This window comes from Panthera tigris, chromosome E2 (genome assembly GCF_018350195.1).
Source record: "Panthera tigris isolate Pti1 chromosome E2, P.tigris_Pti1_mat1.1, whole genome shotgun sequence".
Taxonomy (NCBI): Eukaryota; Metazoa; Chordata; class Mammalia; order Carnivora; family Felidae; genus Panthera; species Panthera tigris.
This window is the reverse complement of record NC_056674.1, coordinates 14,304,863-14,586,981: the sequence shown is the minus strand read 5'-3', so window position 1 is coordinate 14,586,981 and position 282,119 is coordinate 14,304,863. Positions and strand designations below refer to the sequence as shown.

At 50.2% G+C, this 282,119-nt stretch overlaps 11 protein-coding genes and 3 long non-coding RNA genes across 31 annotated transcripts; 5 read left to right on the top strand and 9 right to left on the bottom strand.

The window, feature by feature from the left end:
* The first annotated feature begins 30,301 nt into the window (after positions 1-30,301).
* Positions 30,302-39,098, top strand: PSMC4 (proteasome 26S subunit, ATPase 4). Its single transcript, XM_007087215.3, has 11 exons — positions 30,302-30,407; positions 31,217-31,315; positions 31,452-31,638; positions 33,525-33,671; positions 33,760-33,869; positions 33,966-34,059; positions 37,787-37,954; positions 38,038-38,114; positions 38,255-38,423; positions 38,620-38,675; positions 38,853-39,098. Exons 1-11 carry the CDS (start codon positions 30,372-30,374, stop codon positions 38,964-38,966), a joined length of 1,257 nt encoding a protein of 418 aa, XP_007087277.1. The 5' UTR covers positions 30,302-30,371; the 3' UTR covers positions 38,967-39,098.
* On the bottom strand, positions 34,915-46,899 carry LOC122234176. The gene is made up of 3 exons (XR_006211949.1): positions 46,844-46,899; positions 45,817-45,908; positions 34,915-35,153 (listed from the first exon to the last, which is right to left on the bottom strand). It is a non-coding gene; the product is annotated as an uncharacterized LOC122234176 (long non-coding RNA).
* Positions 46,900-52,201: 5,302 nt separating this feature from the next.
* On the bottom strand, positions 52,202-72,077 carry LOC102953027 (zinc finger protein 780A). The gene is given in 6 exon segments (XM_042969427.1): positions 52,202-54,093; positions 54,095-56,799; positions 65,747-65,842; positions 67,468-67,600; positions 71,260-71,332; positions 72,016-72,077. Coding segments are annotated over 6 exon segments (3,123 nt in total). The 5' UTR covers positions 72,036-72,077; the 3' UTR covers positions 52,202-53,997.
* Positions 72,078-110,516: 38,439 nt separating this feature from the next.
* On the top strand, positions 110,517-127,181 carry MAP3K10 (mitogen-activated protein kinase kinase kinase 10). Its single transcript, XM_042970085.1, has 10 exons — positions 110,517-111,641; positions 115,395-115,575; positions 118,552-118,700; positions 119,153-119,328; positions 120,383-120,629; positions 122,223-122,339; positions 124,178-124,349; positions 124,454-124,566; positions 124,949-125,602; positions 126,582-127,181. Exons 1-10 carry the CDS (start codon positions 110,960-110,962, stop codon positions 126,902-126,904), a joined length of 2,814 nt encoding a protein of 937 aa, XP_042826019.1. The 5' UTR covers positions 110,517-110,959; the 3' UTR covers positions 126,905-127,181.
* Positions 127,182-127,453: 272 nt separating this feature from the next.
* TTC9B (tetratricopeptide repeat domain 9B) lies at positions 127,454-129,596 on the bottom strand. Its single transcript, XM_007087244.2, has 3 exons — positions 129,182-129,596; positions 128,450-128,632; positions 127,454-127,581 (listed from the first exon to the last, which is right to left on the bottom strand). The coding sequence occupies exons 1-3, from the start codon at positions 129,594-129,596 to the stop codon at positions 127,454-127,456; spliced, it is 726 nt and encodes a 241-aa protein (XP_007087306.2).
* Positions 129,597-132,010: 2,414 nt separating this feature from the next.
* On the bottom strand, positions 132,011-135,923 carry CCNP (cyclin P). Its single transcript, XM_042970103.1, has 7 exons — positions 135,822-135,923; positions 135,541-135,738; positions 134,178-134,267; positions 133,945-134,100; positions 133,247-133,405; positions 133,019-133,170; positions 132,011-132,176 (listed from the first exon to the last, which is right to left on the bottom strand). The coding sequence occupies exons 1-7, from the start codon at positions 135,921-135,923 to the stop codon at positions 132,011-132,013; spliced, it is 1,023 nt and encodes a 340-aa protein (XP_042826037.1).
* A 4,901-nt stretch (positions 135,924-140,824) lies between these two features.
* AKT2 (AKT serine/threonine kinase 2) lies at positions 140,825-204,497 on the bottom strand. Of its 4 annotated transcripts, XM_042970090.1 has the most exons (15): positions 204,415-204,497; positions 191,012-191,226; positions 170,565-170,694; positions 162,192-162,320; positions 160,455-160,566; positions 150,362-150,515; positions 149,817-149,948; positions 148,292-148,357; positions 147,220-147,288; positions 146,277-146,399; positions 144,718-144,846; positions 144,277-144,491; positions 143,712-143,799; positions 143,507-143,609; positions 140,825-142,470 (listed from the first exon to the last, which is right to left on the bottom strand). In XM_042970090.1, the coding sequence occupies exons 3-15, from the start codon at positions 170,608-170,610 to the stop codon at positions 142,391-142,393; spliced, it is 1,446 nt and encodes a 481-aa protein (XP_042826024.1). In that variant the 5' UTR covers positions 170,611-170,694; positions 191,012-191,226; positions 204,415-204,497; the 3' UTR covers positions 140,825-142,390. The 4 variants fall into 4 exon arrangements, with proteins under 4 accessions (XP_042826024.1, XP_042826023.1, XP_042826025.1 ...); XM_042970089.1 differs by lacking the exons at positions 191,012-191,226; positions 204,415-204,497 and adding an exon at positions 190,508-190,666; XM_042970091.1 differs by lacking the exons at positions 191,012-191,226; positions 204,415-204,497 and adding an exon at positions 186,710-186,837.
* On the top strand, positions 177,470-189,669 carry LOC122234278. Of its 2 annotated transcripts, none has more exons than XR_006212044.1 (3): positions 177,470-177,539; positions 179,017-179,099; positions 188,467-189,669. It is a non-coding gene; the product is annotated as an uncharacterized LOC122234278 (long non-coding RNA). The 2 variants fall into 2 exon arrangements; XR_006212043.1 differs by having other exon boundaries at positions 177,517-177,597.
* A 445-nt stretch (positions 204,498-204,942) lies between the features above and the next one.
* On the bottom strand, positions 204,943-227,019 carry CE2H19orf47 (chromosome E2 C19orf47 homolog). Of its 8 annotated transcripts, none has more exons than XM_042970096.1 (11): positions 226,931-227,019; positions 225,205-225,311; positions 222,580-222,631; positions 218,241-218,328; positions 217,980-218,094; positions 216,052-216,133; positions 212,159-212,296; positions 209,324-209,476; positions 207,875-207,945; positions 205,882-206,230; positions 204,943-205,211 (listed from the first exon to the last, which is right to left on the bottom strand). In XM_042970096.1, the coding sequence occupies exons 3-11, from the start codon at positions 222,596-222,598 to the stop codon at positions 205,117-205,119; spliced, it is 1,110 nt and encodes a 369-aa protein (XP_042826030.1). In that variant the 5' UTR covers positions 222,599-222,631; positions 225,205-225,311; positions 226,931-227,019; the 3' UTR covers positions 204,943-205,116. The 8 variants fall into 8 exon arrangements, with proteins under 8 accessions (XP_042826030.1, XP_042826031.1, XP_042826027.1 ...); XM_042970097.1 differs by having other exon boundaries at positions 204,949-205,211; positions 209,324-209,473; XM_042970093.1 differs by having other exon boundaries at positions 205,123-206,230.
* On the top strand, positions 226,948-245,648 carry PLD3 (phospholipase D family member 3). 4 transcript variants are annotated; one of them, XM_007087226.3, is made up of 12 exons: positions 226,948-227,058; positions 237,756-237,848; positions 237,944-238,018; positions 238,107-238,249; positions 238,746-238,929; positions 240,285-240,405; positions 240,483-240,610; positions 241,723-241,923; positions 243,653-243,792; positions 244,277-244,442; positions 244,966-245,065; positions 245,150-245,648. In XM_007087226.3, the coding sequence occupies exons 2-12, from the start codon at positions 237,822-237,824 to the stop codon at positions 245,335-245,337; spliced, it is 1,473 nt and encodes a 490-aa protein (XP_007087288.2). In that variant the 5' UTR covers positions 226,948-227,058; positions 237,756-237,821; the 3' UTR covers positions 245,338-245,648. The 4 variants fall into 4 exon arrangements, with proteins under 4 accessions (XP_007087288.2, XP_042826022.1, XP_007087287.2 ...); XM_042970088.1 differs by lacking the exon at positions 226,948-227,058 and adding an exon at positions 236,839-236,856; XM_007087225.3 differs by lacking the exon at positions 226,948-227,058 and adding an exon at positions 237,110-237,195.
* A 747-nt stretch (positions 245,649-246,395) lies between these two features.
* Positions 246,396-252,923, bottom strand: HIPK4 (homeodomain interacting protein kinase 4). Its single transcript, XM_042968828.1, has 4 exons — positions 252,213-252,923; positions 249,182-249,538; positions 247,605-248,453; positions 246,396-246,880 (listed from the first exon to the last, which is right to left on the bottom strand). Exons 1-4 carry the CDS (start codon positions 252,675-252,677, stop codon positions 246,701-246,703), a joined length of 1,851 nt encoding a protein of 616 aa, XP_042824762.1. The 5' UTR covers positions 252,678-252,923; the 3' UTR covers positions 246,396-246,700.
* Positions 252,924-253,049: 126 nt separating this feature from the next.
* On the top strand, positions 253,050-268,930 carry LOC102956208. Of its 4 annotated transcripts, XR_006211912.1 has the most exons (5): positions 253,050-253,140; positions 264,042-264,330; positions 264,705-265,297; positions 268,081-268,272; positions 268,808-268,930. It is a non-coding gene; the product is annotated as an uncharacterized LOC102956208 (long non-coding RNA). The 4 variants fall into 4 exon arrangements; XR_006211913.1 differs by lacking the exon at positions 264,705-265,297 and having other exon boundaries at positions 264,052-264,330; XR_006211911.1 differs by lacking the exons at positions 264,705-265,297; positions 268,808-268,930 and having other exon boundaries at positions 268,081-268,569.
* PRX (periaxin) lies at positions 255,013-268,555 on the bottom strand. The gene is made up of 7 exons (XM_042969504.1): positions 268,513-268,555; positions 265,240-265,283; positions 265,058-265,156; positions 264,809-264,934; positions 262,642-262,798; positions 259,551-259,747; positions 255,013-258,911 (listed from the first exon to the last, which is right to left on the bottom strand). Exons 4-7 carry the CDS (start codon positions 264,833-264,835, stop codon positions 255,210-255,212), a joined length of 4,083 nt encoding a protein of 1,360 aa, XP_042825438.1. The 5' UTR covers positions 264,836-264,934; positions 265,058-265,156; positions 265,240-265,283; positions 268,513-268,555; the 3' UTR covers positions 255,013-255,209.
* A 6,356-nt stretch (positions 268,931-275,286) lies between the features above and the next one.
* SERTAD1 (SERTA domain containing 1) lies at positions 275,287-278,601 on the bottom strand. The gene is made up of 2 exons (XM_007087229.3): positions 278,446-278,601; positions 275,287-276,350 (listed from the first exon to the last, which is right to left on the bottom strand). Exon 2 carries the CDS (start codon positions 276,348-276,350, stop codon positions 275,628-275,630), a length of 723 nt encoding a protein of 240 aa, XP_007087291.2. The 5' UTR covers positions 278,446-278,601; the 3' UTR covers positions 275,287-275,627.
* Between the last annotated feature and the right edge of the window lie 3,518 nt (positions 278,602-282,119).

Here is a 282,119-nt window from a genome sequence, read left to right as displayed (position 1 = left end):
CCAAAGCCTGGGCCTTGGGTGGCCAGGGTGGGTGAGGGCTCTGGCATTCCCCACGAAGGGCAGGTTCCCAGAGGGAGAGATAAAGGCTTGGAGTTGAACGGCACCCAAAGTCAACCAGGAAAATGAAGTGAGTAAACAGGGGACTGGATGAGAGCCAGGGATGTCAAGAAACAGGTGGGGGGCGGGGGGCTCATGGGAGTAGGAGCTTTGAAGGGAGCAGTGCCTGGGTCCCTGTGGGGTCTGGGCGTGGGCGAGGGAGCAGAGAATTAGGGTGAGCCTTGGGGGCGACTGATGAGGGAAACAAAGACAAGAAAAATTCAGCCTGCAGCCCATTGATAGGTGTCAGAGACCCCCAGCGTATAACGGTCCCCCAGACGTTTATGGCTGCCTTAATGTCTCCATTTTTACACTTCCCTGAAAACTAAAAGCAACCTTATTTTGACAATAGCTAAATCTTTAGGGTCCTGTGAGACCCTGCTTTCAGCATCCAGAAATTCCTTGGAGACCCATGTTATCTATACCTCCTCTCCCTCCACAAACTTGAAAGTATATAATTAGTCACTCCTCACAACCCCAGTGCAGCTCTTTCTGCCCACGGGTCCTGTCCCCGTGCTTTAATGAAATCACCTTTTTGCACCAAAGATGTCTTCAAGAAGTCTTTTTTGCCATTGGCTCGCAAACCCCACTTCAAATTTCATCAGTGACCATGCCTCCCAATCTCCTCTAAGCCTTGAGGTCTCCCCTAGTTTGACCCCAGAGAGGAGGCTTTGTCCCCTCAAAATCCATTGCTGCCCTTCATAGTCAGAGTCCCTTAGAAATGGGTTGGTAGTGGGGAACCTCACGATTTAATATTTTGGATTTGACACCTACTGGGACCTTCTTCTCACTTCTTTCAGGACCCAAGGGGTGTGTGTGTGTGTGTGTGTGTGTGTGTGTGTGTGTGTGTGTGTGTGTGGTACAACACAAACTGTGGTTTACTCCGTATCACGTCTATTCTCAGAACCCCCTTATCTATTCTTGGAAAACCCCTGGAGATAACTTGTGGGGACCCTTCCTTATGGTCAGAGAAACACATCCATCCCTCCCCGCACCCCCAATCCTCATTCAGAGCCCAAATGGGTGTTTGAATCTGAGCCTTCTGGCCTCTCCCTGCTCCAGGATTTGCAGGGGGCAGGTTTGTGCTAATAAGACCGCTAGAGACCCTTGAAACCCTCTGGTTGCCTGGGCTTTACAGAAAGGGCACAGCTAGAGAGAATTTACTCTCTGCAGCTAAATGCAGATTTATTATTATGTTATTTTATTACATTAATTATTATTATAATTGAGAGATATGTCTCTTTGGTGGAACGATCCTTCCCCGTAATTCCCCTCCTTGTTCTTAGCAATTTTTTTTTGCTCTGAAGTCTACTTAATTTGATCTTAATGTAGTAACTTTTGGCTTTTTAGAGTTCTTGTTTGCACAGCACATCTTTTCCCACCCTTTTTACCTGTAACCTGCCAATATTGTTATATTTCAAGTGAGTTTTTTGGGGACAGATTACAGTTGAATCATGGTTTTTAAATTCACTCTACCAATTTCTGTTTTTGATTTTGCGTAATTTGGATAACTTACATCTAAAGTAACTATTGATGCTTGGGCTTAAGTTTGACATCTTATTATTCATTTTCCATTTGTTCCCTCTGTTTCTCATCGCTCTGGCTTTTTGCTTTTACATTCCTGTGGATTACATGAGCATTTTTTTTAGAATTCCATTTTGATTTATATTCTTTATGAGCGCATTCCTTTGGACAGTTTTCTTACCATTTGATCTAGGAATTACAATATGAACATATAATGTATCACATAAGTCTAGCATCAATATTTTACCACTTGGACTGAAGTACTGAAACTTTACTTCAATGTCTATCCATTTACCTCCTTCGCTTAAAAAAATATAATTGTGTTGAGTACTTCTGCCATCTACATTGAACAGCACATCAGACGATGCCATAGTTGTTTTGTACTTGGAGAGGGGTATGGAGAAATAAGTCTCTGCCATCTTGTCTGGAACTGGAAGTCACCGCTTCTTTTTTTAAAGAATGTTTATTTATTTAATTTTGAGAGAGAGGGGAGAGAGAGAGAGAGAGAGAGAGAGAGAGAGAGAGAGAGAGAGAATCTTAAGCAGGCTCCACACTCAGCAGGAAGCCCGACTCAATCCCATGAACCATGAGATCATGACCTGAGTCGAAATCGAGTCAGATGGACACTCAACTGACTGAGCCACCCAGGTGCCCCTACCAGTGTACTTTTAAAATCCATTCATTTCAATCTTAGTCCTGACTGCACATAAAATTCTTTTTGGAAGCTTTCCCTTCATAAACCTTCCACAACTTTTTCATTCAGATTTTGACTTAGGCCTTTTCTCTCCAAACAACCAGTCTCGTTTTAGGACAAAATTACTTTCCTTTTCCTCAACACAATGTATTCCCCTTCCTTAGATCTTTCTTGTATATCTCCTGCTTTCCTACATAGAGAATTGCTACCCTCATTCCCACCAGTCTTAATTACATTTAGCCAAGTTTTAACTCCTAAAAACCATAGTCTCCAGTGAAAACTAAGTAGTAACCAATTGTGAACTGTTATATCAGACTTCTTTAGATCTGAAATTTATAAATACATTTCACAATTTTATTTTATTAATGTTTATTTTTGAGAGAGAGACAGAGAGAGAGAGAGAAAGAGAGAGAGAGACAGAGCGTGAGTGGGGGAGGGGCAGAGAGAGAGAGAGACACAGACACAGAATCCAAAGCAGGTTCCAGGCTCTGAGCTGTCAGCACAGAGCCTGATGCAGGGCTTGAACCCACAAACCGTGAAATCACGACCTGAGCCAAAGTCAGATGCTTAACCAACTGAGCCACCCAGGTGCCCCAAATACATTTCACAATTCTAAAAACACGTTTTTCCATAGTTCAATTCTTTTAATAAAGTGCAAAGCATATTTACCAAAAGACCCAAGTAATCCTCAGCTTATCTGCAATAGGAAACCAAAAGCAGATAAACCTCACATTCAGTAATCAATGCTTCAGTATCTTACCTTATTTAGAAAATACTTAGATGCCCAATGAATTCAATCCAATTTGCCATCTCCAAGCAAAATTTTAAGGTTTCGGGTTACCAAAGACTTTGAAAGCTATCTTAACAATTACCCATGAAAACTTTGAGGCAGACAAAAGTAACCACCAGTTGAAATCTTTTTGCTAACACGGGCTTATTTGACCTTTAGTCATCCTTGGTAGTATATAAAAGTTTTATATTAATGCTGATAACTCTAAATTTTTTTTAACGTTTATTTATTTTTGAGACAGAGAGAGACAGAGCATGAACAGAGAGGGTCAGAGAGAGGGAGACACAGAATCTGAAACAGGCTCCAGGCTCTGAGCTGTCAGCACAGAGCCCGACGCGGGGCTCGAACTCACAGACCGCGAGATCATGACCCGAGCCGAAGTCGGCCGCTTAACTGACTGAGCCACCCAGGCGCCCCTAATGCTGATAACTCTAAAGACATGTCTATCTTAATTAAACTAAGAAACTTAAATTAGTTTAAATACTGAATATGGGAGCACCTGGGTGGCTCAGTTGGTTGAGGGTCCAACTCCTGATTTTGGCTCAGGATGAACCCATGGCTCGTGGGTTTGAGCCCTATGTCAGGCTCCATGCTGGCAGTGCAGAGTCTGTTTGGGATTCTCTCTCTGTCACTCTCTGTCTGTCCCTCCCTTGCTCTCTCTCTCTTTCTCTCTCTCTCTCTCTCTCAAAATAAATACATTAAATTAAATTAAAAAACCAAATATGCTCCATCTGGGTCCACTTAAAACACAACCAATTTGTTCCCCATTGTCAAATTTTTAGCTGGGGCACTAGTGGGGAAATCTGAAGTGGCTGGTGTAAGTCCGGAGGGGTGCTCTTTGCTCCTGGACAGAGAGGGTGGAAGGAGGAGACAGTGGTGCCAGGAGCCAGTTATGCAGGCCGCACCCAAGGTGGTGCAGAAACAGGAATGAAAGGAGGAGGCAGGAGAGGTGAGCTGCTGCCAGACAGCTGGAGGTGGGCAAAAGCCCAGAAGACAGAGAGAGAGGCTCCTGGCTCTGAAGCTCATCAGTTTGGACAGATGAGCAGACGCTTGTTTTTTTCTCACCGATAAGTAGAAACGGGCAGTCCATGTGGAGCCAGAGAAGACCGGGAACTTCCCTGAAACAAAAGGAGTTTTGGCAGCTGCTCCATCCTGAGGTTGACTAGCCAGAGACAATTGATTACAATTATCATAGCCATTAATCTGGGTCTGTTAAGTTCTATAGCCTGTGTTTACTCCAATAACCTGGGTTAATTAGGAGGAGCCCTATTTATATAATCATCAACCAAAATGTTGGGAGGGGGTTTATTAGCCTGGTTAGTGGCCAAACACAGTCTGCAAGAGGTCCTTGGGTCAAGGTCCTGATTTAGTGCCACGTAGACCTGGAAACAGGGTACCTCAGTCCATTTGCCCCATTTCCTGCAGAAGAGATCTGATAGATCCTACTGAATCTTAATGTCCCATTAATGGGCCATTTTCCCTTGTCTCCTAAGGAGTACTGACATCATGCAATGTTACAGAAGACCACTCTTTTTTTTCCCCCTGACATTTTGCAGCCTGAATTGTTTCCAGTGGGTTAAAAGCCATCCCAATGGAGAGTCCTTGGGAACTGAAGAAGATCCCATGCTCCTAGAAAAGTAGAGAGGGTCCATTACCAAGAAAATCACCCTCCCCCCCCCCCCCCCCCCCCCCCCGCCAACGACTCCCAGGTGGCATCCCACACAGGATATGTCAGAGGTTCTCCTAGTGTCAAAGCCACCAAGAGATGGCCCTTGAGTGAAATCACTGTAATCACTGCCCTGCCAGCATCCACCCCCCCAACCCCCACTGCTTCCCCATCATCCTGGGCTACAAATAGGTGCTGGTGATGCCGGTGGACTTCATGCTGGTGCCATGAAGGCTGTGAAGAACACGCCATTTTTAACCCATGGAAAACACTAGGAAACTTTTACAAGGGGATATTACTCAATGTTGTAATTTAAGTAGTTAATAGGGGACATTGATGGAAAACAGTAAAGATAGAAATCCATCATGATCTAAACGACATTCCAGCACATGTAGTTTTTACAGCCTACTTCCCTAGGAAAAAATGGTCCCTGGTTAGATTTTAATTCAATCAGATACCGGTTTCAGCTGCCTTGGGGCCAGAAGCAGCTAGACCAGAGATGTGGAGCAGATCACATTAGACCAATAAGGAGGAAACATCACATGGGAGTCTTAAGATTGGCAGCTGTCCTGGTGACCTAAGTGGCTGTCCTGTGCCCAAGAAAGACAACTTTGTATAAGGACAGGAAGAAAGAGAGGGCATCAAGTTTCTGGGTCTTGTTTAACATTCTTCTCAGGGTGCTAACTTCCAGCCAAAAGGCAGGCTTTCTCCTCCTCATAGAGCAGCTGCAGGCTAGAGGATTGCAGCCTGAGCAATCGACAAGAAAGTGTTCCAGTAAGACCATACTCCTCAAAAAGCCTCTGAAATGAAAGTAAAGAAAGAGAAGAGGAATTACTTGCCAAGTTTGCACCGAGGCTCGGAGTCCAGATGAGAAGACTCAGGCCGCATGTTCAGGCACCAAAATGATGTGGTTTGCTGTTTTGGGGTTCAGAGCCGACGGCCAAGAAAGAATTCTTGAGATGTTTTTGGTGCAAAAAGGTGGTTTTATTAAAGCACAGGGACAGGACCCGTGGGGAAGAAAGAGCTGCACTGAGGTTGTGAGGAACGATGGATTATATACTTCTAAGTTGAGGGTGGGAATGGATAAAGGAAGTTTCCAAGAGGATTTTCTTTTCTAATTTTTAAATCTTTATTTATTTTTAAGAGAAAGAGAGAGAGAGAGAGAGAGAGAGAGAGCGAGCATGAGTGGGAGAGGAGCAGAGAGAGAGGGAGACACAGAATCCAAAGCAGGTTCCAGGCTCTGAGCTGTCAGCACAGAGCCTGATGCAGGGCTTGAACCCACAAACCGTGAAATCACGACCTGAGCCAAAGTCAGATGCTTAACCAACTGAGCCACCCAGGTGCCCCAAATACATTTCACAATTCTAAAAACACGTTTTTCCATAGTTCAATTCTTTTAATAAAGTGCAAAGCATATTTACCAAAAGACCCAAGTAATCCTCAGCTTATCTGCAATAGGAAACCAAAAGCAGATAAACCTCACATTCAGTAATCAATGCTTCAGTATCTTACCTTATTTAGAAAATACTTAGATGCCCAATGAATTCAATCCAATTTGCCATCTCCAAGCAAAATTTTAAGGTTTCGGGTTACCAAAGACTTTGAAAGCTATCTTAACAATTACCCATGAAAACTTTGAGGCAGACAAAAGTAACCACCAGTTGAAATCTTTTTGCTAACACGGGCTTATTTGACCTTTAGTCATCCTTGGTAGTATATAAAAGTTTTATATTAATGCTGATAACTCTAAATTTTTTTTAACGTTTATTTATTTTTGAGACAGAAAGAGACAGAGCATGAACAGAGAGGGTCAGAGAGAGGGAGACACAGAATCTGAAACAGGCTCCAGGCTCTGAGCTGTCAGCACAGAGCCCGACGCGGGGCTCGAACTCACAGACCGCGAGATCATGACCCGAGCCGAAGTCGGCCGCTTAACTGACTGAGCCACCCAGGCGCCCCTAATGCTGATAACTCTAAAGACATGTCTATCTTAATTAAACTAAGAAACTTAAATTAGTTTAAATACTGAATATGGGAGCACCTGGGTGGCTCAGTTGGTTGAGGGTCCAACTCCTGATTTTGGCTCAGGATGAACCCATGGCTCGTGGGTTTGAGCCCTATGTCAGGCTCCATGCTGGCAGTGCAGAGTCTGTTTGGGATTCTCTCTCTGTCACTCTCTGTCTGTCCCTCCCTTGCTCTCTCTCTCTTTCTCTCTCTCTCTCTCTCTCTCTCAAAATAAATACATTAAATTAAATTAAAAAACCAAATATGCTCCATCTGGGTCCACTTAAAACACAACCAATTTGTTCCCCATTGTCAAATTTTTAGCTGGGGCACTAGTGGGGAAATCTGAAGTGGCTGGTGTAAGTCCGGAGGGGTGCTCTTTGCTCCTGGACAGAGAGGGTGGAAGGAGGAGACAGTGGTGCCAGGAGCCAGTTATGCAGGCCGCACCCAAGGTGGTGCAGAAACAGGAATGAAAGGAGGAGGCAGGAGAGGTGAGCTGCTGCCAGACAGCTGGAGGTGGGCAAAAGCCCAGAAGACAGAGAGAGAGGCTCCTGGCTCTGAAGCTCATCAGTTTGGACAGATGAGCAGACGCTTGTTTTTTTCTCACCGATAAGTAGAAACGGGCAGTCCATGTAGAGCCAGAGAAGACCGGGAACTTCCCTGAAACAAAAGGAGTTTTGGCAGCTGCTCCATCCTGAGGTTGACTAGCCAGAGACAATTGATTACAATTATCATAGCCATTAATCTGGGTCTGTTAAGTTCTATAGCCTGTGTTTACTCCAATAACCTGGGTTAATTAGGAGGAGCCCTATTTATATAATCATCAACCAAAATGTTGGGAGGGGGTTTATTAGCCTGGTTAGTGGCCAAACACAGTCTGCAAGAGGTCCTTGGGTCAAGGTCCTGATTTAGTGCCCCGTAGACCTGGAAACAGGGTACCTCAGTCCATTTGCCCCATTTCCTGCAGAAGAGATCTGATAGATCCTACTGAATCTTAATGTCCCATTAATGGGCCATTTTCCCTTGTCTCCTAAGGAGTACTGACATCATGCAATGTTACAGAAGACCACTCTTTTTTTTCCCCCTGACATTTTGCAGCCTGAATTGTTTCCAGTGGGTTAAAAGCCATCCCAATGGAGAGTCCTTGGGAACTGAAGAAGATCCCATGCTCCTAGAAAAGTAGAGAGGGTCCATTACCAAGAAAATCACCCTCCCCGCCCCCCCCCCCCCCCCCCCCCGCCAACGACTCCCAGGTGGCATCCCACACAGGATATGTCAGAGGTTCTCCTAGTGTCAAAGCCACCAAGAGATGGCCCTTGAGTGAAATCACTGTAATCACTGCCCTGCCAGCATCCACCCCCCCAACCCCACTGCTTCCCCATCATCCTGGGCTACAAATAGGTGCTGGTGATGCCGGTGGACTTCATGCTGGTGCCATGAAGGCTGTGAAGAACACGCCATTTTTAACCCATGGAAAACACTAGGAAACTTTTACAAGGGGATATTACTCAATGTTGTAATTTAAGTAGTTAATAGGGGACATTGATGGAAAACAGTAATGATAGAAATCCATCATGATCTAAACGACATTCCAGCACATGTAGTTTTTACAGCCTACTTCCCTAGGAAAAAATGGTCCCTGGTTAGATTTTAATTCAATCAGATACCGGTTTCAGCTGCCTTGGGGCCAGAAGCAGCTAGACCAGAGATGTGGAGCAGATCACATTAGACCAATAAGGAGGAAACATCACATGGGAGTCTTAAGATTGGCAGCTGTCCTGGTGACCTAAGTGGCTGTCCTGTGCCCAAGAAAGACAACTTTGTATAAGGACAGGAAGAAAGAGAGGGCATCAAGTTTCTGGGTCTTGTTTAACATTCTTCTCAGGGTGCTAACTTCCAGCCAAAAGGCAGGCTTTCTCCTCCTCATAGAGCAGCTGCAGGCTAGAGGATTGCAGCCTGAGCAATCGACAAGAAAGTGTTCCAGTAAGACCATACTCCTCAAAAAGCCTCTGAAATGAAAGTAAAGAAAGAGAAGAGGAATTACTTGCCAAGTTTGCACCGAGGCTCGGAGTCCAGATGAGAAGACTCAGGCCGCATGTTCAGGCACCAAAATGATGTGGTTTGCTGTTTTGGGGTTCAGAGCCGACGGCCAAGAAAGAATTCTTGAGATGTTTTTGGTGCAAAAAGGTGGTTTTATTAAAGCACAGGGACAGGACCCGTGGGGAAGAAAGAGCTGCACTGAGGTTGTGAGGAACGATGGATTATATACTTCTAAGTTGGGGGTGGGAATGGATAAAGGAAGTTTCCAAGAGGATTTTCTTTTCTAATTTTTAAATCTTTATTTATTTTTAAGAGAAAAAGAGAGAGAGAGAGAGAGAGAGAGCGAGCATGAGTGGGAGAGGAGCAGAGAGAGAGGGAGACACAGAATCCAAAGCAGGTTCCAGGCTCTGAGCTGTCAGCACAGAGCTGGATGCAGGACTCGAACTCATTAACTGTGAGATCATGACCTGAGCTGAAGTCGGATGCTTAACTGACTGAGCCACCCAGGCATCCCCTAAGAGTATTTTCATATATTAAAGAAACCTACAGGATCCTGGAGGCCTGGCTGATGTCAAGGTAAGGTTGCTTTTTGCCTCTAGCAGCACATTAACATTAAGGCAGTTAGTTGTGAACTCCTTGAGCATTGTCATACTCCACCTGTCTTTTGTCAATGGGCTGCAAGTTGTAAGGAAATTTAATTTTATGTATATTTCTTTTGCTTTTGTTCCCCACATCACAATGTATCCATCTTTTCTTTCGCTGTTTCTACACTTTGCACAATTTTGCCCACTTTAAGGTTATAAAGGAATTCATCAGGTTTTGTTTTAGTTCTAGGATAGTGTCACTTAATTTCTTTTTAACGTTTTATTTATTTTTGAGAGACAGACAGAGCCTGAATGGGGGAGGGTCAGAGAGAGAGGGAGACACAGAATCCAAAGGAGGCTCCAGGTTCTGAGCTGTCAGCACAGAGCCTGATGCAGGGCTTGAACTACTGAACCAGGAGATCATAACCTGAGCCAAAGTCAGACACTTGACTGACTGAGCCACCCAGGTGCCCCTCACTTTTAACAATTTAGATCTCTTGGCCCTTTTCAAATTTATCCCTATGCATGTTGTGAGGAACAGATCTAATCTGAACTTTTTCCATATAGTTACCCACTTACTCTGGTACCGCTTATTAAAAACATCCTTCTTTTCTCCAGTGGTTTGAGATGCAACCTTCACTATATGCTAAATTTCTACATACATTTGCTTCTCTTCCTGAATTTTCTATCCTGTTTCTTTGGTCTATCCATGTGCCAATATTGATGAGGTTTTGGGGTGATGGTGGGGTTCAGAACTGATGGCCAAGAAAGAACTTTTGAAGACATCTTTGGTGCAAAAAGGTGATTTTATTAAAGCACGGGGACAGGACCTGTGAGCAGGAAGAGCTGCACTGCGGTGAAGAGTGGCTGGTTATATACTATGGGGCTGGGGGAGATAAAGTCAAGAGGAAGTTTCTTAAAGGGATTTTCCATATGCTAAGGACTCAGAGCTTACTGGAGGCCTAGCTATTGTCAAGCTAAGGTATTTTTCCCTCTAGCAAAGCATTACCATTAAGACTGTAGGGAGTTCCTGGAGATTAGGCTACTGATAATATTGTCCTTTTCTTGTAATATTACTAAGATGTTCGTGAACTGCTGGAGACTTTTACCAGTTTAACCATTTGTTTTCTGTCCTTTCTTTTATCCTTGGGCAGCCAGGAGTGCCTGAGGAGTGTCACACATATCCCACCTGGGGGGGATGTGTGTGTGCTGGCTTGTGCTTGGCCCTCAGCTTGCCTTATAGTCCCTCATTAACACCACAGTGTTATAATTACAGGAGTTTTATATGTTTTAATATCTGGTACAGCCAGTGGTGCTCTCTTACCATGGTCTTCTTAGAGTTTTCCTGGATGTTCTTATTTGCTTATTCTTTCAAATAAGTTTTATAACCAACCTTTTTCTAATTCTAGATCAAATGATGGCATTTGGGAGGAAGGTTGCACTACATAAATTAACTTCGAAAGAATTGATATCTTTATTACAGGAGACTTCTGCCCAAAAACATTGTCCTTCCATCTGTTCATGTTTACTTCTGTGTCTTTCAGGAGTATTTATAGTTTTCCTCATAAATTTTACACATTTCTTGTTAAGCTAATGCCTAGATATTTTATTATTATTACTAGTTGTTCTTATGACTAGGGTTTGCCTTTCTGTTCTTTCTTCTAACTGGATACTATTGAAGACTGCTGATTTCTATGTATTAATTTTAATGTCATGCTACTTAACTAAGTTCTATTTGTAGTTGCTTTTCCATTGATTCTTTTATAATCATGTTACCATCAAATAGAGGTTTTTTTCTAATTCTTTTTTTTTTTTTAAGAGAGAGAGTGTGTGTGTGAGTGGTGGAGAGGGGCAAAGGGAGAGAGAGAGAATCTGAAGCAGGCTCCATGCTCCATGCAGAGTCCGACACAGGGCTTGATCCCACGACCCTGGGATCATGACCTGAGCTGAAATCAAGAGTCAGCACAGAACCTGACATGGGGCTCAAACTCATGAACCATAAGATCATGATCCGAACTGAAACCAAGAGTCGGACACTCAACCGACTGGGCCACCCAGGTGCCCCTGTTAGTTTCCAATTCTTATGTCTCTAACTGGTGTTAGAGCTCATGGCTCCAACGTAAAGTTCGAGAGACTGAAGATGAAGGGCACCCCCATCAGAATACTATTCCTCTCAGTACACTGCTGATTTCAACTTCTTTCCACCTCCTTCCCCATGCTAGCTTCCACCCCACCACTGCTCTGAGTTGATGCCAGCCAAGGCTGCCAATAACCTCCTTGTAATTAAGTCCTGAGGACATTTCCTGCTTTCAGAGAATAAGCACCTCTTTTTAAAATTTTCTCCATTGGCTTTTCTGGTAGCACATACTTATGTACACACACACATACACACACACACACACACACACATCCCGACCTGATCTCCCACCAACCCCTCCGACTGCAACTTTCAAGCTCCTTATCTTCTGTCACCTCTCATTCTCAAGCCTCTTCTTACATTCTACAATCTTCCTAAGCTTTCTCAAACTCTTTCCTGGCTTCAGAAACCACTGACTCCTGCTGACTCCTGCCCCATGATCGTTCTAAATGACTTTCTGCTTTTGTTTTATTTCTTATTGTAAACAAGACATCCTTTCCCATCCCTGCACATGCACAGTAAGTTACAAAAATTCATTTATCATCACATAGTCGTTGAGATAGAAGGATTGAGTCTGCTGGTGCTAGGTCACATAAACAACAGTGACAAGGAACATGAAATGGTAACTCTTGATAACTCATGTACAAGTTCAGAAGAAAACTGTGACTCTATACCAAGTGAGGATTCTGAAAATCTTAAGAGCAGACACAACTCTCCTGTGGGTTCCAGATGGTGTGTGTCACTGCCTACTTCATACCGACTGAACGTCTCAAAGTCACCTCAGACTCAGTAGATCCGGAACCTCATGGTCTCCCCCCACCTACACTGTCATTCTCTTGTTTTGAATGATTAGCACCAGTTCTACAAGTCAGAGAATAGTTTTCCCAAGAGTACTTTCTTTTTTAAATTAATACGCAATAAAATTGACATGTATGGATTTATGTTACCACTACCACAGGATACGGGATAGTTCCATCATCCAAAATCCTCCCTTGTGCCATCCCCTTCAGTCACACCTTCCCTCTCCCCCTAACCCCTGGCAACCACTACTCTGTTCTATGTTTCTGTAGTTTTGCCTTTTTCAAGAATGTCTCTTTACTTTAAAGATTTTATTATATTTAAAAAATGTTTATTTATTTTTAGAGAGAGTGTGAGCAGGGGAGGGGCAGAGAGAGGGGGGAGAGAGAATCCCAATCAGGCTCTGCACTGTCAGCACAGAGCCTGAAGCAGGACTTGATCTCACAAACCAGGAGATCATTACCTGAGTTGAAATCAAGAGTCGGACACTTAATTGACTGAGCCACCGAGATGCCCCAGAATCCAATTCCTTTCTGTTAAGCTGGAGATTAAAAAGATTTGCAAAAACTCAAAACAATATCACTCTTTTCAAAAGATGTGTGTGTGTGTGTGTGTATTTGTGCTTATGGTTGTCATTAAGATTCATCAAGCCTACTATATGTAATCCCTCATGGATTACAACTAAAATCTCTGGCCAGAATACATAAATTAACTACCCAAGGACACTGAAAAGTAATTGAGAGTAGGCAGATTGCAGAGGGAAGTCAAAGTTTGAAAAACAACTGACATAGTGGTAAGGTTTCTATAGGTTTTTTTCCCTCCTGTACCTCCCTACTTTAACCAGAGCATGATCCAAATCCCAGATCTGGGCAGCAGATGCAGACAGAAAAATTCTGAGAAATGCTCTCTTTCTGGTCAGACGACTGGGAAGGGTGACCTATAAACAGAAAGTATGTGGGGGCAAAGTGGAGGGCTAAAGGAAAAATTAAAAGAAAACAAGTTCAAATCCAAAAGAAGGCAGAAAGGAGGAAGGAGAGAACAAACAAAACAATAAAATGATAGACCTAAATCCAATGTATCAATATTACATTACATGTAAATAATCAAAGTATACCGAATAAAAGACAAAGATTCTCATTAAATTTAGACTATATGCCATCTACAAGAAACTCACTTTAAATAAAAAGATGTGGACAGGTTAAAAGTAAAAGGATGGAAAAAGATATACCACTCAAATACTAATCAAAATAAAGCAAGAGTCACCCTATTCATATCAGAAAAAAAGTATACTTCACAACAAGAAAAATTACCAGGGTCATTATATAATGATACAAAAATAAATTCACCAAGAAAGTTTAACAACCCTAAATGTGCTTGCACCTAACAACAGAGCTTCAAAATACATCAAGCAAAAACAGCACTGAAAGAAGTAGACAAATCTATGTTTATAGTTGGCAACTTCAACACCCATCTCTCAGTAATCAATAGTAAAAATAGATAAGAAATCAGCCAAAATAGAAAAGATATAAACAATACTATCAACTAAGCTGACCTAATTGATATTTCCAAAACACTGCACCCAACAATAGCAGAAAACACATTCTTTTCAAGTGCACATAGTGGGCGCCTGGGTGGCTTAGATGATTAAGTGTCCGACTTTGGCTCAGGTCATGATCTTGTGGTCTGTGAGGTTGAGCTCCCTGTCAGGCTTTGCCTGAGCCTGCTTTGGATTCTGTGTCTCCCTTTCTCTCTGCCCCTCTCCCTCTCATGCTCTGTCTCTGTCTCTGTCCCTTTCTCAAAAATAAAATAAGTATCAAGTGCACATAGAACATTTACTAGGATAGACCATATCCTGGGACACCTGGGTGGCTCAGTCAGTTAAGCATCTGGCTTTTGATTTTGGCTCAGGTCATAATCTCATGGTTCAAGAGATCGAGCCCCAAGATCAAGCCTTACATCAGGCTCTGCACTGACAGCACAGTGTCTGCTTGGGATTCTCTCTCTCCCTCTCTGTCTGCCCCTTCCCTGCTCCCCACTCTCTCAAAATAAATAAATACATTTTTAAAAAGATACACTTTATCCTGTGTTAGAAAATGAACACCGTAACAAATTTTTAAAAATTGAAATCATACAAAATATGCATATACAAGTTATGTCCTCTGGCCACAGTGGAATTAAAGTAGAAATCAATAATAGAAAGATAGCTGGAATATTCCCAAATATTTGGAAATTAATCACACACTTCTAAATAATCCATGAGTCAAAGAAGTAGTGTTAAGAGGAAATAGAAAATAAAAAATATTTTTTAATGTTAATTTATTTTTGAGAGAGAGACAGAGAACAAGCAGGGGAGGGGCAAAGAAAGAGACACCCACACAGAATCCAAAGCAGGGTCCAATTTCTGAGCTGTCAGCACAGAGCCTGATGCAGAGTTCGAATTCATGAATGGTAAAATCATGACCTGAGCTGAAGTCAGATGCTCAACCAACTGAGCCACCCAGGCCCCCTAAAAAAAACCTTTTAATTAAATCTAAAAATATCAAAATTTGTGGGAGCAATTAAAGCAGTTTTGAGAGATAAATTTATTGCTGTAAACACATACATTACAAAAGAAGCTCTCAAATCTAACTCTCTATCTTAAGATCCTAGAAAAAGAAGAGCAAATGAAACCCAGAGCACTGAAGGAAAAAATAGCAAAGAGCAGAAATCAATAAAATTGAAAAAATTGGAAAAATCAATAAAATTGAAAAAAATCAATGAAACGAAAAGCGATCTCTGATAGATCAATAGAGTTGATAAACTTATAACCAGACTGACCAAGAGAAAAAGAGAGTAAACAAAATCACCTATGTTGTGAATGAAAGAGGACTATCACTACAGAACCAACATGAATTAAAAGGTAATTAGGTAATACTACAGAAGATTCAATGCCCATATTTGACAACTTCCATGAAATGTATCAATTCCTTGAAATATACCAACTACCCAAATTCACCAAAGATGAAAAAGATAACCTGAGAGGTTCTATAACTATTAAAGAAATTGAATTTATAGCTAAATATCTGCCAAAAAAATAAATCTCTAGGCCAATGGTTTTACTGGAGAATTCCATCAAATATTCACACATTTATTCTATCAAATAAAATAACATGAATTCTGAAAAATCTCATCCAGAAAATAGAAGAGGAAGGAACACATTCCAACTAATTTTGAGACTAATATTACCTTGATACCAGAGACCAGATAAAGACATTACAAGAAAACTATAAATCAATATTCCCCAGAACACAGACACAAAAATCCTTAACAAAATATTAGTAACTTAAATCCATCAATACATAAAAATTATAGTATATAAAAAGGCCAACTGGAGTTTATTCTGGGAATACAAGATTCATTCAACATTAAAAAAGCAATCAATGAAATTCATCATATTAACAAACTAAAGAATAAACTCTGTGTGGTCATCTCAATAGGTAAAGAAAAAACATTCAACAAAATTGACTTTTAAGTCAGTAAACAAGGAATAGAAAGAAACTTCCTTAACCTGTCAAAGGGCATTTAGAAAGATAGATGATGTTAAAAGTTTGAATAGTTTCTATTTAAAATTGGGAGCAAGAGAAGAATGTTTGCTTTCAACACCCCTATTCAATATTGTACTGAGTCCGGGCTATTGCAAGCTGTCAAGAAAAAAAATAAAAGGCATACAGATTGAAAAGGGAAAAATAGGGGCTCCAGGTTGGCTTAGCTAATTAAGCATCTGACTCTTTATTTTGGCTCAGGTCATGATCTCATGGTTTGTGGGTTTGAGCCCCACATCGGGCTCTGCACTGACAGCATGAAGCCTGCTTGGGGTTCTCTGTTTCCCTCTCTCTCTGCCCCTCCTGCATATTCTCTCTCTCCATCTCTCTCTCTCTCTCTCAAAAATAAATAAAAATTTTTAAAAAGATAATAAAAATATGAACTATATAGGGATAAATCTGAAGAAAGGTGTGCAATATCTGTACACTACAAACTTAAAAAAACATTCTGGAAGACATTAAGGAATACCTAAATAAATGGAGAAATATACGGGGTTCATAGATTGGAAAATTTAGTGCAGAGGTGTCAATTTCCTCCAGATGAGTCCGTGGATCCAAGATATTGTCACATATAATTTTTACAAAAATCGAAAAGCTGATTCCAAAATTCTTATAGAAATGCTAAGTACCTAGAATAGTCAAAATAACTTTGAAAAAGAAGGATAAAGTTGGAAGACTTCTACTACCAAATTTCAAGATTTGTAAAACTACAATAATTAAGACGATGTAGTATTGGTGTCAAGATAGAAAAATAGATCAAGAGAACAGTCTACAAGTAGAGCCATGCCTGCACAGTCAACTGAATTTTGACAAAGTTGCAAGACAATTCAGTGGGAAAAGATCATATTTTCAACAAATGGTGCCAGAACAACAGAGTATCCATAGGAGAAAAGAGGAACTTTGAGCACTGCTTTGTACCACATACCAAAAAACCAAAACCAAAACCAAAACCAAACAAAACACACACACACGCACAACCCCACAACCTCAAAATGAATTATAGATCTAAATGTAAAACATGATATTACAAAACTTTTCGAAGAAAATCTTTGTGAATTTCCATTCGGCAAGGATTCTTTTAGATAACAACATTGACAAATGATCCATTTTTTAAAAATTGATAAAACTGGACTTAAAATCAAGAATTGCTGCTCTTCAGACATTATTAAGAGGATGAAAAGGGAAGCCGCACACTGGGAAGGTATTTGTAAATAACATCTCTGATGAAGGACTTGTGTAAGTCTTATGGACTGAATATGTTCCCCCCCCCCAAAACTTGTAGTTGATGCCCTAACTCTCAATGTTACTGTATCTTGAGATAGGTCCTGTGAGGAGGTGATAAAGGTTTAATGAGGCCCTAAGCATGGAGTCCTAATCCTATAGAGATGATACCCTTATTAGAAGAGGAAGACATTCCACAGCTCTCTTCCTGCATTATGTGAGGCCACAGTAAAAAGGCAGCCATCTGGGTACCTGGGTGGCTCAGGTGGTTGAGGGCCCAACTCTTGATTTTGGCTCATGTCATGATCCCAGGGTCATGGGATTAAGCCCCATATTGGGCTCTGTGCTTAGCATGGAGCCTGCTTAAGATTCTCTCCCTCTCTCTGTCTCTCTCTCTGTCTCTCTCTCTTGGCACTTGGGTGGCTCAGTCGGTTAGGCGTCTGACTCCTGACTTTGTTATGGAGGTCATGATCTCGTGGTTTGTGAGTTCAAGCCCTGTGTTGGGCTCTGTGCTGACTACTCAGAGCCTGCTTGGGATTCTCTTTCTCCCCCTCTGCCCCTACCCTGGTTGCATTCTCGCTCTCAAAATACATATATATATATACATATATACATATATACATATATATATATATATATATATATACATGTATATATGTATGTATATATGTATATATATATATAAATTTTTTTAAACGTTTATTCATTTTTGAGAGACAGAGACAGAGTGTGAATGAGGAAGGGGCAGAGAGAGAGGGAGACAAAGAATCCAAAGCAGGCTCCAGGCTCCCAGCTGTCAGCACAGAACCCGACGTGGGGCTCAAACCCACAGATCACGAGACCATGACCTGAGCCGAAGTTGGACGCGTAACCAACTAAGCCACCCAGGTGCCCCTAAATATATTTTTTTAAAAAAGATTCTTTCTCTCTCTCCCTCTGCTCCTCTCCCCAACTCATGTGTGTGCTCTCTCTCCCTCTCAAAAAAAGGCAGCCATATACAAGATCTATAAGGTAGGAATAGAGCCCTCACCAAGACCCAAAACAGCTAGCACGTTGATCTTGAACTTCCCAGCCTCCAGAACTGTGAGAAATAAATTGCTTCTGTTTGAGCTACTCAGTCCATGATTTTGCCCAACCCAAGTCAGACACCAAAATAAATAAAGAACTGTTGAAACACCATTAACGAGAAAAAGCAACACAATTAAAAATGGGCAAAATATTTAAACAGACACCCCACCCAAGGAAATAAATGGATAGTAAATAAGCACATGAAAAAAGGCTCAGTACTATTAGTCATTAGGTAAATTCAGGTGAAAATCACATCTACTAGAATGTCTAAAATTCAGGAGCACCTGGGTGGCTCAGTTAGTTGAGCTTGAGACTCGTGATTTCAGCTCAGGTCATTATCTCACGGTTGTGAGACAGAGCCCTAAATCAGGCTCTGCACTGGGTGTGGAACCAGCTTAAGAGTCTCGCTTTCCCTTTCCTTCTGCCTCTCTCCTGCTCACCCTCTCTTTCTCAGAACAAAAACAAACCAGTTTTAATAACATGTCTAAAACTGAAAGACTCATTTGAAAGTCAGGGGGTATTTGGCGAGGATGTGGAACAATTAGAATTCTCATGCTGCTGATGGGAATGTACTATGGTACCACCACGCCGGGAGGCAGTGTGGAGGCTTTTTAAAAAGTTAAACTTGGGGCGCCTGGGTGGCTCAGTCGGTTAAGCGTCCGACTTCGGCTCAGGTCACGATCTCACAGTCCATGGGTTCGAGCCCTGTGAGACCAGGCTCTGGGCTGATGATGGCCCAGAGCCTGGAGCCTGCTTCGGATTCTGTGTCTCCCTCTCTCTCTGACCCTCCCCCGTTCATGCTCTGTCTCTCTCTGTCTCAAAAATAAATAAACGTTAAAAAAAAAAAAAAAAGTTAAACTTACACCTAGCATAGGACCCGGCCATTCCACTCCTAGGTATTTATCCAAGAGAAATAAAAGCACGTGTCCAACTTGTACATGAATGTTCATAGCAACTATACTTGTCATTGCCGAAGACTATTAATCAGTAGAGTGCCCTCGGCAATGCAAGAGAACGAGCTGTGATACACACAATACCATGCATAAATCTGAGAATACTTAGGCAGAATGAAAGAGTATATACTGTAAGATCCCATTTACATAAAATTCTAAAAACTGCAAATGAATTGGAGTTTCCCGGGATAGAGGCACGGAGAGCCTGAAGGAAGAGTACAAAAGGACCCAAAATGATGTTGGAGGGCAACACACGGGTTCATTATCTTGATTCTAATGATGGTTTCTTGTGTGCATGCATATACTGAAACTCACCAAATTGTATACTGTAAATATGTGCAATTTATTATATATTAATTATCCCTGTTTTTAGAAAGATACTATTTTATTTTATTTTTAATGTTTATTTTTGAGAGAGAGAGAGAGAGCGCGCGAGCAGGGGAGGAGCAGAGAGAGAGGGAGACACAGAATCCAAAGCAGGCTCCAGGCTCCGAGCTGTCAGCACAGAGCCCGACGTGGGGCTCGAACCCACGAACTGCGAGATCATGACCTGAGCCAAAGTTGGACACCCAAATGGCTGAGCCACCGAGATGCCCCTAGGAAGATACTATTTTAAATAGGTTGAAAAAAATGATATAGGTAAGGGCATACCTGGTTTTATTGCATCCTCTTTATTTTGCTTCACAAATATTGTGTTTTTTACAAATTGAAGGTTTTGGATGACCCTGCACTGAACAAATCCATTATCGGCACCATTTTTCCAAAGCATTTGCTCACTTTGTGTTTCTGTGTCACATTTTGGTAAAGCTTGCAATATTTAAAATGTTTCCATTATCATATCTGTTTCGGTGGTCTCGGATCAGGTCCTTTGATGTTACTATTATAATTGTTTGGGGTCACCGTGAACCCTGCCCACATAAGAAAGAGACCTTAATTGATAGATGTGTATGTTCTGACTGCTCCACTGACCAGCTGATCCCCTGTCTGTCTCCTCTCCCCAGGCCTCCCTATTCCCTGACACAATATAGAAATTAAGCCAATTAATAACCCTACAGTGGCTTCTAAGAGTTCAAGTGAAAGGGAGAATCTCATGTCTCTCCCTTTAAATCAAAAGCTAGAAATAATCAAGCTCAGTGAGGAAGGCATGTCAAAAGCCAACATAGGGAGAAAACTCAGCTTCTTGTGCCAAAGAATTAGCCACGTTGTAATTGCAGAGGAAAAAGTCCTTGAGAAAAATGAAAAGTGCTACTCCAGTGAACATACGAATGGTAAGAAAGCAAAACGGCCTTGTTGCTGATATGGAGAAAGTTTTAGTGGTCTGGAGAGAAGATTAAACCAGCTACAGAATTCCCTTAAGCCAAAGTCCAATCCAGAGCAAGGCCCTAACTCTCTTCAGTTTGATGAAGGTTGAGAGAGGGCAGGAAGCGCAGGAGAAGAGTTTGAAGCTAGCAGAGGTTGGTTCATGAGGTTTAAGGAAAGGACCCATCTCTATAGTATAAAAACGCAAGGTGAATCTGCAAGTGTAAGTTATCCAGATCTAGTTAAAATAATCACCATGAAGGTGGCCGTCAAAAACAAATTTTCAATGTCGACGAAACAGCCTTATATTGGAAGAAGATGCCATCCGAGACCTTCATGGGTAGAGAGGAAAAGTCAATGCCTGACTTCAAAGGACGGGCTGACTCTCTTGTTAGGAGTAATGCGGCTGGTGACTTTAAGTTGAAGCTAGCGCTCACTGACCATTCTGAAAATGCTTTGGCCTTTAAGAATTATGCTAAACTAGTCTGCCTGTAAAAAAGCCTGAATGACAGCACATCTGTTTACAACATGGTTTACTGAATATTATAATTTTTTAAATTTTTTTTTCAACGTTTTTTTTATTTATTTTTGGGACAGAGAGAGACAGAGCATGAACGGGGGAGGGGCAGAGAGAGAGGGAGACACAGAATCAGAAACAGGCTCCAGGCTCCGAGCCATCAGCCCAGAGCCTGACGCGGGGCTCGAACTCACGGACTGCGAGATCGTGACCTGGCTGAAGTTGGACGCTTAACCGACTACGCCACCCAGGCGCCCCCATAAATGTTTATTTATTTTTGAGAGAGAGAGAGAGACAGACAGACAGAGGGACACAGAGAGAGAGAGGGAGACATAGAATCTGAAACAGGCTCCAAGCTCCGAGCTGTCAGCACAGAGCCTGACGTGGGGCTCGAACTTAGGAACCGTGAGATCATGACCTGGGCTGAAGTCGGACGCTTAACCAACTGAACCACCCAGGCACCGCAGTTTACTGAATATCTTAAGCCCACTGTTGAGACCTACTGCTCAGAAAAAAAGATTCCTTTCAGAATATTACTGCTCACTGACAGTGCACCTGGTCACCCAATAGCTCTGATGGAGATGGACAAGGAGATTCATGCTGTTTTCACGCCTGCTGACACAACGTCCATTCTGCAGCCCACAGATCGAGGAGTCATTTCAACTCTCAAGTCTTAATACTTAAGAAATGCATTTCATAAGGTGACATCTGCCATCCATAATGATGCCTCTGACGGATCTGCGTAAAGCAAACTGGAAACTTTCTGGAAAGGATTCACCATGCTAGATGCCATCAACAACATTTGTGATTCCTGGGAAGAAGCCAAAATATTTACATGAACAGGAGTTTGAAGATGTTGATTCCAACCCTCATGGACGAATTTGAGAGATCCAAGACTTCGGTGGAGGAAGTCACTGCGGATGTGGTGGAAACAGCAAGAGAACTCGGATTAGAAGGGGAGCCTGGCGATGGGACTGAAGTGCTGCGATCTCATGATGAAACTTTAATGGATGAGCAGCGACTTCTTATGATGGAGACAGGAAGAGGTTTCTCGGGATGGAGTCTACTCCAGGTGAAGATGCTGTGAAGATTGTTGAAATGAAAACAAAGGATTTAGAATGTTACATAGACTTGGTTGAGAAAGCGGTAACAGGCTTTGAGAAGATTCTTATTTATTTATTTATTTATTTATTTATTTATTTATTTATTTTTATTTTTAAAATTTACATCCAAGTTAGTTAGCATATAGTGCAACAACGATTTCAGGAGTAGATTCTTTAGTGCCCCTTACCCATTTAGCCCATCCCCCCTCCCACAACCCCTCCAGGAACCCTCTGTTTGTTCTCCATATTTAAGAGTCTCTTATGTTTTGTTCCCCTCCCTGTTTTTGTATTATTTTTGCTTGCCTTCCCTTGTGTTCATCTGTTCTGTGTCTTAAAGTCCTCATATGAGTGACATCATATGATATTTGTCTTTCTCTGACTAATTTCACTTAGCATAATACCCTCCAGTTCCATCCACGTAGCTACAAATGGCAAGATTTCATTCTTTTTTATTGCCGTGTAATACTCCATTGTATATATATACCACATCTTTTTTTTAATTTAATTTTTTTTAGTGTTTATTTTTGAGACAGAGAGAGACAGAGCATGAGCGGGGAAGGGGCAGAGACAGAGACACACACAGAATCCGAAGCAGGCTCCAGGCTCTGAGCTGTCAGCACAGAGCCTGATGCGGGGCTTGAACTCATGAACCTGTGAGATCAAGACCTGAGCTGAAGTCGGACACTTAACCGACTGAGCCACTCAGATACCCCTACCACATCTTTATCCATTCATCCATCAATGGACATTTGGGCTCTTTCCATACTTTGGCTATTGTCGATAGTGCTGCTATAAACATTGGGGTGCATGTGCCCCTTCGAAACAGCATACCTGTATCCCTTGGATAAATACCTAGTCGTGCAATTGCTGGGTCATAGGGTAGTTCTATTTTTAATTTTTTGAGGAACCTCCATACTGTTTTCCGGAGTGGCTGCACCAGCTTCATTCCCACTAACAATGCAAAATAGATCCTCTTTCTCTGCATCCTCGCCAACATCTGTTGTTTCCTGAGTTGTTAATTTGAGTCATTCTGACAGGTGTAGGGTGGTATCTCATTGTGGTTTTGATCTGTATTTCCCTGATGATGAGTGATGTGGAGCATTTTTTCATGTGTCGGTTGGCCATCTGGATGTCTTCTTTGGAGAAGTGTCTATTCATATCTTTTGCCCATTTCTTCACTGGATTATTTGCTTTTTGGGTGTTGAGTTTGATAAGTTCTTTATAGATTTTGTATACTAACCTTGTATCTGATACGTCCTTTGCAAATATCTTCTCCCATTCTGTCGGTTGCCTTTTAGTTTTGCTGACTGTTTCCTTCGCTTTGCAGAAACTTTTTATTTTGATGAGGTCCCAATAGTTCATTTTTGCTTTTGTTTCCCTTATCTCTGGAGACATGTTGAGCAACAAGTTGCTGCAGCCAAGATCAAAGAGGTTTTTGCCTGCTTTCTCCTCAAGGGTTTTGATAGCTTCCTGTCTTACATTTAGGTCTTTCATCCATTTTGAGTTTATTTTTGTGTCTGGTGTAAGAAAGTGGTCCAGGTTCATTCTTCTGCATGTCGCTGTCCAGTTTTCCCAGCACCATTTGCTGAAGAGACTGTGTTTTTTCCATTGGATATTCTTTCCTGCTTTGTCAAAGAAGTTTGTGGGTCCATTTCTGGGTTCTCTATGCTGTCCTATTGATCTGAGTGTCTGTTTTTGTGCCACTACCACACTGTCTTGGTGATTACAAGAAGCCTGTCTTTTCTAAAAAGCAGTTCTCCTGTGGGTAAAATGCTATGAAACATCATTGCATGCTACACAGTAATCATTCATGAAAGGAAGACTCAATCAATGTAGCTAACTTCACTGTTGTCTTAGTTTTCAAAATTGCCACAGCCACCCCAGCCTTCAGCAACAGCCACCCTGCTCAGTCAGCAGCCCTCGACATCGAGACGAGATGCTCCACGAGCAAAAAGATTGTGATCCACTGAAAGCTCAGTTAACGTTTTTCATCAAGAAAGTATTTTTGAATTACGGTATGCACATTTTTAAGACATACTACTATTGCACACGCAATGAACTACAGTATAGTCTACACATAATATTTTTAAGCCTGGACATTTTAAAGTTTATTTATTTATTTATTTATTTTGAGAGAGAGAGAGAGAGAGAGAGAGAGAGAGAGAGAGAGAGAGAATCCCAAGCAGGCTCCACACCATCAGTGCAGAGCCCAAGGCAGGGATCGAACTCATGAACCATGAGATCATGACCTGAGCCAAAGTTGGATACTTAAACAACTGAGCCACACAGGTACCCCTGTAAACATAACTTTTATATGCACTGGGAAACCAAAAATTTAATTTGATTCACATTATTGCAATATTTGCTTTATCGCAATGGTCTGGAACCAAACTTGCAATATCTCCAAAGTATACCTGTATAAATCTACCATAGCAGAATCTGTATGCTATGTGGAGACATACTATATTCATGGATGGGAAGACTCGGTGTGGTTAATATGCCAGTTCTCACCAAATCAGTCTATAAATTTAATGCAATCCAAATAAAAATCCCAGTAGTAGTTTTGGAAAAATACATACATATGGCAAGATATATGTGTAATATGTATCTGTATACAGACACACAAATAAGAATGCATATATAGAGAAAAAGACAATGATAAGGCATATGTGTTAAATGGTAACATTTGGGAAATCTGGGCAAAGACTATGTACCATTCTTATAAATCTTCTGGAACTGAAGTTTCAAAATAAAAAGATTTTTTAAAAGGGTTTATATTTTATCACTTTGTCATCTATGTTTTTCTTTTAGGTATTATATATTCTGTGAACATATGGTGTATTAAATATTCTATACCACCTTTTTTAAGTTTATTTATTTTGAGAGAGAGAGAGAGAGAGAGAGAGAGAGAGAGAGAGAGAGAGAGAAAGAGCAGGGGAGGGGCAGAGAGAGGGAGAGACAGAATCCCAAGCAGGCTCCATACCATCAACAAGGAACCTGACACAGGCTCAAACTCACAAACCCTGAGATAGTGACCTAAGCTGAGATCAAGAGTCAGATGCTTAACCAACTGAGCCACCCAGGGCCCCCTCTATACCACTTTAAAAAGCTGTGTCATAGTCCATCATAGATAGATGTTAAATTTTTTTTTAACATTTATTCATTTTTGAGAGACACAGAGGAGACAGAGTGTAAGTGGGGGAGGGGCAGAGAGAGAGAGAGGGAGACACAGAATCTGAAGCTGACAGCACAGAGCCCAGTGTGGGGCTCAAACTCATGAACCGAGAGATCATGATCTGAGCCAAAGTCGGATGTTCGACTGACTGAGCCACCCAGATGCTCCAAAATTTAAAAAGATCATTCAGTTTATTTAACAAATCAGCTATTGTTAGATATCTACATTTGCTTTTCCCTGAAAATTGTTTTTAATTTTTAATGTTTACTCATTTTTGAGAGAGACAGGGTGCAAGCTGGGGAGGGGCAGAGAGAGAGGCAGACACAGAATCTGAAGCAGGCTCCAGGCTCTGAGCTGTCAGCACAGACCCTGATGCAGGGCTCAAGCTCACAAACTGTGAGACCATGACCTGAGCAGAAGTCAGATGCTTAACTGACTGAACCACCTAGGCGCCCCTGCTTTTCCCTGAATATAATCCTTATTTATCCTTGACCTTGTATTTTTGCTGCCTTCTGAATGTTTCAGACCCCTCCCTCCACTTCCACCCTGGGACTGAGTAAAGCCCTTGATTCCTGGGCCTTTGATGGCCATACTGGGGACAAGATGAGCCTAGACCAGGGGTCATCTATCCATTGTATGAAGCCCACAGATGGTTTTGTTTGGCCTGTATGGTGTTTGTTTTTTTTTTTAAGATTTAAAAAATGTTTATTTATTTATTCTGAGAGAGAGAGAGAGAACACAAGCAGGGGAGGAGCAGAGAGAAAGGGAGAGAGAGAAGCTTGATGCAGGTCTCAATCTTATGAATCATGAGACATGACCTGAACCGAAATCAGGAGTCCATCGCTCAGCCGACTGAACACCCAGGCACCCCTGCATGGTGTTTCTAAGTGTTTGAATTTATCATCAACATTTAAAAATTAGAAGATTTCACTTGAAAATCTGGATTCTTGGGGCACCTGAGTGACTCAGGAGCATCTGAGTTTGGCTCAGGTCATGATCTCACAGTTCGTGGGTTCAAGCCCTGCATCCGGCTCTGTGCTGACAGTTCAGAGCCTGGAGCCTGCTTTGGATTCTGCGTCTCCCTCTCTCTCTGTCCCTCCCCTGCTCACACCCTGTGTCTCTTGCACGCACTCAAAAATAAATAAACATTAAAAAATCTTTTTTAATTAAAAAAAGAAAAGAAAATCTGGATTCTTGACTTCTCTCAAAACATCAGATCTGGTAACAATGGGCCCACATTTTGGCATGGCTATCATGGCTGGAGTTCGGCCACTCTCTGTCGATAAGGAATAGGTTCTCTGCCAGTCCAGCTGTCTTTACCTTCTGGTCTGCTGGCTCCTGTATGCACCCAGCCACATGCAGAGCTCTAAAACCCAGATCTGGAAACACCCTCACGGAACACAAGAGCTGCTCAGGACTTCTGTTAGAAGGCAGTGTAGTCTAGAGGAAGAAAGCCCTCGGCTTCAACCAGGAGGGAGAAATTTTCGTCAGCTGGGCTGATCCTGGCTCCAGTTTGCCCATTGTTAAATGATCTAGATGCGTGGTTCTTAACTAGAAGATAGGAGGAAGGATCTTAACATTAAAATAAGGTAAAGGTGCATCTAGCTTGAAAAAAATTCCCTAAATGATTCAGTGTCCTCCTCCTTGAGAATGACTAGCTCACTTTTTGAAGGTCATCTGCAAATCCAAATGATAACTATCATGGGAGGGTAAAAGCCCAGGTCCTGGATTTGAATAGCATCTCTACCATTTACTTCCTGCATGATCTTGGCCAACAAGTGACTTCACCTCTCTGAGCCTGGTGACTTATGTTGGACCTGAGAGAGTAGGAAGTAAGACAACTGTTCCCATTTCAAATCCCACATAAATATGAGATTTAAATCAGATCACGTGTATAAAACACTTGAACTTCCCTGGCAGAAGGCAAAATGTTGGTTACTTCTACTACCTGCTTTGGAAGGCTGTTGTGAGGGTTGTATGAGATAATACGGTAAAGTGCTTAGCAAAGAGCCAGGCACACAGTCAGCGTTTAGGAAATGGTTACAATTATTATCCATAACTATTACAATTATTATCCATAAAATTATTATCCATAAAAATGCCAAAGGGATTCATTGATTTATCATTGCCAAAGACAGCAGAGAGAATTCAGAGATGGGTTGACAGGATTTGGGGAATAAAAGCAAGGCTCTCACATAGTTTGAGTCTGAAATCTGGAAACTAGGAGATAGGGAACAGGAGGCAAGGAAGGAGATGATGAATCCTGTTTTAGGTGATGGATTCCAAGACTCAAGTAGAAATTGGGATGCCTTTTGGGGGAGGCAGAGGTAAGGAAGACAGAACTATGAACTGTCAATGCAGAGAAAAAAAAGGAGGATTTGTTGTCCTCATTGTTTCCTTTTTTGTGTGGAAATAAAAGTGCTGGGGGGGGGCATCTGGGTGGCTCAACCATTTTGTGGTAGGGTCCCCTCCCTAAAAGAGAAAAAAAAAACAAAACAAAACTCAAGGCAACTTGGCTATGCCACATGACAACATTCCTCATGACCTTGTAACATGAGACCACTTAATCAGACTGCATGTTTGTGTGTTACCATAAATGGGAAACAGAAAACGTATAAAAAAACTATGCCACGTGGCGTTCGGGGCTGAGTTCTTTGGGTACAAACCCAACGGAATAGTGCCAACAGTTGCTTCCTGGAAAGAAAAGCCTCAGTGTCACAACTCTGTGCGAGAATCCTGCTACTAGTTGAGCATCTGACTCTTGGTTTTGGCTCAGGTCATGATCTTATGGTTTGTACCATTGAGCTCCACATAGGGCTCTGCACTGACAGTGTGGAGCCTGCTTGGGATTCCCCCTCCCCCTCTGCCCCTCCCCATATGCCCAGATGTGCTCGCTCTCTCTCTCTCTCTCTCTCTCTCTCAAAACAAATAAGAAAAAAAAAAAAGCACTGGGGTCTTAAACAAGGAAGGCAGGGACCAGATCTGATTGATTTCTAATTCCCCTAGCATAGGGCTGGCATTGATCAGGAGCCACAAATTCTCTTTGTGACTTAGCGGGCGTGACTTTCCCTTGTCTGAGCCTCAGTTTCCTCACCCGTAAAATGAGGAAGAGCAAACCTACCTCTGAGGGTATTGTAAGGATTCAGAGTTTGGAACTTGCCCAGTTAAAAGGAAATGCACAAATGGTGCCTGGTGTGACAACCCACAATATACCGACCAGAATGGAAAAAAAATTCAGAGAGACAATATCAAGTGTGTGCACAAGGGATGTGAGTGTAAGTTATTGTAGCTTGACAGTGTTGACTAAAGCCAACCTCACACTTGCCCTTTGACCAGTGATTCCACTCCTTAGCATATTCCCATAAGTTTATGGAGGAAATGTACGAGAATAGTGGTAGCACCAGGATAACCCCAGGCTGGAAAATATCCAGTTTTAGGCATATCCACAGGGACCGAAAGCATACAGAAGTGAAAATGAAAGAACTATTCCTATGTGCAATATGAATGTCACAAACATGATGTTAAGTAAAAAGCCAAATACACAGTACACACTGTGGGGGTTGAGACGGACAGAAGTAATCCGCACTGTTAGAACTCAGGTAAAGGATAACTTTAAGAAGGGATAGGATGGCAGAAAGAGAGCATGTGGGGGGCTCTTGGGGGTGGCTACTGTTTGGCCTCTTGATCTGAGTACTGGTTATAGGTGTGTTCACTTAGTGGAAAGTCATTGAACTGCACAGTAATGATCTGTACACTTCGCTGTATTTATATTTCAATAAAACAATTTACTTAACAAACACTGTGTGAGTGTATCCCCACTGGCCAGTGTGTATCCCCTGTCTGGGGACAGACAGATCTGAGGACTCTTGTGACCGGCAAGCAGCTTCATAGCTCTGAGCCTATTTCCTTCTCTGTAAAAGGGAACATAATGCCTGTTCAGATTCAACGAGTTGAGGCACCCAGGACTTAGGCACAGGGCCTCGCACAGGTCTGCAAGTGTCCCACGGGACGCAACTCCCGCACTGCTGCCTCATCCTCTCCAGCCCAGATGCCTGCGTCGTTTCTACCTGATTCGCTAAGGGTAATGCGGGCTTGGGGCTCCTCACCTCGCACTGGAGTAAAAAGAAACAAAGGCCAGACTTTGCGGAGGCTCGCAGTCTCCAAGCAGAATTCCCGAGGCTCACAGATAGTAACATTCCTCCAGCTCTCTCAAGGACTTCCTTTACCAAAGCTGTGTTACAATTTTGCTCGTTAGTGTCACTTTCCCTGATAGCTTTAAGCACTCCCCAAGATCTATGTGCAATTAGATCCTGAGCATATGGCCCACTGATACACAACTGAAGGGCCTCAAGACTGATGTTTTACTAGAGGGTAGTAAACAGCCTTATCTTAGCAGCAGCTAGCGCCCTGAACGCTTTACTTCCAAATTCCTTACCGACTTACTCTATCCTTAGCACCACCATCCCGCCCCAAACTATAAAGTATTTAATCAGTCATTTCTCACAAACACAAGTGCAGCTCTTCCCGTACGGGTCCTGGCACTGTGCTTTAAATAAAGCACCCTTCCCACTGAAAACGTCTCAAGAATTCTTTCTCCACCCTTTGCTCCCGGCCCACGTCACATCAACTCCCAGGGTGGATCCCAGTGAGGAGTCGCTCTGGGGGTCGGGAGGGGGGGTGGTGGAATCCTCTGGCGCAGCTCACGTTGAGACACCTAAAGGAACCCCTCTGGGGAACGCCGCCCAAAACATCTCCAGCCCTTTCACTAAATGAGATCGAGGAGACAGATTTGCGAGTTCCTTGATTGATAAAGCAATGAAGCAGCGCCGCCTACTGCCGAGAAAACCCCAGCGCAGATGCCGCCCGAAATGGTGCCACCACGCGCTACTGCGCACGCGCACCGCCCTAAACCCCTGTCCCGAGAGCGCGCGGTGCACGCCTTGGGGGCGGAGCTCAGGACGAAATCTTCCCTTCCCTCCATCCTTTGCGGCCTATCCAGCCCGCTCTAGCGAAGTCTTAAACTACGTTTCCCAGAATCCACTGAGGTCCTAGTCTTCCGGTAGCGTCAGCGGAAGCGGTGACTAGATCTGGCTGGGCCGCACAGAGGCCGGCTTGGTCACTATGGAGGAGATAGGCATCTTGGTAGAGAAAGCTCAGGTCTGGTGGGGCCTGGCTCGCGGGGAGAGGGTGAGGCCGACCTGAGTGGGGTGCTGAGTGACTTCGGGAATTCCGGCCCGGGTCAGGGTGATTTGGGATCCTTCGGTGGAGAGCTCTGTGCTGCCCCGAGGCCTGGCTCGGTGACTGAATGATGTTAGGGGGGCAGTAAGGCGCAGAAAGCGCGGCTACAGGAATGAGTGACGTTAGAGGTTCCTTGGCACGGAATGATTTCGAGGACTAGCTAGGAGTGCTTAGTGACCGATGGCCTAGCGAAGCTGGGGCTGTGTCGGGGTGTGAGTGATAGATGGGACGCGGCCGTGGGCCGAATGATGTCTGAAGTTGGGCTGGGAGCTAACCGATGTTCGGAGGCTAAGTAAAATCTGTGGTTTGGGGCCTTCCTAGGGAACTGGATGATAAAAGAATGTTTGAAAGCATGGTGACATTAACAACCTATATTGAGCTAGCCATGTGACACTAGGAACCTGTTGAGGGGGGTTGAAGAGCATTGGGAGCTGGTAAGGAGTGGTTGTGACATTTAGGCTCTAGTTGGGAGTCTGGCGACATTGGGGGTATGTTACAAGTGGCACGTGTTAATAAAATATGTTTTTGGAAGGCTAGTTGACATAAGAGCCGTGTTAGGGGCTAGGTGACATTAGGAGCCTTTTTAGGGGGCTGAGAGGTTTGCAGGGTCTGTTTAGAGGGGCTGAATGATGTCAGGAGCCGGTTAGGGGCTGAGTGGTTCATGGTGAAGTGGGGAGGATGCTCTGTATTCTTTCTTCCTCCAACTTGAGTTTTCTCCTTTGTTCTAGGATGAGATCCCAGCACTGTCTGTGTCTCGGCCCCAGACCGGCCTTTCCTTCCTGGGGCCGGAGCCTGAGGACCTGGAGGACCTGTACAGCCGCTACAAGGTACATTCAATCCCAAGCCGGACCCTGCACAGGGTCCCAGCATCCCATACTCTTCCTCCACCCCACAACCTTCCACTGCCGCCTCACTTAGCAGGGCATGGAGCCAACCCTCCACCTTTCCCCTCTCCACTCACAGAAGCTGCAGCAAGAGTTGGAGTTCCTGGAGGTGCAGGAGGAATACATCAAGGATGAGCAGAAGAACCTGAAGAAGGAATTCCTCCATGCCCAGGAGGAGGTGAAGCGAATCCAAAGCATCCCACTGGTCATTGGGCAGTTTCTGGAGGCTGTGGATCAGAATACAGCCATTGTGGGCTCCACCACAGGTGCGTGGGTGGGTGGGCAGGGGGCCTCTCATTCACTCATCTGTTCATTAAGCGTCTGTCAACTGTTTCCTGCCACGGACCGGGAATTGTGCTAGGATCTTAGAAGAGCAAACAAGGCAAGAGAGGGTAATGGTGTTTTTCAAACTCTGATATGAAGGTAGACATATATCTTACATTCTTTCTCTACACGTACGTATGCATGTATTTTGTGTGTGTGTGTATGTGTGTGTACATACGTGTACAGTTGACTTTTGAACAACACAGGTTTGAACTGGATGGGTCTCCTAATACGTGGAGTTTTTGGGTAAATACAGTCTAGTACTATAAATGTATTTTCTTTTCCTAATGATTTGCTTAATATTTTTTTTTGCTAGTTTACTTTATTGTGAGAATACAGTATATAATATGTAAAACATACCAAACACGTGTTAATTGACTGCTTATGGTATTGGTAAGGCTTCTGGTCAACAGTGGGCTATTAGTAGTTAGCTTTGTGGGGAGTCAAAAGTTATACATGGATTTTTCAGATGCACGGGGAGTCAGTGCCCTTAACCCCTGCATGGTTCAAGAGTCAACTGTTATACATATATACACTACATATATATACTACATATACGCTGAATATGCATATGTATATATACTATATATATATATATTATCTATGTGTATGTAATACATATATTACAGATATACTGGAAATTTCATCAAATGCTGTTTACCCTTACTATGTGCAATATACTCTGATGTTTTCCATTCTGTTCTAGCCTGCTTTTGTTTCAAACTATGTTCTGGATATGACCCTCTCAGTTGATTTCATGACCATTACTGGGTTGGGACCTGCCATTTGAAACCACGGGTGAAGTGGGAAGAGATTGGGCTCTGGTAGGACTCGGTATACAGTAGCTGCTGTTATTAGCATGGGCTTAGGCCCTGCCCTCATGATGGTTGTTGTCTCTGTGTGTTACCCATCTCTTTCTGTTTCTGGCCTCTGCTCCTTTGGACTGAGCCATGTTCTCCTATCGGTGGGGAGAGGTGGCTGACTGGGCCTGGAATTGAACTGATGGGCTGGAGGTGAGGTGGTGAAGGGAGGGAGTCGCCCAGGATGAGGCTTGTGTGTTTGACCTGTAGGACTTGGGGGACTGTAGGGCTATTCCTGAGATGTCAACATGGGCAGAGGAGTAGGTTTGGAGGGAGACCGTGCAGGCAGTCTAGGATGTTGCAGGGAGGGGTCCAGGAGGCTGCTAGACAGCCAGGTCTGAAGGTCAGGAGAGAGACTGACACTGGACAGGGGTGTGCATCAGCACCGTAGAAGGAGAATGTGGATGGGAGAGAGGAACCCGAGGCTGGGCGAGCAGGGAGGTCTGGTGCAGAGACCTAGAAGGGTGAATCAGGCAGGGTCCAAGGGGAGGAGAGGAGATGGTTGGAGACGTTCTGGAGGCTGAATGGAAGATCATAGTGACTGATGGACAATGGAGAGAAGGGGAGAAAGATCTAGGATGAGGTTTGGGACTCTGGCCGGGGACCAAGGACTGTGGGCCTCCCTGAGACAGAGACCCAGGAAGAGCAGCACAATTTGGGAGAAGATCCTGAGAACACATTGGGACACAGTGAGTGACAGACACCCTAGGGTCATGCAGGGGGAGGCATTCCAGGAGGCCGCTGGTCACCTCGGGCTGAAGCTTGAGAGGGAGTCAGGGCTATAGAACAACAGGGAAGTTGTCATTGTGAACGTGGGGATGGACCGGAGGAGGCCAGTGGCCAGGAGGCCCAGGCAGGGTCTGAGTGAGAGATACCGGTGGCCTGGAATGTACGACCGTGAGGGGTGGGGAGACGGTTTTAAGGTTCTGGCACTTCTCATTTTCCCCTCTTCTTCCTGTCTCCCAAAGGCTCCAACTACTACGTGCGCATCCTGAGCACCATTGATCGGGAGCTGCTCAAGCCTAACGCCTCGGTGGCCCTGCACAAGCACAGCAATGCCCTGGTGGACGTGCTGCCTCCTGAGGCTGACAGCAGCATCATGATGCTCACCTCAGGTGTGGGGGAGGGGAGCCCAGGGCTGGGGGCGGGTCCTAAGGGACGCTGGGAGCCAGGCTGAGAGCCCCAGCTCTGCTCTCCCACCAGACCAGAAGCCAGATGTGATGTATGCAGACATCGGGGGCATGGACATCCAGAAGCAGGAGGTGCGGGAGGCTGTGGAGCTCCCGCTTACACACTTCGAGCTGTATAAGCAGGTGTGGAGCTGGGAGGGGCAGGGAAGGGAGAGGCCCCACTGTATTGAGCTGGTGGTGGGACTCCCTGGCTCGTCCTTCTTGGCCTCTGTGTTTCAGATCGGCATCGACCCTCCCCGAGGCGTCCTCATGTATGGCCCACCTGGCTGCGGGAAGACCATGCTGGCGAAGGCTGTGGCTCATCACACGACAGGTGAGCCTCTCAGCGCTTCTCCAGAGCCTTGACCTTCTGGGCTCTTCGGACCTTGCTCCCTGCTTTCTCATCTTCCCCAGGAAGTGGCATGGTGATTAAGAGCAGGGGCTGTGGGGTCAAAGCCCCTGTGTGCCTCTTACTGGCTGTGCCGTCCTGGGAGGTGACTTTATATCCTCATACCTCAGTTTCCTTATCTGTAGAAGACTCTTCACAGTGTTACTGTGAGAAATGAATGAAATAATGCAGTGTTTTTCCTACAGTGGGTTGTGACCCATGAGTAATCGTGACTTCAGATTCATGGGTGTAACCAGCATTTCAAAAAATGAAACAAAACATCAGAGTCCATCCCACATAGTAAGAGCTCAGATTTGTGAAACTTGTAGTACACACACACACACGCTTGTGGTTGTTTATATACGTATTTCTTTTTTTTTTTTTTTCGATGTTTATTTTTAAGAGAGAGCATGTGAGCAAGCAGGGGAGGAGCAGAGAGAGGGAGACAGGGGATCTGAAGCAGGCTCTGTGCTGATAGCATGGAGTCCGATGTGGGGCTTGAACTCAAACTGAGATCATGGTCTGAGCCGAACTTGGATGCTTAACGTACTGAGCCACCCAGGCGCCCCCCACCCCCCATGTATTTTTTATTGTAGGTTCCAGACAAAAACGTCCTAAAGTCACTATATTACTGTTTGTAAAGCCTAAAGATAGGGCTCGGCACATCTTAAAATCTTACCATGTGTGAACCAGAGGCTGGTAGAAGGCCGTAGTTAAGCAGTGTTTTCTGGGCCAGGCTGACTGGGTTTGCAATCTGGCTCCCCTACAACTGCTTATGTAAGGTAGTTTATGTAACTGCTCAATAAGTTAGCCTCTCTGTGACTCCCATTTCGTATTTGTCTGGGTTATTCAGAAGATTGAATCAATATAAAGCTTCTAGAACCATACCTGGCACGTAGAGAGTGGACAGTAAATGATAGCCATCGTCACGATCGCTCCTTTGCTCAGCAGTTCATTGGACCTCTGCTCTCCCGGGCCCGGAGCATGGATACAGTGATGAATCAGACATGTCCCGTGTGTTGGAGAATCTCCCACTATGGCTGAGGAAAGAGAAAAAGAAACACTTAGAACTCGGTCATTCGGTTAACGTTTATTGAGCGCCTGGTGCGTGCCACACTGTGTTCTAGGTGCAGGAGATGTGGCAGCGAACGGAACAAAGCCTCCTTTCTTCATGGAGGTGATGCCTTAGTTGAGGGAAGAACTTAAACAGATACACAAGTGAATAGATTATATATCCCATGGTGCTGAATGCATGCTGAGATTAAGCAGGACAAGGGGAGAGAGAGTAACAGGGGCTGCAGCCTTTTATGCCAGAGCTGGGGCTTGGTCAGGGAAGACTTTCTACGAGGTGACCTTTACACAAAGACCGGGAAGACCTGAGGGAGCGAATCACAGGAAGGTCCAGGGGAGGAACTGTATCAGGCTGAGGGAATATCTGGTGAGGCAGGAATAACAGGGAGGCCCCTGCAGCTGAAGCGAGTGAGGGAGGGGGCTCACAGTCGGAGGTGAGGTAGAATGGGAACAGTCTGCGGAGTAGCAAATACCCCGGAGAAGCAGGGAAGGTAGTGGGCTTGCCCTAACGGGAGGGCGCGCCGGCCCACGCTGCCCAGGCCTCTTAGGTAAGGGTTCCCAGAGGAAGCGAGGTGTAAGTGATTTGGCAGGCACACCGTTGGGAGAGGGCATCCAAGCACAGGGAATGGTATGTGCAAAGGCCTGGGACAGGAAAGCACTTTTTATTTAGCGTCATGAGTGGACCATGACCAAACTCCAGGAGGGCACGGGCCTTATACATTTGTGTGTTTCTGCATTTCCAGTGCCTGCCCAGTAACTGAACTGTGGTAGTTGCTCAGCGAATGTTTGTAGGAGGGCTGTGCTTGGCAGGTCTAGGAGGTGAGGCTGAGGAGATCAGAAAGGGTGTGAATATAGTCTTAGCACTACTCTCAGAGAGTTTACATGTTGTACTGAGAGCGGGGTGGTTTTAGACAGGCAGGGTTTGATAGAAATATATGCACGCTACATCTATAATTTAAAAAAAATTTTTTGGGGGGCGCCTGGGTGGCTCAGTTGGTTGAGCAACCAACTTCGGCTCAGGTCATGATCTCACGGTTTGTGAGTTCGAGCCCCGCGTCAGGCTCTGTGCTGACAGCTCAGAGCCTGGAGCCTGCTTCGAATTCTGTGTCTCCCTCTCCCCCACTCATGCTGTCTCTCTCTGTCTCAGAAATAAATAAACATTAAAAATAATTTAAAAAAAAATTTTTTTAATGTTTATTTCTGAGAGAGAGGAGATACAGAACATGAGCAGGGGAGGGGCAGAGAGAGGGGGAGACACAGAATCCAAAGCAGCCTCCAGGCTCTGAGCTGTCAGCACAGAACCTGATAACAGGCTCGAACTCACAAACCATGAGATCATGATCTGAGCCAAAGTCAGAAGCTTAACCAGCTGAGCCACTCAGGTGCCCCTAGCCAATTTTTAAGTGTATGATTCAGTGGAATTGAGAGCATTCACTGTTGTGCAGCCTCCACCAGTATCCATTTCCAGAACTTGTTCATCATCCTGAACGGAAACTCTATACCCCTGTTTCTCCACACCCCCTTGCCCCTCGAGCCCCTGGTAACCTTTGTTCTTAGTGACTATGAATTTGGCTCTCGTAGGTTATCTCATGTAAGTAGATGAATCCTACATTTGTCTTCTTAAGACTTGCTTTTTCACTTAGCCTGTTGTCTTCAGGGCTCATCATGTTGGAGCAGGTATCAAAATATCATTCATTTTTAAGGCCAAATAATATTCCATTGTATGTATATAGTGTGCTTTATTTATCTGGCCATTTATTGAGGGACATTTCTTGAGATGTTTTACATTTTGTTGTACAAAGTCTTTTGAAATCTAAGACTTTTGAGTATCTCATGGTTACAGCGTGTCTCATTTTGGACCAGGCACATTTCAGTTCCCCAACAGCCGTGCATGGCCAGCATTAGAGAAGTGGTGTGATCAGGACCGCCACTTGCACGACTCCTGGTTTATGACGTAAAACACCAGGCCTGCGTCACAGACTGCGGGTCTCCCTCCCGTGTGGTGGGCGGAAGGAGGGTTCTGAGGGTTGCTCCAGGCAACACAAAGCCACGTGCATTTATTAACAAACAAGTTAAACTCTAAGAAGTCAAAAAAGGAGAGGCCCAGAACAAACCTGTCTTTAGCCACGTTGCCGCTTGATTATACCAGAATACGTGCCCAAGGTCCCTGGTTCTTTCATGATATTCAAAAGTGGGTCTTTTCCCATTCCATATTCTCTGATTTTTCCAACACTCTGGAAATCCAGATTTTTTTCTATCTTGGATTCTGTGAGTGTCTCTTGCTCTCCCCTATATGGCATATTGAAGCACAGATGCATTATTATTATTTAGAATGTCCTGGTTTTTAAATGTTGGGCCAGAAAATGACACATCTGTGGTAGGATTCATGATATGGGCTGCTAGGTTGCTATGGGGTGCAAGCAGGTGGCTGGTCCTCCCAGCGGGATCTGAGACCCAGTCCCTGGGGCACGAGAGAGTAACCTGGCCACTTGGAGTGAATGTTCACAGGAACGGCTGTCTGCAGGGAATTCTCGGTTTCAGTAAGCGGCATGGGCCCTGTGGGAGGCCCTTCCTCATCTAACCCTCATCTTCCTGCCATCAGCTGCGTTTATCCGGGTCGTGGGCTCCGAGTTTGTACAGAAATACCTGGGCGAGGGCCCCCGCATGGTCCGGGACGTGTTCCGCCTGGCCAAGGAGAACGCACCTGCCATCATCTTCATAGATGAGATTGACGCCATTGCCACCAAGAGATTTGATGCCCAGACGGGGGGTGAGTGATGCCTAATCAGGGCCTGGGATCTTGGGCAGCCTTTTACGGGGTGCCCTGGACTGACCAAGTGGCACACTCTCCAGCTGACAGGGAGGTTCAGAGAATCCTGCTGGAGCTGCTGAATCAAATGGACGGATTTGACCAGAACGTTAACGTCAAGGTTCGGGGTTCAGGATGGGCAAGGGGAGGTGTGTGGGAATCCGGGAAGAGTGGTGGCTGGCATGTAAGGGGGCAGGTATCATGACAGGAAAGAGGGTGTAGTGGGGACAGAGGTCTCAGCTGGCCTGTCCCCAATGCCAGGTGATCATGGCCACGAACAGAGCAGACACTCTGGATCCTGCCCTGCTGCGGCCAGGACGCCTTGATCGTAAAATTGAATTTCCACTCCCTGACCGCCGCCAGAAGAGATTGATTTTCTCCACTATCACCAGCAAGATGAATCTCTCTGAGGAGGTTGACTTGGAAGACTGTATCCTGCTCTAGAAGTGAGGGGATGGTCCCAGCTGGGTTGGGGACCGGATCTTCATCTCCACCTCTGCCTTCTTGTACAGGTTGGGAGACCAGGGTCCAGGGAAGGGGGTGGTGACAAAGCTCAAGGGTGACTTCTGGCTCCAGGCATTCACCCCCTCGTTCAGGGAATGGTTGCCTTAACTCACCTGTTGCAGATGTGGCCCGACCAGATAAGATTTCAGGAGCCGATATCAACTCCATCTGTCAGGAGGTGAGTGAGGGTTTCTCCCTGGATCCGGGCAGGGAGTGTGTGGGGACCCTTCCTCTTTGAGAGTATTCTGCTGCAGTCCTCATGTACTTCAGTGCCTCCCCGGGGCTTGGGGCCCTGCCTCTTCTTCCACCATCACTAGGGTTGGGGAGTAGATTTCTAACTCTCATTCCTCAACAGAGTGGAATGTTGGCTGTCCGTGAGAACCGCTACATTGTTCTGGCTAAGGACTTCGAGAAAGCATACAAGACAGTCATCAAGAAGGATGAACAGGAGCATGAGTTTTATAAGTGACCCCTCCCCCGCCCCACCACAGGGGCCGGAGACTTCTCTCACCTCCCCAGCCTCTGTCCTAAAACCTAGTGTTCTTTTTTCTTTACCTGGGATTGGTTTACTCAGTAAATATACAAGATTGAATCTGTTTAATTTCTTCCTAAAAGTTTAACTCTTTCGGAGAAAACTGGGCCTGGAATAGGATGTTCTGTCCCCTCCTGCTCTCCTGACAGATGAGTGGGTGAGGTACATGTCCTGGGTTACAGTTTGGGAGAGAAGCAACGAATTCAAACCAAATGACTATAGAAATTTGGGGAAAGGGGAGGGGCACCTGGGTGGCTCAGTCAGTTAAGCGTCCAACTTCAGCTCAGGTCATGATCTCACAATTCATAGGTTCGAGCCCCACATCTGGCTCTGTGCTGACAGTTGGAGCCTGCTTCAGATTCTGCATTTCCCTCTCTCTCTCGCTCCCCCTCCCCCACTCACACTGGGTCTCTCTCAAAAATAAACAAACATTGAGGCGCCTGGGTGGCTCAGTTGGTTGAGCATCCGACTTCACCTCAGGTCATGATCTCACAGTTCGTGGGTTCAAGCCCTACATCAGGCTCTGTGCTGACAGCTCAGAGCCTGAAGCCTGATTTGGATTCTGTGTCTCCCTCTCTCTGCCCCTCCTTTGCTTGTGCTCTCTTTCTCAAAAATAAACATTAAAATTTTTTAAATAAAAAATAAACATTTAAAAATATTGGAGGAAAGGGATAGAAACTGAACCTTAGACCACAGCCCTTGGCCACAAAATAAAGCCTCTGCACACCTGCCCACCTGCATTTCCTAGAGTAGGTAGATCATTTGAGTCTTTGATGATTCCTGCCTTCCTCACACTCGGAGTATCAAGAACAGGGAAACAGCCCTGCAGAGTCCCCAAGAGCAGGGATGACGGTTGATGGGAGGAGGTTGGATGGCTGGGTTTTGTGAGTCTCTCTGGCCCTACTCCATACGGTCTTACTGGAGCACAAATGTGTTTGGTTGGACCAATTCCGTCTCTTGAGGTCTCTCTTTGAACACCTCTCCCTCTGGACAGCCCTCTCTGGTGCCCCAAGCTGGGAGGGAACCCTTCTGCACCCCACTGGCACCAGGCCCGTGCTCTGCTTGATCACAGTTCAAGTCCCAGAGCCTACGCATGGTAGACGTTCACTTAGTATTTCTTGAACAAATACATGATGTCAGTATCTATTTGGAAGTGAGACAGGAAGAAGGAAAAATGGTAGTCACAGGTCCTTGAAGAGACGGAGGGTGATTCCTCTGTAGACGACCACTGCAGGTTGAGTAGGGAAGTTAACTTCTCCTCCCCGGGACCTCACTAAAATAAGAGGTGATAAGAGAGTAGGATGTACATTCACAAGATCAGGAGGAGAGAGGATCTGGCAGACACGGTTTCGGAAAGAGGCAGATAGCTGCTCGTTAACGTAGCAGACGTGAAGCGGAGCCCAGAAACAGATGCCCGCTTCAGAAGTCACAGGTGCCACGTTCTGAAGGTGAGGGCTGGAAACAGGCACTACCTGAAAGGCTACAGAAATCCAAACTCATACACCAAGTGCACCTAGACCGTGGAGCTGTAAATGAACGAGCTGTTTTTCCAGGCCCCGTGACCCTCCTGCAGCCTGGCTGGAGGTTTATTCCAGGAAAGGCTGGACTGCGGGTCCCCAGACTGGCAGGCCTGGAGCTCGGATGAGAGGGGGGCTGCTGTGTGGAAGACAGGATTCAGGGAGAGCCCCGGGCAGGCAGCTGAAGGATTTCTGCTGAGGAAACCGGGCAGCATGGGAGAAAAGAGAGAATGGGTTAAGACACCGTAAGTCCTCATCTTTCATGCTCGGTAGCAGCTAATACCTAAAACTAATGATTTTACAAAAGCATAGAATTTAGAAATATGGAAGTAAATTTCAAAAGACAAGAGGATGGGAAGCGGCTGACTCCTGGAAGTAGGGAAATACGGGGTGAGGGTGCCATGGGCACGCTTTATACACACTTTATACAATATTTAACCTTTTAAATTAGGTACTTAAAAACCGACAGGGGGGGCCTGGGTGGCTCAGTCAGTTGAGCGTCCAACTTTGGCTCAGGTCATGATCTCCCGGCTCATGAGTTTGAGCCCTGCATCAGGCTCTCTGTTGTCAGCACAGAGCCTGATTTGCATCCTCTGCCTTCCTCTCTCTCTGCCTCTCCCCCGCTGGCACGCCTGCACACTCTCAAAAAAAATTAAAACACTGAAATTTTAAAAAACCAAGGGAAAAAAAATGGGGATTGTACAAGGCAGGAAATAACTTGGAAGCGAGAAGGTAAGGGAGGGAAATCGCAGAAGTGACAGAACGCACCCAAAACATCAGTGATAAAGGGCAAAGAAATTGGAAACAACAAAGCCAAGTGCCCCAGAAATGACAGCAAAGAAAATAACGGAGCAGGGCCGGGGGGGTGCGGTGGAGGGGATACTGCCACAATCTGAACGGAGTACCCTTCTTGGGAGTCACAATTGCGGGTTCCTGCTTCCATCCCATCGGATGGTGGTGCGACTCGAAGCATCTGCCTTAAGTTCTGTCACTCGTGGTCCTCATCAGTTAAATGGGCATAACACCCAAGACCGAGGGACGGTGAGAGGAGCATGTGAAATCATGCACATCATGTGGACAGCATAAAGCGCTAGCAGGGCGAGACAGAAAACCCAAATCCTTCATGAAAGCTTCTCCTCTTGCAAGATAGTCTCTCCCTGAGTCCACGTGACAGACTGTGCCCTCAACAGGCCTGCAGTCTGGCGGTTTGTCTTATATTGCTGCTGTTGAGAACTGTTCGCTCAACACCCCAACACTGCCATCTGGCGGGAGTAACCGGGATTTCAGGGATGATGCAGATTCAGTCCCTGTGGTCAAAGACCTGGCAGTGCAGAAGGGAGGCCCATTAGGTAAATCCCAAAGTTACATATATATTTTAACCTTTACTCAGTTTTCGAGAGACAGAGAGAGGCAGAGCATGAGTGGGGATGGGCAGAGAGAGAGAGGGAGACACAGAATCCGAAGCAGCCTCCAGGCTCTGAGTGCTCAGCCCGATGTGGGGCTCGAACTCACGAACCGCGAGATCCTGACCTGAGCTGAAGTCAGACGCCCAACTGACTGAGCCACCCAGGCGCCCCCCACCCCCAGGTTATATTTTAATAAAGGGGTCTACTTTTTCTGCTTTGAGGAAGTTGGCATTTCCTCGTGGCTTTTGAAAAATTAGGAATCTGGAAGATGATCAGGATAGGTTTGCTAATGTTCTCATTTTTACATTTCCCTGACCGCCCATCCAACTTCAAGTTCCTGGAGTATCTTTGAGAAGATGTGGAGATCCCAGAAAGTGAAGACCATGTTTCTTCTTCATCCATATGATGCTTTTACAGGGCCTTTCTCCATTTCCTTCAGGTGAAATGACCCCAAATGACTAGTGAAGAGTGACCTTGGTTACCCCCATTCCTCGAGGGGTCCGAGGCCTGCTGACCACAGTTCCGCATTTCAAAATTACTTTCTGCATTTTGAAAGGGAGCATAAGCCAAGACCACTGAGAGTAAAAGCCGCCACAATAATGCCATGATTAACTGCATTTATTGCCTGTGCTGTCCAGCCAGAGACCCCTAGGAACACACCCGTAGTCGAAAATTCTGGGTTTAGCACTCGTTATGAGGGAGAACACACACCACGGGGAGCTGTGCGGCGTCTTAGAAAGAGGGTGACAGAAAAGACACACCTTGGGGAGGGCTTCAGGAAGCGAGGCTTCGCTCTGGATTTGAGGCTATCAGGATACAAGAGGAATTTTATTAGGGTGGGACATTAGCTGCAGTGAAGGCAGACCAGGGTGAGGCTGAAGCTGTACTGGGTGAGAAGTAGCGGCCACTCCCATTAGCTGGGAGAGGGGGTATTTGGTCTGTTTTGTGACCTGGTTTGTCTGTGCTTAGACAAAATGATGAAGTGGCCTTGTTCCATCTCTCGTTATGGTCTCAGAGTGACCTTGATGTTGGTGTTCTAGGAGATTGCTTATGTGTACCAGGAGAATAATGTGGCCTAACTGTGAGCGCCGGGACAGCTTTATGCCACCGAGGCCTACCTGTAGTTGTCAGATGGTTCCTGGACACCAGCAGCTGCTTTTTCCATGCTCAGTTACATGCTACTGGGTCAAGAGGGGAAAAGGCTGGTTTGCTGACCAGCCTGGGTGTTCTTCCATCTTAGAAGTGGTTTTTTGTTTTTTATTTTTTAGGCGGGGGGGGGGGGGGTTGTGGCAGAAGGAGAGAGAGAATTTCAAGCAGGATCATGCTCACTGTGGAGCCCAACACGGGGCTCGATCCCATGACCCTGGCATCATGACCTGAGCTGAAATCAAGAGTCAGATGCTTGAGCCACCTAGGCACCCTAGAGTGTTTAAAGCAAGTGTTTTCCTGCACATATATCTTTTCTGTGTTCCACTTTGCAAAGACTGGGAGAAGAAAAAAATGTCACTACATGTAAATAGTTTTGTTTGTTTTTAATTGTAAAAAAATAACACAGGAGCGCCTGGGTGGCTCAGTGGGTTGATTGTCCAACTTCACCTCAGGTCATGATCTACAATTCATGGGTTTGAGCCCCACATCGGGCTCTGTGCTGACAGCTCAGAGCCTGGTGCCTGCTTCGGATTCTGTGTCTCCCTCTCTCTCTGCCCCTCCCCTGCTCATGCTCTGTCTCTGTTTCTCAAGAATAAACATTTTTTAAAAGTTAAAAAAAACACAAAAAGTACCCACAATATAAACAATATAAATACAGAACGTAACAACTTCTAAATAGAACACGTGTGTAAACATTGTCCAGATTCGGGGGGGGGGGGTGTTTCCACTGAAAAAGAAATTCCCACACCCACAGGCGGTGATGGCGGATTGCGTCCCCTGCAGTTACTGCAAAGGCGCATGCGCTCTGGCTGAATACAGCAACACTTTGGACACCTGTCCATCATTTCCAACCTGTCTACAGGTCACGCGGATTCCTTGGTAACGTTTCCTTTGGGTGCTCCCCAGGGTTGGTAAACATATCTCAGATGAGATGACCAGGCAGTTACTGCTAAAGAGTTACAGATGGCTCTCGACTGTCACAGAGTACCAATGCAGCAGCGTGACACATGTCACCACAGTGTGCACAAACCAGAAGCCACGTGCTGATGGCATGGATCACAGCGTGGCCAACCCAGATTACGCAAACGCTGTCTTCCATGGCCGCCACAGAGCAAGAGGAGGAGGATGAAGAAGCCAGAAGGTGGTGCTCAACATCCTGATGGACCGCATCATTTTTCTGAGTCACGCTCACCCCTAAACATTACTTGGATATTTTGCCTTATCTTTAGGATCTTAAGGTGTATATACTGTCTGATGTGATAGGACAGGAGGCCCAAGCAGAGTCGCTCAGCATGCCAACTCCTACTCGAGCAGTGACATATCAGGCCAGGCAGACGCTGGGACTCAGGGCGCTTGCAAGGAACAGCAGAGTGGAACAGCCCCAGAAGTGAGCCTGGCCACCGGAGCCTGCTTCTATGTTTTCTACCTACCCATATAGAAAACTGTTAAGTTCATACTATTACGTCTAGTTAACCTAACGTCACAAGGTCCCTTCTCATTTTCTCCCTTTCCAGACCTGTTACTCCCTGCTGTGACGGGGAGAGAAACTCGGCTCCAGTGCCTCTTAATGTGTTTACTCACTTGACAGGCCCCCTGTGTGTAACAAACTCCCATCGCTGCTCCGGCCCCCTCCCTCCTGCAGATGCTTTCCTCGCCCAACTTGGATTGGGTTCTGACACTCAGCACCTCCTACCTGGCCCGCACGAGTGTGCCCAACTCCATTTGGGCCCTGACACCCAAAGCCAGGCAGTACTCGTATCCAGATGCCCTCTTCACCCTGCTTGGGCTTTGAAATCTCATACCCATAGTCCTCCTGTGTGGACCCCGCCTTACCCTGATCAGGTTGACACCCCATGCTGGTCCATTCCACCAACTGAACTGCCCCCTAGTAAGTTCTGTCGCCCTGCACCAGGCCACCCCCTGTGTGAACACCCTCCTCACCCTGCTCGGGCTATAGATATAAGGTTGTGAAAATAACCTTAAAAATCTAAAAAAAGTAGGGGCACCAGGGTAGCTCAGTCAGTTAAGCATCCGACTTCGGCTTAGGTCATGATCTCGTAGTTTGTGAGTTCAAGACCCACGTCAGGCTTTGTGCTGACAGCCCAGAGCCTGGAGCCTGCTTCAGATTCTGTGTCTTCCTCTCTCTCTGCCCCTCCCCGCTCGTGCTCTGCCTCCCTTTCAAAAATAAATAAACATTTTAAAAAATCTTTAAAAAAAGTATAATCTTGAAGAGCTACTTTATTTGATAAACTGTGCCATAATAATTATCCTTAGTTGGTTTATCAAATAAAACCTTAAAAGGTATAAACACCTAGCAGGTATCAAATAGACAGGCTCACTGGCACTTTCCTCAGAGGTATAAGAAACTTCTGCTTAGGTAGAACAACCTTTTCTAAATAGGAGTTGGAGTGTCTCTGTGACCTGTGTTCCACTAGCACAATTTCTATTCTGCAGAAACAAACATACACATCACATATATGTACAGGTGCAAAGAAAAGTTTTGCTAAAATATACCTCCCCAAAATATGATGCTGGGGCTATTTTAATTTTCTTCTTTGTAATTCCCTCATGCATATAACTGATTAACTGCAAAAAGTGAGTATTAATCCCACAATCTTAAGTATATAATAGATCTATATCCAATTAAAAAGAATTTTTAAGTCTTAGAAGCAAACAGTTTTGACATATGTGGGAATAGAAATCAGTGGGACCTACCAGTTCTTGAACATTCTTCTTCAATATGAGATCTTTATATTGCCAAGATTCTTCTTTAAGTGGACATACATCAGGTGAAAAGCATCTGCAGACTAAATAATAAAATTTGGTCAAAGCTGACAAAGCAGCGTTTGACTCTCCCTCTACTTCTCCACCGAGTAACCAACAGAAATATCGCTTTGGATATAATCCTTGTAAAATGTCTCAATCCCAAATATTAGTAAGTGAAATTTATATGAAATTTAAAATTGGAGTATTACTGTTCATCACTGAATATTACTTCACTCATATGTACTTTTTGTTGTCTTATGACAAATCTTTGTCAATATAAATCTCAATCCATTGATTCGTTGGGGAAATCCCTGCCTCTTATGACACAGATTTCCATGCTAAGCCCTCCAATTACATTCCTGCTCCCAAAAGCCTTAAAAAAGCAGATGACCATGTCATTTCTCACTCACGCCAGTCAAACCGCTTCTGATATTGCCTTATTTTTTTTTTTTAACACTTTTTTATTTTGGAGACAGAGAGACAGAGCATGAACGGGGGAGGGTCAGAAAGAGAGGGAGACACAGAATCTGAAACAGGCTCCAGGCTCTGAGCTGTCAGCACAGAGCCTGATGCGGGGCTTGAACTCACGGACCAGGAGATCATGACCTGAGCTGAAGTCGGACACGCTTAACCGACTGAGCCACCCAGGCGCCCCTTGCCTTACTTTTTAAACTGAGGTTTTGGAGATGGAAGATGATTCCATCTAAACATTACTCTCAGTAAAACAAAGCTTTAACTAGACCGCGGAATGGGCATTTCTTACTATTACAAAAAGTGAATGCTGAGGAATGATACGAAAGATGAGGAGAGGGGTATCTGGCAGAGGGACAGTGAGGAGAGGGACTCATGGGCATGGCCCGTCTTTCACTGGGAAGGCGGGCCTAGGATGAGCCGTTGGGCAATTTGGGAAAAGAAAAGCAAACGTTACTAAAAACAAAAGCGTGTTTGTTTATAAACAAAGAGGAAACAAACTCACCTGAGCTGGACTTTCGGATGTACAACCACTTTTCCTCCTTCATTTGGAGAATGGCAGGGCTGGGGAAGAAGGAAACCTTGAGACGCCAGGCCTTTGTTAGAGTCGTGCAGACTAAGAAAATCCCCCTGCAGGGCCACATCTGCCCTGACGTCACGCACACAACCACATGTGAGAGGGCGGCTGCAGGTATGGGAACGCTGTGGTTCGGGAAAATGTAGCTGCACCCACAGCGCCTCCAAGTAGGGGCTCTCCCATCGTTTCTTGCACGGAGTTCGTCCCAGGCACACTTCTAGCTCTAAAAGTCCCACCCCAAGACCAGTCCTCTGCCTTCCTGCTCGGAACCTTCATCCCAGGGCTCAGTGTTTGTCCTCTTGGGGAAACGTGCCCACAGTGCTCTGTGCAGACACTCGGGGCTGCGGGGCAAGCAGCAGGGACGTGGGGCAGTAACACACACCACACAGCCGGCGTTGCCGCGCGCGCGCGCGCGCACACACACACACACACACTGCCGGTCACAATGGGTTTCATAGCCCCCTCCTCCGGTCCTCACGCGCGCACGGGTGTGAGGCTCTGGACTCCACGCGCCATGGGCTCCTCACTAGGCGGCAGCTCCACGCCACGAGTCCGCCCCCCAGCCTCACCTAGAGCCGACTCCTTCCCGGACTGCCACCAACTCACCGCGGGGGCGGAACCACCGACGGCGCACCATCCCTGTCCCGGGAGCCTCCGCGACCACCGCCCCGGGGCTTCGGGACACACCTTCCCGCGGCCAGCGCGCCGGGCTCCGAATGCGCAGGCGCAAGCGCAGAACCCGCGGCCGCAGCCAAGGTCTCGCGACCCCGCGGTAAACCCACGCGTGCTCGCGCCTAGGTCTCGGCGCTCGGGGAGCCTCGCTGCTCGCCCTGGCGCTGGGTCCCCCCAGAACGGCCGAAGGCACGACCCTGCGGCCGAGCGGGTGTGAGTGGGAACGAACTCCACCAGGCGGAATTTCGGCTGTCTCTTCCTGTGAGATAGTCCGGACGGGATTATCTGAGTGTATTTTATTATTATTATTTTTAATGTTTATTTATTTTTGAAAGTGACAGCGCGCTCGAGAGAGCACTAGCGGGGAGGGGCAGAGAGAGAGGGACAGAGGATACAGAGTTTGCTCTGCAATGACAACAGCAAACCCCATGCGGGGCCAGAACCCATGAACTGTGAGATCATGACGAGCTAAAATCAAGAGTCGGTTGCTTAACCGACTGAGCCACCCAGACGCCCCAAAAGATTAATGCATTTAAAAAAAAACCCCACACAATTATTAGCGTAAAAGCTAGCATAGGAATAAGTACCTGACATTAAGCTTTTGACCACTGAGGCATCCATTTCAAAAGACATCCATTCTAAATAATAGAAATATTGCCAGCTTTTTGACACAAGTACTAGCAAAACAACCAGAGAAGGGACTGGGCCATCTTCATTCATGAAGCGCCTAGTTCCAGAAAGCCCTGCGGAACCTAGATAATTGACCATTTCGGTAACCTTGCTTCTCCCTTCCAGTACCTTAATTCCCACCCAAGGCTTTAAATTAGCCAATAAGGAGGGGCGCCTGGGGGCTGTTGGTTAGGTGTCCGACTTCAGCTCAGCTCATGATCTGGCAGTTCGTGGGTTCGAGCCCCGCGCCCGGCTCTGTGCTGGCAGCTCAGAGCCTGGAGCCTGCTTTGGATTCTGTGTGTCCCTGTCTCTCTGCCCTTCCCCGCTCAACACACACACATTCTCTCTCTCTCTCTCTCAAAAATAAATGACCGTTGAACAAATTAAAAAAAATAAATTAGCCAATAAGGAGTACATCTGTGAAACTCTAGACACCCTCCCCTCCCCTCCGTTCCTAATAAAGGCAGAGCCCCAGGTCTACACTCTCTCTCCCTATAGGTACAACCTCACTGTGCGGCTTTCAGGTATGCCATGCACTACCATCTGGGATCTGTGAGTAATAACACCTGTTCTTCAACAAAGTTCTCTGATGGTCGTTGCTGAGGTATATTCTGCAATCATAAGAACCACAAGGGATGGTCCAGCCACAGCATTGGCCCCAGCAGGGGAAATGTCTGGGAGGCTTGCTACAAGGACTATGGGCTTGGGCAAGTGTCTCAGGCATTCTTGGCCACAGCATCACTATCAATAGGCTGGGAATAACAGGACTTCTAATGTTACTGTAACTTTGGTTTGTTACTCCAAGTCTTTTCTACATTAAGAAACTTTCCACATTAAAAGATTACCACCTTATACTTTGGGGCACACAGTGTATAAAGACATAATTATGTGACATCAACAACCCAAAGAGGCAGATACAGAGCTGTAAAGGGGCAGAATTTTTATACGTTATTGAAATTAAACTGGTATAGATTAAAACTAGGATGTTAAATATAATCCCCATGGTAACTACAAAGACACTATACACAAAAGAAAATAAGAATTTAAACATTTCACGACTCCCCCCCCACCCCCCGCCAAAGTCAACTAAACACAAAAGAGTAATGTAGGAAGTGAGGGGAAAAATTCATAAAGCATACATAAAACAAATAGCACAATGATAGAAGTCTCTCCTTATCAGTAATTACTTTAAATGTAAATGGGTTAAACTCTTCCAATCAAAAGACAGTGATTGGCAGAATGGATAAAGAACACATGATCCAACTACATGAGCTCAAAACTCACAAACAGGTTGAAAGTATGGGAAAATAATATTCCATGCAAAAAGGACCAAAAGAGAGTAAGTGTGACTATACTAATATCAGACAAAATAGACTTTAAATCAAAAGACCTGGAAGAGCCAAAGCAATCCTGACACAGAAGAATAAAGCTAGAGATATAACATTTCCTGATTTCAAACTATATTACAAAGCTATAGTAACCAAAACAGTAAGGTATCAGTATAAAACCAGACCCATAGATCAATGGGACAGAATTGAGAGCCCAGAAACAAACCCATATATTCATAGTCAATTAATACCTGACAACAAAGCCAAGAATACTCAATAAATAAAAGGCAGTCTCTTCAATAAAGGCTGCGGGGGAAATTGGATATTCACATGCCAAAGAATGAAAGTAGACCCCTTTCTTACATCACTCACGATTAACTCAAAATGGATTAACAAATTAAATATTAACACCTGAAACCATAAAGCTCCGAGAAGAAAACACTGGCAAAAAGCTCTGGCAATGATTTTTTACATATGACATATAAAGTTCAAGTAACAAAAGCAAAAATAAATTAAGGGGGTCTCCATCAAACTAAAAAGCTTTTGCACAGAAAAATAAACGAGATTAAAACAATGAAAAGGCAACTTATGGAGGAAGAATAAATTTTCAAACCACATATGGAACTCATGCAACTCAATAACAAAAAAAAATCCCCCAATAATCAAATTTAAAAATGGTCCAAGAACCTGAAGACATTTTCCCAAAGATGTTCAAATGGTCAACAGATACACGAAAAAGGTGCTCGATATCACTAATCATCAGGGAAATGCAAATCAAAACCACAATGAGATATTACCTCACCCCTATTATAATGACTATAATAAAAAAGGCAAGAGATAACAAGGGATGGTAAGGATGCAGAAGAAAGGAATCTTCATTCACAACTGGTGGAAGTGTAAATTGGTACACCCAATCTGACAAACAGTAAGGTTCTTTTTTGTTGTTTATTTTTTAGAGAGAGAGAGAGAGAGAGTGCAAGCAGGGGAGGAACAGAGAGGGAAACGCAGAAGTCAAAGCAGGCTCCAGGCTCTGAGCTGTCAGCACAGAGCCTGTAGCGGGACTCCAACCCATGAACTGTGAGATCATGACCTGAGCTGAAATCGGAAGCTTAACCAACTGAGCCACCCAGGAGTCCCAAGGAGATTCTTTAAAAAATTAAAAATAGAAATACTACACAATCCAGCAATTCCACTTCTGGGTATGCATCAAAAAAAAAAAAAAATTAAATCACTATCTTGAAGAGGTATCAGCACTCTCATGTGCATTACATTTACAATAGCCAAGAAGTGGAAATGATCTATGCATCCATCATTGGATGGAGGGATAAAGAAAATGTGGTATTTCATATTGGAATATTATATATCATATGGAATATTATTCAGCCATAAAAAATAAGGGAATCCTGCCATTTTTAACACATATAAACTTTGAGGGCATTATGCTAACTGAAGTAGGTCAAATAAAGATAAATACTGTATGATCTCACTCACATGTAGAATTCAAAAACACCTGGAACTCAGATACAGAGAACAGATTGGTGGCTTGCCAGTGGCAGGGGTGGGGCTGGGGGATGGGCAAAGGTGGTGAAAGGGTACAAATTTCCACTTAAAAGATAAATAAGTTCTAGGGATGTAATGTATAGCATTGTGACTAGTTAATAATACTGTATCATATACCTCAAAGTTGTTAAGGGAGTAGATCTTAAAAGTTTTCATCACACACAAAAAGGTAACTATTGTGAGGTGACAGATGTGTTAGCTTATTATGGTAATCATTTAGCAATATATACATATATGGAATCACTATTTTGTACACCTTAACCTACTCAGTGTTATATGTCAATTATAACCCAAGGCTGGAAAAAATTTAAAAGTAAAAAATGAATCAACAATAGCCAAAGTATGGAAAGAGCCCAAATGTCCATCGATGGATGAATGGATAAAGAAAATGTGGTATATATATACAATGGAGTACTACTCAACAATCAAAAAGAATGAAATCTTGCCATTTGCAACTACATGGGTGGAACTGGTGGGTATTATGCTAAGTGAAATTAGTCAGTCAGAGAAAGACAAAAAATCATATGATTTCACTCATATGAGGACTTTAAGACACAAAACAGATGAACATAAGGGAATGGAAACAAAAATAATATAAAAACAGGGACAGGGACAAAACAGAAGAGACTCATAAATATGGAGAACAAACTAAGGGTTGCTGGAGGGGTTCTGGGAGGGGGGATGGGCTAAATGGCTAAGAGGCATTAAGGAATCTACTCCTGAAATCCTTGTTTCACTCTATGCTAACTAATTTGGATGTAGATTTTAAAAAATAAAAAATAAAATTAAAAAAAAAAAGTAAAAAATGAAATCTGTTCCCCAACTGTTAATTCCCATTTTTAGTGTTGCTTCCTTGTATTGGCTTAAGGTTTATTCTCTTGTTTTACAGCTTCTTGAGTTGCAGGCTCAATTCCCCCCCCCCCCCCCCAAAGTTTATCAATTTCTCATGTACCAGATGCAATAAAGGTGCTGGGGATAAAGTGCTGAACAACAACAAAATAAGGTTCTGGTCAAAATAACCTTGTATACACTGAAGAGTATTAATTTTGTACAGAGTATAGCTTCAGGCACATTCTACAAGTTCAATCATGTTTGCATTTTAATGCAATTCATTCCTGAACGGTCTATTTTCATTTTTTATTTTCTATTTGATTTAGGATTTAAATACATGAGTATAAATTTCCAAAGAGGTGACAGTCTCTCCAAAGATCTTTACAATGGAGATCTGGTACCATGTTACCCAAATGATCAAATTTAGTTTTACTAACAAAGTAATGACCTGTCCTTACATGTTTTCTGACATGTTGCAATACGACATACAGACATAACCTACCAAGTATTTTCCCCTCAAAACATTTAATCTGAACCTAATGCAGCCTCTAGACCCAATTTCCTTTGTACAGAAAATACAAAAGCCAGAACAAAGCTAAATGACATATAGAAACAGAAAATCTAAACACATGGCAATTTTCCTGGACTTCTCATGAAGTCAACATTCTAAAAAATTTTTTTAAAAATTAAGGAGAAAGTTTCTAGACCAGTGACTCTCTGTAGCACATACCAAAATCCCCTGCAGAACTAGTAAAGATACAGAGGCTCAGTGGGCCTGGACCTCTGTATTTTTACTAGGAGTCACAGATGATTCTGGTACTCCAGAAAATTTGAGTTACTATCCTAGACTAAAAAAGACTAAAGAGAGCTTAAAACCAAATATAATACATAATCTGGAATGCATGCTATTCAGAAGATGAACTCCTAAAAAAGGCATTTTAGAGGCCAATGAAGATAGGTAATATGGAATTATGGATAAATTCCTTAAGGGTAATTATGGTACTATGGCTATATATGAGATTGTCTTTATGTTTGGGAGATACATACTGATGTAATAAGGGGTAAAGTACATGATATCTAAAACATATTCTCAATGGCACAACATAAAATATACAGAAAAACAAATGTCAAATTGTTAACAACTCTGAATCTAGAAGGGGTATATGGGTGTTTATTCTTTCAACTTTTTCATACGTGTGGCAATTTTCATGATAAAGAGTTGGATAACATAAATGGATAGCTTTTAGTTTGCTATTCTTTCACTAATATTTAATTTATCTTAACTTCTGGACAGAGAATATAAATTATACATTTTCTGCCTGTTGCCTCTTATAGACAAGTCACTTCAAAAACTCTCCCTGAGTCTTCAACAGCTGTTTTCTCAATATCTCCTCACGCACGAAATCCATAGGGTTTCTTTCCAAAATTAACTTTCTGATGTAACTTAAGGGATGAGCTCTTAATGAAAATCCTCACGTGTTCTTTACCTCCCATGAAATTTTATACGGAAGTTACTTAAAACTTAATAGTGAATGGATGAGGTTTTTCTAAATGATTCACAATAATACACTTTTCCTGTCCTCAGTAACAGTAATGCTAATGGAACAATGTAAAAGCTATCCTTTATGAGCACAAGCATGTGCCAAATACTTTTTCAAGGATTTTCTGTGTACTGTAACACATTTATTCCTATAATTGCACTAGTACTCACTACCATTGCCATTTATAAATGATGCAAAAAGAGGCGAGGCACCTAGTCTAATGTCACATAGGTAGTGAAATAGCAATAAAGCACATGCCTCAGGTAGATGTAGCTTATATTTGTTCCAAGGATAGTTTTTCTCCAGTTGGAGTTTGAAGGCTTTTCTAAATGCATGAAATTAACATACGTAGTAAAATATCTTTCATGATTAGCAAACAATGAACACGACGGCCACCCTGTATTTCTTACATTTAAAGACTCCCTCATCAGAATGTCTTCTCTACTCTAAAGTGTTTGCTGTGACTGTCAATCCTTCCACATTACTTATACTCAAGGAGTTCCTCACCAGTAGGAATACTGTGCTGTTGAGCAAATCTCAGTCCATGATGGAAGGTCTTCCCACATTCTTTTATATCCATAGGGTTTCTTGCCACTGTGAACTCTCTGATGATGAGTAAGCTGTTCATAACCAGGGAAGGTTTTTTCCCCGCATTCCTTATATTCATAGGACTTCTGACGATTATGAATTTTCTGATGTCGGGTCAGCTGACCAGTCACAGTGAAGGCTTTCCCACATTCTTTACACTCATAGGGTTTCAGACCTGTATGAATTCTCTGATGGGCAATAAACACTGACCTAAGTCTAAAGGCCTTCCCACATTCCTTACATTCATAAGGTTTTTCACCAGTATGAATCCTCTCATGTTGAATAAGGTTTGAGCTACAACTAAAGCTCTTTCCACATTCTTTACATTCATAGGGTTTCATACCTGTATGAATTCTCTGATGGGCAGTAAAGACTGAACTAAGTCTAAAAGTTTTCCCACATTCCTTACATTCATAAGGTTTCTCACCAGTATGAGTTCTCTGATGTACAGTAAGTTCATAATTATTGCTAAAGGCCTTTTCACAGTCCTTACATTCATAGGGCTTCTCACCAGTATGAATTTTAACATGTTGAATAAGGTTTGAGCTACGACTGAAGGCCTTCCCACATTCCTTACACTGATATGGTTTCTCACCAGTATGAATTCTCTGATGTACTCTAAGTTCACTACTGCAAATAAAGCATTTCCCACATTCCTTACATTCATAGGGGTTCTCACCAGTATGAATTCTGGAATGTCCAAGAAACTGATAATGATGTCGAAAGGCCTTCCCACATTCCTTACATTCAAAGGGTTTCTCACCAGTGTGAATTCTCTGATGTACTCTAAGGTCTGTACCACGACTAAAGCTCTTTGCACATTCCTTACATTCATAGGGTTTCACACCTGTATGAATTCGCTGATGTTCAATAACTTGGCACTGATGTCTAAAGGCTGCCCCACATTCCTTACATTCAAACGGTTTCTCACCAGTGTGCGTTTTCTGATGTCGAGAAAGTTGTAGGTGAAGTCTAAAAGCCTTTCCACACTCCTTGCATCCGTAGGGTTTCTCGCCAGTATGAATACTCTGATGTTGAACAAGATTTGAACCACGATTGAAGGCCTTGCCACATTCCTTACATTTAAATGGTTTCTCACCAGTGTGAATGTTCCGATGTCGAGTAAGCTGTGTCAGAAGAGTAAAGGCCTTCCCACATTCTTTACATTCAAAGGGTTTCTCCCCAGTATGCATTCTATGATGTTCAATAAGTCGGTAATGATACCTAAAGGCCTTCCCGCACTCCTTACACTCAAAGGGTTTCTCACTAGAATGAATTTTCTGATGCTGAATAAGGTTTGAACCACGATTAAAGCCCTTCCCACACTCTTTACATTCATAGGGTTTCACGCCAGCATGAATACTCTGATGTTGAACAAGGTTTGAGACACGATTAAAGGACTTTCCACATTCTTTACATTCAAATGGTTTCTCACCTGTATGAATGTTCTCATGGCGATGAAGCTGGGTGAGAAGACTAAAGGCTTTTCCACATTTTCCACATTCAAAGGGCTTCTCACCGGTATGAAATTTCTCATGTCGAGTAAGTTGTATATGGAGTCTAAAGGCCTTCCCACATTCCTTACATTCAAAAGGTTTCTTTCCAGTATGAACACTCCGATGTTGAATGAGGTTTGAACCACGACGAAACAATTTCCCACATTCCTTACATTCATAAGGTTTCACACCTGTGTGAATTCGCTGATGCTCAATAAGTTGGTACTGATATTGGAAGGCTGTCCCGCATTCTTTACATTCAAATGGTTTTTCACCAGTGTGCGTTTTCTGATGTCGAGAAAGTTGTAGGTGAAGTCTAAAAGCCTTTCCACACTCCTTACATCTGTAGGGCTTCTCACCAGTATGAATACTCTGATGTTGGACAAGATTCGAGCCACGACTGAAGGCCTTGCCACATTCCTTACATGTAAATGGTTTCTCACCAGTATGAATGTTCTGATGTCTAGCAAGCTCTACTGGAAGACAAAAGGCCTTCCCACATTCTTTACATTCAAAGGGTTTCTCACTAGAATGAATTTTCTGGTGCTGAATAAGGTTTGAACCACGATTAAAGCCTTTCCCACACTCTTTACATTCATAGGGTTTTGCACCCGTATGAATACTCTGATGTTGAACAAGGTTTGAGCTACGATTAAAGGACTTACCGCATTCCTTACACTCAAATGGTTTCTCACCTGTATGAATGTTCTCATGGCGATTGAGCTGGGTGGGAAAACTAAAAGCTTTCCCACATTGCTTACATTTAAAGGGTTTTTCACCACTATGAAATTTCTGATGGCGAGTAAGCTGGATAAGAAGTCTAAAGGCCTTCCCACATTCCTTACATTTGTAGGGTTTCTCTCCCGTATGAATACTCTGATGCTGAATAAGATTTGAACCACGACTAAAGTACTTCCCACACTCCTTACATTCATATGGCTTATCTGTATTGTGAATAAGAGAAATATGATGAGTATAAGTATGCATTTTTTCATAGCTTATTATCTTTTGACTGATATACCCCTCTTGATGTCTCTGTCGTCCCCTAAATCTATTTCTGCATTTTGAGTCATTTCTACAATTGGAGGCCTTGAGGCCAGGAGTTTTACTTATTTGCGTTATACTCTGTTTGGGCAAATTTATTTCGTAAATATAATTTTCTGGAGATAACTTCTTAGCTCCATAATTTGACTCCAAATCTGAAAGAAAAGGAGAGAGCAAACACATTTTATTTGTCTGTACATACACATGTACAAAATCCATTAAAGAATACATAACCCTAGGGGCGTCTGGGTGGCTCAGTCGGGTAAGCATCCAACTTTGGCTCAGGTCATGATCTCACGGTTCGTGGGTTCAAGCCCTGCGTCAGGCTCTGCTGACAGCTCAGAGCCTGGAGCCTGCTTCGGATTCTGTGTCTCCCTCTCTCTTTGCCCCTCCCCAACCTGCTCTCTGTCTCTCTCTCAAAAAATGAATAACAGTTAAAAAATTTTTTAAAAAAGAATACATAACTCTAAAAATATATAGAGCAAGAAAAATAAAAAAGATATATATTGAAAGTACATATAATATACTTTCAGAGAATTTGAAAAATGATAAGAAAAGCTCCAAAAATGAAGAAAGTTTATGTAAATAAGATGGTGATACTCATAATAGGGAAGAGATTAACTGTGAAATTTAGGTATTAAGTCAAAATCCTTTGGTAGGTTTGTTACAAAAGCTGATGTTCAAGCAACTCAGATGCATAGAATCGGAATTTTTAGGAATAAGTCCTAAAATGCTGTATTTTTAACATCCCTATCAGATAATTCTGATGCAAATCAAAGTTTAAGGGTCTGTACTTAAACTGTTTTTTTTTTTAATGTTTATTTATTTTGGGGGGGATAGGGGAAGAGAGAGAGGGAGACACAGAATCCCAAGCAGGCTCCAGGCTCTGAGCTGTCAGCACAAGCCTGACACAGGGGTCAAACCCACGAACCACAAATCATGGCCTGAGCCAAAGTCGGACACTTAACTGACTGAGCCACCCAGGCGCCCCTTCTTTTGAGTCTTAAAAAATGAAAATGGTGTCTCCTATAAGCACCTCAGGCCACAGGACTCTCGTATGATGAAAACAGTCTAAGTGAAGCATGAAGTTATTGAAAAAAGGTTCTATCATGTTCTAAGCGCTGAAAGAAGGCAGTGTGGTAGAGACAGGATCCAAAGGGTGGCAGTGGCTTCATAGGTGGTCTCATTATCTGTGGCAAGCGTTTTGGATTTTATTGTAAGAGTAAAGGCAAACCATTCAAAACAGTTTAAGTACAGGGGCGCCTGGGTGGCTCAGTTGATTGAGCGTCCAACTTCAGCTTAGGTCATGATCTCATGGCTTGTGAGTTCAAGCCCCACATTGGGCTATCTATTGTCAGCACAGAAGCTGCTTCTAATCCTCTGTCCTCTCTCTGCCCCTCTCTCTTCCCCTCTCGAACTTGCATGCTCTCTCTCAAAAATAAATATTTAAAAAAAAAGAAAAGAAAAGAAAGAAAACCAGTGGGGCTTAACTTCACAAGTTTTTACAATCAGTGGGTAAACTGTACTTAACTCTAGGTACTTTAAAAATCAGCAGGCTTAGTTCTGGGAAAGCCAGAGGTTGACGGGAAATTTGAGTCCCCATCCTTAAAGAGCCAGCATTAACAAACAACCTGCTAAGCTACAACACAGAAGCGGCAGTTTGAAAAGTGCCTGCGGTATACATGAAAAACATTTATTTACCAATCTCAGAATGTGTGCTGGAGGTGCAGGGATCTTTAAGAAACTTCTCCAACAACAAAAGAGCTGGCAGGAACCATTCCCTGTGCCACCAACACTTGCCTAGACAGTTGGGAGCTTCAGGGAACCAGTGCAAACACACAACACCGACCTTGCTAGCACTGCATGCCCCGCCTCCACATTCTCCTGTGGATCTGCCCCATCAAACCCGCCCCACTCCAAAGTGACTCCTGCTCTGGGGAGGGGGGAAGATAACCACCCCCCCCCCCCCCACACACACATGGGTATGCCTGCGGTTCTGGCAACTGAACCTCATAGCTAGCAATAGTGTGACCACAGCCCCGGCAGATGGACTGAGGGCAGGCATCTGGTCTGACTGCCGGCCCTGCCCCCCAGGGAAAGCCTCTCAGGGGACAAGGCATAGAGGGTGCCTTGCAGGTTGGTTCAACTACAGCCCCAGCAGACAGGCTGAGAGCAGGCATCTAGTCTAACTGCTGACACCACCACACTATAAGCCGCTGGAGGCCCCAGACTACCCCTTAACAACACCGAGATCAAATCTTGTCCAAAACAGGCAAAGTGGGGCACTGAGGCCAATGGACTGACAGAGGAGGCTCTGCCACAACAGTGAGGCAGAGGCTGAAAAGCATATGGATCTAGTGAACAGGGGACCCTGCACTGCAGGGCACCATGGGACTTCTCTTCTTCCTAAGGCCACTACTTTTAAGATCAGGAGCTGTAACTGACTCTCCTAATATACAGAAGCAAACACACAGAGTTATATAAAATGAGAAGACAGAGGAATATGTCCCAAATGAAAGAACAGGACAAAACCACAGCAAAAAAGCTAAATGAAATGGAGATAAGCAATGTGCCTGATAAAGAATTCAAAGCAATGGTCATAAAAATATTCACCTGACTTGAGAAAAAAGTGCATGATCTCAGTGAGGCCTTCAAAAACAAACAGTAAATATAAAAAAGAACCACTCAGAGATGAAGAACTCAATGACGGAGATAAAACAAAACAAAACAAAACAAAACAACACTGAGGGACTCAAGAGCATATTAGAAGAAGCTGAAGAACAGATCAGCGACCTGGAAGACAGTGTAGTGAAAAGCATCAAGCTGAACAGCAAAAAATAAAAAGAATAAAAAATGAGAATAGATAAAGAAAACTCAGCAACATCATCAAGAATAATAACATTCACATTATAGGGATTCCAGAAGGAGAAGAGAGAGAAAAGGGGGCAGAACATTTATTTGAAGAAATAATAGCTGAAAACTTTCCTAATCTGAGGAAGGAAACAGACATCCAGATCCAGAAGGCATAGAGAACTCCCAATAAAATTAACCCCAGGAAGTCCACATCAAGACACACAGTAATCAAAATAGCAAAAAAGTAGTAACAGAGGGAGAATTTTAAAAGAGAAAAATAAATGTTATATAGAAGAGACACCCTTTAAGGCTGTTTTGTTGATTTTTAGCAGAAACTTTACAGGCCAGAAGGGAGGGGTATGATATATTCAAAGTACTGAAAGGAAAAAAACCTGCAACCAAGAATACTCTACCCAGCAAAGCTATCATTCAGAATAGAAGAGATAGAGTCTCCCATACAAACAAGTTAAAGGAGCTCATTACCATTTAAACCAGCCTTACAAGAAACATTAAAGGGCATTCTTTGAATGGAAAGAAAAGACCATAATTAGGAATAAGAAAGTTATTGGGGCATCTGGGTGGTTTAATTGGTTGAGCATCCGATTTCAATTTCAGGTCATGATCTCATGGTTCATGAGTTTAAGCCCCACATCAGGCTCTGTGCTGATAGCTCAGAGCCGGGAGCCTGCTTCAGATTCTGTGTCTCCCTCTCTCTCTGCCCTCCCCTGCTCAAACTCTCTCTCTCAAAAATTAATAAACATTTAAAAAAATTTTTTTAATGGAATAAGAAAGTTAAGAAAGGAAAAAATTTCACAGGTAAATGCAAACATATAATAAAAGTAGTAGATTAATCACTTATAAAACCAGTATGAAGGTTAAAGCACAAAAGCAGAAAAATCAATTATATCTATAAAAATCAGCCAAGGGATTCACTAAATAAAAAGATGTAAAGTATGACATCATATACATAAAACAGAATGGGGGGAGTAAAACTTTAGTTCTTTTAGAATGGACTCAAACTTTAGCAACCATCAACTTAATATAGACTACTATACACATAAGATGTTATCTAAAAAATTTTTTTTTAATATTTATTCATTTTTGAGAGACAGAGAGACAGAGCATGAGCAGGGGAGGGACAGAGAGGGAGGGAATACAGAATCCGAAGCAGGCTCCAGGCTCTGAACTGTCAGCACAGAGCCCAATATGGGGCTCAAACCCACAAACTGTGAGATCATTACCTGAGCCAAAGTTGGCTGTTTAATCAACTGAGCCACCCAGGCAACCCAAGATGTTATATATGACGCTGATGGTAACCACAAAACAAAAACGTATAATAAATAGAAGATAAAGAGAAAAAAATCCAAATATAACATTAAAGAAAGCCATCAAACCACAAAGGAAGACAGCAAGAGAAGAAAGGAAGAGAGAACTATAAACACAACCATAAAACAAGTAACAAACTGGCAATAACTACATACCTATCAATAATTACTTCAAATGTGAATGGACTAAATGCTCCAAACAAAAGACCTACAATAACTGAATGGATAAAAAAGCAAGACCCATCTACATGCTGCCTAGAAGAAACTCATATCAGACATAAAGACACATAAAGATTGAAAGTGAATGTATAGAAAATCATCTACCATGCAAATAGAAGCAAAAAGAAAGCTGTGGTAGCAATACTTATATTGGACAAAATAGACTTTAACGTAAAGACTGTAACAAGAGACAAAGAATGACACCACATAATGATAAAGAGGACAATCCAACAATACTATATAGTAATTGTAAATATTTATCCACCCAACATGGAAACACCTAAATACATAAAGCCACTGTTTACAGACATAAAGGAAGAAACTGACAATAATGCAATAATAGTAGGTGGGGCGCCTGGGTGGCTAAGTTGGTTGAGCATCCAACTCTTGATTTCGGCTCAGGTCATGATCCCAGGATTGTGGGATTGAGCCCCACAGGAGGCTCTGCGCTGAGTGTGGAGCCTACTTAAAATTCTCTCTCTCCCCCTCTGTCCCTCTCCCCCACTCATGCTCTCTCTCTCTAAAAAATAATTTTAAAAAATTAGGGATTTTAACACCTCACTTATATCAATGGATAGATCATCCAGGCAGAAATTCAACAAGGAAACCGTGGCTTTGAATGACACATATATTCAGAACATTCCATCCCAGAACAGCAGAACACACATTCTTTTCAAGTGCCCATGCAACATTCTCCAGAACAGATCGCATGTTAGGCCACAAAACTTAAAACTACAAAGTAAGGGGCACATGGGTGGCTCAGTCAGTTATGCATCTGACTTCAGCTCAGGTTATGATCTCATGGTTCTTGAGTTCCAGTCCCACGTGGGGCTCTGTGCTGACTCAAGACTGCTTTATTTTATAACCCGATATATGGTCAGTATAACCCAATATATGGACAGCTGGGAGCCAGAAGCCTGCTTCGGATTCTGTGTCTGCCTCTCTCTCTGCCCCTCAATTACTCACACTCTCTCTCTCTCTCAAAAATAAACATTAAAAACAGAACAAAACAAAACAACTATGAAGTGAGTGCCACTGACCACATTTCAAAGAAAATAGCTCCAACATGGGGCGCCTGGGTGGCTCAGTCGGTTGAGCATCTGACTTCAGCTCAGGTCATGATCTCAGTTCATGGGTTTGAGCCCCATGTTGGGCTCTCTGTTGACAGCTCTGAGCCTGGAGCCTGCTTCAGATTGTGTCTCCCTCTCTCTCTGCCCCTCCTCTGCTCTCTCTCTCTCTCTCTCTCTCTCAAAAATAAACATTTAAAAAAACACACACAAAACAAACTTGAGACTACAAATACACATTCCTTTGTCAATCACACAGAACATTTATAAAAACTGACCATATATTGGGTTATAAAATAAAGCAGTCTCGACATATTTTAAATGAGTGAAATAATTTACTACAGTCTCTGGCCATACTAAAATCCTGCTGAAGCTCAACTCAGAGATTATTCATTCCTTTGGAAATGGAAAGGCATACTTGGTTGACGAAAACCACAGCAATCTCTAAAGAGACTGGATGTGATGTGATTCTTCATGATGTTATTGGAATCCACTGTGGAGCCTTCGGAAGCAAGTCATGAGAAAAATCTTTAAAGCACATGAATTCAGAATGCCACGCTTTAAGTAAACTAGCCTGTACTTAGACTCCAAAGAAGAGTGAGAGAGAAAAACCAAAGTAAAAAAAATTAAAATAAATTTTAAGGCACAAAACCTCTTTAGATAAAAAGGGACTGAAGAAACCTAACCATAAAAAAAAATAATAATAAAAATATCAGGGTTTATATTGACTATTTATATTGACTATTTTCCATTAAAAAAAAGCAGGGCTTTTTTTGAGGGGAAAAAAAGGGGGGTGGGTGGGGGAAATGTACAAGACAAGCCTAGAAACAGGCTGTCTTATTAGACAGGAAGGAGTCTCTCAAAGGCCACCAGGGTCATGTTAAAAGGGCTCCAAGAGCCAACTCGAAGAGGTTCGCACTGGCCAATTGATGGGACAATTTGACAGTCAGCAAACATAGTAACAACAGAGGGAAGTACATCAAATATTATAATTCCATGTATTCCTAATCATCATAAAAAAGGAGTCACCTTTGAAAGGACGCTAGGTGGGGCGCCTGGGTGGCGCAGTCGGTTAAGCGTCCGACTTCAGCCAGGTCACGATCTCGCGGTCCGTGAGTTCGAGCCCCGCGTCAGGCTCTGGGCTGATGGCTCGGAGCCTGGAGCCTGTTTCCGATTCTGTGTCTCCCTCTCTCTCTGCCCCTCCCCCGTTCATGCTCTGTCTCTCTCTGTCCCAAAAATAAATAAAAAAACGTTGAAAGGACGCTAGGAAACCAACTCATTATTTAGAAAATTAGTGAGCAAAGGAAAAGAATACCTTTAATTTTTTTTAAATGTGAGATTGCTATTATATATTTTTTTAATTTTGTTAAACACTTATTTATCTTTGAGAGAGAGACAGAGGGAGAGGGGGATGGGGCAGAGAGAGAGTGAGACACCGAATCCAAAGCAGGCTTTAGGCTCTGAGCTGTCAACACAGAGCCCAACATGGGGCTCGAACCCACAAACTATGAGATCATGACCTGAGCCGAAGTCGGCTGGTCAACCGACTGAGCCACCCAGGCACCCCAATATCTTCAATTTTCTATTTGATCTGTATAACTGAGTAACCAAGTAGTAAATAACGTGATATTTCTTTTTACAGATGCATCCTAGCTAATAAAGAATAAATGACAGAATTATAATATCACCAATTTACAACCTCTAGTGAATTAAGGGACATAGTAACTGACTATCCATGACTGCTAACATCATTAAAACAAGAAACCCGGATACCACATGCCGATGGACTGAAGAATATTACCATTATCTAGGAAAACAGTCTTGCCAAAAAAAAAAAAATTCCCTCAAAAGTTTGATTAAGCTTCTAGACTCAACTATCATTTTACAGGAAATAGGAGACAGTGGAACATGTTCCTCCATATCACCAAGACGCAATCAGCAAAATCCAGATGGTGTGAAACTACAGGACAAATGATCTGACTTAATCAAGAAAAAACTGTTAACAACAAAATCAAGAAGAACCTTTAATTTGAAAGAGACTTAAGACTTTTTAAAACAAAAGGCCAAACAAAATCAGACTGGAGATGCTCACTCAGACAATAAACCTCTAGAGAAAAACTCTCCTTCAGGGAAGGAAAGGTTTGTGCGTGCAAACAGACACAAAACAGGCTTCCGGGACAGCTGGCAAAATCCTAACTCACAACCTGGTGTTTCATATATGTACATCTTAAAACAACTAATCATGCAATCCTTTGTTTTATGTGGTCTTCTGTATTCTTGTCATCCTTTGTTTAAAGAGTAAGAAATGAGGAAAACTTTCAATACAGATCAGAACACGGCTGTAAGTAACCCTGGGGAAAACATTCTATACTCCTCACAATAACAATCAGGACCTCGTATGATCTGGTCCTGGCCTAACTCTCAGACCGCCCTTCCTACCATCCTTCCCATATTCTGTTCTAACCTTCTTACAGCTCCCAGTCACACAGAAATCACTTCCATCTCAGGGCCTCTGTGTCTCCCGCTTAGTCTGAGCAGACAGAATGCTCTGTCCCATCTTTGTGGCCCGAAACCTTCCTTCACAGTTCTATGCAAGCATGCCTACTTCAGGACATGCGCTCTGAGCACCCAAGCCCTGTTATTCTTTTTTTTTTTTTAAGTTTATTTTTAATTATTTTTAATGTTTTTTATTTATTTTTGAGAGAGTGCCAGCTGGGGAAGGGCAGAGAGAGGGAATAGAGGATCTGAAGTGGGCTCTGAGCTGACAGAAGCGAGCCCGATGTGGGGCTTAAACTCAGGAACCTCAAGATCATGACCTGAGCTGAAGTCGGATGCTCAACTGACTGAGCCACCCAGGTACCCCGATTTATTTATTTTTGAGAGACAGAGAGAGCAAGCAGGGTAGGGGCAGAGAGAGAGGGAGAGGGAGCAGCCCAAGCAGGCTCCCACTGTCAGTTTAGAGCCCGATGCTGGGCTCAAACTCACAAACCATGAGATCATGACCTACGCTGAAATCAAGAGTCAGACACTTAACCAACTGAGCCACCCAGCACCCCCCCCCCCCCGCAACTGAGCCCTGTCATTCCTACCCCATTACTCCTATATACTTGTCTGCACAGCATGATTCCTGACATTACAGATTTGCTCATGGGCTTGTTTAACCCACGTCTTGCCAACTGCAGGTAAAGTCCACAAGAGCAGGGACTCTTATCAGTCATGTTCATTTCACTGTACAGACAATGCTGAGCAGTGCTTTGCTGGGAGTGGACACTCAATAAATATTTGCTGAATATATGAATGCATTTTTTAGACACTGGAAACACATGTAGAAATTCAAATGCAAAAGTAGAGCTGGAAAACAGCTGGATGCAAAATACATGTTAAAAGATCATATTGGGAAAGAAATCAGGCACTCCGCTGAAAGGGGAGGAAATAAGAGAACAAAAATGAGAGGTGACTGGCAACAGATGAAGTTCCTTGGAGAGCCCACGCTGTGAGCTTTACTTCCTTCCCGGGTCTCGGGCATCTTTATCTAACAGGTCTTGGGTCTCTGAAGGAATTTTCCAAACCACATCTCAGGGGTGTGAGTCATCTCTGACCCTCTCCTGACCCTCTCTGCCGGCTTCTCCCCTACTCACCTGGGTACCATCCACTTGTTTCTTTCCTCACAACCACCCAAGGCTCTTTCTCTTGCTCCAGTAAGGTAATCACATCTGGCTTAGAAATGGACCTTCCTGCTTAAAAAAAAAAAAAAATGATACATGGTATAGAAAAAGAATTTTTTAAATCTACAAAACCTCACAAAACAAAACTTTGGTTAAGACCTGGTTAAATTTGTAATAATTTAAAAGTCAAAATGATACTAAGAAAAGACTTCAGAGAAGGGTTGAGAAGATTGTATGAGAGCAGCTAGGTTAGACAAAGGACTCACGTTATTTATTTATTTATTTATTTATTTATTATTTATTTATTTATTTTTAGGACTTATGTCATTTAAACTCACATAGGGTCTGTCCTTTGAGAAGAAGTACAATTCAGTAGCTGAGAACATGAACCTTCAAGCCAGACTGCCTGGTGAAAACCCTGTCCTGATACCCAGTAGCAACAGGACCCCAGGCAAGCCATCTAAACTGTGTCCATCAGTTTTCCCATCTCTAAAATGGGGATGATAATAATACCTACTTTATAGGGTTGGTATTAAAATTATTTAGTATATGTAAAACACTTCCAACATTGCCTAGCATATAGTACTACAAAGTTAATAGTATTTTTATTGTTGTTCTTTATTTTGCCTCCTTAACATTCTAGTTCGTTCTTAATATGTTCATTTCGTGAAAAATACAAACTTTACAGCCTGAAACTACAAAGCAGGTAAAGGAATGTCTGTTAAAGGAAATGGAATGTGTCCACTTTGGTTTTAAATGAATTTGGTTGACCCAATCAATACCACATAAATCATAGAGGCTCTTTTGATAGAAAAACTCAAAACACTGTTCTTCTTCCAAGTGGGTCAGAAAAAACCCAGAACATCTACAGTAATTCTGAGATCAAACACAATATGAAACCTGTCTTAGAGAATGATCATACAATACATGTCCAAGATTCCTAATTCTGTCCCTTGGTCATTAAGAAAGGGGCAGTGACAGAGAGGGCAAGCGTAAGGGAGAAAGTTCAGAGGGGTGGGCAAGACACAGGCATTTCATGCACGTGCCCATTTTCAACCCAACAAATCCCAAACTATTTCCTTTGGGAACAAGAAGCAACTTGGCTTTTTTTTTTTTTTTTAATGTTTATTTATTTATTTTTGAGAGAGAGTGCGCAAGGTGGAGAGGGGCAGAAAGAGAGGGAGACAGAGAATCCGAAGCGTGAAGCCTGATGTGGGGCTCAAACTCAAGAACCGTGAGATCATGACCTGAGCTGAAGTTGGACACTTAACCACCCAGGCAGGCCTGAACGCATCTATTTTTTTTTTAATTTTTTTTTAAGGTTTATTCATTTTTCAGAGACAGAGAGAGACAGGGCAGGAGGTGGGAGGGGCAGAGACAGAGAGGGAGACACAGAATCCGAAGCAGGCTCTAGGCTCTGAGCTGTCAGCATAGAGCCTGATGCGGGGCTCAAACTCACAGACCGTGAGATCATGACTTGAGCCGGAGTCGGACACTTAACCGACTGAGCCACCCAGGCACCCCAGAACACATCTATTTCTTAAAACACAGTCCTGAAATTCATGGTGAAGAAAGCTGATATTCCAGAGAACAGACACTAACAATTTATTAATAATTACAATTGCTCAATACTAATTTTATTGCAAAACGAATTAATCTCTCCAATTAATTAACATCGGGGGAAATAGTCTTACCCAGTGAGAGCAGGTGGCTATAGTTCTCCAACATCACGTCCCTGTACAAAGCCCTCTGAGCAGGGTCCAGACACGCCCACTCTTCCTGGGAGAAGCTGATGGCCACGTCCCTGAATGACACAGATCCCTGAAACTACACACACACATGCATCATGGTGAAACCGAAGGAAATTATTTCAAGGGGAACACAGAGGGGGGGCGAAGAACCACACTGCAGGAAAGGAGTGACTGGGAACTGCGCAGGGTGCCTGCAAGTTCTTGCGGTGTCCCGCTGCTGCAGAGCAAACTTCTTGTGTGCCGCGGGATAACCTACTTACCCCGGCACGTCTGGAATGGATAAAGAAAATGTAAAGTCATATTTCAAGGAGAGGAGATACCAACTTACATAGGCCATGTTTTTAGAATGACAAAATTGGTCCATTTTCCTCACGCTTCCACTCCTAGAGAGAATAAGAGAAGGGCTTAAGCCAAGCTGTGCCTTGGTGCTAAGTGACTTAAATTAATACAAAAATCTTTTTGGGGAGCCCGAGTGGCTCAGTCAGTTAAGCGTCTTACTTTTGGGTTCGGCTCAGGTCATGATCTCACGGTTCGTGACTCTGAGCCCCATATTGGGCTCTGTGCTGACAATGGGGAGCCTGCTTGGGATTCTCTCTCTGCCCCTCCCTGCCTCTCTCTCTCTCTCTCTCTCAAAATAAATAAACTTAATTAAAAAAATAGGGGTGCCTGGGTGGCTCAGTCGGCTGAGTGTCCGACTTTGGCTCAGGTCGTAATCTCGCGGTTTGTGGGTTGGAGCCCCACGTCGGGCTCTGTGCTGACAGCTCAGAGCCTGGAGCCTGCTTCGGATTCTGTGTCTCCCTCTGTCTCTGCCCCTCCCCAACTCACTCTCTCTCTATCACTCTCTCAAAAATAAACATTAAAAAAATAAAAACAATACAATTTGTTCTTCCATTTCTATGTTCCAATTACTTCCTAAAATCCCTCTTCTGTCCCTCTCTGCTTCACACACTCTCCTTTTCCCTCTCTCCCGTCCGCCATACAAATTGGCATCAAATGTGAGGAGTCCGGACAAAATCAAGCTCTCCCCTCAAGCCACAAGGAACACGTTGTCCTCCAAAATATCTCAACAAGAGGGATCCTCTGTTCTCTGGATATGTGACTAGGCCTAGGACGACTGGGCTACTCATCCCACTCTGTGCAGATTCTCCTCCCTTGGTCCCACCTTTCAGGACTAAGAAGGGGTCACATTATCCAAATCAGAACATCTCTGTGAACTCAGGACTGGGAGAAGTGGGGCAAGGCAAGAAAACTGGAAAGGATGTAGATGGAACTGCTCGGCAGTGTTCGGTTTTCTAAGTCCAACAAAGCCAACTGGTTAAATACAGCAGGGCATCCACGTAATGGAATACTAAGTAGGAAAAATCAGGTTACAAAATAGGATGCAGAATATGACTATGTCTGTAAAATATATGTGTGTATAGGGGTGCCTGCGTGGCTCATTTGGTTGAGTGACCGACTCGATTTTGGCTCAGGGCACGATCTCACAGTTCGTGAGATCAAGCCCTGCGTCAGGCTCCATGCTGACAGCAAAGAGCTGTTTTGGAATTCTCTCTCTCTCCCTCTGCCCCTCCCCCCACTCATGCTCGCTCGCTCACTCTCTCTCTCAAAATAAATAAACATTTAGGGGTGCCTGGGTGGCTCAGTCAGTTAAGCATCTGACTCTTGGTTTCGGCTCAGGTCATGATATCACGGTTTCGTGGGTTCGAGCCCTGCATCGGGCTCTGCACTGACAGCATGGCACCTGCCTCAGATTCTCTCTCTCCCTCTCTCTAACCCGCCCCTACTCGTCCTGTCTCTGTCTCTCTCAAAATAAATCAATAAACTTTAGGGGAAAAAAAAAGTATATCTAATTTCAAACATAGTATCCTGTCATTAGTAAAAAGAACTCACAAGTTTTACTTTCATATTCAGGATATGAATCTGAACTAAGACAATTAACCTCTGAGTGCCTCTGTCTCCTCATTAGTAAAACAGGAATAGAGTAAGGAGCACAGAGGGTCGTCAGGAAGAATACTAAGAAAATTCAATGAAAATGCACAATGACACACATGAACTGCTTGATATGTGCCATCATTATTATTGAGGATAAAGATTACATTTGTTAAAGGAACTCTACTGTTTCCCTTTTTCTCGTGTAAATCATATAATAAAATGTGGCGTAAGGCCTGCTCTTTCTTAGAATGCTACCCTGAAACATTCAGAGCCTAGCCTGGAGAATGTAATTCTTTTTTCTTTTTTAATTTTTTTTTAATGTTTATTTATTTTTGAGGCAGAGCACAAGCAGAGGAGGGGCAGAGAGAGAGGGAGACACAGAATCCGAAGCAGGCTCCAGGCTCTGAGCTGTCAGCACAGAGCCCAATGCAGGGCTCAAACTCACAAACTGCGAGATCATGACCCGAGCCGAAGTCGGATGCTTAACTGACTGAGCCACCCAGGTGCCCCCATATATCACATATTCCTAATGTCCCTGTTGTATAGAAGGTGAGAGGAATGAGGTAAAATGACCACGCATAAACGAGAGCTAAAACGTATCAAGCACTTGCTGTATGCCTGGCACTGCTCCAAGGGGCTTTATACACATTAACTCACTTAAAACAGCTTTTTTTTTTTTTTAACATTTATTCATTTTTAATGAGATAGAGAGAACAGAGCGTGAACAGGGGAGGGGCAGAAAGAGAGGGAGACAGAATCCAAAGCAGGCTCTGAGCTGTCAGCACAGAGCCGGACACGGGGCTCGAACTCACTGACCAGGAGATCATGACCTGAGCCAAAGTCGGACACTCAACTGACTGAGCCACCCAGGCGCCCCACACATTAACTCATTTAACATTCATTACAAACCTGAGACAGCCAGGAAGCAAACCAATATTCCAACCCAGGCACTCTGGATCCACAGCCCTTAGTTTCAACCACACTATACTGCTTCCCAAGGTCCACACAAAAAGAAGCCCCAAACACAACTCAAGCTGCCAAACTTCCACAAGATGTGGCCAGCAATGCAAATTTCAACTGATGGAACTTGCTAGAAAAATCCTGGCTCTTACTGATACCACCTCCTGTTGCTATCACTTCTCCCATTTCTGAAAGCCTCACATACTGAATGAAATAAGCTAATGATCTCTGTTCTGCCCTTGCTTTGAAAAGCAGGCCCTTAAGAGCAAAAGATATAAGGTGTGTGGTTCCACTTAAACACTAATCTCTTTCTTACCAAATCGGAGTCCCGAAAATAAAGCTTTAACATCAGTCGCTGGAGGCTTATTTCCGTGTCATCTTAGAAAAACAGAGTGCCCGGGGCGCCTGAGTGGCTCAGTCGGTTGAGCGTCCGACTTCAGCTCAGGTCATGATCTCACAGTCCGTGAGTTCGAGCCCCACGTCGGGCTCTGTGCTGACAGCTCGGAGCCTGGAGCCTGCTTCCGATTCTGTGTCTCCCTCTCTCTCTGACCCTCCCCCATTCATGCTCTGTCTCTCTCTGTCTCAAAAAAATAAATAAACGTTAAAAAAAAAATTTTTTTTTAAAAAGAAAAACAGAGTGCCCAAGCAGATGTGAAAAATTTACCCAATGGCTAAGTGAGTAGTAAGTGAAGAAGTGAGGGCAATGGGGGACCAAATGGCGGGGTATCAATTTGCACGTCTCCCCTACATTTCCTGAAAGTTTACTGGAACCTATATAGTCTAAAACCAAAAAAAAAACCAAAAACCTTTTTTTTTCTTAAGCAAAATAAATCACGAACTCACCCTTGACTTTAGATGTACAGCAATAATACTCTCATCCTCCTGGGGGTCCTTCTTTGGGATAATGGTAACGACTCTGGGGAAGGAGAAGGAGATGGAAAGCATGAGACCCCAGGCTTTTCTTGGGAGTGCAGACTAAATCTGAAAGCACACTCCAGGGCCACACCTCCCTTATTTCGCACCAAAAGGGGCGGAAGTAAAAGGAGGAATCAGTCTCCCTGGTCCCTGGGGACAGAACTTGGAGAATGCGGTGGGTCTCAGCAAGTAGCTGCCCTCGTGGGGGCCCCAGAGAGGCACTTCCAGCTCTAATATTCCCATCCCAGGTCCAGGTCTGGGCTCTCCTGAGGAAACTTCCATTCTAGGCTCAGTATCTGACCTCCCTACAGGGGCCACTGCTCTGCTGCAGCCACGTGGCTGGGAGAGAAGACGAAGGAAGCAGCGGGCCAATGGTCCCACTGACACACACACGTCCACAGCAAAGCACTACTCAGTGTCCACACGCCCCCTCTCCCCTCACCGCAGCACAAGGCGCGCCCCCAAGCACAGACTCCCACATTCCTCGTCCGCCACTCGCGCTCGCACAATCCCCCTCCTCGCTGCACGCTCGCACACGGGCCGCCGAGGCTCCTTCGCGTGCCTGTCAGCGCCCCGTCCTGAGGTCCTCTCTCTGCCCACCCACACTGGCAGTCCCTCCGGCTGGGGTCCTGATGAGCACAGGCAGCCACTGGTTTCTTCCTCCACCTTAGGGCCTCACCCTACCGGGAAAACGACCCCCGCATGCCAGAAGTGGCCGCTAACTCGGCGTAGTGGCCGCTGGGAAATGCAGTCCCAAAGAGGAAATGACTCAGAAGCCTAGGGTTGGGCGGATCGATTGATCCCGGCAGGCAACCTGGGCCCGCCCCTAAGGGTGCCCAGTGATTTGTGGGAATTCCAGTCTCCCTGAGTGCGCAGCCGCAGGCTGCTGCTGACTGAGGATTCGCCTGGAAGGAGTATTGCTGCGTCTTAGACCGTCGGTGTAACTTACTTTTCTCTTAGTGGAGAAGAATGCAAATGAACACAACTATTAAAGAAGGTGGAATATTACATATGGAAAACCCAAAAGACTCCACCAAAAAACTCAGAATAAATGGATTTAGTAAAGTTGCAGGATACAAAATCTACATACAAAACTTGATTATGTTTCTGTACGCGAACCACAAACTGAAAAACAAATTAAGAAAAAAAATCACATTCACAATAGCATTAAAAACAATACAAACTTAGGAACAAATGTAACTAAGGAGGTGCATAAGCTACACTTGATGAAAGAAATTGAAGAAGACACAAAAAATAAATGGAAGGACATCCCATGTTCCTGGATTAGAAGAATTAATATTGTTAAAATGTCCATACCACCCAAAGAGATCTACACATTGGATGGAGTCCCTAACAATGTTCCAGTGGCATTTTTCACAAAAAATAGGAAAAAAAAAAAATCCTACAATTCATATGGAAGCACAAAAGACTTCGAATAGCCAAAGCAATCTTGAGCAAAAAGAGTAAAGTTGGAGACATCACACTTCCTTACTTCAAATTATATTATAAAGCCGTAGTAATCAAACACTATGGTGCTGATAAAAACAGAACATAGATCAATGGAACAGAATAGAGAGCCCAGAAATAAACCCATACATATACAATCTTCAACAAGGGAGCCAAGAGTACATAAGGGGAGAAGGATAGTTTCTTGGATAAATGGTGCTGGGAAAACAGGATATCCATATGCAAAAGAATTAAAATCAACTCAAAATGGATTAAGGAAACATAATACCTAAAACCACAAAACCCTAGAAGAAAACAGAGAAAAAGCTCCTTGGTATTGGTCATGACAATGATTTCTCGGCTATAACACCAAAAACACAAGCAACAAAAGCAAAATAAAAAAGTGGGACTAATTTAAACTCAAAAACTTCATAGCAAAAGAAACAATCAACAAAATGAAAAGGAAAACTATGGATTGGGAAAAAAATATTTGTAAACCATATTATAATACAGGGTCAATATCCCAAAAAAAAAGTCCTGTAATTCAATAGCTCAAATATATATATTTGATTTAAAAATGGACAAAGGACCTGAATAGACATTTCTCAAAGATGGCATATAAATGATCAACAGGTACATGAAAGGATGCTCAACACCACTAATCATCAGGGAAATGCAAATCAGAACCCAATGAGATATTACCTCACATCTGTTAGAATGGCTATTATTAAGAGAAGAAAAGATAATAAGTGTTAGTGAAGATGTGGAGAAGAGGGAATCTTTGTGCACTGCTGGTGGAAATGTAAATTTCCAGTGTGCAGTCACTGTGGAAAACAGAATGGAGGGATGTTCAGTGTGGCATATATATACAATGGAATATTATTCATCCTTTAAAAAGAAGGAAATCCTGCCATTTGTGACAACATGGGTAAACCTGGAGGAAATTATGCTAAGTGAAATAAGACAGAGAAAGACAAATATTCTCTTACTTATACCTGGAACTGAAAATAGTGAAAAAAAATCATAGATGCAGAGAGTAAAATTGTGGTTGCCAGGGGCTTGGGGAGGGGGAAACAGGGAGGCGATGGTCAAGCGGTACAAAGTTACAGTCATGCGGGGCGCCTGGGTGGCCCAGTCGGTTAGGCGGCCGACTTCGGCTCAGGTCACGATCTCGCGGTCCGTGAGTTCGAGCCCCGCGTCGGGCTCTGTGCTGACAGCTCAGAGCCTGGAGCCTGTTTCAGGTTCTGTGTCTCCCTCTCTCTCTGCCCCACCCCTGTTCATGCTCTGTCTCTCTCTGTCTCAGAAATAAATATAATAATAATAATGCAGGAGGAAACTTGGTAGGTGACGGATATGTCTATCCGTCTATCACTTTGATGATGGTGATGGTTTCACAGATGTATACTTATCCTCAAACTCGTAGAGTTGTATACATTAAATATGTGCAGCTTTTTACCTGTTGATCATACCTCAATAAAGTAATTTTTAAAGTAATTGTACTAATTCACACTCTTGTAGAAAGTACAGAGGAGTTCCCATTGTTTTTCATCCATGTCAGTACTTGGCATTTTCTTTCTTTCTTAGTGTAGCCATTCTGATGTGTGAGTAGCAGTCTCTTTGAGCAACTTTTCCCGTGTTTACTGACCTGTAGACTATCCTCTTTAGTGAAGTGGCTTAGCGCATTTTTGGCCCCTTTTTTCTTTTGAGATGCATTTCTCTTACTGATTTTTAGAAGTTTTTTTCATATATTGTGGATATAAATCCCATATCAGCTATATATATATATATATATATATATATATATATATATATAATATCTATTGAAAATATCTTCTCTCATTCTTTGAGTTGATTTTTCACTCCCTTAATGTTATTTGATGAAAACTGTTCTTGATTTTAATATATTACAACTTGCAATATTTTAATTTTACGGTTAATGTTTCCTGTGTCCTGTTGAAAATATCTTTGTGTCTTCCAAGGTCAAGAAGGTATTCTCCGTTCCCTCTAAAATTTTTATTTTACATTGCAGAGTCTCCAACTATCTGGAATGGATTTGGGGCAGCATCATTGCATTGCAGTAGATTGTCATAAAATCAAGTCACCACATATGTATGAGCCTATTACTGGACTCTGTTCTGTTCCACTGCTCCATTTGTCCTTGCGTTGGTATCTCACTGTCTTAAACACTGTAACTCTATAACAGATCTTTAAAAATGGCAGCAAAAGTCCTCCAGCTTTATTATTCTTCTGTAAATTTACCTTGGTGATTTGGGGCCCTTTGCATTTTCAGAATGCAGTTTTAGAATCAGCTTGTCAATTTCCACAAAATTTTCTGTAATTTTTAATCAGTACTGCATTAAACACATTTGGAGAAATTTTTATATATTTACAATATTGAGCCTTCTAGCCCATGAATGCTATATTCTTTCTTATTTAGGGCTTATTTAATTTCTTACAGGAATCTTGTGTTTTTCAGTGTAGTGGACTTGTTCATTTTGTTAGATTCATTCTAAGGTATTTGTCGTATTTTAATGTAAATGGTATGATGTCTTCTATTTCTTAGTTATCGCAGGTATATAGAAGTACAGTAGGCTTTTATTTATTGACATATACATAACAACATTGCTAAATCCATGAATTCTAAATTTATGTGGATTGTGTACCTAGAAAACCCAAAGCAAGTATATGATTTGCAAGTAATAACAGTTTCAGTCTTTTCTAATTCGTATGTCTTTTACTTCTTTTTCTCACCTTATTTCAATAGCTAGGATCTCCAGTAAAATTTCAAATAGAGGTTGTAACAGCAGACATCTTTGTTTTAACCCTAATGTTAGGGGGATCATTTAAACATTTTGATATTGAGTATGGTGTTTGTTGATTTGTTGGGCGGGGTGGGGGCGGGGGGACGTGAAGAGATATCCCTCAACAGACTCAGGAAGTTGCCCTCTGGTTTCAGTTTTCTACAGGTTTCATCATAAATGGGTCTTGCGTATTGTCAAATGTTCTTTACTTTTTTATTTACCAAGAGGATTGTATAATTTTTGTTTTTCTTCATTAGTGTGGTAAAATGCATTGAATGTTAAAAATACATTTCATTCCTGGAACAAACCTCATTTGCTCATGATGTAATATCCTTTTATATATCACTGGATTTGATTTGCTAATATTTTGTTAAATATTTTTGTATCTGTGATTATGACAGCTTGGTCTATATTGTTTTCTTTAATATCCTCATGAGATTTCAGAATCAAGTTTATTCCAGACACACACAAAAAAGTTGGAAGTGTTCCCCTTTTATGTTTTCTGCGGGAATTTTTGCAAGATTGATGCAATTTCTTCCATTGTGTTTAGACATAGGGTTTTCTTTATGATAAACTTTTATTGTTTTAAGTTTATTTATTTTGAAAGGGGGGGGCATGAGTTGGGAGAGGGGCAGAGAGAGAGAGGAGGGAGAACACCCCAAGCAGGTTCCATGCTGTGAGCACAAGCCTGATGGCAGGGATTGATTCCAAGAACCATGAGATACGATACTTTTTTTTTTTAAGTTTATTTTTATTTATTTTGAGAGAGAAATAGACAGCAGATGGGGAGGAGCAGAGAGAGAGGGAGGCAGAATCCCAAGCAGACTCTGTGCTGTCAGTGCAGAGCCCAATGCGGTGCTTGAACTCATCAACCATGAGATTATGACCTGCACCAAAATTAAGAGTCAGTCGCTTAGCCGAACCACCCATGCACCCCAAGATATGATAAATTTTTAAACAGACTACTCAGATTTTCTGTGTCTTCTTCCACTAGTGAATTTGCAAAGTTTTTTCAATGAATTTGTCTATTTCACCTGATTGTCCAATTTACCACCTTAACATTTTTCATAATACCTTACATTTTTAATGTCTGTATAATCTATATTAATGCCTCTTTTTTCATTCCTGATATTGTTCATTTGTGTTTCCTCTCTTTTTGTTTTGCACTAACCAATTTCATAAGTAGTAAGATTTTTGATGTAGTTTTTCTCTATTGTACATTTGTTTCTACCTCACTGATTTCTGCCCTTTATTATTTCTTTCCTTCTAATTTGTTTAGGCTTGATGTGATAGCCCTTTTCTAGTTTCATGAGATTTGGAGACTGAATTCTAAGCAGGAAGGTTTTTATTGCACCTCGTAAACAGATGTAAAAGTCCTTATAGAAATACCAATAATGGGTGCCTACGTGGCTCAGTCAGTTAAATGTCCAACTTCGGCTCAGGTTATGATCTCACAGTTTGTGGGTTCAAGCCCCGTGTTGGGCTCTGTGCTGACAGCTCAGAGCCTGGAGCCTGCTTTGGATTCTATGTGTGTGTCTCCTTCTCTGTCCCTACCCTGCTCCTGCTCTCTCTCTCTCTCTCAAATAAATAAACATTAAAAAATTAAATATAGGGGCGCCTGGGTGGCGCAGTCGGTTGAGCGTCCGACTTCAGCCAGGTCACGATCTCGCGGTCCGTGAGTTCGAGCCCCGCGTCAGGCTCTGGGCTGATGGCTCGGAGCCTGGAGCCTGTTTCCGATTCTGTGTCTCCCTCTCTCTCTGCCCCTCCCCCGTTCATGCTCTGTCTCTCTCTGTCCCAAAAATAAAAATTAAAAACGTTGAAAAAAAAAATAAAAAAAAAATTAAATATATATAAAAAAGAAATACCAATAAATTGCGGTGCTTGGGTGACTCAGTCAGTTAGGTGTCTGACTTCAACTCAAGTCATGATCTCACAGTTCATGAGTTTGAGCCCCACACGGGGCTCTCTGCTGTCAGTGCAGCGCCTGATTTGGATCCTATGTCTCCCTGTCTCTCTGCCCCCCATCTCTCTCGCAAATATAAATAAACATTTAAGAAAAAAAGAAATCCCAATAAATCACAAAAAAATTAAAAACATATCAAAACCAAATAGGGTTTGTTCAAGAAATTTAAAAATGTAAAATCCTTAGCAAACTAAGAAGAGAAGAAAAGTTCCTTATTCTTACAATAACATCTAAAATTTCTACAGCAGCAGGGGTGCCTGGATGGCTCAGTTGGTTAAGCATCTGACTCTTGATTTCAACTCTCTCAAAAATGAATAAACTTTAAAAAAATAAAATTTCTACAGCAAATCACAATTAATGATGAATTATTATAATTAAGGGTAAAAAATTGAAAGCTTTCCCCACTAAGATCAGAATTAAGCAAGTGTGCCCACCCTCATCACTTTGTTGAGGTTCTACCCAATGCATTTAAGGCAAGACACATGTATAAAAGACATAGATTGGGTGAAAATAAATAAACTTGTTATTATTCACAGATAACATGGTCATGCACATGGAAAATAAAATGGAATCTAAAGGTACATACCATAATTTAGCAATGTTGCTGGATTCAGATTCAAAGCTGATTTTATTTCTATGTACTTTCTAAAAACTACCAACAAAGAAACTTTAAAAGTGATGCCATTTAGGAGTGCTTGACTGGCTCAGTCAGTGGAGCATGTGACTCTTGATCTCAGGGTTGTAAGTTTGAGCCCTACATTGGGTTTAGAGATGACCTTAAAAATATCTTCTTAAAAAAGTTATGCCATTTAAGATAGCATCAAAAACGTCATATATCTAGGAAAATATCTAATAATGTGTAAGACTTCCACACTGAAAACCACAAACCATTCCTGAGAAAAATGAACTAAGAACCAAATAAATGGGGGGTATACTATGTTTACGGATTGAAATCTCCATTTTAGAACATCAATTCTCCTAAATTGACATATACATCAATGCAACCCCAGGCAAAATTCCAGCAGGATTATTCATGAAGATCTATAAGCTGATTCTAAAAATGTATGTGGAAAAGAAAAGAGCAAAGAATGGCTAAGGCAAAACTGAAGAAAAAGAACAAAGCTGGAGGGTCTATTACAAAGCCATTATAATTATGATAGCACGACTGCGGTACAAGGATAGACAAATAGAGCAATGGAAAAGAGTGGAGAAGTCTACGAACTTACCTGCAAGTATATCCCACCTGATTTATGACAGAATAGACATGGAAGTGCACTGGGGGTACAAAAATGGTGCTTGGATGGGTTGGGTATCCATAAGAAAAGAAAGTCTTTGATGTCTACCTCATCCACAACAATGAGACCACACATGTCATATATATGTATGCATATATATATATATATATATATGCATAAACAAGAAAGTTTTAGATGGAAGCAGATAAGACTATGATCATGACCTTGGAGTATGCAAAGATTTGCTCAACAGGAAACCAAAGGCACAAACTTAAAGGGAAAAATAATACAACGGACTACTTTAAAATTAAGAAATTCTGCCAAAACATCTACCTAACTTCTTTCATTTGTACCATTCCTTCAATTAAGTAATTTGGTGCCCCCGCCCCCCAAAAAGAAGAAATTCTATTTATAATATACATGGATAAGAAAGAATGGGAGAAGATACAATGGATTCATACTGAGACTATGTGAAGACCTCTTAACAATATATAAGAAAAAGAGAGGTAATCAATAGAAAAACAAGGCAACATTTTGAAAAAGAACGTCATAAAAGAAGACAGCCAAGAGGCCAACAAGCATAAAGAGTCTTAACTTCAGTAGTCACAGGGGAATGAAAATTAAAATCACGGTGTGATATCACTACACACTCATCAGCATGGCCAAAATGGGGGGAAAACAGACAATATCAAATGTAGGGGGAATGTATATACATATTACATATACATTTATTTATTACATACATTATATATATATTTATATTATATATATATATGTTTAATTGTATAAAGAAAGAGCACACACAAGCAGGGGAGAAGGGCAGAGGGAGAGAGAGAAAGAATCTCAAGCAGGCTCCACACTCAGCACGGAGCCCCATGCGAGGCTCCATCCCACAGCCCTGGGATCATGATTGAGCCAAAATCAAGAGTCAGGCACTCAACCAACTGAGCCACCCAGTTGCCCTTGCTGGGGGACTATTTGGAGCAACAGAATCCTCATACAATGCTGGTGGAAATATCAATTCATTGTTACAACCACTTTGGAAAACTGTTTGGTATTGTCTGTGAAAGCTAAAATATGCCTTCCAAACAAGGCGGCACTTTTCGCTATATTCTCAGAAGAATTTCATGTATAAATGTCCCAAAAGACATGTACAAACGTATTTACCACAGCCCTACTCTAATAGCCAAGTCTGGAAACAAGCCGAATGAACATGTACGCTAGAAGGATTAAGTTGCCTTGTATTCACACAATGGAAGAATACGCAGATATGAGAATAAAAGAACTTCAACTACAGGGGTGCCTGATTAGCTCAGTCAGTAGAGCATGGGACTTTGATCTTTGGGTCATGAGTTCGAGCCCCGCCTTTGGTGTAGAGATTACTTAGAAATAAAAACCAAAAAAAATCTTTTAAAAACCCCCACAAAACCCTCAACTACACACAATAACATGTGAGTTTCAGAGTCACAATGTTGACCGCTTCTCGGCCTTTTGGCTAAGATCAAGTGCAGAGTCACAATGTTGAACCACAGAAGTCAGGTGCAATGTACATACTGCTTGACTCCATCTACACAGAGCTGGAATACAGTCATACTAACCTATAGTGTTAGAAATCTGGGTAGTGGAGGGGCTCCACGTGGTATGAAATACCACGTTTTCTTTATCCCTCCATCCGATGATGGATGCATAGATCATTTCCACTTCTTGGCTATTGTAAACGTTGTAATGCACATGTAAATGTAATGCACCTCTTCAAGATAGTGATTTAATTTTTTTTTTTTTGATGCATACCCAGAAGTGGAATTGCTGGATTGTGTAGTAGTTCTATTTTTAATTTTTTAAAGAATCTCCTTGGGACTCCTGGGTGGCTCAGTTGGTTAAGCATCCGACTTTGGCTCAGGTCATGATCTCACTGCTCACGAGTTCAAGCTCCGCATCAGGATCTGTACTGACAGCTCAGAGCCTGGGGCCTGGAGCTTCCTCAGATTCTGTCTCCGTCTGCTCTTCCCCGGCTCACTCTCTCTCTCACAAATATAAAATAAAACATTAAAAAAAAAAAGAAATCTGGGTAGTGGTTACTTCTGGGATTAGTGGCTTCATTATGGCATAAAATTGGATCCTGGGATATTGGCATTAGTCTGTTCTTAATCTCGGTTTTGATTTCATCAGAAAGTGCAAATTGTGAAAATATAAGTCGGTACACTTATGATTTGGGCTTCTTTCCTTATGAATGTTATACTGCCATAAGATTTATGGGGGAAGAAAAGACATCAGGTCGAGCAAGCAACAGCCTGGAACTTTTATAAATCTCATCTGTGCTGGAAGCTGGCACAGAAATAACAAGACAACAAAGATAAGTGTTTTCCTGGGGACTGTAATGACCTCAGAACAGGAAAATGTCAAATGCATAAAAATATATGCAAATTAATTTTTTTTTAATGTTTATTTATTTTTGAGACAAAGAGAGACAGCACGAATGGAGGAGGGGCAGAGAGAGAGGGAGACACAGAATCCAAAGCAGGCTCCAGGCTCTGAGCTGTCAGCACAGAGCCTGACGAGGGGTTTGAACCCATGAACTGTGTGATCGTGACCTGAGCTGAAATTGACTGAGCCACCCAGGTGCCCTAAGCATGAAGTCTTCTTGATTCTCCCTTTCTCTCTCTCTGTCCCGCTCCCCCACTTGTGCATGCTCGTTCTCTCTCTCTCTCTCTCTAAAATAAAAATAACATAAAGACCTTCTCTGATGAACAAAATAAGAGAATTTACCACTAACAGATCTTTACTGGAAGGAAAGTTAAAGGAAGTTCTTCAAATAGAAGAAAAATGATATCAGATGGAAACCTAGATTTACACAAAAAATGTAAGCTGCAAATGGGAAAAATGTAGGTAAACGTAAAAGCGGTTTTTGTCATCATTAATTTCTTTAAAATATTATTTTTAAAATAAAAATTATGGGGCACTTGTGTGGCTCTGTTTGTTAAGAGTCTGACTTCGGCTCAGGTCATGATCTCACTGTTTGTGAGTTTGAGCCCGGCGTCGGGCTCTGTGCTGACAGCTCAGTTTCCGTGTCTCCCTCTCTCTACCGCTCCCCCACTCAAACTCTGTCTGTCTGTCTCTCTGTCTCTCTCCCTCAAAAATAAATAAACATTAAAAAACCTTTTTTTTTAAAGAAAGAAAGGAAAGAAGGAAGGAGGAAGGAAGGAGGAAGAAGGAGGGAAGGAAGGAGGGAGGGAAGGAAGGAAGGAAGGAGGAAGGAAGGAAAAGAAACCACAGGCTGGAAGGAAATATTCACATTAACTTGTATCCAGAATATATAAACAACTCTTGAAATATATAAGAATACAAACAACTCCGTTTTATTTATTTATTTTTTTAACTTTTTTTAACGTTTATTTATTTTTGAGACAGAGAGAGACAGCATGAACAGGGGAGGGGCAGAGAGAGAGGGAGACACAGAATCTGAAACAGGCTCCAGGCTCTGAGCTGTCAGCACAGAGCCCGATGCGGGGCTCGAACTCACGGACCGCGAGATCATGACCTGAGCCGAAGTCGGACGCTCAACCGACCGAGCCACCCAGGCGCCCCAAACAACTCTGTTTTAAAATGAGCAAAATAGGGGCGCCTGGGTGGCGCAGTCGGTTAAGCGTCCGACTTCCGCCAGGTCACGATCTCGCGGTCTGTGAGTTCGAGCCCCGCGTCAGGCTCTGGGCTGATGGCTCGGAGCCTGGAGCCTGTTTCCGATTCTGTGTCTCCCTCTCTCTCTGCCCCTCCCCCGTTCATGCTCTGTCTCTCTCTGTCCCAAAAATAAATAAAAAACGTTGAAAAAAAAAATTTAAAAAAAAAAAATAAAATGAGCAAAATATCAGTCACTTCCCAAAAATAAATGGTCAATGAACATTTGAATAAATGTTCAACACCATCAGACATCAGGAAACATAAAACCACAGTAAGATATCACTATATAACTACTCAAATTGTTAAAATTGAAAGGAAGGAAATTGTTAAAATTGATCAGGAAGCACTGGACCTCTCCTGTACTGCGGGCAGGAGTGTGAAATGCTAACACCCACTTTGGGGGATAGTTCAGCAATTTCTTATGAAATATAATTACTCAACAATTTTGCTTCTATGTATTTATCCAAGAGAAATGAAAAAGTGCGTCCATACAAAGACTTATACATGATGTTCATAGGAACTTTGTTCATAATAGCCAAAAGTTGGAAACAACTCAGTGACTAGATAAATAAATTATGGTAGAGTCGCAGAATAGAACACTGTTCAGCAATGAACAATGATATGATTGAACAGAATTCTGCTCAAGAATGGACAACTGACACAATTACAATAAATCTCAAAAAAACATTTTGCTGAACAAATAAGCCAGGCACAAGAGAGCACGTATTGTATGATTCCACTTATATGAAATTCTAGAAGAGTCAAAATTAATCTATAGTGACAGAAAGCAGATCAATGTTTGCCTAGTTGCCTGTAGCTGGGAAAGAAGGTGCAATTGACTGCAAAGGAACATGACAGAACATTTCGGGATGGTGTAAATGTTTTATATCTTGACTGTAGTGTTGGTTACATGAATGTATACATTGGGCAAAATGCACTGACCTTATAATGGTCAATGTATTTATAATTGTGCTTTCTCCTGTCTGTGGATTATACTGCAATAAAATTGACTTAAACAGGGGAGCCCGGGTGGCTCAGTTGGCTAAGCGTCCAACTTCAGCTCAGGTCATGATCTTGTGGTTCGTGAGCTCAAGCCCTGCGTTGGGCTCTGTGCTGACAGTGTGGAGCCTGCAGCCTGTTTCAGATTCTGTATCTCCCTCTCTCTGCCCCTCCCCTGCTTGTGCTCTGTCTCTCTCTCTCTCAAAAATGAACATTAAAAAAATTTTTAATAAAATAAACGTAGAAGGAAACAGCAATCGAAATATCTCTATTAGGCAAATAAACCACTAATAAGCACTACAGACAAGATCCACAGATGGATGCTAATATTACCGGGCAAAAGTATGAGGAAACAATATTTGTATAGTCTCAAAGTATCTTCCTTAATACACTTATTAATTACAAAGGGAGGGGCGCCTGTGTGGCTCAGTCGGTTGAGCTGAGTGTCCAATTTCAGCTCAGGTCATCATCTCACGCTTCGTAGGTTCGAGCCCCGCGTCGGGCTCTGTGCTGACAACTCAGAGCCTGGAGCCTGTTTCAGATTCTGTGTCTCCCTCTCTCTCTCTGACCCTCCCCCGTTCATGCTCTGTCTCTCTCTGTCTCAAAAACAAATAAACGTTAAAAAAAATTACAAAGGGAAAAACAGTAACTTTATACTGGAGAAGCAGAGCAGACAGCACTGTAACCAAGTGATCAAAGTCAGCATCACCAATAATAAGACACACGGACACCAGGAAGCCCCGGATATAATTCACTGAGAAGAACGCAAAATCATTCATATGGTATTCTTGGCAAAAATGCATAATTCAGTTCAACCTGAAAGATAGCAGACAGTCCCCAACTTTAGGGACATTCTACAAAGCAGCTATACTCTTCAAAAGTGTCAAAGTCATGAAAGGCAAGGAGATACAGAGGAACTGTCATAGACTATAGGGAGCCCAGGAGACAGGACAACTAACTGCAGTGTGGAATCCTGGGTTCAATCCCGGAACAGAAAAAGGCATCAGTGGAAAGACTGTCGAAATTCAAATCAGGTTGGCAGTTTAGTTAACAGTATACTTTGTTAATAATAATATAATAATAATAACAGTGCTAATCTCCTGGGGTTTTTTGTTTGTTTTGTTTTTTAAGTTTATTTATTTATTTGGGGGGGGAGGGGCAAAGAGAGAGGGAGAAAGAGAGGATTTCAAGCTGCTAGCACAGAGCCCGACATGGGGCTTGAACTCACAAACCATGAGACTACGGCCTGAGCTGAAATCAAGAGTCAGATGTTCAACCAACTGAGCCACCCAGGAGCAACTAATCTCCTGGTTTTGATCATTGTACTATAGTGTTAATATCAGCGGGAGCAAGGGGAGGAGACAAATGGGAACTCTCTGTATTATCTGCAACTTTCCTCCAAATCTAAAATTATCTAGCATTGCAGTACCCACCTCACTGTCTCTGGGTCCACCAGATGCACGTCATGAGGACACTACGGAGAGGGCCACATGCTGAAGAACAGACCTCCCACCAACAGCCAGCACTGTCTTCCACGTGTGTGAAGGGGATCCCCCAGCCCCAATCATGCCGTCTGATGACTGCAGCCCTGGAAAATGTCTTCACTGCCAGGGCTTTGAGCCAGAACCGTCCAGCAAAGCCTCCCCACTACCTGACCCATAGAAAGTGTGTGTGATAATAATAAACGTTGATGGCTTTGAGTGTCTTTTTAAGAGAAAATGTTGCTGTTGTGCACACTGGCCACCAGATGGCGCCTGGATTCCAAGGATGGAAACAAAGCTGCGGCCAACATTATAAATAGGTCAATTCCCCTGAGTTAGTTTATAAATGTACCACAACCCTAATAAAAATGTCATCAGGGCTTTTTCCTAGACCCAAACAACTTGATTATGAGGTTTATTTGGGAGTACAACAGGCGAAGGAGGAGGAGGAGGAGGAGGAGGAGGAGGAGGAGGAGAAAACAAAGGAATAGCTCTACCAGACATTAAAACCCATGTAAAACAATGTGGTATTGGTGTGCGAATAAGCATACAGATCAAGGGAAAATTTATAAAATCCAGAAATAGAACCAATTGTTCATGTACATTTGTATGATAATATAACCTTTTTTTAATTTAGGAAAGGACTTTGGGCACATATCTAACTTACTAGTGTTGGAACAAATAGACAACCCAGGGGAAAGCTGGAATCACTCCTCACACTGGATACCACCTTACATTCGAAGTGTATCAAAGTTATAAGCAAAAAACTACAACCCTCCCATAATACAAGGAAACACTGCTGAGTCTCCTAATGACCTGGGAACCGGATACATTTTCCAAACTATGCCTAGACTTTACAAAAATTCATCAAAAGAAGCAATATAAAAGAGAATCTTGATGGGGTGGCTGAGTGGCTCAGTTGATTAAGTGTCCAACTCTTGATTTTGGTTCAGGTCATGATCTCGCGGTCCGTGAGTTCGAGCCCTGCATCTGGCTCTGTGCTGACAGCATGGAGCCTGCTTGAGATTCTCTTTCTCCCTCTCTCTGCCCCTCTCCTGCTTGTGCTCTCTCTCTCTCTGAAAATACACTATTTATATATGTATAAATACACACACACACACACCCAGTATTTAAAAAAAAAAAAAAAAAAGCACAGAGCCCAATGTTGGGCTCGAACCCATGACCTGAGCCGAAATCAAGTAAGAACCTTAACCGACTGAGTCACCCAGGTACCCCTAATCAGGCCTTTTAAATACCCTCCATCAGGGGCGCCTGGGTGGCTCAGTTGGTTAAGCGTCTGACTCTGGCTCAGATCATGATCTTGTGGTCCGTGAGTTTGAGCCCTGCATCTGGCTCTGTGCTGACAGCTCAGAGCCTGGAACCTGCTTCAGATTCTGTGTCTCCCTCTCTCTCTGACCCTCCCCCGTCCATGATCTGTCTCTCTCTGTCTCAAAAATAAATAAACGTTAAAAAAATTTTTAAATACCTTCTGTCACTTCTTCTTCACCTCACTCCCACTGCTCTGGTTTGGACAATCTTCACATTTAAGCTGTATTATGGCAGCGAGCTCTGGACCCATAAGAGTCCAGTGAGGAGACAGAAACTACACCAGCTACTTTAACAGAGAGACTCTAGGGTTCCCAGGTGGCTCAGTGGGCTGAGCGCCCAACTCCTGATTCTGGCTCAAGTCATGATCTCACCAATCGTGGGTTCGAGCCCTGAGTCAGGCTCTGCGCTGCCTGCTTGGGATTCTCTCTCTCTCTCCCTCTGTCCCTCCCCCAGATTAAATTAAAACACAGACTGCTGGACCTGAGTAGGGGTCTCTGATGGGCCTGGGGCGGGGCCTGAAACTCTGCGTGTCCAACAAGCTCCCAGGTGATGCTGACCCCTGTTGGGAGGGGGGACCTCACTCTGAGAACCGCGGCCCGGTATACCATATACCATAGCTAGCCCCGCTAGAGCTGGGGGGCACAGAAGAGAGGGCACCAGCCGCCTGGTGCTGATGTTTGTGATAAAACTGAGTTTCCACATGCTAGCACACTACACACTGGACTCGGGTGCTCCTGCCATGGCCGCCACCACAGGGAAGAAGCATTGCTGGGGGAACTCACACCAGAGCAGCAGGCAAGTTCCTTCTGCGTGGGGTGTCCAGCTCTCCCGGGAAGAGGTTCCTGGGAGGCAGGACTTCCAGCGCTAATGCTGGGAAAGTCCTGGGCAAACTGGAACGAGTTGATCACCCGACTTGTGCAGTCTAGCAAGCCCTACTGCCAGGATCTCACAGAGAACCATCTGGCAAAGCAGAAACGTGGTTTCCCGGCTCAGCATCACAGTGCGGAGCAGAGGAGGGTGGGTTTGGAGCCCAGAGAGAGTAACTTCATCATTGATCCTGACTCATCATGGTCTCCCTGGTTCTCTTCCGTCCATCCTGGGGGTGCCATCAAGAGCACGTTACACACAGGGAAAACCAATCGTTTCAGACTCTTGCCAGAAGCTTTGCAATAGGTGCCGGTGCCTTTGTGATTTGTAGCGAGAAGCAGATATTGGATCTTTGTCCCCTTTCCAGACAGAGTCCCTAAAACCCTTGGATTTCCTAGGTGGTAAGAGTGATAAAGAGAAAGGAGCATCTTTTGTTTTTCGTAACAAGCCTGTTTCAACCACATCTAGGTTTAGGTTAATGGGGTGACTTCTAGAAAGCCCCTAGGATGAGAGCTGTTTGTCAGAGAACCACCTTGGAGAACTCTGACCTCCGGGAAGGGAAGAGAGACTGGAGGTTGAGTTAATCCCCAAAGGCCAATGACAAGCAATCATGCCTAGGTAGTGAGCCTCACTCAGACCTTCTAAGGGCTTCTGGGCTGAGGGTGCGTGCCCGGAGAGGGCAGGGAGGCTCTGAATACGAATTGTGAGATGATGACCTGAGCTGAAATTGGACACTCAACTCAACCGACTGAGCCACCCAGGCGCCCCCAGTGACCAGTATTGAGAGTAGGGCCATGAGTAGACAAAGTCACAGAATTTATCCTTTTCGCTGCCTACCAGCCAATTTCATGCAGCATGAACAGTTCGTGAAAGTTACTTTCTGTTACAGTCTAGCCTCATCCCCTTTCCTGAACTTTATATCCCAGAGATATATGAATCTTCAAGATTCCTAAAGCGAATCACATTCTCAAGGCGCGATGCTTTGAATATGCTATTCCCCCATCTGAGTGAAAAGGACATAAACCCTGATGTTTTAGAGGAAAACGTCGGATCAGAACATGTGCTTCCCCCTTTTAAAAATGGGGGTTAGTTTTCAATCGATGAAGTCTTAGCTGGATTTGAAGGCCAAAGAAAATCTCAAAGCAAATGTATTTTTGAATTCCACAGTATTTACTGTTCTCAAGCTTCTAACACCCGAGGAGAAAAAGGATGATAAGACTGCCCGTGCTAATGAAACTTGCTAGTTTTTCTTTCCTGTTAAAGATATTTATACCTGAATTCTTTCTAAGGCCTGAAACATTTTTAGATGAATTCCATCCAGGAAAAGCAATGTTGGTTTGAAAATTAGAGATGGTTTATAAAATCATATCTGATGATTTAAAAGATTCAACAGTAGTTTGCTAAGCCCAGTTTTTTGTTGTTGTTTTGGGGTAATCTCTGTACCTGGTGTGGGGTGTGAACCCACGACAACCCAGAGATCGAGTCTCACACTGCCAACTGAGCCAGCCAGGTGCCCCTCCTAAGCTTGTTTTTAAACTCAAAGGCTATTAATTAAGCTCCTGGTGTGGTTTGTGGTTAAGAGTGATTTTTTTTTCTCTCTACTGTGCTACTTTTTTTTTTTTTTTAATGTTTATCTTTGATAGACAGTGTCAGTGGGAGGGCAGTGAGAGAGAGAGACAGAGGGTCCAAAGCGGGGCTCGAACTTACAAACCATGAGGTCATGACCTGAGCTGAAGTCGGACGCCTAATGGACTGAGCCACCCAGGCGCCCACGGTAGCACTTTGGAGAAGACTGAGCTCCAAGGCAGAGCCGGATGATTATTATTTTAACCTTGAGCAAGTCTGTGGTTACCTGAGTCTCAGCTGACTCACGGACAGAAGGCGGAGGGCAGTGGGTGGCAGTGGGCGCTCTGGAGTCAGACTGTTCTGCTGGGCAGCTGCCCAATCTGTGGCCTCCTGTGAGTGACTGAACTGCCAGGGGCCTGCCTGCTCTTCCCACAGAACAGGGGCGACGGTAAAGAGGGTTCCTACGTCATCCATCCCAGTGAGGATTAAGTGAGGTGATGTGCGTTAGGTCCGGAGCACAGGGCTTGAGGCTTCAGACAGAATTTAAATGGTCACTGTTGGAGCTATTTTCTTTATTTTTAAAAATGTTTATTTGTTTTTGAGAGAGAGACGGAGCGTGAGCAGGGGAGGGGCAGAGAGAGAGAGGGAGGCACAGACACAGGATTGAAGCAGGCTCCAGGCTCTGAGCTGTCAGCACAGAGCCCGACGCGGGGCTGGAACTCATGAACCGCAAGATCATGACACGAGCTGAAGTCGGACGCTTAACTGACTGAGCCACCCAGGCGCCCCTTACTTCGTAGTTGGAAGAACTAAAAGCAGTGATGTGTTCAGTGATTAACCGTGACTTCAGACTCCTTGTGTCTCCGTAAACTGTTCTGGGGCAGCTCCGTCTCCACCGGAATGCACTCCCTCTGACCAGCTAGCTCTGCTACATCTTGTGCATCCCCCAGGAACAAATGTTCTCCAAAAGAAGGACCCAGGTAAGAGCTAGTCAGGGGCACCTGGGTGGCTCAGTCGGTTAAGCATCCGACTCTCGATTTCAGCTCAGGTCCTGATCTCATGGTCCCTGAGTTCGAGACCTGCATCGGGCTCTGTGCTGATGGTGCAGAACCTGCTTGGGATGCTGTCCCTCTCTCTGTCCCTCTCCTGCTTGCTCACACTCTCTCTCAAAAGACACACATACACACACACACACACACACACACACACACACACACAAAGAGTCATTCAGCCACACCACACTATCTCTCTTGACTCCTGCTGCGCTGTTTGAAAAACCAGAGTAACTTTCCCAGACCTTGGGGTCACACCACATAGGAAAGCGCTGGTGAAGTGGGGTCAAGTGCTGGCCTCGGGTTTCATAATAGCAAATGCCGCTCGAAGGAGTAGTAATGCCAAGTCGCCCCTCTAGGTTTCGGGTCAACGGCCCAGGCCCTGCTGATTTGCAGTGCTTCCCACATTCCTTTCCCCAAGCATGCAGCTGCAAGGCTGTGTGACCGTGGGGCCCAGCCGTGCCTCAGCTGCTGCATTTGGGGGTGATCTAGAACCCTCAGAGACCTAGCAGTAGCAGAGACCACAGTGCCTTTGCTATAAAAGGAGAAGCTTGCGGTCAGACCCGTGCCAGCACCATCCTGGCGAGGACTGAGACTAAGGAAGAAGGAGCAGTTCTTGGGTGACAGGAGGGTCACCAACCCTGGTGACCACAGCTGACAGATGTCACCTTGCCACAAGGCCAGTGTACTAGTTTTCTGGGGGTGCCGTTACAAAGTGCCACAGGCTGGGAGTCTCACACAACAGAAATGTGTTGTCTCCCAGGTCTGGAGGCTGCAAGTCCAAAGTCAAGGTGTCAGGAGGGTTGGTTCCTTCTGAGGGCTGGGAGGGAAGGATCTGTTCCAGAATCTTCTACCTGCCTCTTCGCATCCTCTTCCCTCTGTGTGTGCCTGTGTCCGAATCTCCTGCTTTTCTTCTTTTTTTAAATGTTTATTTATATTTGAGAGAGAGAGCACGTGCAGGGGAGGGGCAAAGAGAGAGGGGGAATAGAGGATCCGAAGCGGGCCCTGTGCCGACAGCAGACAGCCCGATGAGGGGCTGGAACCCGCGAACTATGAGATCATGACCTGAGCCGAAGTCGGATGCTCGAACGACTGAGCCACCCAGGCGCCCCCAAATCTCCTCTTCTTCTAAGGACACCGGCCATACTGGGTTAGGGCACCACCCTAATGACCTCATTCTAAGTTGATACCTCTGTAAAGACCTATCTGTCCCATGCTTAGGTTAGGACTTGAACACATAATGGGGGGGGGGGGCTACAATTCATCCATCACAGCCAGTTTGGCCATTCACAGTCACTAGAGACGTCAGTCACACCGTCATGGAGAGCTCTAGGTCTCCATCCCACAACTCACTGTCATGGAGTGTGCCTCGTGGAAACAGGACTTGTCCCAGCACTGTCTTAGCAGGCTGACAATAAAATAGCCCATACAACCCACTCCGTAAGATCAGTGAGGCCCAGGTTCCGCCATGTTAGGCACCTTGTATGAAAGCTTCACTGGAAACAGATGAAACCATTCACTAGCCGTGGGTCAGCCCATCTCATCAGGATCAGGTGGCAGCAACTCGCATGGTGGGGGGGGGAGGTGCAGGGTCTGAAAACTCTAGGGCTAGGGTGCCATTGCCAAGAGCAGAGGCTCCTTGGTTCGTGGGACTGGAGCCTATGGTGTATCTACCCAACCCACATCTTGGCTATCACCCATTTTACCGAAGTGAAAGCAGTTCTGACATCTGTTATGCGAATTCAAACTCTCTGTGTCGCCTAGAGAGGCAGATCACTAAATCCCTGTCATAGCCACCTCTGGAGTGTGATTAGGGTCTTTCAAATGACAACTCACCCACCTGCAGTGTGTAGATCCAAACAGAATATCCACATATCCGTCACTGTGTCCCAAGTATCATTTTTTTTTTTCAATTTCAGATTTTTAGTAACTCTCTTAGAAAGAATCTTCTTTCTTCTAAAATAAAAAATACATAGGGGCACCTGGGTGGCTCAGTCAGTTAAGCATCTGACTCTTGATTTCGGCTCAGGTCATGATCTCACGGTTCATGAGTTCAAACCTGTCTCTCTCTCTCTCAAAAATGAATAAACGTTAAAAAAGAAAAAAAGACTAGATATATTCTTTAAAAAATAATATAAATAAATAAGTAACATTAAAAATAAAAATAAAATCACCTTTTTTGCACCAAAAGACATCTCAAGAAATCTTTCTTGACCGAACGCCCACTACTCCAAAACCTCATTACAGGCACCCCTAATATTTCATTTTATACCACATTTTGTTTATCCATTCATCAACTGATGAACATGGGGGTTATTTCCACTCTTTGACTACTACAGATAACACCGCTGTGAACATTCATGGACAGGTTTTTGTGTGAACATCTGTTCAATTCTCTTGGACATTATTTCCCAATGGAATCAGGAGACCATTTGATCTTGGACTTCCAGCCTCCAGAACTCTAAGAACATAAACGTCTGTTGTTTAGCTCCCCAGTCTGTGGTCTTTCTGTTATGGAAATGGCAACAGAAACCTAATACAAGCTTTGGGGCACGTGGGTGGCTTGGTTGGTTGGGCGTCTGACTTCAGCTCAGGTCATATCTCATGGTCGTGAGTTCAAGCCTCACATCAGGCTCCAATGCTGATAGCTTGAAGCCTGGATCCTGCTTCAGACTCTGTGTGTCCCTCTCTCTTTGACCCTTTCCTGCACACGCGCCCTCTCTCTCTCTCTCTCAAAAATAAATAAACATTAAAAAAATTAAAACAAAAAACTAATACAAGCCTCTTCTCTCACCCATCCTCAGTGCTGAAGGACAGCAATGTAGTTCAAGGGCAGCACTAAGGATGGGTGAGAGAAGAAGCAAATTTGGTGGGGGGGTTGGGGGGACACAGTTCAATCCATAACAAGGTGATAAGACAGGAGATGAGTAGAGACCAGAAACAGATCACAAGAGCCTTGGGAGACATGTTTGGGGACATTCTTCCTCACCCACCCACCTCCAGAGGTCCCCAGGGATTTGGCTTCACGGAGAGTCCCCTTTCTGTCCTTTACTTTCCAGATAGAACTAATCAGCCTTTTCAAAGTTGTCCAGGTAAGAACAGACCCAGTGGGAAACAGCAGAGAGAAAAAACCAGGAAGAATAAATGCCTCGGAGGTGTTATGCAAATTAGATGCAAATGACCCACCTATTCAGGGTTCCTTCAGTGGGTCAGCTGCTCAGCACTATGGAAAAGAACCTAAGCCTTTAATTCCTGCATTCAACAAATCTGAGGGCCTATTGTGCCAGGGACTGTTCTAGGCCCTGGGGCCCCTGCAGAGCTTTTGTTCTAGGCCTGTACCATCCAACATGGTGGCCACCGGTATGGTTGGCTATTACCCATTTGCAATGTAGCTAGCCTGAACCGAGATGTGCTAACGTATAAAATACACGCCAGATTTCAAAGACTTAATATAAAATATCTCATTAATAATTTCTATATTGAATGCATCTGAAATGGTGTTTTTTATATATTTGATTAAACAAAAATATATTATTAAAATTAATTCCATGTATTTCTTCTCACTTTATTTTTTTTTAATTTTTTTGATGTTTATTTATTTTTGAGAAAGAGACAGAGCACAAGTGGGGGAGGGACAGAGAGAGAGAGGGAGGCACGGAATCTGAAGCAGGTTCTAGGCTCCGAGCTGTCAGCACACAGCCTGACGCAGGGCTCGAACCCACAAACTGTGAGGTCAAGACCTGAGCAGAAGTCGGACGCTCAACCTCTGAGCCACCCAGGTGCCCCTTTACTTTACTTAAAAAAAATTTTTTTTAATGTTTATTCATTTTTTGAGAGAGAGAGAGAGAGAGAGAGAGAGAGACAGAGCGTGAGTGGGGGAGGGGCAGAGAGAGAGGGAGACACAGAATCCAAAGCAGGCTCCGGGCTCTGAGCTGTCAGCACAGACTGGGGGCTCGAACCCATGAACCGCGAGATCACGACCTGAGCAGAAGTCAGACGCCCAGCTGACTGAGCCACTCAGGAGCCCTTTTACTTTACTTTAAACGAGACTCCTAGAAATTTTGAAATTACATATGTGACTCACATTTATAGCTCACATTCAATTCCTCTTGGACTGTGCTGTCCTAGACAAGGCTCCACCTGGAAACCCTGTCTGATCAAGCTCATTCTGGTGGACAGAAACAGAGGGGGCGTTAACTGGGACCACCATTCCTAAGGATTAGGGGATTTGGAGGAAATACCTCTAGCTGATGATACCTATTTTAAAATGAGCTGTAGGGGCTGAAATAAATGGGAAAAAGAGGGAAATAAAGAAGAGATCAGCACACTGCTGGGGAGACCAGGAGGGACATAAAAAGTCTCTGAGGCCTGAGAGCCAATCTTCAACTTGCCTTCTGTGGTAGGTAAAATCATGCCCCCCTCCCACCGCCCCCAATGCCCATGTCCTAATCCCTGGAGCCTGCCAGTGTATTATCTGACCTGGCAAAAGGAACCTTGCAGACGAGATGAAGTTCAGGATTTTGAGCTGAAGAGATTATCTTGGATTATCCAAGTGGACCCAAAGTAACCACCAGCGTCCTTATAAGTGAAAGAGGGAGGCAGAAGGGTCAGAAGATGTGGAGGTGGACACAAGAAATACAGGTGGCCTCCAGAAGCTAGAAAAGGCAAGGAAATGGATTCTGCCCTCCCTCAATTTTCCAGAAGGAATGCAGCCCTGGGACACCTTGGTTTTAGCCCAGTGAGACCCATTTCAGATTTCTGACCTCTCAAGCTAGAAGATAATAAATTTATATTGGTGGAAACTTCTAAGTTTGCAGTAATTTGTTACAGCAGCAACAGGAAACTAATACACTCCCTTGCCTGCTGGACGTTTCTTTGAGTTGCATTCCTCACTAGTTGAGAGAACCACTTCCTTCTCTAGTATAGTAGGGAAAGCTCTAGATTGGGTCTTTGGACAAGTCCCTTTTCCTCTCTGCTAAGGCTGGGGGCAGGAAGACTGGATAAAATGTGTGGCATTCAAGCAGAGAGGAGGGATGCATTTGTCTGCACTGGGCACCAGCATAGATGTCATTACTAACATTAGGACTAAACAATTGCCAAAAATCTGGAGGGCTGTCCAGCGTCTCATTCAGTTCTGAGAACAGTCCCATGAATTAGATAGCTATTGTCATCCCATTTTATTTTATTATTTTTTAAATTTTTTAACGTTTATTTATTTTTGAGAGAGAGAAACAGAGTAGGAGTGGGAGAGGGGCAGAGAGAGAGAGGGAGACACAGAATCCGTGAACCGTGAGATGGTGACCTGAGCTGAAGTCGGACGCTTAGCCGACGGAGCCACCCAGATGCCCCTACTATTATCATCCCATTTTAAAGCCAAGGCAACCGGGGCGCCTGGGTGGCTCCGTCGGTTAAGCGTCCGACTTCAGCTCAGGTCACGATCTCACGGTCCGTGAGTTCGAGCCCCGCGTCGGGCTCTGGGCTGATGGCTCAGAGCCTGGAGCCTGCTTCCGATTCCGTGTCTCCCTCTCTCTCTGACCCTTCCCCGTTCGTGCTCTCCCTCTCTCTGTCTCAAAAATAAATAAACGTTAAAAAAATATTAAAAAAATAAATAAATAAAGCTAAGGCAACCAAGGTCAGAGAGGTTGGGTAACTTGTCCACAGTCACTAACGTGAGCCAAGAGTTGATCCTGGTTCACAGATGGCCTTTTGCTGATGGCGGGGGATGGGGGGAATCTGCCCGAGAGCGTGGATGCATAAATTTCATTCCTCTGTTCATCCCACAGAGAGCTGGCATTCAGGGTGGAGTGACGAACAACTCGGGCCAGATGTATCTCATCATGGGACCGAGAGAGGAACTGGGGGGCTGCTTTCACAGAAATATGTGCTTCTGAGCCTGAGAGCCCAGTGCCCTCCCGGGGGCGTCATGACCAAATTCATCATGGTTCCTGTCCTTGCTTTCCTTGGGAATCGCCCCCAATACAGGCCCCCCTCTCTCCCATCATCCCAGGCTCCCTCTCTCATCCGCATTGCTCTCTGCATTGTCTTTCTCTGCCCATCTCCTGCCTCCCTCCACCCTTCCCAAACTCTTCCACGGTGACCCCTACAAACCTCTCCCTGAATGTTCCTTCCAACTTTCACCCTAAGGAAAACCAGCTCCTTCCCCGAAGATATTCCCACAATCCTAACTGAAGGCTCTTTAGTACCCCCACTCGCCGAACAAGGTCGAGAGGAGGAGAGGGGTAGTCAGCATATGCCGCAGGAACAAATGAGCCCAAATCTGGTGGTTCACACAAACAAAGGTAGAGACTCACCGGTGTCTCCTTGTCCGACACGGGTTGGCTGGGCTCTGCTCCACGTCTTTGTTCACGCACCCAGGCTCTTCATTCATGGGCAGCCTCTGAAACATCGCCGATCCGCTGGCAGAGGAAAAAGACGTGTGGACAGCCGTGAGCTGGCTTTTGAATCTTCCACTCAGAAAAGATACACGTTGGGGCGCCCGGGTGGCTCAGCCGGTTAAGCATCCGACTTCAGCTCAGGTCACCATCTCGCAGTTCATGGGTTCAAGCCCCGCGTCGGGCTCTGTGCTGACAGCTCAGAGCCTGGGGCCTGCTTTAGATTCTGTGTCTCCCTCTCTCTCTGCCCCTTCCCTGCTGGTGCTCTGTATCTCTCTGTCTCTCAAAAATAAATAAACATTAAAAAAAAAAAAAAGAAAGTTAAAACAAGAAACGAAAAGAAAAGGTACAACGTCACTCGTGTTCACATTTCATTGTAAGTCATACAGCCGAGCCTCGTATCAACTGGGTATCCTTCAGGAGAGACAGCAAATATTGTGAACAGTAATATAATGTGTTATCATATTGGCGTATTGGCTGTTTCCAGATAATACTATTCCCTCTCCAGACTCCTATTTTTTTCACGCTGCTTGCCCTTGACGGATCTCCTAGAATGACAACCAGACCCCCTTGTCTTCCAGCTTTTCACAGTCCCCTGAGAAATCTGACAGTCACACTCAGCTCTTCCTTCTCCTTCACCCCCTATCAGATCCTTTAGAATGTTCCAGAAGTTCTCTGTCATTTCTTTCAGTCCCTAGAGAAGCGGCCCTCCTCCAAGCCACCATCACTTCTTGCCTGAAGCTGCAACAGCTTGCTTACTCTACGATTAATTCATCATTTTGCCCACGAACAGGGTAGGTCCAGCCACACCGCCTAAACCCCTCCATAGTTTCCCACGGCCTCCAGAGAGAGTCCAAAATCCTTATCTTGTGATGCCTGGGTGGCTTAGTTGTTAAGCATTGGACTCTTGGTTTCAGCTCAGGTCATGATCTCATGGTTCGTGGGCTCAAGCCCCGCATTGGGCTCCGCACTGTCAGTGCAGAGCCTGCTTGGGATTTGCTCTCTTCTCTCTCTCTCTCTTTCTCTCTGCCCCTACCCTGATTGTGTGTTTTCGCTCTCAAAATAAATAAATAAACTTTAGCAAAATAAATAAGATACGGGCGCCAGGTGGCTCAGTCGGTTAGTGTCCGACTTGGGCTCAGGTCATGATCTCGTGGTTTGTGAGTTTGAGCCCCGCGTCGGGCTCTGTGCTGACAGCTCGGAGCCTGGAGCCTGCTTTGGATTCTGTGTCTCCCCCCTCTTTCTGCCCCTCCCCTGCTCATGCTCTGTCTCTCTCTCTCTCAAAAACAAATAAACATTAAAATTTTTTTTAATAGATAAATAAATTAATTAATTAAATTTAATTTAATCCTCACCTTTTCCTAGAAAGCTCTTCCCAGCAGGCTTCTGTTTGCTGCCTCAGGTCCTGCCACTGCCTTGGTCACTCCGCAGTCCAGCCACTGATACTTTAATTGCTTCAGGGCTTTCACAACACAGTTCTCTTTGCCTGGAACTCTCTTTACCCACCCCCACTTCATCTCTCAGGTCTCAACTTCCTCATTGAGGCCTTCACATCCAGCAGGTTCTTTCTGTACAAGTACTCCTGCAGTGCCCTTATTGCCCCTTCTGAAATACTTAACACTCCCCCCCACCCACCCACCTCACTTGCTCAGTGCCCCTCCTGCCCACCCAGACTGGAGCAGCGTGAAAGCAGTGGCTGTCTGTGCCATTGCTATGTGACAGTATAGTGATCATGCTCAGTAAATATTTTTTCAGGGACACCCAGGTGGCTCAGTTGGTTAAGCGTCTGACTCTTGATCTTAGCTCAGATCACAGTTTGTTGGATCTCACGGTTCGTGGGATTGAGTCCTGCATTGGGCTTAGCACGGAACTGTAGCCTGCTTGGGATTCTCTCTCCCTCTCTCGCTCTTCTGCCCCTCCTCTGCTTGCTCTCTCTCTCTCTCAAAAATAAATAAATAAACTTTTAAAAAATTTTATTATTTATTTTTGAGAGAGGGACAGAGTACAAGCAGGGGAAAGGCAGAGAGAGAGGGAGACACAGAATCCAAAGTAGGCTTCAGGTTCTGAGCTGTCAGCACGGAGCCCAATACGGGGCTCAAACTCACGAACAGGGAGATCATGACCTGAGCCACCTAGGCGCCCCCTAAGGAGTATTTTTTATAAGGACAGAAGATGGAAGACAGACTGTTCATCAGAACAGAAATGATTTCGGATCTGGCTGCCCGTGTTAGAATCCTGGCTCCACTGATGATCGGTGTGGGCCCTGGATGAGTAATTTTAAAGTCTCTGTGCCTCAGTTTCCTCATTTGTAACAAGAGAATGATGACAGTATGTTCTTCACAGGGATATTTGGGAAGGAGAGTGTGGTCAGGTTTAAATAAACCGTGAGATCATGGCCTAAGCCAAAGTTGGAAATTTAACCGACCGAGCCACTCAGGCTCCCCAATAAATAAACTTAAAAAAATATTTTTTCAGGGCACCTAGATGGCTCAGTCAGTTAAGCATCTGACTGCAGCTGGGGTCATTATCTCACAGTCCGTGGGTTCGAGCCCCGCGTCGGGCTCTGCGCTGACAGCTCAGAGCCTGGAGCCTGCTTCGGATTCTGTGTCTCCCTTTCTCTCTGTCCCTCCCCTGCATGTGCTCTGTGGGTCTCTCTCCCTCAAAAATAAATAAACAAAAATATAAAAAAAAATATTTTTCCAGTGACAGAATGAATTTGTCATACATAGAGACTGAGGGAAGGAAATCATCAAGGTTAATGGATGCAATTAGCCATGAGTAAAGTAGCCTCCTGACCTAATCGAGAGAGGCAGAAGAGGCTGGGACATTTGTGCCACCTCTGGATCCCTTAGTCATGAACTCCCCCATACACCCTTCCCTTCCTGCATTTCCCTCGAAGCTTCTAGACCTCCTGCAGTGCCTTCCTCACCCACGCCCATTGAAAGAAATCTGGTTTCATGACTGCAAGAGTGTTTCCTCCCCTCTTCCTCACCTCTGCTGTTCTCACCTCTCCCCCAGTCCTTCCCCGCGCATCCCACACGTCCTGCCAGCCAACTCAGCTGGAAGAGTCTGCAGCTTCCCTGAGATGTCATCTGTCCTCAGATTCCTTGCTGAGCAGAAGGATTTGAATGACACCCTGAAAGAAGAAATGTCCTGACATATCAGTGAGACACATCCCAGGCCTGGGTTTCTCTGTCTGCCAAACCAGGCTGTGCTGTGGGTGTGACATGAACAGCTTTGGAGAGGCCCTCGAAGCTTAGTGCCTCTCTCTCTCTTTTTTTAATGTTTTATTTATTTTTGAGAGAGAGAGTGGCGGGGGGGGGGGGGGGGGGGGGGACAGAGGATCTGAGGCGGGCTCCATTCTGACAGCGACGAGCCCAGTGTGGGGCTCAAACTCAAGAACAGCGAGATCATGACCCGAGCCGAAGTCGGACGTTCAATGGACTGAGCCACCCAGGCGTCCCCGCAGTGCCTTCTTCTAGGGCTAAGATGTGTCTGAAATCATCGCCCTGGAGACAGTGTTAATTCACCAGAGCGGCCAGCCACGAAGTACCACAGACTGAGTGGCTCAAACAACAACAGAAACGAAATTTTCTCACAGTTCTGGAAGCTATATATGCAAAGATGGAGGTGCTGGCAGGGTTGGGCTCTTCCGAGGCCTCTCTCCTCGGTTGGCAGACTGTTCCGCATCACTGGTTCAGTTTCTGGTTTTCTGACCAAACCCCAGTTGCTGCTGCACTTTGCCTCCGGTAGCCACGCGAGTAATTTGGACCCGTGGGATGTAAGCAGAAGTAAGGTGGCCACTTCCGGTCATGTCCTTAAAATGAAACGAATCGCTCCATACTCGCGAGTTGTGTCTTCTCGCACACGTGAGCGCAGGAATTGTGGGGACAGTGGGATGGCTTCGGCCATGCGAGTTGGGAGGATGCTCAGAGCTGGGCCAGACGAAAGTTGGGACCTTTGACCTCTTAAAATGGGGCCACCCAAACACTCTGTGGGGGGGAGGGGGTTATGTGTATGTGAAATAAATGTCTTCTGAAGCATTCTGCTCTGGACTCTCTTTGTTGTACCTCAGTCCAAACTCTACTGCAGACGGCTCTAAAAAGCAAAAATATAGAGTCCCCAAAACTTCAATAATAGAATACAAATAACAATTGAGTCTAAAAATTAAAACATCGGGGTGTCTGGGTGCCTCAGTCGGTTAAGCATCCGACTTCCGCTCAGGTCATGATCTCACGGTTGGTGGGTTCGAGCCCCGAGTCAGTGTCTGTGCTGACAGTTCAGAGCCTGGATACCTGCTTTGGATTCTTTGTCTCTGTCTCTCTCTGTCTCAAAAATAAATAAAAACATTAAAAAAAAAGTTTTAAATAAACACCAGAAAGTTAATAACATAAGGCACTATACAATGGAGTAAACTAGGAAAGTCACGTGTTTGCCTCCACAGATTAAAAAAACAAAAAATTGACAACGTTCAACACCTATTTATGACAAAAGCTCCCAGAAAACTAGGGAGAGAAAGGAACGTCTATAATTTGATAAAGACTCATCTACCACAAACTTCATACTTAATACAGAACCTTAAGTTTATTCCCTCCAAGGACAGTAAGAAGACATAGCTGGCCTCCATCACCACTATTGTTCACTCCTGGGGGTCCTGTCGTTATAAATATTATTATGAATACAAATCTATACATAAGATGTGTCTGGGTGGCTCAGTCGTTTAAGCATCTGACTCTTGGTTTCGGCTCAGGTCATGGTCTCACGGTTTGGTGAATTTGAGCCCCGTGTCGGGTTCTGTGCTGGTAGCACGAACCCTCCTTGGGATTCTGTCTCTCTCTCTCTCTCTCCCTCTCTCTCTGCCCCTCCCCACTTGCACTGTCTCTGTGTCTCTCAAGATAAAGTTTTTTAAACATTTAAAAATAAGTAAATAAATAAATATGTACATAAGGAAAGGGAGGGAGGATGACAGAAGTGTCATTATTTGGATGTGATTTGGCATATTCCGTACAGAAAACCCAAACCAGGCGCCTGGGGGCTCAGTCGGTTAAGTGTCTGACTCTTGGTTTTGGCTCAGGTCATGATCTCACAGTCCGTGGGATCAAGCCCCAAGTCAGGCTCTGCACTGACAGCATAGATCCTGCTTGGCATTCTCTCTCTCTCTCTCTCTCTCTCTCTCTGCCACTCCCCTGCTCATGCTCTCTCTCTCTCTCTCTCAGAATAAATAAGCTTCTAAATAAATAAATAAAACCATCTTTAAAAAACTTATAAAGGAATCTAGGTACTCACCCATCCATTCACAAGACATTTATGAAGAAAAAAAATGTAATGTGATTAAAGGACGCAAAAGAAATCAAACAAACGGGGAAGTAGGCCATGTTTAGGAATGCAACAATTAAGATTATTCAGATGGCTCTTCCACCTGAATCAATCTATAAATTCAAGCAAGCCCAAATTCCAGAAATATTTTTTTCTGAGAAACGATAACTCGATTAAAAAAAAAAATGCATGTTTAAGAATCAGTGCCCACAAGTAGATGAGAATTGGCCAAAGGCGGGGGCTGGGCGGGGATCTTCTGAATCAGATGAGATACACTAACAAGCTAGAGTTTACAAAAGAAGGCAAAGATTACACGAACAGACAAACTGATCAAAGGAACAGAACGGAGAGGCCAGAATTAGACACATGTATCTGAAAGAACCAGTGACTTTTTTCGGAATAAGCAGCCTAATCAGAAGGGAAGACACGGATTGCTAAAGGATATTGGGAAAACTGGCTCCTTACAAGAAAAGTGGGTTCCCTCCCTCTCACCATAATACAAAGGCCAAATAAATGGATTAAAGACCTAAATATTAAAGCTAGAGCTATAAAGCTAGTATATTACTTTCCCAGCTCTGCCAGCACAAAGTACCGGAAACTGGGTGGCTTAACCTAACAGAAACATATCGTGTCCCAATTCTGGAAGCTAGAAGTCCAAAATCAAGGTGTCAGCAGGGCCATGTTCCCTCTGAAACCTGCAGGGAATCCTTCTTTGCCTCTTTTTAGCTTTTACTGGTTTGCTGGCGATGTCTGAAGTCCCACGGCTTGCAGCCCCATGACGTCCATCTCTGCCTTGTCCCCGCGTGTGTCTATCTTCAAGTGGCTGTCATCTTATGAGACCAGTCACATTGCAGTAGGTGCCTAAGCTACTCCGGTATTACCTCATCTTAATTTAAGTCATTACATCTGCAACTACCCTATTTCCAAATTGGATCATATTCTGGAGTACCGAAGGTTAGAGTTTCAGTGTATTTGGGATGGGGGATGTAATTCAACCCATAACAGCGAGTAGAAAAATGTAGGATATCTTTATGACTTTGGAATGAAGAAAGATTCTTAAGGCTAGGGACGCCTGGGTGTCTCAGCAGGTTAAGGTTACGACTCTAGATTTCGGCTCAGGTCATGATCTCACAGTCGTGAGATCAAGCCCCAAGTCAGGCTCTGCAGTGAGCGTGGAGTCGGCTTTGGCTTCTCTCTCCCTCTTTCTGCCCCTCTCCTGCTCACGCACATGCTCTCTCTCAAGATAAATAAATAAACATTTTTTTAAAGATTCTTAAATCTAGAAAACATAAGCTACATGATGAAAATGAGACGCCCGTGACGTATTAAAATTAAAGATTTCTCCCGAACAAAGACATAACCGAAAAAGTTAACTAATGAGGGAAAGACTGGGAGAAGATATTTTCGGCTTCAAAAGAAAAAGTGATTAATCTCCAGAATAAACAAAATCCTGCAAATATTTCGGAATGGAAAATCAACCGAAAAAAAACTGGCAAAAAATATGAATAGACAATTAACACAAAAGAAATCCAAATGGCTGACAAGTCTGAAGAGATGCTCAACCCCATTCATAATCAGTTAGGAAATAACAACATGCTGGTTTAAATCCATCAGAGTAGCCAAATTGAGACGCGCAGAGAGGAAATAAAATCAAAATTTTAAATTTTAAAAATTACACAGAAGCTCGGAAAGGAACTAGTGGAACCAGAGGACCTAAGCTAGAGGAAGTTAGTGAAGACGTGTGTTATTTGGAACTATCACGCACCTCCAGTTGGTATAATTCAGTATGTATATTCTATGATCCAGCAATCTCAACCTTAGATGTATAATCCAGAAAAACGCTCACACAAGTCCTAGAGGATACAATTACAAGACTGATGAAGTATTATTTGTAGTAGCAAAGAATTCAAGGCAATGTAGATCTTCATTAGCCAGTGAATAGAGATGGTGAGCTATGCAGTAATCAGAAGCAATGAATCAGGGGCACCTGGCTGGCTCAGTCGGTAAAGCATACAACTCTTTTTTTTTTTTTTAATGTTTATTTATTTTTGAGACAGAGAGAGACAGAGCATGAACGGAGGAGGGGCAGAGAGAGAGGGAGACACAGAATCGGAAGCAGGCTCCAGGCTCTGAGCCATCAGCCCAGAGCCTGACGCGGGGCTCGAACTCACGGACCATGAGATCGTGACCTGAGCTGAAGTCGGACGCTTAGCCGACTGAGCCACCCAGGCGCCCCTAGCATACAACTCTTAATCTTGGGGTTGTGAATTTGATCCCCGAGTTGGGTGTAGCGATTACTTAAAAATAAATAAAATCTGGGGCTCCTGGGTGAAGCATCTGACTTTGGCTCAGGGCGTGAACTCATGGTTCATGAGTCCCCCATGGGGCTCTGCACGGGTGGTATGGAGCCTGCTTGGAATTCTCTCTCCCTCTCTCTCTCTCTCTCTCTCTCTGTCTCTCTCTTTCTCTCTGCCCCTTCCCTACCTGTGTATTTGTGCTCTCTCTCAAACTAAATACAGAAACTTAAAAAATAAATAAATAAAATCTTAAAAAAACTTTTAAATGCTTATTTATTTTTGGGAGAGAGAGACAGAGATAGAGCAAGAGCAGGGAGGGGCAGAGAGAGGGAGACACAGAATCCGACGCAGGCTCCAGGCTCTGAGATGTCAGCACAGAGCATGACATGGGGCTCGAACCCACGAACTGAGATCATGACCTGAGCCAAAGTCGGATACCTAACCGACTGAGCCACCCAGGTGCCCCAATAAATAAAATCTTTTTAAAAAGAAGCCATGAACCAGACATATAAATAATAACATGATATGGTCTTAAAACAATATCGAGCATGGGAATGCAAGCTGGTGCAGCCACTCTGGAAAACAGTATGGAGGTTCCTCAAAAAACTAGAAATAGAACTACCCTACGACCCAGCAATTGCACTACTAGGTATTTACCCAAGGGATACAGGTATGCTGTTTCAAAGGGGCACATGCACCCCAATGTTTATAGCAGCACTATCAACAATAGCCAAAGTATGGAAAGAGCCATCGATGGATGTCCATCGATGGATGAATGGATAAAGAAGATGTGGTGTATACATACACACACACACACACACACACACACACACACACACACACAATGGAGTATTACTCAGCAATCAAAATGAATGAAATCTTGCCATTTGCAACACTGTGGATAGAACTGGAGGGTATTATGCTAAGTAAAATTAGTCAGTCAGAGAAAGACAAAAATCATATGATTTCACTCATATGAAGACTTTAAGAGACAACACAGATGAACATAAGGGAAGGGAAGCAAAAATAATATAGAAACAGGGAGGGGGACAAAACAGAAGAGACTCATAAATATGGAGAACAAACTGAGGGTTCCTGGGGGGGGTTGTGGGAGGGGGGAAGGGCTAAATAGGTAAAGGGCACTAAGGAATCTACTCCTGAAATCATTGTTGCACTATATGCTAACTAATTTGGATATAAATTTTTAAAAATAAAAAATTAAATAAAAAAAAACAACATGGATGGGGCGCCTGGGTGGCTCAGTCGGTTAAGCGGCCGACTTCACCTCAGGTCTTGATCTCGCGGTCCGTGAGTTCGAGCCCCGCGTCGGGCTCTGTGCTGACAGCTCAGAGCCTGGAGCCTGTTTCGGATTCTGTGTCTCCCTCTCTCTGACCCTCCCCTGTTCGTGCTCTGTCTCTCTCTGTCTCAAAAATAAATAAATGTTAAAAAAAATTAAAAAAAAAAACATGGAGCAAAAAGAAGTAGAAATTTATTTAATACCATTTTTGTAAATTAAAAACATATGAAAAACAAAAAAATACATAAAGCACTATACATCTTTTTAGGAATATAGACATATCCAAGAATCAGAAATTAAACACATTAGAAACTGTGTCTATAAGGTGGAAGAAGAGATAGAAGTAAGAAGGGAGATATGGGAGGAAAAAAATGACACAAAAGAATAGCTTTATACCAGTTACTGCTAATAGTGGTCAGAAATAAAACAGTATGGGGGACCTGGGTGGCTCAGTCGGCTAAGCGTCCGACTTTGGCTCAGGTCATGATCTTGCGGTTTGTGAGTTCAAGCTCCATGTTGGGCTCTGTGCTGACAGCTCAGAGCCTGTAGCCTGCTTTGGATTCTGTGTCTCCTTCTCTCTCTGCCCCTCCCCCACTTGTTCTCGGTCTCTCTCTATCAAAAGTAAATACATGTAAACAAATTTTTTAAAAAAGAAATAAAACAGTATGGTAAAATCAATTCTCAAGAAAAAAAAGAAGAATGAATGAATAAATGAGAAATGTTAAGAAAAGGAAGCAATCGGGGCGCCTGGGTGGCGCAGTCGGTTGAGCGTCCGACTTCAGCCACGTCACGATCTCGCGGTCCGTGAGTTTGAGCCCCGCGTCGGGCTCTGGGCTGATGGCTCGGAGCCTGGAGCCTGTTTCCGATTCTGTGTCTCCCTCTCTCTCTGCCCCTCCCCCGTTCATGCTCTGTCTCTCTCTGTCCCAAAAATAAATAAAAAAAAAAGAAAAGAAAAAGAAAAGGAAGCAATACAAGCAAAAATCATAAGGAAGGAAAACAAAGGATATTTCATACTGAGGAAAGGAATAATTCACTGATGTCATGTTAATATAATAAATCCTCATGCACATAACAATATAACTTCAAAATATGTAAAGCAAAAACTGATACACCTAAAAGGAGAAACTAACATATTGTCACTAATAATGAGAGAGTTTATTATACCTTCCAGAAGGCAAAATATCAAACAGAAAAAAAAAAAAGTAAGGAACAAGAATTAGAGAATTAATAAACTTGCATAGTCAGCTCTCTGATCCCAACAACCAGTATCCTTTAAAACATCCTTTAAAAACATACAGAACACTTCCAAAACAAAACAAAAAAACCTCCACATATTAGGTCAAAAGGGAAATCTCAGCACATTCCTAAGGATTTATATCGTGCAGAACATGTTCATTGAATAAAATTAGCAATCAACTGCAAAAAGACAACCAAAGAACAATCCAGGTATGCATATGTTCAAAAATACATTTCTAAATAATTGGTGGAAATAATCTGACATTACATCTTTGGGGAACTGAATGACAAAGAAAGCACCCCATACCGAAGCCTGGAGAATACAGCATAAACACTAAAATGGGGGGAGGGCAGTGAATCAACAAAGCAGAAATTAATGAAATAACCTTCCCCCCAAATAAGTAGGAAAGATTATCAGCAAACCAAGAGCTGTTTGTTTGTTTTTTTAAGACTGATAAAACTATAAAATTTGGGGCAATTGATCCAGAAAAATAAGAGAAGAAACAAATGAATATCAGGAAAACCGAAGAAAATATACCTTCAGATGCAAATGAATCATAAAAAACATCATGCCAATGAATGTTATGGCTTAGTTATGCCAATGAATCTGAAGTCCTAGATAAAATATTGTTCTAGGCAAATATAAATTACAAACATTATTCCAGGAAAAAGCAATAAATCTGAATAAACCAACATCCACAGAAGTTGAAATCATAGTCAGAGACCTACGAAAAAGGCGTCATGCATGGATGATCTTAAGGTCAACTTCCCCCAAATGTCTCAAGAGCAGGTAACTCCAATATATCACAAGCCATTCCAGATTGCAGAATAAGGTAAATGATTTCCCATAAGAATAATGTAGATGGCAGAAAAACCATCTGATCACATTGATAAGTGCATAAAAAGCATTTGGTAAAGGTCAACACCTGCTTGTTAAAAACCTACTAGCAAATCAGAAATAGAATTTGATAAAGGACTTCTACTCGAAATCTGAAAACACCATACCTCATAGTGAAACCTTAGCGTTAATCCTTCAAAAATCTCAGACAACACAAGAATTGTCTATTATCACCACTACCAATAACATTGTATTGAAACTCTTCGCCAAAGGGGAAGCGGTGAGAAATGAGTTATAAAGGTTGGAAAGAACTAAACTGGCATTTTGTTACCCTAACAGGATCATCTAGCCAGGAAAGTATGGAGAATTAGCTGTCTAGCTATTCTAAAACAAGTAAGAGTGAGTTCAACAAAGTAGCCAGATCCAAGATCAGCAGTAAAAATGCAAGAGTAGTAACTGATTAGGGGGAAAAAAAAAAAGATCCAAGTCATAAATAAATAAGTAAAAATAGTAAAGTCCCAGTGAGTGAACCAGAGAAACAGGTACAAGATATCCCAGGAGAAAATCAAACCTATGTCTAAGATGGAAGGCTCAATATTACTAAATCACAAATTCTCCCCCAAATCAATAACTTATTCATTTACAATCCCAATCAAAATCCAAACCATCTGTTATGGAATTGACAAATTCCATCCCACTCCCCATTCCCACTGCAGGACCCACCAGGTTTAGAATCAAGTCAAGGCTCCTTGCTCACCTGAGTCTAGGCATTCACTGGGAAACCACGTGTTCCGCTGCCCACCTGCCTCTCTGATTTGAACCCATAAGCAGTTGGTAAACAGAGTAACAACGTCGGCATAACAGAAGCATGTTGGTTAATATGCAATTTTTCTCCGGGAAGTTAATATTTTGAAGCAATCAGTGACAAGCTTTCTCAGAGTTAAAAGGGAAGCCTTGGTGATCAAAGAAGATCTTCACACACACACACACACACACACACACACACACAGACACACAAAGCTAAAAATCTGCAGAACTGTCTTCCTTTAGATCCACAGTGACTTGTTTTAGTGGTTTCAAGGATCATAATGCTTGCTACAATGTTATGGTATGTGGTAATTCTGTGAATGCAGATGAAGAAACCACAATGATATTTTCTCACATTAAAATGACAGGTTGATGAAGGCAACACCTTAAATCAGATTTTTAATTTTGATGCAAATGGTTTCCATTAGAAATTAATATCTACATGTGAGATATATATATATATACATATACATACACACACACACACACACTCATGCACACACAACGGGATATTACTCGGTGATCAAAAAGAATGAAATCCTGCCATTTGCAACAACATAGGTGGAACTAGAATGTATTATGCTAAGCGAAATAAGTCAGTCAGAGAAAGATAAATATCATATGACTTCACTCATATGTGGAATTTAAGAACAACACAGATGAACATAGGGTAAGGGAAGGAAAAATAAGATAAAAAGAGAGAGGGAGGCAAAGCATAAGAGACTTTAAATACAGAGAACTGAGAGGTGTTGGGGGGGGGATGGGCTAAATGTGTGATGGGCATTAAGGAGGGCACTTATTGGGATGAGCATTGGGTGTTCTATGTAAGTGATGAATCCCTGGGTTCTACTCCTGAAATCATTGTTACACTATATGTTAACTAACTTGGATTTAAATAAAATTTAAAAATTAAAAAATAATAATAAAGCCAGAAAGTTTTCAAAGAAAGAAAAGGAAAGAAAAGAAAAGGAAATTAATATATCCAGACCAGCATCTCTGAGAAGGAAGCACAAGCCCCATAAGATTGCAAAGAAGGCACTGAAGATGTTGCTAAGCGCAAACCTCCGTGGAATTTTAACTGTGCTAGTATTTCTTTGAGAATCATTATTGGTCTCGTAGCACTCTGATTATGAAGTTGCCAGTGTTTTGAGCAATCTAACCCTGGGGTTTTTTTTTTTCTTCTTCCCCATAAATTCTTGTTATGTTTAGTGAGCTGTTTTGTAGAACTCCAGGGTTTTTCGGGAACGCATATATCACTCATGGCAGAACTGCCTATAACTCAGAATAAAGGGGGACTCTGTCTTCAAACAAGCATTCTTGATAGTTCCTATGTTTCCCTGATGGGTAGACAAGAGACCAGGTACCCACTTCTAAGAGTGGAACAACTTCCCAGGAGCAGGGGCGGGGTCTGGAACTTGGGAAGCAGAGCACCTCATGGTACCTCTTTTATCTCCTCCCTCCAGACTTCCGGGCCACTCAAAAGGCCCAGAATTTTGCTGTTTACAAGCTTACAGATCTTGAGCAAGTCACTGAACCTCTGCAGGACTCAATATCCTCATTCTTTAAATGGGAAGGCAGTGTTTTGTTTGTTTTTAAATCATGTTTGTTTTTAATTTTAAAACCTACCTTTGAGGCTTGCTTTTGCCATTTACAGTTCTGTGACCTTGGACAAGTGACTTTGCTTTTCAATGCATCATCTGTAAAATGGGGGCTTTGCGAGAATTTGATGATACCATGCAAAGCGCTTAGCACAAGATGCGCATTAAGCCCCAATAGATTGAAGTTCCTATTACGAGAGGCGGGGAGTTCTGACTGCTGAGGTGGAAGAAACCAGAGCTGGTGGGGAAAGACATGGCTGTGATTTCCCAACGGACAGTGAACAAGTCCTGCCAGCCCAATCTTCCCTGCTGAGGCCTCGCCATCAGCCGAATCCCCTAGGTGGCAGGAGCCACCAACCTTTCTCCAACGTTTGAGGCCGCCTCCCGCGGCGCCTGTCCCGGAACGGACTACATTTCCCGGCGTGCACCTCGGGTCGGGGCCCGAGGGGACGGGCAGCCAAGGGGATCGTGCTCCAGCCGCGTTAGAGGCTGGAGCCAGTAACCACCACTCACGCAGCTCCTCTATTTCGCTTTGCGAAGCCGGTCCGCCACCGTCAACCCCATCTTGAGCCGCGGACCCGTAGGGTCTGTGAGGAGCGCTTGGCCCCCGCCTCCTTCCCTCCTCCCGGCATCTGGCCCACCGAGTCCCAGGGAGGGTCCGAAGCCAAGCTTATCTCCTCGGGAGGATTCCTTCGGCCTCGTGGGGTCCCCACTGCGGCCCGAGGCTGGCAGCGGGGCTCTGGAAGCTAGGGGAACAGCCTCGAGGCCGCGCAGCCGGAGACTACAACTCCCAGGCGGCACCGCGGCGGCGGCGGCGGCGGCGGCGAGCACGTCACTCAGGCACCGCCGGCGGCCCCGGGAAGCGGCGCGGGCGGGGGCAGGGCTGGGGCCGACCGGGAGGCAGGTGCTGAGGATGGGGGCAGCCCGGCCGCCCCGCGCGTGAGAAGGCCGAGGGGCGCGCCACCCCATCCCGGGGCGGGCGCCCCCGGGGCCCCGCCACCCCCACCCCGCCCGGCGGTCGTGGCCCGGGATGCGGAGCCGGGGGCCGCCGGTGGAGCTGCGCGGGGTGAGAGGCGTGGGGAAGGGGGCTGCCTGCTTCCCTCACCCTCGTCCCCCACCGGCGGGCCCCGGCAGGAATTGGGGAGCCGCGCGGCCAGGCCCTCTTAGCGCCCTGACATTTGGGGGAGACAGGTGAACCCGCCACCCTATCCGCACCCCGCCCCGCCTGGGCAGCTGAATCAGAGGGGACGACCCTGCCCTTTTAAGGAGGCTTTTTCTTGCTCCTGTGGAGGGCCCCCGCCCCCAGCCATGGCCTCCAGGAGCCCCCTAGAACCCGCAGGGACTGCCCCCCATCCTGGCCGCCGGGGCCCGCCCTCTGCATCCCGCGGGCAGCCTGTGTGAAGCGGCCTCCCGCAGCCCCCGGCCCCTCCCCCATGGAGGAGGAGGAGGGGGGGACGGCCAAGGAGTGGGGCACGACCCCCACGGGGCCCGTCTGGACCGCGGTGTTCGACTACGAGGCGGCGGGCGATGAGGAGCTGACCCTGCGGAGGGGCGACCGCGTCCAGGTGCTTTCCCAGGACTGTGCGGTGTCGGGCGACGAGGGCTGGTGGACCGGGCAGCTACCCAGCGGCCGTGTGGGCGTTTTCCCCAGCAACTACGTAGCCCCTGGCGCACCCGCCGCGCCCGCGGGCCTCCAGCTGCCCCAGGAGATCCCCTTCCACGAGCTGCAGCTAGAAGAGATCATCGGTGTAGGGGGCTTTGGCAAGGTCTACCGGGCCCTATGGCGCGGCGAGGAGGTGGCTGTCAAGGCCGCCCGGCTGGACCCTGAGCGGGACCCGGCAGTGACAGCAGAGCAGGTGCGCCAGGAGGCCAGGCTCTTCGGAGCCCTGAAGCACCCCAACATCATTGCCCTCAGAGGCGCCTGCCTCAGCCCCCCACACCTCTGCCTGGTGATGGAGTATGCCAGGGGGGGCGCACTGAGCAGGGTGCTGGCGGGCCGCCGGGTGCCCCCTCATGTGCTGGTCAACTGGGCTGTGCAGGTGGCCCGGGGCATGAACTACCTACACAATGATGCCCCTGTGCCCATCATCCACCGGGACCTCAAGTCCATCAACAGTAAGTGGTGTCCTCCCCCCAAAACTTGCTTCCACCGAATCTTAGGAGGTCAAGCCTAGGTGGTGGGAAATGGGGACACCAGAAGATATTGCCTAGGGCAAGAAGGGGCAGCGGTATACCTTCCGGGCCAAGTGAGGGAGGAAAAGGAGGCTTGGAAAGGTTGAAGGACCGCCTGTCTCCCAGGCTAAGAGTCACAGTAGCTTAATAAGTATGTATCCATGAACACTGTGACAGGCCCCGAACTCCTAGCATGGACAGCACAGGGTCTGCCCTCATGGCACTCACTGTCCAGCCATGATGCCAGGGTCCACCGGGCAGAGACCGAAAGAATCTAGCCTGGAGTCAGAGTTTCTCAACCTTGGCACTATTTACATTTGGGGCTGGATGATTGTAGGAGGCAGTTCTCTTGTGGGTTGTTTAGCAGCATCCGTGGCTTCTAGCTGGTAGATGCCATTAACATTCTCCACCAAAGACCAAAACTTGTCTCCAGACATTGGCAAGTGTCTCCTCGGGGTTGAGAACCACTTCCTGGAGTCCTCTCAGGCCTCTGCCCCAGCCAGAGTGAGGGAGGAGGGAAAGGGATGTGCCTTATGTAAAAGCTTCCAGGCTGCCTGGCTTATCACAGGCTCTCAAAACTTGATTGGTTGGTCGAATGGGGACTGGGGCCAGCAGGAAGAGAAAGCTCCCCAGGACCCACCTCTAGATCAAGGAGCTTCTCATGATGTCAGCACGTATTAGTTGAGCACCTATTAACAGGAGCCCAACAGGGACCAAGACCGCAGTGGCCTCACCCATTTCCGGAGCGCCTGTTGTGTGCCACACCCAGTCCTGCGTCCTAAGGATATAGCGGGGGAAGAATCCTACCTTCCTGGCTCTCCCAAGCTTCCTCTACCCCATCTCACTCCCTTTCATTTCTGCATGCATCTATTCTTTCATTTTTCATTTGGTGTTTGCTGGGCCAAGTCATGTGCTAAGGAGAGGGATCAACAGTGAATGAGGCCAGCATGTTCCCTGCCCTCCCTGGAAATGTGAGGATTTCCCCTTTGTTCTCACATTTGGACTCCCACATCTCTTCTGATTCCTGTCAGTTCCACACCCTGAAATGTGTTTGAATCCATCCCGCTATTTCTGCAATGTTGTTGCTATGCAGAGCCACGACCACTGCAAGCCCCTAGAACAGAGGGAGTGGTCTTCCTTACCTTCCAGGCCTTACACTTGTACACCAACCAAGCTGCCAGGTGCTAAAGGTGTGCCAAGCCCTGTGGCGGGGCCAGGGAATTGAGCAAAGACAGACACAGATGGTTCCTGCCTCCCTGATGCTCAGACTCCTCTGACATGCTGGGCAAATAGAGGCAGGACCACCAGCATGCTCCCCTTGAAGGCTGGGGTGCCTTCCTGGCCTTTCCTCACCCCTCTGATTCACAGCCTGAAGGTGGGGTGTAAGGACATGCCCCCAGGCCTCTAGGTTTTCCTGTAGCCAGTGCCACCTGGATGTGGCGTTGTTGGGGCTCCTTAGGCCAGGGCTTCCTGCTCAGTCAATGGGACAAGTCCATGCCCAGGACAGATCACAGGGCCTCCACAGCACAGCTTCCTCCATTCATCTTTCCCTAGGAGCCCCTCGTCTGGTGTCGCTCGTACATTGGTTCATTCAACTGATAATTCTGAAGCAAAATTAAATATACTAGGCCCTATCTTAAGCGCTGGGATTACAGAAGTGAACCAGGCAAGATCTCCCCACGTAGAAGTTATGGTCTAGTAAACAGAAGTAGATGACTGATATTAGGTAGGTAGGTAGGTAGGTAGGTAGGTAGGTAGATAAAATTTCCAGATAAGATCAGGGGGCTCTGAAGAAAATAAAACAGGCAGAAGGAGCTCTTTGAATCAGATGGTCAGGGAAGGCAATACTGGAGCAGGGACCTGAACAAAGAGAACCCAGCCTTGCAAAGGTCTGGGCAGAGCAAAGGTCCTGAGGTGGAAATGAGCATGCCTTGCGGGAGAAACAGCCAGGAGACCAGAGGGGTTGGAAGAGGAGGAACGAGGGAGGGGTAGGAGATGAGGTCAGAAAGGTAGGCAGGGCCCAGATCATGATGACCTTGGGGGCCATGATGAGGATTTGGGGTTTTGTTTTGTTTTTTACGTAGTGGAAGCCATCAGAAGATTTTAAGCAAGGGATGATGCAGAAATGAAATGTAAGACCATAGTGTGTTCCGTCTGTCACAGGGTCACCCCACCAACAGAAGAGGTGGGGACCCAAGAAGGGAAGCATGGAGTCACATGCTAGAGAGTCGAGGGAGGCTTCTGGGCTTTGATGATAGTAGAATTAGCTCACTGTTGTTATGACAGGAGAAGTCACCAGGAATGGTCAAAGATCTGGGGGGAGAAGTAAAGGCCAGCTATGGCCATATCACACACTAATAATAATAGCTAACATTTTTAAAGGGCCTACTGGTGCTTCACCTTACTACAACCCTATAAGGTAAATACTATTACCATCCCCACTTAACAGAGGAGAAATCCTAGCGTTAAGAAGAATAAATCATACAAGGTTATGCAGCTGATAAGTGGCAGAGCTGGGATTCATGCCCAGGCAGGCCTGTACACTTTGGGGCCTGTTTGATACATGCTGGTCGAATATCATAGCAGTTAAGAGATTGGGCTCTAATGACAGATGTAGGTCAGGCCTTTGCCCCACAGTTTTCTAGCTATACACTCTTGGCCAAGGGACTTCATCTCTTTGAGCCTCAGTTTGCCAGTCGATAAAATGGGTTGCTTTCTAGATAGTCCATGTAAAGGCCTAGCACAGTGCCTGCCATATCATAGGCCGCTGATAAACACCAGCCATGATTATAATTGTTGTTAGTAATAGCCCTAGACAGCAAGTTGGAACCATTCAAGATGCTTGGGGGATATAGCCGTCAGACTTTGTCACAGTAATGCTGCGTAGCAAACCACCCCCAAAACTCAGGGTCTTAAAACTTGATGTCATTTATCGCTGCTCACACACACATGGGCCTGCTGGAGCGTGAGCTGACTTAGGCGGGCCTCAGCAGGGAAGACTTGACTCCGAGTACCTCCCATCTACCTTGGACCAGCAGGCTGGCCGAGGCATGGTCTCGTGGTGATGGCAGGCAGATAGGTGAGGCCTCTTAAGGCCTAGGCTTGGAAATGGCATTCTGTCACTTCTGCCTTGTTCTGTTGACCAAAACAAGTCCTAGGGCCAACCCAAGGTAAAGGAGGAGGAAATAGACTCTTCCCCTTCCGTGGAAAGGAGTGCAGAGTCAGGTGGTGAAGAAGGTGATGCAGAAAGGGGTAGATCTGGGGCCCTGAATGCAGTCTGCCACAGGGGGTGACAAAGGCAAAGGAGAACCACGTTCATCCCTTCTGCTCAGAGTCTAGTTCCCACCTCACTGGTGGCCAAGAATTCAAGGCCTGAAAAAGGAGAACCAAGGCTTTGGGCTTTGGCTACCCACATTTCACAGAGCTCCCCAGAGCCCAGGTTAGAATCAGGAGGGAAGTAGACCCAGAGGAAGCTCCTCCTCCTTCATGGGAGCTTGGGGCAGGGATCCGACTGGCATGGAAGCATCCATGATATTCCAGACCAGGAAAGGACCTACTGCAGAGGGGGGTAACTCATGGTTACTCATGGTTAGAGGGAGAGAACAAGTAGGAGATTTCAGCTGAGGCAGGCGGGCAGGACACTCAGGTCTGCAGCCCAGAAGGTTGGGGTGACCCATCTTTCTTCCTGCCCCACAGTTCTTATTCTGGAGGCCATCGAGAACCACAACCTCGCAGACACGGTGCTCAAGATCACGGACTTCGGCCTCGCCCGCGAGTGGCACAAGACCACGAAGATGAGCGCTGCAGGGACTTATGCCTGGATGGCTCCGGAGGTTATCCGTCTCTCCCTCTTCTCCAAAAGCAGTGATGTCTGGAGGTGCTGATGGTGGGGCTGGGGAATCCCGGAAATGGGGGAGGGGAGGAGGGTGTTTCAGAGTGGGAGGGACAGTCTCCTGCAGAAGCTAGGATCCAGGCCTGACAGAGAGGCTCCCTGGCAAGGTCAGACCATCAAAGCACCAAAGCAGGTGTCTGCTTGCTGAAGTGGCAGCTGAGAAGGACTTGGATTCGAGTGGAAAATTACGAAGATATAGAAATAGGATGTCAACACCAAGGGCCCCTCAGACACCATCCCGTACACCACCCCATTTGTCAATAGGAAATTGAGGCTTTGGAGGCATCCTTTCATCCTTCCTTCCTTGCTTCCTTGCTTCCTTCCTTCCTTCCTTCCTTCCAGCCATCCATCCATCAGCACTGGGTGCTAGGGATACCGCAGTAAAAAAAATCTAGACACATTTCCTGCCTAGAGGAATAGTAAATAAATAAACAAATACACAAGAAGCTGGGGGGGGGAGCTGGTTTTAAGTTAAAAAGTTGTAAAATAATTTTCCAAAGATAAAGAGTTAATCCACCAGAACAAAGTATGAGATAGTATTAAGAGCCAGGAGGTAAATCGAAAGCACTCTGAGTGCTGGAGGATGATGTTAGGGAAGGCTTTTCTGAGAAATGACACTTGAGCTGAGTTTTGGATGATGATAAGAAGGAGCCACCCATGCAAAGTTTGGGGAAGAAGCTTCCCAGGCAGAGGGGACAGTGCCCACAAAGGCGGTTCTGACGTGAGAACGAGCTTGGTCTATTCCAGACACAGCCATGAGGCCAGGTGACTGGAGCAGAGGAGGCAAGGAGGAAGGTGGTAGAAAATGACATAGGAGAGAGAGCGGGGAACCCCGCAGATGAGGGACCGGACGCCAGGCTTTATTCTAAGTGCAGCAGAAAGCCATTAGGAGCATTTATGAATGGCACAATCTGGTTTAGCATTGCAAGGCTCCCTCGGCTGTAGGATGCAGAATGGATTGTGGGGGACAGGAGTGGGGGCAGGAGGCCCGTGAGGAGGCTGTTGCCATCACCAGTGAGACTTGATGGCGACAGCAGATACTCTTCAGCCTGGGGCCTTCTACTGGGAGGGAGCCAAACCCAGGTCAGTCCCCAGCTAAGGCTCCAGATGGACCAAGTAGCAAAGTCATGGCTTCTGGGCAGACAAATCAGACAGGAAGTCTCCACTAGAGCAGTGCAGCTCTTTGGGGAAGGTTCTAACTGGCTTTCCATTAGGCATTCATTTGTGGTACCAAACTGCACAGAGCCATATCTCCGTGGCAAGGAGCAGAAAATCCCCAAATAAAAACAAGCCTGAAGTTTCTGCTCTCCTGTAAAGCCCAGGACTGATGTGGTGGTCCCGGTGACAGGAATTCAGGGTCCTGTGTCAGGGTTCCTCAACAGGGGCGTCACTGACATAGAGCAAGGTAATTCTTTCTTGTGTGGTACTGCCGTGTATTTTTTAGGACGTGGTTCCCAGCCACCAAACATCATAGCGCTCCCCAGTCCTTGTGACAATCAAAACATCCTCACAGGTTTCCAGCAACACAGGTCAGGTGGAGGGTTCACACCACCCCCAGTTGAGAGCCATTATTATTTTCTTCCACCTTGTGTGGTCTCCATTCCAAAGCTCACTTCATCATCCAAAACGGCTGCTTGAGCTCCGGCTTTTATGTCCACATCACAGCAAGCAGGCAGGAAAAGAGGAAAGGACACCAATTCTCCTTAAGGACTCTAAACTTCTAAACTTCGGGACTCCGAGGACTCTCTTTAACTTCCTGGAAGTTAGTTGCATATTACACGTCCTCCTGCACCCCACTGGCCAGAACCATCGCCATATGGGCATGCTTAGCTGCAAAGGAAGATGGGAAATGATTTCAGGCAGCAGATGCCCAGCTCACATTCACCAGTGCTGGCACTGAGAATGACAGGGAGGCCGTCAGCCGTAGGAGGGCAGAGGTGGTGTCCATCTTGGTCCGGTGCCCAGAATAGTGTCTGGCACACGGCAGACATTTATATGTCAAATGCATGCGTGGATGTGGGGGAGCTCGGGGACTCACTGCATGCTGGACACCGCACAAAATGGTGTTCAGTTTACTGGAGAAGGTGGACCGGCAGGTGACCGTAGCACAGTGGTGCGTGCTCCAGTGTTGTGTATCCATCAAGGACACCGTCATGGGCATCAAGCAGGCCTGAGCCCAAGTGTGGACTGAGACCAGTCCGCTTACTAGCTGTGTGACATTTAGGCAGACAGTTTAACCTCTCTGTGCCTGCACCTGTCCCCCGGCTAAAACGGGGGTCATACCAATACCTTCTGCCTTACAGGGCTGTTGTGAGGATTACTGAGAGCGCCTAGCACAGTGCTGGCCTGGAGTAAGTGCTTTATAAATGTTAAATAGTGTTAACTTGTTTTTAGAGGTAAGTGCTGAGGGTTCTGTGGGAACATAGAGGAGGGGGGTCTCTCATCTAGCTTTGGAGGCTGTGGAATCAAGGAAGCCTCCCTGGGAGAGGGGACACCTGAGTTTTGACTGAAAGAACAGTTACACACAGGGAAGGATGTTCTTGATGAAGGAGACAGCATGTGCAAAGCCAGAGGTTAGGAAGAACAGGGCTTAGGGCTTGTTCAACTTGTTCAGCGAAGCTGGGGTTGGTACGGGGGCAAGAGGGCTTAGAGGCAAAGCTGCAGGGGACGTCAAAGGTCAGGGCTAAGAAAAGTGGCTCTGTCCAGGGGGTACAGGTGAGACACTGAAAGTTTTCAGACAGGGGTGAGGGAAGAGAGAGCAAAGGCAAGACATCAGACAGCCAACCCCACCACATCTATTTGAGATCAGGCCAGCGGAGGTCAATCATGTTCTCGTGGCCTCATCAACCAGCGCCGGATGTGGGGGTGAGGGAGGCCCACCACGGGACCGGAGGCAGGGATGGGGTGTAGGTGAGCATGGGGGTGGGCTGCGGCATCACCCTCCCTCTTCCCCACCTGCAGCTTCGGGGTGCTGCTCTGGGAGCTGCTGACGGGTGAGGTCCCCTACCGTGAAATCGACGCCTTGGCCGTGGCATATGGCGTGGCTATGAACAAGCTGACGCTGCCCATCCCCTCCACGTGCCCCGAGCCCTTTGCCCGCCTACTGGAGGGTGAGCCAGGGCCCTGTGGAGATAGGCTCAGCTTGGGTGGCAGGGGCCCTCGGGCCAGACCTCACCCCTTCACATCCATCCATACCGGTGGGCCCAGGAGTGAGGGAGAAGGGGCTGCAACCATTGGACCACAAACTGTCTCCCCTACAGTTGGCTCTGTGTCCCCCAAACTGTTGTTCCAGCCAGGCCCACGGCCCTTGAGGGCACCTGTTAGCATTTGCTGGCCCTGGGATTCTTCCCTGATCCTTGATTCTGCCACAAGTGAGGGAGCAGAAGCCAGGTTTCACTGTAATGTTGCCAGGAATTTGGCTTTGAATTCCTTCCCTCAGTTCCATGGAAGTTGTTTGTCCACAGTCCCCTGAAGTCCTGTCTTCCACAAAGCAGGGTGATGCCCTAGAGCATGGCCACTGACCTCTCCACCCCCACTGCTGTCCCCCCCACCCCCACCCCAGAATGCTGGGACCCAGACCCCCATGGGCGGCCAGATTTCGGCAGTATCTTGAAGCAGCTTGAAGTCATCGAGCAGTCAGCCCTATTCCAGATGCCGCTGGAGTCCTTCCACTCACTGCAGGAAGACTGGAAGCTGGAAATTCAGCACATGTTTGATGACCTCCGGACCAAAGAGAAGGTGAAGGCAGGGGGCACAGTGGGAGGGATGGAGCAAGACCCCTGCATTTCTGATGCCTTTGGTGGGGCAGAGTCCCTTCCCCTGAGCCCCAGTCTTTGGGTCCATGCAGGGCTAAAGGGGCCTTTTTTGCATATTAAGAAAGGGGCCTGTTGGCAGATTAATAAGAAAAAGGCACCCTGCACTGATGCTCTTACAAGTGATACTGCCTGATGTCTGGGATTGGTTTAAAATTTTTTTTTTAATTTTTTAAGTTTATTTATTTGAGGCAAAGAGAGCACGCAGGGGAGGGGCAGAGAGAGAGGGAGAGAGAGCATATCCCAAGCAGGTTCCACACTGTCAGGCTCTGCACCGTCTGCACGGAGCCTGACACAGGGCCTGAACCCACGAACTGTGAGATCATGGCCTAAGCCAAAATCAAGGTTCAGATGCTTAACTGACTGAGCCACCCAGGCACCCCTAAATTTTTTTAATGTTTTATTTATTTTTGACAGACAGAGTACAAGCAAGGGAGGGACAGAGAGAGAGGGAGACACAGAATCTGAAGCAAGCTCTGTCTGCACAGAGCCAGATGCCGGGCTCTAACTTGTGAACTGTGAGATCATGACCTGAGCCGAACTCAGACACTTAACTGACTGAGCCACCCAGGCACCCCTGAGATTGGTTTTAAAACACAACAGCAAAAATGGGAGGGAGGGAAAAAGGGAGGAGACAAGGAAGAAGATACGTGAAAAAAGGTTTGCTAAGTAAAAAGAGTTGTTTAGGTGGAATGATGAGAATTGGGGGCACTATTCTGTCTCTGCTTTTGTGGATGTTCAAAGTTTTCCAAATTGAAGAGTCAAAAACTTAAAGGTGAAAACTAAAACCACCCCTTTCTTTGGGCTAATACAGCCTGGAGCACCGGCGCCCAGCTTGGCTGGTGAAGAGTGAGTTGGGTTGTGCCCCCAATTTGCCCCTTAGCAGGACGTCCTTGTGCTGTGCCCCAAGCAGACCCAGTAGCCCCCAGGTCCATCCCCAAGGGGCTGACAGATGAGCCCTCGCCCCATCTTCTTTCCAGGAACTCCGGAGCCGTGAGGAGGAGCTGCTGCGGGCGGCCCAGGAGCAGCGCTTCCAGGAGGAGCAGCTGCGGCGGCGGGAGCAGGAGCTGGCCGAGCGCGAGATGGACATCGTGGAGCGTGAGCTGCACCTGCTCATGTGCCAGCTGAGCCAGGAGAAGCCCAGGGTCCGCAAACGCAAGGGCAACTTCAAGCGCAGCCGCCTGCTCAAGCTGCGGGAAGGTGGCAGCCACATCAGCCTGCCCTCCGGTACCGCCCACACGCCTTACGCGGCCCCCAGGGGCTGCTGGGAGCATTCCTAACACGGGGTTTACCTCCTCCTCCTATTTTTTTGAAAACTTTTCTATTGCTGAATGTATCACACATGTGGAAAGGGACCAGAAACCCGTCTAGCTTACTGAGTTAGTATAATCACCCCACCCAAGCAGAGAGAACCCACAGCCACCCCACATGCCCCGCCATGCGCTCCCTCCCAGCACAAACCCCCGGCTGCCCGCCAAGAATAACCTTTCTTTTCACTTTTAGGGCATTCACGTCCTTGCTTTTTAAAAATTGTTATTGTTTTGTCTTCTATTTTTTTTAATCTTTTAATCAGCTTTTTTCCCCTTGCATCGTTTATTCTGCAGCACTTCCCACAGTCTGGAGGCTGCTGCTTGCGTCTCCCCAGTATGACTTACCTTGTCCTCTGTCCCCTAAATTTTCTATTAACTGGTATTAAGTTAAACTATGTGAAACTGCTGATGTCCGGCCCTTTTTGACCAAAACCAAAACAAGTTTCATGTGGATCAACCCAATAGGTTTGTCTCAAGGCATAATCAGTTTCAAGTTCCGGTTGGGTCTCTTCCCCCACCCCCAAAGATTGCTTCTTAGGTAACATGACCCCGCTCACCCATCATAAGACACATGATGTCTGCTCAACCCTCTCTTTGTAATATTATAAGCCATCATGCAGTGACCAGCACAGCACTGGCCAACAGATATCTAATGCAAGCCACATGGCTAATTTTAAATCTAGTAGCCACCTTAAAAAAAAAAAAATGGAAAAGGGAAAAAATGGAAAAGAAACAGGTGAAATTGACTTTAACAATATATTTTATTTAGCCTGATATATCCAAAATGCTACAGTGTCACATGTATCAATACAAGAAAAATTGTTAGAGATTTTAACCTCTTCTTTTCACACCCAATCTTTGAAATCCAGCGTATATGTTATGGTTACAGTGTACCTTGGTCCAGACGCTTAATTTTCCTCAAAAATACTTGACCTGTATTTGGGTTTTGTGAAATTTATAGTTGAAAAAAAGTTGATTCACATCCCCAAGATTTGCATCAAACATGCTTAAATGTTTTCAATAACCGAACTGAGGATCCATTTTTAAGTTTAAATTTAGATTAATTGTGACTACACAGATAGGTTCAAACTCTCCAGCAGCTCAGATGCAGTGGCCACACTGCAAGTGCTCAGTGGCCACTTGTGGCTAATAGCTGCCACGCTGGACACTTAGGCCTAGATCCGTAGTCAATCCTTAGTTAATTAAGGACCCCATTAGGATCCTTCCTCCCCAATTGAAGCGTGCGCCCGAGGTCTCTGGAGGGCTCATCATGGTTACATGGCTGTGCTTCACCCCAGAGCTGCCGATTCAGAGGGCCTGAGAGTGAGTGCTGCCCCTGAGGTTTGCAGTTGACGTGGATGCCACCGCTCTGGAGACCATAGTTTGCGAACCCCCGTTTAAGGAATGAAAACAGTGGCATTCCATTCTGGCATTCCTTCTATCCCACAAAGGGAACTTCTCCGGTTACCCATGGAGCATCTTGCTCAGGAAAGTCTCTTTCTTTCCACAGGCTTCGAGCATAAGATCACAGTCCAAGCCTCTCCAACCCTGGACAAGCGGAAAGGATCCGATGGGGCCAGCCCCCCTGCAAGCCCCAGCATCATCCCCCGGCTGAGGGCCATTCGCCGTGAGTATCTCCCAAGGCCCTGACCAGTCAGTAGTCCACAACGTTCTGTGAACATTTACTGGGCACCGAGCTGGAGGAACAACAGGGACAAGACAGGTGGGGTCCCCTCCCTCATTCTCATCAGGGGTCAACAGACACTAGAGTGGTACATATACTATAGTGATAAGCTCTACAAAGGAAAGCAGGGAAGGGAAATAAAAGAGGAGAGGTGCTGTTTTACATCAGGAAGGCCTGTGTAAGGAGCTGGGGTTTGAGCAGGGACCCGGGTGGTAAGAAGGAGCGAGGAGGGTCAAGATCCGAAAGAATCGTGTCCCTGCAGGAGGGAATAGCAAGGGCCAAGGCCAGGGGTGGGAATAAGCAAGGCATGTGTATGGTCCTGGGAGGCCAGCTCGATTGGACTGGAGTGAATGGCAGGGAGAGGAGTGGGTTTGTGGTCAAGGTTGCAGGGGGCCAGATCTTGCTGGGCCTAGAGAACCGGGCTCGCTAAGGAACCTGAACTGGATTTTATTCTAAATGTGGTAGGGGCCGTGAGCCGGGCAGTAATGTGATAAAATGCACCTTGTCCCTCCGGCTGCTGTGAAGGGTGTGGATTGTGGGAGGCTGGAGCGATAGGGGAAGACAGGAGACAAGGGGAGCGGACCGGACTGGGGCTGTGGGCGGGAGACAGGGCTACGTGGCAGAGGCACAGCCAGCCCGGTTTGCTGATGGGTAGGATACAAGGCTGATCCCCTCAAATCTGTTCTGCCCCATCGGTCACCCCTGGCTTTGCCCCACATATCACCCCCTTCCCACCTCTGTTGGGACCCCTGTTTGTACCAGGCCCCAGAGGTCATTCTCATGGGGACACCAACAAAGACAATGACCATATGCTGACAGTACTAATGTCAGGGTACTTTCAAAGTGTGGAAATGAGAGCAGTAGACTCTCCAGGGAACAAACTCCTCCAGAGCTGGAGGCTTGAAGGGAAAACTGGCAACGAGGCTGGGAAAAGGACTGAAAGGAACAGAGTTCCAGGTGAAGGGAACAGCCTGTGCAAAGGCACGGTGGTGTGGAAACACCCACCTGGGAAATGATAGACATGGGGTCCCAACCAAGGCGCTCATTGCCCTCTGCCTGCATACCCAGACTCCATTTCCTCTCTCTCCTCCTTTTCTCCCTCCCTCCACACCAGCCCCACAGGCCTCCTGGCTGCTCTAAACACTCTAGGCGTGGCCAGCCACAGGGCCTTGGCATAAGCTATTCCCTCTGCCTGAAATGTTCTTCTCCCTTGTATCCACTTGACTCACCCCCTCACCTCCTTCGCATCTTTGCTCAGATTCTTCCTTGTCAAACATGACTTTTCCTACCTCTCAGACTCCTTTCCTGCTCCGTCTCCCTCACAGCACTTACCGCCTATCAACTCCCTACACAAATTACTCACCTAGTATGATTCTTGTTGGTCATCTGTCTTCACCCCTAAAATGTAAACTCCCAAGAGCAGGGGGTTTTGTCAGCTTTGCCCACTACTGTCTTCTCAGCACCTCCCGTGGGGTTTGGCGTATGGCAGGTGCTCAGCAGACATGTGGGAATGAATAGATGGCTGATGGGCTTGGCTGTGAGGAGTGACGGGAGACAAGGCTGAGGGAAGGCAGGGAAGTACATGCAGAGCCTCTACTGCCAGGCTGAGGAGCTAGGACCTTGTCCTGACAGCAGTAGGGAGCTATGGAAGGATTTAGAAAAGGGAAGGGTTGAAGATCCCTTGGACTTCTGGTGGACAGTGGATGTGAGAGTGAGTGGGGGGAGCCCAGTGGGGACAGACTGTCCAACACCCAGTAACCAAGTGGCTTTTCTTGGCCCAGTGACTCCCGTGGATGGCGGTGGCAGCAGCAGTGGTGGCAGCGGTGGTGGCAGTGGGACATGGGGCCGCAGCGGGCCCCCAAAGAAGGAAGAGCTGGTTGGAGGCAAGAAGAAGGGCCGGACCTGGGGCCCCAGCTCCACCCTGCAGAAGGAGCGGGCTGGAGGGGAGGAGAGGTATAGGCACTGGGAGCCCACCCCTGGCCCTGCACGTTGCCCCCAGGCCCAGGCAGCCAGAAGGCCTGCATTGCAACCGCCCCTATCTCTGGCGCCCCCTGCAGGCTGAAGGCCCTGGGGGAAGGAAGCAAACAGTGGTCATCCAGTGCCCCCAACCTGGGCAAATCCCCCAAACACACACCGATCGCCCCAGGCTTCGCCAGCCTCAATGAGATGGGTAAGAGGGTGAGGGTGCCTTTAAAATGGAGAGGGAGGGGCATCCGGAGGGAAACAGAACTCAAGACGAAGAGGTGACCATCCCCCCGCTCCCCCCCCCCCCCCCCCCCCCCCCCCCCCCGCACTGGGAGGAGGAATCCGATTTCACTGGACCAGTGGGTAGGAAACATTCCCAAAATGGGGGAAGGGCAGCCCCAGGGTGCAGGGTCATTCCTAGAGGCTTTGGGAGGAGAATGATTTGAGAACCACGTTTAATGGGACTTGGTGGCCTCACGCCAGAAGGGTCTTTCTGGGTAGCCCTTTGCCCACCAAGTCTCCGGGGGTGGCGGGGGCTGCGGCCAGGCCAGCCCTGGAGGCGATTGACGGCCCTCTCCCACTTGCAGAGGAGTTCGCGGAGGCGGACGGAGGCAGCAGCGTGCCTCCCTCCCCCTACACCACCCCGTCCTACCTCACGGTGCCGCTGCCGGCCGAGCCCTCCCCGGGGGCGCCCGCGCCCCTCTCCCGGCCCGGGCACGGCGGCCGGCGACGCTGCGAGCTGGCTCTGCTGGGCTGCGCCACGCTGCTGGGCGCCGTGGGCCTGGGCGCCGACGTGGCCGAGGCGCGCGCGGCCGACGGCGAGGAGCAGAGGCGCTGGCTCGACGGCCTCTTCTTCCCGCGCGCCGGCCGCTTCCCGCGGGGCCTCAGCCCGCCCGGGCGCTCGCCCGGTCGCCGTGACGACGCGGCCCCCGGCCCGGGCCTGGCGCCCTCGGCCACCCTGGTGTCGCTGTCGTCCGTGTCCGACTGCAACTCCACGCGTTCGCTGCTGCGCTCCGACAGCGACGAGGCCGCGCCGGCCGCGCCCTCCCCGCCGCCCTCCCCGCCCAGCACCAACCCCCTGGTGGACCTGGAGCTGGAGAGCTTCAAGAAAGACCCCCGCCAGTCTCTCACGCCCACCCACGTCACGGCCGCGCGCGCAGTGAGCCGCGGGCACCGGCGGACGCCGTCTGATGGGGCGCTGGGGCAGCGGGGGGCGCCTGAGCCCGCGGCTCCCCGCCCTGGTGAGTGAGGCGCCTACACCCAGGGCGCAGAAAACCGACCCTTCTCCCCTAACCCCACCAAAGTCCCAGGTCCCAGCCCAGCGGCGACGCCCTAGATGTCAGGGTGGCCTCTTGCTTAGCATGGGGGGAAGGGTCTGTGTCCCCATGGTCCTCACTGCTAGAGGCACCGCGGGCCCCCAGGTGATTGAGACCCAGGAATGCAGGAGAGGTGGCAAACTAATGCCTCCAGGGGCCAGATGGGTGGCATTAATGGCAACAGTAACAACTATGGGTAACACTCATGTGCTAGACACTGTTCTCTCTACATTTTTTTTGTTTATTTTGAGAGAGAGAGAGAGAGAGAGCGCCTGAGCCAGGGAGGGGCAGAGACAGAGGAGAGAAAATCCCAAGCAGCCTCCATGCTGTCAGCACAGAGCCCAGTCTGGGGCTCCAGCTCACAAACTGTGAGATCATGACCTGAGCCGAAATTAAGAGCCAGGTGCTCAATGGACTGAGCCATCCAGGCGTCCCTCTATAATTCGTTAACAAAGACAAAGGTGATTAGGACAGGAGTTAACTACCTACTACCAGGCACTGTGCTACGTGCTTTGTTGTTTTATTTAACCCTCACCTATGTAGTGAGCTGCTGTCATCACCATTCAGAGATAGTGTCATGCCTCAGGTCTCCGTGTGCGCACACACCCAGTGCCACATGCATAAGAGGCTTCAGACGGATGAGGGCTTTCTGTATCTAGAGGGATGATGAAGAAACAGGCTCTGATAGGTTAAGGAATATGCCCAGAGTTGCACCCAGTTGAGTGAGCAGTTCGGAGTCGTAGGGGCCTAGGTGAAGGTCCCACCCCTCCTGGAAAGTGGGCCCAAGAAGAGCAGCAGATACCTCAAAAGATGTCAGAGACCCCAATTCTCATGTGACAATCCTGGCTTTTAAATGCCATCCTCTGGCCCACCCCGTTGACCTCATCTGATCCTCTCTTACCAGGCCCTCGAGATCCCCTGGACTTCCCCCGCCTGCCCGACCCCCAGACCTTGTTCCCGACCCACCGCCGGCCCCCCGAGTTCCCTGGCCGCCCTACCACCCTGACCTTCGCCCCAAGACCCCGGCCGGCTGCCAGCCGGCCCCGCCTGGACCCCTGGAAACTGGTCTCCTTTGGCTGGACACTCAGCATCTCGCCTCCCAGCAGGCCGGACACCCCAGAGAGCCCTGGACCCCCCGGCATGCAGCCCACGCTGCTTGACATGGACATGGAGGGGCAGAGCCAAGACAGCACAGTGCCCCTGTGCGGGGCCCACGGCTCCCGCTGAGGCCTGCCCCCCACCGCCCGCCTGGGCAGCCATGAATGTAGCGCCCCAGGCCCCGCCCCAGCCTGCCGCGCCACAAGGCAGGGGAGGCCCTGGGCAGGATATTCTATTTATTGGGGAAGGGGGGAGGGGGTCACTTAATTTATTCCTTTGTACCCCAGAGGGTGGGGCCCTGTGCCCACCCTGCAGTGAGGGGGGAGGGTGGGCAGGGATACTCAGGGACAGGGCACATCATAGGGATTCGGCACAAAATGCAGCATTAAAGGTAACCCCTGCCCCCTACCGCTCTTGGCTGTGTCTTTCCCCAGCCCTGGTCCTGGGGCACCCCACTAGGATCCCCCCCATCCCACACTTCCTCCCTGAGCCTCTGGGTTTCTGGGGCCCAGGGGGTGAAGCCCAGGTGCACATTCCCTCTCCGCCTCCCCGTCCCCACAAGACACCACACAGAGGCTACAGTCACCAGTGACAAGTGCTTTACCAGCAAACACGTGAGTCAGGGGAAGTTACATGGTGAGGTGGGAGTGGGGGTAGCGACAGTCCCCCAGGTTGGCCTTAGCCTATGACATCCCGATTCCCTGGCCCCGCCCCGGCCCCAGCCCCGGCCCCACTGTCTTCCCGCTGGAGGCTGCGACGGTTCATCTTCAGCTGGGTCAGCTGGATGTAGCGCAGGACATTGGTGTCTGCAGGGGAGGCGGGCACGGCATTATCTGGGTGTCCTGGGGCAGCTCGCACCTCATGGTCCCCAGCCTTCAGTGCCCCCAACCCCAAGCACAGCTACTGTTGCCAAAGCCTTTACCCCAAAACCCCAGCCACAACAGGCAGAACGGGGGCATTTCTTTTGCTTTTGCTGTGCCCTCTGCCAGGAATGCCTCTGCTCACAGACTTCTGTCGTACTCCCTCCCCGCCCCCGCCAGCCTCCCGTAACATCTGCAAGAAGCCTGTTCTCTCTAAACCTCTCACCAGGAAAACCAGTCTTGCCTCTGCCCCCACAGCCCTGTGTCCTGTACCTGTTGTGCACCCTTTTCATTGGCTCTCAATACGAGACTATTGTCTCTGCACCGCCCCCCCCCACACACGTGCACCCTGTGATGTCCCAGAGGGCAAGCAACAAGCCTCCAACTGGGCCAAACCTGCCCCTCCCACCCCCGCCCCTGCAAACGTCTTGTCATTGCCCACCCTGGGGTCTGCCTCCCTGCGAGTGCTCAACAAGTAGCGGGTGGGTGAAGCGCGGGGGTGAAGAGGTGAGTGAGTTGGGTTCGTGAGCGGATGAATGAGTGGGGGGGTGAGTGGATAGGGAGTGGCTGAGTAGGTGAGTGGGAGGCTGAGGATGAGTCAGTGACTGAACCGATGGGAGGTGGTTGGGTGGATGTCAGAGGAACATGGGTGAGTGAATGGGGGGTGAGCGCCTGCGTGGGTGGGTAAGGAGTAGGTGGATGGAGAGGTGAATGCTGGGGAGGAGGCACAGCACTGCCTTGAAGCAGCTCGGCTCTGATCCTCCCTTGTTCCCTTGTTTGCTCCAGCCCCTTTCCCTGCTTTGTCCACCCTCACCTGTGGGCTCCCGGCTGCGGGCCTCCTGCAGGTAGCGCAGCGCGCGTGCATAGTCGCCCAGGTGGTAGAAGGCAATGCCAGCGCGGTAGGTGGCCTTGAAGTTGCCCTGCTGCTTCTCCAGGACCTTGAGACAGTACTCGCGCACCCGCTCGTAGTTCACCAGCTCCGACTGCAGCAGGCAGGCTGCGGGGACACCGGAACCGGTGCTCACAGAGCCTGACGGCACCCCCAGAGCTCATCTGACTGCTAGGAGCCTGGCCTTCAGGCTGCAGGAAGCCCCAGCCCTTTCCCTTGGCTGAGCCCGGCCTGAGGGACTGCTCAGGCCACCGGGGCCGCCAATCTTCTGACCAATTGGGATAGAATCGTTCTGCGCCGCCGCTAGAGGGCGCGAAAACAGACAAGCGCTCCCGGGCAATTAGCTGGGAAGTTTCTGCAGGGGAGAGTACTAAACACAATCTCAGGTGAGGGGTGGGGCCTTGAATCGGTAATCCAGGGTAAGATTTTCTCATCTGAGGTTCGCAGGTGGACAGCCCAGAGCCCATTTCTTGCCTCCCAGCCCTTCCATCCCTGTGTTCCCCTACGTCCCCAACCCCTCTCCTTGATAAATTCTGGGGTCTCCCTTCACAGACCCCAGGTCTGTTTCATGCAAGCCTCCAGTCCCCCGCTCAAGGCTTCATGATTGCCCGTCACTCCCTACTCCTCTCCCGTATGCGTCCCCCGACGGCCCCGTACCCGTGAGAGAGTCATAACATTCCACCTCCGTGTTCTCCACCAGGCGCCGCTGCTCCTCGCTGAGGCGGGCTGGCCCCGGGCTGCTGGCGGGCCCGGGGGCGGGGGCGGGCAGACCTCCAGGGCGGGCTCCCTGCGCCGCCTTCAGCTGCAGCAGTGCCCGGTGATACTTGCCGATGGCTTCCCGGAACTTCTTCTCTCGGTAGCAGCGCTGGCCCTCCGCCTTGAACGCCACGGCGGCCCGCAGGCTGCTGTCGAGCGCCGCGCCCAGGCCTCCCGACGGCTCTGGGGCAGGGCTGGGCCGAGCCGAGCCATGGCGGGGGCCCGGGCCCGGCGGGGAGAGGGCGGGAGGCGGGCGCGGCGGAGGCTCCGGGGCAGCGCTGAGCATCAGCACCGGGGACAGCGCGCCGCGCTGCATTGTGGGAAACTCCTGCGGCCGCCGCTGCAGCTACCGCATCGCCCCCCGCGGGGCCGGTCCCCACCCTTTCTCCGCCCCCGCACCTCCGGCAGTCGACTCCGCCTGCCCCCTATGGGTCTAGAGAACCCCCTCAGGACTTTCCCATTCTATCCTCCAAATCAGCCCCAGCCCTAGTTCTTCAGCCGGCCTCTCCCTTGTTCCCACCACTCCCCTTACCTCCCACCCTCCTGCCTGCTCTCCTCCCCCATGCCCAAAGCTCCCAAAGCTTTCTAGAAGGAAAAGACAAGTCTTGGGGAAAGAGCAGGAAGATATCAACCTCGTTGGAAAGCTGGTTTTCAGACCCCTAGTCATTTCCCATATTTGGATAAGAACACAGGTTATGGACTCAGGCTGCCCAGAGTCAATTCCCTGCTTATTTTCTCACTAGTTGTAGCACTTGGACACATCACCCAAATTACCTGGGACTCTGTATCCTCGTCAGTAACATAAGACAATGATAGCAGCTTGGAAACCCATTTGTTCATCTATGCAACAAATACTCACTGATATATTTTCTGTGACCAGTTCTGGTCTGGGTGATGCCGGGAAAGAGCAGCTACTGAGAGAGCCTTGGACCCTACTCTCTCTGAGCCCCTAGTTCATGGGGAGACAGACCAGTGACCCGACAGTGACAGCCCAGAGTGGGCTCACCTGGGAAGCTCAGACAAAGTGGCCAGGGTGGGATAGGGAGACACAGGCAGGGGGTCGAGCCCTGGATGGGGGAGACACAACAGGTTGTCAGGGTCCAGAGGAGGCGCCTGCCCTAGACTGAGGCGGTGAGTGAAGGCTTCCTGGAGGAGGGGATCACTCTATGAACCAAAGAGATCTGCTTCTTGTCCTGAGTTCACTGTCTGGGGAGGAGACACAGTGGGAAAGCAGACAAGGGACAGCCCGGAGTGAGCGGCACGATAATGCACAGAGAAGGAAGCATGTGAGAGGCTTTTGAGAGAAAAACAGGGTGAACAGGTGAGCGGGATGGTTGATCTTCCACTGTCCTTAGCTGCTCACTTGGTGGTGGGACCTTGGCCAAGCTCCTTGATCCTCCTCCACCCTGCCTTCCTCCTGTGTGACCTGGGGATACTACGTGAGTGTATTTCAGAGTAGTTGTTGGGACTGAATTATGTTATTTAGGTAAAGCACTTGGCGCAGGGCCTGGCACAGGAATGGTCAATTAACAACCCCTGTTTCTTATCACCCATGAGACTGTGAGGTGTATGATCTTAACAGCCTGGCCCCAGGGGCACCTGGCTGGCTCAGTCAAGAGCCTGGCCCCGAGTCAGCACCCATGTATAGTTGTTGAATGAATGAGTGAATGAATAATTTCGGGTACTGTATATATTCCCACCCTCCCCCACACCTGCAAGACCCTGGTTTGGGCCTCAGCTCCAAGCACCAAGCTTATATTTCCACTCTCCCCTCACCCTGCCACCGCACATCCTCTTTCTGGAGGCCACATGGCAGGTCCCACCCTATAGGTCCAAACCTGAACTCAGCACTTAAATATTTTCTGAGCACCTACTAAATAGCTAGGTGCCAGGGGCTCGGCAGAAACAAGGGACAAGCATACCTATCTCACAGTTCTGCTAGGATGTAGTGCTAACAATTTCCATAACACCTACCGGCAGGCACTGTCCTAAAGTTCTATGTACTTATTCACTCACATTCTCATCACACCTCTATGAGGCCAGTGCTATAAATATACCCATTGACACTGTGGCTCTTCAGGGGTTAAGTAAATCAGATCCTATTTATAGAACACTTGCTATCAAAGACCCATACTACCCCAGACTGATGACTCTCACAGGCCAGCATATTATATGTGATGTGTTGGGCTTGTCCAACCATTAAAAAATAGTGAATTTGTTGCTAACTTATAAACGTAGAGATACTTATGGAACCGTAGATGTTCAGCTACACTTGAACAAAATCTGAAAATCTGGCAACATCGAGGTAGCATTCCTTATGGCTGGGACAGGTGTTCTCAGCTTCCCACAGTCCCCATCCCTCCCAGTTTCTTCTCAGCTTGAGACCAAGAGCCATTCAGATTGCAGCGTCTCTGTCCATTTATCTCCAGTAGGCGGTTACGCTTGGGATGCTAGTTTTAGGTCGCGGAGCCGCGCTTGCGGAAGGCCGCCAGTGCCCCCTGGCGGAGAGGTCCAGAATTCGCCTCGTATCTCCCAGCCGCCATTAAGAGACTTGGTAAAGAACATCCAATCAGAAAGATGAGAGGCCCGGAAAGTGACCAATCAAAAGCGAGAGAGGGGTCGGAATTCGACCAACGAGGACAGAGAGCGCTCAGAATTAAAAAAAACCTCTTTTATTGAACTGGGAGAAGGATAAACAAGGAGAGTCTTTTTTTGATGGGGTGTCCAGACTCAGGGAGGCCCGGGCTGGGGGCGGCGGAGCAAGCGGGCGGCGGCGAGGCTGGTGCCCTGGCGCTGGGGCCGCGCGTACTTGAGGAAGGTGGCTGCGCGGCCGGGCGCGGGGCCTCGGAGCGCGGCGCGGGCCATGCACGGCTCGAGCGGGCGCAGCTCCGCGGGGCTGCGGCGGGGAGACGGAGAAACTGAGGCGGGGCAGGGGCAGCGGTGAAGACGACCTGTCCTCGGGAGGTTAGCCTGGAGGGCGCCGAGGACGAGCAGACCCCCGATTCTCCCCCGCAGGACGAGGCCGGTGGAGAGCAGGAGGGGGGCTGAAGGTGGACAGACATCCAGCTCTACCCCGGAGGGTGGGGGGTAGAGGGAGGGCTGGGCGAAAAAAGGATCTCCCTGGCATCCAGTTAAATGGTTAATAGAGAGGAAGGGGGGCACCCCTCTGGACACCCCATTTGCGGCCAGAGGGGCAGCTGGGGGACTCGAGGTTGGCCAACCTCTCATTCTCAACCTTGGGACGCAGTTAGGATCTTCCGAGGCCAGGAAGATGCTCTATCTTCCACCCTGGGGCAAGGTTAAGAGTCCCCAAATCTAGACAAACACCTCATTCTCGGACACCCCCAGAGTAGACAGGCACACCATTTTCTCACATCCAGAAAAATCAAGTCTGGGTGCACCCCCTCCCCTGGCTCCAAGGTCTCTCATTCTCTGAGACGGTAAAGACTGTGACCGGGAAGGGGCGCCTGGGTGCCTCGGTGGGCTGAGCGTCCGACTTCAGCTCAGGTCATGATCAGGTCTGTTTGTGAGTTTGAGCCCCGCGTCAGGGTCTGTGCTGGCAGCTTGGAGCCTGGAGCCTGGAGCCTGGAGCCTGCTTCGGATTCTGTGCCTCCCTCTCTCTCTGACCCAACCCACTCGCATTCTGTCTCTGTCTCGCTCAAAAATAAACATTAAAAAAAATTTTTTTTAAGTAAAAAAATAAAGATTGACCAGGAATGTAGGTCCCTGGAGCCATACCTGTAAAGCGCCGGCTCCAGGCCTGAGCCCGCCCCGTCGAGCAAGCGATGCGCCAGGCTCAGCGCCGCAGCTGCGCGCCGACCCGGCTCCCATCCCGCTGCCTCGGCCTCCAGCAGAGACAGCTCCAGAAAATAGGTGGCAAAGAGCGTCACCTGCCAAAGCCCCGGGGAGATGAGGCCACGCCCCTACCCCCATACAAGCCACGCCCCTGCCCCCCTTGCCCCGCACCTGGGGGCTGCTCCCGGCCAGCGCGGCGAGGAGCCCGAGGCAGAGTAGCGGGCCCGGGTGGTGCAGCCGGAAATCCAAGCGGCTCAGGATGCGGCGCTCTGCGCGCAGGAGCTCGGCCCGCGAGAAGGAGCCAGCGCCCAGGAGGCAGAGGGAGGCACACTGCGGGTTGGGGGGGGGGGGTAGGGTGGGGAGAAGACGTGGGGGAGTCTCGGACCCCTGCCCTGCAGCGCTTCAGTCTCCGTTCTGGATCTCGATTTCCTAGTCTGTAAAGTGGGGCCATTGATTTGTTGTCTGGAAGCCATGGAGAGCACAGGCTTCAGAATCAGACCTGGGTTCGAGTCTTACTGTGTGACAAGGACATCACTGAAGCTCTGAGACTCCGTTTCCTCGTCTATAAAACGGAAATAGTCCTCTCTACTTCACCAGGCAGCTCTGATAAGGCACCGGCTCGAACTACTCAAGGGCCACAACGACTGTTGTTCAAGACTGACTCCAAGTCCCACCTGTTTTGGGCAAAAAGTCTTTCCCTGGACCTCAGTCTCCTCCTCCGGTAAAAGGACACCGTGGTAGCCCTGACCTCGTACAGATATGCTGGGATTCCAAGAGTGAGTAAAGCGCTAGCTCGGCACACGCTAGGCGTTTCATCTGCGACGAGGCGAGAGAGGCTTCCACCCTCCCAGGCCCCACTCCGGAAGTACCTCGGGAAGCACGCGTTCCTCCATTTTGCAGGCCACGAACAGGCAGGCCACGCCCAGCAGCTGCAGGCGCTGGAGGCGCACTCTGCCGGCGCGCAGGTAGGAATCGAGCAGGTGCACCGCCAGGTAGAGCGTGTCCCCCGCCAGGCCCAGGTACTCCTGGGGAGGGGCGTGAGTGACCACCGGGGATCTAGGCTGCGACGCCGGCCCAGCCCTGCCCCCTCCCGGATACGTACGTGCACCTGGATCAGCCAGTCCACCACCAGCGCGCGCATCTCCGGGGTCACAGCGCGGGGCAGGGCCCTCCGGGGCAGCGCGTGGCACACCTGGGGTTGGGCAGGGACAGCCTCACTTTCCCCACCTGTGCTTCGGCTTCTCGCCTGAGCTCCGGCCCTAAGTGCAGCAGCCTCCTCGCACCGACTGGAGGAAGCGTGAGTGCCCCGCCGCGCACCCCGGAAACCGGCCTCCAGTCTTCTCCAAATGTGCCTCTATTCCTTGTCCCCATTAGAGCCTTGGACTTTGTTCCGGACGCCTCCCTATCCACCTCTCCAGTCTGTAGCCCTCATGGCCACGGGTCCTCCTAAGCATCAACCCCTGGGTTTCCAGACCACTAGTGGTCACCAGCCCTCCACTCATTCTCAGATCCTCCCCCCAAGGGTCTTTCTAAAATACAAAACTGGCCAAGGAACTCCCCAGCTTAAAACCCTTTCATGGCTGCCAGGACCCTCAGGAGAAAACCCTAACTGCTTTCTGACTCTCAGGCACTGACCCCCCCCCCTCCCCGCCGCTGACCCCCCTCCCCCCAGTACCAACACCACCACCTCTTCCCTTGTCTCCCCTCACAACCCACACTCCAGCTACCTCAGCCTTCTCTAGCCCTAGACTATGCCACGCTCATTCCCACCCCAGGGCATTTGCACGATCCTTCCCCAGCTCCCTGCACTGTCGATTCCTCAGCCCTTCAAACCTCAGCTCAGCTTTCCTACACAGAATTCTCCCTACACCCATTGCACTCCCTCTCGGTATTTTCAGTCTGGAGATAACCTGGTGTTTCCTTGTGTGTTTTGTCTGTTTGCCTCCCTAGGCTGCTGGCACCACAAGGGCAGGGATTTCTCTCTGGATCACAGCTGTATCTCAGTTCCTAGAAGAGTCCCTGGCTGGGGAGAGACAACTCACAAGATGCTTCTTGAATAAATCCATCCCTGCGGTGTTTCTCCCGACAGTGCCTATCTTGCACAGGTATCTGCGGACTTTGGACTCACTTGCCTCACTTTGGACTCACTGCGGACTTTGGACTCACTTGTCCAAAGCCTGCACTTTGGACTCGGGGGCCTTTCTGCAGTGACTGCCTACATCGGCTTGGCTGTCCACAATGACAGCAGACTATGTTGTTCATGACAGCATCCCCAGGGCCGGGAATATGCTCAGAAACATTTGGTAAGAAACCGCTAAGTGTTTGTAAGCGAATACATGTCAGAGACAAGCGGGAGGGGCCGTGCACTAGCAAAGGAGGGGCTGCAGGCAGCCGGGCGTTCCGGAAGGCTCGTGGGGTGGGCCAGCCTGAGCCTCGTCAAACCCGCACCCCTCTGCTGCTCTCACCATGACTTCGGCGAAGATGTCCCCAGCGTACTCGCGCTCTCCCGCCAGTCCCAGCGCGCTCAGCGCCTCCGCCAGCCCGGGCGGCACGCAGGGCCCCGGGGGCCGCGCCTGGCGTCCTGGAGACACGCTCGCGCCCTCGCGGATGCTGTCGGGGACCGGGACGCTCGGAGGCTCGGGGTCGGGCGAGGCAGCGGGACTCTGCAGGAGAGAGGAGGGGTCTGGAGTCAGCGCCCCGGAGACAGGCCCGGGGGGGGGGGGGGACCCTAACTGCTGCCTCTCACCAGCATCCTCCAGGCTGGCGTCGTAGACCCGAGCCCAGCGCCCACCTCTTCCCGCTGGAGCTGAGGACCTGTGGCGGGCGCTTTAAACGTGCCTGCACGCATGCGTGCCGAGCACCCGGGCAGGTGCGGAGGCAATGGCGAACGCCCCTCCAAACCTAAGGTCGGGCAGCTGGAGTCAAATCCTCTTCCTGCTACTAACTATGTGATCGGGAACAGCCCCTCCGAGCCTCCCTTTCCTCAGCTGCAAAGTAGGGATTGTTTCCAAACGTGTAAGTGGTCAGTCTGGGCTGGCGCAGCCACCTCCTCGCTGCTCCCCGGTCCCCATCCCCTGTAGTCTGTCACCCCCATTCAGCCAGAAGGGATCCGGTGCACGCCCAAGTCAGATCCCACCCTGCCCCTGTTCACAACTCCACCGAGTCTCCCATCTCAATGGGAAAGTCCATGAGGTCCTATATTATCCTCCCCACCGGCCCCACGCACCTTGGAGCTCGTCGCCCAACCTCCCCACCCGCCTCATGTCTCCTGCCACACCGGCCTCCTGGCTCGTTCTCACCCACGCGAGGCACGCTCCTACCCCAGCACCTTCGCACTCGCTGTTCCCCTTGCCTGAAATGCGCTTCCCTCACATCTCTCCTTTAAGGTGTTTACTCAGATGTTACCTCCTCTGTGAAAAACGCCATCCTGAGAATTTCCTATCTCCGTTCTTCACACTTGTTCTCTCGTGAGCACTTACCGCCTCATCTTCGTTACTCTCTCCTGACTAGGATGGGAACCCCATGAGTGCAAGGCTTGCCTTCTGTTTTGTTTTGTTTTGATTGCTGTATTCCCAGTGCCTAGAACAGGGTTTGGCGCGTGGCAGGTCCTCAAGAAATAGTTGTTGGATGAGTAAGTGAACAGGCTGGATATAATTTACAAACAGTGGCTTGCGAGGACCTGATGAGGTGATGTTGGAGTGAAACCCGAAAGACGAGCCGGGAATGCAAAGGTGGGGTGCGTGGAGGACCGGAATATTCCAAGTGGTGGAAACAGCATGAGCAAAGGCACTGAGGCAGGAAAGGGATTGCTATTTTCAGGCACTGGAAGGGCAGAAAGCCTGGAAACATGAGCAGAGAGAGGATTGTGAGATGCTGAACTAACAGCTCCCTGTCAGACAATAAAACCCAAACTCCATACCTGGGCCACAAGACCCCTTCGGCCCACTGTTAGCTCTCTAACCTCGTTTCCTTCCCCATCCCCCTCTATTCCCTTTGACGCACCCCCACCGCCCCCGGCCTCTTCGTGTTCCCCAAACACACCAGGCACCCACCTGCCCCAGGGCCTTTGTGCGTGTCGTTCCCTTTGCCTGAACACTTGGACAAAATCTAGGTATTTACATTTTCAGAGCATCTCTACACAAGACACTAACTACAAAGGGCATGTAGTAACTTTATAGCAGAGAGATGTGACAGACCCCACCTTCAGTCATGGGACAGAATCTCATGTGCCTCTCGAGAAGGTGCACCGAGAAGGGCACATCATTTCTGAAAATCCCTGTCAATCCCTGTCAAAATCCCTGTCTAGCTTGAATAGAACCGTGAGGATACATCGGGCAACAAACTCTCAGTGGGTGACATTCTGTAAAGTGCCCCCGCAACTGAACACAACATGGCAGTCGTTAGCCAGGTCATTTTTATTTTGCTGTGACCACTGGTCAAATCTGATAAAGATCTGAGAGAAGAGGGGTGTTTCAATATTAACTTCCTGACCTTGATAATTGAACTGTGGTCATGTAAGAGAATGTTCTTGTTTTAGGGAGCACATGTAAATATGAAGGGGAAGAAGGAGGGAATAATCATAAAATGTCACAGGAACCTGCATGAAGGGTAGATGAGAATTCCTTGCACTTTTTTTTTTTTTTTTTTTTTTTTGAGTAGGCTTCATGTCCAGTGTGGGAGCCCAACACGGGGTCTGAACTCTCAATACTTGAGATCTAGCAAGACCTGAGCTGAGATCAAGAGTCAGACACTTGGGGGCACCTGGGTGGCTCAGTCAGTTAAGCGTCCGACTTCGGCTCAGATCATGATCTCACAGCTCGTGAGTTCGAGCCCTGCGTCGGGCTCTGTGCTGATGGCTCAGAGCCTGGAGCCTGCTTCGGATTCGGTCTCCCTCTCTCTCTGCTCCTCCCCCGCCCATGCTCTCTCTCTCTCCTTCAAAAATAAAAACATTAAAAAAAAAAAAGTCAGACACTTAACCAACTGAGCCACTGACAGAGAGGGGGGGGGGGTAGGGAGTATGAGCTGGGAAGAGAAAGAGGGAGACACAAAATTCCAAGCAGGCTCCAGGCTCTGAGCCATCAGCACAGAGCCTGATGCACGGCTCGAACCCACCAACTGTGAGATCATGACCTGAGCTGAAGTCAGACGCTCAACAACTGAGACACCGAGGCACCCCATAAATAAACAAAATTTGGAAGTACATTTATGGGAAGTTGCAAAGATAGAAGAGTTCCCCTTAACAGCCCACACCTAGTTTTCCCTCAATATCTTAGTGTAGTACGTTTGTCACAACCATGAACCAATAGGGATACCATCCTCATCTATCAAGAGCACTTCCTGCCAACATGAGATACCCTGTTGATGCTGACCTTGATCGCCTGGCTGATACGGTGTTCGTCAGGTTTCTCCACTGAGAAGTCGCTCCCCCCCTTTCTATACTATCCACTTCGGAAGGAAGTCACTTTGCAGCCCACACGTAAGGAATGGGGGGCTATGCTCCCCCTCCTTGAAGGCACGGTACTTACAGAAATTCTACAGAAATGACCCGGAATTCTGTACACGTGTCCGTTTGCACCATCTGCCATTTATCTCCATGCCAACTTGTTTATTGGGACTCTGGGCGTAACCCAGGACTGTGCTATTTTTGTTGCTCGACATACTTTCAACTTTGCCCAGTGGGAGCACTTTCCATCCGCTCCTGTATGCCTTCACATACCCCTATCAGTAAGGCTCTGCTTTGCAGGTTTTTTAAGTTTCTTTATTTATTTGAGAGAGACAGAGATAGCGTGAGGTGGGGAGGGGCAGAGACAGAGGGAGAGAGAATTCCAAGCAGGCTCCTCGCTGTCAGCACAGAGCCCGATTGGGGGCTCGAACTCACGAACTTTGAAGTCACGCCCTGAGCCAAAACCAAGAAAGAGTCAGACGCTTAACCGACTGAGCCACCCGGGCGCCCCTGCTTTTCTGGGGTTTGAGCAAGCCCTTACTTTGGGGCACTACGAGGTGCCCCAGGCCTAGAATCATCTTAGTACTATTTCTGAAAGTGTTCTTCTATGAGCCTGCAGTTGCTTACAAAATAAAGTTAAAAATCTGTAAATCACCGCACGTTTTCCGGAAAACTATCGGACACGTGTTAAAATACAGCCACCCGGGAACGTGGGCCACAAAAGTGCCAGAAAGATGGATCCTTCAGCACCGTCAGTAGCAGCAAAACATCTGCAGACCGGGTAAATTGTCAACTAGGGGGGTCTGGATCCGGTGAGGCATACCTGCCTCGTGAGAGGAGCCTCATGAAGCAAGGTCCCCAAAATGCAGAGGGAGAGACTCATTTCACCAGGGACCAGCCCACCCTAGTAACGTTCATGTGTCGGCAGGGGCATTGGGAAAAGGTGGCAGGTGTAGCCCGGGGACTTGGCATTATTAACTGGGACAACACAACACCAATGGGAAAGAGCCTTTTTATGGTGCCAACGAGAACGCCAGGAAGGGCATGCAGGGCCTGGGATCTGCGTGGATTTTCGCTTTTCCTTCCTCGTACTTCGGTGTTGCTTGTATTCACTCTCACACACATACATGACAAAAGACAAAGTAATCCGCTCAAAATTAAAATTTTCCAATTGGTAAAATTTTATTATTAAAACTCTTCCACCTGAAACTCCCTTTGGGAAAAAGTTCTACAGAAGGAAGCACCACTACATCTGGGGAATCTATGTTCGCCCGAGGGAAGTGTTCGCTAGCCTGTGGGCCCAGAGCCGGGGACCAGGGACCAGGGACCGCGAGGTGATCTATCGGACTGAGGTAGGCTCAGGATTTCCTTGGAGTGGGGCGGGGAGAGGAGAAGGAACTGGCACCGGCTGCCTCCGGAGCCTTGACTGGAGGGAAAAGTAGAAGGCTCTTCTTTAGAAGCTTCTACTGCTGCTGGTCTTATAAGCACCAGCACATGCTTTTGTAATTAAATAAATAATAAAGTCCACGTGAAGCAAGAAACGGCCACGCCTTCCCGAGTCTAAACTGGCCCTGACTTTTCTCTGCTGCCCTCACTCAAGATCTCAAGGACTCCACGCGTGCGAAGCAGCCCTAACGCCTGGCGAAATCGGACACCAAATTCATCTGTGCCAGGGCAGCCCTGGTCCCAAGGTGCGGGAAGGGCGGTTCAAGCTCGGGAACCACAAGGTAAAGGGGACAAGCTCTCAGAGGGTCCCAGAGCTGGGGGAGGGCTGTGACCAAACCAGAGGCATCCACCTCGACTCCCATTCATACGCCAAGGATTCTGTGTTGGAACCGGGGGGCCTCGAGGCTCCCTGGTTTGGCATAAATGGGGAGAAGGGGACTGCATGCGATGCCCGGCCCTGGGACTCCAGGGTCACGGGAAGGGCATCCACTCCCACACCTGCACTCCCAGGGCTCAGGGGCGCCTCGCATGCCCTCCCCTTTCAGAGCCAGCCAACCACCCCCCCATCCCTCCACGCCCCCCTCCCCCCCCCCCCCCCCCCATTTTAGCCCAGGCAGCTTCTGAAGACTGGGAATGGCCTCTGCCCGCCGGAGTCACAGCCCAGGCCCGGGCAGCTTCCCAAAGTCCTCAGCGGCTCCCACCCACAGCGGCACCCACACGGAGGCCCAGCCACCCGCCCGCGCCCTGCAGCCCGAGGGGACACAGCTCCAGATGGCCAGGCCCGGGCACGACAGGCAGGTCCTAGGGGCAGGTCAGTGGGGCCGGGCTCCGCAGGCAAGTAACGGCCCAGGGCGGTGGGCCCCGGTCTGAAACGAGTGTCTTTATTGCTTGTACCGTACAAATGGGAGGAAGGGGGAAGGCCAGTGGGGAGGACAGAGAATTGTCAGATAAAGGACATACGCACACAGAAAGGAAAAAGACCCCCCACCCACCCAAACCAACCCTCACCCCACCCTAGGATGTCTCTCTCGGAACTACCTAGTACAGGAGGTGGGGCAGGGAGATCAAAACCACAACTAAATTCCACACACCGAGAGATGTTGGGTGGTGGGGGGGGATGGGAGGGAGAGTGGGCAGCAAATGGATCCCAGGTGTGGTCCTCCTGCTGGGCCAGCACCCCTCCCTCGGGATGAAATGCTCAGGCCCGGGGACAGGGCCCAAGCCCACACACACCACACACTCAAGGCCGAAACACGCTTGCCCTCACGCACACATACCCAACACATGTGCACGCACGCACACACACACACGCCCGTGTGCATCCACGTCCGGGATGCAGAGGGACATCCACAAACACACACAGTCTGAGGCACGTACCCCCGTGCCCACAGCACTGACACATGTTCACCTTAAGGCTGCAGAACGTGGGGCCCAGAGGCGGGGGGGTAGAAAGGGGCCCTGGAGCCTCCCCTTCTCAGAGGCCCCCACCCCAGTACGTACCAGAGACCCCCCACCCCACCCCCTCTTCGACCCCAGTCCATGGGGCCCAATACTGTCTTGGTGCGAGATGTGTAACAGCCGGGGCTGGCACCCCTCCGCCCCAGGCGGAAAGAAGGGGGTGATCCCAGCCCCCATCCTTGGAAAGAGCTGGGGCTGGGCCCGGGGTGCAGCGGGAGTTAAGGCCAGCTGGAAGGAAGCCCTGGTAAGGCACAGGACTGGGTGGCGGGGAGGCCAGTCCCCAAATGTTCCTCCTGCCTCATCCACAGGGTCAGGAGAGCAGCTTGGGAGGCTGGGGAAGGCGGGGCAAGGAGGCAGTGCCCATCCCCCAACCACACGAGGGAGCCCTGGACCCCCAATCCCGTACCTTCCAAAGGCCCCAGCCTGTCCCTAGACATTATTGCTTTTCTGCCCCTGTGGGATGAGGGGCTGGGCTACCCAAGCCAGGCCGCTCTGAGCCTAACAGCAGGGCACGGAAGGCAGCACCGGGGCACTGTCCGCGGGGCATCATGTCCCACAAGGTGTCCCCTGAGGTGTCCCACAAGAAGGCGACCTCTGACAGAGGCAGACTGCCTGCAGGCGCCTGGCCAGAAATTCAGGCAGGACCCACAGCCCCACGCTTCGCCCCTCCCTGGGGCTCGTGTTGATTAAAAACCGGAATCCCTCCAGCGGAGAGTCTCCCAAAGCCTGGTCTGAGCACAGAGGTGAGGACAGGACAGGACAGGATCCTGGAGGCAGGGCCGCTGGGACCGCTGAGGTGAGTTTGGCAGAGGGCTGAAGAAAAAACTGGAAATGGGGGTGAGCAGGTGAGAGATGGGGATGCAAACAAAAAAGGCAAAAATAAAAAGTTTAAAAACAAGAGAAAAGCCCCCGGGCGGTGATGGCAGCCGTGCGTGTCCCGCGGCGGTGGTGGCAGCAGACGGCTCTGCTCACTCGCGGATGCTGGCTGAGTAGGAGAACTGGGGGAAGTGGGTCCGCTGGTCCAGTTCGAGGGAGCCCAGGCTGTCATCTGTGGGGGGCAGTGGGAGGTGGATCGGAGAGAACGGGCCTGCAGATGGCCCGGCACCCCGACCACACCCCCGGGAGCGGGCAAGGGGGCCACGGGGGCCCAGCCTCAGGAAGGGGTGCAGGTGGCGGGAACCCCCAGCCGGTGGGCCATCGGTGAGACCCTCCCCCCCCTCCGGTGCCACACTCTGGTCTAGCCTAGACCCTTGGCCCCCGCCCCGCTGCCGCCCCCGCCGATCCAGCCCCCACGCACAGCCAGAGGGGCTTCGGAGGGCCCGGAGGCAACCCTGTCCCCCTCCTGCACAAAACCTCTCCGTCGCTCCCCATGAAGCAAGTTCCCACTCCTTCCAACGGCCCCCAAGATCCTCTTACTCTGGCCCCATACCCCCTCTACCCCAGCTTCTGCAACACTCCATCCTGGACTCTCATTCCCGAGTGCCATTCCTTCCGCCAGGAACTTGGCTCAGCTGCCCAGGCCTCCCACCCCCCCCACCCCCCCCACCGCACCTCCTCCAGGTAGCCCCCCGCTGACTCACTCGCAGGCCAGGTCAGGCATTTCCTCTGGGTTTCCCCAGTCCCTGGGCTTCTATACCCTCGACCTGACCACTCTGGGCTGTCACCCCACCAGGCCTGAAGCTCCCTCAAGGCAGGGCCCAGGGCCGACTCAGTCACTGCTGTCCCCAGCACAGCCCAGCACTGGGTGGGTGAGAATCAACGAACCAATCCAGCCCCAAAGACATGGGCAATTTGGAAAGACAATTAATGAATGTGCCATCCCAGCAGCGACAACTTCCTGTGTCTCCTGCCCAGACCCCTCCCCGCTGAGCTCTGGAATGTGCCGTGGCCAATGGCTCCCGGCGACCCTCACTGGGTGTAAAGGTGCACAGACCAACAGCCAAAAGCCCTTCGAGCCAACCGCTGGCAAACTGCCCAGACACGGGGAGGGGGCCTACAAGCTTCCTCCCCGGAGCTGGGTCAAGGGCAGACCCCACCCCTCCATACCCAGCCGGGCCCACGGGGGGAGGGCCTCAGACACTCACAGCGGTCCGGGGGTGTGATTGTAATGGACTGGGCGGTGAACTCGTCGTCAAAGTACCTTGTGTCAACCTCAGAGGTGACCTGAGGTTTGAAGGGTGGCAGGAGCTGCGGAGGTAAGGAACCCAGACTCAGGACCCAGGGGATGGGAGGCCTTGGCCAAGATCACCCTCGAGGGGCACTGCAGGAGCGGGTGGGCGTGGGGCTCACCTTCTTCTGCACCACGTCCTGCCAGTTGACGCTGAGGAAGAACCTGTGCTCCATGACCTCCCTGGCATCGCTGGGCCCCCCGCCGAGCCTGGGCAGAGATGGCCATGAGTATCCGCCTCCCGGGCCAGCGGCTTCTGGGAGACGGGCCTTCAGCGCAGGCCCTGAGCGACCTCTAGTGATTCTGTCCTGGCCACAGACCACCATTCCACACAGGAGGAAACCATGGTTCAGGGAAGGGGCTCTCAGCCCTGGGTCACAGCCCCAGGGGATCCCCACCCAGGACTCCGAGTCCAGAACAGGAGCCGAGAGGGTGGCCTCGGCCACCCTCGGCCAGGCTCAGGGCTGCCGTGACCCTCGGCATGCCCAAAGAACGAGGCAGTGCGAGCAGGGCGCTAAGGACGGCCTGGTCCCAAGCGAGTGTCCCCCCAGGGCCCAAGCTGCGGGGACTAGTGGAGGCGCCGTGGGGATGACACACAGGCGTGCGCCTGTGGACGTGGCCCCCTCCGAGCAAGGGGACAGCGCAACAGGTAGCACGGGGCCGGGCGGGACACACTCCAGCCCTCACCTCTGCTTGGGGTCCTTCTTAAGCAGCCCAGCAAGCAGGGACTTGGCCTCAGGGCTCAGTGTGCGTGGGAAACGGATCTCCTCCATGAGGATGAGCTCGAAGAGGCGCTCGTGGTCCTGGTTGTAGAAGGGCAGGCGGCCGCACATCATCTCGTACATGACCACGCCCAGCCCCCACCAGTCCACCGCGCGGCCGTAGTCGTTGTCCTCCAGCACCTGAGCAGGTGAGCGGGGAGGGGCGGTGAGGGGCCGGGCACACGCCTGCCGGGCAGCGGGGCTGAGAGGGACCCACGGAGGGACATGGCGCTGCCTGTGGCCACGGAGGGCCATCTAAGGAATCGCAGCACGGCCCTCACAGGGTCTGCGCTGGGGAAACCACACGGGTCCGAGGGCCTCTCCTCCCTTGGCCTCGCACGCCCCCGGGACCTCCAGCCTCAGGCACCTCGGGTGCCAGGTACTCGGGCGTCCCACAGAAGGTTTTCATGGTAGCCCCGTCACTGATGCCCTCTTTGCACAGTCCGAAGTCAGTGATCTTGATGTGGCCATCTTTGTCCAGCATGAGGTTTTCCAGCTGTAGGAAAAGTCGACGTATCAGGGACGCGTCTTCCCAGGGTTTCCCACCACCGCTCCTGAATCCCACGCCCCCTGGCCGTTCCCGTGGAGAGCTGTGGCCCGGGGTGGTAGCTGTCGTGCCAGGGGCTCCAGGCCGGGCACCGGGCACACCCCTAGCACAAAGTCAGGCCCGTGAGGCTCAGAGGGAGGCCAGCCCCCAAGGGCAGCTGGAAAAAAGCCAGGCAGAGAGACAGGAGCCGGGCTCTGCCCAGGGGCTCCCCACAGCATGGGCTGCAGCGTCCCAACTCTCCGAGCAACGCCAGCTTTCTTCCTCCACTTCTTTTAAGTAGGCTCCACACCCAATGGGGGGCTTAAACCCACCACCCCAAGATCAAGAGGCACATGTTCTACCGACTGAGCCAGCCAGGTGCCCCTCTTCCTCGACTTTTAACCAAACTTAACACAAATGGGCAATTTAGTGGGCTTCTGTGTAACCCCTACCAGGCCAAGGGAGAACGTTACCAAGACCCCTAGAACCCTCTAGGGGCCCCTTGCCTGTTATTAACCGTCCCCTCAGCTGAGGAAGAACTTTACTCCTTTGCTTTTCTTTAGTTTCCCCACCTACGTATGCACTGTATGTTTAAACAACACAGATCTGGGGCGCCTGGGTGGCTCAGTCGGTTAAGCGTCCGACTTCGGCTCAGGTCATGATCTCGCGGTTTGTGAGTTCGAGCCCCGCGTCGGGCTCTGTGCTGACGGCTCGGAGCCTGGAGCCTGCTTCGGATTCTGTGTCTCCCCCTCTCTCTGCCCCACCCCTGCTCATGCTCTGTGTCTGTCTCTCAATAACAAATGTTGAAAAAACGATAAAAAAATAAAAATAAATAAATAACACAGATTTGTACGGTCTGTCCTGGCTTCCCCTCAACGTGAGCCCATGAGGGGTGCAGCACGGCTGCAGGGCTGCGGTTCACTCAGTGGCTGCTGTGCAAAGCCCGGCCGCGGGGCGCCACCGCAGTGCGTTCTAGCCGTTCTCCGACAGCGGACACCCGGGTGGCTTCCAGCTCGGGGCGAGCGTGAACAGCGCTGCCGGCAGTGTGCGCGCATCCGTGCTCGGTTCCCACCGTGCATAAACCTGGGGCAAAACAGCTGGCTCACGGGGACGTGTCCACTCGGCTTTGGTGGATTCGACCAAACTATCTCCTGTGGTGCTTGTACTAATATTACCTCCACCCCGCACAGAGGGGTGTGTTCACCAGAGGCTCAGAGAGGCCTGCGGGATCTTAGTGTGGGACAGCCAGCCGGGGCCTAGGCCAGAGGGTGAGTGGACTCGGGAACACCCACAAGTCAGAGCCTCCCTGGAGGGGGAAGTGTGGGCCTGAGGGCACAGGCCCGGCCGCCCCGGTGCGAGCCCCACAGGTGCCACAGGCCAGGAGGCAACTGCACACTCACCTTGATGTCGCGGTACACCACGTCCCGCGAATGCAAATACTCAAGGGCAGAGACGATCTCTGCACCATAGAAGCGGGCTCGCTCCTCCGTGAAGACACGTTCCCGGGACAGGTGGAAAAACAGCTGCCAGCGGAGGAAGGAGCAGAAAGTCAGATATCGGCCCAGAGGAGCAAGAAATAGGACCCTGCCTGCCCCTTGGCCCCCAACACCGAGCCCAGTGACACGGTGACACCTACTCCATGAACCTGCAAGTGACGGCAAGAAGAGCCAAGCGAGAGACAGTGAGCAGGGAAGAACTCACGTGAGTAAACGGAGTGAGGCATAAAGAACGAAGGACAGCCAGGAGATGCCAAGGGGAGAGTTAAGTGGGGACAGCATGAGGGGACAGGTGAGGGAGGGAGGGGGTACAGCAAGAAAGCACAGGAACACGTCATGAGCAAGTGACAATAAGCTGCGGACCAACGGGACAGACGAAGCCAACAATGAGGAGCCGGTGAGTGACGCCACACGCAGAAAGCAGGGTGCGGGGGCTGAGGGGCAGGTGGCAGCCCAGGCCTGAGCAACCCAGTCACAACGAGTGGCAGACTCTTCCTGTCAGAACACGGGGGAAGGCGGAGCGCTGGCAGGCCCTGCCCCGCACACACTTTCTTGGCAGCCGTTAAGGACGCCCTTTGCCGTTTGGCCGCCCCCCTTCCCACAGCCTCTCCAGGCCTCTCTGGGCCTGCGTGTGCCCCCCGCCCACTGACTCACTAGCTGTGTGAACTTGGGCCCAGCCGCTTAACCTGAGCTTTAGTTTCCTCGCCTGCGAAATGGAGATGGTGATGCCTGCCTCGAGAATGAGGGGACATCCAGCCAGGCCCCCTCCGCCCCCTCTACAATTGCCCTCTGCCTCCCACGATACCTGGGAAGGAGACGTGGGAACACTGACGCGGGCTATGCTCACCTCACCACCGTTGGCGTATTCCATCACGAAGCACAGGCGGTCGTGGGTCTGGAAGGCATACTTCAGTGCCTGGGGAGGGGGGTGGGGGCAGGAAGGCGGCCAGGGTGGGAGTGGGAAGAAGGCAGGCTCTCTGCGGACTCTGCAGGCACGCTCCCCACCCTGGCAGCCGGGGCTCAAACATCAGCTTCCCCTTTTGGGGTGTGTGAGCGAGCTTGTGGCTCTGAGGGCAGGGAAAGGGTTACTAGGCTGAAGGAGGCTGTCCTCAGCCTTCAGCTAAGCTTCTGAGAGGTGCGGCCAGGGAGATATCCAGTTCTGAGCAACCAGGGCCATTTTACCCCTCTTCTCCACAGTCGTTGTAGGTCTGCTGGCCAGAAGCAGGCAGTGGCTTGGGAGCCAACCCCAAAGACAGGATGGACAAATGATGTGCCAGTAAACAGCAGTTCTCAAACTACGCTCTAAGAAGCCCAACAGAAAGTTCCTTAGAGGACCCCGAGTGACCCCTCTGCTCATGACAAGTCTAACTATTCTCTGTCTTCTACATCGAAGTACCTTGTAAAAGTATGAACAGTGTCATGGTTTACTAGGACACTGGACAACAGCTGAGCTAAAGAAATGACCCATCCCATAAGCCATCCTATACGTGATCCATTTAACTGATGGCTGCTGGCCTTGATGGGAGCCTGTAGCCCAAAAAGGCGTCTCCTCAGACTAAGCTGACAAGCAGCACCAGAATTCATGTCCTTCTAGAATTACATTTAAAAACAGAAACAAAAAAATAACGTTCCCACTTCGACCAGCTGGGCTAAATGCCTCTAACTCATAGAGTAGCCATGCTCTCCCGGAACCATCTTGTAATGTGGTATCATCAGTTGGCTGAAGCCACGAAGCCACCATCTGTGAAGAAGGTGCCACCCCCGGGGTTTGATTCAGGTCATTTGGGGGAGCCCAACAACACCCAGCCCTGGCCACCTGGCTGACACGAAGTCTGTGCTTCATGGCGGCAGGGTTGGGCTCTTTTCCCACATGGCGCACGCAGAGGCCAGGCCCCGCCTGAGAGGGAAGTACCACTCACAGTGAGGAATGGGTGCCTGGTGTTCTGGAGGACCCGGCTCTCGGTGACTGTGTGGGCAACTTCATCCTGCAGACAGAGGCTGCGTGAGGGGCTGGGGGGCAACACCACACCTGCCCCCCCGACCCCCGGCCCAACCTAAGGGAGGGGGGAGCAATGCTTTGGTGAAATGCAGTTCTAGTCCTAAACACACACCGAATGGCATGGCGGGAGTGGAATGTTACCATCCTCCGGCCACAAGGAAACGATGGCCCCAGACAAGGCCAATCAATCAGTGGCTCAATCTCAAAGCTATGAGGTGAGAAGTCGCTGGGGACTTTATGAAGGAGGTGACAGACTGCCAATGTTAAAATTAACACCCCTAAGGAGGGACAAGCAGGCATTGTAAGACTCCTGAGGTGATGCCACAGGCAGTGGGAATCCCCACGTATAAAGGTTCTTGCTGAAAAAGGGAAGTGGATCTAATCAGGATTCCACCCACGGCAATGTGTGGTCCCCATAGCGACTGGCAGCCTGTCGCCTAGGAACTTGGGGAAATGCAGATTCTCAGGCCCCTCCCAGACACTTGGGGGTGGGGCCCAGCACCAGCTTTACAGGCCCCCTGGGGCCACTCTAACATGGGCTCAAGTTTGGTTTCTAAACACACAGCAGTCACCCGAGCTGCTAAAAATCCTGACCTGCCTGCGGTTCCCAGACACTGGCTCTTCCCGGGGCAGGGGTTGGTGAGTCTGTCCCTAGGGGACACTTGATAATAATGTCTAAAGACATTTTTGATTGTCACAACTGGGGGGGGGGGGTTTTGCTACTGGCTTTAGGGGTGAAGGCCAGGGTGTGGCGACTCATCCTACAGTACACAGGACAGCCCCACAGCAGAGAATGATCTGGCCCCAAATGCCAACAGTGCTGAGGCTGTGGAAGCCTGCCTTGGACCAGGCACATAGGGGACTGTTCGTTTTGCTGGGGTGAGATCGTTGTTCCATTACAGTCTTTATGATCTTCATCTGTTAAAGACACATACCTAAGTATCTCTGGGTGAAACCATATGACATCTAGAACATGCCTTTAAGATGCTCCAGGACAAAAAGGAGGGCAGAGCTAATAAAACAAGACGGGCCGAATGTTGACAATTGGGGAAGCTGGATGCTGGCTACATGGGAGTCCACAGTATTTATTTTTCTTTTAAAAATTTTGTGCATGTCAGGAATTTTCCATTTTAAAAACTTATTTAAAGAAGGAAAAAAAAAAGAAGAGAATTCCATTCTGGCCTAGACTCCTAGTGAGAGGCCCTGAGCCAAGCCCCGACCCTCAGGGCCTCCCCACAAGCCCTTCGTGCCCCAAGAGACCTGCCTGCAGGCCCTGATGACGCCTGCGGGGTGAAGCCCTGTCACACTCCCCACCTTAGTCCTCCAGGTGCCCAGAAGGTGGGGTGGGGTGGGCCTCAGGCTCCCCGAAGGCACAGGCGAGCGTGCTGCCCAGTGCGCACTCCCCACCGCAGAGGCCAGCCAGAAGTAGCCCTGGGAGCGCCCACCTTGGCAATGATAACTTCCTTCCGCAGGATCTTCATGGCGTAGTAGCGGCCGCTGGCTTTCTCCCGCACCAGAATCACTTTGCCAAAGGTGCCCTTGCCCAGAAGTTTGAGATAGTCGAAGTCATTCATGGTCTGCCCAGGAGGGGGAGAGAGTGGGGCAGTCGGTGCTTGGCACGTGGCCCACGGGAAGACATTTTAACAAAGAGAAAGGAAACATCGAAGGACGCTGTTGCCAAAACGCTCTGGCGGGAGCAGGAAGGGAGGCTCTGGGCAGTGACTGTTTGCTCTGAAGTGGCCTTCGGCCTGGCTCTCCCAGGCAGGGGGCCCCGGGAGGCTCGGATGTGGGGGCAGACAGGTCTTGACAACCTCCCATGATGCGGCTGCCCCTCACCCCAAGTGCACCCATGTAGGCCCATCCCACAGGGCAGTCAGGACACATCCCCGGCTACGCTTTTGCACACACCGTGTGGAAACCAGGGGAGGCAGGCCCAGTGTTGTGCGGGGAGGGGGACTCACAGCCTGGCCACCGGCCCCCCAGCACTTACCACCTTGGCCCGAGCCTTGCTAACTGCCACTTCCATCTCCTCGGCCGCAGAAGGGTCACTGGGGGAGCCACACTTATAGTCCATGGGGTCCTCACCTGGGCCCCGCTGCTTAAGGCTGTTGGCGACCATCTGAATGGCCCGCATCCACTCCTCCCTGTGTGGGGACACATCCAAAGAGCCGTGAATCCTGGGAGCCCGGGCAGGAAGGACTGAGCCCCTACCTCTCCAGTGGGAGCAAATAATCAAACGTCCTGGAAATGTCTTTCTTTCTTTCTTTCTTTTTTTTTTTTTTTAATTTTTAACGTTTATTCATTTCTGAGAAACAAGAGAGAGAGCACGAGCAGGGAAGGGGCAGAGAGAGGGAGACACAGAATCTGAAGCAGGCTCCAGGCTCCGAAGTGTCAGCACAGAGCCTGACACGGGGCTCGAAATCACAAACTGCGAGATCGTGACCTGAGCTGAAGTCGATGCTCAATCGACTGAGCCACCCAGGCGCGCCAAAAGCCCTGGAAATTTCTGACGAGATCTGTCTGAGCCAAGGGAAGCCGATGGAACAGGACCGCAATTTTACAGATTTTCTGGCTGCAGAGGGTAAGAGAGGGCAAGAATGGAATAAGGACAGAGACCATCTATGTCCCAGGAGTGGCCTGGCCTGAGCACCACTTGAAGTCAGGCAGCAATTAAATGACCAAAGAAGGAGACCACCTTTCTTCACAGCTGCCTTGAAAATGAACCACCACCCTGAGCCTGGGATAAGAGAGAGACAGTGCTCCTAGGGATTCCTCCAGAACAACCTCAAGCACAATGTTTTGTAAAAGCAAACCAGGAGTTAAGAGGAAGAATTCATCGGCCAAAGAAAGAAGATCTCATAAGGCAAGATCCCTGGAGGGGGTTGTCTGCCAGGAGGGCGCAGGGACAGAGGTTCCTGGTGGGGCAGGGACGCAGAACAGAAGGTTGCGGACCTGGAAGCAGGTCCCAGCAAAAGGGAGCTTGGTTTGAAAGTAACTATTTCTGTCACTCATGATTTAGAATTTGTTCGGAAATAACTTTCTTTTGATACCTACTTTCTGTCTCTAGAAAGGGAAAATATATCTAGGGAAAAAAAGTAAAAATGACCAGAGACCACAAAAAAGAAACCAGGAGGCTGAAAGATACATTTCCGTACCCCTCCCATTTCTGAACCCACCACACAATTTCAGGCAGTTCGACCCAATATAAGTTGAACCCCCTATGGATTTTGCTTATGTCTACAAAACAGCCACACGAACAGGGAGAAAAACATAATGTTCACAAAGAATGAGAAAACTCAAAAAGCACAAAGAGGCAACCTCCCAAATTACAGCAATTTAATAAGCCTCAATGCAGGACGCCTGGGTGGCGCAGTCGTTTAAGTGTCCAACTCTTGATCTGGGCTTGGGTCATGATCTCACAGTTCGTGAGTTTGAGCCCCGCATTGGGCTCTGTCTGAGCTGATGGCGCGGAGCCTGTTCAGGGTTCTGTCTCTCCTTCTCTCTGCCCCTCTTGCTCTCTCTCAAGATAAATCAATAAACTGAAAAAAAAATTTTTAGGGGCTCCTGGGTGGCTCAGTCGGTTAAGCGTCTGACTTTGGCTCAGGTCATGATCTCACAGTTTTTGAGTTCGAGGCCCGCGTCGGGCTCTATGCTGACAGCTCAGAGCCTGGAGCCTTCTTCGGATTCTGTGTCTCGCTCTCTCTCTGCCCCTCCCCTGCTCACGCTCTGTCTCTGTCCCAAAAATAAATAAAACATTAAAAAAACATTTTTTTTAAAAAAAGAAAAAAAATTTTTAGATAAGCCTCAGTGAGATCAGCCAGTCAGCCACACATCTTCCAGAATCACCCCCAGCCCCAGGCAGCAGGTGAAACTGTTCCTGCACACCCGAGGCACCGAGGCCCCTGGCCAGTGTCACGCAGAGTGCAAGTGGCCTGAGAAGTTGGAACCACCTTGCTGGGCTGCACTCAGTCTCTGCTTCCTCACATACTGACAGCCCCCAGCGACTACAGTCCACCAGTTCTGTGGCACCAATGTCCCCAGGTTCTGACGCTGCTGGAATCCGGGTGCATCTTAGTCGGTGGCCTATCTCAATTTAGGTGGGCATTGCTTTTGCTTGGTATTCTATAAAGACCCAGTGTGTCTCTGGGTGACGGCACCTGGGACCGAATGGAGGGTGGCAGCAGTACTGTGCTCGCCAGCCAGCCAGCCGTTGGCAGCTGCAGAGAACACACATGAAACATCTATGCAAGGAGACCCCCTGCAGCTCCCAGGAAGGAGGAGGCAGATCCATGTGTGGGCTTGGGGTGACCGGAGACACCTTAACAGAAAAAAGAAGGTGCAGAACAGTGCGGAGGGGCGCCTGGGTGGCTCAGTCCGTTGGGTGTCTGACTCTTGACTTCGGCTCAGTCATGATCTCAAGGTTCATGAGTTCGAGCTCCTTGCTGGGCTGTGCTGACAGCGCAGAGCCTGCTTGGGATTCTGTCTCCCTCTCTCTGCCCCTTCCCCGCTTGATCTCTCTCTCTCTCTCTCTCTCTCTCTCTCCCCCTCTCTCTCTCAAAATAAAATAAACTTAAAAAAAAAAAGAACAGTGTGGAATGTGACACTACTGGAGGTAGAAAAGAGGGATTTACGCACAGACACGTGTATGCACACCGGCACGAACACCTCTGGAAGGGCGCCGACGCAGGGCCCTGGCTGCCTCCAGGGAGGGGAGCTGGGAGTCAGGGGCAAGGAAGAGTCTGATTCCACTGTCCCCCGATTACGAACACTCCCAGGCCACTCACCCTTCCTTGTGCATTACAGATAGGGAAACGGAGGCGCAGATTTAAAAAACAAAATTCAGGAAAAACACAAGTCGGTGCTCTGAGCCTGGTAGCTGGAATCACAGAGGGCCCGTGACCTTCGAGAGCCGAAGGGCAGGGCTGTTCTCGCTTAGATCCACGACCTGGTCTGAACCGAGTCGTCACCAAGCCCAGAGGCACCAGTTCACACCTGGAAGCTCGGAGTCTCAACATGGCCTTGCTCACAGGAGATTATGCTTCAGAAGACAGAGGTGTGAATGTTGCCAGCGCAAACATTAAGGGCTGGCACCCTGGCCCTCCCGAGGCCGAGCCCGGGGGCCCCATAGCCCATGTTCGTCAGTCCCATGAAGGCAGGGATCTCGTCTGTCTGGACGTGGGTGGGTGCTCAGGTGGTATCTGGGGAATGAGTGAGCAAGGCGGCCGAAGCTCAAGTGACCCCAGACCCGGGGCACACGGAGCCCCGATGCACACGCACGCAGAGCAACACTGGCTTCTTCCCTCTCTGAGCCAATGTCTCAGGCTGCCATTTCTCAACTTGTTTTAACCCATGACCTCTCTGGAACAAATTACAGTGTAAATCCCTATCCCCACATTAATATTTCTCTTTTCCAAAGAAATGGGGCAGTGGGTGGGGGGCACATCCCACGATCTGCTTTATCAGATCATGACTGTCCTCTTAGAAGTTTTTAAATGTTGACTTCTGGTGTAAGACCATGGATTGAAAAAGACAAATCACCAATCTCCTAAGAGACACACTAAATATATTAAAAAGAAAAAAATACATATATAGCTCACGTACAGAGATCTTGAGGGATTGTCACATGAGTAAAGCAAGTTAAAGGGGCACCTGGGTGGCTCAGTTGGTTGAACCACCGACTCTTGATTTCGGCTCAGGTCATGATCCCAGGGTCGTGGGGTCAAGCCCCAAGTTGGGCTGCTCAATGAGCGTGGAGCCTACTTAAGATTCATATTCTCCCTTCTCTCTCTCTCTGTTCCCCTGTCCCTCCCCCACTTGCTATCTCTCTTGAAAAAAACAAAACCAAAAGGCAAGGTAAAGACAAAGATGCAGAGTGTGCCATCATCTCTGTTCGTAAGCGGGGAGAACACAGTCCATCGACAGAAGCCGGGCAAAGAAATGACACATCCCGGCAGGGAGCACCAGAGGCAGCTGGAAGGGGTCTCTCTGGGCCGCACAGCTGGTGGCGAGGAGCACGGGCCTCAGAGCAGCATGAGCCGGGGCTCGAACAGCCGCTCCGCCACCAGGGTGAGCTCACCCCTCCCTCCTCGGGAGACCGGGCACGCTGAGGCGCGGGTGAGCTGCTGCGCACAGGGCACAGCACACAGGAAGTGCCGGCCCCAAGGAAGGTGTCAAGGACGCCGGGGGAGGCCTGTCCCATCCACCCTGGCTCACACCGCCCAGCCCCACAGGGAGCCAAGGAACCCCCAGAGATGTAGGGGGTTGTTCAGGGGTAACTGGGGCTCTCCCGCTACCGGACAAGCCCCCGATCCTGTTCCAACTGGGCCAAGACTGCAAGGTTGCGGCACAGAATTCCAGAGAAAAAGCAAGGGCCTCCGTCCAGGATACTCCTTAAGGGTTTGCAACATGGTGTCTGGGGCAGAGGGGAGCTGCCACCCACAGCTGGGGCCGCCGTGCTTCCACTCCTCAAAGGAGAGCCCCCAGGGGAACCAACCCCCTTTCCCCAGAGACACGATGAAAAAAATAAAAGCTCCACAGACACCAGCTCATTCCATACTCATCAAGAACACCGGAGGGGGGCGGGCATTTCTGATGCGGAGACCGAGGCACAGAGCGGTGGAGTCACTTGTGGGGGTCACACAGCCAGGAGGGGGCCAAGCAGAGACTCGCAGCCAGGCCCCTACACCTCTTCTGGCGCCACGCTACCACTCCCTGCTGAGAGTTACAGCTTCCTTCCCAGAGGAGACCCAGGGGGTCACACGGGCGCTCTGGCCGGAAGACTCAGGGGACGAGGGACACAAAGCCGGGAGCCCAGGAGTGGAGTGAAGACAAGCCGCCCCTTGGGAGTTCTGACAGGATCAGATTTCTGTTTTAAGTCTGCAGCTGCCTTGGGCTGCGGATTGGGGGCAGGGAGAAGCAGCATCAGGGGGCTCGGGCTGTCCTCAGGACAAAGTGCCCGGTGGTGGCAGAGGGGACAGAAGAGAGAAAAGGCACCAGCAACTGCAATTCCACGGGAGCAGCCCGGCCCAGACGCGTCCTCCTTTGTTCCTCACCACAGCCAAGGACCTGAGCTCCGCTGCAAGACGGGGCACAGCGCTGGTCAGACTCTGCAACCCGGGCCCAGCCCTGCTACTCTGCTGAGCGGCACCAGAGACACCCCAGAGGGAAGCCCACTGAACCGCAGGTGGCAGGCCTGTCCTCAGCGCAGCTTCAGAAGAGCCGACAGCCTGGCCCACGGCAGACGGGGGGCCTCTCTCCCTCACCAGGGACCCCCTCTGATCCAGAGAGACACTGACAGCTGGAGGGCCTCTGGGGTCCCCTTCTGTTTAGACACCCTCAGATGGGCTGCCTGGCGGGGAAAATCCACGCCCTTCAGCTCTCCTCTCCTTTGTCCTCCACCTCTGTGTGTCTGTTTCACTACCAATATCCCTGGAAATGCTATAAGGATAAACTGAGTTAATATACGTAAAGACCTTAGAACACGGGTGCCTGGCTGGCTCAGTCAGTTAAGTGTCTGCCTCCTGATTTCACCTCAGGTCATGATCTCACGATTTGTGGGATCGAGCCCCATGTCAGGCTCCACACTGATACCATGGACCCTGCTTGGGATTCTCTCTCTCCCTCTTTCTCTGCTCCTCCTGCACACGTGCTCTCTGAATGAATGAATGAATGAATGAATGAATGAATGAATGAAGCAACTCACTCCCTTAAAAATAATACTTTAAAACCGAGTCTGGCTCAAGAGAGAATTAGTTTTAATTATTCTTTTAACTCATTCAACAAACACTTACTGAACACCTACTTGTGTTCCTGACAGAAATACATAAATAGAAAGTGTCACAGCTGGTAGACAGGTGCTACGAAGAAAAATAAAGCAGGAGAAGAACAGCAGAGTCATGGCGGGCAAGGCAGGACACTCTGAGAAGGTGGCATTTGAGCAGAGACCTCACGAAGCTAAGGAGAGAACCGTAATGATACCTGGGAGAAGAGGTTTCTAAGCAGAGGGAATAGTAAGTGCAAAGGACCTGAGGCAGAAGTGTGTATGGCATGTTTAAGGAATAGCAAAGAGACTGCTGTGGTTGAAGTGAGGGAACTAGCAGTAGGAAATGATTCTGGAGAGGAGACCAGATCATGTAGCACTTTGCAGAATATGGCATAGACTCTGGAGTTCACTCCCAGTGAGACTAAAAGCCACTCAGAGTTCTAAGCAGAGAAATTACATTTATCTTAGTGATTTACATTAAGAAGATCCTAATAACATGACGCATTATTATGTATACCTGCTAAGACCAAAGATCTGCCAACTTCTATAAAGGGCCAAATAGTAAATGTTTTAGGCTTCATAGGCCACCTGGTCTCCGGTACAACTATTCAATTCTGCCAGAGTAGGGCAAAAGCAGCCATAGACAGTTTGTAAATGAATGGATGTGGCATGTTCCGATAAAACTTTCTTTGTAAAAACAGGAGGCCGGGCCGTGGTTTGCCAACCCTGATTTCCAGCATACAGAAAATATAAGCAGAGAGGAACAAAGTAAACAATGCCAAAAAGCAGTAAGATAACACATCCAGAGTGGAGACATTCTACAAGGCAGTTTCCCCAGCTTGTTTAAAAAAAACAAAAAACAAAAAACAAAAAACAAGGGGGTGGGGGAGAGCAAAGACGGAAGACAAGGCTGAATGAGGTTAAAACAGGCCAAAGAGACAACAGGTACCTTGAGCGAATCCTGGTTTGAAAAACATTTTGCGGACAACTGGGGAAATTCCAGCAGACATGGATACGGACAGACTGGTAAATACTATACTATGAACAGTCACCTCGGGTGTGGTAATGGCATCATGATTCTGTAGGAGAAAGTCAGATGTCTGCCGACGTATTAAGGAGCAAAGCGTCATGAGATATGCATGGAAGTTCACAGTTTAGCATAAAACAAAGCCACAGGAGGCAAACCTGGCAAATGGCCGGACTGCTGAGTCTAGGAATTGTAGGGTCTCTGGACGTCCATTTCTTGCACTAGTCTTTCCACTTTCCTGTACATCTGATACAAGATGGCGGCGATGCAGGGGAATCTTGGGGAAGGCAGGAGAGGCTACCAGGAGCCCAGAGAGCAGGCTGCTTCAACATCTAGACAACATCAGTGGCCAGTATGGCCGTCGCTGGCCCTCCCCTGCCACCTCTCCCCAGGCTCAGGCCTACGCGGGGCAGGCCAGTGCGGACAGCCACAAATGAGCGCCCTCCTCTCGCTAGCTCACACGTCCCCCAGGGTTAAGGTCAGGCCCCTGGAGTCTGGTCTCAGAGCAGCCCCAGCAGATTTCTCTCCAGCAGCAACAGTGGCAGGTGCTAAGAAAAGGAGCAAGGTGAGGGCTGTCCACCCACCCCCTCCCAGTCCTGGTAAAGGGATTCTTCCCGACGCTAAACGGCACAGAATCCCGCTGAAACGGAGAGTGGACCACCAAAATGCTTTGCCGGCTCCCCACTGCTCCTTCTCCAGGCTTGCAAACTGTGTGCCAGGTACTGCTGAATCAAGGGTTTCCTGTTTATCATCCCCCTGAATCTTTTAGCAACCTTGTGACAAACCCCAATTAATTCACGGGCTGCCAAGCCCTGGGGAGGATCTCCAACTGGAGTCCAGGACCTGGCTGAGCTCCACTTCCCCTCTTCCAAGACCCCTGACCCTGGATTCTTTAGTGACACAGAACCCACTGTGGTCCCTGTGATGACAAGCTGTCTCACCTCCCGGCCTTTGCATATACTGGTCCCCTTTCCTTGAGTCACCTTCCCCTTCTTACCCGACACCTTCCGACACCCAGGCCCTATATACCTAATGGTCTCTGTCTGCTTTTAGTGGCAGTCCACAGTTTTTGTCCCCAGCTTTCAAGGGAGTAACACCTCACGGCCCAAGATGGGAGGTAGTTCTGTTGCCTTCAGCAGAGCAGGTGTATTTTTAACTTTGGGAAGCTACGCACTGACAGTTATAATACATATTGTGGAAACACGTCTTATGATATTGTTTTGTGTGTGCTCTAGATGTGCACTGTCCAAGAGGAGGGGGACCAGGGCGCCTGGGTGGCTCAGTCGGTTAAGCGTCCGACTTCAGCTCAGGTCATGATCTCACGGTTTGTGGGTTCGAGCCCTGCGTCGGGCTCTGCACTGAGTGTGGAGACTGCTTGGGATTTTCTCTCTCCCCCTCCCCCACTTGTGCACACTCTCAGGAAATAAATAAATAAATACTTAAATATTTAAATAAATGTTCCATTTCTCGGCTGCACTAGACACATACCATGTTTTAAAACCTCAACAGGACCTGTGACTACTGGCCACCCTCTTAGACGCCACAGGTACTGAAATCTTCTATCATGGCAGAAACTTCTCGTGGACGGCACTGTTTTAATGAGTTCACTGGAGGGTTAGCTGAAGCCACACCCACCAGACAAGCCAAAGGAGTGTTTCTCAAAGTGAGTCCCAAAGGGACAAAGTGGGGAGAAAGAGATTTGCGATGCATTACAAAGGCCCAAGCTCCCTCATACGTGAAGAGCTTTCAGAAACAAGAAAAAGACCAACTATGCAACAGAAACATAAGCAAAGGATATGAACAGACAGTTCAGAAAGGGAAACTCACGTGGCTCCTGAACACGGGAAGAGAATGCTCAAGCTCACCCACAGAGAGAAAAAGGCCAGTGAAAACCACCTTATGGTGCCATTTCCCACTGATCGGACTGGTAAAAATCTAAATGTTTGAAAACAAAAGGCCGTGGGGACACTCTGAGATATCACGTAAGAGAATCACTTCTCAAAATCACAAGTGCATATTCCCGGTGACCCAGGAATCCCAAATCTAAGAATTCCTTTTACGGATTCACCCGCACACGTATCATGCGAGATAAGCACAACGTACTTCGCCGCGGCACCGCCTGTAATGAGCCAAAGCCCGGAAATATTCACCAATCACCACTCATAAAAAACTGCTAGGTGACCTTGGGGACATACGTGTGCAGCTGTTTAAAAGAGAAACTAAATGGGGAGCCTGGGTGGCTCAGTTGTCAAGCGTCCGACTCTTGATTTCAGCTCAGGTCGTGATCCCTGGGTCATGGGATGGAGCCCCACAATGGGCTTGCACTGAGCGTGGAGACTGCTTAAGATTCTCTCTCTCTGCCCCTCTCCCCGACCCTGCGTGCTCTCTCTCTCCCAAACAAAAACCAAACCCAATACAGCAGCTGCGGTGGCTCTCTATATCTCGGACCAGATTCCCTAATATATGTTAAGTAAAAAAGCAAGTTCTGAGTACAATGCTACCTTTTGTGTAAAAAGAACCAAGCAGGGGAGCCAGACCAGAGCAGGGTGCAAAAGTCTCCCTGAATGAGCTCGTCCACCCGTGAAGCTCTCCGAGGACACAGGACAAGAGCAGTTAACCCGAGGGCAGGGGTGGGGGCGGACAGGGCAGAAGTGAGAGAAACCTCCTTACACTGTTTGATTGTGGAACTAGGTAAGTCTGTATCATCTCTTCTGATGATTAAATTGATCTTTTTAACACTGGCTCTCTGGACCAGCTGCTTCAAAATCAATGGCATGCTCATTAAAAATGCAGCTCCCTTGGGGGCGCCTGGGTGGCTCAGTCGGTTGAGCGTCCGACTTCGGCTCAGGTCATGATCTCGCAGTTTATGGGTTCAAGCCCCGTGTCGAGCTCTATGCTGACGGCTCAGAGCCTGGAGCCTGCTTCGGATTCTGTGTCTCCCTCTCTCTCTGACCCTCCCCCGCTCATGCTCAGTCTTCTCTCTCTCTCAAAAATAAATAAAACATTAAAAAAAAAAAAATTAAAAATGCAGCTCCCCAACCCTCCAGGGATCTGCAGCCAACAAGAGACCCTGAAGTAGGCCCAAAGCTCCGTACTGTTAAGCTCTGCCCATGATCCCAATGCACGCTCCAGTATAAGAACAGAGAATGAGGTCTGCAGACTAAGAACCCCTGCTCTTTCTAGCTCTCAGAAGGGCTGAGACTGGAAACTCCTGGGCAGGGGGCCCAGGGGCCCTCCTCCTCACACTAGGCCTGGCCACTCTCGAAGGGCGGCTACACGAAGGCCCACACTCGCCTCTCGTCTGGAGAGTCTACGTGGAAGGTCCTCTCGATGACAGTGGTCCACTGTAGGCAGCGTATGACGAAGGTGTTGGGCCGTGGTCTCTCAGTCTTCATCAGCTGGCACTCTGCAGGCAGAGAGAGGACAGAGGCAGGAGGGTGAGGGAACAGCCCCGCCGGCCTGTAGCCTACAATCCCCGAGCCACCTTCCTGGATGCCAGATGGTGTGGAGATACGTTAGTGACTGAGTCAGCCCTGGCCTTGTCCCTACGGGGCTCCAGGTCCAGTGTGTGTCAGGGAAGACAGCTCAGTGGTCATGGGGGAAGCCCAGGAGGCAGCCGACCTAGCAGAGAACTCAGGCATATCCCAGAGGAAGGGGCATCTCTGCACCGAGCCCTCAAGGAGAAAGGAATGTAGTCAGTCGTGCAGAAGGGCGCGTCGTATACAGAAGCCCAGAGGTAAAGAGTCCAGCACAGTGAGGGAATGGTAAATTCTGCTCTAGACGTGAGGAGGGGAGAAGAGAGGGCCAGACTGCAGAGCTTGGGGGGTGTGGTGACGAACCTCGACTGTGGCTTGAGGGCAAAAGGGAGCCATGAAAGGCTTTCAATAGGGAAGGGACATGAAGAGATTCAGACAGATCCCGCTAGCTGCCTTGCAGACAGTGACAGAAGGGAGACTGGGAGCCTGGGGAAGAGGTCGGGACTATGGCAGAGTGGGGCCACTAGGATGAGGCCCAGATCTCTGGCCTGCACACTAGGAGGTAATAGGGCCCTCCCTGAGATGGAGACAGGGTAGATGGAGTTGGGGAAGGGGAGACTCGAAGGCCAGTTTGGGACACGGTGGGTGAGACGGACCTAGAGAACATCCAGGGAGAAACGCACAGGAAGCTTCTCAGGATAGGCTGGCAGTTCAGGTGAAAAACTGGTGCAGGGCATAGCCACATCAGAGTCACCAAACCGCAGGGAAAGTGACCAAGACAGGCTCTTAGCAGGACAGAGAGGGAACTAGAATTGGCTTCAGAGAGCATAGGTAGGAGCAGCCTCGAGGGGTGACGCTGGGCAAGAAGCTGGCGCAGGGAGCCGGTGGGAGAGGACAGTGGTTGGGGCTGAGGAGCTGCAGAAGAGATGGGGGTTTCTTTGAAATGTTCTTAGGAGGCGGGACGATGAGGACACAGTGACCAATTAGGTCACCAGGGAAGGAAGGAAGCAGAGGGTCAGGGGCAAGACTGTGGTTCTGCAAGGCCAGGCAAGGGATTTGGGCCGGTCAAGCTTTCCCTGGCCACGGTCCACTGAAAGGCACCACTTGGGGTACCACAGGGGGGACGGAGGACGTCAAGTCGGCCCTGTGATCAGCTGAGTGGGAAGCCACGCTGTCGTAGGTTAGAGGGACAGAGAAGTGTGCTGTTACCAGAGCGCAGGACGCAGGCACCTGACACCAGCCAGAACCATGGGGCCTGGCCAGCAGACTCAGAAGCGCAGAGGCGTGCTGCCTGGGGCGAGGGGCTGGGGAAATGCCTGGCTTCTCCCTTCTTCCTCCTCCACACTGGCTACCAGTTCAGCCCTCCCTCCTGAGGCCCAGCTGACACAAAGGTGAGGCAGAGGGGAAGGGTGGGGAAGGGTGGGGAAGGGACCCGAGGGCACGCAGGCCCCGCACAGGCCCGCACCCAAGAAAGGCCAACCCTCCACGTGCCCCCAGGACCTGCCAGCGGTTCTCTGAGCACCTGAACTCTGGCATGGCGTGCCCTGAGACGCACCTGCGACAGAGAAGTTGTTTAGGGGGGGCAGGGTCTGGTCTGGGGCATCAGGCCGCTCCTTGTATCCGATGAAGGAGCCGTCACTCTTCAGCAGGAAGTACCGGGGTCTCCAGGTCTTGATGTATTCACCTGATCAGAGGCAGGGGGAAGGGAGAGAGGTCAGGGCAGGCTGACAGCACCTCACAAAGGGCACCTGGGTGGGAGGAGGGTTGATGAGAGGGCAGGGAGGAGAAAACCTCCGGGCAGCCCCTGCTGACGCAGACTGGGCGCTGGGCTGGGCCCCAGTGATCCAGAGGTCATGCCTGGCAGGAAGGCGCCTGCTGCAGTGCCCCAGGGCACCAGCTGCCTCAGCGTGTGGCCAGCAGCAAGCCATCCCAGCCATCCTTGCCAGCGCGTGGCACAGTCCCAGGGGAGGCCCAGGCTTCTAAACACACATGCCCTGTGGCCCTGTAAGGCCAAACCCCATGGGCTGGTATTCACCAGGACAGCCGTGCAGGTGGATCAAATGTCAAAACACTGTGCCAGGCAGGGTATAACTGTTGCTGTGCCCTCTGAGTGCCCCTTGATTGCCTCCATTTGTTCTAACCACGAATATCCAAGCACCCCGCGTACACACATCCACACTGCAAGGACCCACTCCTCAGAGGGCTGCTAAGGATTAAAGTAAGATGGTGAGGGGCGCCTGGGTGGCTCAGTCGGCTGGGTGTCTAACTTCAGCACAGGTCGTGATCCCGTGGTTGATGAGTTCAAGCCCTGGGTCGGGCCTTGTGCTGACAGTTCGGAGCCTGGAGCCTGCTTCGGATTCTGATTCTCCCTCTCTCTGCCCCTCCCCTGCTCTCGCTCTCTCTCTCAAAAATAATAAATATTTAAAAATTTTTTAAAAAAGTAGAAACCCATAAGTCCATCAACTAACAGATAGACAAAACGTGGCATATACATACAACAGGGTATTAGTCATAAAAATTACTAATACGTGGATGAACCGTAACTTAAGCTAAGTGAAAAGGGCTTATCACAAAGGACCACAAATTATAGGATTCCATTTATATAAAATGTCCAGAGTAGACAAATCTATAGGTGAAAAGCAAATTAGTGGCTGCCTAGGACTTGGGAGCAGGGGAGGAGGTAGTCTGGAGGGAGTCTGGAGGGAGACTGGAGGGGAATGGCCAAGGGGAAGGGCAGGTTCCTTTTCAGGGTAGTGAAAATGCCCTAAAATGGATTGCAATGATGGATACATGACTCTGAATACACTAAAAGCCACTGAACCGTATAAATGGCTGAATTGTATGGTATGCGAATTACAGCCCAAGCTGTTAAAAGAGACGGCAACCATAAAGCGTCCAGCTTAGGGCCCAACACACCACAGGGACTCAGCAGATGCTCTGTTACCATCAGTCCACTGTGCAAGCAAGCAAAGACTGCACCAGGCCCTCAACTCACACGACGTGATCACAGGATGGGCTCCAAGCCATGTGTGCTGTGTGGCCTCCAAAAAGTCACTTCACTTCTCTGAGTCTTTGTCTCCTCTCACGGGGATATTTGTTAATTGGTGACAATGATAAGGTAACATTCTATGCCAGGCACTGTCCTAAGTATATTAGGGGTTTTAACTTATTAAATTCCTTCCAGTGTGGATACTAAATGACTCAATCTATATAAAGTTTAAAAAAAAAAAAAAAAAAAACCTAGCAAAAATCCCAAATTCAACAGCACAAAGGAAGGATGATGACCAAATGGGTTTTATCCCAGGAATGCAAAAGTGGTTCAACATATGAAAATCAATCAATGTAATCTACATTAATCAAATGAGGGGGGGAACCACATGACCATTTTGACTGCTGTAGAAAAGTATTTGACAAAACCCAATACCCTTTCATGATAAAAATACTCAGCGAGCTAGGAACAGAAGAGAATTTCCTCCACAGGATAAAGGGCATCTATAAAAAACTCACAGCTAACACCATTCAATGATGAAAGACCAAAAACTTTCTCCTTAAACATCAGGAAAAAACGAAGCGGTCTACTGCTTCCACCACTGCTGTTAAACACTGCACTGGAAGTTCTAGCCAGAGAAAAAGAAGAAAAGAAGATAAAGGGCATCAGACTTGAAAAGGAATAAGTGAAACGATCTTTATGTGCACATAACATGATTCTATGTATAAGAAATCACAAGGAAGCCACAAAGTAATGATTAGAGCTGATAACCTCAGCAAGATCAACACAAAAACACCAGCTGTTGTTTCTACACATCACCAATGAACAATCCAAAGAGGAAATTTTTTAAAAATTCCATTTATAATAGCACAAGGAGGCAAAAGATGTACATACTAAAACCCACAAAACACTGCTGAAAGAAATTAAAGCCCTAAACAAATACAAAGACATCCTGTGTTCATGGATTGGAAGGCTTCCTATGTTGAGATGGTAATGCTCCCCAAAGCAATCTAGAGTCAACACGGCACCTATCAAAATTCCAACAACCTAGTCTGCAGAAACAGAAAAGCCCATCTTTACATTTACACAGAATTCAAATTCATAGGGCAAAGGGTCTAAAAGAGCCAAAAACAATATTGGGAGATGGGGGGAAGAACAAAGTAAAAGAACTCACGCTTCCCAATTTCAAAACTTACTACAAAGCTACAGTCACCAGTCAGCATGGCCTAAGGATAAACATATAGACCAATGGAATAGAACTGAAAGTCAAAAAATAAACCCACATATCTATGGCCAATCGATTTTCAGCCAGAATGCTAAGACTAGCCCATGGGGAAAAAAACAGTCTCTTCAACAAATGGTGTGGGACAACTGGAGACTCACATGCAAAAGAACAGAACTGGACCCCAGCCTCACACATTATACTATATACAAAAATTAACTCAACATGGATCTACTTAAAGATAAGAGCTAAAATGGTAACTCTCAGAAGAATACATGAAACAAGTCTTCATGACCCTGGATTTGGCAATGAATTCTTAGATATGACACCAGAAGAACTAGAAATAAAAGAAAAAAATTAAGGGGCACCTGGGTGGCACAGTCGGTTAAGCAGCTGATTCTTGATCTCGACTCAGATCATGATCTCACAGTTTGTGAGTGTGTGCCCCTCATCGGGCTCTGCATTGATGGCGTGGAGCCTACCTAGGATTCTGTCTCTCCTTTTCTCTGCCCCTCAACTGCTTGTGTGTGTGTGCATGTGTGTGCACGCACGCTCTCTCTCTCTCTCTCTCCAAAGAAATAAACTTAAAAAAAAAAGTAAGTGGATCATTAAAAATAAAAGTTCTGGGGAGCCTGGGTAGCTCAGTCAGTTGGATGTCTGACTTCGGCTCAGGTCATGATCTTGAAGTCCGTTGAGTTTGAGCCCCACGTCTGTACCAATAGCTCAGTACCAACAGCTCTGTACCAATAGCTCGGAGCCTGGAGCCTGTTTCAGGTTCTGTGTCTCCCTCTCTCTCTGCCCCTCCCTACTCATGCTCTGTCTCTCTCTCTCTCAAAAACAAATAAACATGAAAAAAAAACTTTTTTAATAAAATAAAACTTCTGTGCAAAAGATGTTATCAAGAAAATAAAAGACAACCAACAGACTGAGCAAAAATAGCTGCAATTCATAGATCTGATCAAGGGTCTAGTATCCAGAATATATAAAGAGTTCTTACAACTCAACAACAAAAAGACAATTAGCCCAATTAAATAATGGGCAAAAGACTTGAATAGCCATTTCTCTATAAAGATATAAAAACGGCCATCAAGCACACGAAAAGATGCTTAAGATCATTAGTCATTAGAAAAATGCAAATCAAAACCATGATGAGGTACCACTTCACACCTACTAGGGAGAACTGTAATTTAAAACAGAGAGAAAAGAAAAGAAAAGAACAAGTGCTGGTGAGGATGTGGAACAAAAGAAATCCTTATGCGCTGCTGGTGGGAATGTAAAATGAGGTAGCCCTGTGGGAAAGTTTGGTGTTTTCCTCAACAATTTAAAAATAGAGGGGCGCCTGGGTGGCTCAGTCGGTTGAATGTCCAACTTCAGCTCAGGTCACGATCTCACGGTTCGTGAGTTTGGGCCCCGCATCAGGCTCTGTGCTGACAGCTCGGAGCCTGGAGCCTGCTTCGGATTCTGTGTCTCCCTCTCTGCCCCTCCCCCCGCTCACGCTCTGTCTCTCTCTGCCTCTCAAAAAGAAAGAAAATAAAAAATAGAATATATTATAGGTTATAAGTATGGAATACACAACCCTGAAACACAAACGCAAATATGTATATGATCTAATCACACAGAATACATTAAGTTATGATTATAGAACGTATGACCCAGTTTATACCACCTGTATAAATACAGGTTACAGAGAACATATGATCCAGCAATTCCGCTCCTAGGTCTGTACCCAAAAGAACTAAAAACAAGTACCCAAATACTTGCAAACAAGTGTTCGTAGCAGCACTGTTCACAATAGCCAAAAGGTAGAAATAACCCAGATGTTCATCAACTGATGTATGGATGAACAAAATGTGGTATTTTCATACAACGGAATATTGTTCCGCCAGAAGCGGCAAAGAAATACTGATCTGCGCTACAACATGGATGAACCTCAAAGGTGTAATGTTAAGCGAAAGAAGCTGGGCACAAAAGGCCACCTACTGTATGATTCACTTATACGAAATGGCCATAATCAGTAAATCCTTAAAGACAGAAAACAAATTGGTGGCTGCCAGGGGCTGGGGGTGGGGGTGGGGGAATGGGGAGTGACTGCTTAGTAAGTACAGGGTTTTCTTTTAGGGTGATGAAGACGTTTTGGAACTAGACAGAGGTAGTGGTTACACAACATTGTGAATGTACTAAAAGGCTACTGAATTGTACACTTTAAAAGAGTTAATTTTGTGTTATGTAAATTTCACCTCAACTTTATTTTTTAAGTTTATTTATTTTGAGAGAGAATGCAAGTGGGGGGGGGGGGGAGACGGAGGGAGGGAGGGAGGGAGAGGGGGAGAGGGAGAATCCCAAGCAGGCTCCACACTGTCAGTGCAGAGCCCAATGCGGGGCTTGAACTCACCAACTGTGAGATCATGACCTGAGCCAAAGTCGGATGCTTAACTGACTATGCCACCCAGGCACCCCCTCACCTCTATTTTAAAGAGCAAAACAAAAAACCCAGAAAAACTCACCTAAGGCTACTGGAAGTTAGGAAAAAATGTTACTGCTTGGGAAGGACAGAGGACTTCTGCACATTGGTTTTGGAGTGAGTTTATGATCCAGGTACTTACCTGTGGTGTTTTACATATTGATAATAAGCTGAGGAAAGGAGGAAGGGAGGAAGGGAGGCAAGGAGGGAGGAAAAGAAAAGAAACCTAGAAGGCCAGGAAAAATATCCTCGCAACAATCCCGTTTTACAGATGAGAAAACTGAGGCCCAGAGGTTTTTATTACTTGCCTGAGGCTCGCAGTTGTCAACTGGGAGAGTTAGGGTTGGACCCAGGTTTGCTCCATCCAGAGTCTACACTCTTGACCACTACACTGTCTGCCTCAAAACTGGCAGACAGGGGCTGGCCTGGTGGGCACTGGCAGAGGGTGTGCTGAGGCTGTGTCAGAAAGGGGACCAACACATGGCATGAGTGACTCCAAGAGTCGTGCTCTCACTTTGCCTGTTCCTTGAACAGACCCTGCTCAGCAAGAGGTAGCCTGTGGGCCAGGCCTGGAGATCACAGTTTCTGCAATCAGAGAGCCACCTCTCTGCCGAAACCTGGGGCAAATCAGTCTTCCTGCTGAGCCTCAGCTTCCTCGCCTGTAAGATGGTGCCCACCTCACAGGGCAGCTTGGAAATGCATCAAAATTGGGCTTGCCTAGAGCAGAGCCCATGCCTGGCACAGACAGAATGGGCACATGATAAACTAGGGCTCTATTATTTTAACCACCAGAGGCAGGGTGCGATGGCACAGGTGCCCACCTTTCCTCGCCTGCCTCTGCTCAGAATGGTGGGCGATGGGGGGCACCTTCCTTGCCCAGTCGGTAGAACATGCAACTCTTAACCACGAGGTCGTGAGTTCAAGTCCCATGTTGGGCCTAGAGCTTACGTTAGGGGCGGGGGGGGGGGGGGAGGGGGGGGTGGGAGAATGGCCCAGGAGCAACATGCATCCACGTGTGCCTGGTGCAAACCCAAGAAGGCTGTGTCCCAGCTGGGCCATCCCAACAGCTCATCTGGCCCCCTGCAGCATGAATGGAGACCCTGAAGGCCTAAGAGGGGCTGAAGCCCATTTAATGCCATGGGCAGCCCTAGACCAGAGACAAAGCCCCGCCCTGGCAACAGTTCTCTGGCCACTTCCAAAGACCCTCACAGAGCAGCCCCGTGAGCCATTGGCCTGGAGAGACTCAGGAGCCTGAGACCCTGGCACACCCTAACGTATATACCACCTACACACAATCTCAACACATTCACTCAACAGTTACTGAGCACCCACTGCATGCCAAGAACTTTTCTAGGCACTGGGGATACCACAGGGAACAAGCCAGATAAAATCCCTGCCCTCATGGAACCGAGTATGTCAGAGGTCTGGGTTGTTAACCCATTTTACAGATGTGAAACCAAGACTCAGAGGTGACATAGCTTGCTTGCAGTCACCAAGAGGAAGTGGCAGAACCAGGGTTAGAACTTTGACATCTGCCAAGGTTCAGAAAGTTCCAATGACAGCCCCAGACTCAGGGCCCACCCTGGGCAGGTGGACCAAGGTGACTCAAATACCACCCCTGCCTTGAAACGGCAGTGGGAAACGGGTCTCCCCTGCTCAGTCTGATGGTGGAGGCCTGGCTCTGGGGACCACCTCCATCCCTCCTCACTGCTGTGTCTGCAGCCTGGGACAAGGCAGGACGGGTGAGTGTTTCTCCCAGTTCCCACGGGGCTGGCCCCATCAGCCTCCTTGCCCTCTTCAAACACGCCCGGCCCACTCCCTCTCTGGACTCACAGTTGGCCCCTCCACCTGCACTCTCCCGTCCCAGTTAGCTGTGGGGCTCGCTCTCTGGCCTCCTGCATATTTTTATCAAACGTCCCTTCTCGGTGAAGCCCTCCCTGCCCACCTTGTTTACGACAGCTCCCCCCACTGCCTCCCACACCCCCTTCTCACATTGCTCCATTCTTCTCCATGGACCTTACCACCACTGTCCACGCTCATCCATCGGTGCCACCCACTTCTCCCCACTAAATGTGACACCAACACAAGGAGGGGGATCTGTGCCTGTCTGGTTCGTTGCTGAATTGCCAGTACCTGGAACACAGTGGCTCTGCTCAGTAAGTGTTTGTTGACTGAATGGATGTGCACAGAGAACCGCTGCCACCAAGCTTGGCCCTCTCCCTCCCAAGAAGGTCCACAGAAGCCAAGACAGTCGGCCTCCTTTACTCCGCAGCGCCTGGACAGCTGTCCCCCTAAGCCGGTAAGCACCACGCTCCTGGGGACAGGAGGCCCGGGGGGTCTTACAATGTAGGATGTTAGTCTCCTCGCTGTAAATGACTTCATCTCCCTGGGCCTCAGTTGCCCACCAGTACAAGCAGAGGAGGCCATGCCCTGGCTCCTGATACGTTGGGCTCAGATCTCCTGCAGGGTTAAGGCCAAGGTCCCTCCCGTGGCCTCCAAGGCCCAGCATGGTTGGATGCCACATTCAGCTCCCCCTCGCTCCCCCTGCTCCAGCCACCCAGGCCAACTCAACCAAGCACATTCCCACCTTCATCCCTGCTGCCCCATTCCCTAGGACCCCCTTGCCCAGCTCTGTGTGTGGCTCACTCGCTCCCCTCCTCTGGGGCTCTGTTCACTGTCCCCTCCTCAGAGCGGCTTCACCTCAGAGTTCTTACTTCTCACTACAGCACTTATCACCTCCTGGCATCACAGATCTGCTTCTCTGTTCACTGTCCCCAGCCCCCACTGGAATATAAACTCCGTGAGGACACCACATGTCCCAGGAGCCTGGGACCCTGGGACGGCCTGGCGCACCACACACACTCAGTGAGTATATGCTTAAAAGAATGAACGGGGGATGTCACCCCACTGTATTACTTCAGTGAAGTGACTTCCCCTCTCTGAGCCTCAGTGTCTTCATTTATAAAATGGGGCTATGAATGAGACCACTAATATAGAGGCAGACTCGAGATCTGGCCTGGGGGCCCATGCGGGGGGCCCAGGCAGATCTGTGGCTCCCCAGGCTGCTGCTGAAGGAGATTCCACGAAGCAGGCTTGTAAGGAGCTCCTGGCCTGGGGCAGGCAGGTGGGGCTCGGCACGCAGGCTCCTCGGGCTGTAAAGACCCTGTACCTCTGCCTCCCCGGGCACCAGCCGCCAGAAGGAAAGCCAAGATAGAAGGGGAGACACGCAATCCGGTGGACGAAAGCAGCCCCTTACCACGCTTGTGGAGCCAGCCTTCTTTGATGACAGACACCTCATTCATGGTGGCAGCGTAACACGCTGTCACCTAGCTTGGGACAGCTCAGGGCAGCAGGACATGCAGGAGGTGCGGTGGACAGAGCACAGTCTGCAAGACAAGAGAAGAGCCCATCAGAGTGCGAGAGGGATTCGGCCGGCCGGGCCGAGCCGGGCCCGCAGCCCCTACCCTCAGGGCGGCCAGGCTCTGCCCCCCACCCCCCACCCCACCAGCTGGCTGTGCTCTGTGCTCGGGGTGCTCTGCAGGGTGGAGCCACAAGGACAGCCCAGTGTGAGGGGGAAGATGTGGCCTTGTCCTCAGGGATTCCAACTGGGGACTGGGGGGAGCCTGCCCCCGCCCTCGGGACCTCACTCTGGAGGGCCTGGCGGCTCCTGGGCGGCCCCTTGGCCCACGTGCAGGCCTTGCTGAGCAGAGGCAGCCCTTCCAGCCACCTTCACCCCACACTGGGCTGGAGGAAAGGGAACCACGGCTCCACCCCATGTCGCTCCCAGGCCCCCACGCTGAGGTAACCTGGGATGAATCAGACAGCCCTGGGCATCGGAGGGATTGCTCAAAGCCACCAGCATCTGCCTGCCCCCCCCACCACACCCAATACACACGCACGCACACATGCACCCTCTCTCTCCCTCCGCCCCTCCCCTCCTTCCAACCTACCACCCTCGGCAAACCGAGTGCCCCAAACCCCCTGCGCCAAGCCACCCAAGTCACTCTCTCAGCCTCGGTCCCCTCTTTGCCCCCAACCAGATGACTGAGGGAAGACAAGTCTCTAACGTTCAGGATCTTGAAGGAGACGACAACCTACTGCATACGCACTTGTCTGGGGCTTAGGAGTCAGTCTGGGGGCTCAACCGAGGCCGTGGGCCCTTCCCCAAGACCTGCACTTCCGTCCTCAGGGACCAGCAGCCGACAGACTGACAGACGCCGAGGCCTCCGGCTTCGTCTCAGGTTCCCAGGGTGGAAGGGAGAAGGGCAGGAGGCAGCCGCCCGCTGGGCCCCTACCTGGAGCCACAGGCCTGGACAGGGGCCACGGAGCCCAAGGCGCCTTTCGCCTTTCCCGGCCTGGGGTTATTTGCGGACAGCAGGTCAGGAGCCACAGCGGCCCCCGGAGAAGTGGCAGCTGGCTCTAGGGACACCATGGGCATCAGCTTTCTCTCATGCCCCAGGGGAGCTGGTGGGCCGGACACACTACTGCCTGGCATGTGACGGTGGCAGGCTGCCCGGGCCCGGGCCGGGTAGGGAGGTAAGTGGGAGGAAGCGAAAGGAAAGACAAGATGGACAGTGACAGGGAAGTAAACAGCGGGGTGAGAAATCACGTTCTGGACTCCGAGCTGCAAAGGCAGGGCCAGGAGCAAGCAACGGGGGCTCCCTCCCACAGCAGGCATGACCAGCACCGAGTGGCTCACACCCCACGGACGGAACACTCAGCATTGCAGACCCTCCACCCTGAACATCCAACCAGCCCGGGCTTCCACCTCCAGGGTGACCGGTCTCTGAATCTGCCCTGCCCCGCCTCCCGCCCTCCTGGTGGCCTGGCTCACTGGTTCACGTCCAGTGCTGCTCTCTCCCTCAAGTCCCCCCACCCCAGATCTCTGCTCTGTTACTGCTCCCTTTCATCTGCCCCCCATTCAGCAGCTAGACCCCCCCAACCTGACCCTGTCCTTCCCCCACTCGAAAACCCTCCGTGGCTTTCCGCTGGCCTCGGGAAAGAGCCAAGCTCCCTCACTTGGGATTCAAGGCCCTTCAGGACCCGGCCTCTGCTGACCTTCACTCCAGCTGCCTCCCGCCCCCGCTCGGCCCAGTCGTCCCCACTGTCCATCCACCCGCTTCCTGACACCCCTCCCAACTGCCCTGGCCTTCTCCCTGGGCCCTGAGCCTCTGCTCTCAACCCATATACTCCATCTAAATCCAGGCCCAGCCCTCCAGGTTAAAAACCCTTCCAGGGTTCCCCAGTGTGCTCAGAGAACAAAATCCTTTCCATCATGAGTCTAATGTCACCTAGAAAGCTCTCAATAACACCTAATGACCATAACAATGACTATTACAGCCAGCGCTACCCACCTCTCCAGCCCCTCCTCCCCACCTCCCTCTACCAGCCTTCTGTCCCTCAGACCCTTCCCTCTGGCCTCCATCCCCTGCACCTTCTGTGGGTTTTCCCTCCTCCAGGAAGCCTTCCTGACCTCAAGAGGCTGTCTTGGGGCTCTCTCTGCACCTCCTCGGCCAATTCTCCCAACACCTATAAAGTGCTAATTCTGCGGACCAGCACAGCATCTGGATATCTGCCGAGAATACAGTAAATGAACCAAAGTCTCCCCAAAGGCTTCCCGGCCACGGAAACATCTCCAGAGTCTATTCACACCACCAATCTTCTCCGAGCATGTCCTAAGCTCCAGACACTGCCCTGGGTACCAGAGATGAATCATCAGTAAAACACAGCCCCTGACTTCACGGAGCTCACGTTGTGGTAGGGCAGACAGGTAACACACAGGCACATGCAGAACACTATCAGCCGGTGGCGAGGCGCTGAGAAAAGTAAAGCAGAGGAAAGGATGGCGGGGAATACGGGGTGCTACGTTAGCCGTGTGGTGTGGGGGCCTCATGAGGAGGGAGTGAGCCATGCTGACACGAAGGGAAAAGAATTTCAGGCAGGGGAAGAGCAAGTGCAAAGCCCCGGAGGCAGGAAGTACTTGTAGAGCGTGAAGAACTGCCAAGGGGCCGGTGTGGCTACAGGATAAGGAGCCAGGAGAGGGGGGAGGGGAGAATGCTGGGGGCCGGCGTGAGGTGGTGGTGGCAAGTTAGAGAATTCCTTCCCTGATGCAGGGGCCGACACTGCGCTTTCCCTGGGACCAGCTCAGTTCGGAAGTTCCAAAGAACCGGCATGGAGAACCCAAGTCCAAAGGAAGGGAGGGCACAGAAAGACAGGACGGGGGGGCCTAGTGTCCAATCTCCGCCCTCCCCCCCCCCACCAGCCCCGCGACTTTACCTCCATGATTCTGCACGTCTCGGGCGGTCGGCCACACTGAAGCACCTGCTGTGCGCAGAGGCTCAGCCTACTGCCTGGCCCCCAGTGAACAGACAACACGTAGCCACCGTGATCAGAGAAAAGCAAAGGCAGCCAGGTGTGGCCAAGAGTGGTCAGGGTTACAGAGTCCGAGAGCCACTGCCAGCTGGGCGGCCTTGAACAAGCAGGGTGCCGGTGCCCTCACGGAGTCTCTCCTGAACGATCCCAACCACCCCAGCAGGGGGGCCGTGACCGTGCCTGGGGGAGGGCAGAAGCTCAGAGAGTGTAAGCCGTTTACCTTGGGTCTCCCAGCTGAGGAGTGGTGGAAGCCCTGGCCGCTGCTCGGCACACCGGGGCCACGTTTTACATTCTCATTTCAGCAACTAAGAAGCCCGCAGCAGCTTGAGCAAGGGCAGGGGGAGGAACTGGAAGATCCCCTACGTCCTGCCTGGATCCTGCCCCGTCCTCCCACTGAGGGTGGCGCCTCGGCTGAGGTGTCTGTGACGCAGTCCAGAGGTGATGAAACACCAGGCACCGAAGCCAAGAGGATGGCCTGCTCCCTGGGGAGCTGCCGATGGAGGACGCCCAGGCGGGAGGACAGAGGACAGCCTCTGGAAGCCAGGTGTCAGCCCGCAGGGGACTGCCCTGGCCACTGGCCCGCAGGCCACACACCCCACGGCAGGGAGTGCCTGTATGGCCCCATCTCCACTAGCTGCTTCCTTGAGTGTCCAGGCCTGAGTCCGCTGAGGGCCTGGACCAGATCTGCAGCTTGTAGGCTCAAGGTGAGCCGCCTGGGAGGCAAGGCGAAAAGAGCAAGGGCACTTCACAAGAGAGGACGCTCACACAACCAAGGAACGCACACCGTCTCATTAGTTAGGGGGAAATGTGAATTAAAATCGCCTGCTAGGATGGCTGAAATTTTAAAGACTGACAATGCCAAGAGTTGGTAAGGATACAAAGGAATACCTCCCAGCGTTAAGTATGAAATGGTTCAACCACCATGGAAAACTCGCAGTAAAAATTAAAACTCAGTATATGCCTACCCCATGACCCAGCAATCCCTAACCCACAAACCCTCAACAGAAAGGAGTGTGTGTATTTATCAAAGGGCACATACAACAGCAACACTCACAGTACCCCCCCATCTGCAAACAGACCGGATGCCTACCCACAGGAGAATGGACAAGCAGTGGTAAATTCATACAGCAGAACGTTCCTCCACTTACTACAGACACATACAACAGGGACAAAGTGTAAGCAGGTCACAGTGAAATACAAGAAACCGGACACAAAGCAACACATCAAGTGTGAGTCCATTCACAGCAAGTTCAGAACAGACAACGTCACACCACTTGTTGAGGGGTGCGCTTCTCACTCATAAAACTATGCAGATGGGGCACTTGGGTGCCTCAGTCGGTTGAGTGCCTGACTCTTGACTTCGGCTCAGGCCATGATCTCACTGTTTGTGTGAGTTCAGGCCCCGCACTGGGCTCTGCTTGGGATTCTCTCTCTCCCTCTCTCTCTCTGCCCCTCCCCACTCACCCCCCCTTCTCAAAATAAATAAGCATTAAAAAAAAAAGTGCAGAACGTCAAGGAAACAAATCTGCAAAAGTCAGGAGAGCAGGTAGCTTTGGGAGCAATGGAGGGGGGATTTCTGGGAGCTGACCATACTCTCTTGTGGTTACGCAGGCCTCTGCTCTGCATCCATTTGTTATACTGTACCATACAAAATGGGCTTAATGTATTTTTCTGTATTTTATAACAACAACAACAACTATAAAAAAAGAAGCTGGGTGGGGGGGCGCCTGGGTGGCTCAGCTGGTTGTTTAAGCATCCAACTTTGGCTCGGGTCATAATCTCACAGTGAGTTCAAGCCCTGCATCAGGCTCTCTGCTGTCAGAACAGTCCTGCTTCAGATCCTGTCTCCTCCCTCTGCCCACCCCCCACCCCATGCTTGAGCACGCTCTCTCTGTCTCTCTCTCAAAAATACACACACACACACACACACACACACACACACACACACACAGCGCTTAAAAAAAGAAGCTGGGTTAGACAGTCCAGAGAATGCGGGAAGCCGACATCGGGGCTCCTGGCTTCCAGGGCTCGCCCACCCCAAGGATGCTCTGCCTGGATTTCCCCCTCAAGAACACCGCGTCACCAGTTGAGTAAGAAGGAGCAACCAGGGGTCCAGAGGATCGGAATTTCAACCCCAGGCTCTGCTGGCTTCCCAGCTGTGTGGCCACAGGCAAGTGACACCCTCTGTGACTGTAGTGCTCCCATGTCTACAATGATCCCACTGGAGATGGGACATACACCCCAGGAGGGAGCAGACAGCACATCCCCAGCCCCACAGCCCGCGGAGCAGGCTGGCGTGGGGGCAGGGTACCTTCAGCTCTGCACAGAAGCAAGCTGAATGGGAATGAAAACCGCTGCTCGCAGTGATCTGTTCTGAACAGTGACAGGGGAAGGCGACTGAACAGGGGTCTCCAAGGAGGCTCGGACCACTCTGGCAAGCTTTTGTTTGTTTAAATAGCCACTGACTACAGGAGTGTCACTGACTTACTCTATCGTTATGTCTCAAACGCTCTATGATAATTTATTTTAAAACTTCTTTAAGACAGAGTCACCTGGGGTGCCTGAGTGGCTCAGTAGGTTGAGCGTCCAACTTCGGCTCAGGTCACGATCTCACGGTCTGTGAGTTAGAGCCCCGTGTCGGGCTCTGTGCTGACAGCTCAGAGCCTGGAACCTGCTTCGGATTCTGTGTCTCCCTCTCTCTGCCCCTCCCTTGCCCATGCTCTATCTCTCTCTCTCTGTCAAGAATAAACATTTAAAAAAAAAAAAAAAAAAAGAGGCACCTGGGTGGCTCAGTTGGCTAGGTGACCACTCCTGGTTTTGGCTCAGGTCATGATCTCACGGTTCGTGAGTTCAAGCCCCGCATCTGGCTCTCCACTGACGGTTCAGAGCCTGCTTGGCTCTCTCTCTCCCTCTCTCACTGCCCCTCCCTGTGTCCCCCTCTCTCTCTCTCTCTCTCTCTCTCTCAATAAATAAACTTAACAAAACCATTAAAAAAACCTATTTAAGATATTTTTATTCCCATCTATTTGATTCACGGGTGTTATTTATTGCTCAGTGGTTTCCAAACTGTAGTAGCTCCTTCAGAAGCTTCATCTCACAGTGCTGGAGTCAGATCCATGAGAGGCAACTTACAAGACGATGCAGGGCCATTGAGGAGAGGCCCTAGTGGCAGCCTTGGGAAGGGACCAGGCCCCGGGAAGGGTCCTTCCAAACCTGTCTCCTCATTTGTAAGAGTAGGGCTGCTTGGCAAGGGGGTAGGGCTGTTGTAAAGCCTCGCTGAGCTCTCGTGCTTCTGTCCTCACATCTGTAGTCTGGGATCCTGTGACTACCTGAGTCAGAGCCCATCCCTCCTGTGCTCAAACGCTCCCGTGTCCCCATCTTACACAGAGCAAAAGTCAGAGGCCTTACAGGAGCCTCTGAACACTATGAGGTCTGCACGGTCCTCCCTTTACTTCTCTAAACACACTCCATTTCGACGATGCCTACTCCTGTGGCTCCCCCAGCACACCAGGACACCCTCACCTCAGGGCCCTTGCACCTGCTGCCCCTCAGTTGGGATGCTCTGCTCCCTGGTATCTGCAGGGCCCCACCCCACTTTCTTCAGCTTCTGCTCAGGTCACTTTCTTTGAGAAGCTTCCTAGACAAAAGGGAGCACCCACCCTACCTCCCCTTACCCTTTATTTTTCTCTATAAGCACTTTATTGCTGGCGTGACCATATGTATTTACTTAGTTATTATAGCTTATTGTCGACCTCCCCCCACTATGATGTCAGCATGGTAAGGGCAGGGGCTCTTGCCTGTCTTGGGCCTGCTGGATCCTCTGAGCCTTGCAGGGTGCCGGGTATACAGTGGGTGCTTCGTAAGTATTTGTGGAATGAATGTGCAGAGTGAAGCCCTGTGCCCAGAACAGGCTCAGAGTAAGTTAGATTCCTTTCCTTGCCATTTATCAAGTTCTTTTTTCTCTGGCCCCCTCTCCCTGACCTGGTTTCTATGCCAGACAGCACAGATGGCACAAGGAGGCAGGAGGGGAGCCGAGGCTCTGCATCTCCTGGAGCTGGAGACAGCAAGGTGGGGCTCCTTCCCTGTGCTGCAAGCCCCAGGAGCCTGTCGCCTGCCCTCTAGTCTGCCTTCCCTACAGCTCCTGGAGGAGGACTTGCTCAGGAGATTAAATTCAAAGATAACAGGGGCACCGGGGTGGCTCAGTCGGTTAACCATCAAACTTGGGCTCATGAGTTCGAGCCCTGCATCAGGCTCTGTGTTGACAGCTCGGAGCCTTAGGATTCTGTCTTCCTCTCTCTTTGCCCCTCCCCCACTTGCACTCTCCCTCTCAAGAATAAATAAACATTAAAAAAAATTATAATCCAAAGACAACAGGAACCTGTCCTTCAACAGGCGGCACCTGCTTATGGGAATCTGGAAGGAAAGGCTCACGGGGCGAGCGGAGGGAAACAACTCCCTCATGTGCCATCCACAGCTCTGTGAACCGGTTCCGCGTTTTGGGAGGGCACTTCAACAAAACTGACCAAGTGGAAAATGTCCCTGTCGGAAATTCTCCTGCAAAAAATGCTCAGGAGGTTCGGAAAACGTACAGAGGTCGTCCTAAAGCGGGGTTTCTCAATCTCAGCAGGAGTGTTATTTGGGGCCCGAGAATTCTTGTCACGGGGGCCGCTGTGCACAAGGGAGGTTTAGCAGCATTCCTGGTCTCTACTTGCTAAAGCCCACGGCACACCCTCCCCTGAGTTGTGACTATCAAAAATGTCCTCCCCACTACCAAATGTTCCCTGGGGGCAAAGTCACCCCACCCCCACCCCCCGACTGAAGGTGTAGCTGCTGAAACAGTGAGAGCCCGGAAGCAACCTAAGTGCCTGCACAGGGGTCTGGCTCTGTAGTAGCGGCTGATGTGACCACACCAAAGAGTGAATGAGCGCCTGTGTCGCACTCAGCACACAGCACACACCAGGCGACCTAAGCGCTCGGTACCTGTGAATTCGACCCTCCCAGGCACTTTTATAATCTTTCTCCCCCCCAATGTTTATTTTTGAGAGAGACAGAGCACAAGTGAGGTAGGGGTACACAGAGAGGGAGACACAGAATCCGAAGCAGGCTCCAGGTTCTGAGCTGTCAGCACAGAGCCCGACGCGGGGCTCGAACTCACATGACCTGACCCGAAGTCGAATGCTTAACTGACCGAGCTACCCAGGCGCCCCGCCCCCTCATCCCTTTTCTGCAACACCAACAAGTACACAGCACACGGGCTAATTCTGATTCTTTCTCACACACTGACATTCTTGAGCCAGTCGTCCTTGTCACCATCCAAGTGTAACTGTCTTCTACAGCATCGTCTTCAGAAAAGCCGTCACCCCATCATCGACAGTGGATGTTCCAGGGAAGAGTACCTTAGGCTGGAGGCCAGGAGGAGGTACGTGTTTAAACAAAACATTGCACGCACAGGGGCGGGAGTCAAAGTTGCCTCCGGGACCAAATGCGCCTCAACTTCAGCTCTGCCACTTGCTGTGTGACCTTGGACAAATCACTTCCCCTTTCCTTGCCTTAGTTTCCCCATCTGTAAATTAGAACAGTACACACTCCAAGGCTGCTGTGAGGCATAAATGAGTTAATCCACATAAAGTCCTTTGAACTTTGCCAATGTGGCAAACGCTCAACACCTATCAGGTGTTATTATTTCCTCTGGTGGGTGGAGACACAGGGACCCTCACTTCCCACGTCGCACATCTCTGTACTACGTGAATTTTTACCTACTCTACCTCCTTGGTACAAAGACAGCATTAAAGATACTTTTTTTTTCTCTTAAACACCACACACTCCCCTCAGCTGCCCCATCTGTCTGCTTGGAGCAGGTAGGACTGGAAGCAGACTGAAGAGTAGGCGGGCTGCAAAAGATACCGGGACAAGAATAAGCACAGAGCAGATTTCCTTCTCTTCCTCGCCACCCCCGCCCCACACCTTCCCCCTCACCCCGCCACCTAGGGCCTTGCAGCACCCACAGAAATCATGGCAGATATCGAAGTCAGCCTGGTCATGGGCTCCAAACACACCGACTGCACCAGGCTGCAGCTGTGAGAGACCCTCCAACCAGAGCTCTGACCCTGTCCCTCCCCTGTTTGGGGATCACATCCAAGGCTTTTGTGGAGACAAGGGCCCACCTGAAGTGGCCCCTGCCTATTCTCCTGCCTCATCGATGAGCAGCACCACCCCCACACACACTTTCCCCTTCTCCTGGTCCCTTGAACACTCCTTGCTCGCTCTCTCTCTCTCACCCCAGGGCCTTTGCACATACTAGTCCCCTACCTGGCCCTGCTCACCCATCTTTACCTGCTAAATCCTCATTTCCTCAGGGAAGCCTCCCCCGTCTGTCCTTGCCCCACAATGAGTCACAGATCCTCAGACCTTAGCCTTACCTGTCCCCTCACAGCACTTACGTCTAATGTGCTCAGTCACCTGTACAATTATCTGGGTAATGGTGCCTCCCTCATTGGACTGGGAGCTCCACAAAGCAGGGATGGGAGTGTCCTGGTCCCCACTGTGTCCCCACCACAGGCCGGGCCTAGAGCTTTCATTAACTAAGGGTAGCGGTAGCAAACACAATCCCAGCTTTTGGGGCCAGAATTGTGTCAAGTAAAGGCAAAACAAAAAAGTCCTGAATTCATTCATTCCACAAACCTGGCACTTAGGCCGTGTCAGCAGTGCTCTAGTCACCAGGAGGCAGCAGTGACCAAAACAGAACTCCCTGCCCTGGGGGAGTTTGGGGGGGAAAGGGGGGGAGGGTGGCCAGGCCTCAAAATGAAGCTAAATGAATAGGCAAATTACATGCTGTAACAGAAGTTGACAAATGTCACGGATAAAAGCAGCACACCGAGGACTAGGTCTGTGGGAAGGGGTAAGGGTTTCCAGTTTTATCCAGGGTGGTCAGAAAACGGCTCCCTGAGGTGGTGAAATGGGAGCAGAAACCTGAGAGATGAGGTAGCCACGGGGCCAGGGGAGAGGGGAAGAGCACTCCAGGCTGAAGGAGGGTGGCACCAAGGCCAGGGGTAGCCTGCACGAGAGCCAGTCAGGAGGGTGGAGGGGAACGGGGCACGTGTGACTGCGGAAGCCGGGGTGCCTGGCTGGGCCGGGCCTGGGAGTTCACCGTAAGGGCTGTGGCTGTTTCTTAGGGACAGATGGGGAACTGTCTGGCTGGAGGTGAGGCGGGATGCGGAGCTCCTGGCCCCACTGAGGCGGGGGTTGTATCACAGCCGCCTTCTCCAGCTGTCCCCGGAAGAAGCCCTATGCACTGGCCCGACACCCTCACCTTCTGGCTCACTTGGGGACCACAAGGACCCACATTTTACCAAAGAGGAAACTGAGGACAGAACGACTGAGTACCCAATGCTGGGCAGCCAGGACGCAGGCGAGGAAACTGGATCACGTCCGTCCCAGCCCTGTGCCTCTTCCACCTCCCTCTGCCCACACTCAAGAGGCCGAGTCTCCTCCCACCTCCCACATCCCCTCCCACATCCCCAACGCCCTGCAACCCGGGCGCTGCCCCCCCCCCCCGCCTTGTACACAAACACAGGCGCGCACAAGTACACCGGGCCCCCCTCCGGTCTGGCTGAGGGGTTCCGGCCTCATAGGCTTTGCTCCATATCATCATCTGCCTGTTTCCCTGGCCAGCAGCTTTGAGGCAGGGTCTGGTGGCGTGAGTCCCCTCCTCATCCCTAGGGCACCTAGGAGCAAACAGGCAGTCTGACCCATGGCTAACATTTACTGAGTGCTCACAACGTGCCGGGTCTGGATTCCTATCAATTCTCCTAGCAACCCTGGGAGGCAGATGCTATTACTATCCCCATTCTTCAGAAAAGGAAACTGAGACCCAGGGAGAATACGCACATGCCCAAGATCACGCAGTGGGTGAGTGCAGGAGATGGCTGATCTAGCCAACAGAACTTTCTGTAATAATGGAAATGTAGCTATAGCGGCTAGTGCAACTAAAAAACTGAATTTTTACTTGTATTTACACTTAATTCGCTAAAACGTAACCAGCCACACACGGCTAGTGGCTGGCCTCCTGGAGGTATAGCTGTCCGGGACCTCTCTGATGAAGCAGTGGGAGGCTGAAGGGGCCCAAGGGGCTGGATGACCCCAGCCTGCCGAAGAGAAGCTCCCATGTGGCTCCATCACTGCCAGCCCGGACCCACTCAGCCCAGAGAGCTGAGACAGGGCTCAGAGGCCCAAATCCACCCCCAGAGGGCTGGTCAAGTCAAATCCTGACTACTACCTCCAGGCCACACAGGTCGCTTCTCTGAACTTCAGGGTCCTCATCTCTAAAACAGGACGTTACTACGAACCTGAGCATGTGCTTATGTTATCTCAAAAGATGTCTTTTGGAGGGGGGGGGCAACCCAGGGTCATCATGGGGACCCAACGATACCTGCTTCAAACACAGCTGGGGATGGAGCCAGCACTTTGGAAAAGAGGTGGTAATGACACAAAGGCCAACTCCAAAGTCAAGGGCCAGCCTGAGCCTTAGTTCATCAGAGCTATGGAAGAGCAGCTATGTTAATACTGTCACTAGTTGGTTAAAAGGAATCATCCAGATGATTCACGACATGCCCATATTAACTTGTTGAAAACAGCTAAAAAAAGTAGACAAGTCGCAGACACTACCCCAAAAACACATGCTTAACACCCGCCACTACCCCCACCCCCTCCAGGTCTTTGGACACTAGTCTGAGAAGCACAGACTTGCCTGCCAGAGCTGAGCCCTGCCACCCTCCTCTCCCGCCACCCCACTCTCCCAGCTCCAGTGGCAAGTATTCAAGCGTCATCACACTGAGGCATATCCCACCTCAGGACCTTTACCTATGCTGCACCCCTGCCTGGCCCGTTCCTTTGGGTTTTCATGTCAAGGCCTGAATGCCTCACCTTGGGAGCCTTCCCCAAGTTCCCCTCCCACCAAGTCCAGCCAGATCTCTGTTCCCCTCCTCGGCGGCACCAAGCACTTGTACAACAAACACTACTTCTCTGCCTCCTCCAGCAGACTGGATGCCACTCCCTGGCACCTAAAACTATACACGGCACATAGTACGTACTCGATAAATTATCTGGTGAAAGAATGGGATACACAAATGATCAAAAATAGCCACGGGCTGGCTCCAGAGGCCTTTCAGGAATCAGACCCCAAGGCAGGGGTAGGGGAGTACCTCCCAACCTTCACCCCCACCCTCGGCTCAGTGAAAGGAAGAGGCTGGCCAAGGCCGGGGCTCTCTGGGCATTAGGGGGTGGAGAGAGGCAGCTGTACCCCATCTCCAAAACAGGGATCGAACAGAGCTAATCCAGTCATTTCCAGAACAACTGAGGCCTACTTAGTGCTGGCTTTGTCTAGGAGAAAAGAAAACAAAAAAGATCATTTGGAACAACAGTAATGAGAGGTGTCTGGCTGGCTCAGTCAGTGGAGCGTACGACTCTTGATCTCAGGGTTGTGGGTTCGAGTCCCACATTGAGTGTAGAGATTATTTAAAAATAAAATCTTTAGGGGCGGCTGGGTGGCTCTTCATTTAAATGTCTGACTTTGGATCAGGCCACGATCTCAAGACTTGTGGGTTCAAGCCCTAGATCAGGCTCTGTACTGACAATGCGGAGCTGGAGCCTGCTTCAGATTCTGTGTCTCCCTCTCTCTCTCTCTGCCTCTCCCCGGCTCACGCCCTATCTCTCAAAAAAAAAAAAAAAAAACATTTAAAAATTTTAATAAAAAATAAAATATTTTTAAAAATTTTTTAAAATCTTTATTCATTTTTGAGAGAGAGAGACAGAAGGTGAGCAGGGGAGGAACAGAGAGAGGAGACACAGAATCCAAAGCAGGCTCCGGGCTCTGAGCTGTCAGCACAGAGCCTGACGCGGGGCTCGAACCCACGAACTGTGAGATCATAAGCTGAGCCAAAGTTGGATGCTTAACCAACTGAGCCACCCAGGCACCCCCCAAAATAAAGTATTTTTAAAAACACCACCACCACAACTAATGACCTCAGAAACAGTGGCCATGGCATTGATCAGAGGCAGAAGAGTCAGTCTTAAAGAAGCAAACTTAACCCCAGATAGAGCTGGGTTCAAATTTCATGTCTGTTACCAACTAACACTGTGACTTTGGGCAAATCTAATAACCTGCATGGGCCTTCATTTGTTCATCTATAAAATGGGAGGAAAGTTACACTGAGCTCCCAGGTCATGGTGAGGACAGGTGAGAGCAGGCGCTTCAGGCCTTAGGCCCCAGAGCAGGGCCCAGCACAAAAAGGCCACCCTGCTAGCTCTCGGCAACACAGCATTCTATGTAGCTTTCTGTGCCTCAGTTTCCTAACTACCAATGGCAGTGACTCTTACCCACTCATAGGCTGCTGTGCCGGAGCTCAACACATGCGCAGGCTGCTCAGCATCATGTCTGGCTTGAGGGGGGCCAGGGGGCCTTGGTGACGGGTGTGATGAATATTCCTCCCTAGCCCTCCCCGGCAGGAACCTCACTCAGCTAATCCGCCTGCCACCTCCTCCCACCAGTCCACCAACAAGCCCAGGCCGGTTGCATCCAGAGCCCCTTGGCTGCTCTCAGATGCCCAACCTGACCCCGGCTGACCATCTCCAGCGGCAGCACGGATCCACTGGAGCACCGTCCCAGGAGGCCCCACGTCAAGCACTTTCTGACAAATGAGATCCCTGAATCCACCCTACAGCCCCGCTTGGAGGGGATGTTCCCATTTCCACTGAGCAAAATGCACCTCAAAGAGTTGACACAAGGACACCAGGGTTCCAGAGCAACCAAGGGAGAGGCCAGGAGCAGGGTGCAAACCCAGGTCAGCCCGGACCACGACGCAACAACCCACCTTATGATGAAGACCTTTAAATCAGGCCAGGGAGGGCTAGGGAGAGAGGCGACAGAGCGGCAGCTGCCCCAGTCCCTTCGGAAAGGGCTCACGAGGTGGCAAACCAAGGCAGGCTTGGATTTCTGGCCTCACCCTTAGAAACAACATCTGCGGACGAGCTTCCTGGGCAGAACGGCTGGGCTCGAGGAACTTCCTGCATGGACCTCTACATGTAGGTCTTCCCTTAGCCAACCCCGGAGCGTCTTGCTGTCCCCTGCTTCACGCACCCAGTGCAGCCAGGCTCTGCTGCGGGTGCTGAGTTGGCGGTGGGTCCTGCCCCCAAGGGGGGCCAGGCCCAAGCTCCCACCCCCCCCCCCACTCCCTCGCTCCCTCGCTCCCTCCCTCCTGGTCCTGCTCCCAGGGCTGTCTCCCCTAGCTGGGCCTCTTGCTGCTTGGCTGGTTGTCCAGAAGAGCCTGCCACGGAACCACCCCACCGTGCAGCCCAGAGGCCTGGTGGTTGAGAGCCTTCCACTGAGAGCTCTTGGGAAGCTGAAGAGAGGCCCAGGGAGGGGTGTCCCTAGTCCTCCAGAGGCCTGGAGATCAACTGCAAAAGACACTCCTTTCCATCCCTTCCCACCCTAAAGGCTTTCTCCCCAGGAGAAAGACCCCAGGAGGTTTGCTCTGAGGGTCTCCACTCCTTCCAGGAAGACAGTTCAGAGACAGCCTGGCCCCTCTTACTGCACTAAGTATGAGGCTCAGGTGCAGGATTAGAAGCCACTTTCACCCACAATTACCAAGCACCTTGCTGGTTTGGGAAGACTCTGGAGCCACATTGCCCAAATTCAGAGCCCGTCCCCAACACTGCCAGACCCGGCACAGGTTATCAAGGTTCTCCAGGCTTCTGCGAGGTGGGAATCAGAGCCAATTCCTCCTCAATCTAAGGGACCTTCACTCAAGTCTTCCCATGCTCCTTTTACAGCACTCTAATCCCTACCTACATGTCACCTCCTCCAGGAGGCCCTCCCTGATCACCCCAGCTAAAACACAGTAATATCCCCACACTCTCTTTCCCCTGATCCCTATTCAGTTTGCCTTCATAACACTTATTACAAACTGATATCCCGCCACAGATTTGTTTGCTGGGCACCTGTCGCCACTAGAAGGTAGGCCCCTAAGGTCCGGTCTTCCAAGTTCTAGAGCCACACCAGGAATGTGGCAAGCCCTCTGGCATACAAGCTGAGTGGAAGGTAGAATCAGTCGAGGCTTCATCAGGTATCACCGTTGTTCTGCACGGTTATTTAATATTAAGCCCAGCTGTTTGCATTGGGGAGGGGTAGGCACAAATCACCTCACCAAGCCTCCCCCCATCTGTCCCTAAACGGAACAGCCATGGGCCCTGGGGAATGCGGTGTGAAAACCACAGAGGAGGGAGGCCACCATCACCCTTGGCCGTTTCTAAGGCAGTGATTCTACTCAAGGGGGAAGTGGGAGGCATGTGAAACTCCCTGACCGGCTCTAAAATCCACCCCCCACCCCAGGCAAAAGTCTGAGTGAGAACCTCTTATGGCAAAAGGCACCCTCTAAATCTGACCACGCTGCTCCTCAGAGCAGTCTGCAAGGCTCTGACCCCTGCCCGCTCGCAGCCCCTGGCCTCCCCTCCCACACCCGCCCCCTCACTGAGGCCTCTGTGCCACAGGTCCCTGGCCTCGCCAAGCTTTCAACTCTAGCACTGTGGTTCCCCTCCACCATGCCCCAAGGCTGTTCCTTCTCCTCACTCACCTGGTCGATCTGGGATCAGCTGGGATCAGCTCCGAGGCCTTCCTGACAGCTCAACTAAGGAAGCTCCCAGTCACACCTCATTTTAACCCATTGCCCGGCACCTCCCTTTAACCTGTCATTTCTTCACCAGGTTTAGGGCTTGTCTCCCTCAGCTCCATGGAGGTGGCGCCTCTGTTGAGTGTACCACCATGACCCTGGCACCTGCACACAGCAGGTGCTCGATAAATGATAGCGGATCACCGAAAAGCTTCAGCTCTGCAATGCCTTAGGGGTCAAATGCACACTTCTCCCCCCCCCCCCCCCCCCCACGTGGCTCTGCACAGGTGACTCCCTCCAGCACTTCTGCTACTCACCCTGCTCACACCCAACCTTCTGCCTCAGCCTTCAAAAGGGCTGTTCTCACCTGGGTCAAGGCCCTTCCTGCTACTCCTGGTGGGCTGTGTCGGAGATTCAATAAAAGCACATACAGGAAGGAGGGTTAGAAAGAGCCTGCCGTCTGAAAAGGAGCCAGGTAGAGTCTGACCTCGGAGGAGCTCTGGGCAGCAACTGTGTGGGAGGAGGAGGCAGCCTGGGTACTGCATTCGCCACTCTTTATTTGATTATACGTCCCCACCCCCGCCCCAACCCTCCAAAACCTGTTTCCTCCTTGGGAAAATGGAGATGCTAATTTCAGCCAGGCCCTCCTCCCGGTGTTCCCTGACAAGGGATCTGTAACCGGGGAAGGGCCTTCAGAATCCTAGCAGAAATAATGAAGAATTACAATTGCTAAGATAATCTCAGGGCTCATCGTGTGTCAGGCACTCTTCTGAAATAGTGAGAACAGGAAACGTTTGCTGGAGACTGTTAGGCCAGCAGGGCTATAAATGCTTTCCACAAATCAACCCATTTACCCTTCACAACAACCTACCAAGGGGAATTCTCATCCCAAGACACAGACAATGAAAGCTCAGAAAGGTTGAGGAACCTGCTCAAGGTCACACAGCCAGGGAGTGGTAGGGCCGGGTCGGAACCCCATGCTCAGATAATCACTTCAGTGCAGCTCTTTACAGGGGTTAGAAACCAGGACACGGATTCCTGGATTCTGGCTGGGCCAGGCTAGGGAGCTGGACACCAGGACACCTGAGAGGACTGAAGGTAGGGTGGGGGGAAGGACACCCTGAGGATGCCCTCAGGACTGCCGACTGAGCACCTGCGCAGTGCCACGCACCATTCTGGAAGCTTCTCGTGGCTTGACTCATGAAATCCGCACAGCAGCCTCAGTGGGGGCCGTTCCGAGCCCACTGCACAAGGGGTGAACACTGTGGCCCAAGGTCACACCGCCAGAATGTGACGGCACCAGAACCTGCACACAGGCCCACCACACCATCTTGTGCAGGGACATCTAACACCAGGGCCCTTGGTAGCTAGGTCATCCCCTGCATGTCTCCCCTGCTGTTCTCTCCTGGCTCCCAGCACACACTATGCACCAGCTTCAAAGACGCTCTGGCTCAACTCTGAGTGGGGGGACCAAGTTTCACCAGCAAGTCCAGAACCGCTGGACTGGCTGCCCCAGAGTCCTGGGCTCCCAGGCTAAACGGAAGGGCAGGCCCAAGGGTGCAGGTGGCAGGATCCAGGGCAGGGCTTTGGAGGTGACAGAGACCCACTCCAGCTTGGCACCTGGTGAACAAAGAACGCATGACACCAGGGGCAAGCTGACCTGGGTTCAAAGCCCAGCCTGCCGTCTAGGGTCTGACAGAGGGCAAAGCGATTCTTCCTCTGAGCCCCAGTGTCTCATTCCTCAAAATGGAGAGAGACACCATATCCACCCCGGGGGGGCAACTAACCCACCGCTCTAGTTATGTTGTCAACAAGAGGTTCACTGAGGCCAACCAGGCCCACGGGTTCCCGTCACGGTTCTACTACTTCTGGCTGTGACACAGCAGGAAAATCATTTCACTTCAGTGTCTCAGTTTCCATATCTGTAAAATGGGCATCACACGCCTACCTAGCTCTTAGGACTCTAAAAAACAGGCATTTTCATACTTACCCCATAAGTGTGTTTTGAGATTTAAATGAGGTCATGGGTCTAAAAGGGTTGCCGCATGCCTGACATAACAGTGGATGTGTGTTCACTGGCTCTGGAAAAGATTTGCCTGTCTGTTGTTTCCCCTTCTAAAACAGAGATCGTGACAACAGTACGTGTGGCTCTAGGATGTGAGTGTTCAGCACGCTAATCCATGTGAAGCATTCTGAATAGTGTGTGGCACACAGAATCCACTCGATAAACATCAGCCATCAATCTCATGATTATTGTTTTTATTGCTGCTGTCAACCCCATCCAGCAAACCCTCTAAAAGTTGGCAGGAAACCAGAGAAACAAACCCCAGGTGGAGAAAAATTCTACAGAGCCACCACGGTCTCGAAGAGACTCCAGGGCCATTCTCTAGGAACCACAACCACAGAAGCCAGGCAGCTTGGAAGCCAATGATGTAGACCAGAAGCAACCATCTGCCCCCTTTGACCGTATCACCAGCCCACGTTAGCCAGGTCAATCAGGGACTACAGCCAGCCCTCCCGGGAACTCCAGACCCAGGGCAAAGGTTACCAGGAAAGCCAAGGTCACAAGTTGGCCTAGGGAGCAGGGGCAGTGGCTCCAAGCACCCACCCAGTGACCACAGTGAGAAACTAGATCTGTGGGGGACTTGGCTACCCGAAGTCCTTCAGAGAAATCTGAAGGGTCAGGCTGGGCCAGGGTCCCCCCGCCCAAATCCCCTTGGCCTATGCAGAGACGAACAGCTGGGAAAACAGCACTCAGCCTCACGGCCGCCTAATGGTGAAGCCAACTGTTATCGCCTGGTGGGGAGCGTAAACATGGCACGCGACAGAAGGCTGTACAGCTACCCTAGGGGAGACACAAACAGCCTCGTGGCCAGGATGGAGGAGCCCACCATGATCTGCATTGGCCTGATGGGCACCTGGCTCATCTGCACCCCCCACCCCCACCCCCACCACAAGGTCTGGCCAGGACTGAACTCCCAGTGCTTCTCTGTGAGGAGAAAAGTGAACAAGGTTGAAAGGCAGACCACAGAGGACCCACCTGATTACTCTAGCAGAGGCCTCTTGCTGAGCCCAAGCAGCCACCAAATGAGAGGATGCGGGTCTGCAGAATCCCAAGGATCAAGATGTCCCCAGCCACCTTGCCTTGTCAGAAAAGGTGTTCTTCTAAACACTCCTTCCTCCTAAGGCTTACCAAGCAGATCCAGCGGACATGGCTCCTCAAATCTAAGCTCAGTACCTCCTCCCCTCCCTAATACGGAGCAGAAAGCTCAGGAACCTTCAGACAGTGGCTTCCAAGACATCTCCTGCCCACAGAATCAAAGGATTTGCTCCAGGGGTACCCCACACACCTTAAAATAAAGCTTAATAACATGAAACGGTTCTGCGGTAGACAACAGTCCCAGTGACCAAACAACAATCCCAGTGACCATACAATTTCCCCCCAAAGTCATCAACAAGTTCAACAGCGATCCTCCGTGCTCTAGCTCAGGGTAAACCCCCAAGCCCCACCCACCAAACTCTGGAGGCAGAAGCCCTTCCTCAACACTCCGCGTTACAGCCCTCCCAAGATACTCCACAGAACACCCACTGGGGGCTGTCCCCCACCCCCGCCCGTCCTCTCAAAGATTATAAACAGCACAACCCTCCTCCTTTGATACAGAGCTCCTCCACGCTCTCGGGATGCCCCCCCGCCAGCACTTCAGTGGTATAACCCACAAGGCGCTACCCCGGCCGCACTTGGTACGGCTCCCTCCCCAGCAGTTCCCCCACCTCCCCCAAACACGCTCAAGAAACTGCTCCCACAGCCCCGAATAGGTACGGCCCCCTACACTCGGTAAGGCACGCACACCGGTCGGGCTCTCCCTTCCCATCCCACTGCCTCAGCCTCCAGCTCTTCAGTGGTTCGGTCAACGCACTTTGGTGTGCCCCCCCCCCCGCGCCGCCTCAGTGGTACGGCCGGCCGCCCCCGCCCCCGGCCCCTCAGGGCTAGTCTGACCACCCCCGGCGCGTCCGCCCCCAACTCAGTTCCGGAAGGGGGGCCTCCGAGGACCGCGGTCCCCGCCCGGCGGGCACTGGTGGTACGGCCCAGTGCCGCACTGCGGGGGGTCCGGACGCGACCATCGTGGGGGGGGAGGCACTCGGGGACACGCGCTGGCGCACTCACCTGTCACCGGCGGCCGCCCAGCCTTTCCGGCGGGGCCCTACTCCCGCCCATCGCCACGCTGCGCTTGGTCCCGCTCCTTGTGTTTCCTGGCGGCGGCAACTGCAGCGGCAGCGGCAACGCCTTCTCCGAGCCAGGCCCAACGGCTCGCGCGGCGCGGCCCCCCCGCCCCCTCCCCCCGGCCCCCGCTTACCGCCCCCTCCCACCCTCTGGCCGGAAATACCGCCCTCTCCCGCCACAAACAGGAACTGACGTCAAAGAGCGAGAGATGAACTCGGAGAGCGCTAGAGCGCAAGCGCAAGAAAGGGCAAGAGGCTGACTCAGAGCAGGACGCATGCGTACAGTAGGCAAGTTTGGGTCGATGTGGGTTACCGAGGTGCCACGCGCAAGCGCCCGACGGAAAGAAGAGACAGGATGGCGCAGGCGCAGTAGGACTCTGACACCCGCTTTCCCTAATGTCTCGCCGCAGTGATACTTCCCGGCAGCCCCTGGTCTTTATTTACATACGCTTTGATCTCGCTTTACTGTGATCTCGCCTTTCCTCCCAGTTCCGAGGCTCTTAAAGAGCCCCGGAGCGGGGGTTTTGAGAGTTGTCTTTTCAGTGTGTCCCCTCATGATGAGTATAGGCTCTGAAGCCTCACAAACCCAGCTTTGCATTCATTCCCTTGCTGGTGATTGTAGGCAGAAGACTTGACCGGTTTTCTGTGCCTCTGAATCCACATCTGCAAAATGGAAACAGAGCTGTGTCACCAAGCTATTGGACTTTTTAATGTCAAACAGAACACTTTATATCAATTAAACATTCTGTGACTCCAAATACTAACCCTACCTGCTCATCATATACAGTATGTGCAATTAAGTAGGGATTGGACTTTTATGGGGTAATTTGGGCCTGCAAAGGCCTTAAAATCGCCCTGTAAGAAAAGAGCTTTGCACAGATCCTGGCCCACTTGCTAGCTAGTGTACTAGGCCCTATGAGACATCTGTCTCCCAGAACTTTCTCATAGGTTGGGTAGGGCCTGCTGTCCTCAATTTGGGTTCCAGTGTGCCACGGAGCTTGGCAAGTAACACATTGGTTAGTGCATACTTCTAGGAGGCCTAGCTGGGAAGTGAAGAATCTTAGGTCCACCTAAATCTGTGAGAGTGATGCAGAGGCAAGTACGGCTCAGAGGCGGGCCTTAGGTTCCCCAGAGGTAAACCTAATACTGGAACTCGACCTCAGCTAATGGGTTTTCAGCTTGGAACTTGCTGTTCTGTATTCCTTATTCATGGGCTTCCCCCATCACAGCCCTGACCATTTTAGTGTCTTACCGTCTGGTGATAGGTCTGTCTCCTCCACTGCACAGAGCGCCCCACCAGGGAAAAGACCGGGACCGTCCCAGTCATCACTGTGTAGCTAACATTGCCCAGCCAAAGTTCTGGCACAGAGTATGCTCTTGCGGATTTTTTGTTTCAATAATTAACCCTTCCGCTCTCATCTAGATTCAAGATTACCGTGGCCTACCCTCTTTGCCCCTTTCCATGCCCAACAGTTCATGGCCCGTTCCCCTATTTCTGAGTCTTCCTTGAGCTAACTGGAACCCCTGTCCCTCCTGGGATGGTTTACAACACATGGAGGATCTCACTGAAGCCTTGTGTACAAACTCCTTGGGGTATCAGTAGTCAAGAGTAATGACCTAGTACACACATAGGTATACTTACCTGTAGATGGATAGATAGATAGATAGATAGATAGATACCTGTATGAAATGTAAGTGCCATCAAATACTATTTACTCATAGGCACCATACACTCGGATTTTTTTTTTTTTTCAGTGCTTTTTGAGGCCCTGCTGAACTGATTTTCTGACCCTCTACGGGGTCTGGCCTTTCAGTTTGAAAAACACTGGTTTGGGGGTGAACAACACTCAATGGCTTTGGAGATAGGCCCTAGTTCTAATCCTGCTCTTCCTGCATCCTTTCCTGTCAAAATAATTTCACTTCTCTGAGCCTGCCTTTCTTCACTGCAAAACAGTATCAATAGAATTTATTTAGGGGCGCCTGGGTGACTCAGTCGGTTGTCTGACTTCAACTCAGGTCATGATCTCACAGTTCGAGAGTTTGAGCCCGGCGTCAGGCTTTGTGCTGACAGCGCAGAGCCTGGAGCCTGCTTTGGATTCTGTGTCTCCCTCTCTCTCTGCCCCCTCCCCCTGCTTGAGCTCACGCGCGCGCGCGCGCGCGTTCTCTCTGTCAAAAATGAATAAACATTAAAAAAAAATTTATTTAGCAATTGTAACAGGCCAGTTTCTGTTCTTGACACAGTCCCACCAATGCTGTCCTATTGCTGTCAACACAATCTTGGAGGTTAGATGCAAATTAAAGGGCTTGCTCAGGATCCCAGGACACTTTAGGGGTAAGGCAGGATTTGAACCCAAGCAGTCTGATACAAGAGTCTGTGCTTTGAATTCATATCATGCTATAAAATGGGAAGTGATAGCCCTGTTTCTGCCCCATCTTGCTTCTTAATTATCTTAATTTGGGGGCTTCAGTCTCTCAATTTCCAAATCAAGGGTGATTGAGGAAAAAATTCCCTAAAACCCCAAATCATTCTATACCCTTTCATCTATTCAGCAAATTCCCCGCCTATAACTGTAAATATGGGCGGCACAAGCACTTCTGGGGAGATGGGCCAGTAGCTTCTCATCTGAAGGCTGCCCAAAGGCCTCTTGAATCTGAAAACAGTGATTAAGGATCCTTCCTTGAGTAGCTCCGTAGGCTCTGGTTCGTGAGTTTGAGTCCCAACGAGTCCCATATCAGGCTTTCTGCTGTCAGCACAGAGCCCACTTGGGATCCTTTCTCCCCCTCTCTCTGCCCCTTCCTCTCTCTCTCTCAAAAATAAACAAACATTAAAAAACAAAAACAAAAAGCCAAACCCTTCCCTGAGGGAAGGAGGGGGTATCTCCTCCAAATCCCCTCTTGTCCCCAGAGAGCAGAAATCAGGCCCTAGAGTTCATTTCAACCCTTATCAGAGATTGGGCTGCCAGTGCATGGGCCAGCCAGAAAGAACCTCTTTAGTAGCCCCAAATGGGGAGCCTCCACTCCTTCCCCATGCGGGGGGGGGGGGGGGGGGGGGCGGGCGGAGGGGGGGGCGGGGAGTCTATGGCAGTGGTGGATCTGGCCACAAGGGGGAGCCCTCCCTGTCACACGGGGAATCTAGAGAGGATTCCAAGAGGACTCAGATGTACCCCCTTCTTCATCTTAAGCAGAGCATTTTCAGGGGAGAAAGTCCATAGCACTGATCAGATTCTCAAAGAAGTCTGGAACTGTTTAAAAAAAAAGGTGGGGGGGGGGGCTTCTGGGTGGCTCAGTCGGTTAAGCGTCCGACTTCAACTCAGGTCACGATCTCACGGTCTGTGAGTTCGAGCCCCGCGTCGGGCTCCGGGCTGATGGCTCAGAGCCTGGAGCCTGCTTCCGATTCTGTGTCTCCCTCTCTCTCTGCCCCTCCCCCGTTCATGCTCTGTCTCTCTCTGTCTCAAAAATAAATAAACGTTAAAAAAAATATTTTTTAAATAAAAAAAATAAAAGATAAAAAAAGGTTTTCTTTAAAAGAGTTTCCCACGTTATACAGAAATGTTGAAATATCTTTGACTCCTCAGCCAGAATACTAAGCCCAGCGATGCTACTGTTTGGGAAGATCTTATTAGAGTGATTTTAAGTGGTTGGCAGAAGTACAGATAAGCCTCAGGGATTCTGTAAATGTTGGTTCCGGTTTCCTCTTTGTAAAATATGTTTCTGTTTCAAAAATTGTAATGGAAGTCACCATGCATCGTGCCCATTCGACTTTTTAACACATCAGAGATTCCCAAAACGTTTAAGTGGTCATGCGAAGTTAATGCACTTATACGCAGACCATGGGACAAAGCTTTTTCTACTCTTAGAAAGATTGAACACTTTTTCCACCTGATCTGAACACACAAATGGCTTCCCATCCCACGTGGAATAAAAGCTGAAGGCTTCATCAGGGCCCTATGCGAGCTACCCCTGCCTACCTTGCCCTTGACCACCATGTCCTAGACACGGTAACCTCTGCCCCTCCAAAAAAAACAAGCTTGTTCCCACCTCAGGGCTGTTTCACTTGCTGTTCTTTGGCCTGGACTGTTCACTCCCCGGATCCTCATGTTTGCATGACTGGCTCTTTCTTGTCTTTCAGAACTCGGTCCAAATCTCACCTCACCTAGAGAGGCTTTCCCTGGCCAACCCAAATCCAAAAGAGCCACACCGTTACTATTTCTGTAGCACATTTGAATTCCCTACCTAGCGCTTAACACTCAACACTATTCTTGTTGCTCGTGTAGCTGTCTTTCCTCAAAACCAGAATAGAAATTTGCCCCCGAAGGTGACTACCTTGGCTTGGGTGGCACCACGGTATCCCTACCTCCTAGAACAATGCCTGGCACATAGTTAGGACTTGGGGATCAGTAAAATACTTGTTGACTGAATGTGGTTTTGATTAAGAAGGTTATAGCAAATGGGGTGAATTTGACTTCAGGTCTAAACTTGTCCACTAACAAAAGCTTGAATAATAATCATCTCTTAACCTTTATGAATGAATTCCCACCTATCAGGTACATTGCTAAGAACTATACCCATGACCTTGTTAAATGTTCCCACAGGTGGAAGTCTCTGTAAGGCTTATTTTGCAGAAATAAACATAGGCGCAAGGAGGAGAAGTCTCTTACCAAATACCACACCGCTGGAATGTTGTGGCGGCCAGATCCGTTCCCACAGGTGTCTCAGGCCAAGCCCCTACTTTTAGACAGAGCGCTGTGCTTCACCCGTCTGGGTCCAGACTTGAGAAACTAAGTCTCATTTTATGCGGAAGTATATGGATTTGAAACAGCGAAATGCTTAAAACATAGTGTCCTACATGATTAATAAAAATTGGGATGATACGAATATCACCTAATGTTTTAGGGCACCAAGGAGGGAATCATTTCACAGCTGCCCAACGCAGTGGTTTATAACCTATTCCCGCTGTTGCCACAAGATGGCGCCACATGAACTGGCCATTCCTGCTTGCAGGCATGGAGCCTTCCAGGAGCAAGAGGGGGGCCTTCCTTGGTGCCGTTATTTAAACATTCTCTGTTTACAAGAAAACTGTGACAGCTAAATGCAACACATGATCCAGAATTGGATTGTGAGCCAGTGGGGAGAATGGCCATAAGGAGCATTATTGGGACAGCTGATAAAATTGAAGTATGATTGAAGTTAGATGAGTCTTGTATGTTAAATGTCTTGGTTTGGATAGTTATACTGTGCTTATGGAAGAGAATGTTCTTGTTTTGGGGGAATACACACCAGGGAATTAGGAGGTTAAGGGCCATGACGTTCTCCAACTTAACTTTCAAACGCTTCAAAAGACAACATCCATATATGTATGTATGTGTGCGTATGCGTGTGTGTGTGTGCGTGTGTGTGTGTGTATGCCTGTGGAGAGGGGGGACAGGGAAGAGGGAACGATAAGACAAATGGAGCAAACAACTGGCAAGTCCAGATAAAGCATATTCAGAAATCCCTTAGACCATTCTTGCTACTTTCCTAGAGGTTTACAATTACATTAAATAGTTACTCAAAAAGCTCTCTTTGTAGCCAGTGAGAACGTCTGAAAGAGTTCTTTAAGTAGTGGTGCTGAAAGTCACCAATTTCAGAGATGAAATTAGATGGCAACCAGTGCCAAGGCTCTGTGAAGCCCTTCCCGGTTATTCTGTGAGGCAGATGCTACTATTACTCCCATCTCAGTGGAGAAGAAGTAAGCACAGAGAGGCTGAGTAACTTGCCCAAGATCACACAGCCGCAGAGCTCATGCTTTTAACCTTCACAGGCCATCAAGAAGGCCAAACGATAGCCACGATATGCTACAATGACCATTTAGGAGCAAGCACTGCACTAAATATGAGGGACCAGAGAAGGAAGATTTAGGGGAAACGTTGGAAAAAATGAATGTAGGTTTATGTGCTCTGAACACCTGCCTCAACTTGATGTCACATCTATGCCAACGTCGGTCCCGTAGTATGCAAGGTTTAACCAAAATAAAACTGGGAAATCCAGTGGATGCTGGTTCTAAGGTGACTGCACCTGCTGGCCATTAACACTGGAGGAAAAATTGGAATGTTCCTCACACGAATCTGATCGTTCTCGATACGTACTTGTAATTACACGAATAGCATAAATTCAAACTTATAAAACATAGGTACATTCCCTTTGCCCCTGCAATTTAAGTCTTAGGTATTGGCCCAATGGATATGTCCGCACGTAAGCAAAATTCAGTGCAAACTAGAGGCACTGACTGTGATAGAAGGAGACCTGGAAAGCCCTAAGTGTCCACAGTAAGGGACCGGTTAAGTACATCAAGGTACATCCACACAAGGGAGTATCGTGCAGCTACTTTAAAAGGAAGCTTTGGAAAACAGCCCAGCAGTTCAAGTGGTTAAAATACAATTAACACACTGCCCAGCAATTCAACTCCTAGGTATATACCCAAGAGCAAACATGTCCACTCACACGCTCATACACGAGTGTTCAGAGCCTTAGTATTCATAACAGCCCCAAAGCGGAAACCACCTCAATGTCTGTCATCTTGGTAAACGAGATGTGGGAACTCATACACTGCAACATCACTCATCAATTGTTTCAAAATGGAGTATAATGGAAGATCTATGGTGTAACATGGATGAATGTCAGAAACAGGCTAAGTGACAGAAGCCAGACGGGGCGGCCGCGTACTGTATGGTTCTGTTTACACGAAATGTTTAGTAAAGGTAAATCTACAGACAGATTAGTGGTGGCCACGGGCCTGGAGCCCGGGGGCAGAGTGTGGGAGGACTTGGAGAATCATGGTTAAGGGGTGTGGGCTTTCTCTCCAGAGTAATGAAAACATCCTGGAATTCTAGTGATGGATGCACAATTCTGTGAGTAACTAAAAGCCATCGAATTGTGCGCTTTTTTTCCAATGTTTGTTTATTTTTTTTGAGAGATAGAGACATAGCATGAGTAGAGAAGGGGCAGAGAGAGAGGGAGACACAGAATTCAAAGCAGGCTCCGGGCTCTGAGCTGTCAGCACAGAGCCCGACGTGGGGCTCAAACCCACGAACCATGAGATCATGACCTAGGCCAAAGTCAGACGCCCAACCGACTGAGCCACCTAGGCGCCGCTAATTGTGTGCTTTAAATGAGTGAATGGATGTGCGTTATATCTCAATAAAGTATGTGTGTGTATTTTAATGTGAGAGAGAGAGAGCGGGGTGGGGGGGGGAGGGGCAGAGGAGACAGAGAGAGCGACAATTCTGAGCAGGTTCCACACTCAGCACAGAGTCCGACACGGGGCTCAATCCCACAACCCAAAGATCAAGACCGAGGCCGAAATCGAGTTGGACGCTCAACCAACTGAGCCACCCAGGCACCCCAGTGTGTGTGTGTGTGTGTGTGTGTGTGTGTGTGTGTGTGTGTGTGTTTAAAGAAGCTTGTCATGTATTGATATGAAATGATCTCCAGGATATATTAGTGAAAAGAGCAAAGCGCAAAACTGCCATATATGCGACCATCTGAGTGGGAAAACAGAGTTATGTTTGCAAATGAAATACTTCTGGAAGGACACATAACCCCAGTAACACCCACTGCCTCTGGAGAGTGGAACTGATGACCCAGAGTAGGAGAGAGAATTGTTGTTTTTTAATTCTTAAGAGATACCAAAAACATATAAAGAATAACACAACAAACACCTGTGTGCCCACCACCCAGCTTTAAAAACCATTCCTATACTGTTTTCTTTTTTTAAGATTTTATTTTTAAGTAATTTCTATACCCCAACTTGGGGCTTGAACTCACGACCCCGAGATCAAGAGTCGCATGCTCCCCCAACTGAGCCAGCCAGGCACCCCAACCGTTCCTAGGCTGTTGCGTATGTGAGGTCCAATCACATCCCATCCTACCCCTGGAGGGAACCATGCTCCCACATCTGGAGTGCGTCAATCCTATGCATTTCATACATTTGCTACATTTTAAAGAGCAAACTGATTGAATTGTTAAGTGAGTAAATATTTAAGTAGTAAATATTTTGCATATTGCAGAACTACACATATTCTTCTGCAATTTTTTTCAGTCAGTGTTTTGCTTTATTCTTATTGATATGTGCAACGTTCGTTCATTTCCATTGATATATAATATTCCACACCCAATACATCAGACAGTACATCCTATATTGATGTATGATTTGCCCAGATGGCCACAAAACAATCGCTCATCCCCCACGCTCTTCTTACTATGAGACAGTGACATTCCTGTCATTGAGAGGTAGGGTCTATGGTCCCTCCCCTTGAATCTGGGCGGAAGTGAACCAATGTGACTTGCAATACTAGGTTAGAAAAGGCAATACGGTTTTTCCTGGCTCTCTTCAGCAGCACGCTGTTGGAACCCAGCCACCATGTTGTAAGGAAGCCCAGGCCACACGGCGAAGCCGTATGTAGGCATTCTGGCTGATAGCCCAACCTGAGGTCTGAGCTAAGTGCCAATACTGGTTAACCACCAAACAACCGAGGAAGCTTTCAGGAGGACACTAGCCCCAACCAACATCTGACTGCAACCATGAGAGCCCCCAAGTGACACGGTCTGAGTCCAGTCAACCCCCAGAACCATACGAGATCATAATTATTGATTTGAGCCGGTAAGTTTTGAGGTGATTCATTGTGCATTAGATAACTGAAACAACTATGCCACAATCTGTCCATTCTCCAGTTAATGGATATTTGGGTTGCTTCCAAGTTAATGCGATTACAGTGATCTCATGAACATTCTTATTCATGTCTCTGTATGTATAAGTGTCTCCAGAATGGTAATTGCTGGGTTGGGGAGTATAACATCTTCATTTATATTACAACCTACCAAATTATTTTCCAAAATGGTTGATCCCAACTTACATCCCAAAAGCAGCGTACCATATTCCCAATACTCCAAATCTTCCCCAACACTGGAGACTTTAAATTTTTTGCCAATCTACTGGGCACAAAACAGTCTTCTGGTACGTATCTTTTGGTGCCTTTGAATTTGTTACTGTTTGCATGAATGGATCCCAAATAAATATTTATCATTTTCCTATTTTAAACATGCTTTATATATTGGCGTTTCATATTAAAATTACATTTTCTAAAAAGGAGGTGCTCCCCCAGTGGCAAGGAGCACATCTCGAGCCTAGGCCTTGGTTTCAATTCCCAGTTACCATTCTAGGTAAAATATTCTGGGGCTCCTTGGAGAAATGGCGGACTCTAGGACCAATAGTGGAAGTATGTCAAAGGACACAGGAGCCAAGTGAAAGAGTCCCCAAATGCCAAAGCTAGAATAATGTGAACACAAAATAATTCAAGTAGTATTGGATTATATAACCCAAAGTATAAAATAAATATACCCAGGAGTCCAGACTGATGAAAATAAATGATTGAATAAGTTAATAGAAAAAAGAGACACATCTTCCTTGCAGAAGAATTCCCAGCTTTTTTTTTTTTTTTTTTTTTTTTTTTTTGAGAGAGAGAGCGCAAGCAGGGCAGGGGCAGAGAGAGAGGGGGACAGAGGATATGAAGCAGGCTCTGTGCTGACAGCTCAGAGCCCGATGTGGGGCTTGAACTCACGAACTGTGAGATCATGACCTGAGCCGAAGTTGGACGCTCGACAGACCGAGCCACCCAGGCGTCCTCCCAGGTTTATTTCTAATTTGTGTCAGCACTTTGCCCTCAAGGCAGTGAAGCCTAAGCCCTGTACTCCTTAGGTGTGGGCTGTGCAGAGTGACTTCCCTTCAAAGAGTTCAATACAGAAAGGGAGAGAGCAAACTGACAGTGCAGAAATCCGGCAAATAGTAGGTAATGAAGCCAGGTGACCAAGGTTAACATAGACCGTGGTAAATCACATGGCCAGCATGCACCCTACGGACGATGTGATAAAATGGCACTCTACCTCGGAGCTCTTCCTCTGAAAAACACATAACCCTGGTCTAATAAGGAGAAAGACAAATCCCAACTGAGGGACAATCCCTAATAGACCTGCCCACTATTCTTCAAAACTGTCAAGGTCATCAAAAACTGCCACAACCAGAAGGGGCCTGAGGAAGCACGACAATTCCCTATTTGTCAACGCAAGTGTTCGACAACATAAACGTAATATGCTATCCTGGAACAGAAAAAGATATTAAAACTAAGGAAAAAGCTAAGGAAATGTGAAGAACTATGGACTTTATTTAATACCTATGTGTCAATATTGGTTCACTCACTGTAACACATGAAATCATGCTAATGTAAGATGTTAATAACAGGGGAAATTGGAGGAGGGTTATACAGGAAGTCTGCCGGCAGAAGTGCACTTCTCAATTTTTCTGCAAATCTAAAGTGTTCTAAAAAATAAAGTCTGTTGGGGCGCCTGGGTGGCAGTCGGTTGAGCATCCAACTCTTGATGTCGGCTCAGGTCGTGATCTCACAGTTCACGGGATTGAGTGCACTTCGGGCTCTGCACTCACGACATGGAGCCTGCATGGGATTCTCTCCCTCCCTCTCTCTCTGCTCCTCCCCTGCTTGTGCATGCTCCCTCCCTCTCTCTCTCTCTCAAAATAAATAAATAAACTAAAAAAATGTTTTTAATTAAAAAAACAAATAAATAATAAAGTCTGTTCTAAAAAAATAAAGTCTTAAAAAAAAAACAACTTAAAAAGGCAAGGCTCCTGGCCAGCTTCCTGACAGCAGACCTAGTCCTCCCACTTGCCAGCTGGGTCAGGCTTCGCCTGTTTGATGAAGTTTGCAGAGGCCTGGAGTTCGCAAAGCAGGTGAAGTTTTGTGTAGGTAAACATCAGGCCTTCAAAGACAGAGGTATATAGAAGTCGCGTTCACCAGTCTAAGTCAGCTCAGATCCCCAAGGAGGGAAAGGAGGGAACAAGGCCGCCGCAGCCTGATACCTGGCCCATCTGGGTGGCACCAGGCTCCGACTCTGGAGGAAGGGGCGGTGGGGCTGCCTGGACGCTGGCTGGCCCCCACAGGTGCTATAAGTTCCCATCCCGCCTCTTCCGTCTACTGGTGTGAGCTAAGGAGGTCACCTCATCCCAAGACCACCAGCCAAACAGAATCCTTCACCGGGAATGGCTCAGATCTGGCTCTATGATTTAGCATGAGCCCTAGGTTCCCTGTCCCTCCATATGACATCTGTTTATGGGAGGAGAATAGGAGGTCCCTGACCTCCATGCTGCTGCCCTTTCCCTAAGGATTTGGGAAGTCTGTCAACTTACCAAAGCCCTTATTTAGTATTTCCTGGCACAGAGGTGTGGTTGGTGCTAGTTCTCAGCATTCCCTGACCTGCTTCCTCCAGTGGTCTCCAACCAGAAGAGTCCAACGGCTCTCCATTCCTTTCTGGAATGGGGTGATGAGTGTACGAATAAGTCGTGTGAGGAATGCCAATAATCTTGGGGCAGGGGGTGGGGAGCCTGGTTCAGATTTCCTACTGACCCAATTATCAGTAGTCGCACTGAAGTGTTGATATAACTGGAATTCTTCATATTCACCCCTGACCTGACTTCACATGGGACAAGCTTACCCACTGCAGCACAGCTTACACTAGTAAGAGACCGGAAGCAACCCGAATTCCCTTTCAAAAAGGGTTGGTGAAGTGAATTAGGCCATAAATATGCGTGTGTGCCTGTATATGTGTACTGTATGTTCCTCTGCCTGTATATATATATATGAGTGTGTGTGTGTAAACTTTTCACCATAAAGCCTTTGGAATCTTGAACCATATGAAAGTATTCTGCTCAAAAAAAAACTTAATAGAGGGGCACCTGGGTGGCTCAGTCAGCTGGGCTTCCGACTTCAGCTCAGGTCGTGATCTCACAGCTTGTGGGTTCAGGCCCCACGTTGGGCTCTGTGCTGAAGCTCAGAGCCTGGAGCCTGCTTCGGATTCTGTGTCTCCCTCTTTCTCTACCCCTCCCCCACCATTCATGCTCTGTCTCTCTCTCTCTCTCAAAAATAAATAAACATAAAAAAAAAAAATACTTAATAGAACCGGAGGAAAAATAACACACTTCTGTGGGTCCCAGATGCTGGGGTTGGTTTGGGGGAATCACCAAGTCAAACAGTGGGGACACACACTGTGTCTCTGGAGCAGCTAGGAGGCATAGGAGGTGTCTGGTCTGGCCCACCCAGCACACGGTGGCAGGAGGGGGCATGACTCTCATGGGCCACAGCATCCCAAAGCTGCAAATGCTTTTCACAACAAGTCGATTGGGTGGGGGGGGGACATGTGCATGTAAATAACTCGAGAAAATCCAAAACTACTATCCTAGGACCCCACCCTCCCCTTTCCAAAAGGTCCTTGTTTCAAACCCACAATCAGCACAAGGTAGGGTTCCTGGTCGGCTCCCTGACCTGCCACTTGCCAGCTGGGTGAGATGCGGGGCAGCTTACTCCCCTCTGGGCCTCCATAAAGAGCCACAGTGACGTGACTATCCTCACGCAGGTGAGCCTTTCGTGGGTAAGTGAGCGACACGTGTTTTTTACATCATTGCACATCAAGAAATTATCCAGTGCTCTTAAATTTAGTAACCGGAACTTTTCCTCTGAACCCTGGCAGTTGCTAGAATTGTCCATGAGGTGGAACCAGAGGAAATGACTGGGGAAAAAACCCCAAGAGTTGAAGAGCAGCAGGGAAAGCATATGGCGTGTGAGCCCCTCCCTGTGGCGCCACCAGGAGGGTGCAGCCTCCGGAATCACCGCTGCCAACAGCTGCTGTCCTTCTGAGGTACGACCTCCTACAGTCCCCCCAAAAGGTCTAGCCTCAGCCCTCCCTACCGTGTCCTTCACACTGAAGCCCCACCCTTCACACCCAGGCCCTGTGCTTGGCTCGCTGCCCAACACACAGTAGCCCCCAACACGACACAACCGAAACACTACAAATAGACAATCAGCTCAGGAAGACGACACAGATGTGGGACGATGGTGATGATGGTTATATGACGGTGTGAATATACTTAATGCCACTGGACAGGATGCTCACTTTAAGATGGTTAAGATCGTCAAGTTTACGTTAGGTTTATTTTATCACAATAAAAAAAAAAAATGGGTGACGTCTAATCTCATGCTCACCTGCTCTTAGGCCTCCCAACCCCCAGACCACTCCCGCTAATCCTATCAGTCCTGGTCTCTAAATGGGAAAAGGGCCCCCAATTCCCATCTGGGCCCTCCCCTGTCTCTATGCTCCCTTCAGGCTGGTGTCACTCCTCGAAGCTCCCCGGGTGGCCCCCTCAAGCCCCAGCGGCCACGTGCCCTCCCACCCCCGCTCCTCTACCCCCAGCCTCCTGGTTTCCACAAACGGCACCTCTGGCTAGATGCTCCGGTGTCGAGGTGACCCCTGCTCCCCGCACCCCAGCTTCCCATCCATCCGCGCTGCCCGCTGCTCCACCGAAGCCCACTCACCTTCCTCCTCCCCACGCGTCACCCCACACCACCTTCCTTTCTTGCCCCAGCTCCTGTACGGCTGCCTCCCGACAATTTATCCTCCTCACAGGGGCCAAAGCCATCTTCACAAAAGGCAATCCAGACCATCACTTGCCAGCTTTACCCTCCCCAACTTCTCAGAGCGTAGGGAAGATGTCCAATTCCTCACCATGAATCACAAAGCCCTAAGTCACCTGGTCCCCGCCCACCTGCCCCCACCTGTGCTACATGGCAGGCCCCTCGTTCAGCCCCTGGCTCCCCTGACACCTGACGGCCCCCTGGCCTCTCCCTGCTCCTCGCTCAACCTCTGCCCTGGCCTTGTCTTCGGCCGAACACTCTCCTCCTGCACTTCACGCAGCCGCTTCTGATTGTTCCCGGCTCAGCCCTTGCCTCACCTCCTCTTAAAAGGCCTTCTTACCCCCAACTTCTGAAGAGGCCTTGGTCGCCTCTGCTCCTCACTCCCATTCTTCCGACAGCATGATCACTTTACCGCCATCTCCCTGGCCAGAGAGGTCAGCCGTGCTGGCAGGAGCTTGTCTGCCTTGCTCCCAACGGATCCCTAGCTCCTCAAACAGGCCTGGCACAGGGTAGGGGGCTGTGCAGCAGTGAATGGGTGTGTGATCAAATCGGCAGGAGCTGCCTCACCAGGAAGCCAGCAATCTGGAAAGCTGCCAACAGGCAGAATGGCAGGCACAGGTGAAATATACGGTGGGGGGGGACAGACACAGAGACAGGACCACCGCAGTTGGTTGATGGGGAGAGGAAGCCCAACTGAACAGGGACCGTGACCATTACTCCCTTCCACTGGGGGCCTGCAGCAAAGACATGGCCCACGTGGAGCCTTGACCTTCAGAGACAGAGCCCAACCCCTCACTGGCACCCCCACCCACATTGTGCTTTGTGTGAAAAACAACCCTGTGACTCACCCTGAAGGAGGGGAGGGAAACAGTTTGAAAGCCACAAAAATATATTAAAACAGCTGTTTTCTTCTCTCTCGGCACTGGCCTCCCTTCCCGGTGACCCTTGCTCGCCACCCGCCACAGGCTTTCAGAGAAAAAGACGCCCAGGGCCGGAAAACAGAGGGGCCCTGCTGCAGCCCAGGGTCTGGGAGCGAGGGCGGCTAACAGTCTCTACAGGCTCGACGCCACCGTCGACGGGGCCGCTGGGAGGCCGGAGGCGCAGGAGGGTCAGGCAGGACGCAGCGCACAGTCGGGCCTTGCCACAGGGACAGAAAACAGAAGAGAAATGAACAGCATGAAGAGAGGGAGAGACCGAGAAGTTAAAGTAGCAGGGGGACGGGGCAGAGGGGCGAGGGGAAGTCGGGAAGTCGGGAAGTCGGGAAGTCGGCCCCTGCAGGTGACACCTGCTCTGGGGGACTGGAAGGCTGAGGAGCTGGGGCTGAGGCAGCAGATGCTGCTGAGAGGCAGGAAGGGGAATGGGGGAGGGAAAAGGGCACTTGGCTCTGGGAGAGGTAGAGGAGTGTGCCCTGCCAAGGCCACAGTCAGAGAGGAGAGAACAGAGGACGTGAGAGAAAGGAAAGACCGGAGCGGCAAGGCCAGGTCACAATGACCATCTCAGACTCAGAAAACTGGGGTGAGTCCCCAGAAAGCTCGGGCCGGCTCCAATGCCGAGGGAGACAAGCAGTGTCATCCGGAAGCCGGCAGAGGGTTGGGTGCGCCCTCACTGGAGCCTCTGCCGGAGCCAGGAGCCTGGAGAGGGGACTGCGCCCCACCCAGAGGCTAGAAGGTCCTGCGGCCCAGTCTTTTGAACACGCTCACTGTGCCCGCATGGTCCATCTGGGCACCCAGGCCCTCGCTGGAGCTGTTCCCCCGGGGCCCCACCAGAGTCCTCTTAATGGTGACCTTGACCTCGGCTGAGGACTTACTCTTGGTGCTCGTGACCTGGCTGTCCTGGGCCTCAGGCACAAGGGCAGCCTTGCCCAGTCTCTGGATGATGCTGCTTTTGGACAGGGACTCTGGTTTCCTCTCGAGTCCAGGGCGTGAGGAAAGGGCCAGGCGCCGCAGTGTTGGGGTGGCAGCCGTTGTGGCCGAACTTGTGGCCTTAGCTTTGACAGTCAGTGCTGGCTGGGGACTGGACTTGGCCGGGCCTCGGCCCAGCTTCTTCAGGACCCCGGCATACTGCAGGACAGAGCTGCTGCTGTCATTGTCGCTGTCCCAAGCCAGATCCTCGTCCATCTCTGGGGTGGCCCCCAGGCGGCTGAAGACTCCTGTGGGCTGCAGGGGTCAGAGACGGGACAAGTGAGCCATGTAGTCACTCAACACGCATGCACAGAGAGCTGCCCCATCTGTGCCTGGCCTCACTGGGAGAAATCCCCAACAGTGACACGCTACACAGTGATGAGAGCCACGACAGGGGAGATTCAGGGACCTGGTGGGGCCCAGAGAAGACTCCTGACCTTGGCTGAAGTTCAGGAGAGACTCCCTGGACAAGAGACCTCAGAGATGAGATCTGAAAGTAACGGCAGGTGGGTCTAATAAAGAAGGGTGGGGGGGAGAGAAGACGGAGAGAAGACCATTTGCAGAGATCTGCAGGAGAACATGAGAGAAGAAAAATTTGCTCATTCACTCAACAGACATTTCCTGAGTCCCGACTGTCCCTGGCCCCGTGCTGGGTGGTGCTGGGGAAACAGTGGTGACTAAGCACAGCCTTGGCCCTCCCCTCAGGGGGCTCCCAGTCCAGTGGGGAAGACAGACCTGGCGTGGTAAATGACACCCAACGATTCCCTAATTACGACAGTGCTGCGTTCTCTGGAAGAGATGGGAGCACAGGTGGACAGGAGACAGGGAGGCCTCGACCCCTCTCGACTTCAGGGATGCTTTCTCCGAGGTACTGATGTTTAAGCCAGGCCCTCAAGGATGAATCAGCAGAGAAAAGAGCAAGGGCTAAGTCCCCAAGGCAGGAATAGGAATCATACTGATGGAGCACTCGCTCTGTGCCAAGCTCTTTACACGGCTACATCTTCAAGCCACACGATCCTGAGTGTTATTATCCTGCTCGTGATAAGACTCTAAGAAGCGAGGAAACGGTTGGGTAAGCCCTGGCAAGCGAGGGCCGGAGAGGCAGGAAACGCAGCTGGGGAGCTCCGGAGCAGTTAGTCAAAGGTGACACTTAAAGAGTGCCTGCTGCGCACCAGACACCCCCAGCACTGTGCCGGTGTGTGTCGCTTAATCCTCACAAGCACCCCATGAGGTGTGCACTACACGGATAAGAAAGCTGAGGTACCAGGAGCTTAAGTGACGTGGCCAGAGCCATGCAGCCAGGTGGTGACGGAGCTGGATTCGTGCCGGGCAGGGCTCAGGCTGCGTGCTCCTAACACACATTGTCCCTGGGGCCCGCAGGACTGCAGGCCAAGGCGAGGAGGGTGGCGTTCATCCTGACCACGGTGAAAGCATCTGGTGGGGGGTGGGTGGCCTGTCCTGTGGGTGGCACACACTGCTGCTATGGGGGGAGGGCCAGAAGGGGGTTCACAGGAGCTGCAGACCAGGTAGGAGGCCACCGCCCTATCCAGACAGGGAAAAGTGGCAGAGAAGGGAAGACAGATGGAGCCATCACTAGAGCCTGCCCGGAATGGGGCACTGGGGTGTCCCTGAGACGGGGCCCGGGAGGGGAGTTACTCTGGGGGAAGATGCCGAGGCCAGTCTGGGACATCTGGTGGGAGGACCCAAGGGCAGCATCCAGGAGTTGGCCAGACCCTGGGGGCTGGAAATCAGGAGAGACGTTGAGGTGCAAAGAATGCAACGGAGACTGTTAAGACAGGGGAGGCGGCCCAGGGAGTACGAGGGGCTGGATGTGGGATCAACACCCGCAGGAAGACAAGAATCAGAGAACCCCAACTGGCTTCCCTGTTTCCAACTCACTTTATTCCCTGTTGTCGTGTCTGCCTTGGTCTCGGCGCCGAGGCGGTCGAACACGGACGTCCTGTGGAGACCTGGGAGGGAAGTGAGCCCTCAGCCAGCACCCACTGAGCCACGCGCGGAGCTTGGGCCCGGCCGAGCATCATGCATCGTGCAGACAAGGGAGGGGAGATGCGGCCCAGGCCCAGGCAGCTCCGGCCCAGGCAGGCACGGACTCTGTGTCTGAGCGCTGGCTGACACGGACCTGACCCACGTGTTTCTGGCTAGTGCCAAATGTGGGAAAGATCCACTAAAATTGACCCTTGGGCTCCTGGAAACTTTGCACGAGTTCGTGAACGTGTGCGGGAAGAGTTCTAAATCCCTACTTGTTCCCTTCAGTCTTGTTCTGGGTCATGGGCCTCTGAGAGTCTGCTGAATGGATAAGCCCTCTCCCTAAATAACACCCTAAATAGCCATCAATGGGAGAATGTTTACTAAATCGTGATATACGAATACGATGCAAATATTAAATTTAAATGACTGTTAAAAAGAACAAAGCAGAGGAGCACCTGGATGGCTCAGTCGGTTAAGCGTCCAACTTTGGCTCAGGTCATGATCTCACAGTTCATGGGTTCAAGCCCCATGCTGGGCCCTGTGCTAACAGCTCAGAGCCTGGAGCCTGCTTGGGATTCTGTGTCTCCCTCTCTCTCTGCCCCTCCCCCACTTGCACTCTTTTTTTCTCACTCTCAAAAGTAAACATTTAAAATAAAAAAAGAATGAAGCAGATCCACGAGTATTTATGTGAAAAGATCTCAATAAAAGAATTCTAGAATAATACCTACAGGCTGTTTGTTTCTATTTGTGTTGAAATAGAAACAAACACCTCTCTATGTTTTTATATATAGATACACGCATGCAAGTCCACAGGTGCCAGTCTGGAAAGGTTAATGACGGCGTGGGACACGGGAGTGAGGGAAAGAATGAGTTGACATCGGATACTCCTCTGCACCATATGAATGCTTTCCCCGTGGGAATGCGTACAACATTCTAAAAGGAACACTGTGAGGAAGACCATCTCTGCACTACCAGATGCAAACCCCAGCTACGGACTGAACCTCAACCAGACTCCTCTGGCTCATGATGACGGTTCCCACCATTTTGGGCACCTGCCCTCAGCCAGACACGGACACCACTTTACAGTCAGGCAGTCACGGAATCCAAGCCCCTGCCCTTGGGGAAGACGTGCCAGGTGAAGCACCTGCTACACTAACTGCAGGATGCGAGGGTGGAGGTGGTGATGTGCTCTCCTCCTCTATGGCCACCCTCACGGTCCCCTTGGTCCAAGGCCCCCTGGATCTCGTTAGAGCCCACTTCTTGGCCAATGCCCATAGGGCATGACCAACCCCGCACGAAGCAGCAAAAAAGGGAAAGGCAGTCTCCACACCAAAGCGTGTGCCCCCGCCAGCACAGTACCTTTTGCCGCCTGCTGCTGCTCCAGGATCTTACGGGTCCGGGGGGTGGTGCCTTTGGGCATGTTGATGATGTATTTCCCCTCCATCTCGGCAGTGACCCGGCGCCGCTTGGTGGGAACGGCCAGGCTCTCCTCTTCGCGGCGGGCCAGGGCTGCTGGGGCGGAGAGGGGTGGTGAGCACCTTCTGGGGTGGAATGTTCTCCTGGGGTGGGGGCTAGATGCCCAACGAAGGGCACGAATGTGCCCTTTATCTCCATACGTTCAAATGACTGCAATCCCCTATCTTCCCAACCACCCCATCACCACTGACTCTGAACCACTAAGAAATTCAGAGGTCTGGGCACGACGGGGTTGCCGATGGTGCTCAGAATCCCCACACTGTGGCGGGCCTCCCAGGCTCTCTCTGCCTCTGTCCCTGCCCCGAGCAGGCTGACTTCCCAGCCCAGTCAGGATCCCCTCAGAAGGGGAAACTGCTGGCTGATGGAAAAGTTCAAGAGCTCCAGCTAAGCAATGGTTTCACAGGTGTAATAATTTTTTTTAAATGAATCAAGCCGTATACTTGCAATTTGTATATCATGCCTAAGTAAATTATATCTCAATTAGAAAAACAAAATCCCCTCGACACATTTGCTAGTCACTCCCAGGCTCACCACTTTTTCAATACTTTAGAAATCAATTAAAAACTTTCTTACTCATGACATCAATCAAAAGGCCAGAAGGGCACCTGGGTGGCTCAGTCGGCTAAGCATTTGACTTCAGCTCAGGTCATGATCTCATGGATCGTGAGTTCGAGACTTGCGTCAGGCTCTGTGCTAACAGTGCGGAGCCTACTTGGGATCCTCTACTCCCCTCTCTCTGCCCCTCCCCCCGCCCCAAGAAGTAAAGGGTCCAAAGAAGGGGATGAGGCACTTCTAAACACACACGGCAAAAAGGGAGCATGTGCAATGGAGGTGGACAGAGCATGAAGGGGCTGGGCATCAGAATAACAAAGCCCCCTCCCTGGGCCTCAGTTTCCACTTGTGCCAAGATCTTTGCTGTGGGGGTGGGTCCGACAAAGGCAGGACAGTGGGGCAGACAGAAGGACGGCTTGGAAGCCCAAAGGCCAGGGTCCTATTCCCAGATTTCAAGCTGAGACCTGGAAGAGGAACAGAGGCCAAGCATAAAAGGTCTGTGAAGGAAGAATGTGCTGGGAGAAGGGAACATCGGGGCAGAAATACCACGACAGGAAGGAGCCTAGAAGGGACCTGGGGAAGGGAGCCAGGGAGAGACACAGGAGATGGGCTCACATTATGCACGGCCTATAGGCCACGTGGGAAGATGACTTTGTTACTGGGACAATGGGAAGCCCTGGAGAGTTCTAGCTGAGTGTGAAAGGGTCAGGTTGAAGGTTTGAAAGGATCCTTCTGGCTGCTGAGAGGAAATGGTAGTTTCTTGACCTCTGACCCCTGCATCAAGCACAGGGCCCGGCACCAGTGCAGGCCTCAGTGAACATCTGTTAAAAAGGACTGAGACACTAACATTAACCACTCTGGCAACAACAGATGTTGGCGAGGATGCAGAGAAAGAGGATCTCTTTTGCACTGCTGGTGGGAATGCAAACTGGTGCAGCCACTCTGGAAAGCAGTGTGGAGGTTCCTCAAAAAAGTAAAAATAGAACTACCCTATGACACAGCAACTGCACTAGTAGGTGTTTACTCAAGGGATACAGGTATGTCGTTTCAAAGGGGCACACGCACCCCAATGTTTCTAGCAGCACTATCGACAATAGCCAAAGTATGGAAAGAGCCCAAATGTCCATCGATGGATGAATGGACAAAGAAGATGGGGTAACTATATATATATATAATGGAGTATTATTCGGCAATCAAAAAGAATGAAATCTTGCCATTTGCAACTACATGAATGGGACTAGAGGGTATTATGCTAAGCGAAATTAGAGGAAAACAAATATCATATGACTTCACTCATATGAGGAATTTAAGATACAAAACAGATGAACACAAGGGAAGGGAAGCAAAAATAATACAAAAACAGGGAGGGGGACAAAACATAAGAGACTTATATAGAGAGAACAAACAGAGGGTTACTGGAGGGGTTGTGGGGGGGGGGGCTAAATGGGGGAGGGGCATCAAGGAATCTACTCCCGAAATCATTGTTGCACTAGATGCTAACTTGGATGTAAATTTAAAAAATAAATAAATGATTTAAAAAAAAGAAGAAGAATATATTTACCAAAAAGAAAAAAGACTGAGCCACCTATAGTCCACAGAGCTGTACTGTACACTTAAGACTTAATTAAGGGGGTGACGTCAGGGGCGCCCGGGTGGCTCAGCGGGTTAAGCATCTGACTCAGTTTCAGCTCAGGTCAGGATCTGACAATTTGTGAGATCGAGCCTGCATCGGGCTCTGTGCTGAGAACACAGGGCCCGCTGGAGATTCTTTCTCTCCCTCTCTTTCTGCCTCCTCCCACTTGTTCTCTCTCTCTCTCAAAACAAATAAATAAACATTTAAAAAAAAAAGAGGGTGACACCATATTAAGCATTCTTTCCGTAATAATATAAAATAAAAAATTTAAAAAGACTGAACAGACCCCTGAGTGAGAACCGCCGTGCCCCTGTGCCGTTAAGTACACCATGTCCACAGCTTCCCACTGTCCCCATTCTATAGACTTGGAAAGCAAGGCACACAGAGGTACAGGGGCTTGACCAAATCCAAACGCTTTGGACACCCTGAGGCCTTCAAAGCACCATGAGATATCTGGAACGTGATCCCCAAATACCATCTGCCAACCCACACTCACCCCCAGCTCCTCCCGCCATCTGCCCAAACCCCCTCACCGGCAGCCTTGGCAGTCTTCGCTGCCATCTTGTTGGACACGGTGACTGAGATCTTGGAGGTGCTGGTGTCCGGCCGCCTCGGTGGAGTGCCGGGTGGGGAGTCACGGTTCAGACTGTTAGCAATCATTCGAGAGGCAGCTGCGGGGAGGAAAGGCGAGAGTCCCATCGTCCCTGGGATGGAGGCCAGGACACAGAAGACAAGCCTTGGGACTACATGGGGAAGGGGCAGCTGGGGTCCCCCTGTAGCTGCACTGCCATGATGGGGATGCTTGGGCATCAGCCAGTCTAAACAGGAGCTAGCCCGCTCCTCACTGCCTGGGGGGTCCTTCCTGAGGGCCTAGACCAGACTGGTTCCTGTCACTCTTCACCCAACAGTTACCCAGCCCTGTTCTGAGCTCCTCTCCCAGCTCCACTTCAGCCCAGCTGGTCTGGGGATCTTCTTCCCCCAGAAGTGTGCACCTTCTCAAAGCACATGCTGTTCCCTCTGCCTGGCATGCAGTTCCCTGAGTACCAACGGGCCTTCTCTGGCTCTTTACTCAGGTCTCCTCTCAGACAGCACCTCCTTAGAAAAAGCTTCCTGGACCTCTCCATCACCTCTACCACCCTGACCCTACGCAAGGCTCTCTTTTTCTAAGTAGCCCTAATTGCTGCTTGACATCAAATTACACGTTTTTGTTTGCTGGTGGAATCTCCCACGAGCATGCAAGCCCCATGAGAAGACAATGCCCATTTATTTCTGTATCCCTAGTGCCTATCACAGTTTCTGGTGCTTTAGAGGTCCTCACGGAACATCTACTGGCAAAGATGAACACTATCACTGAAAATCCCAACATCCCTACCAGACAGATCTACTGCAAGCCAATTTTTCCACCCTACCTACTCCCCAAAAGTCTTTTCTTTTTCTGCTATATGCTCTCTCTCAAAACCTGCTCAAGTTCCCCATAATGACCCTCAATACGTTATCACAATTATATGTTACTTGGTTGATTTTTTAAATTATAACTATAGCATACAGAAAAACACACCAAACCCACAGAGACCACTGAACAAAAAGTGAACTCCCACATACCCACCACCCAGGTCAAGAACTGGAGCCTTACTGTCACCCGGAAGTCTGGGGATTGGCCCTTCCCAATCAGACCTCTTTCCTGCCCCTCACCAGAAAGAAACGGTCAGTTTTCAGCCCTGCTCACTCCCCTGGTAACGATCGGTATACACCCCTCCACAATTTCCCCAGGACATTTCTTCAGACAGCTCTGAAGACGGATAGGGGTGGCTTTCTGACCAGCTGTAAACCACGTGGCTGCACAGAATCTGTCCTGGGATGATCGGGACGTTCTGCTATGAAAGGTAAGCAGCTGAGAGGCCCTGCCTCTTGCAGTGTACCCAGAGGGAGATGTCTTGCTTAAAAGGGATAAGGCATATGATGTTTTGTCACGACAGGTAAGCGCCATTTGGGTGCAAGAAAAACAACTATCTTCGCCCTAACGAATTTGAACTGTAGTCAGGTGTCAGACACATAGATACAGACATGCGTATTCAAAGGTGTATATCATAAAGTGTATAGAAGTGAGTGTACCAGGAATGCTTTTCTGGAACATTCTTCCCCACCCCTTTCCTTCTTTGCCTGCTTCCTCTATTCCTAACTGCCTATTTTCTCCACGAGCATTTTTGTTAGTTTTAATTTTTTTTAACTTGTTTGACACTAAGACATTCAAAAAGGTATAAAAATAACATACTATCTGATTTCATTTATGTGCATTTGAAAGACGAGCAAAAAGACTAAAAAACTAGATCATCAATGCTGTTAGAAATCAGGGTCAATAAGGGGCACCTGGGTGGCTCAGTGGGTTAAGTGTCCGGCTCTTGTTTTGGCTCAGCTCACAATCTCACAGTTTCGTGGGTTCAGGCCCCATGTCAGACTCTGCGCTCGTAGTGCATAGCCTGCTTGGGATTCTCTCTCTCCGCCCCTCCCCCACTCACACTGTCTGTCTCTCTCAAAATAAATAAATAAACTTAAAAAAAAAAAGACATCAAGGTAATGGGTACCCTGGAGAGGAGGGGCGGGTAGTGATGCTGGTCATGTTTCAGTTTCTGGATTTGGATGCTGCTGGCTACACGAGTGTTGCACTTGTGAAAAGTGATTCGGCTGTACCTTTATGATTGGAACCCTTTCCTGTGTGTAAGTTGAGGAAGACTGCTGCAGAAAAGAACACCAATTTTTTCAGCCTCCCTCTGTCCATGCCTTTGGGTAGGCACTGCCCACACTGATTCTGGGGTTAGCCACGTGACTGGCTTTGGCCAATGAGGCAAGAGCAAGTGTCATACAGGCAGAAGCTTAAGAGGTGCCTTGAACACTGGGGTCTGCCCTCTTATGCTGTTCTGGGGAGCCCTGCAATCAGCACTGCGTGGACAAGCCCGGGCTAGCCTGCTGCAAAATGAGAGACATGTGGCCAAGTCACCTCTGTTGGCCCAGATGACATCAAGCCAACCACCAGACGTGTGAGTGAGGCCATCCTAGATCACCCAGCCTCAACCAAACTGCCAGGTGACCACTGAGATCAGCTGAGCTGACCCAGAGCAGAAGTGACCAGCCATGTCATAAAATCACGAGAGATATGGGGCGCCTGGGCGGCTCAGTCGGTTGAGTGTCCAGCTTTGGCTCAGGTCATGATCTCACAGTCTGTGAGTTCAAGCCCCGCGTCGGGCTCTGTGCCGACAGCTCAGAGCCTGGAGCCTGTTTCGGATTCTGTGTCTCCCTCTCTCTCTGCTCCTCCCCCACTCATGCTCTGTCTCTCTCTCTCTCTCTCAAAAACAAATAAAACATTAAAAAAAAAAATCACCGGGGGCGCCTGGGTGGCTCAGTCGGTTGAGCGTCCGACTTCGGCTCAGGTCATGATCTCACAGCTCGTGAGTTCAAGCCCCGCGTCAGGCTCTGTGCTGACAGCCCAGAGCCTGGAGCCTGCTTCTGCTTCTGTGTCTCCCTCTCTCTCTGCCCCTAACCCACTCACATTCTGTCTCTGTCTCTCTCAAAAATAAATAAACATTAAAAAAAAAAAAAAAAATCACGAGAGATAAAAGCTTGTATTTTAAACCAGTTTGGGGCTTGTTAAGCTAATATGCATATTAAATTTCTAAAGTTTATTTTTCCTAAAAAAGGTACCACACTGCTAAAAAATCAAATGTATAAATACCATTCTCACCATCCACGGATTCCATATTTGCAAATTCGCCTATTCACTATAATTGATTTCTAACCCCAAAACCAGTATTTGTGGTGCTTTTACTGCCATTCACAGCCATGTGCTGAACAGCGAAACACTCGAGTCACCCAACACACACTCCCAACTGAAGTCAAACAAGGGGACTCTCTGCCTTCAGCTCTCACGGTAAACAAGTATCCTTCTCACGGTCTATTTTGTATCTCTTTTACATTTTTGTGCTTTTGGATAGTGATTTTGCTGTTTAAAATGGCGCCCAAGCATAGTGACAACGTGCTTTCTCATATTCCCAGGTGATGTGCCTTATGGAGAAAATACACTCGCATTCTGTCTCTCTCAAAAATAAATAAACAGTAAAAGAAAATAATAGTAAGATCTGTGTTAATCAACTGACAAAAATGTTGTGACTAGAGGCTTACAGGAACCTAACTTTGTACTTCCTCTAGGAGCAGTGACTCAATATTCACTAATTCAGTGGTCACAGTGACGTTATGGAGCAGAACTACCACCAATGAAAATCGACGGGACATATTGCCACCTCACTACCCAGACTATTTTTTTCCTAAGAGAACCTCAGATGGCTTTGTTTCACCTCTGCAGATTTCAGGTGTATCCCCTCTACAGCTGAAGCGCATGACTGAAGGAAAGGAACCCTGGGTAGGTGGAACTCACCGCTAGAGGTGCCTCGGCGAATCTCGCCTGGGAGGGGGCTGGGGCTGCAGGGCACGGACTCAGTGGCAGCTTTGCACATGTCCTGTAAAAATATAAATAAATAAAATAATGGGACACCAGGGTGGCACAGTCGGTTATGCCTCAGACTTCGGCTCAGGTCATGATCTCACGGTTCGTGAGTTCGAGCCCCACGTCGGGCTCTGTGCTGACAGCCCGGAGTCCGGAGCCTGCTTCGGATTCTGTTGTCTCCCTCTCTCCCTCTCTCTCTCTCTGCCCCACCCCATTTGTGCTCTGTCTCTGTCTCTCAAAAGTAAATAAACATTTAAAAAAAAAAAAAGGTGCCTGGGATACCACGCGGATAAGGATAATCTGAGAAATCTGAGCAACATAGGGGGATCAGAGTCTGAGCTGCTACAGAAGAGAGTTCAAAACATTTCACTCCTAACCATGAGAAAGCATCAGACAAACCCAAACGGAGAGACGTTCTACAAAACAACTGACCAGTACTCTTCAAAACTGTCAAGGTCATCGAACATTATCTGGGAAGACTATGAAACTGGTATAAATCAACGGGGACTTAAGAGACAGAAAGAGACATAAATAAATGCAATGTGGTATATGAAACAGAGAGAGGACTTTATACAAGAACTGGTAAGATCCAAGTAGTCTGTATTTTAGTTAATAGTAGTGTCCTGATGTTTATTTCTTAGTTTTGACAAATGGACCGTGGCTACTACGAATGTTAACATTAAGGGAAGCTGGGTGAAGGAGACACAGAAACTTTCTGTACTGCTGCCGGAACTTTTCTGTCAATCTAAAATCATTCCCAAATTTAAAAGTTTCAAGGAAAAAAAAAAAAAAGTGTTGCTCAGTGACCTTCTCTGTGATAACTCAAGTCCCTGACGTGAGAAAGCCATCACTGCGGGGGCCTGGCTGGCTGGACAGGTGAAGGCCCGTCTCTGGGTGGGGGAAGCAGCTACCATTTGGTAAAGTGGGGAGTCTGAGAGCACCGCTCTAGAGCCAGTTTCCTTCTCCGTCAAGTGGAGTGAGGAGGAAATGAGTTAAAATGGATGAAGGATGGAGACAGCACCTGGCAGGCTATGGTAAGCGCTCGGTAAATGTCAGCTATCAAAGCTCAACAAGCTCTTCATTCCCAGTGTGGAGCTCGGTACCACATACTATCTGGTAGGTGGCCGCAGCAGGAGTGGTGTGGGAGAAGCCTGTTTCAGAAGATTCAGGGAAGTGAAGATCACTAGTCTAGGGTCACCGTAAGTGGAGGGGCCGAGAATGGAACAGCCATGTTGTTGGCCAAGTCAGCACCTGGGTCCTAAGCGGGAGCTCCTGTCCTGGGGACAGACAAGAATCCTGCTAATGATGTTATTATCACGGGGAAGATGAGAACTAGTAATGGTAATAGAGAGCCTTTACTGAGGCCCTACTGTTTACACTGTACTGGGGCTTTATTTAACGTAATACAACAACTTTGCGAGATAGGTCTGCCTATCTGCATTCTACAAATGGAGAGAGAGGGACGCCTGGGTGGCTCAGTCGGTTAAGCATCCGACTTAGGATCAGGTCATGATCTCGCAGTTCATGAGTTCAAGCCCCGCATTGGGCTCTGCACTGTCAGCACAGAGCCCACTTCGAATCCTCTGTCCCTCTTTCTCACTGCCCTTCACCCTGTGTGTGCACTCTCTCTCTTTCTCTCTCTCTCTCAAAAATAAACACTTTTTTTTTTTAATGTTACAAATGGAGAAAGAAAGGCTCAGAGAGGTTAGGCAACACGCCCAGTGTCACACAACAAATGGTGCAGCCAGCCTTGGAGCTCAGGTCTGCCTGTCTTTGCCTCCAAGCCTCCTGCTGGCTCTGCTACCGCTGCTCCACCGCGCCCTAAACCCGGGGACCGAGGGGTGGGGTGGGACACCCACCTGGCGGTGCACCACCTTGGCATGCTTGAGGATGGCGATGATGTCGCCCACCACAGTCACGCCCAGCTCATTCATGATCTCTTTGTTGAGATCCAGCAGCATGCTCTTCTGGATCCTACAGAGGAGGGTGAGTGGTGAGGCCGCCAGTGCGCCAGGATGGAAGGGCCGGCCAGCTCCCATCTCCCCCCGCCCCCCCCCAGGCTCCCCCAACTTCTCCCCGCCTCTCTCCAGGTTCAGCTCTGTCCCCTCGGGCCCCCTTACCTATTATCCACAAACATCACGGCGTAATTGACAGCAGGCCCGGGAGGAATGCCGGCTTCCTTAAAGAACTGGATCCACTCGGAAGTGGCTGAGGGGTGGACAGGGTTCATTATTCCCATTGTTCTCTCTAGAGAAGAGCAGCCGAAAAGCCACAACAGCAGCCACAACAGCAGCAGCTCCCACAAATTAAATGCTCACTGCATGCCAAACCCTGGCTGAGCGCTTCACGCAGACAGTGGAACTAGGCCCGCGACAGCCCTGTGAGCTCAGCAGCATTAGGACTCCCACACTTGGCCAATGAGGACACTGAGGGAGGGAGAGGTTGGGCAGCTGGCCTCAGGCCACATCGCTAACAGGAAGCAGAGTCCCCAACCCATGTGCTGCTGTACCGCCCTTCTTATAAGCTCTGCCCTGCCCTGGGATGTGACCCGCAGCGGTCGTCCCCATGGTTGGCCAGTGCCAGGTTTCAGGGAGCTGGGACTCTGCGTTCTCCGCCCTGGTCCCCATTGACAGGCCCAGCTCCAGAGAGTGACGGGGTCCACAGGTAAATGGGAAGAAGGGACACAGAGCTGGCCTGTGAGCGTCAATAAAGCCCTCTCCTCACTGTAGGAGCAGCAAGTATAGGCTTTGGAGCTTGGGTTGAAATTCTGGCTCTGCCACTTCCGGGCCAAGAGACAATGGGAGGTTAACGTCTGGTGTGTCAGTTCCCTCATTTGTGAATTTACGATAATACACTCAGTAAGTATTTATTGAGGACTGGCACGGGCCAGGTCCCATTCGAGCCACCGGGGATACCGCAAGGCACAAGACAACATCCCTTCCTTCATCGAGTTCGAATTCTAGTGATAACACTAACATCCTCGGATCACTGTGCAGACTCAATGAGAAAGTCCACATAAAAGGCCTTGAATGACACCTGGCCAGGGGACAACATCAACTGATAGCAGCTGCCATTATTATTATTAGTAGCATCATTATTATTATTCTATTATTCTACCACCATTACCCAGGCCAAGGTCAAGACCAAGGAGGCACCCACCCATGAAAGTTTATTGTCTGGAAACTTCTTCGTTGGCCTCTTGGGTGTGACTTTCAAACTAGGTGTGGCCAATGTGTGTTAGATAAGATCACTAATTCCAAAAGATTTTTTTTTCACATTTTAACACCTCTGAAACTAAGATCCACCTCAGAATCAATGGTGTGCCATGGTTTTAACTGGTGAAACTTTTTCTCAAGGTATATAGCATGGCACCCAACAATCCATGCTATGTTAGATGAGAAGAAGTCTGCTACTGCTAGGCCCATTTTGCTTATCAGACAACTGAGCCTCGGAGTGGGGAAAGAGATTCTGGTCTTGGTGGCCATCCAGAACTCAGGCCAAGCCCAGGGACCACTCTTCTCCCAGGGAGGCCCCTGCCCACCTGGCCACAAGCCCATCTCCCCAGGACTGAGGCAGGTGAGGAGCTCATGCCCTCAGGATTCCCCCACCAGCCCAGAGAAGGGGGGCTTTTGCTGCCTTGCACAGGCACCATCGATCTGCCCAGGCATGGGGCCCTGGGTTCTGTTAGCCAAAAGCAGGCAACTTTGTCTAAATATCAAAAGGCACCACAAAATGATTCCATTTATATGAAATGGCTGGAACAGGTAAACATCTACAGAGAACTACAGAGACAGAAAGTAGATTAGTAGGGGCGCCTGGGTGGCTCAGTCGGTTAAGCGGCCGACTTCGGCTCAGGTCATGATCTCACGGTCCGTGAGTTCGAGCCCCGCATCAGGCTCTGTGCTGACAGCTCAGAGCCTGGAGCCCGTTTCAGATTCTGTGTCTCCCTCTCTCTCTGCCCCTCCCCTGTTCATGCTCTGTCTCTGTCTCAAAAATAAATAAACATTAAAAAAAAAAAAAAAAAAAAAAAAAAAGGGGCGCCTGGGTGGCTCAGTCGGTTGAGCGTCTGACTTCAGCTCAGGTCACGATCTCACGGTCCGTGAGTTCGAGCCCCACGTCGGGCTCTGGGCTGATGGCTCAGACCCTGGAGCCTGCTTCCGATTCTGTGTCTCCCTCTCTCTCTGCCCCTCCCCCGTTCATGCTCTGTCTCTCTCTGTCTCAAAAATAAATAAATGTTAAAAAAAAAAAAAAAGAAAGTAGATTAGTAGTTTTGAGAGGCCGATGAGGAAAAGAGAGTAACTTGACTACCAGTTAATGGGTATGGGCGTTTGGGAGGAGTGATGAAAAGGTTTTGAAATTGATTGTGATGATGGTTGTATAGCTCTGTGGATAAAAACCACAGAGTGGGGGTGCCTGACTGGTTCAGTCGGTTAAACATCCGACTCTTGATCTCGGTGTTGGGAGTTCAAGCCCCATGTTAGACTCCATAATAGGTGTGGAGCTTACTTAAAAACACAAAACCATTGAAGTGTATACTTTAAATAGGTGAACTGTATAAAATGTGAATTGTATCTTAATTAAACTATTATTAAGGTTAGGGGGAGAGCCTGGGTGGCTCAGTCAGTTAAGCGTCTGACTCTTGAATTCGGCTCAGGTCATGATCCCAGTGTTGTGGGATCAAGCTTCGCATCAGGCTCCACGCTGAGTGTGGAGCCTGCTTAAGATTTTCTCTTTCTCTCTCTCTCTCTGTCCCTCTCCCCTGCTTACACTCTCTCTAAAATTATTTTTTTTATTTTTTTAATGTTTATTCATTTTTGAGAGACAGACAGAGAGACAGAGTGTTAGTGGGGAAGGGGCAGTGAACTATCCGGGAGACACAGAATCTGAAGCAGGCTCCAGGCTCCCAGCTCTCAGCACAGAGCCCAAGGCAGGGCTCGAACTCATGAACCATGAGATCACGACCTGAGCCAAAGTTGGACCCTTAACCAACTGAGCACCCAGGAGCCCCTCTCTCTAAAACTAATTTTTAAAAAATCTTATTAAGGAGGAAAAAGGTGCCACATCATTTGGGGGTAGCTAGCTTCCTGAAGCAGAAAGTCAAGGAACTGCCAACATCCCCACATCAGGCCCCCACCATCATTTTATGTCCTACTGAAGAGGAAAATATACTGCCAAAAAAATGGTCATAAGCACCCCCATTTCCGAAATATTAAAGATGGGCAACAGCGTGGGTCATGGACTCAGTGAGGTATGGCTTGCTATACACACCAGGAGACATTCACTAGAATATTCACAGCAGTCTGTCTGTAACAGCCCCAACCCAGAAACAATGCAGTGGTCACGGACAGAGGCAGGTAAACAAAGGGCCGCCACTCACACAGTAAATACCACACAGCAGTGCAGAGGAGAGAACCACAGCTACACACGGCAACAGAGGGGATGCTCAGATGTTGTGTGGTACAGAAGAAGCCACACACAAGAGAACACAAGGCATGATTTCGTTCCCCCAAGTTCAAAACCAAAGTCTAAAGAATAGGAATATTCTCATTGGTGGTACGACTATAAAAGGCAGGGAGAAATGATCACAAAGATGAGATAATGGTTGATTCCATCTGGAGGAGTGAGGGGGTTGTGACTGGGGTGGGCTCTGGGGAGGCTGGCAACATTGTATTTCTTGGCCTGGATGGTTCCTTTTTAAAACCTTTGTATTGAACTAGAACATACCCACATACAAGAGTACACATAGGTTGATAATTTTCACAAACCAACACACACCAGCACCCAGATCCAGAAAGAAAACATTTCCAACATCCCAGAAGCCACGCCCACCCCCCCACCCCCCCCACCAACTCCCTATGTAGTGGCGTCTCGAGGGCAACCACCACCTTCTAACGGTACAGATTGGTTTGGGCTGTTTCTGTGCTTTACGTAAATGGAATCGCGAAGGATGTATTCCAATGTTCGCTTCTTAATTGCTCTTCCGACGTTTTATGTACTTTTCTAAATGTACAAATCTCAAAAAATTGCAAAGCTGCCAGCTGACCTCAGTGCTTGGGCAATCCCAAAATACGGGCTTAAAGAGAATACAGAGACACAGCTCATGAGAATAATAACGGCTAACATTTGTCAAGAACCATGCCCAAGATCTGATGTGCAACAAGCTCTCTACTCCTTACAACATCCTAGGATGTAAGGAACTGTTAGTATCTCCATTTTATAGGTGAGAAAACCCAGGCGCTGCTGGACTTCATGACACAAGTTCTTTAAGGCTAGACCATGCTGTCTGGAGGCCAACACACAGAGCGGAGAGGCCCTGGCCCCGCCTCCACGTTCCTCAGGGTACAGCTGTTCCTGCCAGTGACCTGGCCCTCCCTCCCCCACCTCGTCTCCCCTCACCAAGGTCATACCTCAAAAAGGACAGTGGGGAGAGGGAGCCCAGAGAGAAGACCACAGACTCACCCATAGTCACTGAGACCATTGTCTCCCTGGCCCTGGTGCTGCTCCCGGGAGCCTGGAAGACAGAACGAGGGGAAAAGGGCCCATGAGTCGCCACAGGCTGTGAGTGTACGTACGTCCCTCCCTTGCTGCCTGTCGGTCTGCCTGCCAGAGAAGCGTTCCTGGGCTGGGGGCTCACAGCCCAGGAATAGCCTGGAACAGCTGGCAGGAAGTCAGCCTGGGACAGAGCTGCCACCACAACTATCACTGCTGCCTGGGACAAGGCCCAGGGACGGCAAATGTCCGCAGCTCTGTTCCCACACACCTCAAAAGTTTCTGGCTGGAATGAGCAAGGAAAAGAAAGAAAAAGAAAACAAAAGACACCCCCGCTCAAGACTTTAACCATAAATGCCCACTAGTCAGCCATTCCCAAACTGCTTCCTGACAACCTACTCTGCGTGTGGCACTATTCTAGGAGCTAAGGATACGGAGGGGAACAAAAACACAGAGTGTGGCATCTAGGTGGAGACTGGGGAGAGGGGAAGACAGAGAAGTAAACAGGCAGAACAGATAAGGATACGGTGAGTCAGAAAGCCTTCGGTGTCATGGAGAAAACCTGGAGGACCAGGAAGGGAGGGGCTGCAACTCTAAACAGGGTGAACAGGGGAGACCGTTCTACAGTGACACTCAGAGACCCGAAGAAGGTGGAGGAGCGAGCCACGTGGTTTTGTAGAGGAAGAGTGTTCCGGGAAAAGGGACAGCAAGTCCAGTGCCCCGAGGCAGGAGCCCATCTGGCATGTGAGGGGGACCGCACGCACGGAGCCGTTGAGACTGCGCTGCAGTGAGTGAGCGGAGGGGAGGAGAGGAGGGGGAGCTGAGCGCAGACAGGTGGCCCACCGCCTCACGAGGGGCCTCGGAGGAGAAATGGGAAACCAGTGTCCACTTAGGTAAGACTGCAGGTCCCCGGAAGCTGTTAAAGACATACCAGCACCAACGGAGGAGACCTTCCCCTGAACATTAAGAGCAGGGCTGAAAGGAAACTAAAGGGAAAAACTTCCTTGCCTGATGGGTCCACATTATCGGTCTCCAGGACCACTCGTCCCACGCTGCCCGGGCCCAAACCTCCCACTCAGCCCTCCTGTCCTTCTCCAGCCCTGCCCTCTCCTCCAGCCCCTCTGCCCTCTTCTACCCACCTCAGCCCCCGATTCTGATCCTTCTCCCTCACCCCTTCTCGGCGTCCTCCACAATCTGCCCCTCCCTGTCCCCATTTTGACGGTACAGGAGAGACAGTAGAAGAGTAAGGGCCCTGGAACCAGACTGCAGGGTTCAAATCTGGCTCGACCACATGCTAGCTGTGTGGTCTTAGCAGGTTACTTCACTAGTCAACCTGGCGTCTTCATCTGTAAATAGGGACAGGGACGGTCCAGATGGTACTACCCTCGAAGGGCTGCTGTAAGACCAGGCGAGTTTCTATGCACGGGGCACCTGAGGCAGTGCCTGCGCATTCCAACTCGTCTAGAAGCAGTGGCTGTTCTTATCTCCCAGGGATCCCGCCTTAGCCTGTCCTCTAACACCCAAGGGCTTTGCCTGCCCCCCTGGTTTTCCCACAGCAGGTCACCTGGGCCCAGAATGCTTTCTTATCCTGTCCTCCTGGCAAGCTCTCCTTCACTCTGCTGGCCTGGCCACCTGCTTTGTGAAGCTCTCCTGAAGTCACCAGATGTGAGACTCTCTCCTCTACCTCCAGCGAGGGTTCATCCTGACCACCTCTGGCTTTGGTTGCATGTCTTATTGATGAACGTGACCACAGACATCACTCTGCCCCGTACTTGACTCCTAAGATCTACTTTCCCCTCTGGATTTTGCCACTGGCCAAAGACCGCACAACCAGCATCTCTCAAAGAGCAGGGCATGGCGAGGGTTCGATATGTCAGACAGGAAAACAAATCTCACGTACTGAGCACTGACTATGCACCAGGACCGGAGCCAGGCATCGTGTCGACACCTCACAACCTCCTCATGACTGAGCACTATTATTAGCCCCATCTTAATCGATGAAAAAAAACCGACTCGTCGAGGTATAGTCATTTACCAAATGCCACATCTAGCAAGTGACTTTACTGGGATTTGAAAACAAGTTCTCCCGGATTCCAGGGCCCATTCAGTAGCTCTTGTTGAATGTTTCCTCGGCAGGCACTGAATATACACAGTTCAGTGTCTCCCCACAACCACCTGGGGAACAAAGTTAAAATGATCCCCATGTTTGTTTGTTTGAACGTTTTTTTTATTTTTGAGAGAGAGAGAGAGAGCGCGCACAAGCAATGGAGGGGCAGAGAGGGGGAGAGAGAATCCCAAGCAGGCTCCATACCATCAGCGCAGAGCCCGATGCGGGGCTCGAACCCATGAACCATGAGATCATGACCTGAGCTGAAATCTGGAATCGGACGCTTACCCCACTGAGCCACCCAGGCGCCCCTAAAATGATCCCTACGTTACAAACGAGAGTGGCAGGTCCGGGATCACACAGCAAGTTAACTATAAGCCAGGACTTGAACCCAAGTCAGTCCAATGACTATGATTTAACACTGGTTGAGCGATTACTACAAGCCAGGCACTGTGCTCAGTCTTGGCAAGGTTCCAGTTAATGCTTACCAGAAGCCTTTGAGTACTGGTATCCTCTCCCTACAGCTGCAGAGGTCACCCTGCTGGACTCAATTGCCTCTCTCCTTCATTAAAAGCCCATCTCCAGCGCTGACTTTCTGAACAGTGAAAATTGGAATGTTAATAATAATAGAAAATGACAATTCCCCAAACTCAAGAAATTACCATGTATCAGATTCCCTTGCTAAGCCCTTTTTTAAAAGGCTTGGACCTAAATCCTTTTACCACTTCTGAACGCTGACCCTGGGGCAAGTGGCTGAACCTTTCTGGATCTCACTTCCCCTCAACTCTAAAACAAGAAGGATAGGAGTATCTATTCTTACAGTGGTTAGAAGGATGAAGCAAGTTCATAAACACCAAGTGCTTACAACAATGCTTGGCAGGAGATAAGTGCTATGTACATACGCATTACATAAATGCACCTTCGGTGAGCTAGAGAAAAGGTAGGACAGTCACTGACTTTTGTCAGTCCCGTGCCAAATGCAAGTGAAGAACAGAGTATAACTTGATAGGGTCCGTGGCATTGTGGAATCGCAAAGCACAGGTTATTTCAATCTCTTTCAGCTTCTGTCTACAATTTAATAGACTATACTACTTCCGTTGCATTTTAGGTTAAGTTTTCCTTCTTTTCACAGCCAGCAATGCTGGTTTTCCATTAGTACAGCAATGCAAAATGTCCATCTCAAGTGAACTGACTGGAGGAAAATGCATTAGTGGTTTTAAAAAAAAAAGAAAAACTTAAATCTAGGAGATCCGGCAAAATTGGTCAAATAGGAAGTGGCAGGACGTCGATTTGCCCAATTCCAGATTCCAGTTTTTCCTATTGCTGTCTCTGGGCTTCCTCCAACCCTTTACTCCGTTGCAAGACCCAGCTACACCGGTAACTCTCAGAATCATTATTATCATAGTCCCAATACATGGAACTCTTACTCAATACTGTACGAAGCCCTGTGTTAAGGGATTCACATGCACATTTCATTAGCATCCTCACAACGACTCTATGATATTGGTACTATTAGCCCTCATTCTGCAAATAAGGAAAATGAGGTTCAGAGAGGTTAAGGCACAGGCTCACTGCCACAAAGCTGAGCTGGGACTTGACCCGAAATCTGCCGGCCTCCAATTTCATGCCCCCACACCCAGATCTTCCATGCCAAGCGCAAACATTTTCATCAGTACATTACTAACAAAAGTATAGTACGAAGTGTGCAGTGTGCTAAGCGCTGAACTAGGGTCTCCAACATGCACGAGCTGAGCTCTCACTCCAACCCAGAGGGAGGATGCTATGCCAGATTCTGGCCCCCATTCTACAGAGGAGGAAACTGAGGTTCAGAGAAAGAAGTCGTTTGTCCGGGCCGCACAGCGACGCCGAGAATGACTCCAGAACCAGAACGCCATCCATCCCTTCCGCATCCGGCCCAGTCCCACCACCCATGGCCCGCGCCTCACCTGACCCTCCTTGCCCGCGCCCACTCGCGCCGCCCGCCCTCCCTCCCCGGCGGCGCCAACTGTCAGACCCTCCTCCCTCGGCCCGGCTGCCCGCCCCGGAAGCACCGCCCCCATCGCCGGAAGCCGGACCGCCCGCCCGCGGCCGCTCTAGCCCACCGGGCCGCCACCAGCGAGAGTGTGGCCGCAACCGTCACGTGACCTCCCACGGTCTCCCAGGCGCTTCGCTCCGCCCCGCTCTAGCGAGGAGCGCAGCCAATGAGAAACGCACATGCCTAGCCCCCGCTAGCCCGCAGTCTTGCCGGAGTGCGCCTGTGCGAGGCGGGGGTGGTCGGGCGGGGCTCCAGCCGGCAAGGTGCGTGCGGGGCTGGGTCCCGGAGTGGGAGACGCGGAGTGCAGGTACTGTGCGATCTGGGGGCGCGGCGCCTCTGTTATCCTTTTCATGTTGTCCTTCCCGCCGTAATTCATTTCTTCCCTTTTGTCATCCAGTGCCCCTTTATGTAGCCATTCCTCCCCTTTGTGTCGCGCCCCGGTTAAATCGTCACCACCCCGCTTCTGTCGGCGTCACCCTCCTTATGTCGCTGTCAGCCGCCTTAATTCGCTTTCGTTCTAAGTCCCTATTGCCACCCTACGTTGCAGTCTTCCACCTTTAAGTCACCATTGCTTTCCGTCACCTGCTCTCTTCTTTTGTTGCTATTTTTCTTTTATGAAGTCCTCACTGAAGTCGTCATCATACCCCCATGTCACCTTCACACGCCTCCTGTCACCATCTCCTTAAATCGCAGTCACCCTTCCCTTGTGTCATTTTCACTCCATTCCTCCCATGTCACCTTTGCTTCCTAACAGTCACCGTCCATGCCTCATGCTTCTAGTTTTCCCGATAAGGAGCCACTCTGCCTTCCAGTTGTTTCTCTTGCCTCCGTGTTGCCGTCATTTCTCCGTGTCACCTCTCACATACTCACCACCGTATGGGCTAGAGTCCCATCCTGGCGTGTGCCAGAATCCCAGCTCCACCGCTAAACCCTGGGTAACCTTGACCACCTGATCACACCTTTGCAGTCTCAGCTTCCTCATCTGTAAAACGCACACAAGGACACCTACGTCAAGGACGATTATGAGGATTCTGCAAATTTATTCTTGTGATATGCTCATCCTGATGTGGAGATTTGGACTAATAATGTTATTAACCATGTCACCCTCACCCTCATGCGGTCCCCTTCATCACCTCTTCATTGTCACCTCCCCCCCTCCCCTCAGGTGCCCTCATCATTCCCATGGTGTCGGTACACTCCCTGTGTCATGCATGATACCCTCTGCCATGGCAACCACCCACGCCACCCCACGTCACAGTCTCCATGTTCTCATCTCTGCCACGTCACCACACCTGAGGGGGTGGCCCATCGGCCATCACAAACCTTGCTTGGGTAAATACTTAATCCCTATTTCTACCTTGTTGGATTGAGTGATCTGCCACCCCCAAAACGAGAGCATTGAGCCAACGCTGTAGTGGGAATCCAGGAGTAGTATGGGGTGGGGGAGACTAGCTAGCTTAGGCCCAGGTTCCCTTGACTTTTAGAATCGGGGGTACAGAGAGATGAGGCAGGTCCCAGCACACCTCAGTCCAACCTCAGCAACCCTGAATGCCTAGGTAGAGAGGTAAGTATCTTATTCACTCGACTTGCCTTGGGGAGGCAGTGTGAGACAGTGGTTAGCAATGTGTGCCTGGGGGCTGGAACCCTGGTTCCAGTCTTGGTTCTAGCACTTAGTACTTAAAAAGTTGCATGGCTTTGAGCAGGTGGCTTAACATCCCTGTGCCTCAGTTGCTGCATCTGCAATATGGGGATAAAAACACAAGGTATTCATTCAACAAATATTTTTCAAGCATGTTCTACATGCCCAATACTGTGCTAGGCATGGTGGGACACATCAGTGAACAAAACAGACAAGAGATCCCTGCACCCATGAAGTTTCTATTCTAGCAAGGGTCAAAGACAAGCAGACAGGTAAGTGGATTCTATGATGTGTTAGAAGGAGGGGGAAGAAAAAAGAAGAGGGATGGGAATGCATGGTAAGGGTTATACTTTCAAATAAGGTGGTCAGGAAAGGTCTTCTGAGATGGTATATTTGAACAAAGACATGAAGGAGGGGAGAGAGTGACGAGGCTCTACGGAGAAGAGCGTTGTAGGCAGAGAAAACAGCACATGCAAAGGGCCTGAGGTGGGGACACACGTAGAATACTTAAGGAATAGCAAAGAGGCCAGTGAGGGAGGAGAGGGGTGGGGATGAAGCCAGAGGAGTGAGGCGGCAGATCATCTGGATGTCATGGGCCGTGGACAAGACTTTGGCTTTACTCTGAGTGAGACGGGAGCCATGGGAGGATTTGGAGAAGAGAGACTCAGTCTGATGTGACACGATGTGACATGAAACGGCAGCAGCAGCAGCTCCAGAACTTCGACCAAGGATGGATCGGCCAGAGCAGCCTGGCCAGAAGGAGCACCAGAGCTGTCTGCTTAAAGCTGCACTCACATATCCTTTATATTTGGAGAAAGCTTCCGACGTCCCCCTCAAAGACGGGGAGGGAGAGGAGATGTTGCTAGAGTGTCTGCGAAGCCAGTGCCACCTCTTGGTTCACGTGCTGCTGGGGGTGGTGGGGAGGGGTGGCGGACAGCCACGGATCTACAGATGATGAACAACAGGAGAGGCAGCTGTCTACACCTGGGGCCCCAAGGCAGCTCAGGGTCAAATCCTGGCTCCACTGTTTCTTGGCTGTGTCCTTTTGCGCCAATGACTTAACCTCTCTGGGTCTTTAGTTTCCTCATCCGTCACATGGGGCTGAGGAAAGGGCTAATTTGGTGAGAAACTGAATACGTAAAGTGCTTCCAGCAGCGCTCGGTTCAGTAACAAGGGGCCCTGCCCTCTCACCCCACTTCCTGCCCTCCCTCCGGGTGGCAAGGAAAAAAGACATTCTGCCAGTATGTTACATTCATGAATCGGTTTCCGACATCGTGGTATCCTGGAACAGAACTGAGCCCCGGGTTCAAACTCCATACCGACAGACTTGACATTGTACAACCCGAGCAGAGTTTTCCCTGAACCCTACTGCCTCATCTGAAATGGGGAGAACAGTGCCTTGCCCCCAGATGTGCGGTGGTGTTATTTTTGAACTGAGACATCAACCACTTTCTCTCTCTCTCTTTTTTTTTTTTTTAATATTTATTTTGAGAGAGAGAACGAGCAGGGGAAGGGCAGAGAGAGAATCCCAAGCAGGCTCCAAGCCACCAGCGCACAGCCCAATGTGGGGCTCGATCTCACGAACAGTGAGCCGAAATCAAGAGTTGGACACTTAACCGACTGAATCACCCAGGCGCCCCTAACACTTAGTGGTTTTTTTTCTTTTTAAGTAAGCGCTCCGCCCAACGCGGGGCTTGAACTCATGACCCTGAGATCAAGGGTCGAATGCTCTACCGAATGAGCCAGGCGCCCCCATCCACCATTTTCAATTGTGAGGCTATTATGTCCCTCCCCTACTTGTTTTTCTCCAAGGCACATACTATATGCTTCATGCGTCTATCTATTGTCTCACTCCCCAAAAAGAATGTCATCTTTACTAGGATTTTTTTTTTTCTGTGTTGTGCTATCTTTCCAGTTTCTACACAGGCCTTATCAGTGAGTAGTCACTGAACACTAGTTGAATGACTAGATGAATGAACTGATACCTACTGTCCCTGTGCTGGGTGGTAATGGGCACACTGCAGCAACTGAGACAGCCCAGCGCTGCCCTCATGGGTTTCATAGTCCAGTGGGAGAAACAAACCCATCACCAGGCCGTGACAGCACAGAGCGGTCGGGGCTGGGGCTGGGGAAACAGAAAGGTCATGTGGGATGGAGAAGCCCAGGGACTATTGGAACCCAAAGTGGGGGGTGGTTCTGGACCAGCCCGGGAGTCAGGGAGGACTTCCTAGGGGAGGTGGCACATGAGCTGATAGGAATGAGCAACAGGAAGAGGAGAGAAAGGTGTGCTGGGCAGGAGGAGCAGCTGTGGGAGTGTTTGGTGGTAAAAGTGTGGTTTCAGTTCAGGGAACTGAAAGATATTAAATATGGATGGGACATAAATGAGACAGTAAACCAAAGAGGTTATTAAGGGGAGATCATTCGGGGCTCTGGGAAGCACAGTGAGGAGCTGAGACTTTGTCCTAAGGATACCAAGGGGTGGGGCGGGGGGGGGCATAGGTTTTTGAGCGGGAAAGGAACAATTTTCCATTCAGATGGAGGGGGACTAAAAGGGTTGGATAGAGATTGGGAACCAAGGGAGGTGGCGGGAGTGGGGATCCCAGTGGGAGTGGGATCCCTCAATCCCAGAGGGCAGGTCGAGGCTGTGGAGGGGAGAAAAAGGGTGTGTGCGGGAGAGACCTTCAGGATGCCATGTGGACAAGCTGTGGAGGGTCCAGGACGATGCCCAGGACTCCAGGGGAGTCAGGGCGGTGGGGGGGAGGGGTGCTTTCTGAAAGAAGTGACACGTAGGCTGAGACCCGTAGGATGAATAGGATAGCTGTCCTTGAAATGGGGACCCAGAAGAGCAGCAGGTTTGGGAGAGATGCTAAGGACAGTTGAGGACATGGTGGGCGTGAGGGGCTTGGGGACCCCTGGAGAGAAACATCTAGGAGGCCAGGGAGCTTCCAAAGCTGAAATTCAGGGATGAAGTGAGAGCTGGAGACAGCTTTGGGCCCTAGAGGACATGGTAAGAAGTTTGCCCTTGGCCCTGAGGGCGGTGGGGAGCCACAGAACGGTTTTGAGCAGGGATGAGACAACTTAGATTTTTGAGTTCCAACTCAGAAATATTCACCAATCATGATGTATTTTGTTGTTTTTTACCCATTTGTTTTTCAGACCAAGCATCTTCTCTCCCTAGGAAGGGCACCTTCTAAAGGTCCTTTGAAATAAAGGTTCTACTGCTCAAAACAAAACAAAACAAAGTTTACAAAAGCAGTGCTCTGTTCCGTTTTCTGTAGACTTGACCTCAGGCGATTGTTCAGTCCGAAGGGGTCTGCACAATCAAGTGAAAATCAGCTCCTTCAAACACAAGAACGTTTCTGTTTTGAACCATATGGAAGGCCCATAGGTTTGTAAATGTTTCCTGTGGTGTAGTCTGGTGCTTCAGCAGCCAACTGGCCCTGCACCCTCCTTTGCCCTCTCAGGTGGCTTGAATCAAACTTAAACTGACCTTGAATTTTACTCTCAGGCTGAAAGGCTGTAATCTGCACCCACCCATCTGCTCTGGGTTTAGAGCACAAGCTGGTTATCATTGTGTATAAAAAAAAAAAAATGTCACTGGGTCTAGAGAGACCCCTGTGAACGTCTTTTTTCAAAGGTTTCCATTCTACCCCATTTCTTCTGTTCCCAACAAACATTTATTGAGTGGTTGTGATGTGCTGGGCACAGACTTAGCTTTTTAAGGGACACACAAGTCTATCTGTGCTAAAAGTGTGTACAGAGTAGTAGGGGATACACGGATGTCACCAAGAAGCTTGTTTGGGGGATTTGCTGTGCTGCCTGTCTCCCATGGATGGGTGCATTGACAAATGTGAGGTTGGTATATTTGTTTCCCCATTGGTCTGAGGAGGAAAGTAAAGCTCCAAGAAGGGAGCCTTGGTTCCCAGGAATACATGGCTAAGCTCTGAACCCAGGGCGGTAGGACTCTGAGACCCACCCCTTAAACCATTCAGAGTTTGCCAAGCCTCCACCCCCTAGATGAGTATGAGATGATCCCCTACCCTTTTTTGTTTTTTTTTTTTTTTAAGTTTACTTATTTATTTTGAGAGTGCATGCACACATGCGTGCAAGCTGGGGAGGGGCAGAGAGAGGGGACAGAGGATCCAAAGCAGACTCTGCATTGACAGCACAGAGCCCGATGCAGAGCTCAGACTCACAAACCATGAGATCGTGACCTGAGCCGAAGTCAGACGTTCGACCGACTGAGCCACCCATGAGTTGTGCCCCATGAGACGATCCCCATTCTATAGATGGGCCAGCAAGGCTCAGAGAGGTAAAGCCCCATGCCTGAGGTCACTCAGTAAGAGTGACAAGTGGGATCTGAACCCTAGACTCTGCAACGTAAAGCACTGGTATGGAGGAGGGATCAAATCTCCTGCCCCCACCCAAGGGAGGGGTGTTCAGGGAGCTGTGACCTAGCACGTGTCTCCGAAACCCAGTGGGTTTTGCTTCCTCCTTTTCTGTGGGCTGTAGTGTCACACTCCAAGGCAGGCAGGGCACAAGCCAAGGGACCAGGGATATCCTCTGGGCTGGGAGGGGCACCCTTGCAGACAGAGGTACATCCCATGACCAAGGAAGCAGAGCATAAGGATCAACTTGGGCACTGCCCAGGGACCCCGTAGGGGTTCTAGGTTACTGGCCACAGGAACTGAGCCAAGCTGAGGAAAATGCCCAGCACCTGCCAGCCTAGCTCTGTCAGTCTAGCTGTCTGCTCCCACCTTTGATCTCACCCTGCCCTGCGCCCCCCTCCTCCCAGGGATCAGGATAGGGATGCTGGATACTTAATCCAGCTAAAGCTTTTTTTTTTTTTTTTTTTTTTTTTTTTGGAGACTGTGATATGGAGGAAAGGGCACCCCAGCTAGGAGCTTGAGCCTCATAATTTAATTTCCACACAAGTCCTATGCATTTAAAAAATTAAATGGTCACTAAAGCCCTACAATGAAAAGCATCTTGTCTTGGGGGTGGCAGGGGGAAAATGGTGCCTTTTTTCTTTTTCTTTTCTTTTCTTTTTTTTTTTTTTGGTCAGGAGCCTTGACACAATCACATTTATTGAGAACCTCTCACGTGTCCATTGTATACACTTGAGAGGTATTAATCCCTTTAGTTCAAAGGAGTCCCTTCTCAAATTGTGTATGTTCAGAACACACACACGCAGTGTATGTATTCATTCATTCATTCGTTCATTTCATTTCTTTCTGGCCTTTTCCCAAGTTGACCTTCCCCAGATCAGCTATTGGGGCACTATCCGTGGCAGTTGTTTGGGCCCAAACCCCTGGCTGTACCACACACACACACACACACACACACACACACACACACACACACACACGTCTGTTCCCCACACAGCCAGAGGGAGCCTGCAAACACATGAATGAGTTTCCTGTGGCTGCTATCACACATTACCACAAATTGAGCGGCTTAAGACAACCAAAATGTATTCTCACCATTCTGGAGGCCAGACATCCAAACTCAAGGTGTTGACGGGGCCAACACCCCCCTTGAAGCTCTAGGGGAGATTCTCGTGACTCTAGGCATACCTGGGTTTGTGGGCATATCTCAGCAATCTCGGCATCCCTGGTCACGTGGTCTTCTCTGTCTCTTCTCTTCCTGTCTCTTAAAGACACTTGTCATTGGATTTAGGGCCCACCCATATAATCCAGGATGATGTCATCTCAACATCCTTAATGACCTCTGCAAAGACCCTTTTTCCAACTAAGGTCACATTCACAAGTCCTGGAGATTATGGCCATATTGGACATATCTTTTGAGGCCAGCAGTCAACCAACTACAACACCCTAGGCAGATCATGTCTGTTCTCTGCTCAGAGCCTACCCATGGCCCCGACCTCACCACAGTCCAGGCAGCCCTGCACAATCTGGCCCTGTCACCCCTCTGACTGTTCTCTCCTCCTCACAGCCCACCCCACTACAGACACACTGGCCTTCTTGTTCTTCCCAGTACACATCAAGCACACTCCTGCCTCTGGGCCTTTGCACTGGCTATTCCCTCTGCTTGACACACTCTCTAAGAAGTCCATGTAGCTCCTTCCCTCCCCTCCTTGAAGTTTTTTCCAGGTATCCCCTTCTCAGTGAGGCTTTTCCTGACAATCCCAACTCCTCCCCCCCAACCCCGTCCCACTTCCCTGATTCTCTGTGGCATGTATTACCTTCTAACATAATTTACTTATTTTTGTATCTGTCTTCCCTGGTGTCTGTTTTGTTCACAGTGGTATTTCCAGTGCCTCAAACAATAGCTGGTACATAGATACTCAGTAAGTATGTGTAAAATTAACGAACAGCCTTATGAAAAGTAGGTACTATTGTCACCATGCCCATCTTACAGATGGGAAAACTAAGGCACAGATTCATTGTCACTTCTCAAGGTCAAACAGTCACATGAGCACTGAGGATCATATTCAAGTCAGGCATCTGGCTCTGGAATCCACAGTATTAACTGCCTTACAGTCTAACCTACCTCTCCATTTGATTGATTGATTGATTGATTTATTTATTTATTTATTTATAGAGAGTGAGCAAGCACAAATGTGAGCAGGGGAGGAGCAGAGGCAGAGGGAGCAGAGCCCAACTCGGGACTCTATCTCACAACCCTGAGATCATGACGAACCAAAATCAAGAATCAGACTCTAAATCAACCGACCCAGCCACCTGAGCACCCTACTAGTTTTTTGGTTGCTTTTTTTTTTTTTTTTTTTTCTAAACACCTTAAGTGTATTTTTTAAGTTTATTTTGAGACAGAGAGGGAGACAGAATCCAAGCAGGCTCCACCTCATGAATGCAGCACTCAATCTCATGAACCATGAGATCATGACCTGGGCCACAATCGAGAATTGGCCACTTAACCAACAGAGCCACCCAGTTGCTCCTTAGGTGTATTTTGATAAAAATATAGCAGAAATTAAAAGTAAACCCTTTGTTTCAGACCTGTAATCACCATACAAGTTGAAAGCCAAAATGTCACTAATAATCTGAATGAAGTGCATGCTAGTTTCTACCTACTTTTGGTGTATTAATGGCCATTCCAATTCTCGGCCTCATTGTGCCCAATCCCATGCCTCGCACCTCCGTGCCCAACCTCTCCCCCAGTTTTGTTTTTGTTCACTTTATTTTCCCTAATTTTACATCGCTTGCGGTTCCAACCCCATATTTTGTTGTTGTTGTTTTAGAGTTATCTACATCCAAAGTGGGGCTCAAACCCACAGTCCCGAGACTAAGAGTCACAGGCTCTACTGGCTGAGCCAGCCAGGCGCCCCTCAACCCCATGTTCTTCAATGAAACCTTTCTCACCAAGGCTTTTGCAAATAAATAAAAGGCAAATGTTTCCTGCCCCAAGCCTCCCCTCGCCCACCTGGCAACCCTGCGGTCAGCCACCTCTAAGATTGTTTTCTGCTGCTTCTGGTGACCTCTGAAGTTCCAAATAACCTTGGTCTGTTACCATTTCTTGCTGGATCCATTTGGCCCATCCCCATTTGTCTCCCTGCAATGAGAGGAGGGGATCTAGCTGTGCTCAGCCCTTGCCAATCTGGGATCTGACGTGGGTGAAGGGGTTTCCAAATTATCCTTTCACGTGTAGGCTGGATCTTCCGGTAACGCGGAAGGGCGGCGGGGGGGGGGGGGGGGGGGGTACCTAGCTCCCTTTTGCAATTTTCTTCTTTCCTTCTTTTTTAAAATCTCAGTAATGCGTGCCGTGGGACGCAACACCTGTGTTGGCTTTACAATTATTAATCTGCACAGAGATTTTTTTTCCTCTACTTTTCTGTAAGTCGCTTATATTGCACAATTTTTAAAAAGAAAATAGGCGTACAATAAAAAGCAATCCTCCCCCACCCCAGATGCCACTCGAGGCAACCCCTTCTGACGTTGTCGCATCTCTCAGTGATCATCCTTTTCTGCATTCATCTGTTGATTTCTTGCGAGGACGGAGGGGAGGGCGTCCTACCCCTGTTGTATTGGGAAAGGTGGGCGGGGAGGGGTTCTTCAGTTCTTTTCGTCAGCGGTGGTCTTAAATCCTGCTTGGGAAAAAGGAGATGGGAAGTGGGAAATCTTGCTTAATCTTCCAGCCGGAGCCTGGATTTCCGAAACAAAATTTTAAAAATCCCTATCAAAATATCAGTTGGCTTTTTTTAAAGAAATTAAATAGTTATCCAAACAGACGCCAACAGAAAACCCACAGTCTACTTCCACCACCCCGCTCATCCCCCCCCTTCCCAACACCATAGCTTGAGTTGTGTCTTCTGATTTTATTCGCTACCTCTGGAAATCATATTATTCAACCTTGATCGCTCCACTTTATTTTATAAGGCTTTTAAATTTTTTTGAGTATAATTGACATTTTATACGGGTTTTTTTTTTAACAATTTTATTTATTTTTGACTAGGTAATACATGCCCATGGTACAAAAATTCACAAGGTTTGTAGACAAGATGCGGGGTTTTTCTCTTTACCTGTACCCTCCCTACCCCACCCCGGGGCTCTGGGGGAGATGGGTGGCAAAGCCCATCCCCCAGCCATGTACTCTCCGCACCCCGGCCAGCTTGGCGGGACCGTATCTGGGGGACCGGAGCCCCCCTTCTCCCTGCGGTGAGCCGGGGCGGCCTGCGCACTGCGCAGACTCCCCGCTGCAGTGGGCGGAGCCCCGTCTGGCTCCGCCCCCCTTCCTCCCGCCCCTGCTTAGCCTGTTGGGGCAGAAGCTGGGGCCCCGCGGAGGTAGCAGCTGCCGCCTGCGGAGTGAGACCGAGTCCCCTCCGGGGTAAGGTGGCGGAGGATGGCTCGGGGGATGGGCTGGGGGCTGGCGGTGAGGCCCCGATGGTTCCGGGCTCCCGGCTTGAGCTTTCTGGTGGGTACCTGATGGTGATGGCAGAGGAGCCACCTGGAAAATGCTCCCTGGGTGGTCTTCGGGCTGCGAGAAGCCAGGCAAAGATTTGGGGCTTCACTGACCCCATCCGGAGTGGTCTTCTTGGGAATGTCTATATTAGAGCTCAGAGAAGGGAAGATGCTAATAGGGAGCGTAATAATGAGGAGCAGGATGGGCGCTAAGGGGGAGGGGGCAGGGTGGGCGCTAAGGGGGACAGTGTAGGCACCACGGAATGATGGGAAGAAAGCAAGGCGTTAGACTTTGAGGGATTTCGAAAACCCTGCTGACCAGCGGTCAGCTTCCTCCTTTTGGGGTGGCGGGCCCCATGCCAGTGATCCCGTGCTTACAGACAAGGAGACCCAATGGATCCCGTGAGCCCGACACTACTCTGCTTTCCGTGATGTTCCCCCAAAGCCCGGAAACCCCACCACAGTGCCAGCTTTTGTTCCCCACAGTTTGGAGACCCTGACACACCCACTTGCCCCGCCTGGGCTCCACATATCCCCTGGCTGCCTGGCAAGATGAAGCCTAAACTGATGTACCAGGAGGTAGGTGGATCTGGGGCCCCGTGGGTTGGGGCTGGGTGCAGTGGAGGGCCCCTGCCAAGCTGCCCTGTCACCCCCCTACCATACCCATTCCCCAGCTAAAGGTGCCTGCTGAGGAGCCCGCCAATGAGCTGCCCATGAATGAGATTGAGGCTTGGAAGGCTGCGGAGAAGGTAGGAGCCCGCCACCACCCTCACCCTGTCTCAGGTGTGGGCTGGGCTGGTAGCCTTGGGCTGGCTGATGGCCTCCTCTTCCCCACAGAAAGCTCGTTGGGTCCTGCTGGTCCTCATCCTGGCGGTCGTGGGCTTCGGAGCCCTGATGACTCAGCTGTTTCTATGGGAATACGGCGACTTGCATCTCTTCGGGCCCAACCAGCGCCCAGCCCCCTGCTACGACCCCTGCGAGTAAGTTGAGGCGGGGGAGGGGTCTCGGGCAGTGGGGGGAAAGAGCCCCGCCAGGACCGGGACGCTTACACATTGAGCAGGGACTGCCCTGAGCCACAGCGGGTGCCTGGGACAGGGGGAGGTGATCTGATCGCAGATTCCCAAATGCACCGTCACAGGGCCTTCCCTCCATCCCCAACCCCTCCCCCCAACACTGTTCCCATGACAGCCACAGCATCATTTTCTGTCCGTGTTTGTGAGCAAACCAGCACACACACACACACACACACACACACACACACACACGGCATCTTCCGACACATGTGTGGACAGACACACACACAAATAGCCGCATGCACAACCTGCCTTCCACTCGTCTAGACGAACAAATGCACAGACGCACAGAATCGTGAGTACAGGCACACACAAATATCCTCCGTGGACGGACAGGGGAGCACTCATGTTCCAGCCAGTTGTCTCTGGCCCCCTGTGGCTGATACCACCCCCCACCCCCCAGAGCAGTGCTGGTGGAGAGCATTCCAGAGGGCTTGGACTTCCCCAATGCCTCCACGAGCAACCCGTCCACCAGCCAGGCCTGGCTGGGCCTGCTCGCCGGTGCCCACAGCAGTCTGGACATCGCCTCTTTCTACTGGACTCTCACCAACAATGACACCCACACTCAGGAGCCCTCTGCCCAGCAGGTACCTGGCAACATGGGCCCTGGCTGGCACCAGGGGTGGTGGGAGCCATTGGGGGGAGGTGGGGGAGAGTGAAGGGGGTTCCCCTGCAGCCCAGGAGACAGATGGGCACGTCTCACACAGTGGGTTGGACACAGGTGATTGAAAGCAACTGTCTTCACATGGCGCTCTGGACTGGGGGCGTTTGTCACGGTCATCTGGAGGCCTCTGAAGGTCAGGGTGTGGGTCTGATTACCAGGGATTAGGCTGACAGATGTTGCTCGCCCAGACCCTGTCACACAATGAAATGGAAGAGTAGGTAACAGCCCAGCCTCAAGCCAGCCTGCCGCCTCCCAGCCACGTGACCTTGGGCAGGTCACCGCCGCTCTCAGGCCTCAGCTTCCACATCTATAGAATGGGGCCAATAGCTAACACTTGCCGGTTACAAAAATAAATCCATGCAGATTCCAGCACGGTCTCTGACAACCATCGGCCCCCCCATCAGCGTTTGCTTTATATCCTTGTCAAGGTCTACAGACACACTTAAAAAACATAAAACCTCAGGATGTGAAAAGGACCAGCCTAGGCGGGTAACCCCTTCCTTGAAAGACACACTGACTTGGTCCCTTCTTGTTTTCCTCCCCCTGCTGCCTCTTTTTGTCAGAAGTGGGCTTAACATTTATTAAAATTGCGGGGCTCCTCAAGCACTGCCTGAAAACATAATCACAGAAGTTAAAAATGATTGGAGTGCTCCCTCCCCGCCGGCTCCCCCTGGAGTGGTTCAAAGCACAGACATAGGAGGCAGGTGACCTGGGTTCAGATCCCACTTCACCACTGAGTTCTCCGATGCCAGCTTTCTCCTCCGCACCTCCGGGATTTTACTCAGACCTGCCTCATCAGTGAGAGCAGTGAGGAGTCTGTGAGTTCAGATGTGAAGGGGCTTAGGGTGGGGCCCGGCTCACAGTAGGAACCAGGGAATCCTTGGCTGTCGTTCTTACAGTTATTGGCACCATCGGGCCTCACCCTATACCTTCCTGGATCCCCAGCCCGTGCCTTGCCCCCAACATCTGAGAGGGTGCATGGAGGCCCCTGTGGTGCCAAGCTTTGATGCTTCCAAGGCAAGATCTTGGGGAAGTCCCTGGAAGGACAGGACTGGCAGGGAGGCCCTGGTGTGGCCCAGAGCACCAGTAATTAACCAGATGAAAGGTTTTCATAGCTTAGCCTGTAAAGCCATCTCTCCGTGTCCCGGCTAATGGAAAGCCTGTTCAGTCCTGATCACAAATTGAAATGCAAAATCAAGACGGCCTTTTTTGGGGGGTGCCGCATGGGGTGGGAGAGCTGGCGGGCCCAGCCTCTCAGAGGCTCTCCCCTCCCTACAGGGTGAGGAGGTCCTCCGGCAGCTACAGGCCCTGGCGCCTCAAGGCGTGAAGGTCCGCATCGCCGTGAGCAAGCCCAACGGGCCCCAGCCGCAGGCCGACCTACAGACCCTGCTGCAAAGTGGTGAGCCAAGGGGCAGCCGTGGGGGGTGCCGGGCCGGGGGCCTTCCGAGCCGGCTCCCGACAGCCTGTCTGTCCCAGGTGCCCAGGTCCGCATGGTGGATATGCAGAAGCTGACCCATGGCGTCCTGCACACCAAGTTCTGGGTGGTGGACCAGACCCACTTCTACATCGGCAGCGCCAACATGGACTGGCGCTCCCTGACCCAGGTCTGCCTGCACCCTACCCGCCCTCCCTTCCCAGCCCCTCCCCGCCCCCACAGGGCGCCTGGCCTCCAACCACACCCCTCTTCCATCCCAGCATCTTCTGTGTCCAGTCTCTGCAATGGCTTCCTTCCTACCTCCTACCAGGCCTCCCTAAATATCCCCAAATCCAGCCCAGCCCTCACTGCCTTCCCCCCTGCCCGCGGAAGCCTGGGGTTTCCTCTGATCCCCGATGACAGCTGCCAGCCCTTCTGCATTCAAGGCCCTGTCCACCGATTTGCCCTTCATTATTCATTCCCTGAGTGCCTGCTCTAAGCCCAGGCCTGTCCCGGGAGATACTGGGAACATGGTGGTAAGCGATGGACCTCTGGGAACTGTCAGTCCAGTGCAGAGGCAGGCTGGTCACCAGGCAGTGCGGCAGCCCAGAGGGTCAGGGCCAGGATGGGGGACCCAGTCCGGAGTATCAACGAAAGTCTTCCAAAGGAGGTGACAGCTAATATGATAGCTGAAAGATCTGTAAGAATTAGCGCGAGACGGGAAAGAAGGTACGGCTTAGGCAATGATCCTTTATTTCCTCAGCAAATAACTCCCAAGCCCCTAACAGCACCAGCTCTGGGGGAGATGCTGAAGATACAGCCGTGGCTGAGACATGCCTGGTGGCTGTCTTCCCAGTCCAGCGTCACTAGAGAGAGAAATGAGGGAAATCCAAGGGAACGTGAAAGCCCAGAGGAATGCCCGACACAGTCTGGGCAGTCAAGAGAGGGTTCCTGGAGGAGGAGGCTGTCAGCCAAGCCCTAAGAATGAGTAGGAGCTGGTTCTGTGGAGGGTAGAAACAAAAGCATGGGCAAAAGTTTGGGAAACCTGGCACTTCAGAATAACCAAAGGATTTTTGCCAGAACTTGACGACTTCTTAGGCTTGAGTCAAATCCACGCCCATCTTAGGACTTTAGTCCTGGTGGTGGCGGCGGGGCTGGGGACGGAGGGGCAGAAAGATGGGGAGGTTGAGAGGCAAGGGGCAGGAAGGAAGGCTGAGGGGGGTGGAAGAGGGGGCCGTGGGTGTTCGTGCCATCCGTGGGTGCCAGGCTACCACCCCCAGGCTCAGCACTGCCCTCCCACAGGTCAAGGAGCTAGGCGTGGTCATGTACAACTGCAGCTGCCTGGCTCGGGACCTGACCAAGATCTTTGAGGCCTACTGGTACCTGGGCCAGGCGGGCAGCTCCATCCCGTCAACCTGGCCCCGGCCCTATGACACGCGCTACAATCAAGAGACACCGATGGAGATCTGTCTCAACGGAACCCCTGCTCTGGCCTACCTGGCAGTGAGTCTTTGGGAAGAGGGGCCCTGTCTCAGTCTCTGTCTAACACTGCCCAGTGATGGGGAGGGGGCGTCCTGGCCACTCACTCTGGCTCACTCTGCCTGGTCTGGGGCCGGGGCCGTGTCCCAACCTCCCTAGGCCTCGGTTTTCTCTCCTGCCACCTCTAGGGAGGTACAGCTGTGTTCATGCAAGCCCCGGTGCCTCTGTGCTGTCCCAGATAGCGAGCGGCTCTTTGCGTTTAAATCGGCTAAGATTAAACATGGCCAAGAACTCAGTTCCTTGGTTGCCTTAGCCACATTTCAAGTGCTCAGTAGGCACATGCGGCAGACGGCTACCACACCGAACGGTGCAGATACATATAGAACGTTTCCATCGCTGTGGAAGGTTCTCTTGGACAGCATCCGCGGTCGCCTGTGGCAGACGCTGAGCACTGTAGACGAGGCGCTGCTGTTTTCAGCTGCTGAGACTTTCACCAGTTGGGGCGGCCAGTCCGGGTGCCTTTTGGTCCCCCTGAGCAAGTGACCTGGCCAAGCCCAGAGTTCTGGTGGAGGGCCACACAAAGGCACGGATGCAGGGACCCATGATTTACAGGGGTCCTTTGCTCCGGTGGCCTCGCCAGGAAGGTTAAGCGTTCCCCTGTTACCACGTCCCCTTCAGAGCTTGAGTTTGCTCATCTGTCACGAGGATGGAGGGAAATAGGTAAAAGGCATGGTGTGGTACGGTACATAGGCAAGGTCAGCAATGAGCAAGTCGGGGACAAGAGTGATTAGAGGTCCTTAAACCTGAGCATGCATCAGAAGCATGGCGCTGGGGCAGGGGGCGGGCGGGGAGGGTGGCTGTTAAAACCCAGACTCCTGGGCCCCATCCCAGCACCCTGGCTCAGTATGCCAGGGACAGTGAAGCCCAAGAATCTGCAATTCTTTTTTTTTCTCTTAATTTTTTTAATGTTTATTTGTTTTTGAGAGAGAGACAGACAGACAGACAGAGCATGAGCAGGCAAGGGGCAGAGAGAGAGGGAGACGCCGAATGTGAAGCAGGCTCCAGGCTCTCAGCACAGAGCCGGACACAGGGATCAAACCCACGAACCCGTGTGGTCATGACCTGAGGCAAAGTCAGACACTCAGCTGACTGAGCCACCAGGTGCCACCTCCCCCCACCCCCAGCCAAGAATTTGCAATTCTAACAAGTTCCAGGTGATGTTGTCTGTGCTGGACCAGGACCCTTATGTCAGGAACCCCTGTGTTAGAGCGTAAATTCTCTTTTTTCTTAATGTTTATTTATTTCTTTTGAGAGAGAGCTTGCACAAGCAGGGGAGGGGCAAAGAGAGAGGGAGAGAGAGAGAATCCCAAGCAGGCTGTGCTATCAGTGCAGAGCCTCATGTGGGGCTTGAACTCATGAGCTGTGAGATCATGCCCTGAGCCAAAATCAAGAGTCCAATGCTTAACCGACTGAGCCACCCAGGTGCCCCTCGCATGAATTCTGGAACCAGACAGCTTAGGTTCAAATCCTGGCTCCATTTGTCGGCTGTGTGACCTTAGGCAAATCACTTACCCTCTCTGAGCCTCAGTTTCCTCACCTATAAAACGGACGTGGTAATTATCCCAACCCTTCCCGGAGGCTGAGAATTCAGTGCAATCCACAGGACCTGGCTTGGGACAATTTGTCTGTGCCTGGGGTCCACTACGATGGCACCCTTGGCAAGGCACGTGTCTTGACTGCCCCCTCCCTGCAGAGTGCGCCCCCACCACTGTGTCCCAGTGGCCGCACCCCAGATCTGAAGGCCCTGCTCAATGTGGTGGACAGCGCCCGGAGTTTCATCTACGTTGCGGTCATGAACTACCTGCCCACCATGGAGTTCTCCCACCCACGCAGGTGCCACTGCTGCATGGATGGGGCTTGAGGCAGGCAACCACCATGAATGGAAGAGGCAGTGGGAGACAGAGTGATGAGGCCACAAAGCAGGCAGGGGACCCAGGCAAAGGGAAACCACAGGGAGAGGCAGAGGAGACAGGGATGGGGGATTTGGATACTCAAGACGGGGTGGGGCGGGGGGGACAGAGGAAAGGATGACAGTACTGGGGGTTGGGGACAGGGCGGCGGACCTGAGGCCTGGGGCAGGGGTTGTGCGGTGTAGGATTTCTCAAGTTAGGGAGCAGGGAGTATGGGCTGGAAACAGGATGAGGAGCTTGGGGGGCAGGAGTGGGAGCCAGAAACGGGATGGGGCACGTGGGATTTAAGGAGGCGGGAACAGAACTGGGAGCCAGAGACAGGGCGGTCTTGGGATTTGACGGCGCTCGGAAGCTGGAGCAGGCCTCAGGGTGAGGCCGTAGGTAAAGCTGTCCTCTGAATCCCCCAGGTTCTGGCCCGCCATTGACGACGGGCTCCGGCGGGCTGCCTATGAGCGGGGCGTCAAGGTGCGCCTGCTGGTCAGCTGCTGGGGACACTCTGAGCCATCCATGCGGGCCTTCCTGCACTCCCTGGCCGCGCTGCGTGACAACCACACCCACTCCGACATCCAGGTGGTAAGTGCCCCCCCCACCGGACCTACCCCTCGGACCTGAAGACAGCCCTCAAGGAGCTCACCTGTCACCTGACAGGGACGACCCAGATGGACAGGGCTGTGCCATGAGGGGGAGACGGCGGGTCCAGCCAGGAGGACAGGGCACAGGGAGAGGGGGCAGAGCCCAGACGGAGGAGACATGGACGGAGGCATCATGGCCAGCATTGGGGGGTCCTCCCGGGAGGCATCTGCCCCAGTGGGGGGGTGTCAAGGAGGACTTTTTGGAAAAGGGTGAGGTCTCATCTGTGGTGAGACCTAAGGGACGAACAGGAGCTGTTCTAGAAGGAATGGCAAACAAGGCAGCTGGTTCCTCCCTGGTAGCAGACACCCACTCCGCTGGGCCCCGTTCTGGCTCTCACAGTTCTGTGGGAAACAGCTGAGTCCCTAGTCCTGCAAACCTGCTTCCACTCCCCACCCCAGACCCTGGCTTGTCCCCAACCCCACCCTGCATCTCACGCTCCTTCCCGTTCTCCCCTCGCCCTCAGAAACTCTTTGTGGTCCCTGCGGACGAGGCCCAGACCCGGATCCCATACGCCCGCGTCAACCACAATAAGTACATGGTGACCGAACGCGCCACCTACATCGGTGAGTGTCCTGAGCTCCGCCAGGGGGATGCAAAGGGAGTCCGGTCACAGCCGTGGGCTCTGACTTTCTGACCCCACCCGGCAGGAACCTCCAACTGGTCTGGCAGCTACTTCACGGAGACGGCGGGCACCTCGCTGCTGGTGACACAGAATGGGCGTGGTGGCCTGAGGAGCCAGCTGGAGGCCGTTTTCCTAAGGGACTGGGACTCCCCTTACAGCCATGACCTTGACACCTCAGCTGACAGCGTGGGCAATGCCTGTCGCCTGCTGTGAGGCCGCGGTCCCGCAGACAGGCCGAGGCCTGCGAGGCCCCCACGGACCCAGATATCCCGGGTCCCGGCCCCTGTCCCCGTGCCCCCGCTTCTGTGTGTCCCGTTGTGGCTCCAATGGCTCTCCCCTGCTCTCCCACCTCTACCTCCGCCCCTGCCAGCCTGACGCTGTGGCCCCAGGACCCGGCCCAGCTGGGGGAGGGATCAGCCCCCGAAGAAATGGGGGTGCATGCTGGGCCCGGCCCCCTGGCCCACCCCCCTTTCCAGGGCAAAGAGGGCTCAAGGTTGTAAGAAGAAGTAAATAACTTGTCTGTACAGCCTGTGCCTGGCTCAGTGATGTGAAGTGAGGTGTCGGGGTCGGGGACGGCTGGCATGGGCCTCTCCTGGAGACGTAGTGCTTGCTGAGCCCTCAGCATGTCAGCGGTGTGGCTTGGCAAATCCTGAACCCACAGCACGTGCTGTGCCTTTAGCATGTATTTGGCACGTGCTGGGCTCTCGGCGTGCAATGCACATGAACCAGTACGTGCTGAGCATGTAGCGTGTGACCACGTGGACTGGCACGAGCTGACCCCCACGTGGCCAGCCCCACGCTGCTGCACGCTCGGCGTGGCGTTCCCAGCCTCCCAGCCAGACGGGCACACGCTGACCCGTCACTGTGTCCCCCAGGGTGGGCTCGCATGTCTGAACGCTGGAGTGTGCACCGAGCGTGAATTTCTGCCTGCCAAGTGAATTGACACTTAGCGTGACCCAAGCATGGGTGAGTGCATGCCAAGCCTGTGCACGTGGCAAGGGCAGGTCAACAGATGAGACCTGGGCATTTGGCGAGCTTGGGTTGGCAGCTGCTGGACACCGGGAATGATCTGAGGGTGGATTCTCCCGTGCCAAGCACGTAGCATATTTAGGGGGTGGGTCAGCGAGCGAGCGAGCGCAGCCCGTCCCTTCCCAGTGCGACGGCAGCCCAGCCTCCAGCCTGAGCCGGTAGCCGACTGGGCGCAGATCGGAGAGCAGGGCCCTGGCCACCGGCCTGAACCCCACCCTGGCACCAGGCCAGGCTTCACGCAGGGCTGCTGAACAGTTCTTTATTGAAATAGGCAGAGGCGGCGGGGCCAAGGGCATGCGCGGGGCCAACGGGGTACAGCCCCCTTCCTGTGTCCCTTTGGCCCAGGGGGCCACGGGCCAGACCCCAAGGCCCTCCTGTGTTCGACGTGTGTGTGCTGGCATGCATGCACCATGGGCAAGGGTAATGGGGAATTTCTGGATAACTATCTTTCTGTAAGAATAATCTGTGGGTTCAGGAAATGGCTCTAAGGAGGGGATCCCAGCCCAGCTAGCGCAGCCCCCGGTGATGGGCAGGGGTGGGGTCACCATCAATGGTGCCCACCGACGTGCTGCAGGAAGCTGGTGGTCCGGGGTGCACCATGCGGGTGAACGTGGCGGGGTGGGAGCCCCTGAGCCAGGGGCCCCCTGACACCCTCCAGGGTCCAGTCTGGCTCACTCAGCCATTCCCCAGGGCAGCTGCTGGGGTCGAAGAGCTCAGGGCCCGGCCTCTGTGGGGGAGAAGAAAGGACCATCAGCCAAGAAGCCCCCCACCCCTGGGAACCACCAGCCTGCCCCTCACGGACTCTCTCCAGTCCTGAATGAACCCTTCTCACTTCCTGAGGGCGATTTTGTTGGACCCACGTTGTAACTTTGGGGCCTGAAATAGCGTATGTGGAGACCTTAAGGGATTCTGAAGGAACTTCTTTCCGAGAGGGGGTGAGCACCTACTAAGGCCTTGTTCCGAGTGTTGGGCCTTTATCACTTCCTGTAGATGGATTACTACTACGTTCTTAGTTTTCACACAGCCTGAAAGTGCATTAGTATGTGCTGAGCCTTGTCACATCATGAGAGCAGGTTAATGTGTGCCGAACTTTACGTCCTGAGTATGAGTTAGTGTGTGCTGAGCCTCTTAACCTGAAGTTATTAGCGTGTGCTAAGCCTCATCGCCTTGTAAGGGTGGGCTAGGGTGTGCTGAATGTTACATCCTGAACACAGGCTGTATCGAATCCTAATCGTATCCTGAACATGGGTTCGTGTTTGCTGAACCTTATCACATCCTGAGAGTGGACTAGTATGTATTGAGCCCTGAGCGGGGGGGGGGGGGCGCGGGGGAGGGGGGGCGGGGGCGGGGTGGTGGGCAAGGCCTGGTTCACGGACACCCCCATCTTGGAGCTCGGGGAGGCCCTGATCCCAGAGCCACCTGCACCCCGCCGGCCCACCTGGCTCACTCACGTCAGCATCCATGGTCATATCCTCGATGTCTGGTCCATCCCCATCCCGCTGCGGGATGGCAGGCGGCTCGGCAGAGGCCCCGCGGCGCTCTCCTTCGGCCCAGCCGCTGCCTTGGCATGGCCCATCGTCGTCAGGCGAAGCCTGGCTCAGCCGGATGAGGTTACTGAAGTTAGAGTCCGATTTGGAGCCTGCGGGGGGCTTGCGGGCCTTGTGGCGGCCTGCCAGGCGGCTGCCGTAGAAGGCCAGGATGGGCTCAGGGCCCGAGTCGGGCACCCGGCGGCCAGCGGCGGCTGCCTTCAGCGGGACCAGCATGTCGGGAACCACATCGGCTCGGGTCTCCCCCCACAGCCCACGCCCCACCTCCTGCAGACTCAGGTCATCCAGCTGGTCGATGGCCCTTTGCATGCCCGGTGCCTTCTCCTCGCAGAAGAAGGGCCCGCTGCCCACCACGCTGCCCAGGCCCACGGCCTCCTCCTCCTCGGCCAGACGGTAGTAGGGAGGCCCTTCTTCCGCAGCGGCCACCACCGGCGCGGGCGTCTTGCCCTCCGCCTGCAGGGAGAGGTGGCGGCCGCGCAGCGAGAGCTGGTAGTAGCGGGTGGTCTCGTGGGCGCTGCGCAGCTGCTGCATGGACACGAAGGGGTGGCGCAGGGCTGCGCTGGGGCTGATGCGTTCGTGCGACTCCCACGTCAGCATGCGCTTGATCAGCTCCACCATGCTCTTGAGGTCAGCACGCTCCGCCAGCGCCTCGCGGTCCGGGAACGTCAGCCGGGCGGCCGCCGCACCGCCATTCACCGTCTCGATCTGGTCCAGCGATTTGAGCATGTACTTGCGGCGCTCCAGGGGGCGCACCTGGTGGGACCCGGTGGGGAGGGGGGGGCGGGGCACGAGGCTGACGTTGAATCCAGGCCTTGGGCCTTGGGTGCTCCCGAAGCGGGGCCCACACATGACCCACCCTCCTCCACCCCCAGCTCCCAGTGTGCCCTGGAGGCTGGTCCAGGGCGCTCATGTTGCTACAAAGTCCACACGCCTGAAGCTAGGCTTCCGGTTCTGCCCGTGATCTGACTCGGAGCTCTCTTGCTGCTGGAGGGCCACACCTACTCCCCAATACCAGACCCCCCCCACCCTGGTCTGACCCAGAGCCCTCCTACTGCTGCAGGAAAGGTACCTGTGTTCTGTGGTCCTGTCATCTAACCCAGAGTCTCACTGACCCAAGTTTCACTCCCCCCACACACCTGTAGTCCTCCCCAGATCCATGGGTCTGGCCCCTACCAGCTGCTAGCAGAGGGGCTGTTCGAAACCTCTGGTCCTCCACCCCCGAGCCCGGTCCTCCAGGGCTCCCAGTGGTCGAACCTCCCTGCCACACTAGCGTGCTGCCCCCGGCCACGAAACTCCGAGAAGCCACCATCCACCTGCAGTGCCGCCTTCGGTCTCACCCACGTCTCTCATGCTGTGACCACTCCCGCAGCTGACCCTCGAACTTCCGGTCCTCTCCGAGGTCTAACCTAGATTGCTTTTTCTCTCGATGCGGCAGCCCCCGCCCGCCGCCACCGCTGCCCTCGCCCCGCCTGCGCCCCTACCTTGGTCTCAGCCAGGTAGTCGGCCGAGGACTTGAGCTGCCAGGGGTTGCTGGCATCGGGGTGAGGGTTGCGCTTGAAGAAGTGGTGGGCCTTGCGGGCGGCGTGCAGCAGGTGGGGCTTGGGCAAGCCCTGGGTCTCACAGATGTAGCGCACCTGGTCGTACTCGTTGTTGCCCGGGTAGAGGGGCCAGCCCAGGTGCAGCTCGGCCATGACACAGCCCAGGGACCACACGTCCACCTTCTCACAGAAGGGCAGCCCCAGCAGAATCTCGGGGGCCCGGTAGAAGCGCGACTGGATGTACGGCTCTTTCACGTAGCGCACCTCGCTGAAAATGCTGGCTGAGCCGAAGTCAATCACCTGTGTCGAGGGAGGGAGGCAGGTGGGCAGGGCGAGGGACAGGGACAGCCGATCGATCGAGGCCTCCCCGGTGTCTCTCGCCAGTGTCTTTCTGCAGCTGCCACCTGGCCATCGCCGTGTCTGGGAGTCTTTATCTCTCATTTATGTCCCTGTCTTTGCCAGTCTGTGTCTCTGGTTTGCATGTTGGTCTCTCCGTCTGTTTCTTTCCACTAGAACCTATGTCTGTGAGGGTTAGGATCCCTCTCTTTGGCCATCAGCAAATCTTGTTGGCTCCGCCTTCTGAACAGATCCAGAATCTGCCCGCTCTATATCCCAGCCTCATCGCCCCCCCCGCTGCCCCGTCCTGTCCTCCATCGTCTCCCACTGAGGCCAATGTAAGGGCCTCTTCTCTGGTCTCCCTGCTCCTCCTTCGGTGCGCCAATCTCTGCATCAGATGCACCCTGAGAGATCCTATGAAGACCTGACTCAGATCACGTCCTTCCCCTACTCAGAACCCCCCTGTGGCTTTATCACATCCTGTGATGAAAGCCAGTGTCCTCAGTGTGGCCCCCAAAGCTTGAGCAATCTGCCCCATCACCTCTCTGCTCTCAGCTCCTCCCCCTTTCCCCCTCGCATGAGCCTCTCACTGTCCCTTAAATAAGCCAGGTGCATTCCCAGCTCGGAGACTTTGCACTGGCTGATCCCTCTGCCTGGAATGCTCCTCCCCCAGATGTCCACACGGTTCCCTCCTCTCAGGTCTCAAATGTTACCTTCTCAGTGAGACTCCCCTGCCCATCCTATGAAAAACAGCCTCCCCCACTGTTCCTATCCCCCTTCCCAGCACTCTGCTTTTCTCCAGAGCTCTGAACACCACCTCACACGCCATACATTTTACCTTTCAGTTGAGTTCATTGTCTCTCTACCCAGCTAGGATGTCAGTCCCATCAGGGCAGGGATTTTGTCTGTTTCACTGCTGCCTCCCTAGAAACTTAGAACAGTACCCAGCACACAGCTAGGGCTCCGTCAAGACTGAGTGAATGAATGAACGAATGAATGAATCAGCTTTATGTCCCTGCCATTCTTTCTGCCTCTTGTTTGTAACTCTCTTGTTCTTTTTTTTGCCTTTTCATTGTTTGCCTGTTCATCGTGCCTCTCATCTCTCAGCGTCTCTCTCTGTCTCCATCTCTGTGTCACTGCTAGGAAGACACCTCCCTGAAGCCCCGACCCTCTTCTGTCTTTATCATCAGACACTGTTCACATCCCTCGCAGGCCCTCGGAACATGACAGGGGCTCGACGAGCACCTGCTGAACCAGCACTGGGAATGTGGCTGAAAGTCTGTCTCTCTCAGGGCCATGGGCCATTTTCACTCTGAATGTCCAAGACTCTATCTTGGTCCCTGCCTCAGTTTCCCTCTCCGAGTTTCCCTGCTTTTCATTCAGCTACCCCTCACTTTCTAGGTGCAGGAGGTGGTATGATGAAATGGCTCTTAATCCGGACTCTAAATACAGACTGCTGAGGCCCGAATTTCAGAGCTTGAGGGACCCTGGGCACTCAGTGTTCATGGGATCCATCCATCCATCCATCCATCCATCCATTCCACAAACACGGGAGGGGTGCCAACACTGGCCAGGTGTTGTGGATCTGTCCTGTTTCCTGCTGTGTTCGTGGGAGTCTCTCTTTCTTTGGGTCTCTGTCCTTCCATCTCTTAGGGCAAAATGATCTACCTTTTCATGTCTCTATATCTCCCTGTGACTCTGACATTCATTTAGCATTGTCTCCGCCACAGGGCTGTGCTGGCAGATGCCGACAGATCTCACGTGGCTGCCTTCACGGAGCTTCTAGTTCAGACCCATCCCAGACAGTAGCAAACCCAGAAGTGGACTGAGGGGCCAGGGCTGGGATTGGGGGGCACAGACAGGGGGGCCAGGGCAGAGGGATTGGGGCTGGGATGGGAGGGGACACAGGCAGGCAGAGGGGCCGGGAATGAGATGGAGGGGACCAGGGGTTTGTGGCCTGCAAGGCCCTGTGTGACCAGGCCCCGTCACCTCCCTGATCCCCTTTCCTTCCTCTTCTCACCCTGCTTCAGCCACCCTGGGCTCTGGGGTGCTTCTCAAACACATAGACTCAGATCACTCCTACCTCAGGGCCTTTGCACTAGTTTTTCCTTCTACCCAGATGCTTTTCCCCAGATGTCTACATGGCTACCTCCCTCCTTTGGGACTGTTCTCAAATGTCACCTTCCCAATGAGGCCTCCCTGACCTCCTTGTCGACAGTTTCACTCAGCACCACCAGTCAACACCCCACATCCTCCTCCCTACTTTATCTTTTCTCCTTCTCACTCATATACCATATTTGACTCATTTGTCTTGGCGACTCCGTTTCCCCCACCAGAATGTCAGCCCCGCAGAGACAAGACTGGGCCTCGAGGAGGTGAACTAGGAACTGGACAAGGACGAGAGGCCTCAGGTCTGAGAGAGAGAGGATGTCAGAATCGGGACAGGGAGATGAGGATTTTAGGACTAGGAGGTGGGGACAGGCATCAAGGGCAGGGTAGGGCAGGGGAGACTTCAGCGGCGTGGGGGTGGGGTAGGCGGGACAAGGGAGCCCATGGTGACAGGAGGGCGTCTAGGGCTGGGAAAGCCAGGAGAAGACCGGAACGAGGGACACCGTCACCCCAGGGCCACCCCACTCACCTTGACCCTAAAGGGGCAGCGGGTCTGGTCCACCAGCATGATGTTCTCGGGCTTGAGATCGGCATGGATAATCGCCAGCTCCTTGAGCCGGGCCAGGGCTCTGAGCACCTGCAGGGTGACCGTGCGGATGTGGCGGGCAGGGAGGGGTGCGAAGTTGTTCTCCTTCTGGAATTCGAAGAGGTTTTGCTCCAGCAGCTCGAAGACCAGGTAGAATTTGAGGGCATCATGGAAGAACTCGAGGAAGCGGATGACGTGGGCCTCCTCTGGGTCCAGGCCTCTCATGCAGCGCAGAAGCTTAAGCTCATTCTTGATGATGCGGTTGCGGTAGGCATCGTTCTTGAGGATCTTGATGGCCACCATCTCCCCCGTGCTTCGCCGCCAGCCCTTGGCCACCTCCCCGAAGGTGCCCTTGCCTAGCACCTCAATGATGTCATAGCAGTCGGTCTCGGACTGGATGGTGGCCATGGTGCCCCTGCCACCGGGCACTGCCCTGCTGTCGCCCTCACCCCACAGGCTTTGCCTTTGAAGCCTTTGGCCCCGCCACCGGCTCCGAGGCCCCCCCAGTGGGGGAAAGAGAACCGCACTTGTATCTCCCGCTGCGAGGTTCGCCCCTACCTCCCTGGCACCCCCCAGCCCCCTGGGCCTCACTGCCAGTCTGCCAGGGGCCACACCCCTCCCCCGAAGCCCTCCTGGCTTGGGACGAGGGGCCCCAGGCGCCCCCGAATGGGTTCCGGCGTTGCTGAGTGGCTCTGGTTCTGTTGTCGGAGACCTGAGCCCCAGGCTGGAATGGGGGGTGGGGTGGCAGGTAGAGCCCCCTCCCCCACCCAGTGGCGGAACCCTGGAGGGGCTGGACGGGTGAAGGGTTGACTGAGAAGGAAGTCTGATCCTGGACCTCTAGGCCGGAGGGCAGGGACATTCCTCAACAGAGGTGAAGGGCTGGGGGGATTTGTGTGTGTGTGTGTGTGTGTGTGTGTGTGTGTGTGTGTCTGTGTTCAGCAAACACCCACCCCTGCCGGTGGCTGCAGTAGGAGAGGTGTGACTGAAGCAGGGCCAGGTGGTAAAAGGTCTTCACTGACAGGCTAAGGAGTTTGGAGTCATTTAGGGTCCTGGGGTACTGGGTACAGGGTACTGGGGAGCCACAGAAGGGCTGTGAGCAAGGCAGGACAGCATCAGATTGAAGTATCAGAAAGCTACTGTGCGAATAAGAGTGGAGGGGACGAAACTGGAGACCCTGAGCCTGGAGCGGGGCCCAGGTGAGAGAGGGTGGGGTGTCGGGGAGGAGGCTGGTGTATGAGACAGGAGGCCAAGCTGTGGGACTGACGGGTTGGGGGAGGGGGGGAAGAGGGAACCATCCAGAACAAGGCCCAGGGCTCAGGGATGGTCCCTCAGACAGGGACACGGTCCCTCAGATAAGGAGCACTTTAAGGGAGAAGATGCTGGTGTCAGATTAGAAGCTTGGACACCGAAACATATAGACATGTCTTGAGTGCTTTACAAGCCTTAGCCGATCCTAATGACATACGTTTCAATAGCTCCATTTTATGAAAGAGAAAATCAAGACACAAAGAAGCTGAACAAATGCCTCCGGTCACCCAGCTGGGTGCCAGATACAGGCTTACCGCCCACCCCCACCTCCCCCCCACCCCCCAGCAGTCTGGTTCTAGAGCCAAGCTCCCAGTGCCCGGGAGACGTCCACGGGTGGTGCACTGCATTCCCATGTGGACCACGGGGAGGGGTGACATGACCTGGGGAGGGTATGGGGGTGAATGAGGGCCTGGGAGGAGTCCTGAGGGCCCAAAGGGCATGAGGAGAGAGAGAGAGGGAGTGGGGAAGAGACAGGAGAAGGTGTTCAGGGAGGAGGAAGGGACACTGAGAAGTAAGGAAAAGGGGGACAGAGGAAGCCCTCAGCGTGGCCACAGAGAGGTCACTAAGAACCCTGACAGGACGGCCGTGGTGGGACGGAAACCCCAAATGCCGGGGCGCTAGGCAAAGGGTGCACACCGTGAGTGTAAATTCTTGCCGTGTCTGGCCATGTTTGGTGGGAACGAAGAGAAAGCACGACCAGGCAGGGACCTGAGGGAGGCCAGCTTTAAAGGGGAAGGGGCTAGGATACATCAAGGGTCTGTGACAACTGGAGGGCACAGCCGATGAGGGAGAGTCTGGAGGCCTCGGTGGGGAGCTTAGATCCTGAGTGGGGAAGGGTCCCCGGGAGCCGAGGCCCAGCCCTGTTGGGAGCTGAGGACCCTGGGACCTAGTCCCAAGAGGCAGCCGGGTATCTGGGGTGGAGGCTCTGAACCCATGAGCCGGGAGAGGGGACAGGGAGGGGCCTCCCTGGGTGGGGCCCCGGGTGGCCGGGGCAGTCAAACCAGCCTGACAGGAAAGGATCGCCAGGATGTGGAAGCGCTCTTGTGGATGTGAAGGTGGCCAGCAGAGGGCAGATGGGTAGCAATCGTTGTGCTCTCTTAGGACGACCCCAGGGAGGTCTGGTGGGAGTGTTTCCCCCAGAACTGGCAGAGTTCCCAGCAGAGGGGGGTCTTGCTCAGAGGCCCTAGGGAATTCGGAATGGCTAGGGCAGGCCCCTTCCCACCCGGCCCACCGCAAGGCTTCCCTGACTCTCTTCAGACCAGGGGTGGCCTGTGTCTCTCCCGAACACAGACTCTCTGCAGGGCAGGCTCAAGTCCCCTTTCTTCCTCCTTGGGGACCTCTTTTCCTGCACCCTCTCCACCCTCCCCTGTCCCCCGTCCCTCCCCAACCCACCCCCCTACACGCACAGAGGAAACAGAACACAAGCCTACCTCTGGATTATTTTATTCACATGGCTTGGCAAGATACAGGCAGTCCAGCCAGTGAGCCGGGCAGGAGGCCTCCCCGGCCCTCTCCCGGTCAGTCACCCACCTCCCGGCCCTCTGAGGGTTAGTGCTAGTTATGTCACACACAAAACGAGGACGAGGCAGGGATGGGAAGATGGGAGGGAACTCTCCCTCAGCCCCCGGGGCTTCAGATGACAGCCTGAGCCCCCTCCATCCTGGCAGGGCCTGGAGCCCCTGTCTCCGAAAACCCTACACTGGGCAGCCGGACCCGGAATCCACCCTCCTCCCGGTCCCCGCTCCCACTCCGGGTCTTGGGGCTTAGGGACACCCGGGGGAAGCGGAACTTGGGTGACTTCTCCCCGCCAGGGGACTTGGGGGCTGCGTCGCCCTCCTGTCCCCGAGAGGCCTTGGAAGGGGTGGCCAGGCCCACGCGGGGCAGGCGGACTCGGACTCTGCCTCGGCGCCCGGGGGCCCCTTCCCCGCCGCCCTCCTCCTCCTCCTCCTCGGGGCTGGGGGAGCCTTCCCCAGTGACTGCCTCGCTCTGGCTGAAGCCCACTCGGGGCAGCCTGAGTTTTGGGCTCTTGGTCTTTTCACCCTCTTCCACGCCCTCCTTGGCCCGAACCAGGCCGAACCGGGGCAGCCGCACCTTGAGCTTGTGTCCGGCATCCCCCTCGCCCTCTGCCACCTGGTACTCGGCGTGGCTGCCCACAGCAGGTGGCGAGAGCTCCACGTCGGGCAGCGAGAGGCGGAAGGTGCGCTCGGCCCCTGGGGGCTGGTCTCCAGGCCCCTCTTCCCCAGCTTCGGCCCTGGCCCCCAGTGTGGGCATCTTCAGCCTCAAGCCACCCTCGCCGGTGGCTGCCTCCCCAGCCTGCGCCTCCCGGCTCAGCCCCACGTCCAGCTCAAGCTGGGGCACCGTCACAGCAGGCATCTTGAAGACGCCCTCACCTACCAACAGCTCACCACCTGCCACCTGGGCTCCAGGCAGAGACAAGGTCACCTGAGGCACCTGGACCCTGTAGCCTGCTGTGCCCTCTGCTGAAGGGGCTGCACCCTTGACCTGCTGCCCGGGGGTGGCACCCAGGCCGGCCTCCCCGAGGCCGGCCAGCTCCACCTGGGGCAGGGAGATACCCAGGGGCATCCTCAGCCCCCCTTCCTGGCCCTCGGCACCTGCCTGCCTGGTCGTGGACACTTGCAGGCCTGGTAGCCGAACTCCACAGACGGCCACTGCCCCCTCGGCGCCCCCGTCCTCCTGGGCCCCCAGGGTGACCAGCTCCACTTCGGGGATCTTAAGCTGGCCAGCCAGGGACTCTGGCTTTTCTCCGGGGCTGCCACGCCCGCCCTGGATCTCGGCTTCCTTCCCTCGAGCCAGCCCAAAGGAGGGCATCTTCAGCTTGGACGCCCTCACCTTCCTGTCCCAACCCCAGCCCTTGCCCTCCAACTCAGCCCCCCCTGACACTGCTTCTCCCGCCTCAGTGTCCCGGCCTTTGACCCCAAACTTGGGCAGGGCAAACCTGGGCCCCTTGAGCTTGACGTCAGCCCCGGCCACCTCCACCTTGCCCGTGGGCAGATGGGCATCCAGGCTGAGCTGCGGGATGGACAGATCGAGGGCGGGCAGGAGGCCTGCCTCCCCTGCCCCTTTGGCCTCGGCCTCAGTCCCCGCTCGGGCCTTGGGGAGTGAGATGGCAAACTTGGACACCTTCAGCTTGGTGGCTCGCCCAGCCCCCTCAGCCTCCGCCTTGGCCACTTTGGGCCCCGAGAGTCCAAACTTGGGCAAAGAGAACTTGGAGGAGGGCTTGGCTTTCATCTCCATCGCCTCTAGCCGCCCTTCCTCCACCTCCACCGTGGGCAGCTGAGGAGTGACGATTTCAACGGAGGGCATCCGGAAGGCCACTTCCCCGACCCCTGCCGCTGCCCCGGGGCTCTCTGCCCGTTCCACCTTGCCCGCTTCGGCTGCTGGGACCTGCCCCTCCAGGCTGAGGGCCCTCGGCAGGTCTAGCTCCACCGAGGGCAGGGAGAGAGAGGGGACAACCATCCGAGCCTCGGCGCCCGCCTCTGGCTGCAGACAGGGGAGCGTTACCAGCTTCCCTGGGGCCTCAGCCCTGGCCTCGCCTGGCTTGCCTCGTGGTGGGGACTCTGCCCTCCCCAGCTTGGGCATGGTCATCTTGGGCATTTTGAAGCCAAATTCCACTGCCTCTGCCTGCTCGGCTTTCAGCCGCACTTCCGGAGCCTTGGGCAGCTTCACCTCGGGTGCCTTTGGAAGATGCACATCTGGGACCTTCGGCACCTGCACTTCCGGCAGCCGCATCTCGGACACCTTTGGCAGCTGCACCTCTGGCAGGTGGACATCAGGCACGGCCATCTCCGGCACCTTGGGGAGTTTTATCTCGGGGAGTTTCACGTCAGGGACTTTCATCTCTGAGACCTTGGGCAGCTGCACCTCCGGGAGTCGCACCTCGGGCACGGCCATCTCAGGCACCTTCGGGAGTTTCATCTCTGAGACCTTGGGCAGCTGCACCTCCGGGAGTCGCACCTCGGGCACGGCCATCTCGGGCATCTTCGGGAGCTTCACCTCCGGGAGCTTCATCTCCGGGACTTTCGGGAGCTGTACTTCTGGGAGCTGCACCTCGGGCACCGCCATCTCGGGCACCTTCGGGAGCTTCATCTCGGGCACCTTCGGGAGCTTCATCTCGGGCACCTTCGGGAGCTGCACCTCCGGGAGTCGCACCTCCGGCACGGCCATCTCGGACACCTTCGGGAGCTTCATCTCGGGGAGCTTCATCTCGGGTACTTTCGGCAGCTGCACCTCTGGAAGCCGCACCTCGGGCACGGCCATCTCTGGCACCTTCGGGAGCTTTATCTCTGACACTTTGGGGAGCTCCACCTCGGGGAGCTGCACGGCTGGAAGGGCCGCCTCGGGCACCTTCGGGAGCTTGACGTCAGGAGCCTTGGGGAGCTTCACCTCCGGCCCCTTGGGCATCTTGACCTCAGGGGCCGAGACCCCAATGCCAAAGGAGGGCATCTTGATGGTGGGCAGCTTCAGCTTGCTCTCGACAGCAGCTTCAGCGGCAGCGGGCCGGGGCTCCAGGAGAGAAAGCCCAAAGGTGGGCATTCGAAGTCTGGGCCCCTTCACCCTGGCCTCGGGGCTGGCCTTGGCCACCTTGGCCTCAGCAACTTCCTTTGCTCGAGCCCCAAAGCGGGGGAAACTGAGGCGGGGCATCTTCAGGGCCACCTCAGGTGCCTCTCCTCGGGCCTCCACCTCCGCACCCGGCAAGGCCAGGTCCACCCCTACGGCGGGCGCTGCCACGTCCAGGGTGGGCACTGTCACCACCACAGCCCCTTCCCGGGTCTCCAGGCAGGGCAGCGTGGGCAGCGCGGGGAGCGAGGGCAAGGCGGGCAGCTCCACCTGGGGGACCTGGATCCCTAGGGCCGCGGGCTCCACAGCAGGTGGGGCTGGGGCGCCTAGTCCAAGGCTTGGCAGGTGGAGGGCCACCTCTCCCAGCCCCTTGGGGGCTGAGACCTGGGGGACACCCACCTCGGCGCCTGGCAGCCGGGGCCCAACCAGCTCCACCTGGGGGGCTGTGAAACGGGCTCCTGCTGCCATCTCAGCCTCCACTTTGGCTTTCCTTGGGGGAGGAGCGGCGGCGGCCAGCCGGGCTGCCTGGGCCTCTTCCGCCACTTCCCGGACGCGCAGCCGAGGCAGCTGGAGGCGCCGGCGGGTGGGGGCGGCTGGGACAGGACCCTTGACAGCCTCAGCTTTGAGGCCCCGACGTAGACGGGAGAACTTGGGAAAGGAGAATTCGACGTCAACAGGGGCCAGGTCTGCAGGGGCCCCCAGGGCCCCGGGTACCACCATCTTCTTCTTCTTCACAGGGGACAGACTCTGGATGTTCTGGGGAGAGAGGAGAGATGCGGGAGGCGGTGGGACAGTGGGAGGCTCGGGGTAGACGGGGGGATCCCCATCTGGTATTACACCAGGCTGGGGACGTGTCGGACGAAGCATCTCGTCCCCAAATCACCATCCCCACTTCCTTCCTGTCATTTCACCATTACTAGCCCCCTAAGGCAAAGACTTTCATTTAGCATCTGACAATGAGTCCACAGGAGTGTGGGAACTGGGACCCAAGACTTCTAGGTCCTCATCCAGGATTCTCCCCAATACCTTCATTCTAGAAATGGGGAAACTGAGGCCCAGAAAGGGAAAGAAACTTGTCCAGGGTCACTCAGCAGTAAGTGAGCAGCACTCAGGTTTGAACCTGGCCTCCCTGGTTTGGAGTCCCTTCGGTTCAGGACCCCCCGCATGCCTAGAGCTGCCTCCTCTCCAAAGTAAGTGAAGGTCTGAGATGGGCGGGTCTCCCTCCCCAGGGAGGAGTTTAGGAGTGGGGAACAGGAGGCAGAAGGTGGGATTAGAGTTGGGTTAGTGACAAGACAGAGGGCAAGGCTGGCCCAGGGTGTGGAAGAGTGGGGCTCACGGCGCAGAGACTGGATCGCTGGGGCAGTCCAGAGCCGGGACCGGGCTAAGCACGCGTACCAGCTTGGCCACCTTGGCCCGTGGGCCCTTGATCTCGTAGCCAGCCACGGTCCCAGGCCGCAGCGCCAGGTCCCCGGTGGGCACAGTGCGCTTCAGGCAGAAGGAGACCTTGTAAGGCTCGGCACATTGCAGCAGGCGTAGTGCGTCCTCGTACTTGAAGTTCTCGAAGAACACTCTGGCGCTGAGCAGCTGGTCCCCTGCAGGTGAGGCGGGAGATGGGCAGGGCGTGGGCTGGGCATCCGCTTGGCTCCATCCAGGCCTGGTCCCACCCACTTTCCTGGAGCTAGCGAGGCCCAGCCCCAAACCTTGGCCCCGCCTATCCTGCCCACCCCCAGCCCAGAATTGGGAAGCAAAGTTCTTCCCAGTTTAAGGTGCAGACACTCAAGCTGAAGCCTCGCCCCATGGCCTTAGCTCCGCCTCTCCCAGCAAATCCACACCCATTCAAACCACGCCCGTTGCTTTCCACTTCCCTCTCCCATTCTCACCTTTTAGACACTCGACTTTGTTCCCTTTACTGAGAGAACAGAATCAGAAAAGAACTTCTAGAAACTCCCACCCCCTTACTCACCAACCCCCCCCACCTGCCCCTGTGGTAATTTACTCCACCTGTCCTCATTTCTCCCCCAGGTCAATCTTTCCACCACATTTTCAGGGACATCCTCGAGCAATTCTCCCCTCTCTCCCCACATCATCATTTTGTCCCTCTCTTGTATGTTATTCTCATCAGCATACCATTACTTTTCCCATAAGAAAAGTTGTCTTGACCTCACTCCTGGAGCTCCTGCTCCACATATCTGTTCGCCTTAATGGCAAATGCATTGAGTTATCCAGCTGCATTGTTTCCACATCTCCAGTCACACTTCTGACACCCCCTTCCAGAACCTTGAGCTGCTCCTCTCAAGGTCCCATATCTCTGTGTAGCTAAGTCCAATGGGCAAGTCCCAGACTTCATCTGAGTGGACCTCACAACCTTCGACCCAACTTGACCCTCTCCCTTTCATCCACTTGTTTGGCTTGGCCTCCAGGGTGCCACATACCCTCTACGAGACAGGCCCCCCTGTGCCATACACCCTCTAGAACCTCCCTGGAAGTTCCTTCTCAGACTCCTGGGATGGCACCTTCCCATCTCCCGAATCTCTTAAAGACACACTGTCCCAGAGCTCAGGCTTGGGACCTCTTCTCATCTCTATCTACATGCTACACGTACCTCTTTAGGAAGCTCATCCAGATTCAGGAATTTAAAGAACAGAAATGGGCTGACAATTCCCAAGTGTATGTCTCCAGCCCAGCACTCTCCCCTCCATCCAGGACTCATATACCCATTTACCCCTCCGCATCTTCACCTTGGTATCCAATAGATACCCCTCACCTTACAGATCCAAACTGCAAATGTGGTCTTACCCCAAGCAAGCTCCAGCCCCAGTGTTCCCCATCTGTGGAACTGCCAACTCCATCCTCAGGTCAAGAATCCCTGGACACATCTTTGACCCCTCTCTTTTCATCATACCCCATATCCAGCCCTGAAGGCTCCTCTCCTTCAAAATACATCCATAATGCAAACCTTTCTCTTCAACTCCATTATCACTGTTTTGGTCCTGAGCATCACCATCTTTTACCTGGATAATCAGAGTAGCCTCTTTATTTTATTTTATTTTATTTTATTTTATTTTATTTTATTTTATTTTAGTAAACCTCTGCACCCAATGTGGGGCTCAAACTCATGACCCTGAGATCAAGAGTCGCATGTTCTACCAACTGAGCCAGCAGGTGCCCCGGAATAGCTTCTTTGTTGGGCTCCCTGCTCCCCACCCTGCTGCCTTCAGCCTACTGCTACCACAGCATGCTATTCAACACAGCCAACTCATGTTCCTCCTCCACTCACAACCCTTCCAGATTAAAAGCCAAAATCCCCACCATGGTCTATATAGCCCTCTAAAAACTGCCCTTTCCTTACTTCTCTGGCCTCCTTTCTTACTCTCCTCTTCTCTAACTCTATTCCATCCACACTGGCTTCCTTGCTTTTCCTCCATCAAGTTAGGCACACCCCAACCTTGGGATGTTTGCACTGGCCATTCTCTCTGCATGGAATGCTCCTCCAGATGGCCACAGAGCTCACTCCCCGTCCTCCACCAGGCCTTTTCTCCCTTCCTGGCTCACCCTATTTAAAAAGACAACTGTCCTGCAGCACCTGGGTGGCACCTGGGTCAGTTGAGCATCCAACTCTTAATTTGGGTTCAGGTCATGATCCCAGGGTCTTGGGATCAAGCCCCGCGTCAGGGTCCACGCTGAGTGCAGAGCCTGCTTAAGATTCTTTCTCTCTCTTTCTCTCTCTCTCAATCTCTCTCTCTCTCTCCCTCCCTCTGCCCCTCTCCCCTGCTGGCTCTCTCACGTGCTCTCTCTCTCTCTCTAAAAGAGAAAAGAAAAAAAATAATAACTGTCCTCCTGGCACCCATAGCACATATTGCCTTCTAACTTACTATGTATTTTACAAACTTTGCTCAAATATGTCTCTCCCTACTAGAAGGTAAGCTCCTTAAGTGCAGAGAGTTTTGTTCACTGCAGTAGCCCAAGCCCCTAGAATAATATCTGGAAATAGCAAGCACTTAGTAAATAGTTGTTGCATGAATATACCACATCAGCCTCATCCATGTCACCTAAAACATCCCTTACTTATTAAGCTCCCCTCCACACCCCTCCAAGTTGTTAACTCCACCTCTTTTCTCCAGTCCCAACAACAAAAATAATAACTAATGCTTACATTGTGCTATGTGCCACTTAGCGCTGTTTTCAAATACTGACTCATTTAATCCGAGTCATAGCCCTGTGAGGTGAGTACTAAAATCATTCCCACTTTCGAGATGAAAAAAACCAAGGCACAGAAATTCACAAGCTACTAAACTGCAGATCTGGGAGTCAAACCGACACTATGAACCTCCAGAGCCCGCTCCGAGCCACTGCAAGGCCTACACACAAAGCCCCGCCCCAAGCCCTTCTCCCCGCCTCCTGGCCGCCAGCCACGCCCCGGACCAAGGGCCCACTCCTAACCCCGCCCCCTCAGAGACGTCCCGCCCCATGCATCCGCCCCGCCCACCTTCCTGCAGGCTGAGGCTCCTGGCCGCGGGCGAATCCTCCCGAAGCTCGCGGACAAAGATTCCCTCCTTGCCGCCACCTGCTACGTTGATGCCGCTGACCCCGGTCTGCGCCTCCGTCTCCACGATGATCTCCACCAACTCCGCCCGCCTCAGCTCCTGCGGAGGACGGCGAGGCATCGCATGGGGCGCTATGACCGGACCTCACCCAGAGCCCGGCATCGCGCTTAAAAACGGCTCTTAAACGCGTCCTCGAGTTACAAGCCCCTAGGCGCAACTCAGGCCGGCCATGCGGTCCCACCCACTCCGGCATCTTCCCTTTAAGGAAGCGCGAGGGCCGCCTGATCTCTCGGAACCGCTGCAAGGCTCAACGGTTCCGTCCACTTTTTGGCCGGGAGGAGCCCTGTGGCCGCCGTCTAAAGGGGCGGGGTTAGGGGCGGGGTTATGGAGGAGGGGCGGTGTAGGTAGGCCCGAGGGAACCTGAGATGTAAAGAGGCGAGCCTGATAGGGCGGGGCTGTGCCCTCGGGGGGCGGGGCCAATTCGGGGCGGGACTAGGGGTTTGGCGCCTAGTCAGACTGCATGCGCGGACAGTCACAGAGGAGGGGCCAAAAATCTGCGAGGGGTGTGGCTAGAGAGTCCTACTTGGAAGTAAGGCGGCGACCCATAGTCTAAGGATGGGATTGAGGTATGGGAAGGGGGTTTAATAAGAGCAGAACAAGGGGTGGTGTGAGAAGGGGATTCTGGGGAAAGGGCTGGACGTCTTAAGTGGTGCAGGACGGAGGGGTGTGGGTGGGACTGGGCTCTTGGAGGCTTGAATGAATGTATGTGAGAGTGTTCCCTTTTGTGGACTCTGTGACCCCAAGACCTGCATAACGCCTTTGGGAGAGGGAATCAAGTGATGGGGGGGGGGGGTGCGTGGGTAATGAGTGGTGGACTAGCAGACGTGGCATTCCTGGTATTCACTCTAAATGGTGCTGCCCTGGCCCCAGCCCAGCGACGCACTCCGGGATTCACTTCCCGGCTTAGAAAAGGCAGTGACTCTCACCTCAGTTCCACAACCATCTTAGAACTCAATCTGCTGTGTGTCTCTAGGCGAGAACTTTGCCCTCTCTGGGCCCATTTCCCTACTCCCTTCCGGGTGTACCGGAAGGAGTCTCTGTGAGCTGAGGCCTGAAGCCACAGGGATCTGAGAGGATCCTCTAATGGGCAGGGCATCAAGGCTGGTATAGTCTGGGGTTGAGCATAGGGCTTGGAGAGGGGAAAGCAAGTCTGGGCCCAGCAGTGGTCCCGGGACTAGAGAGCTGGGAGGAACATGTTGTAACGGCAGCAGGGAATGGCATGCCCATCACCACCACCCTGAGGGCCTGGGCTAAGCATTCTATGCCCAGCATCTCATTTCAGCCTCCCACAGCTTGGACAGACTCAAAGGAGGACACCAAGTAAAGAGAAGCAAAGTGATTCGCCTAATGCCGCACGGCAAGTTAAGCTGCTGGGCCTGAACCCCAGGTCTGTGACCTCAGAGCCCATAGGCTGGCCTGGAGGCAGTGGCCCTGCCCTTAACTCCCTGCCGGCCACCCCTCAGCTTCAGCTTGGCTCCTGTAAAAGCGGACCCGCTCTGTGCCTAGCATCCCCTGGAAGCAGTTGGTACCAGTCCTCTATCTCCTTAACAGTGACCACAGCTAACATTCAGGTAGGCTTCCTGGATGCCAGGCCCTGTGCACATGGCTCAAGAGTGAGTCCTCAACACCCTTAGAGGTGGGGACCATTGTCCCATTTCACCAATGGGGAAGCAGGGCTTGAATGGTCAGGTCACCTGTTTAGAGCTAAACTGGTAAGGTTGGGACTTAAGCCCATGGGCTCAAAGCTCATGCATTTAACAACACCTCTACTATCCTGCCTACTTGTCTTTAGCCCGTTATTACTGTAACTCCATGATCTCCAGATGAATGAGCTCCTCTGACTCTTAGTCTCTCCCAGGCACAGTGCTAAGTGCTTTACATATGTTAATTTTTTCCCCTCACAGCGACCTATAAAATAGGCACCGTTGCTATTTCTATTTCACAGATGGGGAGACTGAGGCACAGAGAAATCAGGAAGTGTCCGTCTTCCAGCTGCCTTAGCCTGTGCAGCCCCGCCACCAGGCCCCATAAGTCCCCCTTGGAACTCACCTCAGCACTCCGGCTCCTGGCCTCCATGGCGCTGCTGGGAGTCACCTGGGCCCCAGGCTCCTGCTTCCTCTCTCCCTTCTGCTGCAGGACCAGCTTCAGTTCTGCATGGAGCAGCTGCCTCTGAGCCTGTCGGGGGCAGGGGTGGAGGCTTGAGGCCGGGAAGGGATGAGAGAAGGAGGCTGGGCATGGAGGGAGAGGTCAAGATTGGTATCAGAAGGGGAGCAGGGCCCCCCACCCCTGCCCTCTCACCGCTGCCTGAGCACAGGCACCCCCTCCTAACAGGAGCCCAGACTGGGGTACTGCGCAGTCGTCTGCGGGGCTCGCGCCCTTCCTCTGGGGTCTTGCTGCCTGCCAGGAAGAGACCAGGGCATGAGGCTCCAAGCAGGCCAGGGAGGGACAGGGAGGGGCATGTGGCACCGGCCAATGCTCACCTCAGGATCACCTCCAGCTCCTTGGGCCTCCTGGGTCCGGGGCTCTAGGAAGAAGAAGGTGAGCATTACCATCAGCTGACCCCACCAATTGCTTCCTACGTGTCTGCCCCTTCCTGCGTGCTGTCAATATTCTATCCCCGTAGCGCAGGCAGGGAGACTGAGGCTTAGAAGACCTTTTTACAGCAAACAGTAAAGCCAGAGCTGACTCCTAGGACTGTCCGACAGCAGAGCCACTCCACCAAACACCGGGGCTGAGCGAGGGAGCCACATTCAGTATAAACCCATCCTAACCACTCCCACGTACTCCCTGTGGGCAAATCACTTCATCTCTCTGTGCCTCAGCTTCCTCGTGTAGAAAATGGGGGAGAAGGAGAGCACCTACTTTGTCAAATACGCTAGCAAACATAAAATTCCAGGTACATGGAGGGGCTTCAGAAGCACTTACTATCATTGTTACTAAGAACTTCCCGTGGTCCCGATCTTGTGTCAGATGTCCCACAGGGGTCATTGCACATAAACCTCAGAACACTCTTGTGAGGTCAAGACAATCGTTGAGCCCATTAACGGAAAAGACACCTGAGGCTGGGAGAAGGGAAGCCATGCACGGATGGTCACAAATGGCTAAGCCAGGACTTGAACTTATCTGAGAGTTCCAGACTCTTATACGGATGATAATAACTAATGGGTGTTGGAGTGGTTACTCTTCATCAGCCCTGTGCTCCTCACTGCAGAAAACCCTAGCCTCTCAGAGAGGCCAAGGACCTTGCATAAGGTCACACAGCACAGTGAGAAGGAGGCAGAACTGGGATTCCCATGCAGACTCCCCAACAGACCTTTCTGGGGAGTGGATACTGTCTCTCTACCCCTCCTCATGCCAACGCTGGCCTTGTCCTCCCAGCCCCCACCTGGCATGCCAACCCGCCAACCCCCACTCTACAGGGAAAGGTCAGACCTCACGCGGCACATTCCCTCAAACAATGGCCCATCTGCTGGGCCCAGTCACATTCCGCCCCTGCCCACCCACCCCCAGCCGCACAATGGCTCTTCATAGCCCACCACTGGGCAAGATAGAGGACACAGGGACCCCTCAATGCTCCAGCTGTACCCACTCCACTGGCAGGCACCCCAAAGTAGCAGAGGGCTCCTCTCTGGTGCTCCTAGGAGTCCTGGTCTCCATGGCCTTCCCCAGGCTCCCCTCTGAGCCCTCAGCTCCCACATCTGTGGCATTTCCTCTGAACTGGACCCAGGCCTGGCACCCATAAGTCTCAAAATCACCCTGAATGCGGTGGCTGTTTTAGAGTTGGAAACTGAGGCTCAGCGTGGGGAAGTGACCTGTCTGGGGTCACACAGCCAAGACCCTGCCCTTGACCCCCAACTCTGTAACTGAACTCGTATTGATGGCTCTGAGCACTGGAGGAGCCCAAGCAGCAAAACAACTGGGGAGGGCATGGGGATTGAGGGTGCCCCGAAACGGGCATTTTTAGAAGGACCTCTTTGGTGCCAACTCTGGTCTGGGCAGGCACTTTACAGATGTGGCCTCAGTACCCCCATTTTACTTACGAGAAAATTAGGGTTAAGATATCACAGTGACAGGATATGACGGTAACAGACAACTCGGGTCTGCAAAACTGAGTCCCTGACACAACATAGCATCCTGAGCTGGAGGTGGGAGAGCCTGGTACGTGTAGGAGGTGGTAGAGATGGAGGGGAGGCTCTCCTGGACCGCAAGCTCCCGGTTTCAGGCCAGGGCAGCGAGGGTCACACCCAGAGGCTGGCACAGGAAGCTTAGCTGGGGCGGGAGCAAGAGAGAGTGCCCTCCTTCCTCATCCCTGCCTGGGACAGCGGCCCAACCCAGGTTATATTTAGCCTAACTGTGCCCTTCCTGAGCCACATACCCAGGTCCTGGCATGGGGTGGGGGTGGCTTCGGAAGGAAACCCCGTCCACCCTGGGCACTCTCTGTTCCCAGCCCTACCCATCCCATTAGGCAGGGGAGGGGAGGGGGAGGTTTCTGGGGGTCCCTGACTGTGTTAGGGGAAGATCTAATGGGGTTCCCCCGGTGAATCAAGTCCAGGCAGGGCCTCCCAGGTGCCAAGAGCCATTCTTGAGTGGTTCCTTTGGCACTCCCCTGGTACATTCCTGAGCTTCCAGAATTCTCGGAGTCCCCATTTCTTGAGCACTTACTATGTGCAAAGATCCTTCCCTACCGTGGCTCATTAAATCCTCACAATACCTCCCGGAGGAAGGTGCCACTTAGATTCCCATTTACGATGCCGCCAATGCCCTTCAGAGCGGCTGGGGTGAGTGCCTGTCATTTGGGCCCTGGGCCCTTCAGCTGAGCTGGGCCTGCTGAGGAAACCCCTAGATTTGCCCCTCTGTACCCTCTTCTCCCCATGGCTGGTGCCAACCCCATTTAGGAGCTCTGCCTACCCAGAGCCTCAGCTTCCCTAACTGCCAGTGATCTGGTGCCCTCAGCAGTGGGAGTGAGGAATTGACCGGACTCATCCTGGCCCCTAGACCATCTGTGAGGCAGAGGGGGAGGCGTGCTGGCAGGGGCCTCCCAGCTCCCTCAGTTAGTCCCCGCTCTAACATTTCTCAGGTTTGAATACTTGGGCAAAGTATTTCACGTCCCAGGGCCTCAGTTTCCTCATCTGTGAGATGGAGCCACTAAGAGTGGCTTTGAGGATTCACAAAATAACAGCAGGTGCTTAGGATATTCCTGGTATAGAGTAAGTGCTCAGGTAATATACACTAGTCTCTGACAGCAGTTGGAGGGTACGCTGTCCATCTCAAGTGTCTCGTATCCAGGTTTTGCTAACCAGTGGCCCCACTTTCTCTCTTAGCCAAGGGGAACTCTGGGTGAGGGACAAAACCCAGCTCAGGCACCTGCCTCCTACCAACGGGATCAGTGCCGCCTCCCCAGCGCCCTATTCCGCACCAAAAAGCCTGCTCCACCCCAGGCATCCTGCCCAGCTCTTTGTAAGCAGCAATTCGTCTACTCTCCATCAGCCCATTTCACAGATGGAAAAGCAGAGGTACAAAGGGTGCAGCATCTTGCCCAAGACTGCATAGCCAGAAAGAGGGGAACATTGAGATTCGAACCCAGGGTCTGGCTCCAAAGTCTGTGCCTTTAACTCCTACACCACACTGCCTCCTGAGCCCAGGTACCCTCCCAGTATCTGCCAGCACCTGCCAGCACCTCCCAGGACCCTGGGTCTCATTCCCTTGGCTTCTCAGCCTGGCCAAGGATCGGGTTAGACAGGCTGATCTCTTACCCCCAAGCCTCCAGACACCTCGAGAGCTCCCAGTCCGTCTGCTCAGCCTCAGCCCCAGGCTGGGGGGGAAAAGGAATGGGGAGGGGGAGGAGGGAGAGACCCCAGCCATTGGCTCCTGAGGCATGACGTCACCAGGGAGTGGGTGGTGGGGAAACAAACATCCCCCCCCCCCCCCCCCCCCCCCCCCCCCCGCCCAGCTACATCCACAGGCAAGGGGGTGGGGAGCCATAAGACGGCTCAGACAGGCTGCGCGCCCTGAACTGGGCTGAGACCTTCACCAGGAGCCTTGTTCCAGGGACTTGGACGTTGCTCCCGCCACTCGGAGGCTGATCACCCGACAGGCATTATTTCCTGGTTCCAGACCCGGGCATGGCCCCACTGGTTCCAGGGGCCCCTAAAATAAACTCCTTCTACTCCTTCTCCCGGTCAGTTTGGGTTCAGATCCCCGTCTAGTCACCTCCTGGCTGTGCCACGGCATCTTTCTGGGCCCCCTTTTCCTTGTCTCTAAAACAGGGGTGATAAAAAGCGCCCACCTCATGGGGTTGTTGTGAAGATGAGATGCGTTAAAAGAGGCTAAAAACTTGAAAAAGTGCCTGGCACAGAGTGAGTGCTCCTTATAAGAATTTTGCATTATTAGTCACACAAATTAGGGGGCCGGCTAGACTTGTTGGGGGAGGGGCTTTTGGCCTGGGCACAGGGGAGCCCCACTTCTCTGTTTAATGGAGTTTCTGTGCTGGGGGGACACCCATCATGTGCTAAAGAATGTGCTGGGCACCCAGAGCTCTGCTCCCAGAATACAGGGTACACGGGGAACACATTAGGCCCAGAGACCCTGCAACTCTCTTCTGTCCCCTTCATAAAACAGACAAGGAGGCTCAGAGAGGGTAAGTGAAACCCAAAGTCACCCATAGCAAGTTATTGGTAGCCCCAGGATTTGAACCCCGACCTGCCCAACTCCCAAACCAAGGCCCCCAGGCCTCACCCTGATCCCTCAGCCCCCGGCCCCAGCCTGCCCTGACTCACCAGACCCCGGGGGGCGGCACAGAGAGCACAAGTACCCCCACATGCCCCTTGCACCCACCCGGCCGCTGGCTCCGATGCTCCGGGCTCTCTGAGCCCAGGCCTGGGGCCAGGGCTGGGATGAAACTGGGGATTACCCCCAAAATGCATGTCAGCAGCTTCTGTCCCATTGTCTGGCCAGGCACGGCCACCAGGCCTTCCCCTCAGTTGTCAACCTTGCCCCTCACACCAGCCCCCTGGCCCCTCTGTGGACCTGTACCCCTCCCCGCCACACCGAGAGCTTGGGGCCTACTTCCCTGAGGGCATGGGGACCCGGCACAAGTTGGCAGGATCCCAGAATTCTAGGGGCCTCCCCCCTTCTCTCCAAAATGCCCCCTGCCCACTCTCAGCCGCCAGGGAAGGCAGGAATGTGCTGAGCTCTGGGAAATGCCATCCAGGCCTGGCAGCCACCAAGGGTTGGGGTGTGGCCAGAACCCTGCCAGAACCCTTCTCCTGGGAAGGGAGGAAGGAATGGGGCTGCTGATGGTCCTGAGGAGCCCCTCACCCCAGTGCATTCTCTCTCTCTCTCTCTCTCTCTCTCTCATTGATTCATCCAACCATTCACCTGTTCATTTATTCATTCAACAAACATTCACAAGCCCTTGCCAGCAGCCTCTTTGCTGGGCATTGGAGATACCGACAGACTTACATTTACCGTGTACCGTGGGGTGGGGGTGGGGGGCAGGCTCAGGAAAGGATTCCTGGAAGGCGTGACCTCTGAAGTCAAACTGGATGGTGGAGAAGCGGGGAGTCAGGTAAAAGTGTAGGAAGGGGCTTCCAGTGAGAGGGGACAAATGCAGGCAAAGTGTACCAGAGGGGAGAAAGGGAGCAGTCTTTATCCAATGTCAGCAGTTAGTGAGTCCAGCCCTACGCTGGATGGTGCCGGGGACACAGTGTGACTGAGATAGCCCGGGCTTGCTTTCACAAAGTTCACAGTCCAACAGGGACACAGACCCAGCATGGCCCAGGATTGGGGTGAGAGAGTCACAGGGAAAAAGGTCAGGGCCTTGACGGGGGAGCCCAGGAAAGGTCCCAAGGGAGGTCAGGTAAGGCTTCCTGGAGGAGGGGACATGTGAACTGAGACTTGGATGACCTACAGGAGCGAGGCAAGAGAAGAGGGAGGGGAAGTTTTATGGGCAGAGGGAACAGCCTGTGAGGAGGATCTGAATCCAGAGAGAGGTCAGCACATGTGAAATTTCTAGGAGCTGACAACTATGTCCTTCCTTGTTCATGGCTGTGTCCCCGGGCCAAACATGCCCCTTATATCCCCTCCTCATGTATACATTCATTCAGCAGCTGTTTACAGATACCTCTTCTGTATCCAACCCTGGGCTCGGTGGTGCTTAGGACACAGCAGTGACCCTGATTTTGCCCTCACAAGACTCCCAGTGTGTGTGTGTGTGGGGGGGGGGGGGTATGAGGGCCAACATTAAAGAAGTGATCAGTGAAATGAGTGTATACTTACATACTGAGCTAAGCACTATGAGGGACAGATCTAGGTCTATAAGAGGGGCCTGGCACTCTGGTACTACCAGAAAGGGCAGGGAGAGCTTCCTGGAGGAAGTGACATTTGAACTGGCACCTGAAGGATATGTAGGAGTGAGTTCCTGGAGGGGCACCTGGGGGGCTCAGTTGGTTGAGTGTCCGACTTCAGCTCAGGTCATGACCTTGCAGTTTGTGAGTTTGAGCCCCGTGTCAGGCTCTGTGCTGACAGCCCAGAGCCTGGACGGAGCCTGCTAAGGATTCTGTGTCTCCCTCTCTCTCTGCCCCTCCCCCACTCTCTCTCTCTCTCTCTCTCTCTCTCAAAACTAAATAAAAAAGTTCACGGAAGGCTGCTGGGTAGGTGGTGGGTCAGTGAGAGTGGGTTCCAAGTAGAGGGACAGCCTGTGCAAGGGGCCCCTTGGAGAAATCGGGGAATGAAAAAGAGGCAGGGGAAGCTGAGGAAGCTTCCTTTTCTAGTTTGCCGTGTTTTGTCATGAACAGTGTGTCTGTGTGTCTTTGTACCTCTCTGTTCCTCTCTTTGTCTCTATCCTCATTCCTCATCTCTGTCCCTCTCTCTGTCTCTCTCTGTGTCTCTCAATTTCCCTCACCCCAGGGGGTGTGGCCATGGGAAGTTGAGTTTAGGGGGTGGCACCAGTGTCCCGGTTCCGGCCAAGGCCACCTCAGTAAACACAGGATATCCTGTGCGGCTGGGGAAAGAGGTGGAAGCTTGTCCTCAGGGACCACCCTCTCCGATCCACTCTGAGCCAAGTGGTAGCTGGGTGCCCAGCAACACAGCCAATATCTCTCCCTCACTCACATCACCTCTGCCTGCTCCTGCCTCCCACCCTCCCTATTAAGCCCAGTCCCACGGGCCTCGAGACCCAGATGCCTTCTCCTGGGTGTCCCCACACCAGCCCCTCTCACCCACTGTGTCCCTCTCTGGCCTCAGCGTCAACCCCAGACCTACTTGTCCCCCCAGTCACCATCCCAAGGCAGCCCCACTGTCCCCATGGGTCTCCTGGTTAGAGCCCTGGGCCTTGTGCGAGGCCCCTGCCCCATCGAGATTCATCAATCCCGGAGCCTGTCCTCTTGGTTTTCAAACCCCTCTCCCCTTCCTCCCAACCATCCTGCCACGGATGTGATGTCCCTTCCCAGCTTCCCCTCGGGGTTCCCGGCCTTTAGTCTCATCTCTGTACCACTGCGTCCACATGGCAGCCAGAGGGATTCCTTCACTTCGTGATTCCCTAGTACCTTAGCAGTAAAGTCCCTCACCCAGTGTCCCTTGCGCCCTGGCCCCCTGCAGACCCCTCCGGCCCCATCACTTACCTCACTGCTTCTCCCTCTTTCCAGCCAAACCCAGAGCTTCCAGATCCTAGAAAAAGTTTTAGGGTCCCTCAGGGGCTAGCCGTTGCTTATACTGTTCCCTCTGCCTACAACACCCCCCCCCCCCATCCACCTCGGGACAACAGCCCTTGGAGGTAGGCTGTTACTGTTCCAGTTTACAGATGAGCACAGAGACGTGAAGTCCCTTGCTTAGGGTCACAGAGCCACAGGATGGCAAAGCAGAGAGGTTCAAAAGCAGGTGATCTGGCTTTTCAGCACAACCTCTGCTCAATGGCTTATTGCATCAATAATCATCGACTTATGCATAATTAGATTTCTGGGGGCGCCTGGGTGGCTCAGTCGGTTGAGCGTCAGACTTCGGCTTGGGTCATGATCTCGTGGTTCGTGAGTTCAAGCCCCGCGTCGGGCTCTGTGCTGACAGCTCAGAGCCTGGAGCCTGCTTCGGATTCTGTGTCTCCCTCTCTCTCTGCCCCTTCCCCGCTCATGCTCTGTCTCTCTCACTCTCAAAAATGAATAAATGTTAAAAAAAAAAAAGCATAATTAGATTTCTGCACTGGGACCGCAGGTGCTCAGTAAATGTTCCTTAAGTGCGTGAATGGGACAGGAGGTGGGGGAGATGAGCCTTGGTAGGGGCAGAGTTCAGATCTCAGAGGAGCAGAGGACAGACACAGTCAGATTTAGCGAGGCACGCAGTAGGCCATCATACATCTTTTCTGAATAAGAGAAGGAACGAAGGGAGGGGAGCGAAGGACAGCAAGGACAACTGTCCCAGGTGTTGAGGAGAGAGGTGTGTGTGTGATGCGGGATCCTGAGAATGCCCCTGGAGGGGAGCTAGCCTGGCTGGGGAGTGTCCTGGCAGGAACACAGAGGCTCTGTGAAAAGGAGTAACGGCGCCAGGGCTGGTGGCTCAGCTCGGAATGGTGTGGGCCCTGGAATCTGCTGGCTGAGGTAGGGCGGCCTCTTGGGGTTGAGCCTGAGGGCGGTGGGGCACACTAGAGCCTGGGAGCCTGCGCAATCATCTGGGGGTCAGACATGGGGAGAGTAGGGGGTGGGGGGGAATAGGTCCTCAGGCACGAGCTGCTCACAGACCCGAGGGCACCAGTGGGATGGGACTAGAGCTGATCCAGCCCATATGGTGCTTTTGTGCAAAAGGCATACTCCTTCCCCAAGGCGTTTGACCTCCATCTGCTGGGAAACTGTTGCAGTCAATATGTAAATGAATGGTGCCTGAAACACGCATAGTAGCCCCTTAAACATGGAGTCTATGCGCAGCCCACAACCTGTGCAACTGTATACAGAGGCTCTGGGGAGAGGGGGCATCGCTGGCCAAGTAGGCACAGGGGCAGATGCGAGCATCGTTGACAGATGGGTAGGCTGTCTGCATCAGTATGCATCACAGATTGTCCCCCAGTTTTGCACCCAGAGACAACGGAAACAGGCCCCCAGAGTGCTGTAAACAGAGGGCATTGCTGGCCCTACACTGGGAGATTACTTGACCACTGGACAGATCTCCAGGGAACTAAGGCAGTGGCATCTCAGACCCCCAGAATGAGCACCAGGGGGCATTGCAGAGCTCAACCCACACTCTCAAGGTCTGAATCCCATTGGAGTCACCCGGTGTAGGAGTCAGGCACCCGAAGACCCTCAGCCAGGGCACCAGCTCCCTTCGGGCCATTTCCACTCCCCCTCCCCGGGCCGCCCCATCCACTTCCAGAAATGGGCACGACTTCCTCTCCTTCTCCAGGAAGCTCCGCTCTGCCCGCCCCTTCCCGGCCCGAGGGGCCGCCGAAGCTGCCCGCCTCCCCCAGTTCCACCCCAGCTTCAGCCTCCCTAGAGCTTCCGGCCAGGGTGGAGGCTCTGGGGCCCGGCGATTTCGGTGTCCTCTTGCCGGCGTTACCCCACTGGAGGCCCAGCGGGCCTCGCAGGTCACCGTCCGGCCCCCGGCCCCCCGGCCGCCCGTGGGTTTCACCGTGCCCCTCCCCCCGCCCGCACCCGGGGCGCTGCCCTGCCCCCACAGCCGCCAGGAAGGACGCCTCCTGGGTCCCGTGCCAGGCCTCTGAGTGTGCGGCCCCTCCCAGCCGGGCCAGGAATGCGGCTGGACCGCGGGGGCGGCGCAGACACCCGGCGCGGCGCTCGGGCGGGCCCTATCACACGAGCAGTGGGACAGGTGGCCTCAGCTCGCCAGGGCCGGGGTTTCTTCTAGAAGGAAAGCAGGACCGCCTCTGCTTTGCGGTCAAGCCGCTAAACCCGGTGGCTTTATTTCAGAGGCACCCTCCAAATTGCCCTATCCCTGCCCAAAGGCAGATTTGAGACCCCGAGTGGATTTTTTTTTTTTTCCTTAACTTGCTGGAGTCTCCCGTGCCTTTCCCCATTTTCTTGGAGAGCTGGCTCTCAAAGCTCTTTGGAGAAGCTCCATCAAGCCTTCAGCTTTGTGCTTTTATTTCTGGCTCATTCTGAAACCTCCCTTTTGCCCCACCCCCAGCCTCAAGACACACAGGTAGACTTCAGGCAAGGCCATGATTTCTGGTGGCCTGGGGCTCCTCCACTGCTACCACGACCACCATCATCATGCACAATCAGGGAAACCTGGCTGAGTATGTTGGGGGGAGTTTTCTAGAGGGCCAGTTACCAGAGCTAACTCATCCACTTACCAGACAAGAAAGCAGTAAAGTTCATGGCTTGAAACCCACCCCCTCATGCGATGTCCTGTTGGAGCCTCAGTTTTCTCAAAATGTAAAATGGGGATAGTAATAAAGGCCATCTAATTTCAAAGATGAAAAGAGTGAACACACATCAGGTGCTTAGCACACACAGTCCACGCTCAGTAAAATTTGGAGGTTATTACCTGACCCTTGCCTTAGCCCAGAGACAAAGCACACAGACTTGAAATAACCCAGGACTGGTTTTAATTTCCAGAAAATGGTGCAGTCTCGTCCCACATCACGGAAAAAGTATCCCCGGGAACGACCTCCGCCGATTCAGTCCAGCACAGGGCCTGGTCCAAATCACATTCCAGCCACCGGGCCCTGTCATCCCCTCCCAAGGGCCAGTCCCAGACTCCCCTCATTAGCCCTAGACAAGAGGACAGAGGTGAAGTTGCTCAGGAATGGATTCTGTCTCTCCAAAGCCCCTCTCTCCGTTCTAGGGAAGTTAGCTGTGTCTTTCCAAGGACAGTTAGTCCAGCAACCAGGCTCAGTTTGGACACCAAACCACCATCTCCGCTGTGGGGGTCAGCGCCCCGGCCCCGGTGGCCGCTCCAGCGCCTGTGTGCCCACCAACACGTCCAGCAGGTAGTCTAGCTGGGCCTCATCCAGCTCCAGACCTTCCTCCTTGCCAGGCCCATCCTCAGGGCCGGGTTTGAGGCCCTCAGACGCTGGTGCCCAAAGTTCGCTGTCATACATAGAGGTGTCGATGTCCTCAAACAGGCCCTCGAGCTCATCGTCCAGCAGACAGCCAGTGGCTGGGCCCAGCAGGTCCAAGGCACCCAGGCCGGGTGGGGCCCCGCCACTGGGGCGGCCCGGCGGCCCTTCGTCCACCAAGGGCTGGGGGGCCTGGCTCAGGCCCTCGATATGGCTGAGGTCCTCCAGAAGGCTGGCCATGGAGGCTGAGAGGGCAGCGTCTGAGCTGGCCAGCAGGCTGTCAGCCGCCACGCCAGGGGCCTCAGGCGGGCTGGGCACGGAGGGCAGGGTAGCTTCGGGCTCCACGGATGCCTGGATGCGCCGTAGGGTGTTCACTAGCAGCACCAGGTGCCGCAGGTCCGGCTCACTCTGCCGCAGGCTGTGGTGGAGCTTGAGCACCGAGAGGTCTAAGAGGGAATTGGAGGGCACAGCCGGGGGTGCCTGTGCCACTGCTGGGAGCCTGGGATCCAGCCACCAGGTGTCGACTGCCAAGGCTTCCTTCTCCGGCTCCTCCTCCTCCTCCCGCTTGCGCTTCAGACCTTTGCTCAGCATCATCTGCAGGGGGTGGGGGGTGGGGCGAGTCATTCACTTATAGAAAGTCCGTGGCAAGTTCAAACCCTGGCTCTGGTAACTGGTGTCTGGTGTGATCTCGGGCCAGTCATTTAACTTCTTGAGCCTGTGCTTCCTTAGGGAAACTTTAAGATAATGGATGATAATAGTATCTACTTCATAGAGTTGTTCTCCGGAGTAAATGAGATAATATACAAAAAGCACTTACAACAGTGCCTAGTACACTCTATTTTTTTTAAGTTTATTTATTTTGAGAGGGGGGAGAGAGAGGTAGAGGGGGGGAGGGAATCCCAAGCAGTCCCTTTGATATCAGCGCAGAGCCTGACTCGGGCCTCGATCTCATGACCTGAGCCGAAGTCAAGAGTCGGATGCTTAACTGACTGAGCCACCCAGGCGCCCCTACATTGTAACTATTCTTATTAACAAGTACTTTTAATAGCTATTATTATGTACTTCTTCAGTGAACCATGTGAAATGCCCAATATTCAACCTTTTTTTAACCCATGAAAGCAGCTGTTTCACATAGTTTAACCTAACATTTATTGAATGTCTATAAATCAGACAAATACATACATAAACACAGGAAATGTAGGGGCGCCTGGGTGGCTCGGTCGGTTGGGCGACCGGCTTCGGCTCAGGTCATGATCTCACAGTCCGTGAGTTCGAGCCCCGCGTCGGGCTCTGTGCTGATAGCTCAGAGCCTGGAGCCTGCTTCCGATTCTGTGTCTCCCTCTCTCTCTGACCCTCCCTCATTCATGCTCTGTCTCTCTCTGTCTCAAAAATAAATAAACATTAAAAAAAAAGAAAATTTAAATACAGGAAATGTACAGATGGTGCTAGGAAGACACTAAAAGATTCTGGGGGGTGGTCAGGGCAGGCTCCTCTGAGTAAGAGACATTTGAGTGGAGCCCTCAAGCAGGAGAAGGAGTCAGCTATAGAAGAACCAGGGGGAGAGCATTCAGAGAAGAGAGAACAACAACAAAAGCAAAGAAAGACCTGGAGGCTGGATGAGCTTGAACTGAAAAAACACCCGTGTGGTCAGCGCACAGAGTGACATGGGAGGGAACAGGGTTTGGAGAGCAAGCAGAGGCAAGAAGTTTGGACTTTACTGTGAGTGTCACTGAAGGGTTCTGAGCAGGGAATAGAGTGGTGCTGTGGATTAGGTTTCCAGAAGATCCCCCTCAGCTGCTTGGAGTAAGATGAGTGGGGAGGAGTGGAGACGGGGAAGAGCGTGATCGGAAGCTCCATTTGGAGGCTAGTGCACTCTTGGGGTGATGATGGTAGCTTGGAGTAGAAGGTGATTGGTAGTGGACGTGGAAGGAAGTTGATCGATTCAGGATTTATTTGGGAGGCCTAGTAGACAGAGCTTGCCGGGAAATCTTGACGGGCACAGGGGGCCACTGAGAGAACTTTGAGGACCCACACTTTCCCCGAGGTAGGGGCCCCTGGAGTTCTGGACCCCAGCCCCGACTTGCTTTTTTCAGACTGGAAGCTTGCAAGGTCCAGTCCCCGGGGAGTTGCCCGACAGGACCTTAGAAGTAACCCCCCACCCTACTAAAAACGGTCCTCGCCTCCTTCCCCGCAGACCCGGGAGTTTAGAACCGCAGGAATTCTGCCCCCACCCGACTCCGCCCCCTGGTCCCGGTGCCCCCTAGCGGCGCCAGGCCGGCTTTCCCCGGGGATTCCGGCTCCTCAGACCCCGGGATCCTCGACACTGCCCCCACGTCCTGGCTGTCGCTCCAGCTTGCCGCCCAGGACCGTGCGGGCTGGGATCCCCGGAGGACTATTCCGCCTTCTCTGCCTGCGCTCGCTTCCGGCAGGCAGTGGAGGTGGCTCCTTCCGAAGCGGCGGCGGCGGGGGCGGGTGAGTCACGCAGCCGGAGCCAGAAGCCGGCGCCTCCGCCCCCTTCCTGGGCTGCGACGTGATTCACCCAACCCGGCCGGGCGACACTTAGAGGCCCGCGCATCTCGATCCCGGGCAGCCCCGGCGCGTACCGGCAGGACCCGGGGATCGAACCGGCCAAACGACCCCGCCGAGGGTTTCCCGTCTCTCCTCAGGCCCCTTCACTTCATTTACATACCTAGCTCACCCGCTGCCAATCAGAACGAAGAGGGATCAACGCACAGCCAATCAGGAAGCGGCGACGGCAGCATCGCTCGCTCGCTTTCCTTCAGCAACCGGCGCCTAGGTCGTGAGACGCAGTTCTGACTCCGGCGCACGACTCCAGGCTCCTGACTCTCCTTAACTACCGCCCACTCCCGTGGCGGCCCCGCCCTCCACCCAGGGATTGGGCCTGGACGGTGATGGGCGGAGCCTATAGAGGGAAGGTTCGAAAGGAGGGTAGGTTGGCTCCAGGGCGCATGCCCGGCTACTGCGTGAAGGGACCGGGCCAGGTGGGGTGGCCGTTTTCCCTGCGGGACAGTAGAGGGGAGGGGTTTTTAACCTCTCAAAGTGCAGGCCCCTCACACCTGCCCATGCACTTGCCAAACCCAAACTGAGCTTCTTACACACCCAACTCTAACGGGTCTGTACTGTAAGCCAGATAGGCATGGGTTCAAATTCTAACCACTCATTAGATGTGTGTGTGACCTTGGAAAAATGCTTAACCTCTCTGAGCCACACAGTGTGTTAAATGGGCATCTTCTTACCTACCCCTTGGGAGTTAGGAAAATTAAAATAAGTTTGTATCTGTAAGAGCACTATAGCACACTCAGCAAATGCTGGGCAGTTATATGGTGGTTATAGGCGTGGAGGGAGGGGGCAGGAGTGGATGGCACTGGAGTCACATATCCTGGGCTTCATACCCTAAGTAACGTTGTGACTTTGGGCGAGTGTTTGAATCCCCTCGGGTCTCAGTTTCCTCACCTTAAAAAAATTTTTTTTTAATGTGTATTTTATTTTTGAGAGAGAGAGAGAGACAGAGCTCAAGTGGGGGAGGGGCGGAGAGAGAGAGAGGGAGACACAGAATCCGAAGCAGGCTCCAGGCTTTGAGCTGTCAGCACAGAGCCCAAAGGGGGGCTCAAAACCACGAACTGTGAGATCATGACCTGAGCTAAAGTCAGATCCCTAACCAACTGAGCCACCCAGATGCCCCTGTTTCCTCACCTTTAAAATGAGATTATTTTGAGGATTAAAAAGAATAATCATATAAGGGCACCCGGTTGACTCAGTTGGAAGACCCTGCAACTCTTGATCTTGAGAGTGTGGGTTCAAGCCCCACATTGGGTGTAGAGATTATTTAAAAACAAAATCTTTAAAAAAAGGCCGGGGTTGGGGGGGACGGGGTGCCTATGTGGCTCAGTCTGTAGAGCATGTGACTCTCGATGTCAGGGTCATGAGTTCGAGCCCTTAGTAGGGCTTGGAGCCTACTTAAAAATCAATACATACATTAATTCATTAATTAATATCAAAAAAAGAGTAATCGCACAAAATGCTCAGAATGGTGCTCGACATGTCCTTTTGGTGGTAGCATTAGCGGTTGGCATAGCACAGGTACTTAATTCAAGGAGAGGGGGACTTGTGGGGTGGGGTATAGGTAGACAGGAGTTTAACACTTGTCTGATAAACTGACAATGGGACTTAGCTTCTCCAAGTAGCTCATTTGCTAACTCTTCTGGAGTTCTGGGAAGAATTGTTAGTTGTAAATAAAGCTTCTGGCCAAAGTAAGCTCTAGAAAATGCTAACTAAATGATTCGATTCAGGCATCAATTATCAATGGATGCTCAAACCTTAGGGTGAAAGGTTAACAGGATCTTGGCAGGCTCCAACACATCACCCCACAGGTTACTTGCTAACTGCAAGGGGAAAATATCCTTTTATGATGTGGAGATGTGGTTCTCACCACCTTAACCATGTAATGAAACTCTCTACCCACAAGAGAGGGACACCCCAACACTGGGCACCACCCGATATGATGCGTTAGGAAGTACACACACTCCCTGTGGAGTCTCCCTGTTAAATTTCATAAACTGAATCTCACAAAGCCTCTAGCCTAACCTTCAGCTTATAGGAAACAGAGAGGAACAAATTAAACATGAACACAATCAGACAAATACAGAATGTGGAACATCTGCAGCACAACTGTGCTGTTCCACCAACAATTCAATTTCAAGAAAACAGAAAAAGGGTTTGGTGGGGTTGATGGTGGAGGATTTTCCAGAATGAAAATTACTGTATAATGTCTTTATTACAACCAAATAAGCGTATGAACCTTCACGAAATCCTGACTGGGGTGGGGAGGGGGTGTTGGAGAAACAGCTACAAAAGATATTCACGGGGAAATCTGAATATAGACTGGATATCAGATGACTTGTGGAATTCTTAATTCTTTTTATTTTATGTTTACTTATTACATTTTTTTTTTAAGACAGAACGCAGGGGAGGGGAAGAGAGAGAATCCCAATCAGGGTCCTTGCTGTCAGCGAAGAGCCAGTTGTCATGGGACTCATTCTCACATACCATCATGAGATCGTGACCAGAGCCGAAATCAAGAGTCAGACCCTTAACTGATTGAACCATCCAGGCGCCCCTGGAATTATTTTTTTTTTTAATTTTTTTTTAATGTTTATTTATTTTTGAGACAGAGTGTGAGTAAGGGAGGGGCAGAGAGAGAGAGAAACAGAACTTGAAGCAGGCTCCAGGATCTGAGATGTCAGCACAGAGCTTGATGTGGGGCTTGAACTCACCAGATCTCCTGAGGTGAAGTCGGACGCTTAACCAACAGAGCCACCGAGGTGCTCTTTTTTTTTTTTTAAGGTTTTTCATTTATTGACAGAGAGACAGAGAACAAGTGGGGTAGGGACAGAGAGTGGGAGAGGGAAAATCCAAAGCAGGCTCCAAACTGTCAGCACAGAGCCCGATGTGGGGCTCGAACTCACGCACCATGAGATCATGCCAAAATCAGAGTCAGACACTCAACCGACAGAGCCACCCAGGCGCCCCTGGAAATCTTAATTCTATTAGATGTGAAATGTTGTGTTTGTAGGTGAGTGTCCTTAATCTTAAGAAATACCGAGGTGCCTGGGTGGCTCAGTCAATTAAGCATCAGAATCTTGATCTCAGCTCCGGTCATGATCTCATGGCCCCCACTGGGGCTCTATGCGGGTGGCCCCCTGGAGCCTGCTTGGGATTCTCTCTCTCCCTTTCTCTGCCCCTTCCCTGCTTGCAAGTGCTTGCTCTCTCTCTCTCTCTCAAAATAAATAAACTTAAACAACAACAACAACAACAACAACAAAACAAAACCTCCTTTCCTATTAAAAAAGAAAAAAGGAAGAAAAGAAAAATTCCTGCTGAGCTATTAGAGGTAGAATGTTAAGATGTCTACAATTTACTTTCCAATGGTTCAGCAAAAGAAAAAATATACATATGCATATATACATATGTAGATAAAGGAAACAAAATATTAACAATTAAATCTAGATGGGAGGCTATACAGGCACTGAGAATACATCCCACCCCCCATCTTTTCTATATGCTTACCATTTTTCATAATAAAAGGAGGGTAAAATGCTAATTAGAAGCAGACCCCTGCTAGGCAAGTTCACATAATTTCTCCCATAACCTATCTTTATGGCCTAAGGAAACAGGAGGCTCAGAGTCTCCAAGTGGCTTGCTCCAGATCGCATGCTGGAGAGCTCACAGAAATCGCAAGAGCTTGATTAACCCGTATTTATTGAACACCTACTATATTCTGGGCACTGTTACAGTCAATAAGGATCCAGCGTGAGGATAAGCCTCACAGGGTCTCTCTTTTCA

Bases quoted from the DNA above. Each gene is read 5' to 3' on its own strand.
- SERTAD1 (XM_007087229.3), bottom strand. From the start codon at position 276,350: ATGATGCTGAGCAAAGGTCTGAAGCGCAAGCGGGAGGAGGAGGAGGAG.
- CCNP (XM_042970103.1), bottom strand. From the start codon at position 135,923: ATGCGTGCAGGCACGTTTAAAGCGCCCGCCACAGGTCCTCAGCTCCAG. The intron at 133,171-133,246 runs GTGCGGGGCAAG...GGGCTTTGGCAG, and splicing joins TGGCCGGGAGCAGCCCCCAG to GTGACGCTCTTTGCCACCTA. The intron at 132,177-133,018 runs GTATGGCTCCAG...TCCCCGCCGCAG, and splicing joins CTGGAGCCGGCGCTTTACAG to CCCCGCGGAGCTGCGCCCGC.
- TTC9B (XM_007087244.2), bottom strand. From the start codon at position 129,596: ATGCAGCGCGGCGCGCTGTCCCCGGTGCTGATGCTCAGCGCTGCCCCG. The intron at 128,633-129,181 runs GTACGGGGCCGT...GTGTCCCCGCAG, and splicing joins ATGTTATGACTCTCTCACGG to CCTGCCTGCTGCAGTCGGAG. The intron at 127,582-128,449 runs GTGAGGGTGGAC...CCTCCCCTGCAG, and splicing joins CCGCAGCCGGGAGCCCACAG to ACACCAATGTCCTGCGCTAC.
- PLD3 (XM_007087226.3), top strand. From the start codon at position 237,822: ATGAAGCCTAAACTGATGTACCAGGAG. The intron at 238,930-240,284 runs GTACCTGGCAAC...CCCTCCCTACAG, and splicing joins AGGAGCCCTCTGCCCAGCAG to GGTGAGGAGGTCCTCCGGCA. The intron at 240,406-240,482 runs GTGAGCCAAGGG...TGTCTGTCCCAG, and splicing joins ACAGACCCTGCTGCAAAGTG to GTGCCCAGGTCCGCATGGTG.
- CE2H19orf47 (XM_042970093.1), bottom strand. The intron at 207,946-209,323 runs GTACTGTGCTGG...CTTCCCTCCCAG, and splicing joins GCAGCAGCAGGCGGCAAAAG to GTCTCCACAGGACGTCCGTG. The intron at 206,231-207,874 runs GTGAGTTGGAAA...TGACCCCTGCAG, and splicing joins ACACGACAACAGGGAATAAA to CCCACAGGAGTCTTCAGCCG.
- MAP3K10 (XM_042970085.1), top strand. From the start codon at position 110,960: ATGGAGGAGGAGGAGGGGGGGACGGCCAAGGAGTGGGGCACGACCCCC. The intron at 111,642-115,394 runs GTAAGTGGTGTC...CCTGCCCCACAG, and splicing joins GGACCTCAAGTCCATCAACA to TTCTTATTCTGGAGGCCATC. The intron at 124,567-124,948 runs GTAAGAGGGTGA...TCCCACTTGCAG, and splicing joins CGCCAGCCTCAATGAGATGG to AGGAGTTCGCGGAGGCGGAC.
- PSMC4 (XM_007087215.3), top strand. From the start codon at position 30,372: ATGGAGGAGATAGGCATCTTGGTAGAGAAAGCTCAG. The intron at 34,060-37,786 runs GTGAGCCTCTCA...TCCTGCCATCAG, and splicing joins TGTGGCTCATCACACGACAG to CTGCGTTTATCCGGGTCGTG. The intron at 38,115-38,254 runs GTTCGGGGTTCA...CCCCAATGCCAG, and splicing joins ACCAGAACGTTAACGTCAAG to GTGATCATGGCCACGAACAG.
- PRX (XM_042969504.1), bottom strand. From the start codon at position 264,835: ATGGAGGCCAGGAGCCGGAGTGCTGAG. The intron at 259,748-262,641 runs GTGGGCGGGGCG...CCTCACCTGCAG, and splicing joins GAGCCTCAGCCTGCAGGAAG to GGGACCAGCTGCTCAGCGCC. The intron at 258,912-259,550 runs GTACGCGTGCTT...CTCTCTCCCCAG, and splicing joins GGGCCAAGGTGGCCAAGCTG to AACATCCAGAGTCTGTCCCC.
- AKT2 (XM_042970090.1), bottom strand. From the start codon at position 170,610: ATGAATGAGGTGTCTGTCATCAAAGAAGGCTGGCTCCACAAGCGTG. The intron at 150,516-160,454 runs GCGAGTGTGGGC...GTCCCCACACAG, and splicing joins GTAGACTCTCCAGACGAGAG to GGAGGAGTGGATGCGGGCCA. The intron at 148,358-149,816 runs GTGGGCGCTCCC...CTCTGTCTGCAG, and splicing joins AGGAAGTTATCATTGCCAAG to GATGAAGTTGCCCACACAGT.
- HIPK4 (XM_042968828.1), bottom strand. From the start codon at position 252,677: ATGGCCACCATCCAGTCCGAGACCGACTGCTATGACATCATTGAGGTG. The intron at 249,539-252,212 runs GTGAGTGGGGTG...CCCTCGACACAG, and splicing joins GCTGCCCCTTTAGGGTCAAG to GTGATTGACTTCGGCTCAGC. The intron at 246,881-247,604 runs GTGAGTGAGCCA...TCTCCCCCACAG, and splicing joins ATATGACCATGGATGCTGAC to AGGCCGGGCCCTGAGCTCTT.